The sequence below is a fragment of the Camelus bactrianus genome, chromosome 4 (genome assembly GCF_048773025.1).
Source record: "Camelus bactrianus isolate YW-2024 breed Bactrian camel chromosome 4, ASM4877302v1, whole genome shotgun sequence".
NCBI lineage: Eukaryota > Metazoa > Chordata > Mammalia > Artiodactyla > Camelidae > Camelus > Camelus bactrianus.
This window is the reverse complement of record NC_133542.1, coordinates 69,608,437-69,850,670: the sequence shown is the minus strand read 5'-3', so window position 1 is coordinate 69,850,670 and position 242,234 is coordinate 69,608,437. Positions and strand designations below refer to the sequence as shown.

Below are 242,234 nucleotides of genomic sequence, written 5' to 3'. Positions count from 1 at the left end.
AGTGTGACCTCATCTTAGCTTAACTAATTACATCTGCAAAGACCCTATTTCCAAATAAAGTCACAGGCTGAGATCACAGATGGACATGAATGGGGATGAGGGGTGGGGATACTGTTCAGCCCAGCATGACCCCTCATTCCTTGAGCTCTCCTTGTGATGAACTGAGTTAAACCTTTTCTAGATTATCTCACTGAATCCTCCTGCCACCTAAAGAGACGGCTGTTGTCTTTCTCGTTTTCTAGTCCAGGCAACTGAGGCTCAGAGAGGGAACTTCACTTGCTCCAGGATACACAGCCACTCAATGGGGGTTCCAGGCCTCAAACCCGGGTCTGCTGTAGTCCTGCTGCCACGCTGCCCAGTACAGCAGGGGGCTGAGGGCACATTCCATATGCACCCTGAATCCTCCAGCTCAGGCTTTCTTAACCATGCTCTACTGACATTAGGGACTGGTTAACTCTTCACTGTGAGGGGTTGTCCTATGCTCTGCAGGATTGAGCATCCTGGCTTCTACCCACCAGATGCCAGTGGCACCCTCACACCAGCTGTGACTACCCAAAATGCCTCCAGACATTGCCAAACATGCCCTGGGTGGTGGCTACCCTTGCCCTTGGTAGAGAACCCCTGCTCTAGATTTGCTCCCTTGGGGCAGTTGGGGTCTGTGTGAGAGGACTTGGGCTTGCCTCTTAGGTCTGACTAGGAGGATTCTGGGTCGTAGGTGGGAAGAACAATGATGAAGACAGTGCATACATATGTCATGCACTCCAGCATGTGGCATCTTACTTGCTCCTCACCTCCACCCCTTGAGGAAGCCCCTCCACCCTCTGCACCCACTGGTGAATGAGAGGCTGGTGAATGAGATTGTGCAAGTTCAGTACCTGTAGTACCTTGGCCACTTTGCGAAAGAAAGTCCATGCTGTCAGCTCAGCTCCCCCGGGCTGTTCTCTGGGGCCCAGTGATACTTCCTAATATCCCAGTTGACTTGGAAGTTCAAGGCCATCAAGGCTCCAGGGGAGGATTTTGTGTCCCCAGAATTGTTCCAAATGCTCTCTGGCTGGTGGATTTCAACACCTGCTTCTTTGCTGACCTTTATCACCTTCAAGGGCAAGGTCCTCTCTGGGTAGATCCGGAAGGTAGCATCCTGTTTTTCTGAAGAACCGCATCTTTTCTCCCCAGGATGAAGACCTATCAGCTTACTGGGTACTCTATTCTAAATACGCTGTGCGGAGTCTGGGCTTCTCAGCCTAATGTTCTCAAAGAGGAGCAGTCAGGCTTGGTCGGGGCCATTCCTTTCAGTCGAGCACCAAGTATGCACCAAGCCCAGTTTCAGGTGTTGGGGATGGAACCCCCAATGAAGCCTGCAGTCTAGTTAGGCAGAGAGGAAAACACAAGTCAAACAAACAAACATGATCATCAGAAGCATGAAAGATACTGAGATGGGGGAACTCGGAGGCTGGAGCCCAGAGAATCACTTTGGAGCAGACAGCTGGGGAGGGTCTCCGCCCTAGCCTGGGCTCCCCAAGAAGCAGGGCCCGAGACAAAGTCTTTGGTGAAAGTATTTTATGTGACCCCAGGGAGGAGTGAGGGACACAGTGAATCGGGGAGGTGGGAGAGCCAGTTTGAGGACCTGTCATCAAGCTGGCCTCTGCCATGTAGGGACAATGTCTGCTTAGTCCCACTGGACACATGGAGGTGTCATCTCAGGACGGCCCACCTGGGGCCAGATGGGGGAAGCGTTCGCTCACTGCAGCAGTCCCCCGTTGCTCAGAGTTTTACTCCATTTGCTGGTCAATGTTTCACCCCACTGAACATCATCTCCTGAATGTCTGGGTTGCAAATGTGTGGGCTCGGAGCAAGTTCCCACCTCGCAGTGTGTGGTGAGAAGCCCCAAGGCAGGAGGTGAGCCAAGCGCAGCCCAGCCGGAATGAGGCATTGTCCCACTGCCCTGGTGTGGAACTGGAATAGAGGCAGAAGAGCCCATCGGCATCTGAAAGGCTCAAGCGTGTCCAGGCAGCTTCTCTGAGGAGGTGACATTTGGGCTGGGACCTGAGATGAGAATGAACCAGCCTTGTGCCTGACCCTCTGAGTCGCCTGTGAGGAAGCCTTCCAGAAAGAACAGGTGGTTGTGGCTTTTATGGGTCATGTCTTGACCTTTGGGGAGAACTTGGGCCGAGCCTTATGAGCTGAGCTGGTTTCTTATGCCCACGTGGGACCGACTCTGGGCCCTGCAGAGCTAGAGCTCTGGGAAGCTGGAAAAGTGACATCAACCCGGAGTGTGTTCCAGGTGGAACCTTCATGATTTGATGATAATTGTGCATACTTTGTTTGCTCTGGAGTAGTGCCGTCCAATAGAAATACATAAAAATATGTGATTTAAAATTTTCTAGGAATCATATTAAAACAGAAACAGGTGAAACCAATTTTAATAAAATATATTATTTAATCCAATATATCCAAAATGTTATTATTTCAACGTGGAGTCAATATAAAAATTAGTGAGATAGTTTACATTCTTTCATTCATATATGTGTTCACAATCTGGTGTGCATTTTGCACTAGCTGCAAGTGTCAGTTGGTGCTGGCTGCATTTCAAGTGTTCAGTAGTTACACGTGACCACTGGCTACTGTTGGACAGCATAGCTCTAGAGGTTAGAAGTTTAGTTTTAGTTTATTTTGTGTATTTGAATGATGTATTTCTATTATCACAAACTGACTCTTAGTGGACAACTGGCCCACTGGCAGTCATCCACCCAGGAGTCAACAGCTGTGGTGTTGTTTTTGACGGACTTCCTATAACTTTTTTTTTTAAGTTAAACATTTTATTTTAAGATAACTGTAAATTCACATGCAGTTGTAAGAAATAACATCGGGAGATCCCTATGCTCTTTACCCAACTTCACTCCATTGGTAAATCTTGCAAAATGTGGTATCATATCATCACCAGGAAATTGACATTGACATAAACCACAGGGTTTATTCAGATTCCCCTGTTTTATTGGTACTCATTTGTGTGTGTGTTTAGTTCTGTGCAATTTTATTACCCATGTAGGCATGTGTATCTACCCCCACAGCCAAGATATAGAACAGTTCCATCATCACAGCATCCCTCCTGGGGTCCTTTTATAACCACCCACCTCCATCCTGCACTTCTCACTTCAACATCTGGCAATCTATTCTCCATTTCTAAAATGTTGTCATTTCAAAAATGTCATATAAATGAAACCATATAATACATGACCTCCTGGGATTGCCTTTTTTTCACTCAGCATACTTCCCTGGAGTTTCCTTCAAGTAATTGCGTGTACCAGTAGTTCCTTACTTTTCATTGCTGAGTAATATTCCACATCATGTGACTTTAGTTAATTAGTATCTAAATGACCGAGGGTTAAAGTTAAGGTTAGGATAAATATTAAGCAAGATACTTCATGTCAAGTGTTTATCAGAATGACTGGAGACTAATATGGACCTGATAAACATTAATTAAGATAAAATTATTTATAAAAGTGAATTTGGGTTTGCTCTAGTGTGCAGAAAGAGGAGGATTAAAACCCCCCAGTTCAATAGCACTGAGCAGAGATTCCTATCCTGGAGATGTTTCAGACTGGATTGCCTACGGTAGCCCACTGGGAAGTAGAGGAGCTGGATTCAAACTTAGGCCGGTCTGACTCCAGGTTCTGGATTTTGCTCCATTTGCTGTGACGTCAGAGGCTGCAGACAGACCATTCACGCTGGTGTGGTGGGTCCCAGGACCCTCCAAGGAGCCCTCTGAGCATAACTCCTCGGACCCTCTCCACTCTCACGCCTACCTGCTGGCTCCGCCCACCCGGCCCAGCCTCTGCTTTGCACCTCTCACTCCTGCCCCTCTGGGTGATCAGACCCAACCAACCCCTGCTGTGCCGGGAGCTGCTCCCCTTCTGCCTGTGCGCGGGGTTCCAGCTCCTCTGCTGTGACGCACTGTCCAAGCTGCCTGCATTTAGTGGCATTTCTGCAACCGCTGCACGTTGTCACCCCCTACACAGCTCCATCCTCCGCTGCACCCACCTGCTGCCTTCAATGCATGAATTTAAAGGTCAAAATGGAATCCCCACCCCACCCCCACCCCACCCAGCCTGGTCCTTCCACAGCCTTCTCAATTTTGACACAGGGAATTGCTTCCTGCCTCTTGCTCCAGCCAGAAACCTAGACTCTTCTGTCTCTCATCCCCCCAGTCCACTCCATCAGGAAATCTCACTCTCCCTTCCAAAAACCTCCTGGCTCTGACCACATCTACACCCTGACCACACCACTTGTATCTGGTCCAAAGCACCATTACCTTTTGCCCAAATGACAGCAACGGCCTCCTAACTGGCCTCTTGATTGGCCTCCCTGCTTCTGCCCACCTCCCTACCTGCTCCTCACCACACATTTGCCAGCACATTCCCCGAAATTTCAAGGCAAACTCACGTCCTGCCTCTGTTCCCAGCATCTCCCAGCCAACTCTGGACAAAAGCCACAGCCCTTATGATGACCTGCCAAGCCTCACGCCACCTGACTCCCGCAGTCCGTTCCTTTGCTCTGCTCCAGCCCCTCCCTCCTCCTTCCCTCCTCAGGGCCTTTGCACCTGCTGTGCCCTCTGCCTGGAACTCTCTTCCCCCAATGTCCACATGGCCCCCTCCTCACCTCCCTCAGGCATTTGCTCGAACATCACCTCCGCAGCACTTCCTCTTGGCTGCCCTGTTGGTACCCTCTCTGTAATGCCCCCCAGCACCCCCAGCCCTCCTTCCTTGTGCATTTGTCTCTGGAACACGCAGCACCATCTAACCCATTGTATCCTTTGCTTATTAATTTCGTTTAGTGCCCCTCCTTCCCCTTTCTAGAACACGACTGCCATGAGGACAGGGATGTGGGTCTATGTTGCTCACCGCTGTCGCCCCAGAACGGTGCCCTCTGCACAGTGAGGCCTTCACTCACTGAAGGCCTATGTCCAGCGACACGCACGGCGAGGACACAAGCTGTGCTCACCACACAAATGAGCTCATGACCCACCCCTGGATTCCCTGGGGCCACGATTTCCATCCTCAGCTTCTTCAGGGACTGGGCTCACTTCTTGCATCATCATTGTGGTTACCAAAAGTCCAGAGCGGCCCTGGATGTGGGTCTCTCTTCAGCTGGTGCCCATTCGCCCAAGGACTCAGCACCCATCGGCTACAAATTGGCATCTGTGCACAGCGGAGGCAGAGCTATATTTGGACTCTTGTCCTTCAATCCAGGCCATACGCCAGAGACCATGCTGGGTTCCGACACTGCCTCTTGCCCCTTGGTGGCAGGAGCTCCTAGGTCTGACCTTCTAGTTGGGTCCTTCATAGTCCACCATGTCCAGGGAAGCCATGGAGACGGCAGGGGATCATATGCCAAGCCAATGAGGCCATCCTGTGTGCCATGCCGTCACTGGCTCCTAACATCAGCCATGGGATGCAGGTCCCACCATCGACCTATCCACCTGGGCCCCTGAGAGCTGAACAACTTGCCAAGGGCCCCCAGCAAGTGCAAGGTGGAGCTGGGCATCAACCTGGCTGCCTGGTGCCAACATCTGTGGTGCAGAGTGGTATAGGGGGGTGCTTTGGGCTGATGTCTGCAGGTTAGGGGCTATTGCAGGATCTGCATGCCTGTGTGTCCCCAGAGCCACCTGCAGACCACCTAGGATGAGTTGTGAACAGGAGGCTGGCTGGGGATAGAGGTACGTTCAGCTGGTCCAGGCCCTTCCAGATACTCCCAGGGACTCAGCTTTGCACGGGTTTCTCCAGTGCCCTTCCAGCTCCTCCCTTCAGGTTCCAACTGCTTCTGAAATGGGGGGTCACAGGGGCCAGGGTGTGTTTGGGGCCTGGACTTCCCCTCCCACCACATCGGGACACTGACCCCTCAGAGCATGAGTGCTCTCCCAGGGGAAGGGCAGAGCCGGGTTGTGCTGTAAAGGGCATGGCCCAAGCTGCAGAAACACAGAGATGGACAGGTAGGGATCACACAGTGGCTGAGGGTGCAGGGGACAGTACTAGTCTCACTCCTGAGCTGTGGGCATGAGTCTCACCTAGACAGAGTCAGGGACACAGGGGACTGTGGTTGGGGACAGCAAGGCAGGACGGGAGATGCAGTGGGTCAGTCCTCGGAGACACAGCGGTGTGGGCTCTGGGGAGCCGGGCCCAGAGCTGTCCCTGGTCCTCCCATCCCTCCCCTCCTCAGGTCCCTCAGCCCCACCTCCCTGCCCTGCCCCACCTCCCCCGGTCCGGGCCGCCGCTCCTCATATTCCGCCGCTGCCACTGTCTGAAGCGCCTTTGAAATCTTATCTCTCATCTTGTTCTCCGTTTCCTCCCTGTCCAGGCCTCATCTGTCTCCTGCCTCCCACCCACCCCCCACCTGGTTCCCATCTGTGGCCTCACCCCCCACCCCCTGCCTGCAGGCCTCAGCCTCTGTCCTGTCCCATCCCGTCAACCCCACGCCCCTCCAGCCTGTCCCTACCCATCCAGGGGGAGATTTCAGAGCTGTGGGTTAGGACCCTGCCCCCTGCCTCCTGCATGCCCTGAGCTCCAGACCCCAAGCCCATTCGTTGGTCCTCCTTCCTTCCACTGGAGATGCAGGCTACAGCCCCTAGGCTGGAAGTGATCCAGCCCTGGGCCCTGTGGTCTCTTGGGTCAACCTCTCCAGCTCCCCGAGGGCTGGCTCCCGGGGCTCCTCGCTCCTCTGAGCTTGGCCAGCCCAGTCTTTTCCTGGATCCCATGGGTCAGAGCTGCCTGGGGTTCTGCTTCACTCAGTCTGTGACCTCCTCAAGGACAGGGGCAGCTGCACTCTTTAAAGATGGGGAAACTGAGGCTTGGTGACCAGGGGCACTGTCTGCAGTTCTTCACAAGTCTAGCTCCATTCCATCCTTCAGAACTCAGGACCAGGGTCATCTCTTCAGTGAGGTTGCCCTCTACCACTGGATCTAACATGGCTCCCTCCCCACCCAACCCACCCCTCCTCCATCCCTGCACCCTGATTTCATTTCCTTTGGGTCCTCACCTTCTACTTTATGCTGGAAATGGGTGGGAACCGAGCTCACCCACCGGTGGGCTAGTCTTGTACCTACAGTGCCCCAGGGGCCCCGGCAGAGCCCTCCAGCCTCCTGCTCCCAACCAAAGCCAGCATCCCTGGCTCCGTCCCTGTCCCAGGGGTCCCAGCTACCTCCTGGAGCCTCCGTCCTGTGGAATCAAACTCAGAGTGCAGACCCAGCCTGCCTGGATTCAAGCCGCAGCCTCACCACTTAGTAGCTGACTCATCACAGGAAGTACCTTCTCTCTGGTCTCTGTCTCTGCATCTGTAAGTTGTCATGGAGGATGGAGAGGTGCCCATCTCAGGATTGTTGTACATAAAGATCAGCCCCCCTTGCAGGTGTTGTGGGCACAGTGGCAGCAAGAATACAGGAGTAAATCGTGTCCTTGGACACGAAGAGCCCCTTCACTGGAGATCAGTGATAATCATGATTATCAGTCACATTCAATTGCTACAATCCCAGTCCTCCCCAAGTGCTCTACAAACCAAAGCTCTTTGAGTCCTCTCATCACACCTGGAGGTGTGGACTCTGACTTCCATCTTCCAGAGGAGCCAATCAGGACGCAGAGGATGGAGACCCCCAGGTCACACCTGAGTATGCAGGAGGTGGGACTTGCAGGCCAGCGGTGGGGCTTAGGAGCTGTGGGATTCGGGGTCTGGTCTGGCTCAGGCACTTCCCACTGGGTGGCCTGGGGCAAGTCATGTTTCTCTCAGCCTCTGTTTGTCCATCTGTAAAATGGGGATAAAAGCAGACCTTCCCTCATAGCCACAGCAAGAATTCAGTGACTTCCATGGGCTTACTCAGTGATCACTCAGTGCACAGTGCCTGACAATAGAACTCAGAGCTGGGGTTTGCCCCAGACCTGTGGACCCTAAGCCTGAGTCTTCCTACTCCAAGTTCTGGCCTTCCAGGAATGCATGCGGCCCCTTCCTGCTCTGCCAGGGACCCTCAGGCATCTGAAACCACGTGTGCATGACCATGGGTTCTGGGAGGTGAGTCGACAGTCCCATTTGGAAGCAATTGGGGCCTGAGTCCCTTGGGCCTGTAGTCCATGTTGAATTTATTTGAGGCATTTGTGTCTTCAAAGTCAAAACCTAAACATGCAAAAGCAGGTCTTAGGGTATTTTGCTGTTCATTCAGATCATCTGAAGTGTATTGCTGGCTGACATCTCAATGGCTGCATGGCACAGGCTTGTCCGGGTGGGCCGTGAGCTCCTGAGCATGAGCCTACCACTGCCCTGAACCTTCCATGGCTCCCACCATCCACTGGAACCAGCCAAGTGTCTCAGCTGGAGAGCATCTCTGGAGCGCACAGAGCCAGGCCCCTTCCTGGCTGTGGGACCCAGAGCTACAGCGTAGCTGCTCTGAGCCTCAGTTTCCTCACCTGGAAAATGGAGAAAATGTTTACCTTACAGGTTTGCCCAGAATGGAGTGACTTCAGGATGCGGGACTTTCAGTGATCAAGATGGAAAGTTCCAGGCAACCAGGATGAGTTGGTCACTTACAGGGTTTTTCTGAGGATGAAAGAGAAAGTGCATGAGAAGTGCTAAGCATGGTGCTCGGTGAAAAGCAGTGATGGCCGGGGCCCGGTGTGCACTGAACTTCACAATTTACATAGCCCTTTCACTCTGGTATTTCACGAGCCTCCCAGTGATCCTGCTTATTCTCCCTATTTCAAAGATGAGAAAACTGAGGCCAGAGAGAACAGGCAGCATCTCGGGGGTCAGATGTGGGTGGAGACAGAACCCACTTAGTGTGAACGACTAAGTTCCACAGGTAGAGGAACGCCCCCTATATCTGGAGGGCTGCATGGCTGCGGAGAGTCATGCTCAACAGATAATGTTTTCCTGGGCAGAGGGGATGGAAGCCTAGGGTATGATGGTCATGGCCACGAGGGAAGCCCTTCGCTCTACTCTCGCTCTCTCCTCCGGGTGGTGAGGACTGGACTGACAGATAGAGGTGGCTTGGAGTGGGAGGGTGCTGTGATTCCGGAAAAGGCGAGACGCTCAGCTCTCCTGCTGACAGGCGCTGGTCCCCAAACTCTCCCTCATCCAAGCCCCTCTGCTGCCACTGTACTGTGTGTCTTTGGGCAAGCCTTTTATCTCCTGGTCCTCGATGTCCTTGTCTCTAAATGAGAAGTAATCACAGTAACAACTCCACAGGTTTTTCTAAGGAGTCAATGAGGTGATTTACAAAAGGGCTTTGGAAAGTGCCTAGCAAACATTAGCTAACAATAAGATTGTAAAGAATTAAAATAATACAATTCACAAAATGTTTTCCCCTCCAGGATTCCACTGAACCCTCACTACGGCACTATTTTGAGGAGTGGCTGTGATTCTCCCCATTTTCCAGGTGGGGAAACTGAGTCCTGGGTCAGGGGAGGAAGTTGCCCAAGCGACGCAGGAAGTGGTGGGGAGCCAGAGCTGGGAAGCTGGGCTGATGGGACCAGACCGGCAGCAGAGCCCACCCTGTCCCCATGCCTGACACAGCCTGTTAGCCTGTGGCCCTCCTGATCCTTCCTCCAAACAGACTTTGTTCTGCTGGCTCCATGAGAGCCTGCCAGCTCCACTCCCCACCCTCTGCATTGTTTTTTGGTTTTTGTTTTCCCTCTTTGCTGTGCTTCTCACTAGTAGAAATCAAATCATTGTTTTTCTTGTTTATTATCCATTTCTCCCACAAGCATGTCAGTTCCAAGAGGGCAAAGTCTTTGCCTTCTATGTTCACTGCAAAATTCCCAGTGCCTGGCACAAAGTAGGCCTTCAGTAAACAACTGTCGGATGATTTTATCATCTTCTAATTATCAGAAAAACAAACGAAACCTGGAGTCCAGCAGCACCAGCGGTGATGCAGTGCCCCATTCAAGCCAGCAGATGGCAGCAGAGAACAAGGTACCTGATGGGTGGAGCCCAGGTGGACAGCACAGGTTTGAACTTAAAGGGGAGACTCTGGCTGTGTGTGTGTGTGTGTGTGTGTGTGTGTGTGTGTGTGTGTGTGTGTGTGTGTGTGTGTGTGTGTGTGTGTGTGTGTCTGTGTGTCTGTGTGTGTCTGTGTGTGTGTGTGTATGTCTGTGTGTGTGTGTCTGTGTGTGTGTGTATGTGTGTGTGTGTGTCTGTGTCTGTGTCTGTGTCTGTGTGTGTGTGTGTCTGTGTGTCTGTGTGTCTGTGTGTTGTATGTGCCTTCTTCTACTTCCTCCCCCTAACTACTGTTCAGGCCTGAAGATCCCAACCAGACAGCAGGAAGCCTTTTCCGGTAACACATGTTAACAGCTATCACTGATTAACTACAAGAGCAGTACCAGGGGCCACTTATGCAAGATCTTGTTGAATTCTCACTATAGCTCTATTATTAACCTCATTGTCAGACTAAGAAACATTTCCCCAGGTCACAGCCACGAGGGAGCCAGGACCAGGAGGCCAGGATCCTCTCTTCAACTACCATGATATAAGACCTCTGAGCTTCAGCTGCCTCTCAGTGGACAGTGGGCAACCCCAGGAGGAGGTGGGCTCCCTCTCACTAGAGGTGTGCAAGCTGTGTCCGATAAGCACCCGCCAGAGAAGGTGTGGGCCAACAGATGCTCAAAGCCCGTCCTGGCCAGGCAGGACCAGCTACGTAATCTTCAGGGTCTGGCAAAGTTTCAAGATAGTGACAGCAGAGCATTAAGCCAAGTGCAGGGCCCTTCTAAGTGCAAGGCTGTGTCACTGCACAGGGTGCAAGCCCAGGAAGCCAGATACCCTGGGCTGGGGGAAGGCATGTGAGGGACAGGTCTCAGGAGCCCCTGGGGTGTCACCAGCCCAGCTCTGCAGAAGTCCAGGGGAAAGCCCCCATCAGCTTGTTTCTTCTCATAAGACGGGACACTGCATCCCTGTACCTTTTATCTTCCTTCCCTGGCTGTGATTTATCTCCATGTGAAGGGCTGGGGCTGCCTTGGAGGCACAAGTCCCGTTTGATGGTACATGAATCTTTCCTGTGTGGATCCTCTGGCCACTCTCCGTGTGGCTGGGCGGACCCACCACTTCCTTTCTACCAAGTACGGATTAGGAAGCCATAAAACAAGGGAACCCAAACCCCTGGCCGGGAGAGCACACACATGGATCTCAGATGCGCCAGCCGGCTGACAGGAGATGGATGGGGGCTGCAGGAACTTGAGCCCCAAAGGAGGACCCCTTGTCTTGGAGGCCATCATTTCCAGTCCCCTGCCCCATGGAGAGGGGACTTCCTGGCCAAGCCTGGGACCAGAGCTGGTCAGGGCCACTCCCAGGGGAAGAGAGGATCCTGGCTGAAGCCATAGTTAGAGGTGGTCCCAGTGGGCGAGGAGTAAGGGAGCCCAGGCTGAGCTGAGTGTGAGAGCCCTGGCTGGGCTAGGGAAGAGCTGAGCACCCACTATGCGCGGGGTGTTCTCTTGTCTCGTGAGGTTGCTCCCGCTCAAATAGTGTGGTTGAGGAAGCTGGGGTTCCAAGAGGTGGGGTCGCTTGCTAAGGTCACACAGCCAGGAAGTGATGGGGTTAGGATTTGAACCCAGGTAAATAGATAACCAAGCTCTATCCCAAAGGAATGTTAAAACTGCAACCTTTGAAAAGCATGTGATTTATTTCTTGAATGTTATCTGTTTTTTTTAAATTAATTTATTGATAAAAGACACTATTCTTTTATTCTGGAACAAAATTCCAAAGTTGCATAGAATAACTTTGAAATTATGCCTTCATCTCCCCTCCCCGTTGTCCACAGCACCCCTGCCTTCCAGTCTTCTGAGCGTATACCCAGAAGTGGAATTGCTAGATCCCACTTTAATTCTATTTTTAATTTTTTTTGAGGAACCGTCGTACTATTTTCCACAGCAGCTGCACCATTTTACATTCCCACCAGCAGTGCACAAAGGTCCCAATTTCTCCACTTCCTCACTAACACTTGTTATTTATTTTCATAATAGCCATCTTAACTATGAGAAGTGGTATGTCATTGTAGTTTTGATTTGCATTTCCCTAATGACCATGTGCTGAATGTGCTAATATCTGTGTAAGTCTTTTGCCCATTTTTGAATTGGGTTCCTTGTTTTTTGTTGTTATTTGTTGTTTTGTGGTTATTTGTTTTTTGTTTTGGGGTTTTAGGTGTTCTCTCTATATATTTCTCAATATTAATCCTTTATGAGATACTTGATTTGCAAATATTTCCTCTCATTCTGTGGGTTGCCTTTTTACTGTCTTGATGGTGTCTTTTGATGCACAAAAAAATCTTAATTTTGATCAAGTCCAATTTGTCTATTTTTTTCTTTTGTTGCCTTTGCCTTTGGTGTCATATCCAAGAAATCTACCAAATCCAATGTTGGGAAGCTATGTTTTCTTCTAAGAGTTTTATAGTTTTAGTCTCTACATTTAGGTCATGGGTCTATTCTGAGTTAATTTTTATATGTGGTGTAAGATAAGGGTCCAACTTCATTCTTTTGCATGTGGATATCCACTTTTTCCAGAACCATTTGTTGAAAAGACTGTCTTTTCTCCATTGACTAGTCTTGACATTCTCATCAAAAATCATTTGACCATACATGTGAGTATTTATTTCTGGACTCTTTATTTTATTGCACTTGTCTGTTTGTCTGTGTTTTTAGCAGTACCACACTGTTTTTAATTCATGGAACTTTATAGTAAGTTTTGAAATCAGGAAGTGTGAATCAAACTCTGTTCTTTGTCAGGATTATTTCAGCTATTTGGAGTCCCTTGTGGTTCCATATGAATTTTAGGATGAGTTTTTTTTTCACTTTTGCAAAAAAATCATTGAGATTTTGGTAGAGATTGCACTAAGTACATAGATTGTCTTGTGTAGTATTGATATCTCAGAAATATTAATTCTTCCAATCCATGAACATGGGATATCTTTCCCATTTATTTGTCTTCTTTCATTTCTTTTCAGAAATGTTTTGTAGTTTATATTGTACATGTCCTTTACCTCCTTGGTTAAGTTAATTCCTAAGTATTTTATTCTTTTTGATGCTGTTGTACATAGAATTGTTTTAATTTTCTTTTCAGATTGTTTACTCTTAGTGTACAAAAATGCAACTGATTTTTGTGTGTTAATTTTATATCCTGCTACTTTGCTGCATTTATTAGTTCTATCCATGATTTTTTTGTGGAATTTTAGGGTTTGCTACATGTAAGATTATATTATCTATGAGCAGATACTTCATTTCCAGTTGAATGCCTTCTATATCTTCTTTGCTGATTGCACTGGCTAGGACTTCAGTGCTATGTTGAACAAAAGTGGCAAAAGCAAGCTTTCTTGCCTTGTTCTTGGTCTTAAAGGAAAAGCTTTCAATCTTTCATCATTGAGTATGATGTTTGCTGTGGGTTTTTCATATATGGCTTTTATTATGTTGAGGTGGTTACCTTCTATTCCTAGCTTGTTGAGTATTTTTTTTTAACTCATGAAAGGGTATTGAATCTTGTCAAATGCTTTATCTGCGTCAATTGAGATGATCATTTTTTTATTATGTGGATTTTTTTCATTCTGTTAATATGGTATATTACACTGATCAATTGCATTGATGAATTACATTGATTACATGGTCAATTTTCATATTTTGAACTATCCTGGCATTCCAGGAATAAATCTCACTTGGTCATGGAGTGTAACTCTTCAAACATGTGGTGGAGCACATTTTGCACTCAAGGTTCAATATCGTAGATGTGCTTGCCTGTTTAATATCAATCTCCTGCTATTATGTTGAGCTCACTGAAGGCATGGACCAGGTTGGCCTTGTTCACCTGTTTCCCCAACACCCTGCACAAGGTTGGCACAGAGTAGGAGCTCACTAAATACTTACTCAGTGAGTGAACAAAGAGGAAAATGACAGAAAGAAATTAACCCAAATAGATAACAGTATTGGATTACGGGTGGTTTTAATTTTCTTTTTATATTCTTACACATGTTTATCCTGATTTTATTTTATAATGAAGTAAAAATCAAATATATATTATTTTAATGACAGAATGAGAGACTGCTTTGGGTACAAAGAGGAGGCAGAATTGAAAGTCGTGAGATCTGGGCAGGAAACCTGATAAGGAGGCTGCTGGGATGTCCGAGGCTGCTGGGATGGGAGAGCGGATACACAATGGATGATGGGGGCCAAAGCCTCAGTTTCCTCATCTGAAAAATTGAGCTAATAGCCACTGCTGTACTTCAATACAAAGTTCACATAAAAACAGCCACCATTTACTGAGACCCATTCCTTGCCCTTTACTGTCCTATCTAAAGCCCTCATTCCCAGTTGAGGATCATTTTCTTCACTTCCCAGGTGGGGAAACTGAGGCAGTGGCCCATTCAAATCCTAGCTCAGCCATAAAACAAGCTGTGTGGCCCCCAGTAAGTGGTTTCTGAGCCTCAGTTTCTCTCTCTCTCTAAGGGGGATAACAAAAGCTCCTACCTGTTGGGGTGCGGTGTGAGGTCCATAGGATTGTGCACTTAAAGCTCGTAGTTTACCCACCAGGATGGGCCAGCGTATGTGAGCTTCCTGGCCACCACCATTGCCAAAGAAGTGGCGTTGCTGTCCTAGGGTCACACAGCAAAGCAGGGGCTCAGCCAGAATTCAGCCCAGATTTCTCTGACCCCAGAGCCCAGCTCCTTCCAGTTTCTGGTGTGAGGGGTTCCCGTGCTCAGCTAGAGCTCTGGGTGGCAGGTGCCTGTCACAGTGTAATAGGGCTGAGTGTGAGGGGCTCCGTCCAGAACTTCTCCCTGGGGGCACAGAGTGGACTGGGGAGGGGGGTCAGGGAATTCGGCCTCACCCGGGAATTCTCCCCGCCATATGTCCAGTGCAGCAAAGGTTTCCCAGCAGCCGATGCGCCACTAATGGGCCTCCTTTCATAACAATACGCTGTGATAACAGACAGATTTAATTAAAAAGAACACACATCCTCCTCTGCAAGGCGGCTGCAGCCAGGGTGTGGGGCCTGCAATTAAAACTTAGCTCTATAAAGTCAGCACACAGGCGTGGGTGCCTGGAGCTGCTGGCTTTTCTAAAAAGAACACCCCCGCCCCCGCGTGCCCATGTTATTTATCGAGTTAATTTTGTCCTCTGGCCACAGTGTGAACCAATTCAGAGCCCCAGAGCCCTGACCCGGACTTGCCTCCAGCCCCCAGGCTGTGCCAGGCCCACGCTTGCCTCCTTCGGGGAGGAGCGAGGCCAAGAACGCCAACTTTAAATGAGGAAGGCCGGGCAGGGTTCTCTCTGGTTTTGTGACTCGGGCAAGTGGCTCACTCCTCCCAGATCTTCTGTCTCTGCATCAAGAAGTGAGACAGAACTGACCTGCCTGCTGAGGCTGGGCGAGGCCTGATGGAGACAATGAGGAAGGGCGCTGGGCACACGGCGCTCGCTCAGAAAATGCTAGCTCAATGTCATCAGTGTGTGACCGCTCGTGTGGGAGCTTCTGCACGGAGCCCAGGAGGCCTTGGCGAGAGGGAGGCTGGGATGGCTGGGGAGGCCCAGGGGGGCACTCAAAGCCGTAGATGCAGCAGTTAAGAGTGGAGACTTTGGAGTCAGAAGGATCCAGGTTCAAATCCTGGTTCTGCCACTTCCTAGCTGTGTGGACCTGGGTGAGTGACGTCCTCCTCTGGGGCTCTGTTTTCTCGTCTGTCAAATGGGAATGATAACAGAACCTTCCTTTTAGGGCAGCAGGTGGGGGAATCCACAAGCTAGATACAACATCTGGCACAGAGTGAAACCCCAAAAGGTGTGGGCTTGGGTGCTACAGCCCACGAGGATGGCTTGTAAAGCGGAGCTGAGGGCTGCCCATGCCTGGGTTACTGGCCTGGCTCAGGGCCGTTTCCTCAGAGGCCCTCAGGCCAGCACCCAGCAGGTTTACGCCCCAGGTGCCTGCAGCTGTCAGGCTGGGGACAGGGACACCAGCCTTGTGACCAGATAGGTAGCCTGATAGCAGAGCCTGCGAGACAAAGCTATCAGAGCCGCCGACAGGATACTGAATGGGCTTCTCCGAGCGGGCGGGCACAGAATTGCATTCGGCTCAGATTTAATTAAAAAGACTCCAATCTTTCTGATAATCCTCCCAGCAACAGCTTGAGCAGGGCCTGAAGCAGGCTCCCTGGCAACGGCGCATCCTGGCGATAAGGAACTTTGTGGGGAGGACGCAGTGCGCCCCCACGGCCGGCCCAACACTGCTGATATCAGCCCTGACCATCACCCAGCCAGAGAGGGACAGGAGGCCAGGGAGGCAGCTGCCGCCACCCTCCAACCACCCCCCGCGTCGGCTCCCCAGAGGATCAGCCCTCCCTGCTCTGTGGCCCCCGCTCCTGCAGGGCACGCTGGCGAGCTGCTGTGTTCCTGAGTCTGAGCCCTCTGCCTGGCTTCACAGCCTCTTCTCCAGGCCAGCCGCCCCGCTCCCGCCTTTCTCCTGCTGCCCGTCTAGAGCACCGACGTGGAGGCCGGGGCGCCCGAACGTTAGTGCTCATGGCACGGGCAGTTCTCTGGTTCTGCTCCGAGGCTGAATCCGGATAGGGACGGAGAAGGGCACTTTGCTGGGTGGGCACCGTCGCCACTGGCGCACCCCCTCCCACCGCCCAGCCTTTGCTTTTGCTGGTCCCTCTGCCCAGCCTCTTATTCATGGATTCCAACTTGTCCTTCAAGTCCCAGCCCGAGGTCCCTCCCTGGCCTCCTCTGGTTGCATCTGAGTCCCCAGCACCCAGTTCAGAGCCTGACAGCAAGGACTCAGGGAATATCTGACGAACAAGCGAATGAATGGATGAATGAATGAATGAATGAGGTAGCATAGCAACCTTGAGCTTGGAACAGGGGCTCCTATACCAATTTTACTTCATACCAGGCTAGGAACCTGACAGGCAAACAACTCACCTTCTCTGTGCCTCAGTTTCCCCACCTGCACCTCAGGGGCACCCATCAGGAAGGCAGTCCACTCTGCCTGGGGAAGGGGTGTGACCCCTGCCACCCCCCAGTAGGGCCCAAGGGCGCTCCACGGTGCATCCGGCCCCGGCTTGGGCTCCTCCAGGCCAGGTGCAGGGCTGAGCTGAGTCTTCTCCTCAGACCCTGCCTCACCCTGGAGCCCATTACAAAATATTTTAAATGTAATTATGTAATATACCTAACAGTTCACATGGTTCGATGTTATTTGTAGACAGAACAGTGAGGTCCCATTCCCTCCCTCCACCCCACTGGGAGCCACTGCTGCCCGCTTCTTGGGCATTCTCTGAGTTTCCTTATGCACGTGTTTGTCTAAATAGGATTATCAGGTGCAGACAAAACAACCCAAACATGCACCATGACCGCTACCTTGCTCTTTTCACTTACTGTGTCCTGGAGAGCCCCCCAGGTTGCTGTGGAAGGGTCCTTATTTTGGCTGCTTGGTATTCCACTGTGCGGCTGCCTGGATTTCTTTAACCAGCCCCCTGTGATGGACATTTTGACTGTGGCCTGTCTTTTACTATTATTAACAAAGCTGCATGGAAGAACCTTGTACTCACGTCATTGAGCTGTTTGTAGAACAATTCCCGGAACAGGACTTGTTGGGTTGGTTGAAGGGTGGAACCCATCTTAACACAGCGACCTCATTCATTCATTCATTCATCCATCCATCTATCAGTGTTTGCCTACTAGTCAACATCATGATTTCCCTACTGTGTGCCAGGCGCTAAGCGGGGCACAGAGGGCCAAGTGGTGAATGAGTGGCACCTGATCCTTGTCCCCTTAGAGTGTAAACTGCTCCATGAACATGGTGCCTTCCACTCAGCCTGCCCACTGCTGCTGGAGGGCTTCTCTCACTCAAGAACGTGCTCTGGCTCCCTGTGGCCCCTACTCACATTCCAGCTCCCAGCCTGAATGTGAGGTTCCCTGTCCTTTCTTATCTATCCTGATGTGTCCTTACTTTCCAGCCCAAAGCCTTCACCATCATGGGCTTCCTTACTGAGCCTTGGGGACTCCATCTCTGGGCAGCCCTGGAGGGTAAGCCCCGTGCTGGGTGGGCATCCTGGCCACTGGAGCACCTGCGATGTGCTTGGCTGCTGTGCTGTGCCTGGAGCACTGGCTCTGGGGCCCGACTGCTTGGGTTCAAATCCATCCCCATCGCCCTTGAGCCCTGTGCCCTGGGCAAATCACCTAACCTCTCTGGCCTTGGCTTCCTTATCTGAAAAGTGGGGACAATAGTCTGACCTGCTTCCAGGCTTGTGCTGAGGAGATAAGCCCAAGCCCCTACAGCCAGCACAGGGCAGAAGCTGGCTGGCATCAAATGCTGGCTTAATCTCCACAATTACCTTCCTGGGGGTTATTGGCCCCAATTTACGGATGAGAAAGCAGAGGCCTGGGAGGCAGAGTCAGGGTTAGAATCTAGTGCTGTTTGGCGCCACGGTCCTTACCCTCAATCACCAACCTCTCTGGCCTCTGGCCTGCCGACTGTGGTTGGCACAGTGACGACCACTCTGTTGGCCTGGCGACCTTTCCTTCTGGACCCTCTCAGCCCCCTTCCCCTTCCCCTGAGCTCTGGCTTCTCTCTGCTCATTCACTCACTCATTCAGCGCTGCCAGGAACCATTTTAGGTGCCTAGGACTCAGCAAGGAGCAAATGTATGTTCCCTGTGAAGATCAGGGAGTTGGCGGGGAGCAGGGGGGTTGGGAAGCAGAGTGCATAGGGAGAGGGACTCCAAGAGAAGGGAGAGTCTCAGAGGAAGGCTGGATGGAGAAGCTGAGATGGGGTGGAGATGCACCTGGAATCAGGGGGCCGGGAGGCCTGGCTTTGGTGGCAGAGGGGAGAGGGGCAGAGGCTAAAGAGGGTGGGAGCTTGCCTGAAGCCACACAGCTAAGGAGCCAGTGATAGGGGTGGGATTTGATGTCCAGAGGCCAGGCCTTGGACGGGACCCACTTGAACCAGGACAGAATCCATTGTGTCCCCCACCTGTAAAACCCCAGACCCTCTGCACCAATGCATTCACTTGCCCTCCACTGAATCTTTCATTCTCTCATAGCCCGTGTTCAGTAGGGATGGGCGTGGATCTCAGAGGGAATCAGGTGTCAGACCCACCCCAGGTGCCCATGTGCCCCCTGCCTGCCCTCTGGCTCTGCCCCTTGCTGAGATCCGGCCCCTCTCATAATGGGTGCTCCAGGACACCCTCCCACCTCTCACCAGGTGGCCAGGCCCGGGGCCACCAGATTTGCTGAGATTCAACCAGAGGGACAGGCGGACAGTAAGAGGAGCTGGAGTCCTTGAGTGCCAGGGACTGGACCTGCATCTACGTCCCCCCATCCTGCCGTGTTGTAAGTGGGGGGGTTTGGTAAAGGTGGGGAGCAGGGGCCAGATAGTGACGCTGTGCTCCAGGGCGCTGTGGGAAATGGGACATGCACAGAGGTGAGCCCCGGATGAGCCCAGGCCGACCTCAGAGATGTCAGCCTCCCCTCCCCAACCAATGTCACCTTGTCCTCCGGCCCCTTTCCCCAGGTCATCCAGGGCTCGGCCCTCACCTGCTGGGAGTGAGGTGCAGTGAAGAGGACGCTGGGAGGACGCAGGGGACCGAGGGAGGTTAGGAGACCCTGTATTTGGGGGTGTCAGGTGCCGAGCCCAGCTAAAGAAGCTTGGGGTAGGGGTCAGGCCAGGTGGGTGGCAAGGGACGAGGGCCAGAGCCCCCATGGGCCAGGACCGAGCCAGGACCCCATCTCCATTCCAAGATGAGGTTCCTGAGCCTTTGATTTCTGTGCGGATCAGGAAGCACCCCACAGCCCCATATGCTTGCTGGAAGAAGACTGGCATTTTTCTAAGGGGATGCTTGATGCTTGCTTGTTAATGTGTAAGAGTCCTTTGTGAGCCAGCAGGTGTGGGCGGGGAAGTGGGGGCTGGAGGAGAGAGTGGTCAGGATAGCACCAGCCTCCCTGGGTGTCAGTAACCGTCTCTGTAAGAGGGGGTGGTTCTAGAACCTCCCTCTTGAGCATCCTGCCTCCAGGCAGCAGCCACTTCAGGGCTACAGGCGACTGCCCCTAATTGGGTTGGGAGGGTGTTGGAGTCCAGGGCAGTGAGGAGTTGTTCCAGAGCCCCCAGGACTCCAGGTGCAGGGCTGCTGCAGGCTATTTCTGGACCCCAGTTGATCACGAGGGGTGTCTCTGAATGTGCACCCAAGATTGGCTTCCATGGGTAGAACTGTGCCAGGGGACAAAGTGGGGGCATCCCGGATCGGGGAGCTGTACGTGCAAAGGTGCGAAGGGGCCAAGCCTGGTCCAGGGAAAGTGAGAGCTTTAGTTGAGGGTGGGGAGGAGTGCAGTTCAAGGGAGACAAGGTGTGCTATGATTGGAGCAGTAAACCGAGGTCAGATCACAAGAGGCTTGGACAGAGGGGTGCCAGTAGGGCAGCGCTGTCCAGCCCTGAACTGTAGGCTGGCTGCCCTGTGCCGACTGGGCTCTGGAGGCTCCAGACCAGTGTGCTCTCGGCCACCTCCAGTGAGCAGGCTGAGATGGACTGGGACTGAGCCATGACTGTTTTTAATAAGCTTCCAGGTGAGTCTGACACTTATTTGGGATGGAGATCAGGATGGTGGGGAAGGGATGCTGGGGAGGGGTCTTCAGTAGGTGTGCGCCCCGGGCAGACTGCTGGCACGTCTGGCCCCTCTGGTCCGTCCACCACAAGGTCACCATACCTCAACACCTTGGCCTGTTGACCAGCTGTCAGTTGTCCATTTTGTAGAGAAATGATTGGATTTTATTTTTTTTTAATCAAAAAGTTAATGAAAGGTATACATAAAAGTATATTACTTACACAATATCTATTTATTAAAGAAACTTTAAGGGAAAATGACAAATAGAAGAAAATGAAAATCATTCATAATCCTATCACCTGGGGACTGGCACCATTTAAGATATTAACATATATCTTCCAGGAACGCGCATTTTATCCAACAAATGTTTATTAAGCTGCAATTTTGTGCCCAGCAGTGAGATGAAGCAATGAATAAGCCAGACACAGACAACACACACACACACACACATGCACACACAGGTGTATTTCTTTTTAAAAAATATGGCATCATATTATTTGTGCTACTTAGTAACCTGCTAATTTTTGACGGCCCTCTTGTGAAAATACACACACACATATTTAGCATAACTTTCTTATTTTTTTTTAATAAAAAATCACAAGATAAAAAATTTAAGAATACAAATAGCTTTATCTGCTTTACCATCCACTGTTAGTTTTGGGGGACATCTTGTCAGAATTTTTATGAATATAAATATATATATTTTCCCATAACTCTAAACATGCTATAAATACTGCTTGGCATTTGCTTGCTTACCTATTTAACCAGAGTTTTGGAGATGGTTCCACATTCGCACACAAAGATCTCCCTCATTCTTTTTAATGCTGCTTAGGAGGGATGTGCAACAACTTATCCATCTCCTAGACTTTTAGCTCTATCTAGTTTTTCACATACTTACAAATGGTGCCTCTTTGAATACTCCTGTGTGTGGAACTTGTCTGACTATCTTCATGATAAAGTCATAGAAGCAGAAATACTGGGTAAGAGTTTATGTAATAAAGGCCATCAGTGTATGCTGCCTCTTCAGGAGGCTGACCAAGTGGCTCTCCTACCAGCAGTGCATGAGAGTGCCTCTTTCCCTGCAGCCTCACCAGCACTGGGTATTATCATTTTTTTGAATCTTCATCAATCTGATAATCCAAACCTGCTCTCTTGGTGTTGTATCAGTTTGCTACCCTCCTCCTTTTTTTTTTTTTTTTTTTTTAGTATTGGTGAGGTTTTTCTTACACATATGGACCACTTCCATTTCTTCTTTTGTGAATTATCTCTAGCATATTTTCAGATTTGTGAGATACTTTTATGTATATGTACTTTATATGTAAATATTTTCACTTCTTTCTGTCATGTATCTAGCAAATATCCCTCCTCCCTCCAATTTACAGTGCACAAATATAAAAGACACAGTGTACATTTTTATATTTTGCTCATTTGGAATACTTTGATATACTAAATATTTTAAAATTTTATGTAGTTAAATATAGCAATTAATTTTTTGTCTTTGGAGCCAAATTGGAAAGATCTTCCCCACACTCAAGATTATAGAAATCCAATATTTTCTTCTGATAATTAAAAAAAATTCCCTTCTAAAAATTTAAATAATTAATCTATCTGGAATTTGTTTCCACAAAAGGTATGAATCTAACTATTTTTTCCCCCATGGTTCCTAGAATATCTCCAGATCATATATTAAAAATCCAATTTTTCCTTATTGATTTGAATTCTCTTTTGCTGTAAAGCCACCTGATAGTCTACACACACATACACATAGTGCTTATATGTATGTATGTATCATAATACCTGATATGATATATACCTATGATTTTTAACTTTTTTTTGGCCTGTTAGGATGGGAGTTTCAGGAGAACAGGGACTTTATCTTGTTCCCCCTTGTAGCCCCAGTGCTCAGAACACCATCTAGGAGAATGTGCTCAGTAAATACAAGCAGTTTGGCATTGCTGGGAGCAGAGCGCACCTGAGCGGGAGGTGGGAGATGAGGCTGGGAAGCAGTGGATTGCAGCGGCAGGAGGAGGGAGGTGGGGGCAGCCTCGGATGATGGCAAGGAGCTTGGACCTTCTAGGGGCAATCAGCAGCCAGGCAAGTGTAATGGGTGGTCAGATTTATGCTTGGGGATGGTGACGCTGCCCACTGGGAGGGGCATGGGCTGGAAGGAGTGAGATCGGCATCCAGTAAGGACGAGTAACCCCACTGCAGGTAAGAGATTGTAGTGAAGGGGTGGTTGTGGGGGAAGGAGGCAGGGAGGAGGCAAGACTGATGGCCAGGTTGCTGGCCTGACCACTGTTGGGGGTGAAGATGCCACTCACTGAGCTGGGGAGCCGTGAGGGATGGGAGGTTCCATTCTAGGGGTGTGAAGTCTGAGGGGCTCTTGGCATCCTAGTGAGTCTGGGAAGCTGGGGCCAAGTGGGTCTAGAGTACAGGAGAGAGGTCTGAACTGAAGAGAGGTTTTGGGGTTGGAGCACAGGGAGCAGGGCATCATTGTTGTCACTGTCACCACTCCTGATCTTCAGCTGAGCGAACTTCAGCTGAGCAGTTGCTATGTACCAGGCACTGTGCTCAGAGCTCTATGCAGATTTCTTTATTGACTCTTCTCCCTTCTCTATAATCCAGTGGTGTGCTGGTGGTCAGGAAGAACATACATACAAACTCTGATTTATAGTTTGCCAATTTCCACGGTGTAAATATTCCAACCATGGTTGCTTCCAAGCTACCAACAAGATGTCATGGGAGGGGGAGATGAAAAAGATGGGCAATAGCCCAGCACCGGGTGGGATTTCCACCACAGATCTAATAGACTTGGACAACCTCAAGGGCATCAATGACAGAAAAATGGAGTAATTTTACAGGAAATTGGTGAATTTGGGGTATTTACTACCTTTAATTTTAATATCACTCATTTAATTGTAAGTTTATCCAATTTAATTTTTAACAATGGCTATTTTTAATGGCCAGCTCACAAAATTAATACCTGAAAATTAACAAGCAGCTCTTGCTAGCCGATCTGAACCTGTTTCAGCACACGGCTGCTACAATCCTGTGACACAGCTGCTGACGTTGGGGAGGTGAAGTGGGGCCGCCCAGCTGGTGAATGGGAGAGCTGGGTATTCTTGAGCAAGTAACTTCCTGGCCTCGAGCCTCAGTTTCCTCATCTGTAAAATGGGGATGATAAAACATATCTCCCGGTGTGCTGTGGAGATTTGAGTTAATGCTTATAAAGCATCTGGCATACAAGAAATGCTTGATAAATGGGAACCACTAGTGTGTTAGTTATTTTAATTGTAACAGTAAATGTGGCTCCTCTACTCAAGGTCTAGTTGGGGGAGAGGGTCAATTACAAGACATATACACATTCATAGGATTCTGATCCAGGCAAAGAAGGAAGGCTTCCTGGAGGAGGCTGCATTTGAACTGCATCTGGCAAGTTTGGGAGAAGCAGGGGTCCATGAGGGCTAGGGGAAGGCATTCCTGGTTGTTGGTCCACACAAGCAGAGGAGGGACCCAGGAAGCATAAAGATGAGTGTGAGAGATAAGGCTGAAGGCAGCAAGAAGAATATGGCATCTCATCTCTCCTCCGAGGGCAGTGGGGAACCACAGCAGACTGTTCAGCAGGGCCTGATAGCATCAGGTTGGCCTCTTGGAACATCGGTGCAGCTGCAACCGGGAGGAGGGCCAGGAGGGGGCAGGAGTGGAGGCGGCAGTGGCCGTGATGGGGAGACGTGGGAATGGAAGCCCACTGATCTGAGCTCCTTTACTGTGCCTGGGCAGGGCAGGGGGCGTCTCCAGAATCACAGGCTCCCTTGTCTCCTCCCCTGCAGCTACGGTGAGGGGGTGTGGTAGGGGAGAAGCAGGGCCCCCTTCCCCAACTGCTATCATCCCCAGCCCTGCTCAGGCCCAGGTCCAGCTCTAGCCCCAGCAGCTAATCCTGGTGACACTGGGTCCCGAGGCTGGGGCGGGGCAGCTGGGCAGCTGGCCTCAATTAGCTGGGGGAGCTGGGTCTGGACAGTGTCATTAGGAGAAAACCAGAGCCCGGCCATAAACTCTAATGAATGCATTAATGGAAGGCTTGTGCGCCTCAAAGGGAAAAAAAAAAGCGGGTCTAAATAAAGTTATTAACACAGCCCACCTGTGTTCGGCTCTTGGCCTATATTGTTCAAATAGCCCATTAACTCCTGAAGCATCCAGTCTTGAAAGTGAGCCCTGCCTCTCTGAAGCAGACGTTTAACTGCGTTCATATAATTCAATTAGATTCCGCAATCGTGGTCCAAAGGCATTCTCTGGGCTTTCATCTCGGTAATGGCCTGCAGGCCGGAGTGGGGAACAGGGGGTTAAAAAGAGGGGCTTGGAACCTGCTTTTTGGCCTGAATCACCCCATCACCTGGAGGGGCCTCCAAATGAGTTTCCTTGGGCAGAAAGCATGCCCCATGGGCCTGGGCTCTCCGACAGCCTTTGGTGCCTGGAATACCAGCCCACATCCCTCTTGTGCGTCCCCTGTCCAGCATCCAGCCCCGCGGCCCCCATTCGGCCCCACCCCCCTTGTCCAGCGGTCCAGCAGTCCAAGGACCCTGACTCAACTCAGCCGACCCTATTAATAAAGAGTTAAGAAAATTCATTAGGAAGTGGGTCTTTTATAGATTCCGTTAAAACCTTCTTCCTACTTCTGTCACTGAAAAAGGATAAAAATCCTTTTATCACTCTACAACTTGTTAATGTTCCACCCCGGGAGCACTTCATCTGTAATAAACATCTTCACAAAATATGCATCCCCAGGGAGGAGCCGTTAATTTCCTCAAGGCCTCACACATGTGAGGGATTTTATTGCCTGCAGGTGCTTCATGAGATTGCGTGGGCTTCTAATAAACGTCCACTAAACCACAGGTAGCCTGGGAGAGAGATGGGCCGGTGCACCTGTCCACAGAGGGCCTCCACACGGCGGCACCTCGACCTTCCCCGGCCTGGCCCTGGCACCGTCAGCTCCAGAGACCAACCAGCCCCTTGGACGCCCGCAGGTAAGTTCTCACAGCTCTAAACTCCATCCGACCCTCTCACAGAGCCTGGGGAGGGGCACGGGGGAGGCCCAGGGACTGGCTGCCACTTGATACCAGGAGAATTCCGCCCTGGAACCCACACACCTTGGCAGGCAGGGCAAAGGCACAAAGATATTGACGGCGTGTTCTCTGGTTGATTTCTTGGTTTCCTTTCCTTCTTCGCCTTGGGGGAGACCCCCGTGTTGGGATCCGCTGCAGAAATGTGATTATCAATAAATTTGACTTTCCATTTTCTTACTAACTGAGATGGAGAGGAAAGAGAGCTTGCCTCTCTTAAGTGCAATTCATAGGAAATGGGTTTTGCATATCTTCAGGGCAATTTTCGGGATGTTAAAAATAATTGCTAGAAAGATACGTGGTAGCTCAGTCACCAGGAAGAAAAGATTACTTAAGGAGTAGTTTTCATCAGCATTCCACCAAGTAATTAGAAGTTTGCACTTAATAAATATCTCTCTAATATCCAGGGTTCTTTCCAAGTCATGATCACCAAATAAATCGCAGGGTTTGTGCTGGGTTATATGCAGATACATGACCTGTGGCAGAGGGAGCTGGGGATGCCACCAGAGGCTTTTCTAACCTTGACATGAGCAACAGTCAGTCCTCGGCTCCCGGGGGCTCACAGAGGCCCAGGGGAGGGAGATGGGGACCTGACATGGCTGTGCAGCCCCTTCAAGGACGAGGAGCCTCTGAGAACTGGAGGTCAGGACGCTGTGCTCGTCTCTAAATCAAAGAGCACATGTTGCTTCTGGACAGTTAACAAGTGGCACTTCTGGGACACATTCACAGTGGTGGGTCCCTGAGGGACATGACCCGAGGTCTGTCTCTTGGGGGCTGGAAACAACAGTGAGCTTGCTTTTTGTTCAGATCTGTAAATGCCGAGCAGTGGAGTTCAGAGGCACTGGCCTTGCCTGCTCAGTGCCCAGGCCGGCTGGGGGCACGCATGCCCTGCCGCAGGGAAGCTGCCCACGCTAGGGAGAGGGACTGCTGGATTCAGCCTTCCTGTGACCCCATGGCCTGCAGAGACACCACACTGGGGCCACAGAGGCTTCTGGAAAGAGGAGATGCCCCACATCTTTCTGGAAGCCCTGAGGAGGAATAGCTAACTCAGCTGTGTTCGCAGGCCCCTCCTTCCCAGCCGGGGGGCTGCAGGAGAATCCCGCAGTCCCAAGACCAGGGCTGTCGGGGAGGTCGGGCAGGGCCTAGACAGCAGAGCCTTGGGGTGTGCAGGCTCCTGGTCTGGGATGATAAATAGTAACAAAACCATCACTGCGCCCAGCACCCGTGCTGAGCTCTCGCTGTGGGTCAGCGCCAAGCACGTGCGGGGCTTTTCTCTGGAATCTTAACTACCCCTTTCTGTGTGAGGAAGCTCAGACTTAAGAAGTGAGGTTACTGACCCAAAGTCACCTGATGGAGGAAGGGAATTTGGGAACAGAAGCAGAGGGCACTACCCACATCACCTCCAGGCATCCTCGCACCAGACCTTCAAGGGAGGGCACAGGCTCCCCAGTTTCCACACGACAAGGTGAGGGTGCCCTGGCACGGCCCCGACCTCTGCCTCCTGCCCCTAGACACTGCACCCCCCCCCCACTTCTCTGTGCTGGGAGGAGAAAGGGGTCATTCACCCCCTGCCCGACCCCTGCTGGTCCGCCTGGCCCAGCCCAGCAGAAGCCATAGGAGGGCCAGGGAGCCTGGAGTGGCTTCAGAGGCCTCAGTGGACATGATGAAAGGCCCGGAGCACAGGACCCAGCCGAAAGGTTAGAGGAAGAGGGATTATTTCGCCCGGGGAGCGGAAGGCCCAGGGGGCAGGGGCCCTGGCTAATGGAGAGCACCAGATGCTGACCAGCTGTTCTCTGTCTCCCTGGAGGCCCCGCAGAACCAGAAAGGCTTCTGCAGCAGCAGAGAATTAAGGGGGATAGGAGAAGGAACTGGCTGAGGGGAGTGGCTGGGCCCTGAGGAGCTGTAAGAAACAAGACAGCAGCTCCTAACTGGGGCCCAGGGGCCTGGAGCTGGAGAGAGAACTTGGAAAGTTAACCTTGAGGAACTATCCCCTCCTCCTCTATGGACATTATTTGAATCAATTCTTCACCCTTGCCCACATAGCCCTGCCTGGTGGACCAGAAGCCCCACCACTCCAGCAGGGCCTGCTGTGGTCTGAGGCCACTTCCCCAAGCTTGCTGAACACTCAGGGTTCTAGGCAGCCCCATGTCTCAGAAGCCTGGACTCACGCAAGCTGGAGACAGGCAGTCCCAAAAGGCAAGGCCATTAGCGGCCAAAGCCCCCAAGACATCATGCTGCCCCAACCCCAGCTCATCATAATAAACTGTAAAGTACTAAACTGTAAAGTGTTAGGCAGGCCTGCAAGTCCCAGTTCTCCCTATAATGAATACCTCGGTGCTTTAAAACAATCCAGCTGAAATCTCCAGGTGTCTGTGTTCAGCTGGTGCCCGCTCACTGGGTGACCCAGCCTGGCGTCTGATGACTTCCTGCCTCAGACTAGGGACAGGGCCATTGACCTGGGGGGCTTGGGGAGGGAGCGGGTGGGACCCTAGAAAGCCATTCTCAGTGCTGGAGCAGAGCTGGTCAGCTTCCTTCCTTCCTGCAGACCCCAGTCCTCACCCCAGCCCTCAACTCGGGAAAACTGTGCAGAGAGAGGATGGGACAGGACCGTGGGGTCACTGCAAGACGATGGTGGCCAAGTGCTGCTCCAGCCCCACCCGAAGCACTCGTTTCCTGATGGATTTGATTCTGCTTCTGGACAGAAAACGAGGGTGTCCCTGCTCAGCTTCCTCTACCCCTTTTGGAACCCAGGGCCCGGGCTGTCGGATCAAATATAGGGTGTCCCATTCAACTGGGATTTCAGATAACAGGGAAGAATTCTTTAGTATAAGTATGTCCAATGCAATATTTGGGACATACTTATACCAGAAAGAAATTATTCCTTATTTATCTGAAATTCCAATTGAATAGTGCACCCTGTATTTTTATTTGCTATATCTGGCAACTCTGCCCAGGGCCCCTTCCCCAGATGGGGCTGTCTGTTCCCTCCTGGGGAGAACCTTCCAGGCCCTTCTCTGGCAGCAGGAACCCGGGTCGGAGGCACTGCAGAGGCTATAATTGCTCCTTTACTGTTGCAAAGAGTAGAAAATGTATTTCTCTGCGATATTTTTCTTTCGATAAATATTTTTGGAGGGGGCTTGGAGGGCTCCCTCACCATGGGAATTGTTTACCAGGGAGAGGAGACTGTTCTGAGTTTGTTGTTTGTGGAGGATGTGGCAGTGGGCAGTGCCAGGAGCTGCTTCGGTGATCTTTGGTTTCTCTGAAGAATATGGAAAACAGCCGAGGGTGTAAGGGAAACTTGCATATGAAGAGACTTCGGAAAGTCTGTCTTTTTCGATTTCTTTCTCTCGTTCCCTCTCTTTCTTAAGGTAGCACAAAGACAGTAAAGACATTATCTGAACTAAGCAATCAGGAAAAAATACTTGCGGAGTCGAGAAAGATCAACAGAACACGAAAAAAGGAAACAGATAAAAAGTAAAACGCACGCTAGCAAAAGTCTTCAGATTTTCATTAAAATTTTTTGACATTTGACTTTATACCTTGGTGTGCTTTCCTAATCACACTGAGTTTCAAAATGCCATAACGAAAACGTCAAATCTTGCTGGCTTCTTCTCATTTTTTCCAAATACTTGATGGATTTTTTTTTTTTCAAACATCTTCCCGGACCAGGAGAAATATTCCAAGTGGGCAAATAATGTACCCAGTGTATTTCCTTTCTAGAACGGTATTCAACGGCAGTCAGGCTTTGCTCTTAAGATGCCCAAATTCTGCAAAGACAAAGTCCTAGTCCCAATTCACACCAGCACGAGAGCAGAGGGGTTTACCAATGCCCCACCAAGTCTGAAAGGGGGAGAGAGTCCTGCTTCACCGAGCACAGAGCCTGGCTGAAACCTAAGGGACCCAAACCTCAGCCAGTACCCCCTTTCCAGTTCCCATCCATCCTCTTCCTCTGGGATCCTGGACCTCAGATCGGAATCTTGGCCCCGAGCCTGGAGCCGGGAGGTGCAGCTTGATGTCAATTACGGCCCAATTCCAGAGGTGCCATCAAAGAGTTAACTAGGATGTCCCAGTGCGCAAATGTGGGATAATTGGGAAACAAATTCTACAAACATCTTGAAAGGGGCAAAAGACCTTTGATCTTTCTCTAGAAAGGCAGACATTACCCACGTTACTGCCTCTCGGGGCCTGCACACATCTCGTACCAGGTTAGAGGATGCCATCTTTCTGAGAAATCAGCCGACACCTAATTCCATCGTACCTTAATTATCCTAACTGGTTTCGTATGTCCAAAGGCATTTTCCCCAAAGATTAGAGGAGAAAGAGGGACTGACAAAATAATTAAATATGCAATTTGCCAAGCGTGGGCAATATGGCTTTGAAATCACCTTTTCAGGAAGTTTTACTGCTTGTTCATGGACATATATACTGCGGGCTTCGGACTTTTATTTAAGCTCTTTTGATTGCCTTAATGGGTTAATACCTGAGTGCGATCAGCGAGAGCCTGAGACCCAAGGCTGTTTCTAATTTCACAAATATTGTGCCTGCTTCCTCTGGTGTTATGACAAAAACAAGTATCTAGAATTTGCCTTCTCACTCAAAGCAACACGCTGATCCCCTCGAATAATTGCCTGATGTCCGAATCTGCGTCTCACAAGTGACGTTGTTGGTTACAGGAAATTTCCATGGTGCCAGGGGCCCGGGCCGTGGGCGGCGGCCTTGGCGGGACTGGGCAGGCCCGCATGGCAGTCAGGGCCTGGATCCGTTTTGGGTGGCATTCCCAAACCGAGTCCTCGTCTCTCGACATCAAGATGCCTCTCAGACTAAGGCCCGGGCAGCGTCCCGGGTGCGGAGGAATGTGTTACTTATTGTCCCTGCTTATGACTCCTGCCGTGGGTAAGGAACATTCCATGGGAGGGGGCGGGGGAGCTGCTGGTCGGGATTTGGAGAAGAATCTCCGCTCAGGCTCAGACTGCTGCTGCGTGGAGGAGGGAGGCGTCCGGAAACTGGAGCCAGGAGTTTGCTTTGGGGGAATAGTTTGCATTCTGCACCCGTGATGGGAGAGCTGGAGTTCAGGGGGAGGAATCGGCGGAAGTGATCGCACTGTCCCCATCTTTTGGCTGAGCTGGGTGTCTGGGGGGCAGCGTCTCAGGGTCAGTTCCAAGGATGCGAAAGTGGGGGGTCTCTGGGGGAAGTTCTTTTCTGGTCTGGAACATCTGTGGGTACCCAGTGGGCAGAAGATAGATCACTGATGACATTCAGAGTTTCTTGGTGCTGGAAGAGGATACAGGATAGGTGGAAAGGAGCGAGAGAACAGAAAAACAGAATCAAAAAGACAGAGCAAGAAGGGATTCACATAGTCTTTCTTATGCGTACACACACACACACACACACACACACACAGAGTGAGACTGCCTTTGAAGGCAGGGGGACAAGGCCTAATTGTCCCAGGGATGTGCACTGTGGCCGGGCTTTTTCATCGTTCCCAGAGCTCCCTAATGAGGCTGTGGCCTCTCCTGGTGGGAACGCTGCTCCCTGGACTCAGCTTTGATAAAGCGGATGGACCGTCTGGGTCGAGTTACCAGGTTTTCCTCTTTTCCTTTTGAACCCTGCGGTGGTTTTGCTCTTTCATGACAGAGGGGGCCAAAGTCTCTGGCCTCTGTCCTCGGGGGGGACATAGGCCATCCCACCTCCGGGGATGGGGGTGGGGAGGTAGCAGGCCTCAGAGTGGAGATGCTGGCCCCGGCCACGGGTGATGGACGAGATGGGGCTTTGCTGGGCTCAGTATTCAAGCCGGGGTGGCTGGCCCCCAGCACAAGAGTCAACTAAAATGCATCTCAGCAAATCACAGTGGCCACGGGGTGCGGGCATTGCGAGCAGACACAGGGCAATAACAGCAGGGGCAGCAAAGACAGGAACACCGGCTATTTACTGAGTGCCGGCTCTGCCAGCCCCGAGCCACGCGTTAGACTAGGATGAAGCCGCACCCCTTTTACAGGAGAGCAAGAGGAGCCTCAGAGTTAGGTGGCCTGCCGGTCCGAGGCCGGATGGGACTGGATCCGTCATGCCATGGCCCAGCTCTTGACCACTGGCCTTCCCAAAGGGGCAGGAACCTCAGCTGGCCCTCGAGCCCCCTGGACACAGTGTTTTGGCTGCACAGCCCCTCCCTCGTCTCTTCTTACCTGTGACTGGCCTTTTGGTAAGACCACAGCTCTGAGGACCTGCCTCCCCCAGGTGTCCAGAGGTCTCCCTGAGCCCTGACTGCCCTGGGCAGCGGCCCTGGAAGGGATGGGCATGGAGCCAGGCACCCTGGAGCAGGAGAGGAGAGGGCCTGGTGCCTGGTGCCTGCTGGCCACCCAGGACCCCAGGAGGACCCCCAAGCCCCGTGCAACTTGTCTTTGATCTTTGATAGTTAAAGCAAAACACCATCTCAGGTGTTCCCTCTGTCAGGGAGGGAGGCCGCCTTTCTGGCCGGCAGACCATGAGTGGCCTGAGGGAGGCTGTCCCCTCCCCGGGCCTTCCCACGAGAGAGGTCTTTCAAAGGCAGCTCCAGAGAGCCTCCCCTGGACTCTTGGCTCTGAACAGGTCAGACTTGTCCCTAGCCTGCTGGCCCGCCGCCCCACCTCACCTTCTGGCCTGGCTGCCGTCCAGCCCTGATGGACACCCTGATCCCAGCCGCCTGCCCCGGAGGCTTTCCCCTCGGGGCTCCCCAGGTCCGTTGCCTGCTGTTCTCCCACTGTCGTGGCCTGGCAGACAGGTGGCCAGTGTGCCCAGTCCCTCAGTCACTGCCAGCTGTTCACCCCTGACCTAGGTGTTCAGCTGGGCTGTGAGGAAGGGCTTGAACTTTAGTCTAACTTGTGAAAAGAGAACCAAGGTTGTAAGCTTTAATTCATTCCGCCAAGCGCCCACTTTGTGCCAGGCCCTGGGCAGGCACAGGGGGCACCAAAACCCCAGGCAAAAGATGTGGTTCCTGCACTCACAGGGGGTTTTCTGATTCTGATTAGCAACGGTTTCTGGGCCACACGCCCCACAGCTGACTGAGAGCACCTAAGAGCAAGCTGGGGACAGGTCCTCACACTTGGCACCTGGTGACAGCCCTCCCATGGTCCCTGTGGGTCTCCAGGGATGGAGTCCGGCACTACTACTGCCCTGCGCTCCCACCTGAACCAGCTGTCTTGGCAGCTTGTGGGCAGAGCCACGTGACACCTCCGTTAGGAGACGGAGAGTCAAGGATTCCTGCTCGGGCCCCGGCAGAACATTCTTTCCACGTCCCATCATTGACATGACCCCTCGGACCTCTGGGTCCCACTCGTGGTAAGAGGGTGCAAAGGGGATAAAGGGAGGGGCACGACGGGAGCAAAGGGTCCCCCCCCCAACTTTTTATTATGAGTATGTTCAAAGATGTAGAGAAGTCGAGAGAACAGTCCAACGGAGCCCCCACACCCACCTCCTAGACGCCACACGTGCGGACACCTCACTGCACCCGCTCTGTGTACGCGCACATACGTCTATGCATGTTTGAGTTTGAAAGTAAATTCCGTCTGTCACCCCTCAGTACTTCAGTGTGCGTTTTCTAAGAATCAGGACATTCTCTTCCGTAACCTTACCGCCACCACCACGTGCGGAACGTTAACAGTGATCTGAGTGGGAGGGATTTTGATAATTAGACAAGATATCAGGGCTGGTACCTCAGAAAAACAAAAGGCCCGGCAAGGTGTTACTGTTTAACAAGAGCACTTTGGTTTCGATCTCCACACGGGGCAGCGGAAGAGGGAGGGGTGGTGCCCCGGGAGGAAGCCCGCGGTTCCGTGAAAGCTTCGGGGGTTGTTTGCTGACTGAATGCATCCCAGGCTGGGGCCCATTGCTGAGTCCTCTCTCGTGCTCCTGAGGACCCCGGGGGCCTGGCCTTCCAGCTCTGCCTTTGCTCAGAGGAGAGGGGGGACTTGCCTGGCAGACAGACCAGTGCTGCTTGAATCACTGTGAGACCTGGGCATACCAGGATGTCCCCAGCTCTCCAGTTGCCTCGGGGCTGTCAAAACTGGGCTGGGAGGAGGGTGCGATGTGGTGCCTCCCCCAGCACTATGAGGCCCCTGCCGTTACCCTGGCTGAGGAGAGCATCTTGTACCCGTGTGTGTGACCACATATCTGGGTGATGCTGGCAGTAGAGTTTTGGCACAAGGGAATAATATTCAGTCTTAAAAAGGAAGGAAACCCTGACACAGGCTACAACATGGAGGAACCAGAGGGCATTAGCTAAGGGCAATAACCCAGTCACAAAGGGACAATAACTACGAGGTCACTTGTGTGCGGTACTTAGAGCCGTGGAAAACCTAGAGACAAAAAGAATGGTGGTTGCCAGGGGCTAGTGGGAGGGGGAAACAAGGAGTGTCGTTTGATGGGGACAGAGTTTCAGTTTTGCAAGATGGCAAGAGTTCTGGGGTTGGACGGAGGTGGCGGCTGTACAACCATGTGAGTGCACTTAATGCGACCAAGCTGCACACTTAAAAATGGTTATGATGCTAAATTTTACGTTATGTGTTTTGCCACAATAAAAAAGGTGAGGTTTCGGTGCTATGACAGGCTCTATTGTAAGGTTCTGCTTCTGAACACTGAGCCTCCTGCCCCCTCCCTGGTGCTTGCTAGGAAAGCCAGCATGTTGTCAACCAGACAGTCCCAGAAAGCCAGAGATATCAGACCCAAGACCGATTCTGGAAATGCTGCTGCGTTTGAAGTGAGTCTGGCCAGGAAAGAAATGGAGGCATTTTGTCAAAGGAGAGAACTTGATGAAAAATTGTTTTATGAAACTCGAATTTTGGCATGTTTTCACATTTTAGTTTGTCAGAAGGCAGAGCAATAAATGTTAAGCATGTTGTTTATTAGCATGCACGGTTGACTTCTTTATGATGACAATTTTATTTTCAAGTTTGTCACAGAGTCCCTGTCGGACGGGGTGGGGATTCCAGAAGAGAAGGTCGGGGAGGCAGTTTCCAGCTTAGCCCAGCAAGACTACTGGGAGCAGTTTTATTAAAACAACAGAAAAGGAGGAGGCAGCCCAGGCCCAAAGCCCCCTCCCGAGGGCAGGTCCGGGGGCCAGCGTGGCCGGCGGATGCCTGTCCTGGACCCGGCATTTACCTCCTGATGTCTGGATGCCATGGGAGTGGCTCGCTGCCTGGGCCCCGGCTTGCTGGCCTCTCAGCTGGACCTCGCCTGCAGGCTTTGTTCCCCAGGCCGGCGCAGGGTGGCTGGTTTGTGGTTGTAGTTGGAAGGACCAGGGACAAGAGCCCATGCGGGGTGCGGACAGCCCCTGGCAAATCCGCCCCAAAAGCTTTCTGCAGCAGAGAGGGACCGAGTGCGTGTTTCCTTTTCTCTCACTTCCTTTCCCTCAGTAATGGATGGAGAAGGGGTCGGGATTCCAGCCCCCAGTGAGCCCAGGGCAGTGGGACCCAGGGGAAGAGACCGGGAACTGTCACACAGTTGGCCCTGCCTGGCTGGGCCAGGGGTCTTCCCTCCAAAAGCCTCCGTTTCCTCAGCTGTGAAATGTGGTCTCCATGCTCATCCTGGGGGTCCCATTTCCCGGGTGCTCACCCTGGGCTGGGTGCTTTGGAGATCATATTCCAAACAACCTAGGGAGACCCTGCATCCAGTCTCATCCTCACTTTCAGATGAGGAACCTGGGATCAGGGGGGAGCCCCATTCCCCAAGTTGCCCAGCAGTGGAAGTGGGGCTGAGCTAGGGTCCCGAGGCTATCTGCCTAGAATTCATGCAGGAAATAGGGGGCTGCCCTGACCCTCTGGCTCAGGGCAGGCACCAGTACCCACCAGATGACCCAGCAGCTGGCCTCGGGCTTCCAAGGACTTAGGGAGCCCGGTCGGAGCAGAGCCTAAGGGTCTTGGCCAAACATGGCAACTTTCAGCCCCTGGAGTTAGGGGCCTGGGGCACCCTGGGCCTTCACTCCTGGCCTAAGTCTGGTCAGCTGGTGAAGGGGCTCCCAGGACCCACTGGGGACGTACCAAGTGATGAATTCCCACTTCTGCCCAGGCAGTGGGGTCCTCTTTGCAGGGTTCTGGGCTGAGAACCAAAATGGGGGCAGCAGGTTCAGGGAGCCTTCCTGGGGCCTGCCGGCGTCCAGAGGGGTTTCCACACAGGTCCTTAGAGGAAGGTACAGAGAGGCTGTAGCCCTGTCTGGTGTCACACAGCATGCTGGCAGGGGGCCTCCTGCTAACCTCTTCCTGAGGCCACTGGTGGGGGTACTGAGGCTGGGACCTCGGATGGGTGGGACTGGGGGAAGGGTCTCCCAACCCAGTGACCACTCCCACCTTGGGCTGCTGCCTCCTCTGCTTCCTTTAGCATGTGCGCTGGGGACCTGGACAGAGGAAATCTACTCCGCTGCCCCGGCACCTCTTGTTTGTCACATTCTCTTTAGCCCCAGGTCTGGGCCACTGGGTTTGAACACAGGTATTGGTCAAGACAAGCTGAGGGGGGGCTTGTTTGGGATTCTTTCCCTAGATTTGGCCCAGAAACACATCCAAGCCAACCATCCGGGGCCCTAGGTCCCCCCCTCCGCTGTAGGAAATGTTTTTAAGAAAGTCGAGGTGGGGGATCACTGATCGGAGAGCACTGGACGGGGGCGGAGTGCCCGGGCCGCCGCCGGCTGTAGGCAGCTCCTGCCCCACCTGACCTGAAGTGTCTCCGTAAAGGGATAAGGATCACATTGTTCACATTTTAAGCCGCACAAAAGCTGTATGCATAATTAATGTGCAATAAACGTGAGCAGCTGGAAATTAACTAAATGAAAAAAAAAAGGAATATACTTAATTGTAAAAATTTAATTTTCCTTTTATTCTTTTTCTTTCTCTCTTCCTATTCTCTCACCCTTTTACAACTTACTATATTCTCGGCGCCCTTCAGATCTCGCCGGAGATCATATTCTGAAAGACTCGCCTCCTGACCTCTTGCCAGGGAGCCGCGGACAAGATTAGTTTTAAGCCGCAGCCCAGTCAGTTACTTTGAGCAGACGGTCCGAGCGTGCCCACGAGCAGGGTGTTATTGTGTCACACAAAGGAATGTTGTAATCATCCCCCAAGACCTTCCTTGGGGGACCTCTGTGCCTGGTGTTAAGGGCTTTGGTAGATGCCGCTTTGAGAGTCGCCTTTTCAAACTCAGAGAGCCCATCACGGTATTTAAAATTCCTAAATGGGAATTCAGTGGTTAAGAAGCCAAAGGACTAAATACATTTACATAAATTCAAACAAAGTATTTGAAGCAATACCATCTAAGGCTCCCTTCTTCTTTGCCTTCTAATTTTTAAAAAAAAAAGACAAGACCTTTTCTAGATGATAAAATCAGGCAGCAAAATTTCCCAGTGGAAAAATTTATTGACACATTCTTACTTATTGTCATATCTCTTAATAAACCCTGAGGATTCAGCTTCAAGAAACAACCCACTTGAAAGGAAAAAAAGAGGATGATTACTCTTTAAGAATAAAACACTCTATTAACAGATACTTTAAAACATAATTTATTGCACACACATAATAACAACAATAACTTAAAATATCAAATCCTTGGAATAAATCACTGCCAATCCCATCTCCCTTAAATGCCAGCTGTTTTCCTGTCTCTGCCATCTTTCTCAGCCCTGGTCTGTATCAGCAGATAATTTTAAAAGTGGCAGAAGAATGAAGAGACGGAACTCTCAGGCATCAAGGCTATTTGGCAAGAATCGTGTTTTTAGAACATTCTAGTCTGTCCTGAACAGTTTGTAGCTGGCCCTTTTCAGGTCTTTTCAAATAGTAACCAACTCAGGGTGTCTCTTTTGAGTCGCTCTGTTTCCAGATGAATTTATAACAAGGAAAGAGGCTGTTAATATAGTCTCTCATTCTCGCTGCCACCTCTGCCCAGGTACCTGGTCTTGTTTAAGCAAACTGCCGTCATCCTAGAGATACCCGGGTGTCGGGGACCACAGGCGAGCTGTAAATAACCGGGTCCGTGGCTGTAAGATCACCTCTGGCTGGCCAGCCACGCCGACTCCACCGCAGGCAGCCCAGCTGGCAAATGCAGCCGCCTTTGTGAACAGGTGGCCCGCAGGGGCTGAGGCCAGGCAGTGGGCCGGGCGGCGGCTGGTTTCTGCAGCAGCCCTGAAGAACCAGCCCGGTTCCAGCCCGAGGCACCCACCCAGCACTCGGCCAGGCTCCCGCCGCAGACCTTCGCGTTAAACAGGTTCTGACACAAAAAAATCAAGGTCTGTCGGCTGTTGTCATAGGAATGCAATATCCTCTGGAGGTCTCCCTTATTAAAAAAACCACATCTTTCTGCTGCCCGGGCTAGATTTCTATTCCATTTGTATTGATCACGGGGAAATGTCTCATTCCCTGGCTGACAAATACAGCCAGCAGGGAGGGAGTTTGTGTTTGGTGGAAAACATTTGTTTCCACAGTGATCTGGGGGGACCCTGAGCTGGAGCTGTGGATGTGTTCACGAGGTGGTGGTGGATAATCTCTAGTTAGGATACGGAATTATAAACGTGGGGATGACCGGGGGTTTGGAAATTCTCCAGGGTTGCCACTGCATTTCAAAGACTTCGGGCCAAGGGCAGAGACTTGACTTACCACTCCCAGGAAGTGGCACTTCAGGGGGTCTGCCCTACAGACGGTATCTGCAGGGTGTGAAAGGATGTGCAGCACAGGGATGTCTGTGGATGCAAAAGCGGGGGAACTAGCTAGACACCCACGACAGGGGACCGCGTAAAAAAATATTGTGGTACTAGGCAGAACCACATTAAGTTGCCGTTTTTTTGCTGCTCAAAAATGGTTGAATATTGACAGTCTCATATGGTTCAATCTACCATCTCTACTGAGTAGAATGGCTTGCAATCTTAAAAGGGATGAGATGGAGAACTCTCCAAGATGTATTGGGAAACAAAAAAGCAAACTGCAGAACAGCGTACCTGCTCTGTTCCATATGTAGTTTGTTTGTTTTTTTTTAAGGAAATAAACACGTATTTGTTGGAATCAGCCTTACTCTAGAAGGAGACACTGTCCAAAGGGAAACGGGGGACAGAGGAAGGGTGAGAGTGAGGCTGACGTTCCCCTTTACAGTCTCTCTACCTTCTGACTTTGATATGTTGTGTGTGTAGGGCAGATATAAAATAATTAAAATTTAAAACAAAGATCAACATGTCAGGGAAGGCCTCGTTACATTAAGGGGTTAAGAACTCAGACTCTGTGGTCTGAGAATTCTGGGCGGCAAGCCATTTCATCTCACAGAGTCTCGGTTTTCTCATCTGTCAAGTGGGGGTTGATAACAGTGTTTGCCTCACAGCGGGGAAGTGAAGATTTCCTTGAGACGTGAATGGAAAAGGCTCGGACCAGCGGCACAGAGAATTCAGTAAACGCTACATGTTATTCTAAACAACAGATAAATCACACACACACACACACACACACACACACACACACACACACACACACACACACACACACAAATCCTTACAGTGACTTGCCTGGCATTTTCTTTTTCTTAAAAGAGGATTTAAAACTAGCTGCGTGTGTTTGGAGCCAGGATCCGAGGCTCCTGAGTGTCCGTGCAACTCTGTTTAGGGGACCGTTTCGCTGACGCTGTGACGGCCCACGCTGAATTTACAGGGTGGGTCGGATGGTTTTTCTTTCTGAACTCGTAAATGGTCTTCCGCATCTCTGTGTACACAGGCAGGTGAACTAATAGAATTAAGCTTATTGGTTTAATTCCTCTGGGCCCCCTTGGCAAGGGGAGAGCAGCTGGATGAATATTTTAATTAAGCTCTGACACCCAGAAGTCAAAGTCCCCGAGTAGTCCCGATGGGCAGGGTCTTGCAGTTTGGGGTTTAATCAAGTTCGGTTTCAGAGTTCAGATTTCTTCCTGGACAGAAATGTGTCATTAGGCGGCCAAGATTTCCACTGGAAAAAAACAATACAACTTGACTGTATTTTCTCTAGAGAATGACACTGTGATTCGATTAGCTCCTTTTCCCTGACACTTTGCCCACTTTATTAACTTCTGCTTTGCTTTTAAGCAGGCAACTACTGTTTTACTTCCCTGAAGAAGCTCATAATATTATAATTCAAGTGTCAGGACAGATTAGGTTAAACGAACTGTGTAATTCCCGAAGGAAAACAAACTTCAAAACGGACGTGGTCCGCCTTGTAACATGTCATGGATTGCATTAAGCGTCGAACGGGCGATTCTCTCACCTAATGTGCTAAAGTTGGCTCAAATGTTCCCCACTCTGCAAGGTGAGAAATTACTTAGCTAACAAAACATTTCGTTTTCCTCTCTTTGCATTCTTTCTTTATGAGATCCTGAATGTGACATTTTCACCAAAAAATCTGTGCTTATTTGTGAAAAATGTATATTAAAACCAAAACCCATCAAATGGAAAGAAATCACAGATGGTTTTATTCACAAGCAGTAGAATTAATGGCCTCTCTTCTCTTTATAAATATTAGAAGCAGATGAGTTCATTACGATTTCACCCTAATAAAGAAAACCTGCTTGATTTTGACAAGACATTGACTTATCTAAAACATCTCCTAAATAACAAAGCTACTTCCCGCCCGTAAAACACCAGTTCGCAAACACCAGCTTTACCTGGACTGCTTCTAAATTAATGAAAAACACTCGAATCCAAAGAGAGCAAAAAAGGGGGGTGGGGGGGAGATGGAATTCAAGGGATTTTTGAAAATGTGACTGATTTTGAAAAGAGCGAATTTTGAAATGTTTACTCTGTGGTGGTTTGAAATTTTTACATCTTTCAACAAAGCGCGCGGAGAAGTGAAACCATCTGAAAGGGCTTTTGAAAAGAGCGACTCAGCACAAGTTGGCTGAGGCTGTTTCCTTTATCTGGGATGATCTGTACCCATCCTGCCAGAGGGAGGCCCGGTCCGTTCCCCCCTCCGCGCCTCCTGAGCTCCCAGCTCCGCGGCGGCCTCGGCCGGGCTTCAAAGCGCTGCTGGCGGAGCGTCCTGGGAGGGAACCGGAATCGGACACCTCGCTCCAGGGACGCCGGGCCGGCGCGGTCCTCTCCCCCAGCACGGCTGCCTGATGTGGTCATCGTGTTAGTCATGGCAAGCCCGGGGTCTCTCTGTTTGTGACGCTTTCAGCACTTATTAAGTGAGAAGTGGGAGGCTTTACACGAAGCTGCAAAAGATGTTTTTTTCTCCCCCCGGGCCACGGCTGATCCATCATTGCAAAGATCTCTCCAAGACATGGAACGAGTCAGCGCTGCCCAGAGGGGGAGAAAAATGAGCGGCACATGGGGCCCTCGGTCCCAGGACCTTCTTGGCTCGGCTCCCAAGGAAGGGTGTGGGCTCCTGCGCCTGGAATCCGCCGAGGCAAGGCCTTTGGGGAGGCAAGGCACTTGGCTTCAGAAAAAAGACACATTTCGGTAGCTTTGGTGTCTAGTTCTACAGTTTGGGACTCTCCATTCAGATTCCCCAACGTTCCCCAGTCCCGAGACCATCAGGCGGCTTCCACCGCAGGGATCCAGACACCTGCAAGACAGTGTCTGTGCCGGGGGAGGGGGTGGCCGTGAAGGTGGAAATACTATTTCTAAGCAGCTCCTGGAAAGTGAACAAATGCCGGTACCTCCGTGTGGTTTCAGGAACCTGCATCTTTCTGGCTGCTTGCTCCCTTCTTCCAACTGAGGGGCTGTGAACACTCCGACAGGCCCAGGTGGAATTCTGAGTTCTGAGATCATCAGTCCCGCCTTTGAGCCTCAGTTCCACGAGTATCAAACTTCTGGGGGGATTTTGGGGGAGGCAACAAGTTTGAGCCAAGAAGCCATGATTGAAATTCTCCACCAATAAATCCCTCCCGGCTGAGCCCAAAGGGTCTATAGTTGGTTCAGCACGCAGGGGCGGCAGGAAGGGGGTGGGGGTTTGCAAACATCAAACGACCTGGGCGGGGGTGGGGGGAGAGTGTGCTGAGGCAGAAGGGCCACCGACAGAGGGCCCAGAGTTAATTAAAGAGACTGCGTTGTGGCCCCTATAAACTCAACCCTCTCTATATTAAAGCTCCAGCCGCTCAAGTTCTGTGCAGAGATGCCCCCCTCACCGAGCGGTGAGCCTAGAAGGGGAAAAGACTCACTTAGGACGAACATGTGCAGCCCCCTGGAAGGCCCCAGCTGGGGCTGCTTTTCCCTCCCAACAAAAGCCTCACTGAACATCGAGGGTCTACTGTCTGCTGGGCACTGGCTGAGCATGTCACCTGGGAGATGGGGTCATCACCTCTCCCATTTTACAGATGAAGGAAGTCAGGCTCAGAGAGGCAAAGGCTAGGGGCTCACCCACCAGTTCAAGGGTATTATGCTGGTGTGTGGGAGAGGGAGGGGTGGAGCCAGGATCCTCAGGCTTACACCACTGGCTGGGGCCGGGGACCAGGCAGAGACCAGCAAAGGACAGGTTATCTCTGCTTACATCCCGCCCTCACCTCAGCCCTGCCCCCTAGCACTGTCCTTGACATTCAATCAGGTGCCAGTGATGTCTGGCCCAGCAGTTGGGGCTGGGCCTCCCCAGCTTCCCCACGACAAATGGTTCTCATTTGAAGGGGAGGTTATAAAAACACATGCCCAGAGACACTGTCAGGGAACTGAGGATTAATCTCATTTCAGTCAAAGACCATTCCAAATATTTGGGGGCTGGGGAATGGGGGTGGGCAGCAGCCCTTGACTGGGAAGGAAGTCAGTGTTTGAGGGTGCCCCTCGGGTTGGGGCCAGTTTGGAGGCTTGTTGTGATGTGTGTGAGGTCAGGGGTCACTGCATACCTGGCGAGGCCAAGTCTGACTGGAGGCATTGCTTTGCTTCACAAAGTCCCTGAGGCCGGCTTTCCGGGAGGCCAAGACTCCACCGTGGACACTCACATTGTGTTTGATATCTTGGTTATGTTTCAGGGCGGTTTTAGTTGCCAAAAGGAAGGGAAGGATTAGACGCCCAGGACGTTTTCATTTTCTGGATGGTGTCAAAGCTGCATGTTTTTGCCTGGTGACTCAACCAGAGAGGGCCCTGAAGACCAGCCAGGAGGAGGGGGGCACTGCACAGCGAGCCCCCTGTCTGAGTCAGGGAAGCCAGGGAGCACCAGCTGTGCTCGACGCCAGCTGCTCCCAAGCTGGGTGGCTTGGTCTTTAAAAGAACCTGTGGGGTTTGGGGCACAGGAGTGGGGCTGTGGACTCCGGGTCTCTGCTGAGCTTTCCAAACAACCCCAATAGCTCCATTTACTGAGAGCTGGGGGAAGGGGTCGGGTTGGGGTGGGGTGCGGGGACAGGCAGCTGCCGCAATCTTATCTGTACAATGACCCTAGGAGGTAAAAAACTTTCATTATCCCCATTTTGCGGCTGGGGAAACTGAGGCTCAGAAAGGTGCAGGTGTCCTGTCTAAGACCTGGAAGCTGGACAACAATGATACGTCTCCTTTAACTTTCTCAGCAACTTTTCAAAGTAGGAACTGTTGACTTCCTCAATTTATGGATGTGGAATCTGAGACTTGGAGTTGAGGCTCCCGTGATGTGGCTTTTCTAAGCCCACCAGGGAGGGAGGTTGGAGGTGGGGGCTTTGGGTCCCTCTAGCTGATCCGGATCGGCGAGGGTGGCCGGGCCCGGCGCGTCCTCCCTGCGGGCGGTCCAGAGCCCACGCGGGCCGCTCCCCACAAGCCGGCGGGCGCAGCAGGGGTGGGACCTCCGAGGGGCGCGGAGGGGGCTTGCGCTGTGGCCTGGCCTCCATCCAAACAATCGTCCCCAGCGCGGAGCCGATGGATTTATTTCCCGACTGTCGGAGGGGCTCGCGGAGCTCCGCTTTCTTTTCCGAAGGGTGGGAGAGCGGCCAGCACGCGCTGGGAGTCCCCGCAGAGCCCAGTGAGGGCCGGCGCCAGGCCGGGCGCAGCCGAGCGCCCCCGTGTGGCCGGACTCGGGCGTGCCAGCCGGCGGCCCGGGCTGCGCAGTTGAGGGGCCTCCCTTAACCTCCACCCAGCAACCTTGAAAAGGAACTGCTGGGACGGCCCCCACTTCACAGAGGGGAAAACAGGCAGGAGAAAAGTGCAAGAGACCTTCCGGGTTCCCCTAGCTGGGAAGTGGGACCCAACGTGGGAGGCTGCCTCCCTGCAAAGTGCCTTCTCCCTGAGAGCAGCAAGAGGTCCCCCCGTAGGGACCTGCCCTAGGGAGCCCCTCCAGTCGGTAGGGTGCTGGGGGCCCATAGCCCACTACCCCAGCAGGAAGCACTGATGGGTGCAGGAGTGCTGGTGCTTAGCCTGGAAGCAAAGTCCAGACACAGAGCACTTGGATTTTCTGGCAAAATCCAGCCAGGGAACACTGGTGCACTAGGCCAGGGGCTCCCACCCTGGGTAGACAGGTCTGTGGTGGGCCAGGGTCTCCTTGGGCCCTCTGTCCCCCTTCCTGCCCACACCGAAGCAGCTTCCTGGGGCCTCTCTATGGCCGAATGACCTCTGTGGGGTGCTCTCCAGCACCATGCCATCCCCTGCACCAGGCAGGCTGTAGGCTTCGCCTCTGGAAAGTCCTGGGGGCTGCTTGCTGTGAACCCAGAGCCCCAGGGGTGCATTCAGGGCAGGTGGCAGAGCTGGGCCTGTGGGACCTCATGAGTCATCCCCCACACGGAACAGGACCTCTCTTCTGTGGTCGACGTAATCCCGGCACAGCCCACGGCTGGGCATACTCGGATTGGAAGCCCTTTATGTCTATTAATATTTGCTTTATACATGTAAGTGCTCCTATATTGGGTGCCTGTATGTTAATGAGTGTACTAGCCTCTTCTTGTATTGATCCCTTTATCATTATATAATGCCCTTCTTTGTTTTTTGTTGTAGACTTTGTTTTAAAGTCTATTTTTTCTGACATGACTATTGGTTCCCTGGCTTTGTGGTTGTTTCCGTTTGCCTGAAATATCTTTTTCCATCCCCTCACTTTGTCTCTGTGCTTTAGTTCTAAAGAGTCTCTTGTAAGCAGCATGTAGATGGCTCTTGGTTTTTTGTTTTTTTTTTTAATCCAGTCAGCTACCATATCAGTCACCCTTTTGATTGGAGCATTTAGTCCATTGTCATTTACAGTAATTATTTTTAGGTATGTACTTCTTGATATTTTATTACCAGTTTTCTAGTTGTTTTTGTAGGTCTTCCTGTTCTTCTTTTAGTTTCTTTTCTGTAGTTTGATAGTTTCCATTAGCGGTATGCTTGTGGTCCTTGCTCTCTTGCTTTTGCATATCTATTGCAAGTTTTTGATTTGTGGTTACCATGGGGTTCGTGTATGTTGACCTATAACTGTATCTATTTGTTTTAAACGGGTAGTCCTTTAAGTACAAACATATTCTAAAAGATCTACCTTTTTTGCTCCCTTCCCCCACGCTTTATGTTTTTGACGTCATATTTTACATCTTCATATTTATCCCTCTACTGATTATTTTAATTATGGTGGATTTTACAATTCTTTTCTCTTTTAATCTTCATACTAGCTCATTTAAGTGGTTGATCCTCAGCTTTTACTATATATTTGCCTGTATTAGTAGGATTTTTCCTTTTCTATAGATATTTACTTCTTCTTATAGCCTTTTCTCTTCCACTTAGAGAAAATCTTTTAGCATTTCTTTTAGGGTCAGTTTAATATTGATGCACTCTTTTAATTTTTGCTTATCTGAGAAGTTCTTTATCTCTCCTTCAATCCTAAAGAAGAATCTTTCTGAGCAGAGTATCCTAGGTTGCAGGTTTTCCCCTGTCAGCACCTTGAATCTGTCAGGCCACTCCCTTCTGGCCCGCAAACTTTCTGCAGAGAAATCCGCTGATAGCTTTATGAGGGCTCCCTTGTTAACTGACTCCGTCTCTTGCTGCTTTAGAATCCTCTTTATCTTTAACTTTTGCCATTTTAATTATGTCTTGGTGGTCTGTTTGGGTTCATCTTGTTTGGGACCCTCTGTGATTCTTGAACCTAGTTATCTGTTTCTTTCTTCAGGCTTGGGAAGGTTTTAGCCATAATTTCATTAAATACACTTTGACCCCCTTTTTGTCTCTTCTCCTTCTGGGACCCCTATAATGTGAATATTGGTGTGCTCAATCTTATCCCAAAGATCCCTTAAATTGTTTTCATTTTTAAAAATTTGTTTTTCTTTTTGCTGTTCTCATTGGGGGATATCCATTATTCTACCCTCCAGATCACTTATGCGTCTTCTGTGTCACCTGGTCTGCTCTTCGTTCCTTCTAGTGTGTTTTTCATCTCAGCTATTGTGTTTTAAATTTTCTAGTTCCTTGTTAAAATTTTCACTGTGTTCCTCCAACCGGCCGAGGGGGCTCATCTTTTCCTTAATTCAGTCGGCAGTCTTAGTAATAATGCTTTGAATCTTTAGTCTAGTAAGTTGCTTATTTCTGTTTCATTGGCTGTTTGGTGGGGTTTTCTCTTGCTCTTTCAATTGAGACAAGTCGCTCTGGTTTTATTTTTTTATTCTGCTTATCTTTCTCTGTCTCTGTGAAATTAAATGAAACCATGGTGGTCTTGAAGGGGTGTCCTTTTGTGGGAGTGTCCCTTACAGTCTGTGTGTGCCCAGTGGCTTTGGCGGGAGAGCTGGATTTGACATGAACGCAAGTCACATCTTTCTCAGGGTGTGCTGGCAGCTATCACCTTGGTAGGAGGTGGGGCTGAAGAAGGAGGGTCTAGGGACGGGGCCAGGTGTTAGGCGGAGCTTCCCCTCTGCCTCAGGGGATGTCATGGCTCTACTGGGGGTGGCATCAGGTCCCAAGATGCTGGAGCAGAAGGGTTGGAGCTGGCTGAAGCTGGCTCAGTTCTCTTTAAGTGGAGTTCTCTACCCCCGACCCAAGCCCCAACACCCTCAGCCCCAGAGGGGAGTCCTGTTGGAGCAAGAGGGGCCATGTGGGTATTTGTCAAGGGTCAGGGCAAGGGGTGTGGTGGTCTGGCTGCTGTGAGAAATCTGGATTGCCGCCTGTGCAGTCACCGGTACTGGCTGCCCCGTTCCTGCTTAGTCGCCATGCAGGGTTTGAGCTGTCTCACAACTGCCCATGCTTCAGTATGAAGCTGTGACACAAGGCAAATGGCGCTGGAGTGTTTGCTTGGCTCACGCTGGGGTGTGCACTGGGGCAGTAGCAGGGAAACCATTCAGTCAGCCGGGCAATTTCCATTTGCCCTCTCTGCCCTGCTGTGGGAGCAAGCAAGCTTTCATGCACGCTTCACGAGCAGAGTCCAGGCTTCCCACTGTCCTCCTGTTAGTCCCACTGGCCCTCCACCCAGCCAAGGGGGGCTCATCGTCCCTTTGTCGGACCCCAGGGCCCCCCAGTGCCCACTATGTGGCTCACTCCCCGCCCTGTAATCTCCCTTTTCCACTGAATCCCCTCCCAGGGGGCCCAGGTCCCGACCTGATTGCATCTCTTCCCCTCCTACCTGATTCCATGTATATCTTTCCTATAGCCTTGTTTGCACAGCAGTCTTTCTGCCAGTCTCTAGTTAGTTTTCAGTGAGAATTGTTCCACACGTAGGCGTATTTTTGATGTGTACGTGGGGGCGGTGATTTCTGTGTCTTCCTACACCACCGTCTTGATTCAAGGCCTGGTGGTTGTGTTTTAGATTCCACATATAAGTGAGAGCATGCAATATTCATCTTTGTCTGACTTATTTCATTTAGCCCAATGGACCTCAGGGTCCATCCATGTTGCTACGAATAGCAAGATTCCATTCTTTTTTATGGTAAATAGTAATCCATTGTATATGTCCACCACGTTTTCTTTATCCATTCATCCACCAGTAAACACTTAGGTTGTTTCCATATCTTGGCTGTTGTAAAGAATGCTCCAGTGAACATGGGGGTGCACAGATCTTTTTGAACTAACGTCTTCATTTTCTTCAGGTAACTACCCAGAAGTGGGGTTTCTGGGCCATATAGCAGTTCTATTTTTAATTTTGTGAGGAACCTCCATATTGTTGTCCACAGTAGCTTCACCAAGTGACATTCCTACCAATGGACACAGGGCTTTCTTCTCTCCACATCCTTGCCGACACTTGCTTGTTATTTCTTGTCTTTTTGATGACAGCCACCCTGACAGGTGTGAGGTGACATCTCATTGTGGCTTTGATTTGCATTTCCCTGATGATTAGTGATGCTGAGTACTTCTCCATGCACCTGTTGGTCATCGGTATACTTTCTTTGGAAAAGTATCTATTCAGATCTTCTGCTTATTTTTTAATCAGACAGTTTTTGTTTTTGTTTTGCTATTGAGTTGAATGGGCTCTTTATATATTTAGGATATGAATCCCTTGTCAGATACATGATTTGTAAATATTTTCTCCAATTTAGCAGGTTGCCTTTCATTTTGTTGGTTTCCTTTGCCATGCAGCATTTTTGCTTGATGTAGTCTTGTTTATTTTTGCTTTTGTTGCCTTTGCTTTTGGTGTTGAATCCAAAAAATCATTACCAAGTCCTATGTCCGTAAGCTTATTCCTGCACGTTTTCTTCTAGGAGTCTTATGGTCTTTAATGTGTTTTGAGTTAATTTTTATGCATCATTGTAAGATAGTGGTCTAGTTTCATTCTTTTGCTAGTGGCTGTCCAGTTTTCCCAGCACCATTTATTGAAGAGACTGTGCTTTACTCATTGTATATCCTTGGCTCCTTTGTTGTAAATTAATTGACCACCTATGTGTTGGTTTGTTTATGGGCTCTCCATTCTGTTTCATTGATCTGTGTCTGTTTTTATGCCAGTACCATTCTGTTTTGGTTACTAGAGCTTTGCTATATAGTTTGACATCACGGAGGATGATGCCTCCAGTTTTGTTCTTTTTCCTCAAGCTGCTTTGGCTATTTGGTGTCTTTTGTGGTTCGATACAAGTATTAGGATTGTTTGTTCTCTTTCTGTGAAAATGCCCTTAGAACTGTGATAGGGATTGCATTGAATCTGTAGATTGTTTTGGGTAGTATGGACATTTTAACAATATTCTTCTAATCCATGATCATGGGATATCTTTTCATTTATTTGTGTCTTCTTTGATTTTGTTCATCAATGTCGCATAGTTTTCAATATACAGGTCTGTCACCTCCTTGGTTAAAATTTATTCCTAGGTATTTTATTCTCTTTGATGCAATTGTAAACTTGATTGTTTTTTCTTAATTTCTCTTTCTGATAGTTCATTATTAGTGTATTGAAATGCAACTCATTTTTGTATATTGATTTTTGTATCCTGCAACTTTAATGAATTTATTAGTTCTAACAATTTTTGGTGGCGTCTTTAGGGTTTTCTATATATAATAACATGTTATCTGAAAATAGTGACATTTACCTTCTTCCTTTCCAATATTGGATGCCTTTTCTTTTTCTTGCATTTGCTGATGCCTGCTATTTTTCTAGACTTGTACTGAGCGCTCAGTTTGCGTATGTGTGGCTGGGGAGGGGGGCGCAATAAATGAGACATACGCTCCTTCCTCCAGGAGCAGATAGTCGAACAAGAGGATCAAGCAGCTCCAGCGCACCAGTGGCTTTAATATGCGAGGCGTGCAGTGGCTTGAAGGGGCGGATCATGATCTTTGCCTCCAAGGGGTCAAGAAGGACATCAGGCAGGTGATGTATGAGCAGAGTCTTGGAGGATGAGCAGGAGGCTAGCAGGCAGAAAAATGAGGGAAAAGCATCCTAGGCAGAGGGAGTAACATATGCAAAGGGAAGGAAGCAGAGCTTAGGGTTTGAGGAACCACAAACAATTCAGAAGGGAGATTAGTGAGCGGTGAGGCTGGGATGGGAGTTGGGGGTCAGACCTAGAACAGGGGTGAATGGAATCCCGAGGGATTCAGATTTCATTCTTAGGGTGACGGGTGAGGAACTGTAAGTGGAGGAGTCCTCCTGGATCTTGGCCATGAGGAAGATGGATGAGAGGGGAAGACATGGGAGGCAGGGGAAAGGGGAAAGGGCTGATGCTGTAATCCTGACAAAAAGCGTCAAGGGCCAGAACTAAAAAAGGAGCAGCAAGAAAAAATCACGGCTGAGTCCGAAAACAAATTTAGGTGAGAGAGCTGTCCAGCTGGAACAGGGTGATCACAGACGGCTCCAGGTGGCGGCATAGGCGGCTCCGGTGAGGGGTGCTGGAGCTGTGCCGGAGATGGGGAAGTTAGGAGAAGGGGAGCAATTGGGGGGCTGGGGGAACACGGCAGATTCAGCTCGGGATGTGCCGAGCTCAAGGTGAAACATCCAAGCGGAGGCCTCCGGTGGCTGCTGGAACTCTGTGGCTGGTGCTCAAGGAGACTGGCCAGCGACCGAGCTAAGCACGTCCAAGACAGACTGCTCCCAGCTGCCGGGAGGATGCAGAAGACGGAGAGAAAGGCAAGGGCGGGGTTCAGAGCGTCCAGAGTTTTAGGGATGAGTCAGTTAGGTCAGGAAATAACAGGCAGAAGCAGGGGGGAGTAGGAGAGACATGGCTGGGGTGTGGGTGAGGGGCGGATGGGACGGGCTAGACCATCAGCTCCACGCAGACAGGGCTGTCGGTGCTGTCTGTCACTGCTGAGTCCCCAGTGCCCGGCTGTGGGCCTGCGTGTGCAAGGCGCTCCTACAACCTGGCTTGGACAGTTGAGCAGAGGTGTAGATGAATGATGCCACACTCACCTCACTGTGCCCTCCCCTATCACAGAGCTGTAGTGGGGGCTCCCCCATTGCCCTGGGGTGGTGTCCTGCCCCGCTGCCTACAGTCTCGCCCTTCTCTGTAGCAGGTGCCTCCCGAGGGTCTAAACCTACACCTGCTCCAGACGCTTTGTGATCGCACCCCCCTCCTCCCACCAGGGGCAGAAAGGGTCGCCTGACCCAGGCCGGCCAACCTGGGTCTGTCCTGGGACTTTTGCCTCTGGATCTTCTGAACTGAGAATTCCTGAACTTACAAGCATGGGCAGGGTGTGCTGTGCACCGGGCACATGAGAGGGAGGGCCAGAGTGTGAGAGGGCGGGGAGCAAGCAGACGGCCCGGCAGAGGCGGACGAGCGGTGTGGCAGGGCAGGAGAAGCGGGTGCCTCCTGACCTGGCCCCTCCGAGGCCCGGCTGCGTCCTGCTCTGGGCTCCGAGTGTCCTCTGGGTCTGGCCGCTAACCCGGCCTGGGCTGCCATGTGCGGGTGTTATTTCTCGCTGCCCAAAGGCCCACGTGTGAGGTGCTCCCCCTGGGCGCCCCTGAGCAGTGAGGCCCCCCGCTAACGGATTCTGTGCCCTGGGTTAGAGGCCGAAGCGCGAACTTCCTTGGTGACCCAGCACTAGGAGGGCTCAGGCAGTGGCAGAGCCAGAATGTGAATCCAGCTCTTCAAACTCCGTGCTGAGTGTCCTCTGTGGGATTCTCATGGAATTCTCTCCTCCTGTGGGAAAGAGACCTGAGAGATGCCAAAGGTGGGGGCCTGGGCTGGGGCCCCAACACCCTTTTGGGGACCCTCGTGGTCCTAATGAGATGAGAGCTAAGGGTCGCCTGGTTCTCACCTGAGTCTGGCGTGAAAAGGGCTGGAGGCAGTGATGGCTCAGACCGGCGTGTCCAGCCCAAAAATGCAGTCACTTATAAAGGAGGCAAAAGGCTCTGACAGTGAAACCTGTCCTGTCCTGTCCGCACAAGGCGCCCAGGTGCATCTGGGCCTAGCAGCCCCTCCCTGGCTTTCGAGGTGTGTCTTGCCAGCAGGTGAGCAGTTGGGATAGGATGAAACCACCGGCGCTGAAGCCGTGTGGCTGCGTGTTCCCTGCCCGGACAGCCAGACAGCCTGCCCCCGCGCAGACGAGGCCGGGCTGTGCTGCAGAAGAAAGCCCCCTGCGGTCCCCGCTGGCGACCCCCTGAAACGGACGCAGCTCACGTGCTTTATACGGGAAACTGGGGTTTCCTCCTCCCAGGAGCATTCCTGAGGCTGCTGCCAGAGGACGGCAGAGCTTTCTTCGCCCCTCCTGGATTCTCCTGGCTTGTCACCAGGTCATCTAAACTAAATAGGGGCAGAGAAACCCACCAGCTCTTTCTAGAAGGCGGGGAGGCCAGGGCAGTGGCCCGACCGGCCAGCATCTGGGATGAGCTGGAGAGAAAGCTGGAGCCCAGAGCATCCCTGGAGGGACGCTGATCTCGGTGCTTGGGAGACAGCAGCAAGCCAGGGAAAGGTTAAAACAAACATTTATTTAACAAATTATATTAAGAAGACAATCACACAGTGAAACTTCCCTTTGCCAAGTACTAGCATCGGCTCAAATAAATACACGCAGTAGGATGTCGTTCCTACGCCAGCACCCAGAGGCCCGGCCGAAGCCCCGGCTCCTGGTGGTGACAGGTGCCGACAGCACGGTTGGCGCCCCGAGGCGCGGGCAGCCCCGCCCCTCTAGGCCCAGGGGAAGGTGAGCTCCTGCTGGGCAAGCGGCTGCTGTCAAGGCCTCTCGGCCCTCACCCTTGGGCTCCACCGCTCTCCAGGGAGCTGCGGACTGGGTCCTGCTTGGGGCCAGACGAGGCGCGGGTCCGGATCCTGCCTCTGCCACTTACCAGCTCTGTGCCTGGGGACGTGTCTCACCATCTTCGTCTGGAACCAGGAACAAATAACATCCACTTCTGGGTGTTTGTGTTTTTTGAGGGGGGCAGGAGGGAGGGGAGTGACAAGAGAAAATGTGCTTCAAGTGCCGGCCTTGTGCCTGGCAAGGAGTGGGTGCTTCGTATGTGAGTCCTCCCGGTTCCCTGCCGCCGTTCCTAACAACCGGGCGCCGGTGGAAAAGACACTGGTGGCTTTTCCCAGTAGGGCGGCCTCCGGGGAGCGAGGGCAGGGGCCTGACCTACTGTTTCTCCTCGCCCCCGGGGAGCTCCTCCCTCTGAGTGGAGGCTGCGGCTAGCATCAGTTCCTGGACTCGAGGTGGGAAAAAGCCTTGTTATAAATTTGCAAGTGAACCTGGAGCAAACTGCTTACTCCTCATCACTGCTGTGCCATTTCCAAGGCCTTTGGAGAGACTCTGAATTTTCAAAGAGGAAAGAGAAGGCCACGTGGGCCCCTGTGCTCCGGTTAGTCCTTCCAACAAGGACTTTGTGTTTCCAAGAGAGCCCCTGCCTTCCCTGCCCACATGGCCAGAGGGCTCGTGAAGAAAAGCACCGTCCTAGAAAGAATCAGGGCACTCGATTCCTGGGGGTGAGCGGGGCCCCACCTGCACGCACCGTCCCCTGTCTCAGAAGGAGAGAAACAGAGGGTTTGGAGCAGCCTGAAGTCTACCACGGACACTAGCTTCTCTGTAACACTGTCTTAGTTATCTCAAGCTGCTGTTGTAGTGATGGTCACAGTCACTGTGAAGCCTAGACTAAGTCTGTGACACCGCGCAGGCCTCCCCAGCTTGCCCGCGTCCACACAGCCTCGCTCTGTCCATCCGGGAACTGCAGGATGGCCCGGGGTTGGGGGCTGGCGGAGGGCCCCCCCCTTTCCCCACAACCACCCTCACTGCCCACTTGCTCGCTGACGGGAATCCCACGTCACTGTCTTTGGACCTCCTAGGGCCCATCAGAGGTGCCGAAACACTTGGTTCTCAGTCAAGGGAGAAAGGCTGCCGGGCGTTACCTGTTGAAGATGATCCCACAGCTGGGGTGGGACCAGAGAGGAAGGTCTAAGCGCGCAAACCAATGCAACTGGCAGAAGGGGGCAGAGATATCACCCCTCTCACTGGTTCTGGACCAGCCCCTCCCATCCAAACAGCAGTAGCAGACACAGGTTCTCTGGGCCTCACAGGGCTCCCCCAAGTCCCTGGAAACAACCAGCTTATTTTAGTGGGTACATGTGAGAGCAGTTCATCAGCGCTGTCCTGGATAAGCACCAATCCCACGGGGTCCTCACCGGACTTTCCATCCTGCGGCCTCCCCGGCCCTGGTGGGATCCACCAACTAACTGCCTGTTCCTGCCACCGTGCCGCGGGGGGAGGCACGGGAAAGCCAGCCCCACGGGGATGTCCTCAGGGCTCGGGGGTGGTAGGGAGAGGTGAGCACTTCCCCGACGCACAGAGATCAGGAGGTATTGAAATGAAGACCCAAGGGCAACTGTGGGGAGCAATGGAGGCCTGGAGGTGGCTGGGCTGATGCAAGTATGTGAGGTATGTTTTGCCCCCGCCCCACTTCTCAGTTGGAGGCTGCCCCTCCTAACTGCTGGCCAGTTCCTGCCGCCCCCAGCCGCCCACGTGCCATCCTAGGAAGTGCAGGGAGGAAGGGGCTGTCCCGGCTGGGCAGCAGCTCTCCTGGGCTGCCACCCACACGCCAGCCTCCAGACACATCAAACCTCACGTCCAAAGCTCCAACCATCTGGTGACCTCTGAGATGTGAGATACCAAATTCTGGGAGTTCCAATTCCAACAGCATGACAAAGCAGCCACCAGGATGAGGACCGAGCCTCCAGGCTGGTGGCAGACCCGCTCTCCTGGCACACGTGCATGGAGCTGGACAGGGCAGCTGGCACCGTGGGGAACGCCAGTGCGTTCGCTGGCCACTCATGGCGGAAATGTCAGTTCTCGCCCATCTGGGAACCTGGGTCAGATGGGCTTTTGGAAACAACTCTTCCTGTTAGCAGAGGCTGCGAGATACGGCCTGGCTGGGAGAAGCCCAGCGATGTGTGTCCACGTCCCTGGGCACAGGCTCACGGAGCCCCTTCACCCACAGCCCTGGCCACCAGGTCAGGGCACCGGCCGGGCAGTGGGAGCTGTTGTTGGCACCGCGCTGCAGAGACGAGCCCTTTGTAGGGTGAGGGGAGGAGGTGGGTGAGCACTGCGTCCCGGCAGCGGAACTCACGTCCTGGCAAGCGCCTGGCCACCTGGCTTTCCCGCCCAGAAGGCAAGTCCTCTCTGGGCTGGTGGCCAGGGTGCTGCCCCCGACCTCAGGGTGTCCAGTGTGTGAACTGAGTGGCGAGTCTAATGTCCACAGCGGGGAGGGAGCCAGGCCTGGGTCCACCTGGGGACCACCAGCATCTCCCTCCCGCGTTTCCTTAGGGTCTCTGTGAAGTTGTTGGGCAGGTGATGCCGTTGGTGAGGGACTCATTCCACGCAGCCCCGGGAGTCTTCCGGGAGGAAAGCAATGGCTTAGTGGTGGTGACAGTCAGGAGTGAAGGGAGCCAGCGGCGTCACTGGGCAGCCAGAAGAACTGTCCAGGGCCCTCGGGGGTGACTCCCGCGGTGGGTAGGGTTGTTCACAGGACAACAGGGCAGCAGCCGCTGGTCACTACACACACAGGTTAGTCGAGGTTATGGACAGCATCCTCAGGGAGGCGGGGCGCCATGTCAGACAAGCCGATGACCGAGGAGGCAACAGCTCAGCCGCCCAGAGTCTCCCAGAAGCGCCGGGCAGGGCGGTGCGGAAGGGTGGCGGGGGTCCGGGCGAGGGAGGGGCGCTCAGTAGTCTGGGCGGAGGCGTCTCTGCCCCACAGGGGCCCTCAGGACTGAGGGATCTGCTGACACCGCGTGGGGCTGGGCGGGAGCCTGGCAGCGGCGCTCTGCTCCGTGCGGAAGCTGTACTCGTACTGCAGTGGGGGTGCAGGGGGGACAGAGAAGCACAGTCAGGGCATGAGATGAGGCCACCAGAGAAAACCGCTCCACGGCCTCAGACAAGCCGGGCAGAGGCCCTGAGGTCCCCCTGCTGAGCATCCAGACGTGGGAAGGGATGCGCTCTGGGGCGCACCTGTACTGCAGTGTGAGCTGTGCCTCTGGGGCTGCAGGTGGCTGGCTAGTTGGTGACACTGGTACCTATCACTGTTCCGGTCCCTCAGCACGAGCAGCACCCAAGCTGCCCGCATGCCCTCCCGCCTCCCAGCACACAGTCTCTGTGCTCCTGCTGTGGGAGGAGTCACACGGACGGGAAGGGGCAGACCTGGGGCTCCGTCCCAGACCTGAGCTGAGGCCGGCCGCAGCCAGTGGGCCCGGGGGACCCCTGGACTTACCACTGTGCTCAGTGCTTCCTGAGCACAGTTAAAGACAAAAACCGGGTGATGGGGACACAGGGAAGGGGGGCCACCCCACACCCTGCATGTGGTCTCCTCACTGATTTCCCAGGACCACTTCCCCATAAGTGATGAGGACCCAGGGGCCTCACATGGCCACCTGGGCACCTGGTGGAGCCCACCTGGGCCCAGCCCAGCCCTGCTGCCACCCAAACCGGAGCACAGCCCTCATGCCTGAGACCCGAGCCTGCCTGCCTGACCCCAGGTAACAGAAATGCAGAGAAGGGGGACACCTGTGGTTCACCTTGAAGGCTAGGGGGGATTTCAGCATCCAAATGTGGGGCAGGGAGTGCCAGGCAGGAGTGGCTGCCCCGCTGGGCAGGCCTGAGGCTGCAGGGAGCGGGCCGTGGGAACGGCCTGGATGCTACACCACAGTGGCCATGTGGGCCTGTGGGTCCAAGGAACGAGTTGCTTAGATGAGGTCAGTGGCCATTAAACATTTGAAATAATATTGTAAAACTCTGTAGCAGTAGAACTGCCATAAAAAAGGGCTTCCCTACATAAAGCAGAGTCGAGTGGCCCTGGTTGAACTTGGCCATCACCTGAAGCCATCTCCTTGGGGACAGTGGTGGAGGAGGCTGTGAGGAAGACGATGTGGAACTGTCCCAGCAGGAGGTGACCACTGGGTGCCCCCCCAGTAGGGTGCAGAGCCCAGCCGCGGGTTCCAAATGCCCTCTCGGCCCCCAAGGTGAGCTGCCTGCAGCAAGGAGGCACTTCCGCGGGCCGCCCAGAGCTGGAGCACAGCTAAGGGCAGACGGGCTGCAGGGATCTTTCAAGGCTGAGGGGCAGCAGGAGAGCTCTGAGGGGAAATGGCAGGGAGGCTGAGGCAGCCAGCAGCCCACCACTGCTCAGCACCGCGTCCCCAGCCACCCTGCTGATGGTCCCCCGGGCCGACCCAGGACAGATCGACAGACACAGATCTGGGCTGGCCCGCCCCGGCCCTGCGTGAGCAGCAGAGGTGAGCAGCCTCAAGCAGCCCCTGGGCTTGTGGCTGAAAGGACTCGGTGACACTGCTGAGATGACTGTGGTCCCCACAAATGGAAGAGGTGGGGAAGGAAGGACTTGACATTGCAGGGTGACCTCAGGCAGGTCTTTTCTCCTCTGAACCTCAGTGACCTCACCTCTAAAGGGGGGTCACATCAAGAAATAACACGCTGGTGAGGACGTGGAGCAAAGGCAGCCCTTGTGCACGGCTGATGCAGCCACTGTGGAACAGTGTGGAGGGTCCTCAAAAAATTAAAAATAGAACCACTATATGAGCCACTCCTGGAAATTTACCTCAAGAAAGGGAGAACACGCTAAGAACTTTAAAACATTGACAAAGGAAATTGAAAATGATTTAAAGAAATGAAAAGATATCCGATGCTCTTAGGATTGCAAGAATTGATATTGTTAAATGGCCATGCTACCCAAAGCAATCTATAGATTTAATGCAATCCCTATCTAATTGCCCAGGGTAATTACCCAGGGTAATTATCAAATTACCATTTTTCACAGAACTAGAATAACCCTATAATTTATATGGAATCACAAAAGATCTAGAGTTGCCAAAGCAATACTGAGGAAAAAGAATGAAGCTGGAGGAATATCCCTCCCAGACTTCTGACAACACTACAGAGCCACAGGGATCAAAACAGCACGGCCTTGGCACAAAAACAGACATATGGGTCAATGGAACACAACAGAAAGCCCAGAAGTAAACCCACACACCTATGGTCAAATAATCTTTGACAAAGGAGGCAAGAATATACAGTGGAGAGAGCAGTCCTTGGCAAGTTGTGTTGGAAAAGCTGGACAGATGCATGTAAATCAGTGAAGTTAGAACACTCCCTCACACCATACACAAAAATAAACTCAAAATGGCTTAAAGACTTAAACATAAGACAGGACACCATAAGTCTCCTAGAAGAGAACACAGGCAAAACATTCTCTGACATAAATTGTAGTAATGGTCTCCTAGGTCAGCCTCCCAAGGCAATAGAAACGAGAGCAAAAATAAACAAATGGGACCTAAGCAAACTTATAAGCTTTTGCACAGCACAGGAAACTATAAACAAAACAAAAGACAACCTACGGACTGGGAGAAAATAAACGATGAGACTGACCAGGGCTTAATTTCCAGAATATACAAACTGTCATACAACTCAACAAAAACACAAAACCCAATCAAAAAATGGGCAGAAGGCCTAAATAGGTGTTTCTCCAAAAAAGACATGCAGACGGCCAGTAGGTGCATGAAAAGATGCTCAACATTGCTAGTTATCAGAGAACTGCAAATCAAAACTACAATGAGGTACCACCACTCATGAGTCAGAATGGCCATCATTAAAAAGTCCACAAACAACAAATGCTTGGGAGGGTGTGGAGAAAATGGAACCCTCCTACACTGTTGGTGGGAATGTAATTTGGTGCAGTCACTATGAAAAACACTATGGAGATTCCTTAAAAGACTAAAAATAGAGTGGCCATATGATCCAGCAATTCCACTCCTGGGCAATTATATGGAGAAAACTCTAATTCAAAAAGATACATGCCACCTCAATGTTCATAGTGGCACTATTTACAGTAGCCAAGACATGGAAACAACCTAAATGTCCACCAACAGATGACTGGATAAAGATGTGCTATATATACACAATGGAATACTACTCAGCCATAAAAAAGAATGAAATTATGCCATTTGCAGCAATATAGATGGCCCTAGAGATTGCCATTTAAGTGAAGTAAGCAAGACAAAGACAAATACCATATGAAAGTACTTACATGTGGAATCTAAAAAAAAAAATGATACAAACGAACTTACAAAACATAAAAAGACTCACAGACATAGACATATGGTTGCCAGAATGGGAAGAGGGTGACGGATGGACAGGGAGTTTAGGACTGGCAGATATAAGCTACTATATACAGGATAGCTGGGTGGTGGGGGCCTGCTGTGTAGCACAGGGAACTGTGTTCGGTGTCTTGTCATGACCTATAATGAGAAGTATGAAGAGGAATATATAAACACACATGCTCACACACATATATAGCTGAGTCACTGTGTTGTGCACTGGGAACTAGCAAAAAAGAAAAAGAGGGAAACACTAACTCAGGAAGCTCTGTGCACCCCTATGTTCACTGCAGCATCATTTACAACAGCCAAGATGTGGAAACAAGCTGTGTCCGCTGACGGACGAGTGAATAAAGAAAATGTGGCATACAAACAGTAGACTATTCTTCAGCCGTCAAAAACGAATGAAATCCTGCCATTTGTGACAACACGGACGGACCTTGAGGGCGTCATGCTAAACGAAACAAGTCAGACGAATGCTGTGCGATCTCACTTACATGTGGAATATGAAACACGACAACGACACAACCAAGCTCCTTGTACAGAGAACAGGTTTGTGTTTCCAGAGGTGTGTGTGGGGGGGGTGGGGGTGGGGTGAAATGGGTGAAGTGAATCAAAAGGCACAAACTTCCAGTTGTAAAATAATTCAGTCTGGAGGATGGGATGTACGGCAGGGTGACTGCAGTTAATAACGCTGTATTGCCTATTTGATGGTTGCTAAGAAAGTAAATCTTAAAAGCTCCCGCCACAGGAACATCTGTAACCACGTACGATGAGAGATGTTAACTACGCTTACGGTGACTGGTTTGCAATATACACAAATATCGAAACATGCTGTACGCCTGAAACCAACCTAATGTTCTGCCAGCTGCACCTCCATAAAAAAGGTGGAGTGACGCTCTCTACCCCAGGACCTATTGTGAGGATGGGATGAGGCAGATTAAGGGCCCGCCCCAGCACCAGGCAAGCACCCGCTGCACAACTGTTGGCTACGTGGGAGAGTCCACCAAAGCAGACCCACTTTCCTGCTAATGACCAGGACACAGGCCACGGCCTGGGGACTCCAGCTCCCAGGAGGCTGGACCGGCAATGCAGCCCCAGACCGGGAGGCCTTCAGGCAAAGTCTGGGACAATACCGCCACCTGGTGGCTGCTCAGGGGTGCACGGCAGGAAACAGTCCCTCACTGCACCACATCCCTCCTGTCCTGGGCACTGGGGCAAGGAGAGCGCCCTACAACAGTGGCAGGGGAGGGATATGGGCACGCTGGGGCCTTTAACCAGAATGGGCAACACAGACGAAGAGCAGCTTAGGGGAGAGAGCACTTCTGCTGATGGCCGAGGGCGGTCGCTGAGGAGCACCCAGGGGGTGCTGCTTGGCAGACATGGAATCAGGATTGAAGGGATGGGAACTGGAAGCACCTGGTGGGGACACAGTAGTTGGAGTTACAGGTGTGGAGATGTTTCAAGAGCTCCCAGGCTCAGAAGACAAGAGGATGGGCCTGGCACTTGGGGTGGAGGACCGGAAGGCACAGGCCACGAAGGGAGGCAGAAACCAGCCCTGGTAGACCCAGGGGCCAGGAAGGCGGTCGGGAGCAGGGGGAGCAGTGCCTGAGCTGCACGGCCTGGGGGTGCAGCCGTTAAAAGCACATTGTGACCTCAGCAGGAGCAGTTCTGTGTGGGTGAAGGTTCAAGAGAGTGGTGCTGATGCGGACAGGGGAGTGTGGGCCCTCCTGGGGGTGGCGGGGAGTGGGTGGCACCCAGGGCAAGAGATGCAGGCTCTAAAGAAGCTGTTAACAGCAGGCTGATCAGCCTTTAATGCACACAGATCCTGACTCAGGACGGGGAGGGCCTGAGATTCTGCATTTTCAACCAACTCCCAGGTGACCAGATGCTGCCGGTCCGGGGACCAGTTGAAACAGTTCTGTGGCCCAATCAGTGGGACGTGGGAGTGGATCTCAATGGGAGGGAACAGAGAGGAAGGGCAAGACACGTTAGGGGTGAGGGGTACTGAGCAGGGGCTGGGGAAGAGGGTGGGGAGCAGGCTGGGGGCGGGGGCTTCACCCTGGCTGCTCTGAGGCCATGTCTGGGAGAGGCTACCAGTGGCCACAGCAGAGGGGAGGCCTTCTTAAGTGAGGGAGTGAGCCTGGGGCCAGGCCCCCTGCAGGGGTGCCGTCAAATGCTGGGGAGACAGCTGTGGGCTGAGTCACTTCCACTCTTGGGGTGTTTCTGCTGTGCCCACCTGAGTGGGGCTCCGTGCCAGGCGCCCAGTGGTGGCGGGAGCACCCAGGGCAGTGAGGCCTCCTCGATTCATTGGGGGCTGCGGGCCACAGAGAGCATATGCAGGGAGACAGAGGCAGTGGCTCCCAGATGTCCGCAGCCTGAGGGCCCGGGTCCAAGTCCTCCGACCCGGACGCTGCCAGGGGTGGGCCCAGAAAAGGGCACCTTCTGGTGGCAGGGTGGGCGGGGGATGAGTGGACACAGGACATTTCCAAGCCCAGGCAAGCAAGTGGTGGACCAGGGTGGAAGACCCTGGTGGGAGTTGTGAGGCCAGGGGCAGGGACAGGGTCACTGGGAAGCCGGGGGGTGTAGGAAGGCCTTCAAGGATAAACTACTAAATCCCTGTTCCTCTCACTCTGGGGCCGGGGGGAGGCGGGGAGCAGTCTGGAATACACATGCTGCCTTTTCCTGACTCACAGCCCGAGTACACCGCCCCCGGAGAGGGCCAGGGACCCCGGGGCACAGACTGCTGTCCCCCCACCCCTGCCTTTGAGATTTTTCCCTTTTTAGGTTATCTCAGCTGGAGAAAAGCACTGCTCCCCCACCTCTTGTTTTCTCTACCTCCCCAAGTGAAATTTCAACATATGTCCCCCGACATAATCCCCCTTAGGCTGTGGATAACCCTTCCCACAGACGCTGTCCTCTGCCTGGGATTGCTGGCCCCAAAGTGTTTGCCCAAGAGACTAGGGCCGCTTCTGGAAGCCCTTTCACTCCCTTGGGCAAACAGCGAGTACCTTTGAAGGTGGATTTGGGCCCGGATCTGTTTACTCAAGACATTAGTCTCCTGCATAAGGAAAACCTGCACTGGCGTACAAACAGCAAATCCTTTTTGAATTAAAAAAATTTTCAATTAAAAAGCACTTGGGTTCGCAGGGCTGAGCCCAGCTAAGCGGCGCCAAGCCGCAGCGCCCTCTGGTGGGCACAGGCCGTCATCACAGCAGCACAGAAGATGGGCAGCCTCTCCAGGAAAGAGATGTCACTGTCAGGGGCTCTGCCCGGCCTTCCCTGGGCCCGGGATGGTGCGCCCCTGGCAGGAGACCCTGACCCATCAGACCTCTCAAGCCACAGCACACGATTCCTGGATGCTAAGAGCCTCCTGTCATGGTGAGGCCAGCGTCTCGGCAGTGGGAGATGCCAACCTTGGCTTCTAGCTGCAGCAGGGAGGCAAAGTCACTCCAGCCCCAGCCTCATGACAGAAAGTGGGGGACAAGCTCCCTATCCACTCACAAAGGGGTTGTGAGAATCACCCAAGACAATTCGCGAGAAAGCACCTCAAGGGGGACAAACCTGTCCTCCGAGTGCATCAGAATCAAGGGTTTTAACAAAAGCCAGTGCTGCCTGGGCCCTGCCTGGGGTGGGGCGGGGCAGGGGTGGGGTGCAGCTGGTTCTGGGTTAACTGGCAGGGTGGGGCAGGCATCAGGGATTTCTTAAAGTACCCAGGTGATTTTAATGGTTAGGCAGGTAGAGCCCCACTCCCTGAAAAAACACTAAATAGAAGGGAAAGGAAAAAAGGCAGGCATATACCCTTCCCTCCCTGGGTCTCATAATGACCCATCAACCAGAGGGCTCGGGAGCAGAAAGGGCGGTAAGGATTGTTTTTAGAACCCGGACTCCAAGCCTGCCCTGCAACCTGCTTCCTCCCCTCACGTGAGGGCTCCATGTTCTTCCATCTGTCTGTGGAAGTCTGGCTGCTGGACTCAACCTTCCGGGGAGGGAAGGGGCAGGCATCACTGCGAGGAGGGGGCACGGAGGGGCCCCACGTCCCCCGGGTGCAGGCTCTGTGTACTGAGGACCAGGGGAAGGGACGGGCCTGAGGCACGTGACACTCTGTGGTCTGAGTCTCCTCATTTTGTCAAGGAGGGCTCATTTTGTACTTGAATTATGGTTCCACAGAGACATGCAAAAAGCTGGGTGAAAGGGGAGCCCCGGGGTCCACAAGGCAGAACAGTGGCTCTCCATGGAGGAGGCCCTGGAACACTCCAGAGCTGGGGAGAGGCCGTGTTCACCTTCTCACTTGCTGAGAACCCATGAGCCCCGTGATCACTAATAAGATGACAGGAGGGGCAGGGCTGCCAGTCCCAAGTCAGGGTGGGGACAGAATCCTCACACCCTAGGAGGCTGGTACTGCTGCCCTTCCCACGACAGGTGAGCAGACTGACAAAGGCCACCAGGGGTCGGGACACAGGCGGGTCCCACAACAAGCCCACGGTGGGGTCGGCACACCTCCTGCAACCCTTTAGAGAAGCCTCTTTTGCGTTTCTGCTCTGGCTCTCCCTTTGGGTTCATTAGCTCTAACAGCAGCAACCCCAGAGTCTGGAGCCCCGAGCCCCACCCAGTTCCACTGCTCGGCCTCACCCTAAATGAGGGGCTGAATGAGGGCCCTTCTGTGGCCCACCTGCCCCCAGGGCAGGAACCTGGTCTGTCCGGGCACAGCACCCCGCAGGGCTGCTGAACAGTGCAGGACCACGTGCCGATCCAGCCCCTGCGCCTTTGACTCGGGGCACCCGGGTCACGTTCATCCACCCTTGTCAGCACCCCCTCCTCCCTTTCCCTGCTCTAAGCCTGCCACTCCTTGGAGGGGGGCGACAGCCGCTTGCATCCTACATGGCCCGCCTCCCTGGGCTTAGTGCCAGGAGATCCCCCCACTCGCAGGGCACCCTCGGCTCAGGAGCACCTCCACCTAGGAGCCGACAGAACATCAGGGAGCAGGGAAATGACTCCCACGTCCCCACCTGGGCAGAGCCCCAGCCCCTCCTCCAGGCAGAGGTCTGCGAGGTTTCAGCACAGATCCCACCCCACGCTTGGCTTCTCAGATCTCCCCTCCCTCTTCCTGCCAAGCACCATGTCCTAAATGAGCCGGGGGTCGGTGGTAGGGGGGGGAGTGGCACACACAGTCACACCTTCGTGCCCTTCTGAATGCTATTCCCTTTGGGACATTCTTCCTCCCCCAGGGAGGCTTAATCACTAACCTCCGGGGCCCCCACACCACTTTCCATTTCCTCCTTCAGTGCAGGGGTGGGATGGGATCTCGGCCATTTCTGCAGCTTCAGAGCCTGGTAGAGGCTGTGGCCCAAAATAGAGGAATGAATGAATGAGTGAGTGAGTGATGGATGGGTGGGTGGGGGGTGGTGGTGAAGGGATGGGTGGATAGATGGACAGGTGGCTGGACAGGTGAGTGAAGAGACAGATCAGGCTGCGGGCATAGCTCAAGCAAAGGAGAGAGGACAGCTAGCTTAGGGACACTTCTCTGGCAGGTGGGAAGTCCTGGTTTCCATCTTCTGTGGAGGCAGCAGTGGTCCCACAGCCCTCTGAACGTGATGGTGTGATCTCCCCAGCCCACGGTATTTAACTCATGGAAGCAAAGTGCTGATCCTAGGGCTTGTCCGCATTCACCCCATGAATGGTCAAATTATGAGTCTGGCTGTGATCTGTGTTTGGAACTCCAGGCACAGACATGTGCCAGCTGGAGGTTCACACATTGGTGGCCTGTGTGGTGTTCAAAATTAGTTACAAACACTGAAAGTTGAGGGACTTGGCATACATTTCCCAGATTCTATTAAAAAAAATTAGGGGCCTATGGCAGTTCGAAACCTTCATTCTTGCATGGCAACCGTGAGCCTCACGGGTGAATGGAGGCGGCTTCCTTTAGAGAGACAACGGCTTTCCAGTTTGCCACAGTGCCCCCCAGCCCCCATAACCTACCCAGGCAGGCAGAGCGTCAACTGCCATTTTAGAGAGAGAGAGAGAGAGAGAGAGAGAGAGAGAGAGAGAGAGAGAGAGAGAGAGAGAGAGTGTGAGTGTGAGTGTGAGTGTGTGTCTGTGTCTGTGTGTCTGTGTGTGTGTGTGTGTGTGTGTGTAGAGATGAGGAAAATGGGGGGAAGTGGAACTGAAAACCGCTGCCTGATTAACACAAACACAAAACGAGTTTTGCTTTTCCTGGGCCCTCCCTAGGTGCGGGGCTGGCGGGCCCCGTGGGCACCTGTGTGTCCAGCCCGTGTCCCGAGCAGGGGCTCCGGGTGGCTGGGCGCCACCTCTGCTGCTGACTTAAGCGCCATTTCTGTGCCCCGGGACTTGCCCTTCAGGGAGCCAGCGTTTCAGAACCCGCCTGAATACCACCTAAAACATGATACTTGTATCTTCCCTCCCCAGGTCATTTGTGGAAAATATTTAAAAGAACGCCGCTTTCTGCATTGACTTCTGAGTGGAAGAGGATAAGCTGCGGGGCTGCTCTGGGAAGGTGCCCCCCATTCTTTATCTCATCTTTATGCTCGCGTTTTAAATACACGCCAGGCAACCTTCTGAGTTCAATTTGGGAGGGGGTTATTACTTTAAAACTTGGCGGGGGTGAGAGGTCCCAAAACCATAAGAAAAGGACAGAAAACTCCTTTCATGATGGACTTTGCAGAAGACTGAATATTCCTCTTGATCGCAGTTTTACAGGAGCCAGGGACCCAAGCAACAACAGAACCCGGGCAGGTGATTCTGTCTGCAAACGCCGTCTGTGCTTGGTCTCCACGGCCAGTCGGCGCGCTCACTGACCCACTGAGAGACGACCGCCCGGGGCCACTGCGAGAGCAACCTGTGACGTCGCTGACATCCCTGCCGCAGACAGAACCACAACAGGGGCGGGGCAGGAGAAGGGGACTCTGAGGCGTGCAGAATTAGGGACACTATTAACAGAATCTACCACGTTAACATGCCCGTGGAGAAAAAAAAATCTCAATGGATGATTAAAAGGCTTTTATCAAAAGCCACTATCCAATCCTGAAAAAAACTTAGGAAAATAGAAATAGATGGCTAATTCTTAAACAGGATTGGAAAAAAAAAGATCTGTCTATACATAGCAAGCCCAGATGCAGCATTACAGGTTAGTACTGCAATCAGAAACTTCCATGCAGACAGGGGTCCAGGGACCCAAACGTGCCGGCCGAGGTGCCAGGCGGAGGCACCGGAAGAGGAGCAGGAGGCGGCCGCGCCGGGGTTTGCAGGCGACATACACAGCAACTAAGAAACCGTCAGAATGAGCAAAGGAGTCCCTAGGAGAGTCAGCTTCAGAAATAAAATGCAAAAGCCAAGGCTCCTGATACATAAGTGACAGAAAATATAATGGGAGAAGGGTCCTGTTCACAGCAGCCACAGAAGCCTCAAACACCTGGGAATAAGCTGAAGAGCAGTGTGCAGGGCTCCAGAGAGACCCCCCCCCCCGGCTCTGCGGGGTCCCCACCCTGCAGAGCGACTGCACAAAGCCTGGGTGGAGACCTGTCACCCAAAATGCTAACTGTTCCTGTATCAATCAACAGGCTCAACGCAGTCACCAAAAACATCCGGAAGCCCCTTCCTCTCGAAAAGATTCTAAAGTTCAACTGGAAGAATAATCATGTGAACACAATTGGGAACATTTGGGGGGAGTTTAGGGGAGAACTAACCTTACCATATATTAAAGCTTATTGTAAAGCTGTCAGATTCAAAACAGTGTGGCAATCATATAAAAAGGACAGAGATGAATGGAGTCAAGAAAAACATCCACTGACCCACTTACAGATGGAACTATGTGATGAAGGTAGCATGTAAAACTCATTGAAGAAAGTAAACAATGTTAAGAAAACTGGCAAACACTTTAGGATAAAATAAAGCTGGTTCTAGATCTCACCCTCCAATAAATTTCAGATGGATTAAGTAGTTGAAATGTTTATATTTTCATATATTAAGATACAAAAGGGTATGAAAAAATAAGGATAAATATTTCTACAATCTTGTAAGTATGACATGAAGCCATATTAAAGCAAAGATGAAAGTGCCCATGAAAAATTTAAAATAATCGTATAGCAGAACACGTCATTAACAAGAGGAGAAGCCTGAAGTGTGTGTGTGTGTGCGCGCTCTTGAATATATGACAGAGAGAAGGTTTTTATAAAGAACATAAAGTAATCAGAAATGAATGAAAAAAGCTAAATAAGTCAATAGAAAAAACTGGGCAAAGGGCATAAACAGAAGAGATTCACAAAAGAAATACAAATGGCCAATAAACATTTGAGAAGATGTTCACCTTTAAATACCAGTGACGCTTAGCTATAGTGGGGATGTGGGAAACAGGTTATCGCTCATACACCATAGGGTGGGGAGGCGGGGAGGTTTAGACGGGCAGGCTCTTTTTGGAAGGCAAAGTGGTAATACCATGCATTCGTCTAAAGAAAAGGCCCAGGAGAGCAAAGACACATGTACAAGGAAATATATTGCAGCAGTATAATAGTGAATAATTGGAAACAACTCAAAAGTCAATCAATAGTGGATTGCTTAAATAAATTATGACATAATCATAACAGGGAACCACATGTAGTCATTAAAACGAATGAGGTAGATCTGTGCAAAATGACATGGAAGGCTGGGCAAGATATACTGGTCCGTGCGACAGCAGGATACGGAATATTATGTCCAGTGCTGAACCCTTGTGATGTTTGAACATGTGGGTGCATCTCCCACAAGTGGACCATGGGGGACTCTCACCTCTTACATGTTTCTGTAATGTCTGCTTTTTAATAAACATGTACAGCCTTTGAACTCAGAAGGAAAACACTAAATATTAAAAAAATTGATTCTGATCAGCAGGGTAGCTGCTTCAGATGATAAACGGCCCACGATGTCTGCCACAATTTATGGGGAGAGAACTCATCTCGCCTGTGGTATCAGTGGCTCCCGAGCTGGGGTCAGACTCCGGAAGGGTCCGTGAAGTGGAGGTCCCCGAGCTAGTTCCCACATTTCAAAAGAAGCCTAACACTTCTTTTATGCCTCTGGAACGGCTGTCTAATAGGCTAACTCATTAGATTTCTTTGTTTTGGGCTGGAATTAACTCAGTGTGATAGCTCTGTAAGAATTTGGTGGCAGCTCTGTGTCTTTGGACAATATAAAAAAGGGGCAGAACAGGTTAACTTCTATTTACTTAACTAAATTTTATTTAATAAACGAAGTAGGCGAATTTCTTTCCCAAAACGTATCAGCTTCCTGACGGGAAAAGAAAGTAAAAAAGATGCTGGGTCATGAAAATGTTAACTCTCACAGGTAGAGACAAGACGCCTTATTTCCTGCTGCAGTTTACTATCTGACCACTAGATGGTGCAAAGGGACCACAGATTTGGCAATATCTCCCTCTACAAAATTCTTTACTGTTAATAAGCACAATGAAAGCTTCCCAAAAGTAGAAAGAATGAACAATTGTGCTGGGATATGAACGTTTTGCTTTGATAAAATTGGGACTCTGCCATTTCATTACTGATACAAAAATCTTCCGCCTCACTTTCTTCCCACGTGTGCAGGTCCCAAGTTCACTCTAATCTCAAATATTGGAAGGGCCTGCAGAAGCCCATGCGAAGTGGATGTCCACAGGCTGGATTCAAAAATTCTTTTTACCTTGAGATGCCAAATGTGCTTCCATTAATTTTACCTCAGTGTCGTGACGTAAATGCTAGTGGAATCGGCCCCAAGCTAAATAAGCAATAAGCCCCATTTTTCAGCACACAAACACATAAAGATGTCAGCTCAAACTGTTTACTAATTAACACTTAAAAAGACACAAATTAGATATGCGTGGCTAAGAGCAATTATAATCAAGACGAATTTCTCTAGTCATTTGGGAACTGAAAAAAATGCCTAATTGCTGGAACCAATGTTTTAAAAACTGAAATCACGCCAGTTAGCAAATATGTTCATTTAAAGAACATTCCACGTGACTGCACTCTTGAGGATTGACTACAAACATGAGAACAAGGAAAATATTTAGGTATAAAATTAAAATTTTAAGCTCCTTTAGATTTATAACTTCTTCATTAAATACATCTGCAAACGGCAGCCCATAAAAACCTGTAGCAATTAAGTGGTTAAACAGACTGCCTCCCTTGTCAATTTTAAGGGAGTGATTAATATTAGATCGTCCCTTTACTAATTAGACTCTCCCTTGTCTTTCAGCCTTAAAATGGAGTGAAAATGGAGTCTGTTTGCTCCCACAGGACGAGTGGTGGGTTAATGACGCTTCCCTTGCCACGTTTTTGAGTGTGGTACCCACTGAAGGGAAGGGTGGGCCCTGTGGTTTTCTGTGGGTCGGCTGCAGGTGGGGAACGGCTTTGTGTGCTGGGCTGGAAGGCACTCTGGATGCTGCTTCAATCACAGGAATTGTTGCCTCCTATTTCCTAAAGGCTTGCAGTGCTAGGCATGCAGCATGAAACCCACGGTCGAGGCCACCGTCTCCCGGCCGCCATTCGTGAGACAGGGGACAGCAGCGCAGTCTGTGAGGGAGGTGAGGCCGGGGATGGACGGGTCACAGGGGAGGGTGGAGCAGTGGGCAGGGAGTGAGGATAAACAGGCTCCAGGAAAAGTAACCACGACTCGGGAGTTATTTTAGAAGCTGCTGCCTGAACTGAGGAGCCAGGGAGCTCCCACTCTGGCTGTGGTGGGGCATCCATCAGATGGAGAAACGGGGCGACTGCTTACAAGGGAAATAAAGAGCGGCAGAGACAGAGAATATTTATATGCCCATCTTCTCACGCCGAGAGAAGATGCTTCATCATGGGGCCGGCTGCGAAATTACACTCTTCCTGACTCTCAAATGGAGAGAACCTTTTGTCTGGGCAACGGGGAGGACAATAAGGCTTCGCTGGGACGCAGCCCTCCGGGGTCACTGCCACCCTCCCGCAGAGCCAAAGGGGTGCCGCCTGGGGCAAGGGGGCCGGTTAGGGCCAGAAGGCCCCCGCTTTGCTGCGACAGCTGCCACTGGCTGCTTGCTGGTCACCTCCCAGGACTGAGGGGAGATGAGCAAAAACACACTCTCCAGCCTCAGGGTAGTCTACAAGGCAAAGCCCCTGCTCTGAGCTGCGGAGGGAAGTGGATGGCAGGGGGACGTGGCTGCTGGAGGATGGGGCTGGAAGGAAAGAGGCTGCTAAGATCATCGGAGCCAGGAGAGTGACAGCCTTCAAAGTGGGAGTTTGTTTATTAACCAGCCCGCACCACCAGAGGGCACCTGAAGAATTTTCCCCCCGAAATCTGCTGGATGGCATAGGCTTTGATTTTAATCACGACCGGGGGCCTGTCATGAAACTTAACCCGGTGCTGCACACACAACTGCTGGGTCTCTCCATGAATACGCCAGCAGCAGACGCTGGACCAGTGCCCTGACCAAGGTGGCAGCCGTGGGCCTGCACCCCAACCTGAGGCTGGGGGCCTTGCCCCAGGGCCCAGCCTAGGTCGCAGATTTGGCATGCTACCACAGGGGGTGGGACTCAAAAGCTGTGTCCCCTCCACTATACCACGTTGCCTCCACTGTCCACACAGACACCTGGAATCTACGCACCCACATGGCAGGCGGCTCTTGTCCACACTGCCGGCAAGCCTTGTCCCACCTTCCTGCTGGCGGGGCCGAGCGTCACACTGCACCTGGAGCCCATCAGAGTCCGGGGAGGCTGGAGGTGCACTGCCACCCACCTGGGGTGATACCTCCTTTCTCTGCAACTGTTACTCAGTGCCAGGCAACTCTTGGGCAGGCTGGGGTCCGTGGCGGGTCCTGCTGTGGTGGGGGGCAGCCGGGGTTGGTGATCCTGGGTTGGCTGCTGGCGTTCGCTCTGGTCCCTAGTCACCAAGCTCAAGGCTGACTGGGGGAGGGGCTCGTTCATGGAGTAACCTGTCCCTGAGGCCAAATGGTGACGGGGCGCAGACTTATTTCAGACGCATCCCCCAGGCAGAGCAGGGTGGGTGAAGTTAAAGCTGGCAGGAGAGAAACCCATGCCAGGGCTGGATGGGCGGGCAGTGTGCCGTCTCCAGGGACCACCTGAGCCCAGGTTTCTGCTGTAAACTTCTGTGACACCACCTCCCCCGTGGGGTGCAGAGGGGTCACAGAGGGGAGCACCGCCCCACACAAAGCAGCCCCCACAGATGCTGGTCGGAAATCCCAGGTGACATTCGGGGACGGTGCAGGTCATGGTCTCCCTGAACCCAAAGGCAGTCAGTCTCCTGCCTTCTCGGGGGAGGGTGCTTGGCTGATAGTGTGAACATGAGTACAGTGACCCCCCCCCCCCCCGTGGAGCTCCCCTGCCCCCAGGCCCCTCCTCAAGCACGCGCCCCCGGCCCCATCCCCGAGGGCAGCCAGCCAGACTGGTTGACAATGGAAAAGAGCAAAGTCATCCTGATCAAGGAGACCCCCAGGGGCTCAGGGCCAACCCACAGAACCCAACGCGGAGCCCAGGGCCTGGGCACAGCTTCTCCTCGGTCTCCAACTTCAGGAGCAACGCTGAGTTCAGCAGCGAAAAGGAGCAAGTTCCGGTTTATTTACGAGAAAATTCCCTGACCTTGTTGAAGAGCCTGTTCACCAAAGTGTGTGGATGCCAACATTCTAGTCGCCATCAAATGCACACAGGTGGCTGGTGTGACAACTTTTAAATCCTCAGATTAAGTGGAAAAGTCCGTGGCATCACTGACGGCAGTGACACCTGTAACGGCTTCACGCCCTGTTCAGCATTTCTAACCTCTCCCCGTTTCCCTACGTTTTCTTTAACTCCACTTTAGTTTCCTTCAACAGAGAACACAGATGTGGGTTTTAACCCATCACTGGAAACAAAGAAGCAAGCTAGGCTTGGCTCACTGAGCTGCCGTCACTCTGCCACCAGCAAGGGGGCGGCGAGCCAGGCTGAACTGGGACGGATTTACACCAACTTCCTCGCTTCCTGTGGACCAGGGGATGGTGGCAACAACGACCATGACCATGACAGCAGCCGCTGATCACTACCCGCGCAGTAGCCCTGGCAGGTGCTGTTAAGCCATTTCCATGACTGTCTCAGTCAAACTCATAAATGCTACGGTGCGTTTTTACCACTGTCTTGATTTTACAGAAGAGGACGCCGAGGCTCAGAGAGGTTAAGTGGATGAGCTGAAGATTCTGCCCCCGGCAGGCGGGCTCGGCTCCAGGTGCCAGACATCAAGACAACGCAGTCTAACCACGCACATTTTTGGCCCTTTAATGGGGACGAGAATTGAGACTTTATGGTGGTTTCACCACATGCACTGGCTCCACACCGGGGCTCGCTCCTATTCCACCCCATCCTGGTAACTTGCAGGCCAGGCCGGGGTCAGAACACAGGTTGAGGGGCCTCCCAGGTCCCACTGTCCCCACCAGCCCCTTGGAGGGACAGGGATTCACAGGCTGTGTGTCATAAAGGAGAGATTTGGGGAATGACACGCTAGGTCTCAATGTGGGGCAAATGATTTCACCTCTCAGAGTCTCAACTTCTGCCCCATGAAGTGGGGAGGAATGATGCCACCTGGTCAGCCTGGGGTGAGTATCGGTGATGGTGGAGGTAAAGCCCAGCCCAAGAGCTAAGCACCAAGCAGGTGCTTAAATAAATGAGCTCCTGTCACAGCCTGGAGGACGGGAGGGGAGAGAAGGGGCGACGTCCCCTCATGGCTGCCCCGTCTCCACCACCAGCCTGCAGTGACGGGCATCTGCTGTCTGCGCGCTTTCTGTATCTGTCCATTTAGTATTCACGCGACAGGTTTGACTGTCATCCTGGCTTTAGGCAGAGAGGGGGTGTGACCCCAACCCCGACCCTGTCAGGCGTGTGTGACCTTGTCCGTCCTGCAGAGTCACAGGCCATGCCCCTACTCCACAGCCTGCAGGGAGAGCAGCCCCCGCAAAGGCCTTCCGCACACACTCGCCAGAGCCACCCTGTGCAGGACCCCAAGCAGCCGGGAGCCACCCCTGGCCACGCGGCTTCTGGGCAGAGCAGACACGGAACCTCTCGGACGGGTGTTTTCTGACGGGGTGGTGGCCTGCCTTTCTTCTTCCTAAGTCTACCCTCAAAATCTGCAGATGACAATCAGGTTGGTTTTTGTGATTTACCAAAACTCAAAGACAAAGGGGGACTTTCTTGTCTTGTTTTTGGTGTGACAGGTTTAGAAATTCGTTGTATTACATTGATTCAATTTTCCTTGATTTCAGCCATCTTTCAATAATGCAACCTGCTTCTGCTAGCTGGGTATACAAGAGAAAACCCAGAGGAACTGAGAATATTGAAATGGTTCTACCATTTCCATCTTGGAGACAAATGTTCCTCTCAGAGGAGAGCTGGCTGCAAGCATGTGACTGCTTAACAACCGTCTATACATAAGAGACGACACACACTCTCGCGCTGTCTTATGAAAGCGGGGAGAACACCGGCGGAGCTGACCTCCAGTTTGATTCCATTATCTCAGCTCTCTGTCTTCAGAGTTGTCACATGGACTCCGGTCCTGGATTTCCTTCTTTTTTATTAGGAAAACATCCAGACTCTTTCAAACCAGGCTGCCAAGTGGGGTTTGGCTTACCAAGCACAATGGAATGTATTGCGATCCTTCCTCTAAATCACAAAGAGGCTTGGACATTTCCCCAAACCCTTACTGGTGGCAAATCATAAAACAGAAAGGGGGACAGCCAACCCCACACCCAGCCCCCAACCTCCACCTTCTTTAAGCCGAGATATTTAAAAAAAAAATGAAGCAAAATTGATTGTTCTGTCCATCACGTAAAACCTTCTGACTTATTACTTGAAGTAATAAGCACATTAAAAGTGAGTTTTTGTTTCTAAGAAATACACTTGAGAGCAATGAAAGTGTCTTTCTCCAAGGGTCACCCTGTTCCCGGGACAGACCCCTAACAGTGAGCGCGGGCCCAGGCCCCACCTGTCCCCGTCTGGGCAGCTTGCTTACCTCTTTTTCAATTTCTGCCAGAGATTTGATGGTGATTCCCAAGAGATCAAAGGGCTGCATCTGAAAATACAGATAGAGTCATCCTTTTAAATGGCTGGAAAACGCTGCTTCACATCTGCTTTTATTCATAACAGTTGTGACACTTCAAACCCACCATGTGTTCGAGCGCTTTCCCCACCCCCTTTCCACGGAAACCATCGGGGTGACTTCGCAGTGATTAGCGAGGGCAGTAATAGGAGCAGACCGAGAAACCTGGCCGTCACCAGGGCCCCTTCTGCTGGGGACCCTGCTTAGTCATGTGTCTACCGGACCCAGGAGGGTCACAGTGACTGTCACCAATAACTCCTGCCTCTCTTCTCTCCCCGCCCATGTAAAAAGCCGGGTTGCTCTTTCTGCAGCAGTGGGAATGGAGGTGCCCGAGGCCTCACCACCCCGCCCTGCCTGCCACGTCTCTGTGGTGGACGGGGTCTAAGGAACCCCAGGGGGGTGGCAGCTGATCTCTCGGGGGTCTGGGATTCCTTGGCATCCAGGGAAGGAACTGGAGGGAACTCCAGGTCTTTGAAAATACAGGTGAATGAAGTAACTGTCCATCAGTTATGTTGGAGAAATCAATGGGTAGAAAACGATAACACCGCGTGTTAATGGGTGTTTCTATAACTTCATAGACATGGGGCCCTTTTTTTTGGAAAATGCTGGCTTTTCAACAGACAGCACTAAAAATCAAAGACACATGGCAACAAGAGTCAGCTGGAGGCCCAGAGATGCCTGGGCTGAAACGCACGCAGAGCGGCAGAGGGAGCCCTGTCTGCGAGGCCCCTGGTCCATCCCCCCTCTGGGACATCGAAGGTCTGTGCTTCCACAGGGCAGCGGCCCCGCCTCCTGCAGCCCAGGCCAGTAGCTGGCAGCAGCTGGTGGACAGGTGAAACCTGAGAGTCTCCAACAAAACCCTGGGGCCTTCAGGGTTCTGAACCACAGCCCAGAGGCAGGGGCCGAGCTGGAGCCTGAGCCGGGCTGGGTGGGGGTTTCCTGCGAGGAAGGGTGGACAAGGTCGGCTCCGAGACCAAGGACCCGGATTCGAACCCGACTCAGCGCCTCCCAGTGATGCAGTGGCAGGTTAATCACTTCATCATTTCCTCTCTGGTTACAAAGCAGCACGGGCGGGCAGGCCCTCCTGGCCGGGCTGCTGGGAGATTAAACAAGAGAAGCGCTTGGCACTGGGCTTGGCCCGGGTCCGCCCGCCTGAGCACTTGCTGTGTTGGAGAGCCCGGCAGCAGAACGTTTGCGAGGGCGATCTTGGGACAGGGCCACCAAATCAGGCACTCAGCTCCTGGGGCTGCTCTGCCGGTAGCCACAAAACAGTTTGGCGTTCTCCCGCCGCCAGCCCGAGTGGCGCGAGCCCGGGGCCGCCTGCCCGCGCTGCCCGGGATCCAGCAGAGGTCCAGCTGTTGTATCATTAGGCTCTAACTGCCCCACTAAACTTTCCCGATTGGAGCTGGTGTGCAGGACAGAACGGCCCTTCCAAGGGAGCGGGCGGGAGAGGCGCCAGCGTCTCCATGACAACGCGGCCAAGTGGAGTCGGCTGAAGTTACTCACGCTCTGCATGTCACGTCACGAGCGTTTTTCAAGATTAAGCTGCCTACCAGAAGGGTTCAGAGGAGGCCTATTATATTTCATGAAAATGGAAACTCCAGTGCAGGTCAAATCGCAAGCTGGGTGGTTTTAAGCTGGATCCAAGAAAAACACTGAAGGCTTCTCTAGCTGGTGCCCAAACCAGGCCTTCATATTTATTAGCTACTCAAAGCAAACTTCTGCAGAAAGGATTTTTAAAAACCCAGAAACAAGTCTACTGAGCCGACACGAACCAGGCCTGCAGAGTGGAGGGAAGGCCACTGCCATCCAGGGGGGCAGGCACCACCTGAGAGAGGGCACAGGAGTGCCTGGCTGGGCCCGCAAAGCTGTGCGGTGGGTGCCTCTCACGATTTGGGTTCTGGCCTTCAGGCCCCGCTAGCTCACTCTGTCCCTGTCACTAAAGATGGCTCAGGGACCCAGTGTGGCCTCGGTTCACTCATGTGTACCAGAGGTCTGCGCTGGCCTGCAGGGGCCGGAGACCCACGGCTGCTGGCCCTGCCATTCGGATGCCTGCAGAGAATGTGGTCACTGTGGGATGCAGTGACGACAAGGGAAAGTGAGGCAGCTTTCTTTCTGCTGGACTTCATCATCGTTAAATAAATAAGAACAAAAATTAATAAGCTGAACTTGGAAACCAAGAACATTTACAGCCAGTGAAGTTTAGTGTCATTTACCATCACATCTGAAATGAATAGGCTTGGCTGTGGCTGTGTGTGTCTTCCCTTCTTTTCTTTTACTTCTCAAGCACCAACTATGTGCAGCATTAGCTGAAGGGGCCCAGGGAGGAGCACAGCCCACTTCTAGCTCTCAGGCAGCCCTGTTGTTGGCTGCAGGCCTGAGCTTCCTCCAAAGGGAGAACGTGAGGGCAGCAATGATTCCAACAGGGGCGGGGGCAGGGGAAGGGGTGTAGGGGCTGCCGAGACACCCCATGTGTGGAGCAGAGAGCTCAGGCTGGAGGCAGCAGAAGAGGGGGTGAGCATGCATAAAACTTACACTTTCTGGAACACAGGAAAACTTCTCTGAAATCATAAAAGGCACACCATCCATTGCTGCAAAAGAAGAAAAAAAGAGGAAATGGCATTGCAGACACCACTGATGTTCAGTAACTTGAGATACTGACACAGATACTGGTCTTGACACAAGCCAGTCGGGGGCTGCAGCTGGCCGACGAGTGCACAGGTGAGTGGCGCCCAGGGCCACGTGTGCACAGGTGCCATTTCTGCTCCCAGGACACACACCTGCTGAGGGAGGCAGACACCCCACAGCAGGGCAAACAAGAGCTGTGAGGGCAGGACTGGTCCAGAGCCCACCCAGGGTCTGATGGGTAAGTGTGGGAGCCACTGAGGGGACGCGGTGAGGAGGTGGGTGGTGAGCATGTTTGTGAGATACTCTCTCAGCGGAGACTGGAATCACAGCCCAGGCTGTCAGGCTCAGGGGAAAGGTCTAGGTTGGAGGAAAGAGTGGTTCTGGAGTCAGACAGACCGGGTTTGAACCCTGGCCTTGGCTCTGGGTGCACTACTTAAGTTATATTTAAAAGGAGGGCAGTGCGGCCTGCGTAACGCAGCACGGGGTGCTCAGCAGGGGGCCTCTGGATCTCTTAGCCCCGGTCTCACGGGCTGAGCTGAGGCTCACCGCTCTGCTAGGTTTTAACAGGACACAGAAGTGGCGGGAATGGGTCTCCAACAAAGGAAACCACAGAAGTGAGGGGGTCAGTGGTTCGGTTCCTTTTTCACAGCCCCGCACAGGCCAGGTCATCGCCTTCAGATCACAAGCTGGAGCTGCCTCCTCAAGGGCACCCTCCCCTGGGATGAGGGCACTTTACAGCATGGAAACCCTGGGACGTGGAGGAACGGGACACGTGGACAGGGCGCGCTGCGGGCATGTGCAGCGTGAAGGCTGGGCAGCAGAGCCGGCTGTGGGGACGGGCGAGGCTTCTCCTGGGGCCCGGCCTCTCCAGTCCCTGTCACTCGTGTGGTGTGGGGGCCTCATGCTGAGGGGGATGGTTTTCTGGGTGAGGGGTTCCCCGGGCAATGACCTCTGCTCCACGACACCTAATGGGGGGACTTCTCTGCTACACAAGGGGTGGGCAATTTTTTTCAGTCCTAAGGCATAAGAGTCGCAGAAGCAGAAAGAAGAAAAGGAAATAAAAGAAAGAAAAGGAATCTGGGACAAATCCTCTCTGATCAGCAAGATGAGCCAAATGTGTCATTTTAAGCTATGTTCCTAATTTCTGGGAAGAAAAAAATGAAATCTTCTCTGGTAGGTTTGAAGAAAAAGAAACTGCACTGGAAACCTCCTCCTTTCTTGGGGAGGCTGCTGTCTAAGGAGGGGCCCCTGGGCTTGGATGGAAGCGTCTGTGGTCACAGACCTTCCCAAACAGGAGCCTCTGCCACCTGCCCTCACTGCCCGGAAGAGGACTGGCTAAGCACTGGGGACAGTGTGACACCTCCCCAGAAAGTGGGAGGAGCCACAGTCACTGTACACAGTACATCACACATGCACGTGCACAAATGAAATCTGAGCACCTACACGCGCCTGGCGCGCATCTACACCTGGGAAAACCCACCCGTCCATGCCTGGGCCTGGAAAGGCCACGAGGCCTTTTAGAGAGGGCAGGGCCAGGCTTCCCAGGACCCACGAAGAGGCCAACCTGCCCCCGTCCACCCAACGTGGCTGGGAGTCAAGGCTCACCCCACGTGGCACCCTGACCTCTGACCCCGCATCCACAGAGGCAGGCGTGCACACAGCACTCACACAGCTCCAGCCATTCACAGGTCGGGGTCAGAGGTTGGGGGGAGAGGCTGGCACGGCTGAGGTCACACAGCTGGCAGGCCGTGCAGTCTCTGGCCCTTCCGTGAGGTGTAAATGCAATTTCCAAGAACGAACCCGCTTCCTCCAAAGCAGGGTCTTTCCTGGTTTTGACCGCCCTCCCCAAGTGTCCAGGTGGCCCTTCTACAAGCTCCATCTGGTCAGACCTACAAGCCGGGACGTGGGTGCATGTGTGAACAGCCCCACACGAGTCAGACCCCCGTCTTCTCAAATCTGCTCTTTCCCTGGGCTTCCACTCACCGCTAAGGTGCCGCCCACTCTGGGCCACCCCAAGTCAGGAGCTGGAAGCCACGGCCTCCTCCACCTCCCCCTTCAAATCCGCAGAGTGCCCTGTCGTCACCTGCCATGGCCATGCCTCCCTCTGCTCTGCACACACACATCTCCCTCCCGCCTTCTCTGCCCAGGAGACAGACGGCGGGGTCCGGGACAGAGCTCCCCACCTGCACTTGGGAAGCAGGAAGCGGGCCGACCACACGCCCGGGGAGCCATCTTCAGCAAACACATCTACAGCCCACATCACTGAGCTGTGAACTCTAATCGCCCACCCACCAGGCTTTCTGCCTTTGGTGTTTAAAGAACTTCTCGTGTTCGAGGGTTTCTAGTAAGATATGATGAAGGTCTCTCTTCTCACTGGTGACAGTTGTTTCCATCTAAATGTCAACGTGTGTTCAGGGAACATGTGTTCTGAAAAGGTGGTGATGTGACTTGCAGAGGCCTGATTATCCCGGGAAGCACTGGGTGGAAGCGAGGGAGGGAGGCGACTCCTGCCCAGTGTGAGGCTGGTAGTCATGCTTGCACCCCAAAGGGAAGAGATGGGGTCCTCTCTGACCCTCTGCACACGATTCCCCTCCCCTTCACTCTATGTCTATACCCGGCCACCTCTCTGGGGTCTGCTCAGAGTGCCCCCATGCAGGAAGCTTTTCCCGAGGTCCTGCCCGCCTCCCTGGGCACCTGGCCAGGGCCATGCTTCTTCCCCGGGCCGTGGGCCTCTGGCCATCCATGTGTGAGTCACCTCTGTGTTCCTGTCCCAGCACAGCAGTGCCTGGGGTGGGGGTCAGCATCCCCTGTGATGAGGTCTGGCCTGGGAGACATCTGGAGAGAAGAAAGGGAAGATGCATTCCCAAGACTTTCTGAGAAGCAAGAGGCAACAGTGAGGGTGGCCTTCAGGATGGTGGGGCTGATGCCCACTGACAGGGTTCAGTGGCAGAGACGGTGTGCAGAACTCTTGGACCTTATCTGACCTCTAGGGGAAGCTGCCTGGTTGAAGGCAGAGAGATGGGAGCTGAGGATAAATCACTTTATCTTAGAGTTCATGATAGAAAGATGGGCACAGCCAGATGCTTCTTGTATTCTTCTAGAAAACAGGTTTTAACAATCTTGGGGGAAAAGAAAGTGAGGCCACAGGTCCTGTAGGCTGCAGCTCCCACATGGGAACTGGCTCAAGAGGAACAGCTCGCTCTCACCCTCCCTGGAGTCCCTGAAAAGGGTCCCTAGGAGACAGTGACAGTTTGCTAAATAGATGATCTGCCAACCAAATTTCATTTATTTAAAAAATCTAGTATAGCCAAGATTACAGTAGGCTGAAAGAATGTGGATTTTAGCAGAGCACTTAACATTTTCTCATGTTACCCATGTGGACAAGACGGGCAAATGGGTCTGGTCAATGCCAAGGGGAGGAGAGGCTGTAACTGGTGGGACTAGACGTTCAAGAAGCTGATTTAACAGACTGACACTGACCTCCAGCGACCCCTCTGGAGGGTGCCCAGGGCATTATCAACTACTTCAACGAAGACACGCAGAGTAGGCTTATCCAGTCTGTGGCTGATGAGAACAGTCTATAAACTGGATAACAGAGAGAAACCCAATAAAGATCTCAAAAAGTAAGGATCATGGGCTAAATTTAACAGATGGGATTTACTAAAAGGTCATTGTTAAGTCCTGTACTTTAGGTCCAAAACATCAACTGTATTAGATGGGATGAAAGAGATGGTCATGCTGGAACAACAGCAGAAGCGACTAGTCTGTTGTTGAATAAATCAACAGCGTGATCCGACTGTTTAGAAGGGGGGGGGGGCGCCACGGGTGCGGGGGAGGGGCAGCGCCTTGGTCTGCTCCGGGCTCCAGTGTGGAGTTCAGAGGGTGGCCCTGCGCAGCCCACCAGGTGGTGAGGGACTGGGAGCTGGCCCCCAGGAGGAAAGAGAGGAAGCCGCCAGCCTGCTGCTCCAGGAAGGCCTGATTCCTATACTTTGTTCGTCGTCCCCTCACCTGCATCTGAGCCCAGCACCCAGGAAACGGGGTGAGATGGGGCTCCGGTCTTGAAGGTGAACATAACCAAATATCTGCACGTGTTCTCAGAGCTTTCTCGGGAAGAGGGGCTAGAGAGACGGGGCACGGTGCAGAGAGTGGCCTGCCCTCCTCTGGGGAAGACGCAAGGGAGGACGAGTGGAGCTGGCTGACTGAGGTCCAGGTGGACGGCTGCTGGCCAAGGACTTGGGGAGGGATTTGGTGCTCTGGGTAGGAGGCTGATCTGTGGGACCGCTAAACTCCCTTCTAATTCCATCACATCCATTTCTGTTCTCCTTATCTGGGCGGCCTTTCCATATTTTAAGATATCTAGAGGTTTGCCAAACATATTTCTTAAAATCAACAGCACACATTTTTCACATGTTCCCAAAGATGTTCGTAAATCATCTCCATCCGGGCTTCTCGTGGGGGAACTCAGTTTCCTTCTTTCCTTTTCCCCAGCTGAGGCCAGTGTTTTGTCCTTACTACTCTTCCCAGCGCTGAGAGCCAGTGATCCTCGTTTGAGCATTCAGCCTAGTGCCGAGTCCTACTCAGAGTGACACACGGTGGAGGAGCTGGAGGCAGAGCCATGAGCGACAGGTCCCAGCTCTCGCAGACCCACTGTTTGGGGGGGTACATGTTCATCCCCCATCCTGCCCTCCCAGTCAGCCTGGGGTTTGTACGGGGTCCTCGCACTGACACGGCCTGACCAATCCATGGCCACAACCCTGAAGAAGCAGGACACACCTGTCCTTTCCTCACTGGTGCCAAAGGCGGCATTCCTGGGGCCCAGAGCAGTCCCTTCTCCAGGCCCCTCGGCTCCTCTAAACCTGGGGTCACAGAACTTCTCCCCTAGCCCAGCCCCAGGCTAGAAAGAGAGAAAAGGAAAGGAGATCACATTTACCACACACTAGATAGTGAACACGTGTCAAATAACCCTCAAAATGACGACTAGCAAGTTACAGGTAAGGAAACCCAGGCTGGGAGGAGTTAGGTGGCTGGATGGGACCAAGATTCGAGCCCAGAGCCCAGCTGGCGGTGGCGCTGCAGCGGGCGTGGTGGGTCCCCTGGATGGGCAGCTGGGGGGTGGCCGAGCGCCCGGCTCACCTCTGAGCCTTGGTGGCCCTGCCTGGAAAGCGGGGATGACACGGCAGCTCCGGCACAAAGCCACGTGCCAGGCAGGCCTCCTTTCAGGACCAGGACAGTGCTTTCTTCTTCTTCCTTTTTTTTTTTTTTTTTCCAATTTTATCTTTGGTGGCAGTTTTAACAAAACGCTGATCCTCGGCACCTAGCGGCACCAGGCAGATGAAAGCGAGGAGGTGCCGCGGGCTCCGTAGCGCAATTAGCATTCTCCTAAACAAACGAGCTTCAACAGAGCTGTAATTAAGCAGGCCTGTAATTAAGTATATGCCCTTTATCATAACGATCATGCTTAAAAATGGCATGATGCATGGAACTCTGTTATTAATGCTGTAATCCCACACTGAAGTGAGAGTACATAGAAATCAGGGTGTCAGGCCTGTCACCAGCGTGTTTGTAAAATACATTAAAGGAAGAAACCAGGAAACAATGAGCTCATTCAACTGTTCTTTTTACAATCAGGCACTGTGAGTCAAGGGGACTGTGAATGCTTACAGAATCTGCAAGGTTTAAACAAATAAAGCTCTAATCTGCTGCTGTATTAATACCACCCCCTATTCTAAAGAAGGAGAGGGGAGTGGTTCTTCTCCATCTAACTGACCGGAATACCTGCCTTTGCTTTCCTTGGGGAAGAAGTCCAATTTGCATGCCAAATTTGTTTGGACATAAAATTGGACTCCTGTTTGCACAGACAGCTCTGCATGAACCTGCAGGAACTTCGTCTTGCTACGGGATAGGGTCCTGGCTGCGGCATTTTCCCTTCAAATGGGAACCATAATTTTTCTTGTCAAGGCAATCCCTCAGAGCCTTTCTCTGTTTCCCTCCTCCAAATGCACACCCTCGGACTTCTGCAGACTGAACACCAACCCCTCACTGACCCGTTCCCAAGAGCTCCCAGCCCAGGACCACCCTGTCGCCTAGGAATCCCATATTTGCTCAGGGCTGCCCACCCCTCCCCTCACTGACATTGCAACAAGGAAATACTCCAATCAACACTCCTGAGAAAGAGAGTCATAAAGTCATGTGGCAAAAAACGTAAAATTAAAAAAAAAAAAAAGACTCCATTACCAGCATCTCAATTGTTTTCTGCTTACAGTTGCCAAGCGGTGTTAAGTGAACTCGGTCACAGTTCCTCAGAGTCCTTGCAGAGATGAGGGTGCACCACGTGGCTTACTGGCAGGTAGTCATTTTCAGAATCAAATTAAATGCAGTTGGAATGGTGGGAGGCCTTTAATTCCGTGTACCTGCTTGGGGCTCCCAGCTGTAAATAATCAGCGACCGGCCCTTTCTTCTCCCCTTTCCTGCGGCGTTTCAAAAGTCCTTTGCAATTTGTGATGGGAAAAATGCCAACAACCCAAGATCTCAAGGCCATTTCTCAAAACTCATTTGCAAACCAAAACACCAAGCCCGTTCTGCCTTCTTGGTGACTTCACTTTGGGGATGTTCCTTGGAAGATATTTGTAGATGCCCCCAGAGCTGTCTGCTAGGTGACATTCCAACTGAGTTTACACAGGGCCAAAAACTTCCTTCTAGATCCCCAAAGTAATTTGTTTTGCCACGTCATTCATAAGCCAAAAGGAGGGATGGATCAGCCTCGGCAGAGCCTCTGAGTCCCACGCACAAGGGGCCGCTCCCTGGGAGGAGGGGGGACGCGGAGTCTGACGTGCGTGGGCACCGTGGGGCGGGGGCAAGTCACCACCTAGCCGCCGAGTCACACTGTCCCCTGTCCAGGAGGACAACCACGCCCGCTGGGCAGCACTGCCCAGGGAAGAAACGGCTCCGAGAAGGGGCCGAGCCCAGCTGCCTGCGGCAGGCACTCGGCACACGGTGGCCACGGCTGTGATTTACTCACCAAGCAGCCCATGCTTCTTCAGATAGTGGATTCAGGTGCTCAGCCCACCTCTGACTTAGGACAAGTGTTTAACCTCTCTGTGCCTCTCTTTCCTCAACTGTAGAAGGAAGGAAATAATACCTGGGTTGTTGTGAAATTTAGAAGAGCTAAAAGCATAAAGCCCCAGGTACAAATTAACTGCTCGGTTATGGTCATCATCACCATCACCACTGTACCAGAGGAAAAGCCCTTCCACACAGACCTTCTTTTTATCTGCTTTTTCATGAAATTGTAAGCGCATCCACATTAAATGATGTAACTCGAGGCTGTGGTTCCCGATTTGAAGGCTTCTGGCACCGTGTAAGCCAGGCCTGCCCGGGAGGGCCTCCCTGGGTGCCCCGACCACGGCCCTCCTGGCTTCTGCATCCCCGCTGTCCCAGCTCAAGCTCAGCTGCCAGTCCAAGGCCCCAGCGGGGTCCAGGTGCTGAATGCCCCCTGAGAAAGAGACCCCAAAGCAAAGTGAAGAATACTGCCCTGGGTGCCAGGAGGCTAACTCACCACGTTAGTCAGAAATGCCACTCTTCTGATAAAGGCGCCTTCACACCACAAATGAATATTCTCTGAGGTTCTGTTTCACGTGGATATTTCGGAAGCCACCCCTACTTCTCATTTCTCTGCCTGCCCTCCCTTCCCCCAAACAGAATACCTGACAGTAACTGTCACTTCCGTCCTGCGGCCCCCTTCACCCCTCCACGTCCCCGCATCCTGGGAGGAACCTGAGGGCCCTCCAGCCCTCCAACCCCCCCCCCCCATTCGGGAGCAGCCCCCTCGGGGGGCCCTGCGTGGCTCTCTGAGAGCTGGTGGGGTGGGGCCCACAGAGGCTGGACCAGGTGGGGCTGCCCCACGCTCCACGCCCACGAGACTCCAAAAACACGAAGCAGAACCTTCTCCCTCTGCTACAGAAAGGCTTTAAAAAACTTTCTAAGAACTTACTGGCCTGGAGCAGAGACCAGCTGCATTTTGTTCAACATAAGGATAAGATCCAGTCAGGTGACACCTTCTGGTTGCTGAAGGGCGAGGCCCCACCACCACATGTTCACGCCTGCTATCCACAGTGGATGCACAGACACTCCTTCGTGAGCACGAAACCAACCAGAGGGGCTTTGCAGGCGCAGAATGAAAAGCAGAACTGCGGGCCCAAGGCAGGGGTACTGCAACTAAGAACGGCCCCACAGCTCCGGGAGGCGGGCATGGTCTCAACTGAGCACTTGGATCCACAGCCCCTGTCCTGTTCCTGAGGCAAAGCCTTGCCACAGATGAGATACGTGTCAGGGGCAGTGGCCACTGGCAGGGCTTGGGCCCCAGGCAGGAAGATTTAAGTTTTCTTTTTTTTATTTTAACCCTTCAGAAAACAAATACATTTTCTAAAGAAACAATTCCAACTGTCCAGCTACGTTAAGGTGCCCCTGAATCCAGAGCCCTCCTCTGCGACAGCCTGGCAGTGCTCTGCACAGTCCTTGGGGTCCCCCCAGCCTGCTTCCTATGGGATTATGTATGTGTTTGCTGGTATAGGAAAAAATACAGAACTTGTTCTGGTACGTGTTTGTGTTTTTAATAAAAATAGCATCAACAGCCTAACTAACTCTTCCACAATTTACTTTTTTCATCTGTCAGAGCACTTCGTGTCAGGGCAGCTGGAGATCCAGCTCAGTCTTTCTAACAGTTGCACAGAAGTCAGGGGGAGAGACAACCAAGGGCCCACTCATAAGGAGCCTTGACTGCCATTTAAAGTGGCCCGAATATCACTGTGAGGTCCCTGAGGAGCCACTGAAGCGTTTTTGAGCTGGAGAGAGACAGAACATATATATGTTTTAGGAACGTCTCCCAGACTGGAGAAGAGCAGATTAGAGGGGTGAGGCTGGAGACAAGGTCACCGGGAGGAGGTTCTGGCAGTAAATCAAGGGCTGCTGGTGGCCCAGACTAGGACTGTGACAGTACGAATGGAGGAGAGGAGACAGATGGAGGGATATTTAGACGGCAGAGTCAGGCGACCTGGCAACGGGCAAGGGAGGAGGAGGAGGGCTCAAGGGTGAGTCTGAGGTTCTGGCTTAAACAGCTGGGAGAATGGGATGCCAGGTACTGACACGGGGGTCGGGGGGCAGGTGGAAAGCCCAGGGGTAAGCCGGTGGGTTCCACTCTGGATGCGCTGGGTTGGAGGGTCTCATGAGACATCCAAGGGAAGAGACTGGTCAACTCTGGTGGGAATTACGGCCAAGGATGCAGGCTTGACTGGTGAGGACCGCCGGGTGGACGTACAGAAGTGAGGCCGGAGGAAGTGTTTGGGAGTCACCAGCATGGTGATAACAGAGGACACGAGAAAAGGTAAGATATTCTGGGAAGACACCGCGGTGAGGAGAGAGGCCCAGGATTCACCCTGAGGAATGCTGACAGTTAACGCTCAGGTCCAGGAAGAGAAGTCGGCAAAACAATGAACAGGAAGAGGACAGAAATGTACTCTGTGACGTCGGATCAAAAACTGGAGGTGTCAGTATAAATGTGGTTTTAATAAACAGATAGAGACATGTAACTCCTGTAGAAGCATGTGTACACACACGCACATCTACACGTATGTAATGTGCTCCAACGTGCACACACATGCGCATATTTCTATCTGCGGGGGCCCAGAAGCAGGGGCACCTCAAGAGTGATGAGCACACTGAGGGCTAGACTTCGGTTCATGGATTCTCCTCTAAAGGGAGCGGGGCTCTTGGAGAAACAGCTGACTCGGGGCTGGACAGGAAAGGAATACGCCTGGGACATCATGTTGCACCAGAAAGTAAAGACATTCTCAAAGAACCATGGAAATGCAGCACAAGGACATAGGAGCCAGCTTCTCCCACTGGCTAAACATGGAAACAATTGGAGCATCTAAATAAATAAAGATAATGATGAATTAGAATCCACCAGTCCACCCCAAAACCTAACTGGGAACAAGGGGAAGCTCTTCCTTATGATAAAATGCCATCTAGGAAATACTGAAGGAAGGACAGAGTTATAAAGTCAAGCCAGCAGGTGAAAATCTGACAAGGAAGGAACTATTTACATGTATGTGTACTTCTCATAAATTACATATCAATTATGAAAGGAAAGATAGAAACTTTATAGCAAAGAAACCTGGCGAACAGGACTTCAACCAGGTGATCCCAGATAACTTCACCAACACTGGTTTGTGCCAACATCATGGACCTCTGGATACGATGCACTGAGAATAAATACCTGTCGAATAAACAGCAGTGAAGAGGGACTGGCCTCGGAGTCAGGAGGCCCACGTGCGGGTCAGCCAGGTCTCAGCGTCCCCATCTGTGAGTGGACGCGGGGCTGGGTCAGCCACTCAGCTGGTGCTCATCTGGCAACCTGAGAAAATTACTGCTGCTGCCCGCTGTCCCCCCGCCTTGCCCCGGAGGGTCTGATTTGCTTGGTCTGAGGGGTGGGGCTGGGGGGTCAGTCGTTTTTCAAAGCTCTCAGGTGTTTCTAATGTGCAACTAGGTTTGCACAGCCCTGGGCTATCAGGTGACGTTAAAAATCCCTCCCAGCTCTGACAGCCTTCAGTCTCACAAATGATAAGAATCACTGTAAGTATTAAATATGTTTTGGTGATTTGAGACTTGGATTTAAACCTCAGAAGATACAATTTTCAAAATCCACTGAGGCTGGCTCATTGTGGACAACAGCTGATTTCTTAAGCTCTCAACTAGATTCTATGCAAAAACCTCTCAAAAGCAACACTCACAGAGGTCTGCTATAGGTTCTGGGCCAGATGCTACCCCCGGAACCAAAGGGCAAAGACAGGTATCCCAGGTCGTCCGGTGTCTGCAACCAATACTCACCCATACTCTGGAGAGCACTGTGTCAGGGACGGTGTCTGGGCACTCACACACGCACCCACTTAAACTTCCTAGGGGCCCTGAGAGCTGTCACCATCCCCACTCTGCCAAAGGGACCTGAAGCTCAGGAGGGAAGAGACTGGTCAGGGCCACAAAGCCGGTGCAGAAAGGCAGACCTTCCTACTGCCTTCCTGCTACACAAGGATGAGGTGGGAACACCTTCCTATGTGGCCTGAAGAAGTCATCCAAGGACTGAAGCAGAAAGGTAAAATCAAGAAGGTGAGCACCTGACTGGAAGGTGTGCAGAGCTGGAAGACATTAAGAAGCCATCATGTGGGTGTCTCACCCACTCGTGGCTGAGACAGACATCCCCACCCCAGAAATCTCTGGAGTTAGCTTTCAATGCTGTGCTATTCCTTTGCTTAAAATCTTCAATTGTTTCCTAAAGTTTAAAGGGTGATGTCCAAATGCTTCAGTCCAGGCCCTCGTGGGCTGACCCCAGCCTAACTGTGTGGTCTGGCTGCCTGCCAGCCCAGCTCCCTGCACCTGGGATCCAGCTACCCCAACCTACCCACTGTTTCTTCATCAAGTCGTGTATCCTGTATGTGATATGCCCTTCTCCTTGCTGCGGTCTCGGCCTGGAGAGCCTACGCCTGCCTGGGAACCCCCCAAACCAGCTGAAAGTTTCCCCTTCGGGGCACCTCTCGAGCTCTGGCTCCTCGGAGTCAGGGGCTGTGCTCCCCCTGCTCCTGTGCTCTAATCTCCTGTTCCCACGTCTTTCCCCGGATTATGAGCTCCATGCTCGCCCAGGGCCTGCAAGGATGCGGTGATGGACACAAGGCCACTGTCCAGAAGAAAGCTGTGTTTTGAGATGGGGATTCTTTAGGACTCTGTGAAAAAGGATATTCTAACGCCTTTTCTTCTGACTCCAAGATCAAAGCATATGCTTCTAATTCCTTGTTTGTTTGTCCAAGTACTTTAATGACAGAATAGGAGGCCTGAACATCACACAAACTGGAAAGGCATAATCTTGTAATAATTTTAGGGTTTGAAGAGATGGCCCACAGGTTAAAGAAAACTGGCACAAGATGTGTGTTTGTACCACAGCACGGAGACCTTCCAGCCTTGGCTAGTGGGGCCGCATGCCCTGGGCGCCTCCGAGTGAGCCTAGGACGAGCACCCTGGAGCCAAGGCCCGAGCCCCGGGGTGGGGGTGGGCCCTGGAGGGACAGCCGCTGCCTGAGCCGGCCCCGGGCTTCGTCCTCCCCAAGCTGCCCGTGATTCCTAAAGCGCAGCCACAGGGAAAAACAGACACGGACCCAACGAAGAGGGACCTGCCACAGAAAGTCTCACAGCCATTGGACTCCCAACTCTGCTGGTGCAGGACTGCACTGCTCATTCCTGCCAGGCCATAACTTTATAATAAAACTTAATTTGAAGAGGAAAAACAATTTCTACGTCTTGTGTTTTTCTTACTTTACAGAGAGCTCAGACACAACCTCCCAGCTCAAAACCATGGGCCTGGCCTTCCTCCCCTCTCATGCAGCTAGACTCGCAGCATCTGGTTGAGGTAGGCAGGCGCTGCTGGTCCCCACAGAGGGTGTGGAGTGACAGCCGTAGTTGGGACGGGGCACAGGACACACACTGACCCACCCAGAGGTACCTTTCCCATCAGCAGAGCGTTCGAGGAACTTTTCTCTGGGCAATGGCTTCTCCTGAAAGCAGTACATCACGTTCCTAAAACTCAGCTCCAGTGGACGAGCCCCCTGGCCCGTGGCGATGGGAGGGAGAGGGAGCATCCTGGTCCAGAACTGACACCGGGGCTGACACCCGCTTTGATCTGGAATACAGGGAGGGGGTCTCCCTTCTACCCAGCGGCCGTGTCTCTGAAGCACGATGCCACGAATCACCCAGATTTCAGACTTAATATTAACCTTTAAAGGGCATGTCACAGAAATGCATTCCCTAAATATTGGCTGTTAGCTCATGCTGCAAGTCTAGCACGGAGAGTAGGTGTGAGGCTGCCACCTGTCTCCAACTCCACCTGTCACGGGCATCTCCCGCCACCTGACAGTAATTCCAACTGAACTCAGCGGTCCCACCAACGAACAATTCAGCCTTCCACGCTAACCACAGTCTGAGCTCTACCTTGAGATTTAATAATAGAGCCTGTGAATAACATTGCTCTAATTTCTGGAGCTGATGAACTTTCAGAGCAACACAAGTTGGAATAATGAGCACGGAGATGACAAAGAATTTGAATCCGAGGTTCTTTGAACTATCCAGCATAATAAGCACTTGTTCCTTTCCACAATGGGCATATGAAAGAGAAATCCAAATAATAATTGCTGCAATTATCTTGAAAAATATGCAGAGATTAATGGTGATGATGAAGATCTGTGTAATTGTTCTCTGGAATCATCACTGATGAAGTGGGATCCTGAAATGGCCACAGCCAGAGAACTTTTAACACCGAACCCCATGTGGGCATGGAAACGTGACACTTTGGCTCTCTCCCTGTAAAATATTACCCTGTGTTTACGAAATTGTTTTCCATCATTTCCAGTACCCTGGCCTGCCTTTTAACCCTTCATACCAGTGCCCTGAAAAGGTGCCAAGACGCCCTTAATGGGATGCGTGTGTCATTGTGGTTCAAAGCCCCAAGTTCAACTTGTTATTTATTCAAATAATTAATTACTCTTGTATCCATCCAGCAGTTTGTCATGACACATTAATGACTTGATAGACTTCTATGAACTGGTGAACACAGAACAGCAGAGCATTTTTATCGTCATTTAATTTTAAAACGATCCTGTGTGAAATTATCTAGTCGTGAGTGATGGGAGCATAAGAACAGACTCAGCAAAGCCCCTTTTGGATCATTGCTTTATTAATGGTAACGTCAGGGAAATGAAAAATGCTAACATTGTCATATTCTGCTGCTGAGGGGGAGACGGATGGCTGGGGGAGTGGGCGAGGGCGCCGAGCGCTCACTGCCGAGCGCAGGAGCCCCTCCCAGCGCACCCACATCCACAGGCTCCATGGAGCCACCTCCACACCCAGCTCCCTTCTGAGTTTATGGCTCTCAGCATCTATTACTTTGTGTGTGTGGTCTTTTTTTTTTTTTTTTAACTTGAATTTTCTGCTAGTGACATAAAGCACCCTCACGAAAACATTTCGCTTTATTGCTCTGAACATTAAACGTTATTAATCCAATAGAAAAACGTTAAAGATATTGCTGTCACCTTTAAATGTGAAATGATATTAGGAGCTAAAAACCGCTGGGTTAGGAGGAAAGATGTTCCCTTAGTTTCTTTCGAGCCCTGAGATAACCGTGCTGGGTTGATGAAAAAATAATATTTCTACAGAACTCAGAGCGCAACATCTGCTTAAAAGAGATTTCCTGTTCAGCTCTTCTTCTTTTTTTTAATATAGTGAAAATTGTTTCTCAATTGTTTTAATTACAAACTTGGGAATCTACGTAAACCACTCCCCAGCAGTGTGATTCAGAGACAACAGACAGCAATCCCCAACAGCCACAACACAGCCCGCGGGCGGGAATCTCCGGGCGCTCTGCCTGCACGTGGCCAAGCCCGCGAGGGGACAAGGCATTGTTCCTCCCTCCTTGGGAAAAGAAGAAAGTGAGGGTGGATCTCTCTTCCCCGACAAGCTTCCTGTTTCTGTTTCCCCAATCCCAGGGAACAGCTCTGCCACCCACGTGGATGTCTGGTCCAGGAGCCTGGAGCAACAGGGACTTGTCCCCGCCTCTCACACCTGTCATCAGTCCTCTACATCCCATAGAGGGCGGTGGCGGCAGCTCACACGTAACTGAAGTCCTGCTCTGTGCCAGGCCCTGGTGTAGGTGCTTTCTGTGTACTGACTGATTTCTCATGACAATTGCCCGAGGTTTATGTATTATTATTATTTAAATCATCATCATCCCAAGGTTACAATGAACACTCAGGCGAGGAGCAGTTAAGCAACCTGCCCAGGAGCACAAGGCCAGCAGGACAAGGAGGAGGAATAAACCCAGAAGCCTGGCGCTTCCAGTGACACCACAGTGCCTCTGAATTCTACCCAGAGATCTCTCCGGAACCTGGCCCCCTGCCCACCTCCACAGCCCTGGACGAGGATGCCCACCCTTCTGGCCCTGACATCAGCTGCCTGGCTGCGCCTGGCTCCCTCTAATCTCCTCTCCTACAAAACGGGATGTGGAAAGAAACAGAGTCCAAGCAGCTGCTTCCACAGAAGATGGAAGTGCAGGGAAAGCAGGGCATGTGGGGGGCACAGCGCAGGACTGAAAGCACACCTGTCGGGAGTTCAAACAGGGGAGGCAAGAGTTCCGAGGAGAAACAAATCAAAGGACACGGGAAGGTCCAAGTCAGAGGTCTGGTCGCCTGTTTTGTGGAATGCCCTTTTTCAGGTGGGGATACTCGGGCCAGTCTCATGACTTTCACACAGACCTTTCCAGCAAGGTGGCCGCAAAGTCGGAGGCAAGCCCAGGTTTTCTAAGACCCCAGGCTGCCTCCGCCCAGGACCTGCCTTGTTATGCAGTGACTGCCAGCCCCACAGGGCGAGCAGAGCCTCCTCCTGCCCCACCAGGGAGGTGTGAGCAGAGCCGTGGTGAGCGACCGTGGCTGGGAGGAATTTGGCCAGGTTTAGAGGCTGTGAGATGTGTCACAGGGTCATCTGGGAGAGTGCAGGCACGCATCCTTCAGAGCGTCCGAGACTGAGCTACAGGAGACCGCAGATGCCACAGGCAGGGGAAAAACAGTGGTTCCAGTAGGAGCCCCAGATGGAAAGTGCCCGAGAGCACTTCACTGAGGGCCTTGTGGCCCAAACGACCGCAAGGGTCTCAGGGACACCGCTCCGTGAAGCTTTTCTGCATGAGCAGGACTCCCCGCTACCTGGAAGGAACGACACGGCGGGGCAGGGAGCACTGTGGCACTGGTCACAGCTGTCACCTGGTGAGAGCCCTGGACTCAGTGCCAGGCACTGTGCCCAGACCCTCCCCTGCCACAACCCTGTGTACCCTGTCCTATGTCTGCGAGAGGCCAGGGAGCCGTGCCCCGAGCCCGCGCTGGTAACCCCGTCCATCTAGATCAGAAGGCCAGGCTCCTGACACTCCTACAAAATTTGGTGCCAAGAAACACCGCCAAAGTACGACCAGGGACTCTACCCACTAATGGATTATTCATTACGATGTAACCCAAGCTCGGGTTTCTCTGTGGTCCAGATGGCGGTGGACTGAGCCTCTAAGACTCTCAAGGTGAAAGGTCCTTGGTTTGTGTCTCCATCCAAAGTGAGTCTTCTGAGTACTCAGGATTTCTATGGCTTTTATCTTCAGTAGTAGGAAAAAAAGATTCACAAAGCTTGTGACTGTCTTTTCTGGAATCCAGACAGAAGGCTTTCTTCTCTCTCTTTAACTCAGTGTGAGCTCTTCACATCTTGAAGCTAAGGAACATATTTCTCACTTGTACTCGACTCTTGAGTTTCCTTCTTAAGCCTTTCTGTGCTTCCTGGAGTAATGACTTCCAGCCACTTGAAAATCTGCCTTGAATTTTGTAAAGGGAACCTTTGGTCAGAACAAACTGTGAAAGGACACATTTCAATGGAAACTAACAGCTTAAAAAGACACATGTAAGTGGTTTCTCCACCAGCAGGCTTTTAGGGCTGCTGCTGCGACTGGGGAGGAGAAACTGCAGGCAAGGAGCAGGGGGGTCGGCGAGAAACACAAGGCCGTTGGGAAACCAGGGGCCTGTTTCTTTAAAGTCCTGGGGAGGGGGAATATTACATAAAAAAAATAAAAGGGCCGGACACCTCAGGGTTAACAGAAATCCTGCAGGTGGGCAAAGCTCTAGACCAGAGGGCGTAACCGGGGCAGGGAGAAGGCAGACACTGGAGTCCTGGGAAGCACAGTGTGAACACCTGCGGGGCCTCGCAACTCTCCCCCAGTCGCACACCACGATTTCCTGTAGCCTGGTTTCTACCCTGTGCCTGTGAGGCTGACCCTGTCCCAGTCTCACCATGACGACACCGGCATCAGAGAGGTTTACTGGCTTGCTCAATGCGACCCAGCGGGCCAGTAACAAAAGCGGGTGTTGAATATGAGTCTCCCGACTGCTATGTAATCATTTATTGGGTCAGTGGAAAAACCATTTGAGCAGAGGCCTGGAACGGACCCCAGAACTCAAAGTCAAAGGCTACCTCAAAGAAAGAAAGTTCAAGGCTGCTGGTCTGGGGGCCCTGGGGGATCCGAGTTCACGGGTCATTAACAATCTGCTCAGTCCTTATTGTGAAAGGGTTTCCAAATCATCTTCTGACAGACACACTTTGAAAGCGCACCTTTTCTTGCTTATTTTTATTGTTCAGTTTTTGGCCGAGAGCAAACCCGCGTGCTGACTGGGGCTCTCAGCCTGACGCCGCCCGGGCTGTTGGACGGGCACCAAACTGTGATTTCATTTTCACCCAGGGTTGTGAAAACACCAGGTGGCTTTAAATGCTCTGCCTGTGAAGTCCGCAGTGGCCAGGAGCGAGGGGTGCCACTCCAGCACCTCTTCTCTCCCCTCTAGAATGAGATGCGACCCTTCTGCGTTTCCGAGGCCGTCCGAGGTGTGGTCAGAAGCAGAGAGCGCAGAAGAGGGAGCAGTCCTTGCCCTGAAACAGCCTCCCCTCAGGTACTCGAGACTGATGCTCGTGGTGTCTGCTACTGGCAGAACCCCTAAACGCCGTGGCATGGAGTCATCTATCATTTTGCTCAAGCACAAACTGTAATTTCATGATTGGGGCGTTTGGCTAGCAAGTCAGTGTCAGACTCAGGACCTGAGTCTCAGCCCAACTGGGATCCTCCCCACTTCTCTCCTGCAAAAGTAGTAACTTCCTCATGTATTTTAAAAAATTGACCCCAGCAAAGAGCCGACTGCTGGTGCTGCGGCTGGAAGGGAAGAGAGAGTCAACGAGGTCTGAGGAAGTGAAGGGGCATCACCGGGCGAGGAGAGGGGTCTGGCATCAGCCACAGAGCGGGATGTGGACAAGGACACAGCTGGACTCGGCTCGGCGGGGACGAGTGAGAGAGGGGCTGGGACCACGGGAGGCTGCTCACCGCGGAGAGAGTGAAGAGCTGGTGGACTTGTGGTGCGAGGAGATTCACAGAAAGTATAACCCAAGGTGGGTCAGGAGGGTCAAGAGGAAGCAGGGACCCTGGAACATGCCCCAGACTAAATTTAAAGGTGGCTTGAGAATTGCAAGAGGCCCTTTTGTCTCTTTTGTATTTTACGAAGGGAAGTTGGAGGAGCGTTGTCAGCGGATGCCGCCACTGGTGAGGCCATCACTACCATGTTGAGGGCGGAGGAGGAGCAGTGGCCGATGCAGACGCGACTGGCCTCTGTCATAAGAAAATATCGCCTCAAGGCTGATACCCAAGCTCAGGGTGACCTAGGAACAAGGGGCTCTTTGCTCTGCAGCCGCCTTCAGACTCACGCCCACGGTTCAAGCCCGAGTTGGGGAGCGGGAAGGGGCCGCCTGGCAGCCTCGGCCGAAAGTACCGACAGCCCGATCAGGAAAACCCTGGGTCTTGGCCCAGTTCTCTGTTACAGCAACAAAACCCATGGTTAAGATCGTTATTAACTGTGATGTAATATGTGGAGGAATTTATTTAAATGACAAAACTTATTTTAAAAACTTTATAAATGATGTCAGTTTTTAGTTATAGAATCATTAGCTCTAGAGGTTCACCAGCACGTTTCACTTTTACATTTTTACTAGATTTTTGTGGGGGAAATTATGTGCAGAAGAGCTGTTTTTAAATTTGGGCATTTGGGACCATCTTGGGGAAATCATCCTACAAAAACACTTACAGTCTAATTACTGTATTGGGAAGAGATGTTCCAGATGACCCATCAGAGTTTACCGTCCCAAAATCACCCATGACAGCAAAACCACAAGAGCATTAGTGGCTCAAAAATCTACCCTCACCCCACTTACTTAGTTGGGTCTTTGTGAGTCTAAAGACATGCAGGGGTTAAAACCAACCATGCCCCACCCCCAGCCCCTGCACACTCATCTTTGCTCTGAGATAGGAAATCCCTTTGGCTGTGACCAGCGCCCATCCCACCTGCCTGGCACCAGACACCACGGCTATCAGCTACACAGACTGAGGTTCGTGGAGGGGCTGTGAGCAGTGCCCAAACACGGAGTATTTCTTCCAGTAATAAAGAAAAATCAATTTTGCCCCACCAGGCGCTAGCCGAACAGAAATCAGCCTGGGGGGACGCCGGGAAGAGTGGTGAAGTAGCTGGTATAATATTTAAGGGACAAAGTGGGGTGGTCTCAGAACCTTTGTAGTTAAAGGGACCGAGGGGCAGAGCAAACACGTTTTAACAGCCAAACTCCTCCTTTCACACATGTGTAAAACCTTTGGAATTTCACTGCAAAAACGATTTCAAAAGTAATCTTTGAAGTTTGAAAATAAAAGCAGGAAGGTGGTGTCTCAGTATAGAAAGATGGTTTCAAACCGCTGAAAGGACCCAGGGAAGGCGCCAAAGGGTGGTGAGCCGCACCAGGTGGAGGTCTGCGCTCTGCACGCCGGTCTCCAGGGCCTCCCTCGGTGTTCCTGCATCTCCTCCTCGCTTAGGTTTTCCCTGATGGCACCAAAGACGTTTGTCTTCCCTCTCACGGCCTGGAGAACTCTCACCCCAGGCCCGATGGAGACCGGGTTCGTGATACTGATGACCCGGAGAGAGGAGGGGCAGGGTGTGTGTGTGCGCATGTGCACACATGCACATGCGTGAGAAGACAGAAACCACTCGAGCATCGTAGGTGAGCAGAGGCCAAGCCTGTGTGACCTCTTCCACCAAGAGCACAAAGGACCAGTGCTGCTGGGCACACGGTTCCTTCAGCGTCCGCAGGGCAGAGAGGAAACAGTCACTGAAATCCCCGACACCAGAGCTGACAGTAAAACTCCAAACTTGAGAACGTGACAGGGCAAGTGGTGACAGCAAGCAGGGCCTCTCGGTTGCCCTGGCCAGGCCCTCTCCCCTCCCCTGCTCGCTCACCAGGAAACTCACACCCCGGGGAAAGGGGCACCGAGGACCAGCGGATGCAGGAGGGCTCTCGGGAGGTGGCGCCATCATGAGGTTTTGTCCATGACACCAGCACAGACACCGGCAAAAATAGATGCTCAATGAAATCCTACTGCATTGAAGAAACTGGGGTCCCGTCCTCCTCACATATCCCACAGCTGACAAGGCACTTCAGTGTCTCTTCCTCTTGGTCTGCCCCACAGTCCCCACCTGACAGAGATGAGCTGGGGCTCCAAAGTTGAGTGGCTTGTCCGAGGAGCAGAGCTGTGACTGTGTCCAGGGCTTTTAAGGCGAAGCCACACTGCCCTGTAGCCTCCCTCCCTGCCCCGGACCAGCAGGTCACTTGTCCCAGAGGAAGAGGAGGACCACAGCTTGCAGACCCCGCTGGAGAGAGACCCGCGTGGTGCTAAGTGCTTCATGGCTCTTTCATTCTGGCCTCGGTCAGCAGCTACCCTTGAACTCCTCTTCCTTCCTCCCTATTTCAATTACTATTTCAATTATTTTTCCGAGTACTTTAGCCAAAAAGCTCACCCAAACCCAAATCACCACACCCCCAAACACACAGGTCGGAGAGAGCCCAGGCCTTGGGGAAATGGGCTCCGATGACTCTGTCCTCCACAGGCTGAAACACTTTCCATCCATTCACCCAGCACAGAGAGGCTGACAGCTGCCTTGCTATTTCCAGCAATATTCGGAAGAGAACCACTTTCCAGGACTTGGGGGCCCTGTGGAATGTGTTACTGCAGCTGTCCCCAAATCACCAAACAGACAGTGCTTCAACAGGGACACCCCATGCAGGGGGACAACCCCCACCCAACCCCACCAGCTCCAGGCCTGCACACACCTGAGCTGTGCTGACCCCAGTGGTCTCACGGAGGGAGAGTCCCCAGGGCCAGGGGCAGGGCCATCTCCTCCGCCTTTTACGGCCCAGAATCAAGCAGAATGACAAGTGGCGAGAAGGCCTTCGGAGTTTAATAAACGACTGCCTGGAAGGCGCACCCCCCAACACCAGGAACCATGCTGCACCCATCTGCACAATGCAAATTCCACTTGAGGGCCCTGGTTGTGTGTAGGGTGCACCTGCCTGTGTGCGTACGGCCACACGAACATGCAGGTGTCTGTGCACACGAAGGCCCTCCATGGCAGCTTCTCTCCTTTCTACCAGAGAAAAAGGAGGCACCTCAGTTTGAACGTCTGAACAAGGCTTTGACCAGCTGCCCCCCGACCTCCCCCTTGCACAGGGGGCTGCCGGGAACGCGGTTTTCGCACAACTTTCACATAAGCAGGAAGAGGGGCCGAGGAGTGGATCAGTGTGACTCTCAGAACCGCCAAGCCCATGACATCCCAGGTGTCCCCAACAGCCAACCGACACGGAATTTACACAGGGACTCAGCAAACAGCTCGGAGCAATCCCGCGGCCACCTAATCTGCTCCTTCTATTCCACCTGGCTTTTCACTGCTTACCTGTGACCAGAGGCTGTGAGTTCTGGGGCATCTTTAGAGCTAAATCAGAAAGACAAACAAATCCTTCCACAGGACACACATCCTGGGCACCCAGCCCAGGCCCGGAGTGTTCTCTCTCCCCAGCTCGGGAAGCAGGAGACGAGAGCAGTCCCCACCTCACTCCTTTTCCTGGCTTCCACGACCCCTCGCCCCCCAGGATGTTTGAACTCTTGCTGCTTATGGGGGTGGGGATGCACTTAATTGAACCTACTTCTCTTAGAGACTTGCCGCGCAGCCTGGTGCCCGGGGCGCCTCCTCGGACACGGAAGGCCTACGGGTGCTGCCAGCTCTGAGGACACCCCCCCCCCGCCCCCAACAAGGTCCACCGCATGTCCCCGCTGGTCCCTCCCCTGGGAATTGTACCGAGGGGCCCTGGAAACCAGTCTTCTCCTCTCTGACCCCCCACCCCCAGCCCACTCTCTGCTCCTGCCATGGGCCAGGCCATCTTGCAAGGCCATTTATCTCATTAAATTTTCACTGTATTTTCTGAGGAGGCTTTTCCTGCTTCCATTTCTGTTTCTACGACTGAGGAAACTGAGGTCCAGGTGGTGAGGGGCCTGCCTCCTGATCACGGTTTAGGGTGATTCAGCCTCCCAGGCCCCTCACTCCTCCTCTGACCCCTGCCCTTCAAGTGATGCCAAGATGTCACCAGTGAGGAGCCAGGCCACAACCTAGGGTGGAGCATGGAGATTTCTGCCCAGCCCTGCCACAGCCTGTCCCCAGGGGCCTTGCCACTGGTGGGAGAAAGGCCACACAGTCCAGAGGCCCCTGCCTTAGCACCTCCCATTTCAGGTTGAGGGGAGCAGCTGGTCTGCACCCACAGGCATACAGGAAGTCCCTGGGAGTCCCCAGCTGCCCTAGGGGCCTCAGTCCCAGGTGCCAGTCCTGAGCAAGGGGCAAGTGCCCTTTCAGCCTCCACCGCACACTGGACCCTAGAGTGTGGAGGTGAGGAGTCGATGTTGGACCAGCCTGACTGAGCTGTGAACGTGGGTAAGTTAACCAAGCTCTCTGTGCTTTCATTTCTGTATCTGTAAACTGGGACTAGTGATACCTACACCCATTAGGGCTGTTTCAAGTAGAAACGGTTCGGGTCAAGCACTCAGAACAAGGGCTGAAACTCTACAAATGCCGGGTAAGCATTTGTTTTGTTATTATTATTATTCACTTTCCCAAACATGAAAGAAAAGGACCAACGTCTGTTCTGGAAATGCTCCGTCTGTGCCGTCCCCCCAACCCTATAAAAACCAGTTTCCTGTAAATAATCCTCACACAGGGAGGAAGCAGGACAGGGAAGGAGGGTGTCCCCCATCCACGAGGCTGCTGTGACATGACAAATAAGCTGCAGGCTGACAATGTCTCCAAGACATATTGGAGTTTACTTTGTCGTTTGGGCTTGCCATCTGTGCCACCCCGACGGGGGCTGGCTTCCCAGGCTGCTCGGGGAGCACGCGGGAGAGTCCACCAGCCCCTGGACAGATCTGCAAGCTCAGCAGGCCATCAGTTAGGCTGCCTAATGAGGGGAAATGGAATTTTCCCACAACCTCCCTGGGGGCCAGGCCTTCCTTCCAAGGAAGGGCCTGGGGTCTCTGCTCTACACCAGGCAGGTGACCAGCAGGGCCCGTCACCTAGTGAGCTTTCCTGCCCATGCCTCTCTGCTGCCACGGTGCTGTGGCACAGGCTGTCGGTCAGAGGGGAGACCAAGCAACGATATGACCTTGACCGCAGAGCCCTCACAGTCAACTCGGACGCTTACACATCAGGAGGTGGGGGTACAAAGACTGATGAGGACAAGCACTTCCCTCATGGGGTGTCCAGTCTGGGAAACTTACAACTAAGAGAAGACTGTGAAAGGCTAGGACAGAATTCTGCACACTGGACGCACTGTCCTGATTTGCTGTGTGACCTTGGGAAACCCACTAACCTCTCTGAACTTCTGGTCCTCATTTATAAAATAGGAATAACAGTTAAATAAGATCCTGTATGAGAGCATTTCGCTCGATGAATGTTGACTATTATTCCTGAAACCATACAGACACACGTGTCACTTGCTCCTCTGTGGCAAGGCTGCTCGATCCTTGCCATCGTCCTCCTCAGTGTGCTTAATGGGCACAGGTGCCCGCAGAACTCAGGGCTTACTGGGTCCGGCCGGCCCTTCTGGGTTGGTTCAGAAATATTACAGTGTCTCTGGGTAGGAAAGCTAGGAAGTGGCTAAATTTGCCCAAATTACAGGCTGTCCTTACTTTTACCCATGAAGGATGAGCCTCTGCCTTCCTCTGGAAATGAGCCTTAGCAACGAGGGGCTCCGGCATATTCACTCTCATCCGAGACCACGCTAATGACAGGAAACCAGGGAAGCCGGGCCTGTCTGTCAGACAGACAGCCTAAGAGAGAGAGGGCCTGTGGCTCTCCGGGGCTGCCTCCCGCCCTCCACTCCAGCCAGGATGGCTCTGTGGACGTCTGTGCTGTGAGCCCGTGGCCATCGAGCTTCCTCCAGTGACTCATCTCTAAGAACCGAAGAACAAATCTGATTTCCACAGTCTGATGTGAAGGTTTACGGTGGTGGTCACGGCAACGCGATGGTGGGGGCACACTGAGCACCTAGCCATTGTCCCCAGGCTCTGCCAGGTACCGTGCATGTCATCAGCCAAACCTGGCCCCAGGCTGGGCACACAGGATTTTCTCAGTAGCTGTTTGCTGAATGAGCGGGTGGCCTAGAGATTCTCATGGCCCGTGTGTGCCAGGAGCACGGGGGGCCCTGCCCAAACAGGAGGCCAGTGAGCCTGAACGAGAGCTCCTGCAAGTTACTGGATGGCGCCTTGCCTGGATGGCGGGTTCTCCAAAGCCCCCACTCTCTCCACTACGCCCTGCTGCCTGGTGTTCTTGTGTGTGTCCCTGGAGTGCTGCCGGGGAATTTGGCAAGGCTTAAATAGCACTCCTGGAGATCAAAGTTTCAGAGTCAGAGTCTTGAAGTAATTTTTAAAAAGTGAAATAGTTGGTGTTTGATGATGATCTCCAAGGAGAGAAGAGTGCAGCAGCAGCAGTCAGCCCCTTCAATAACCAGGCAACCACGGGGCACAGAAAGACTGAGCAGGGCTGGACCTGGCACCGTGGGCTCGAGTTGGGAGGCTCTGAAAGCAGAGCTCCTGTCCACAAGGAGTGGACAAAGCCGATGCAGGGCAGCTGACGCGCCTGTGAAGGAGCTCGAGAGACTGTGCTCACGCTTGTGGACAAAGGTGGGCTGGATGCACCTGTACCAGGAACCAGAGGAGAATGGGAGTCACCGGGGTTGGATGGCTTCTGGGAGGCGCTGGGGCCAGAGTGCAGGGAGGAGGCTCCTGGTGAGGATGTGGAGGTGGACAGGAGGGCTCTCTGGGGAGGGAGGAAGCCCAAAGCGAGGCCCATGTGGGCAGCACCCTGGGGAGCCTTACCCGGCCAGAGAAGAGGGAGGAGTGGCTGAGCTCACAGCCACAGGGCTTGCAAAGCGCTCAAGAGCTAACGTGGGACAAGAACATTATAGAACTTATGGCCCAAAACTCAAAATGGAACAAAAGGGGGAATCTTATTTTGATGAAAGTTAAAATACATAATCATAAACCCTTATGGACTGAATAACACTACGTTGAAACAAACAAAACCAATGATCAAAATGATAATGATATAAGAAGAAATTTACAAACAATAAGTGCGATCATTCTTTGGCCAAGTACAATGGATGGATGGATGTCTGTATATGGATATGGACCCCAGTCATCCTACCTGATCAAAGAATAGTAGTGTGTGTGTCAAACACTGTTCCTGACAGAAAAAAGACATGTTTTCAAGTGTTAATGGGACATTTACAAAAATGATCATATATTAGATGACAAAGAAAGACTCAATAAATGTGAAAAAATAAAAAATTACAGAGGTCACATTCTCTGACTACCATGCAATAAAATTAGAAATTAAGAAAAGGTTAAACAAAATCCCACTCAGAAAAAAAAGCTTTCTAGCACTTGAGTCAAAGAGGGAATCAAAAGTAAAATTATTATATACTTATAAATGTGAACACTACATACCAGACTATCATCAAAGCAACATATAAGTTTATATAGCTTTAAACACTTTTATTAAAAATCAAAAAGAACCCAAATGAGGTGACCATTCAACTCAAGAAGCTATAAAAAAACCAAAATAAGCCAAAAGAAACTAAAAAAAAAAAAAAAAAGGAACTAATAAAGATAAAATTAAGAATTGAAATGTAAAGCAAAAGCCAAATGTCTTTATAAATATATCAAAAGCTGGTTACTTGAAAAGATAAACAAACCCTTAGTAAGGATACTGAGAAAAAGGGAGGGAAAAAGCCCATTAATGACATATGTGGCCACAGGTATATTAATTTTAAAATCAAAATGAACTCTTAGGTGCAATTTTGTACCACTAAATTTTAAAATTTAGGTGAAAGTGCTGATTTTTCTTTCAAAGAAAATGTAAATGACAAAACTGACGCATGAAAAAGCAGAAAGCCTAAAAAAAGAATCAATCATTGTGAAAGAAACTGAAATTGTTGTCCTTCCTCCCAAAGCACTCCTGTTTCCCCCAAGTGCTTCCAGGCCCATTTAGCTTTCATAGGGAATTTTTTTTCATTTTCTCTTCCCCTCTTTAGAACAGAAATTACCTTATTTTAAAAATGTTCTGATATTTGAAAGAAAAAACTGATTCTTTGATCACTCAAAAATAGTATCTTACTATAAGCATTAAGCCCAATCTCACATATAAAATACCAAAATCCTAATATAAGTAACAGCAGCTCAAATCTAGTAGTATAATAAGTAATGTACCATAGTAAAGATTTATTTCAGAAATACAGCAATAATTTTCTAAATGCTAAATCATCAAAATAAAATAATTCATATGAGAATGAATATAATAATGTATTAAAAAATTCTGAATTTATTTTTATATAAAATTGAAATTAGTGTCTGAATTAAAAAAAAAAAACACTCCCAGGAAAATAGAAATGGAAGAATCATTCCTTTAGCACGATCAGACTCTCTCTCCTAAATTACTAGCCAACCTCCTATTTGACTGCGGACACTAGAAACATCCTTGTTGATGAGGTCAAGAACCAGATAAGAATGCAAGCTATTGCAATGTCACCTGCTGCTTTGGATGTTATGGCCAATAATACAAAGCAAGAAAAAGAAATGAGGTATAAATGTTACCAAAGAGACAAAATTGTATTTGCAGATGACACTGTTGTCTATCAAGAAAACCCAAGTAAATCAGCTGAAAGCTATTGCAAGTAACAAGCAAACAGAGAGGTGGCCAGTTACAAAATGAATGTTCAAAAACCAACAGTAGTTTTTAAAATATGTATAAGGCAATCCCCAGTTAAAACATAATGGGCAAAGCAATAACAAATTTAAAACCTAGGAATTAGATAATCAGAAAGAAAACGCTAATACTTTACTGCATGATATAAAGGAGCATTTGAATGAATGGAGAGTCCTGTTTCTAGAAGGAAAGACCAAGCATTTTAAAGATGATCCTTCTCCCCAAATTGATTATAACTTCAATATTTCCTCAATCAAAATCTTGAAAGTATTTTCCTTGGAACTTAAAGTGCTTTCAAATTTCAACTGGGTAAAAAAAAAAATTGGGCTAGAATTACAAGGAACATATTCTACAAAGAGTAATAAGATATCAAAACACACACATGTATAATACTTAAAGGTGTGATCCTCCCATTAGAACATGCATTCAAGCCAATGGAACAGGATGTGAGTCACAAAATATATTATAGTAGACAACAGGAGGTTAATATAAGACTTTCAAACAAGTTGGTAAAAAAAAGATTATTTAATAAGTAGTGCTGGGACAATGATAAATAATGTGGGAAAACATAGTTAGAGCCTTATCTTATGTCATACGTCAAAATAAGTCATAGAAGAAATTTAGATTTAAAAGTTAAAAAAAAAGAGGAAGGTACAGAATATACTATGAGATAGAGAAGGCCTTTCTAAAATGCTATGGCAAAGGCACAAAACATACAGGAAAAGCAAAATTAAAAGTTGAACCACAAACTGGAAAAAGGCAGTAGTAACATGAGAGCCAAAAAAAAAAAAGACCTTTTTCCTTAAGAACCTGCTGGAACTCCACAGGCATGAGCAGGACTAAACAGAAAAGACGGAGGGCAGGAACAGGAAAGGGCTGGAGGGACAGGATGGCCAGTCCCTATGGGGAGCCTCACCCCCCACTATCTCATCTGTCAAATCGATAAGGAGTTTGGAAAACAACAGCCAGGTAGTATGGTTTCAAGGAAAGAAAGCTTCTTCTGCTTGTGTGGAAGTGTAAACCAATTCAGCTGTTTTGGTGGGCAATCTGTCAACACATCAAAATGCTTAAAAATGCATACTTACCCTAAGGAACAAAGATTTATCTATAGGAATGCTCCCCAAAGTTTTACTTTTACACATGAAGACATCAGAAGTATCCAGTCCTAGAGGACTGGTTAGATAAGGTGCATTGGATCCATGAGGAAGCCTGTGCAACCATTCAGTTCTCATGGAGGAAGATTCTGGAATGATGGAATGACATTCCATAGAAAGGAGTACGCAGGGCCTGCAAACGGAGTGGACATTCTCAGGAATAAAAAGAAGCAAGTTACTGATGGATTCAACAAGGACGAACCTCTAAAACATTACCCCGAGTGACATACAAAACCACACATTGTATGATTCCTTTACAGTACACGAAAGACGTTGAGTAATTGCCAGGGATGGAGCTGGGGGACGGTGGTGGGCAGAGATGACTGGAAATGGGAACAAGAGAAATTTTGGGGGTTAATGGAGAAATTCCACATTTTAATTCTGGTGGTAGTTACATGACATTTATCACATGATTTGACATTTGTCAAAATTCATTAACTGTACACAGTACAGTTTTAATAAATACATACATCCATAATAAAATTCAGGGTGAATTTTACTGTATGTAAACTATACCTCAAAAAATCTAACAAAAACCCCATTATGGATGGTTAGGTAGAAATACAGTTTTATACATAAATATGTATGGCATATACCATTATAAAATAATAATTTCTCTGGATAATGTGATGATGAGTGATATTTATTTCCTTTCCTATGCTTTTATGTATTTCCCAATTTTTCTACTTTTAAAAATCTGAAAAGTTTGTGTCTATTTTTGATTAAAAAAATGAATGAACTCATCTATCTAACAACAAACTTTTCAGGGCTGAGTCCCACCAGCCCTGAGGCAGAACCTGCCGGAGCACTTCTGTTCCAGCCCCTGCAAGGGGCCTGGCTCTCATAGGTGCTCTGAACGGGTGGTGAGAGGCCTGAGTAGCAAGAAGGACCAACTAGCCCAAGAGTTTTTCAGCTGGGAAAACTGAATCCCAGGCAAAGGAAGCGACTTTGTCAAGTTTGGAAGTGGTCAAAATGAGCCTTAAATCCCAGAGGGCAGTGTTATTTCCAACACGCTGGAACACCTGTGAAAACCCCGAGCTAATCGCTAACCACCCCAGGAGAACTCAAGCTCCTCATGCGCTGAAGATCAGTGACACACGCTCCAGGCCAACAACTCCCACACTGAAGGGAACAGAAGCTCATGTCCAGCTTCACTCATTTTTTTCCAGTATAATCATTGACTTTATATTTTTCTTTACATCTGAAAACACACTTAAATTTTTTAGTTTAAAAATGTTCTTTTGTTTTTATTTTTTATTGAAGTATTGTTTTTATTATTGTTCATTTAATTTTTCTGAACTCACTTTTTAAAACTCTAAATTACCATTCTGAGTACGTGCTCCCACTCCCACCACTGCCGTGGGAGGTCAGGGCCTCCTGGACGCACCCCAGACAGAGGCGCAGCAGGGCTGGATGCCTTGACACGTCTGACCAGAGGCTTTAAGAGCCATCACTGCTTCTTCCAGTCTCTTGCTCCTCCCCTCTACTCTGAGAACAGCATGTTGCAGAGAGGAGCTGCTCCTTCAGCCTGGGTCCCAGAAAGAGATGACACATGGAGCAGGACACTGCCAATGTGCAGTCACCAACTTGGAACTTGAGTGACGTACAATATGGGGGTATTGTAAGCCACTGAGATTTGGGGGATGGTTTAACTGCAGCATTACCCAGCAGAGAGTGATTAATACACCTACTTTAATCTTATTCTCAACAATACTATCTGCTGATATGCTACTATGGTCGAAATTAAAAAATTAAGAGGCCATTTGCATCTCACACTGCCTCATGAGCACACACACCCCATCTTTTGGGAAACACCACTACAGCCAGGAGGGAGTAGACGGGTACCAGAGGAGATGCAGTTAAAGAAGCAGCTCCAAAGGGAGGAGACTCTAGGACCACACAGATAAAATTCAGAAAGCTCTGAATTTTCCCCTAAAAACTATAAGCTGCACCATCAATTTCATCTTTGGCTGTACTCAACGTGTACGTATAACTGCTCTAAAAGTATACACCAATCGTAAGACACATTCAATATTCAGAAATGTTAAAACATGTAGGGAAAGAACATCTAAGATACAAGGGATGTTGGGAAGCACGGGCAAGTCACAGTCAAGGAGACGACCATGTGGCCAACTATCTCCCTAAGCAGTGAAGCTTCATGGGTTAACCTTCCAGCTACTAATTCTTCTTAAAACAGGAACCACTCTGACCACCTAAATAGAAAAGGTCCTTATCTACTCTATGACTTAATTATTTAGATACGCTGCATGATGGATACCATTCAGCTATCTAGAACTTTCACTCAGCTCTATCGCACTCTAATCACTAATGGCCCACTTGTTTGGCTCAGGTAAATTACATTTGCATATGCAAATGATGTCTACTACACACTCTGTACTATTAATGTTATCGCTAATTACATAATAATAGTTACCAGTTTCCACGCGGATCAAACTTACAGTTTTGTAGCTATTAGGGAAATTGTGCTTTGTAATTAAGATAATCCTCATTTCCAGATGCTAATTAACTATATAATAATTAGTCTCATTCACTAATGCAAATTAAGGATTTTCATCTTTATTGATAAAGGAGTTGCTTCTTATCGGTTAAGGAAAGATAGCCCTAGAAATCTTGCAGAGAAATACTTTCCCCCTTCTAAAGGTTAAAAGGTAAATCCATTTTTATCAGTCTCATTTGAGAATGCAAATTAGGTCTGATTAATCAAGTCAAAGATAAATGTGCTAGACTTGTTTCAGGACAGAATGTATAGCTTAACGAGTTCATTTCTTTTCCCTTTATAAATACCCAGATAAACAGAGTCACAAGCAAAAGTCCACCTCCAGGAGTCGTTCATCCACGGTCAGGGGAGAGCTCGGGGATGCATGTCTCTCTACGACTACTTTTTGTTTCCCCTTCAAGGGTCATGGAAGCACCTTGAAGTAGCTGTGTCTTCATGGTTCAGCCGCAATGGGAACGAGCGAGAAAAGGTTTTTGTGAGTAAATACAGAGGAAAAAGGGAGAGCCACATTTGCTAGGATTATTAAGTTTTCTGTGCTCCAAACAGAATACAAACTGGCACCTCCCATCGTGACTAATGAGGGCTGCCTCGGCGAGAACAGAAGGGCTGACAGCCAGCGAGGCCTAGTTGGCAGGCCCCAGCCCAGGCCTCGCCGCATTCATCATTCGCTAAACCAATCCACCAATTCCGCACCACCATTTGTCATTAATTATGCTAATCAGCACACCATTACTCTCCGATGACATCGTAGCTGTTATTAGCTAGTTATGGCTTTTCAAAAGCACAACTTATTGTGCATGCATGGGCTGTGCATGCATTAGCCTACAGGGAAGAAATGTCCAATTATGAAAAGAAGAAATTCGCTATTATCTTTTTATAACAAACCAATTTAGTAATTAGAAAAGTCTCTGAACTCATAGGTTCCTTTTTTTGCCTTCCCTTACAATAACTGAAACCAAAAAAAAAAAAAAAAAGGTGGTTTTCAATATTTCTCTGAAAGGAAAGGAAGTACCAACACAGAGACTTTTCGGCGACGAGTTTGAAAGAGGGGCCTGGGGAGCAACTGTGCACAAGCCCCTGGTGGGCTGGCCTTTTCTCTCCAATTTGAGTTAGCAGGACCACTTTATTATGTATACTTCAGCCGCTACGAATGCCGGGGAGAGGAAAGCACACCCACGTGACCTTTCACAGTTCACTCATGGCAGAGCGAAGCCGTTCGCGTAACGCCACCGGACAGCGCACACCGTACCTGGCAGACGCTTACTCCAGAAGCACGGCAACAGCCCCCCAACCTCCCTGCGCCCCGTGACACGCCAGGAGCGGCTACACCACTCAGGTGACCTTGGAGACGGATGATTTGGCCATATTAGCACCTGTCCTGTGCACGGTTTAGGAGAGAAAAAGGACTGCACTCAGGGCTGGCGGAAGCAGGGAGCCGTCTGGGTCAGGAGCCAGACCATCAGGGGAGACCCTTTCCCCAACTCACAGCCCCCCAGAGGGGCTTGCTCTGACCCTGGCGTGTCAGCAGGGCTAACCTGCAAGCTCTCTGCAAACCAGGCTCTAATCCTAAGTTGTTGTGTTCAGGCTGGAGTCTTTACCACTAGTTTTAGAAGCTTAGTCTGTATTAAGAGCTCATTAATATCATCAGAGTAAATGGGCCTATTAAAACATCTTTAAGCAATATCTGAACATAAATCTCCCTAAACTATATTTAATGACTGTACTTAAGATACATTATATGGAAGTCTTAATGAGACATTAGATAGCATTTTGAAGATTAAAATTAGAGAATCCATATAAAGTCTGTCCACTTAATGTAGCCTTAAGCTATACTGATGAAAGCATTACTACCAAATTATTACTGCATTAGAACAAATATTTTTAATCATGTCTGATTTACACATTCTCTTTTTTATATAATTTTCATCTTCACAAAAATACATTTTGAGTTTATGAAAGAGTGCATGCCAAAGGTTCCAAGGTTTTGAAGTACTCTAGAGGTAAAGCGAACACAGAATTTAGTTAGTACTGCTTACTGAAAGCTCTGGGCTCCGAGTCACATTTCTTTATGTTTGGTTTAATTAGTTATTTCAGTACTACAGGTAGCCAAATACATTTACCTTATGACTTCACTTCCTTCAAGAGCAGACTACAAAGAAAACAGAACTGAACCGAAAACACTGTGAAGCCCAGAATACAGGATAGTGTACACAGTACAATCTACACAGCGCTGGCTGTGGTAACATCTGGGCGTCTAACTGAATCCTTTTCTGGGCCCCGTGGAGAGCCCACACTCCCAGGGAGCACCCCGCCCTGCACTTCGTGCCCCCGCCCTCAGCAGACACAGCTGGACAGACATCCTCTGACCTCTGAGGCCTGTGACCTTTTGTCTGTTTCCCTCAAGCCAGCCGCGGAGGCAGGAGTGAAGTCCTGCTTCTGTTCCAGGGCCCCCTCTGTGAAGAGCAATCAGTGTTGCTGGTAGAAGTTTTTTTTCTTTTTTTAAAGTTTGACTCCCCCAGGGCTAGGGGAATTGAACCTTTTAAACAGATCCAAATCCGCCTCAAGTCTGTTCAAACAATGAAGCGTTCTCAGGGCCCACGGGAAGAGGGATATGGGTGGGAGGAGCTGATGCACAGAACTGAACCACTTGGGGCAAGTGGTCGGTTGGGCCACAGAAAGACCTGCGTGAGTCTCTCTGCATGAGGGAGTCTACTCCATCTAAAATAGAAGCGTGTATCTCGAGTCCATACAAATCTTGATAAGGCTTAATACACAGTGGTCTCTTGAAAACAAGTCGAACTTCAGATTATATATACATAGAAATATTTTTCTTCTTACTTATGTACTGTTTTAAAATACCACACACCCAAACAGGATTCTTCATAAACAGAAAAATCTCTCCCCTTCCCTCTGTTCCTGGAAGGAGTTCTCCCGAAGGAAAGAAACATCATCCACCCCTGCCTGAGGATAACAGCCCCACAATCCCAACGAGGGGTGAGCCTGCCGAGTCCGTCCCATCCCCCCCGCCAGCTGAACTGTGGAGAGAATGTCATCTGAGAACCTGGACAAGGATAAACCAGGATTTGCACAACCTGGACTCGGATCTGACACCAGCACGAGATGCTTCGCAAAAATTGACGCTTTGGAAGCCGTTAGAGATGAATTATCATTGAAGCTTTTTAGACTTTTTTGGTGATACTTTATACCAAAGTATAACTACCTTTTATAAATGCTATTCAATTATGAAAGACTTCCGGGATTATGTAAATCAAGACAAGTCAACCGGTGACACCTTTCTTAATAGAATGAGATTCTCTAGCTTTTTATTTTTTTCCCCTTCACGGGAGAAGAAAGTGGCACAATTTAAATGCTCTGGTCATTAAAAGAAGACCCCTCCTCTCGCATGTAAAAATCTGTAGCAACAAGCCTATTTCCATTCACTTCTCCCAGATATTTTCTCCCCAAAAGGAACTTCTTCATAGTATAATTCTGCATTTTTCACTGTGTGAATTAGGCATTCTTCATAAATAACAGCTATGTTCTATACACAGGAGCTCTTTTTTATTAGGGACACAGTAATGAACAATGAGCAATGTGTTCTATTATTCTTTGTCAAATCACAAAATGCTACATTAGAATAACTGTGCTGGTCAATGTAATATAGTAGATTAAATTCAACTTCTGTGGAAAAACCACTGTAAAACAGCATGATAAGAAGGCTATAAAAAATTTAATTTTACTCCAAACTCCATCACAAAAAAAATGGTGTGAAAAGTAATTTTGCATAATCAGTACACGCCATCTGGAACAATTAACCGATTTCTATAGAACTATGAGGATCAGTCATATCTGCTTATTAAAGATCAGAAATTATACAAGTAATAAATCCTTGAAAAAACTAAGCGTACTCCCGCCTGTCAACGCTATTTTAACTTCAAATACTGAAGAACGCCTGATAAGGCTGAAAAGAAGAGATTAATATATGCAAATTACATCCAGCATTTAAAATCCCCACAACTGTCTCCGGTTTTCTGTCCCTTATTGCTGCCTTTATGTTTTATTCATACACCAACTCACCTGTCACTTCATAAGCTATAATATTATGGGGGTATTATTAAACAGCATAAAGCCGTGCTTTAATTGGAAAGCTTCATTGCATTTTCCAATTATTTGGAGTAAATTAAAAGCAGATGCACATAGTTTAATAAGGAGTCTAATATCAGTTCCGGGAAATCAAAATTCATTGTCATTACTAGGCTGTGATAGTTTTGCAAACTGTACTCAATTTCAGAGGTTTTCAAAAGAAAATCTGTCTATGCAATCTGTTAATTGTCATTCGGTTAATAACTGTTTAAATATCCAAACTACACAGCAGCTTCCTATTAAAAAAAATTAAACTAGGGGGTTTGTGTAAGCCAAAGAACTCCGGGGCTGGGCTGGACTTTGCCGACTTGCCCGTACACCGTGAAACAATGGAGCTGGGAGAAGCCCACCCCGGCGACAGCTTCGCCCGAGGGGAGGACAAAGAACAGTGGTTCTGTACTTGGGCGAGCACCAGGGTTTGCAGCGCTACCAGCCAGCTCTCGGTGGAAAAGGGCAGAAGCCATGTTATAAATTGCGTTTCCAGAGGTCTGCGCTGCTCAGCAAAAAATTAGCTTCCAAAGTTTTAATTGGTCTACCTAAAATAAATCCTTTTTATGAGTGGGTTAACTGATTCAGGATGCAAACATGGAAAAATCAAAGAAAGCAAACGTTGTGACCAATTTGTTTTTTAAAAATGTACCCCCGAAAGGCCATCCCTACTGGTTCACAACCTGGGAGTAGAGTGTCCCCAAGGCCCTGCCCTGCAGGGGCTGCCACGGTGCCTGCAAGTGGACTGACCGCCAGACAAAGGACAGTACTCTAAGCCACTATGGGTTTAAAGAATGAAATCTTAAAGGTTACTCTCCACGAGCGCTCTTGCTCACAGATGTACTGACGTTATAGCTTTGCAGCTACAAGTTGCATACATACAAATACGTGCAGCGAAAGCATTTACAGATGGAAAAGCACAGGGATACTCAAACTAGTACACGTAACCTTTTCATTTTTATACCAAGTGACAGACCTGTTCAAGTCCTAGGTGTGTAAATTATAATAGGACAAGCAGTAATTGACTTTTAAACTCCACCCACTGTGAGGGCTACAATTAATCTGTTTTTAGCATAAGAACTGCCGCTCTGCAAAGTTCATAACTTGTAGGCTCTTCTCCCCAATCCAATTAAAGCCTAAGAGTCTTTCTAAAAGGTAACAGCACAGAATTTATTCTTCATCTTCCGGTTCAAAGGGCAAAGCCGCTAACACCCCAATCATGCAAGGGCAAGCGCCCCCAGACCAGAGAGGACACCAAATGCTTGAACACGAGAGAGCCTTCTGGCAAAACAACCAGAAACTATGCTCAAAGATGAAGATAAAAGCAATTCTTGTGCAGTGATCCAAAAAATAGCATCCCTCTCTCTTTTTTTTTTTTCAAAATTACCTGTTTTAATAAAGTAGACACACTGTGCCAACTGAACCATTTAATTATCTGCAAAAATGATGAATCAAAACAATAGTTTGCAAAAATAAATGACTAACCTCTGATTAAAATGTCTGTCCTCATTAAATCCAAATAAAAGGTACAGTATCTTTTTAAAAAAGTGTAGTCTGAAGAAAGGAGCAATTCCTCAGCATTGAGAGAGAGCCTGGCGTCCTCCCAGGAGACAGGGACATCTAAGAAAGCTGTTTAAACTACTCTCTCAAACTCTGAGAAAGATGGCCTTCGGTGCGCGGCGTGTCCTGTGGCCGCAGAGCTGGCCCTCAGCACAGGCCCCAGCACCTGGGCCCCCGTCGGGCAGCAGCTCTGGAGTGGGAGACTTCAGGATGTGCTCGGTGGGTGGTGTGACTCTCACAGTCCCTTAAACCAAGTCCCCAGCGCACAGCTATGTAAGGATTCTGGGGCAAGGAAAGGGGCTCCCCTCAACCCCGCCTTGCAAAAAGGTCCTGAGATGGGAAGGGCAGGAAAGAAAGAACCACAAACCAAAAGGCAAAGAAGAAAGAAGTCAAACTATTTAGAGGGCTGAGCACAGATACGCTCCGTTCTCAGTCAGAGCTGATTTGATGAGAAGGGAAGGGGAAAATCAGAGGCTTTAAAAATGTTTTACCCGGTAACAGACTAACAGCTCAGGCAATAACTGATTTCTGAACTAGGGTGGAGGACTGGCCTTATGTTACACCAAGAAGTCCCCTGAACTGTGCAGGGTCCCTCCAGGAGTGAGCTCCCCTCTGGCTCTGCCTTGGTGGACCAGCTGCCCCCTCCTGACTGCATTTTAGGTGGGGTTGCAGGGGAGAGGGGCTCCTACTGCTGGCGAATAAGACCTGCACTGCCCAGGATGACAGTGTCTATGACAGTCATCCCAGCTACCACTTCCGGGGGCCCACTGAGCACAAGGCACTTCACATACACCATCCGCAGTCCACAAGATTCAGACTAGGAAACGACTGAAACGTTCCGTAAACTGTCCAAAGTCACGCAGCTGGGAAGGGCGGATACAAAGGGTGGATCTCAAGAATCAATCTAACGACAGACATCACAGAGCGCCTCCCATGGACTAGGCGTCAGACACACACCAGTGAATGAGGCTCGTGTCCTAACCTCCTGAGATGGACCCTGGACTCCAGGAGAGAACTGAGTACTGAACAGGACATTATAACCAAAGACAGATCGCCCTTTTCAGAACCGAGAAACCAACCAGAGGGCTGAAGTTCACAAAGAAGCATGAATAGCCAAGAGGCCTTTGGCCAAAGAAGCTGCCCATGTTGGACTTTTATAAAAGGCCCAACCACCTTTGGCAGAAGAAGAGTGAGCGAGGACTGTGTAATTCACGAGCCGAAGGACCCGCTGACAGGAGTGACACTGGCATTTTGTTAGCGCAGGGCATGTTTAAGGTAAACACAGGAAGCAATGGAACAGAAAGATGGGTGCGTTTACTGCCTCCAGGTAGCAAGCGATTAAGTACTTCTAAGTGTGTCACCAGGAGCGATGCTTAGGGCCAACGAGGCAAGCTTTACTCTCTCATTCAAAATTATGGATGTTGCCTCGCCAGTGGATCATGAGATTGTTCACGCTATAAAACAAGCCAGGCGTGAGAAACCGCTCTCGAACAAAGGATCTCAACCTTGGATGAGAGGTGCGCATCACTCACTGTCTGAGAGACAATCGAAAGACAAATCCGAGGAATAAGGAGCCTCGTTCTCTGGGATGTGTGATAAATACATCCCACGCAGACTCTAGGCCGGAGCACTGAAGATTGTTTTTTAAACATAAATAGGCTAAGACCATCACTGGCCATTAATAAAAGGAGTGGGGGAAATCATTCGGGGTTTAGGACACAGACACCAAGTGCACGACAGCGGGTGGGTTCAAGTGTTCTGCCCACAGGAAAGGTGGCTTCGCTGTTACAAAGCAGGTCAGAATTTCCTTTGTCCTAATGTTAGCAGTTAAATGCACTCGTTCTGATATAAAAGGGAGGATGTTCATATCGTGCGACAAAGGATAACTTTTGATCTCATCACCGAATCCAGTGCAGCCATCCAATTTCTCCCCACGCCCACATCTTTGATCACTGAGTCATCAGGAGTTTAAAGATGCGCACCTGGAATCTGATCCTTGCGACTACTGTCGGTCAGCAAGGCTAGGGTGGGGAACTCAGGGAGCTGGAACCAGAAGGAGGGAGGCTGGGGCTAGGAGCTGACGGGGACCCACAGGGTCTGGAATGGCTCAGTGACCTTGGCAGAGGCTGGCAACACAGGAGGCCCAATCGAGAGAATGAAGCTTCAGAGCAGGTGGTACTGAGGTGACTGTCAGCTCGAATAAGAGCCCTGTGGCAGGCAGGGTGCAGAGAGCTGGGACAGTGGGGGCAGAAGGCCTACAGTTCAGTCCCACGAGTGTAATGGTGTTTGTGGGCCACCCGCTGTCACCATAGGGCTATGGGGAGACCACAACAAGGGGACATCCAGGTGCCTGGCGCTCCCCCAGACAAAAGTCTCCAACAGCAGGAGCAGCGGTAGCCCTGCCTACTGATGGGGAGGGGGTTCCTTGAGGCACGTGGAGTATATCCCCTTTCCTGCTGGGGAAAGGATCCGAGAAGGGGCGGCTGGGAGGGGCTCTGGAATGATCACAGTCACTGCAGCGCACCTGCAGCACCTTCCACATACCAGGCTCGGTTCTACTCCTCACCACCAGCCACAGTCATCCCTGTTTAATAAGGAAAGTAAGGCCCAGAAAGCTTAAGCTGGCGTCACTCACATTTAAGTGAGGGGCTGTGTGCTTACCCATCCACTGTCCTGTCCAGCAACAGCCAATGGGAGCCCCACCCCATGGACCGGGGAGCCATCATCAGTCAAGCATCAATGGCCTCCCTCTGAAGAGGTCCCAGACGTGGTGGTCCAGGGAGTCCTCTGAGGCTGAAACGACGCTGAGACCTCTTACACAGGCGAGTCCTTGCACACTCCACTCTAGGTGTGTGTCCCCCCAGCTCCATTTGACCAAGGGAGGGAAGTGGTCATGCAGCCTGAAGGGGTGTCCTCCGCACAGTGGCTGGGAGCTCTGGGCCTGGCGGGGCCTGAATCTCAGCCCTCCCACTGACTAGTGGTACAACTGGGGACAAATCACACGCTCTCAAACCTTAGTTTTTCCACCTGTACGATAAAGACACTTATAAAGCTTGAAACAAGGCTCGAGCATGGGAGCGCAGCAACACTGGCAGCTGTGCTGTGTCTGTAACACAGAGATAATAGGAGTACTAGGACAAATCCTAAAGGGTTTTTGTCAGGTTTTCTTGGTGAGGATTTGTTGGGATTAAATGACAAAATGCATGGAAAGGGCTTACTACAGAGTCTTGTACGTGGTAAGTGCTCGGGGAAGGTTAGGTATTATTAAAATAAATTAATATAATCCATTTTAATAAAAGCAAAACACAACTTCAGTTCCCTAAACGTGTTTAAAGAGGTGACCTTAATTACATCATTTTCCCTTCTCAGCTGATAAGTCTGTTATTGCCAGATAGAAAAAGAAACAAAAGGCTAGTTTGATAGGAGCTGCCCCCAGGCAGGAGTGTTTGGTAAACCAGACTACTCATTCTCCCCAGAGAGAACCTCTGGAGAAGTGCGAAGAGCAGAAGAAGAGCTGGGATTAAGCGCCTTCCCTTTGTCCTCAGCGTTTCTCTGCCTAGGCCTTTAGAAAGGAACACAGTCACGCTACCTACCAGGAAGGGAATCATGATGGGGAAATGGAGGCATCTTTCTGCTTAAAAACTAGACAAAGAAGATAAACAAGCAAGGAGAAAGGTGTCAGAAAGTTGGTTTTCCTATCACTGTTTCTGTCTGGGAACTTCACAGTCAAGGCAGCATTTGGATGGAATTTCTCTGAAGTCCGGGGGCAATCAGTGCACGTTTGCTGGTAACACCTCAGGTATCCCAGCCCGCAAGCCCCCCAGGCTCCTTCCTGCACATCCCCAACCCGGGGAGGTGGGGACTGCCACTGCTACCTTAGATACCAGACAATGCCTGACACAGACGAAGCTGCCAAAAATATTAGCTGAACGACTGTTATGTTTGCATTATCGATGCTGTACTGGACTCACTGATGTTGAGAGATGAGGGAATTTAGATCCAGAAAGTCTTGGTGCGGTGCCTGACATCACGGGGCCGGCCAGCGGGAGAACCAGGGCCCGCGCCGGCTCTTCGGCTCCTGCCCGGCTTCTCTCCACCACCTCACCTGAGGATTTAAGAGGTGATGGATGTGGCCCATTAAACTAGGGCCGCCTCAACTCCGTCATGCTTAAAACCCAAGAGAGGGCGAGAGCACAGCGGGGGTGGCCACCTCTGAAGAACACTGAAGTATCTGTCACCTAATAATACTTTTATTTTTCACGATGACGAAACTGGAAAAAGTCTTAACTTTCTCCTGCTGGTGGAGCACAGGAAAAGCAGAAATGAAAGCCTGCAGCGGAAAGCGGGCCTCCAGCACCTTCCCACCCCCAAACCAAAGGCACACTGGAAGATTTTATGGAAGTCGCCGGCTCACTCTGCCAAGGGCGTCTTTCCTTCCTGCCCCCGAGTCATCACTCCGTCACCTTCCCAAGAAAGGGCTCATGGGCTGCTTGCCACGGAAAACAGCCCACGTCTAAGTGACGATGCAGGACACAAAGTCTCGGTTTCAGGGGTCACCGAAGTAAGCCAGTGTCTCTGAACTGACCGAGGAAGACATCTTCTCTGAGCACTGTGACTGCTGAGATGTAATCTTATATATAAAATTAAATGAGGCAGCACAGGGCTAAGAAGATGAGCCAGTGTGTTCTGAGTGCTAATTCTCAACAAACCTCTGTGCTACTGCTGTGATCACAGCCCTGGAGGGGAGGTGAATTTGGAGAGAAGTGACACGCTGCATTGCTTCCAGATTTATAAAACATTCTTATATACCCTGGATCCTCACAACAATCTTGGGACGGTAGGGGGTGGTTTCTGAATTACTTTACAGGGATGAATAACTTAACAATAACATCGAGTAACTTGCCTGGGTAACACAATGCAGGGCCCTTGCATAGCTCTAGTGGGGAGCCATTCACGTGTTGTGCAGTGCACAACCTGTGCAGCCATTCATGGTGGCTCCATGTGATGGTCACACACACTTCTGACCCCAGATGTCCCGTCAGTCGCATGCTGAACCTCCTTCCACAGGCTTCCCATGCCCTCAAAGAGGGAACATGGCACACGGCAGCTCTATCTGCTGAATAAATAGAGAAATAATCTTTCTCTTCTCTTTGCCTTTAATTATATCCTCATTGATTCAAAAAGGATTGAAGACAGCCTCTATCCTTCTTTTAAACATAGTCTCTGACGTCTCCAAGTGCTCACAGGTGAAAGCCCTCCAACACGACGTAGTGTGGGAGTAAAACAGGATGGGAGCATCCCCAGCTGGACGGGAATCAGAAAAGCTTCACAAAGGAGGGAGTGCGGGAACAGGCCCTCAAGGATGGGTCAGCAGAGAAGGTGGGGGAATCTAGGCCATGGGATTGGCAGGGGCAAATGCACAGAAAGACACAAAGGTGAGGACACAGGGAATGACCCAGGCTGGTGGGCACAGGCGAAGAGAAACAGGGAGAAGACACCAGACAGGTGGAGACTGGCCACTGCCCGCCGCAACGCTGGGCAGGTGAGGGATGAATGAATGCAGTCAGCAGAGGGCTGGGGCTGGTGTGAAGGTCTGATCTGAGGAGTGGAAGATGAGTCTGCCATCTGGGCAACTGGACTGAGGACTAACAAGGTGGGTCAAGGAAGATGGCCAAGCAAGAGCGAGGCACTGACGCCTGGAACAAGTCAGCCCCGTAAGTGGGGATGCAGGAGAACAAAGAGGACCACACTCGAAGCTCAGGTCTGGAAGATGCGCCGGGGGAACTGGACATAGCTATGGACTTCATCCATCACAGAAGGATGAACCGGAGCCCAGCTGAGGAGTTTTGGGGTCTCTCTCTGCAAAATCCTAGCAGAGGGACTAACAGAGCAGAGGACCTCCAGGAGGCAAGTGTTCCCCAAGCGCCCTGTGCGTCTGCCCGCACACGCTGTTCATTAACTCCGGTGACACAGAGACCGCGGCGGGTGTGTGAGAGCACGTCCAATTAGCCAGGCCTACATGAATATTTGCACTCTTAAATCTTTTGCATTTCGAAAGGGTTAAAGCTTATTATTAGCATATAATTTACAGTCCTTTCTCCCAGGAAAGGAATAATGCACAGTAAATGCCACATTCATTTTAATAATACATGTTACAGTCTGTGCCCAACATCTGCACAAAGGTAAAGGAGACAGATTTTTTTGACGTGTCCCACTCTGCCATCTAAACACAGGCTTTTTGTTTCTTAAGTGACGGAAGGTTTAATCAAGAAAGCAGGCAATTCATCAATCGAAACAAGGCAGCGTGTGAGCGCCTGACAGCACACACATGGTTGTGTACAGAGCAAACCTGGCCACCTGTCACCCGCACCTTTACATCAGGATGTACAGATACACTGCGCCATCAAGTCCCCACCCGCTCCCATTCATTTCTGCTTTTTCTTAATTCTGTTTTTCCTTGTGCTCGATTTTGTTGTCAGGGCAAGAGTAGATGGATAGACAAGGGACATGGTGGCTGTTAGAGGGGATGACAAAATTTATGTGCCTTTAAAACGACTTATTTCCTCCTTGATTTGAGCACCATCATTATAAATATTTTTTCACTTCATTGAGGAATTTCCCCATATGCTACTATCTGGGGCTGCGTCAAACTGATGTCCCTCCCTCGCATCCCTGCCACCCTCCCACACACTTGCCCCCCACCTCTCCGACCAGTCCTAGGTGAGCCTGAAAATCCTCAGCAGAGGATAAAGGAAAGCGGGGGTCTGAAGTTCAAGGCCACATAAGCTGCGTGAACATGTCCATGAATGACAGAGGCCACAGGGGTACCTGCGAACACAGAGAGGGCCTAACGTCACTCCAGGGCTGCCCTGCCTTTGTGGCTATCAACCCACTCGCAGGCTGACACTCACTTCAATACACGGGAAAAGGAGAGCCACACACACACAATACACACGCACACTCTGCAGGTTAATACCATAAATGTTACACGCGGAGCAGCTGTTGGTTAGAACACCTTACGCAGAAAAGAACAGCATATCTCACGCACCCTATTGTTTTAGTCTTTTGTTTTTCGTTTTCTAAGCTGGCGGTGCCTTATGATCATTAAAGTAATAAGTTTATTTTCAATTTTTCAGGTGAAATTTTTTTTTCCCTAATTAAAAGACAGAAATAATGTAATCACTAGAAATGAAAGGAAAATGTTTATAATTGTTTAGTATGCTGCAGATGAGTTTTTAAATGATCACACTGTAAAATATACAGATTCTTTTTCATAGTAAGATGAAGAGCTGGTAGCAGAAATTCTATCCAATTGGATGAAATATATAAATCATGAATTTCATAATACTGATAATTAAATGTCCATCTTCCAATTTAAATGAGGACTAGATTAAAACTGCATGGAGAAGGCTGATATTCAGAAATCATTAATTATTTTTAATTGCTTTGCGCTTTCCTGGTCTGATTTCAGAGTTACACGGCTCGTACAGGGTTCTCTATTTCAGATAAAATCCTTCTCTCTGCACAAGTGTTGTGGCTAAACTGACTGGCCGATGGGCTCAGACTTGTCCATGCTCACACACTTCCTGGTGTCAAACATTTTGAAAAAGGGGGTTGTTTTTTAAGAGGGAACAGCTGTGGAGGGCAATAAGCTGGTTTTTCTAGCAATCAAAAAGAAAAAAAAAAAACCTGAAAAAATCAAAGAAGCTAAAGGCAGTGTGACCACCCCCCCAGCCCTGCCCCCAATCTACCCTGTCCTGCCAGGTCAGTTTCAGGTTCCGGCTTTGTCCTGGTGCAACCGTGTACTCCATCACTCAGAAGAGATGCTGTGGGTGATAAACTATATGGTCAGCCTGGTGCTGATGGACAAACGAAGGTGTTTGTGTTGAAAGGAAAGGAGGCCCCCAGGCTCCTACCCAGCAAGTGCATTTTTGCACGTGGCTTGTCCGGAATCTGGGGGTGGTTGGAGTTTGAGATTTCAGGTTATCACATGCTGGTTTTAATATGCATCTGCTTAAGTTCACTATTTTCTATGACTATGTCAATTCTTTCAAAAGGGAAAAAAACATGTTCTTTGGTAAAAATTCTTCACGTGGAGCTACAGATCAGTTGATAACCACCACAAAAACAAAAGACTAGCACAGCATGATGTCCTGTATCTCAAGTCACCTATTCATCAAGGGAAACCCACCATGAGACTGACAGGACATTCCTAGGCGGGAAAAAGCAATCCTGGGTGCCTCTGGGCTGAGCCGCTTGGCACAGGGGTGTCCTGGGGGCTGGACTCGAGGCCAGGGAACTTCTCCCTCCTGACGTCCCCCCAGTCTCCAGCCCTCGGGCACCTGCCGCCAGGCTCAAGAACATTTCTTAGGAAGCATCTCACTCAACTTACAAACATTTTAGGAGTTCAAATGTGAACAGATCGCCCTCACACCGGCACAGGCTGTCCTTATTAAATAAATTCACTGAAAAGTGAACTTTCTGTTGTTCACGGCATCTTACAGGCCCCTCTCCACGCAGAATTCACAAAAGGAATAGTTTTTCCCAAATAATGAGCTGTAAGATGGTTGATCAGTGGACACAAGGTTCCAGGGGACTGGACAACAAAACAGAATCATTTGCTCAAAAAGGAACAATGAGGAAATGATTGATCTGTGGCCCAGAAGTGACTTCCAGTAGAACTCGACAGCATATTATTAGTCAGAAGGCTCATGAGCACTCAGAAAAGATGGCCATCCCTGGGACCGGCAAGGATTCCCAAGAACCTGCCAAATTAACACCAGGCCTGAATCTTTTCTTATTATGAGTACAACATGTGCTCTCACAGAGAAATAAGACACCGCAAAGAAACAAAAAGAAGAGCAGGGCAGTCCAGGGAAAACCACGGTAAACACCTTGGCACGTACCTTTCCAGATCTTCGGACGTGTTTTTTTAAATGAGGTCACATTGCAGGTTCTGGCTATTGCTTCACTCTTCGTGCACATCTTTTTATCTAAATCATCCTTTTTTTTTTTTTTTTCAAACTTGAAAAGTTAGGGCCACTGTAAGGATGTTCTACAATGTAACCGCTTGCCTTTGTTTCAGACGTTTACGGTATCCACCTCCCCCCTTTTAAGTATTGTATTTAAAAAGCAGCGGGGCTTGCCCTTGTGGAGGAATCTTTTTCGCACATCTGTAAGTATTTTCCAGAGGAAATTTCTGAGAGAGGAAGTGTGGGGATCAAAGGGGCGCTTCATGGCCACTGTGATGAGGGTACAAGGTGGCAGAGAAGGGACACAAGTGCCTCGGGACTGCAGCACAGAGTCCACAGAAGCCCCTCAGCCCACTTCTGTGGGCAGGAGAGAACTGCCTACGGGCAGGATGTGCAGCAGAGTCGGCGCGTGTTGGCTGACGGAATGCACAGCACCCCGAATGGCTGGATGGATATGAACGTACAGCTGAACACGGGAGGACCTCGCAGAGGTGGGCTGGCTGCTCGGAGGTGGTGGCTCCAGATGCTGGAGGCGTTCAAGGAGAATCAGGACAACTGCCGGCCCCAGAGATCACAGGGGGTCTTCCCAGGCAAAGCAGACACTGGGCTGAATGCGTTTCTTCCTCCCATAACCATTTGGGAGCACCTCTGTGTGCTGGAGAAACCAGTAGGGACGGTCTGAGCAGTGTCTCTCCCTTTGCAGGCACAACAGAGACGGACTGTCTCAGTGAAAGGTACAGAAGGGGTATATTACCAGGTCTGCCCTTGGGAGAACATTTAAGAGTAAATATTAGTTTAATAGCCATACATATAAATTAAATATGGGCTGCTTTTCAAACTTCTAATTACATTGTTTAGAAATCTACTTATCTTAGGAAGGGCCTGCAAACGAACGGTGCAGTGATCAAATGTTTTCAGGAATGGACCTGAGCAGACCGGCAGTTCGCACCGAAGGCTCAGTGCCTGAAGTGTGCGGCGAGCGTGCGCCAGAGCCGGTGCGGAAGCAGGGCAGTTTGACGATTCATTTCACTACCAGCAGAGCGCCAGCCGTCACGGCTCCCGGCACCAGGCAAGGGCGACGGCCTGCAGCATACGTTCCCTGGACTGTGTTTGGAAATCTTAACTTCGCAATACCAAACTGAGACACGTCACTCAGTGCCAAATACGGGTGGAATGGGGGTGATGCTGGGTGGGGGGCCTCTGCTCCCTTCTAGCCAGACGGCTCGCAGGCGGGCTGCCAGTGGGCGGCGGGCAGGCTTCCCGGCTGCACCATGGTTGCCCAGTGCTGAGCTTGCAGGCCTTCTGGAGCCAGCCGGTCCTGCGGGGTACTTTTGGCAGCATCACAACGAAGCCGTCCTGGACCCTGGTGGAGTAATTTGGTGCCTGCAGCCGCCGAGGAGGCCTGAGCTGCCTGCTGCCGTGGGCTGCAGCCTCAACTACCCCCGTTTGGGAGATAAAACCCAATTGACTGCCACTTACATAAATGTAACAGGAAGTTTCTGAATGGCTTCCCCTGTGTCTTGAGGCTGTTACCTCGGTATTGCTAAACTAACAGCTGAAATGAACCCAGACAACACCTCATCAAAGCCGCGGGGTGAGGAAGCAGCGGTCCAGAGGCAGACAGGAAAATTCCTGCCAAACCAGAGGAGATTTTGTTCTGTGGGCCCTTCTCTGCAGAAACGTCAACAGCTGGGAAAGCCATCAGAGGACCCAGGTAAGGTGGGGGTAACCAAACACCGCGGCTGGAAAAAGATTTGCAAGCTGGAGGGGAAAAAAGTCATCTGCTTTGATGGAGCTTTCCTTTTGTGCGTTCGGAACGGGGCCGCCCTGCTGGGTTCCACATACCTATTTTGCACCACTCTACTACTAAGCATCTGGGGAAATATTCAGCTTTTCTACAAAATAGGTCATCTTTCCACACTTGTTATGCTCCTTGTCGATTCTGCTGAAATAGCCACAGCACAAGAGAAATTCTCCCTGGAGTCGCTTCTCTGAGACAGCACGCTCCTTCTCCCTTTGGGGAGCTCGGCTGCCGGAGCGGGGCTGGGGCTGGGGCCGAGGGCTGAGAGCACCCCTGTCCCGCCCTTTCCCCAGCAGGAGTGCCTCCCAGAAATGGGACAACCGGCCTTTCTTAGGCTTCCAAACCTATTAGGGAATGATCATAAGAAGAAAAACTAATACTGACACGAATTAGACCATTGTTCTATTCCATCTATTTAGTAACCTGAAGTTGCAATTTTTAGAAAAAAGATTACCTTTCAAATAACCGATTCATTATGGTACATGAATGACTGCCATGTTCCCGTGTTCAACATGTCACTCACCATTAAGGGTGTGTGCTGGTAAGCGGCACCAATTTGCCACTTCCCCCTGGTACACCAACGCCCCCGACTGGAGGCCCCCTATAATCAGAGTCAAGGTTGTGGGCTCCCTCAGCTCTTAGCAAGTCACCTGCACTGCCAGGCACCTAATGAATCTCAATTCTGTAGTAAGTCTTGTAAGTTTTTCCCCCTCTGGGTGAAGGTGAAAAAGAAAACTAGGACTGATGCAGTTCCTGCCAAGGAAACACTATCCATTTCAAGGCCAAGTTCAGAAATCAGACTCATACAATTGTGGGGGGGTGGGGAGGCTGCCAGTGAAGGCTCTGGCCACAAACCTGGCTTTGAGAAATGAGAGGTGAGGACAGACATGGACACGGAGGGCAGGGGACCAGGCCTCCGCTCTGCGCGGCTCCCCAGTCCCCGTGGGGAAGCTGCCCTGGACCTGGCAGGTGAACAATGTGCTGACTATTCTCTAGAAACCTCCCTTCAGGCTTGTGAAATCCACACACTGTTTTTCATCATTAGTTTCAAAACATGCTGAGTATCTGGCCCTGCTCTAAGTGCTGCGGTGACACAGAGAAAGGGGGAGGCCAGGTCCCTAAAGGGCATCTTGCAGGGGAAAAAAGAGGTAAGACACACAGATGCCGTTGCAAGCCAGGAAACAGGGAGTGGGAGGTGGCCCCAGGACGCAGACGCGGCAGCAGCGGCCCACGTACCTGAGATGGCATACAGATTGGAGTGCTGGTACTCGTAGTCCGCCCGCGTGCTGTTCCTGCCTCGGAAGGTGGCAGGGAGCGTTAGAGAGATGTGCCTGAGAAAGACAGGAGAAAGAGGAGATTACAGGGTGCGTGGCTCATTCCCCAAGGCTCAGAAAGCCCACAGAGCATGGGACAGGGGCGGCACCCCTGGGGAGCTTCCGGCTTCTCAAGCAGGACGTCCCCACCAGCTCAGGTCCCCCAAGGAATTCAGAAGCTTCCAGACATCAGTGGCCACCTTTTTCCATACTGGGAAGGACATCCAAGAGAAAGCAAAGGTTTCCCAAGCCTTAAGTGATGTCCCACGTGCCTCAGGAGGTGGGTGTTTAATCCAGATCTCTGCCCACTGGGCAAAGTGCACCAATGGGACCAGAACACTCAGCTCTGCACGCGAGCCTTGGTTTGTTCTGTCGTCTTAGTTCCATTCTCCACCCAGTGGCTTCCACACCTGCCTGTGGGCCTGCTGAGGATAACAGGAAGCACCGTGTGAACGACGGTGCTGGGAGTTACTATCACCACCTGAGTCCAGGAAAGGACGGCCCACTGAGGATGAGGACGACACACTTCTCTCAAGTGCCATGTCTGCGTGTGCCCCTCGTGTGGGAGCACCCAGTAGGTGCTCAGACAGCACCTTCAATGACCCAGCACGTCTTTTATGGTGCAGGTGCCAGCCATTAAAGCTCACAGCACACACAGCACAAGCGGGTACTCGATCAAAGCACATAATCCATTTGGTGTGGTCATCAGCTGCCTTTAGTAAATGCCAAGAATAAAGATTACAATAATAGGAAAGACATTTAAAACCCAACTGGTCTGGGGGAAAAAAAGCAACAAAATTACCTCCTTTTGGTATGACTGGGGTCGGTCTGAAATCGCTCAGCAGCCTGAGCTGTGGTCACACATAGTCATTTCCAAAATGGAAAAGACCGAGGGACAAATGACCACGTAAAGAAAGCTTTCCACATGTTGCCTTTTTCACACAGTAAGTGTGTGCCCCCCTAGAACGACTCTTGTACGTACAGACTCCTGGGAGGAAGGTTCTCTAGGCGGGGCCAGGAGTGAGCAGGAGCCTCCCAGGGACGAAATGAGCACCGAGGACGGTAAAGGCGCTTGGTCTGCCGGGCTGTGGAGTGAGCAGCGATGTGCTCACTGTGCCACTGGCTGGCCCAGCTGTACAAGGCAGCAAGGCCTTACTGAGCGCTCAGGGTCGTGGGGGAACCAGCAGACACGTCCCTCGAGGTGTGTGTCCTCAGGGCACTTGGATGTACACGTAGTGAACTTCACTGATGAACTAAGGATGCCGAGGTAAGCTCCCCACCCCCACAAGGAGCTCTCAGGCTACAGGGGACAAAGGTGTAGGAACAAACTACTGTGCAACAGGACACGCTTCCGGAGACTAAAACCACACGCCGAGTGTGCACGAAAGGAACAACGCGTTCTGGTAACAGGGACAGGGCTTCTGGTGATGCCTTCTCAGAGGAGGCTGCGGGTGTTCCAGGACGAAAAGGACTGACGGGGCAGCCAGAGAGAGCCAGCTGTGGTGCAGGTGGAGGGTGCCCATAGGAAACACAGCCGGGGCCAGACTGCAAAGGACGCCAAATGCCACATCAAGGGGTTTGGGCTCTATCCGCTCGGACAGAGGTTCCCAAACTCTGTTCTGCCTGTCCCAGCACAGATTCAGTCACTGGAGTCACGTGGGAACTTGCTAACAATCCAGATTCACAGCCCCGACCCCAGGGAGTCTGGTTCAGTGGGCCTGGGGTGCAGCCCAGAAATCTTTTTAACAAGCTCCAGCCGTGACTCTGAAGACTGGCCAGGTTTGGGAACCCTGAGAGGGCGAGGAGCAGCTGCAGAAGGGTTTGAAGCAGTTGATCAATGCCTGTGACCACAGCACTTAGTCAATGAAGCTGAGCAGACAGAAGGATGAATTATTGACTGTGGTTGTGGTTGAGCAGAGCTAAAATGATGACAGGCGACCCTGTGGAGGGGGCTCACCCTGAGCTGGGCCTGGGGCCTGCAGATCCCACAGCTCCCTTACGGCTCCGCACGTGGCCCCTGCGGGGCAGGTACAGGGCCCAGTGCAAAGTCAGAACAGGGGACCTGGGTCAAATATTAAGAATTTCAAGATGGTGACAGCAGAGCTTTAAACCAAGCGTGAAGCCCTTCTGAGCACGGGGCCCTGTGGGATGCTCTGGCTGCACGCCCACCAAGCTGGCCGGGGGCAGGCACTGTGACAGTGAGGGCATTTCCAGGAGCCGGGGAAGGACCCAGCTTCAGGGCTGCCACACCTGGAGAATGCTAGTCCTGAAAGCCCTAAGAAAGCACATCCAACTAACTAAAGACATGAAATGTCTGCTCTGTGCAGCAGCCGCTCCAGGAGGCCCTTAGAGGAGGTGGGGGTGTTGGCAGAACCACAGATGACAGGCAGACCTGGATGACAGCCCAGAGGTCCTCCTCCCTGGATGAGAAGACACGGCCAGCCCAGCCACTCGGCCATCCGAGATGGCTGAGTGAGCCCTGGCCCACATCAACTCCAATCTGGGGGGGACTCGGGGTGGCATGACCCTGCTTTCGCAAAGCTCACTCTGCAGCAGGGGATGTGAACATGTCCACGAAGTCACAGGAGCTCTGGCAGAGGCAAGCAGGAGGACCCCCCGAGGTCACTGGGGAGGTGCTGTTTCATGGGGACTGGGGCTGGCAGGGCCGGGGTGGGCAGGGAGGAGCTCTGGGGTGTCTCCTAAGCAGCAGGAGGTCCTGCTGAGGGAAGACCGGCCCGTGGCCAGAGCCTGAGGGCCAGGGAGAGGTGCCGACCAGGCTGAGGAGAGCCATGGGGCCACAGCACGCAGGGCCCTGCATACGTCCTGCAGGATTTTTAATCAGAGAAGTGACAAGATCTAATTTACAATTTTAGAAGATTACCTGCCTGTGGGAAGGTAAGGGCAAGAACTGAGGTGCTACGGTAGATGGGAACGGAGCAGCAAATCATGACGAAGATGATCATGGAACTGCAAACAATCATGCAGCACCGACTGTGTGCAGACCTCAAACCACCTGCTACAACCCTCGAAATGAACAGTTTTGGGGTAATTCTGTGGCCCACGGAGCTAAAGAAGGAAGTGTGTACCGGAGAATCAAGGAGCCTGGCTCCTGAGCTGCCCCGTCCACGCGGACCTCCTGCTCCGAGCGTGCTTGCCTCCCGGTGCACCAGCCTGTGCCTGGCCAACCACACCCTGACCCTCTCCCTCCTTGGCCTGGGTCTCTTCCCCCTCACAGATGGCACCTCCTGGCTCCTCCTCCAGTCTTGTAAGGGTTGCTGTTTGCTAGGGTTCTGGTTTAGCTCTCTCCTCACTCCACACACTTTCCCTGGGCAGTCTGATTTGTATCCACATGCTGGGTTTGGCCGGCCTCACACACCAGCTCCCCTGTCCAGACTCTGTCTCCTGTCACTGCTTACTTCTGCCTCCACCAGGGAGAGTGACAGTCTCATGAATCTCTGATTATGCCACGTTTTTTCCTGCCTCAGCCTGATTCTTCATCCACCCTGCTCCCTCCTCCTAGAATTTCCCTTTCTTCCTTACCTCCTCTCCAAACTCCTGTTGGTCCTTCAAGACTCCACGTAAAACTCCTCTTCCTGGGCTTGTCCCAGGCGGAACCAGGTGTCTGCACATCCTCTCTCACTCCAGTTATCACAAGACACTTCCTCAAGGGCAGGGCCAGATCTCATCAACGTGGTAGCACATTTTCTAGGACAATTTCTTCCCCAGAGCAGACAATCACTGAACAAGTGATTGTGGACCAAATCAGGTGTTGAATTTACTCCATTAAAACCCCAAGTGTTTCCGGGTGTGAACTGCTGCTGTCCCTATTACTGCATTTCCTCCTTGTGCGTTTGCTCAGTTAGACTCGGGGGTCTCTGGGAGACCACAAGATGCTCCGCATCCTACTCCTCTCTGCTACAGAGGAGGACAGTTATGATGTAAGAAGTCAGTGGCAGCAACCAAGAATTTACCAGGGAGAAAAAAGAAAGTTTCTGATCACATACCATAGACAAAGGGGGGCTGACGAGTAAAGGGGAAATTAAAAGAGAATTCAAGTCGTAGGCCTGACTGTATCTTTTACAGACTTAACTGCTCAGTAGGAATCTGTGGAAAGCAACTTGAGCCCTAGCGGCCGATGAGAGGGGGCACGGGGCACGGGGCAGCACTCAGAGCGGAAAGAGGGACGAGCCCCGCCCAGAGCGAGCCGCAGGGAGAGGAGCCCCTGCACCGCCAACAGCCGCCTCTGCATCTTCGTTTCTGTTGCTCCGGGACACAGGGAGGACGGGACGTGGGAACAGGAGGACGAAAAGGCACATCAAGGCCACTCAATGAAAGTGAAGAGTCTGGGCCGAGGGGACAGGTCCTGTGGCTGAGACGAATGAAGAGGTCACCCGCTGAAGGAGAAGTGGCCCAGGGCACCAGCGTGAGATCAGCCTGAAAGTGAGGACAGAAGGGAATGGCTCTGCCGTCGGCGGAGCCTCAGAGCCAAGTGAGATCCGAGCTCCTCGGCGTCTGGCGGGGACCCACCTGCCAGGTGCTGGGCTGGGTTCCTTTGCGTGCGCCACCTTGCCTAATCCTCTCAGTAACCTTTTCATTGGGAACATTTTCACTTAACAGAAGAGGCGCAGTGAGCGCTAGAACTCGCGTAAAGGTTAGTCCACATGTCCCCCAGAGTTGTCCTCGTCATCTTAAAGTTGCTCTGAGGTGTCATCCGCACCATCAGGTACACAGAGCGAGGTTATTCAAACAGGAATGCGGGGTCCACCCTGAAGACCCTGTGAAACTGACGATGCCAGGGACTCAAACTCTGTCACTTACTACCTCAGTGACCCTGACAGGTCGCAGTCTCTCTAAGGCGGTAGAAAGGGAAAAGCCACATACGGATCTGGACAATGAACGGCCTGACCACAATCCGGGGAGGCAGAACAGCTGTAATGGTTAGGAGCGACGACACCGAAGTCCGCCCAACACAGGTTCAGATCCCAGCATCACCAGCAGGAGCTGGGTGCTCTGAATTTAGCAAGGGCGTGTGCCTCCCCGTACACATCTTCTTGCGATGCAGGCAGAACACGTGGCCCAGGACCAGGATGTGGTGAGCACGTGCAAGTATAATTCCTATTCTGATTTTCCCCATTCCTTGCCATCCCTGGCACTATTTAAGTCCTGCTTCTGAGGGCCTCAGGACAGGACCCTCACAAAATGCACTGTGCCTTCCCTCTGCAGGCACATGAATGAAATCCAAGCGGCTCCGAGGTCTTGAGGTCCTGCCAGTTCTGACCTACCCCTCCTCTCTGACCTGGTCTTGTTCGTGGCCCTGCACCTACACCCTCCAACCTCACCAGCTGCTTCTGGTCCCCCACCCCCTTACTCTCATTCCCACCTTGGGGCCTTGGCCCTTGCTGTTTCCTGTGCCCGAAACACTCTTTCCTGGGTCTCTGGAGGTTGACTCTTTCTCCTCCATCAGGCCTCCAGTGGTGCTCTCTCTCAACACCTCACTTTCTGGCTCTATAAGATAGTCGATTTGTTTACATGTCATCAGAACACAGCTTCCGTTACACCTTCTCTTTCCACCATATCCTCGGTGCCCAGAACAGTGCCCTGCACACAGTGGGTAATTTAAAAATATTAGGGAAAACCCTGTAAGATTATGTAATGCTGCTGAAGGAACGAATGACCCTGATTATGACTTGCAATTAGAGATAATCTGGAGAAACTTACAGGAAGGCTTTCCACTCGTCCCCTTTTCATCCTTGGGACTGGGTTGGTTAACAGTTTGGAAAATGCAACTATTTCTGATTCGTGGATATTTTTATATAAACAGAACTGCATTTGTCACGGCATTGCTTATAAAGCCAAAAAATGGAATCAAATTAAATATTATATAACAAGAGACTGCTTAAAAATTACGGTACAGCTATCTGATAAAATATTTTACAGTCGCTTAAAATATTTTAGAAGACTACTTCATGGCCTGAGCCCACACCCTAACCACAGCATCTACTGAGAAAAAATATAAAATCCTCATTTTTACTTGGAATTGTAATCAGTTAACCCAACACTCTTTGGCTTATTTCCCATAACCTGACTGCTTAATGAGATTAAAGGAATGCCCTACTTACGAGATTAGGTGTTACTGGAGGAAGAAAAAAAGAGCCAGCACTTCGGGAGACCATGGGCACCGAACGCTCGTTTTTTCTGAAGCACCTAAGCAGGGAGCTACAAGAACGGATAGGTCCTCAACGGAATCAACAAAACTGAGAAGTCCGTGAACGTGATGCCTGCTGGTGCCCCCACGGACAGCCATTTCAGTGGAGTCATTTCAACGGTCCCCAAAGTTGTTGCTCACTCTGTGATCACTCTAGATCGCTCCGTTGATCTAGAACGGTGTGTTTCAAGAGAGTTTATAAGGATCACCGGTAGACCAAGGAGAAGTAAACCCCAAAACTCAAGAAACTGGTTCTACCAAGGATGGCGCCTAGAGATGAAGACCTTCTGGTACCACCCCCAGTAGATCGTGGGCCACTGCAACAAGGGACTGACCATTTGAGGTCAACAATTTCTGCCACTTGACTCAAGAGATGGATCATTATTCCAAAGTCTGTTTGGTAACCAGAGAATTCCAACTAGAACAATGTAGGGGAGCTTTACCAAGCCTTCCTCCTCGTCCCCTGCCCCAGGAACTGCCCAGAGGAGATGGGGCACACCCTGCCAAGCCCTCACTCTCTCAACAAACAGGTCAGCATCCTACGTGCTGCCGACAACAGCTCCAGCTAAATAGATGCCGAGGGAAATTTCATTTTCTTCCCCCCAAGTCAGTCTTCGACACATTATTCAATTAACATGGCCACTAAGCCGCAGACAGCTCCATATAAAAGCCCTTCAGTTATAGAATACATTTTATTATGTGACAATAGTTGCCAGCACGATTTATTTCCTTTGATGGGATTCTGCTTTTTCCTTGTTAATTTAAATCTGTATTTTCTAGTGCTGATTCCAGGTCTGTGTGAATTTTTAAAATGTTACCATTAATCTTCTGAACCCAGTGGCCATATATAATGAAGACGGCTCTGCCCAGGCAGCTGCGATGCCCGCTATCCCCTCCGACTGTCGGGGGCAGTGCTGAGGGACCGGCGGCTGGGAAGGCAGGGGCTGATTCACGGTTAGAGACAGATGTCACTTCTCTCTCTCTCTCTCTCTCTCTCTCTCTCTCTCTCTCTCTCACACACACACACCCACACACACACACCCACACACACGTAACCAAAAGGCTTCACGGTGTTAAGTCACTCCCATTCTTCTTCTGGCTGTATTCAAACCGCCTCCTGGGACAACAATTTTCCATGTGTGCCCCAGGGACCTCTGGGGGGTCCTCAGACTCTTTCGGGGAGCCCACAAGTCACCACCACTTTCATAATAACATTAAGACATCACTTGCCTTTTCTCCCCTCATCCTTTCACAAGCAGACAGAAAACTTTCCTAGAAGCTACATGACTTATATGTCATCACACTGATGTCTGCTTAGGTAGTCTTGTGTTTTACATTTATCTTAGTTTTAATTTTTAAATGTAGATGAACATAACCCACCTAAACAAAAGCTCTTTTGAATCTTCATTTTTTTTTTTCCCCCAGCAGGATGGAATCCTCAATTTTTAAGACTATGAAATCCTAAACCAAAAAGTTTGAGAACCACTGTTCTACTGCAGCTCTGTGAAAGACTGGACACCTAGCCAGCGAAGCGGAGTCAGGAGTCTGGGTGCAGTAACCCTGGGTCAGGATGTGCCTCGGACACGAGCCACCTCTGAGTCAGAGTGACAGACTACTCAGATATTTAAATGGTGTCCCCAAAACAATGAGAAATAATATTTGTTTATAGACTTTCACGTGCAAAGAACCCATGGTTGAAAATATTTAAAAGATTGAAAAAATTCAAATTAGGAGGATGAAATGATACATATCCTAAACAGATTTGAAGGGCCAGCCTCCAATCTCCAAGGTTCTACAACAGCTAAGGAGAACAGGGAAAAGTAATGAAGATTCAGAAGATTATCTACGAAACAGTGAGCACCCAAGTGAGGTGAGGGGAGGGAGGGAGCAACACACATCCTGCATCCTCATGAGGGCCTATAAAAAAGTCCTACAACAAGATAAAAAGAACATTACCTTTGGGAAAAATTTTACTGTAGGGGTTAGGAAAAGTTATCTGCATTAGAAATAATGCAGAAATAAAATTCAAAAAAACTGATTAAGTAGTATCATGGATAAGCTCCCTCTGCCCTGAGATTTTCCAGAATGCAGAGAAAGAAAGAACACAGAGATGACAATGATGAGGAAAAATAGCAAAAATATGGGGAACTAGGACCAACCTAAATATTCTAGGTGTTAGAAAGAAATCAGGACAATTAAAGGAGATGTAACTTCAAAAAACAGATGAAAGCTTGCCTGATTAAAACAATGTCCAGACAAACAAGCCCAACAGGGCTCCCAACATTCCAAGCAAAATCAATTAAGGAGACTCACAGCTAAATAAATTCTAATTTCAAGACTAATTTCAAGACTTAGTGTAAAGCTATAGTGATCAAGAGAGTGTGGTACTGACAAAAACACAGACATACAGATCAACAGAACAGATGAAGAGTCCGGAAACAGACCCTCATATGTATGATCAATTGATTTTCAACATATATGCCAAGACAGTTTGATGGGGAAAGAGTGATCTTTTCAACAAATGGTGCTGAAGCAACTGGAGAGCCAAATATGAAAAAAAACAAAACTCGACGCTTACCACGTACATGTACAAAATGACCCGAGAGAGTCACAGAACTATTCTAGAAAAGAGGAAAGGGAAGCAGTAGATTATTAAGTTCAGAAGGCCTGGGGTTTGATACTTTTTATTTAAATGCATCTTGACTGAACAGGCATAGCATGGCCTCTTTTAGAAGAAAACACAGGAGAAAATCTTTGTGACCTTAGGTTTGGCAAAGATTTCTCAAACAGGACACAAAAAAAGCATAAACTGTACCAGAAAAAAAAATGATAAACTGGATTTCACCGACATTTAAAACTCTTGTTATTCAAAAGATGCTGTTACAAAAGTGGAAAGGCAAGCCACGGACCTGAAGGAAAAATTGGCAAACATATATCCAACTTACAACAAGGATATAAGCACAACTCTTACAACCTAATAGGAGACTCATGATCCAATTTAAAGCAGACCACACGGTCTGAATGGACACTTCAGTAAAGAAATAAACAAATGGCAAATCAGCACATGAAAAAATGTCCGAAATCAGTCATTAGGGAAATGCCCATTAAAGCCACCATGAGATATTACTACACATCTGCTGGAACGACAGAAATTAAACAGACCAACAGCATCAATTGTGGGCAAGGATGAGAAGCAACTGGAACCCTCTGCATTGCTGATAGGGATGTAAGATGGTACAACCACTTCGGAAAACAGTCTGCAGTTTCTGAAAAAGTTAAACATATCCTATGGTACCAGCCAGCCATCACAACTATACAAACCATTACATATATAGAACCCAAGAGAAATGAAAGTAGATGTCTTTACAAAGACTTGCACACATGTGTACTGAGCAGCCTTATTTGTAAAAGTTAAAAACTAAAAGCAAGCCAAATAGCCAACAACAAGTGACTGGATACACACAGTGGTGGAGCCGCACAATGGATGCTGCTCGGCCATCAAAGAGGAACGAGTGATACATGCAAGATGGATACATCTCAAGATAATGATGCTAAGTAAAATAAGATGATAAAGAGTCTATTTGTACATGTACTCTTTTTCCATTTGCATAAAAAGTATAGAAAATGAAACTAAATTCCTTTCCCGGGACACTAAATGCTAAAGGCTAGGGAGACACAGTTATGAAGGGAAAGAAGGCTGAATGAGTAGAAATATTCTGAATCACAAGTTTTCTTTTATATGTGAAGCTGACAATAAAAAAGACCATTCTTGTCCCTTTCGCTGAAAGAAATACATTAAGAACATGCTCCAGGTGATTCAAAATTAAGACCTAAGAATGGGGACGTAATGGGACAAAAGGACCAGCATTTACTCTTTCTCTCTGGAAATCTAGCCTGAGGAAATAATCTGAAACATAAGAAACGACTTATCTGAGATAAAAAAACAATAACATAATGTTTGCTGACATTTTCGCAGGGCTTGCCCTTCACGTGCATCATGTAATCCCCCCCGGATCCCACAGCTGGGCGCCGAGATCATCTCTATTTGACAGAAGGTCTCAGAAAGGTTCAGGAACCTGCCTGAGGGGGCACAGCTTGGATATGAACCCTGATGGGACAAATTACAAAATGCAGCTCCGAATCACGATGCACTATGCAAAAACTGGGAAGAACATTATGCCTGATTCAGAATATTTTACAGATATAAAACAATGTTTGCAGGTTTTCTGGGTGGGACTGGGAGAGGGTGCTTATGACAGGACACGAGTGAGGAACTCGGGCACAGACTGTGGGGAGAGTGATCTCAGCCACAGGAAGAGGCAGAAACCCAATCCTTATGGCCTATTCCTTTGTAAGAGCAAGGAGTTGGGAAAATGTTCACATGCTAGTGGGGCAGACCAAGGAGAAGGAATGAGCCAGACATTCTTGCATCAACATAGCCAGATGTCAAAGACAAGGCTGTTAGGTCACAACAAAAGGGAACAAAACAGAAACCAAGTTGCAGAATGATGCACGTGTAAACCGCAACACCAACAACCTACTTCTATGGGTACACACAGATACACGTGCCCCAGTACAAATTGGGCCTGAAGGATAAGTCAGCTGACAGATGTGATGGCCCTGTGCTAGTGGCAGGACGGGGAGGCAGGGCGATGCCTGTGGTGTAGACAACAGAAGTCTCTGAGGTCCGAGTGTGGATTTCTTCCCCCTGCTTTCTATATGTTTTTATATGTTAATTTTTCTACTGAGAAATTATTTTTCTTTTTATCAGGAAAAAAAAAGATGACAAACACTAAGAGGAGAATTCTAGGAGGGTGAGGGTATATGAAAGCACTCTGCACAGCACTCAGCACTCAAGGAGCACCTAGTTTTCCAGATAACGTGGCTGCTGACGGACAGAGACCAGAGGTAAAGGGCACAAGAAAAGTAACGGGATGGGGGAGGGATGGAGGAGGAATATGCAAAAGCCGCAATGATTGAGTTAGGGTGGTGGGAGAGGGGGAGGAAGAACACAGCAAACAGTGAAATGAAATTCCACTTTATTCCTGCAAAACACCATTGGGAAGAAGTCATCTGTGACACACAGCTTCTGTGCCAGGTGTAAGGACGTGCTTAATGAATGCCATTTAATGAAGAAAAAGGCTCTTATAAAACACCTGGCACAAGCAGGGTGAGGGAGTCACGGGAAAGGGGACCTTCGCCGCACCTGCTGGCATTTTAATAAGCACCTTCTAGAGCGTCCGCTCTCCAAGGCTGGTCAACGGTGTCAGAATGAGGTCCCTGACCATTGCCCACATTCACTGACAGTCTGGGGAGGCTTATTTCTTAAGGACCATATGCTCAGGTATTGGATCGCCCTGGAAGGTAATTAAAATGAATCATCTTCAGCTGGAAGGGCCTGACCAGCACTAGCCTCCTCCTCAAAGACTTCACAGCCAGGATTCCAGCTCCAGGTCCCCTGTGCTTCCAACCTGAGGCTCTGAGTTACCATTCAGATCTGTGAAGACCCAAAGAGGTGAGAAAATACCACAATTTTTTCTTGTAACTTGGTTCTACTAAAAAAGAAAGTCAGTCATTTTAATGACTCTAGGTCTTACAATATTTTTAGGGGTGGCAATTTTTTTTCTCACTGGTTTTGGAGCCAACCTCAGAAAGAAATTACGACGTGGAATGTTTACCACACTTTCTCATGATCTGATGAGACATTTTGCTTTGTTTTGTAACTGACATCAACAAAGAGGTTTTACAAAACCTAAAATGAACCCATTTCTTCTGCAATAATAATTCACCACCTCAAACTTTCTATGCCCAGACCTGAAACTTAATTCCAAATATATCTACTAACTTGATGCCAGCCAAGGGGAGACGAACCATGGTTGTCAACAGGCATATAAGGCTGCTACTATAATCAATATATTGTGACCAACTCAGTCTGCTAGTTTCTAGCTAAGCTCCTACTATATGCCAAGCACTACATTTGGTCCTGAGATAGTTTTTTTTTTTAAATGATAACTGTATATTACTAAATGAAAGAAGCCAATTTGAAAAGACTACATACTGAATGATTCCAACTCTGTGCCATTCTGGAAAAGGTAAAACTATGGAGACAGTAAACAGATCAGTAGTTGCCAGAGGGGCCGGGGGAGAGAGGAACAGGCACAGCACAGAGGATTTTTAGGGCAGTGAAATGACTGTTTGTGATATTATAATGATGGACATGTGTCATCATACATTTGTCCAAACTCACAGAATGTACAACACCAAGAGTGAATCCTAACGTAAACTACAGACTCTGGGCGATTATAATGTGTCAATGTAGGTTCATCTTTGGTTAAAAAAAAAAAAAAGAAAAAGCCATTCTGGTGAGTGAGTGATGCTGGTCACGGAGAAAGTTATGCATGCGCGAGGTCAGGGGTATATATACTAAATCTCTGTACCTTTCTATTTTGTCGCAAACCTAAAACTTCTTTAAAAATAAAGTCTTTTAAAAGTGATTTAAAAAAACCAAAACCCAAATAAGACTCAAATCTTTCCCCTTTAATCCATAAGTAAAATGAAACACACATAGAAATCCTCTTTCTCATAAAGTAAAAGGCTCTAAATATCATAAGATATACAAACAGAAGGCTGTAACGTTATATGCTTTGATTTTTAAAGCCACGGCACAAAACAAAACAAAACAAACATTGGCTGAGTGCCTACCATGCACCAGGGACTCCACTAGGCCCTGTCAAGAATCCAGGGACATGGGAGTCCTGGTCCCAGCTGCCAAGAGGGAAGAATGTGGTCAGGGAGAAAGGGCCGAAGCAATGAAACAGCAATTCAAGAGTCAAGACAATGACCTAAGACATGTCACAAAGCAGGAGGGGGGCAACAGACGCTTCTGGAGTCAGAGAAGTGGGAGATAATATCTGATTCATGATTGGGAGTGGCTCTCTGGAGGCAGGGACACGGAATACTTTGTTCCTGGAATCATCTGTGACTTGGACAGTTACCACTTACTGAGCACTTGCACTACTCTTTATGCTTCTCTCTCATCTCTAATCTTCACAACCCAGCGGGGTTCTATGGGTCAGGGGAAAGAGGGTTCAGAGAGGTTAAGGAACTTGTCCAAGGTCACACAGCTAAAGGAATTGTCTGAGCTAGGATTTGAGTTTATGCTTTTCCCACTATGCCATGTTGCTTTACCAAGACAACACAAGCACAAAAGTATAAATGCAGAATGTTCATTTTCCATTGAGGCAACCCATTTGCAGTGATCAATATAATTTCAACCTACCAACTTGACTATATAATGAGTTTTCCTCATGGGCAACACAGACAAACACACAGACACACACACACACTCCAACCAAATCACTCCACATTGGACAAGGGGGAAAAAAGCTGCCACTGAAAGACTAAGGAAATCACAATTCCAAACTCCCCAAGTTCCTAAACGCATAACTTTAAAGTATGTGCAGCTCGACAGCATATGGCAAATCAATTACTAGTTTAAATCTTAAAACAAAAACATGGCAAGTGAGGTGCAGAAATAATCAAGAACAACAGTTCAGTTTAGATTACAGTGGGCCGCTAGAGTTTTGAATACAATTAATCATCATTCCAGGCAATGGGAAGCCATATTGACACTTACTCCTAATTTGAATATTTAATTAGGGTGAAGTTCTTCATCAAATTATCGCAGAACTGGGAGAAAGCCTGGAAGATTTGCACAATTACTATCTTAACCCCTTCCCAGCTGCTCACCTGTGAGTGCAGCTCTGTGCGGGAGAAGGCCTGCGCCCAGTCTGACGCCGTGGGAACTTGGTGGGGGTGCCAGTGACTCAGGCTGCAAGGGGCCAAATGGCGGCAACAGAAGGGTCTGAGGGAACGAACTGCCTGTGCTCAGAGTAAACTCTGAAAGGAATCCTGGATAAAAACACAAAGTCCCATGCCTGCATGCCCACCACGTGCCTGGTGTGGCACTTCCATATGTTCCCCCATTTGGTTCTCACAACAGTCCTGCATAGAGGTATTCTTATGCCCGTTTTATAGACAAGGAAACCGAGGCTCAGAGGAGTGTTGTAACTTACTCAAGGTAACATTGCTTGTGAGTGGTATAAAGAAGGCCAAGTTGCTCATCACACACACACACACACCCCTACCTGCCTTGTACTTACCAAAAGTGAAAAGAGAACAGTTAACAGTCAACAAAAATGTATTTAAAGCTGTATTGTGGATATTTTGCATTGTGCAAATAAATCGGAGGAGGAGGGCAACCAAAACCCAGGCCTCCTCAAGCAGCATTCTAAAATTCATCTCTTGGATTCAGAATGCACCACTGAGCTCCCCAAGTTGGGATGTCACGATGATGCTGCAGCCAGCGGCTCAGGAGATGGGTGAGGCGAGGGGCAGCCAAGCGTGAAGAAACGGCCTTGGACACAAAGCTGAGACATGTTGTTGCCACCCAGACCCTGCACCAGGGAGCCTGGAAGATGTGGTCATGGCAGAACACCACTGGTGTCCAAGGGGAGGGGAAGGTCAGTGGCAAGACAAGAAAATGTGATTTTTCTTTCTTTCAAAAATCACAGTGGCTCCACAACAGCATTTATAGCTACTTATCAGTTTGGATGGAAGATTACATTTCCTTCAGGTCCTCTTTCTCACCTATGAAAAGACTTTTATTGACATTTCACAGATGCCATGTGATTCTGTGTGACCGAAAGTAACCCATTTTCCCATGCAGCGTCCCCCGGAGACCCCCAGACGGGACCAAAGGCTGAGTTTGCACATCACACAGGGCCACAGTAGGTCTAGAGGTCCTTCTGCTTCCAGACCTCACCAAGCTACTTAGAATGAGTGATGTCCTCGTAGTTTCTGATTAGCCATCTTCTTTTAGAAGCTTGCAATGGGTTCGATTACCCTCTTGAGGATGTCGCCAGAGCTCCACTGGCCACGGCCACTTCATAGCAGGTGGCGGATGGCGGGACAGAAGGGAAGAGCTGGGCTGGCAGCAGGAGACCCAAGATCCGTCAGCCCTGCTCCCAGCCTGCTCGTTGCGGCAGCAAGAGGCATCGGGAACTTTGAAACTTTCCTTTGTATATTACATTAATCCATATAAGAAAATCTTTTTTAATGAGGAGTGATGTAGTTACAAACTCTCCAGAGCCATAATTAGAGCAAACTAATTGAAGTTGTGTTTTGACACACTTTCCAAATTCACGGGTGCCGGATGACATATTCACAACACGGCTGCGGCACAACCATGGCGACAGCAAAATCATTAGGCTAATAACACGTATTTGCATTCTTATCATGCCGGCAGCTCTCCCTTAAATACTGTTTCTACTACTGCTCCTTTACTGTAAGTTTCCACAGAAAGATATTAACAGTAATTATTAGTACTTTAGTGGAATTTTAATGTTAAAGAATAACAACCTGCATTAACATACACTGGATGCCGAGTCCTCTCCTTAACCACCACTGGAAGGTCTGGGGGTTCCTCCTCTTCCCCCCACCCCACAACCTGATGGTGACGAGACCATTCCAGCTTCACTGAGGACAACCACTCTGAGCCCACCCCCAGGGGGACCTGAAGTCCAGGTTTCTGAACTGTTGTTTGATGAGACAAATTTTTTTTTAAAGGACATTAAAATGAAATAGTTAAGAAATCTTTTCCAAGCAGCTCAAAAAAAAAAAAAATCAACAATTTACAGCACAGTCTTTGGTAATAATACTAATGAATTCCAGGAGGACATGCTTTAACCACTCTGCCACCACCCTTTCAGTGATTAAAGACAGACCTGAAATAACGGGGATGTGAGAAGGACCAGCGGGGGTGGGGGCGGGCCTGATCTGTCAATGGGGAGGCCCTGTGTGCCACCAACAAGGCCAATTTTTTGGATGCTTAACTCACTCACACACAGAGAGGAAGACTCGACAGTTCTAAATAATGGTTATTAATGGCTCCCTCCTCCAAAGTGACAAATTACTTCTGGAATTTGGACTCGAGGAGGTATGAAGGGTGAAGGCAACGTGACAGGAAATGCCAGCACCCGGGGTTCCTGCTCACTCTGCGGTGGAGCAGGGCCTGGCCCTGGAAACAGTGGTGGTCAAGGACCCTCCTCTCTGGGCTTTCGGCGGTGCTACAAGGGCCGTGACCACAGCCACCCCTACCAGGCGTCTGAGAGCATCTCATATCCATGACCAGGGCAATGAAAGGCTTCTCATCCCACCTCCCGGTGGGGAATGTGGAATGCCAGGCACATCGTAACGGGGAGGTGAGACCTGGTCTCAGCCCCACTCTCCCCACGGGCACAGCACCCAGTCACCTCCGCCAGCCCCGTTGGAACCTTAGGGTTAGACTAGACAGTCACTAGAACTGGGGCTTCTATAAATAACTTGGGATCAAGAAAAACAACCATCACATCATTTATCTTTCAAAATCCAAGAGACAGTGAGGGCTCAGGACGGCACTGCCTTAACTAAAAATGAACACTTGTGTAGAATTTCAAACTATTTAAATATATATTTCAGGATAGATGTCTAATCTCGACTGGGGAAGATTTAACTGAGTGAAGAAAATGCTTTCTTAGAAAAATGTCAGAGACCATACTCCTTTAAAGCTTCAGAGTTTTCAGTTTCTTAAGCTACCATCCTTGGACCAATCTATTATTTTTCAAGTCACTGATTACTCAAGAAACAAAAAAGAAAAAAAAAAGGGAAACTAACTTTCATAGCTGCAGCAGCACTCCAAATCACAGTATTTATTCACTACATTTTAGTTTTATTACACTTGAACCCTACAGTGCCAAAATACCTACCTCTATTATGAAAGAGATGAAGAAAAAAGCCAAGCCTGGGACGGAGGGCAGCACACTTCCATTCCAGATGATCTAGTCTCATCTTATGAACTGAAATATTTAAAGAGTCTCTAAACCTCACTGACCCGGCTTTTAAAAACAAGGAACACATGGGCACGCTAGCTTTTCATCTTCTTCCAGCCTACTAAAATATCCGCTTCTCCAAAATTCAAGAGTAATGAGGCTGCCAAAGCCAGATTCATGAAAGGCCCTGTGCGTGAGAGCGCAGGCCAGGCGGTGAGCAGTTTGAACGAAAACAAACCCTATCAAAGAACCAAAGGCACGTTCTTCCCCTTCTTGCCCAATCAATCTTGAAAGCTGTGCAAAACAATTTGCTTAGCAAAATGAAGCAATGACTAATTAGGAGGTGGAATGTGGGCTCTGGGCTGGAAGAGTTTACGCCTGTGTTTGGTCCTGGGAGAGCCCATGTCACTGGCTGCAGGAGACACTGAGGTGCAGGGAAGCCCCGAGGCTCCTGGAAGGCAGAGAGGACAGGAGGGTGGGACCTGGGCTCCAATCCTGGCTCCTCTGAGTCCTAACGCTCTGCCCTTGGCTAAGTCACCATCTCTCCAAGCTTTGGTTTTCTTGTTTCTTGAAAAATGAGGACACGATTATTCACCTCACTGCATGGTTGTGAAGATTAAAACAATATATATGGAGTGTTTACACAATGCCTGGCACAAGATGCTCAAAAAATTGTAGCTGAAATAATAACGATGATGGTGATAATCATATTTATTCTGATAATTATTAATATTATTATTCAACTGGAAACAAAACATCTGCTGCTCAAGAAGGGAGTTCAGGCTGGATGCTACCCTACCCACAGGCAAAAGCCCCACCCAAACAAGTCCAAAAGGCCTTCGAAAAGTTACTGCAAGCAAAGGATTTTATTAAATATCCAAATTGATAATTGAAACCCGGCCTTGAAATAGAATAGCATGGGGGTGGGGAGGGCAGGGGCAGTAAAATACCAGGAAATTTCGCTTAACACTCATTTTTGCTTTGGCGGCTAGATTTACACTGAGAGGCCCAGGTGAAATATTCCATGGAGCTCCCTGCAAATAGACTGTCAGCTTCCACTCTGATAAAAGGTAAAATATCCTCCTCTAAGTGGTCTGGTTCACAAAACCGACCCTAAAGTGAACTGATAAATCTGTTCTGACACACGGAACACTATTTTCATAATCCTGAAAAAGGCCTTTCTCCAGACCCTGGAGCTTAAACCAGCTGTGCCAAGAGCCCTCGCACACTTGAGAAGCAGGCATGGGAATCATTTCACATTATAACCCCGCTTTCCGGAACAAGCAGCAGCAGCACGCATAACCGTTGCGCCCACCAAGAAAAGCAAGACTCCCACAAAGTCACAAAAATCACAACGATAACACATTTACAAGCCGCAAAGACCTTGTCAAAGAGCGGATGTGTGAGTGAAGGCGGGGGAGGCCAGCTCAGAGGGGGACGTCTATTGACTAATAGTCGATTCTTCATTAAATAGAAGCTCTGACTTCCCAAGAAGCCGTATTAAAAATTAATATCAAAAAAGTGTATTGCTCAGCCTGAAACTCATCATTCATATCTAACAATGCCAAACTGCATTCTAATGAAATTTCGCCTTCGAAATCACTCTGACACCAAAACTAAGTCTGATACCGTTACAAACGCAGTTGCAGCTCTGTGACACAAGCGTTTCAAAGATATTCAAATAACCTTAGTCTGTAGGTCTCCTTCACTCCACCCTCATGATCACCAGAATAAATCAAACTGCCTGTTGCCCTGCTTCGTCGCGGGCTCTGGAGCCCTTCACAGGGACCCTCTCGTGTATGGCCCCCACATGCTCTCCTCAGGCATCCATCACAGCTCACATGGACTGGCCCCTGGCCAGTGTCCACACATTTCCCTCAAAGAGTGAATGCCGTGAGCGCCCCGGCCACACGTGCAGGCTCCAGGCGGTCCTCACCTCCCAGCTGCGGGCAGGTCAGGAGCCTGGAGAGGCTGCAGGTGAAGACAGCCGCGACACCTGGGGCTGCACCCCAACCGCCAGCCCCTTGAGGCACACGCTCCACTCAGCTGTGAACAGGGGACCATGAGCCTCAGGGCACGGGGACGGCCTGCCAGCCAAGGGTAGCTCACCTGCTGGGGTTCAAACCCCAGCTCTGACACTTAGCTGTGTGACCTTGGGAAAGGAATTTAACCTCTTTGATCTCAAGTTTCCTCATCTTAAAAAGGAGGGGAAAACAGGACGCAACTCACAGCTGTTTTAGGATTAAGTGAGTTTTTATTTGTTAAGCACTTGAACAGGGCCTGACACCCAGTAAATGTAATATAAGTCTCTGTTGGTTGGATGGATGGACAGAGGGAAGGAGAGATGTATAAATATACGATATCTGGTCCCATGTATCTAAACCAGCTCACTTCACACATTCAGTAAGTATTTTCTGAGTGCCACCATATGCCAGGCTCCTGGACTTCAAAGGCCCTACCATTTGGGGGCCACACATTTTTCACTGAATACTTACTGTATCACATGAGGTGATGCAGTTGAAAGTACTTGCTAAATTTTGATACACAGTGATGCAATATTATCATCATTATTTCTGTGACTAACCTTTTCTGAGTCTTTAAAGAAGAAAAAGGAAACGGGAGAATCCCTGTCATCAATAAGTCAGCAAATCTAGTCATAAGACCAAAGATAAATATGACAATGACAGGGAAACATGAAATGCCAAACTGTACGATGCAGGCGACTGGAGGAGAGGAAGACAGAAAATGACACGACTGGGTTTTCCAGAAGAGGCGAGGGTGCGGCTACGTCTGGAGGGTGGACAGCAACAAGCTTCAGCATTCTGGAGTCCAGTCTGCCCCTTTCGGGGCGGGGGGAGGTTGGCACAGGGGCTGGGAGAGCAGAGGTGAATCTGGAATGAGGACAACGTGACCAGAAACCAGGAGACCAGCCGAACGCGAGATGACTGGGAGGCACGTCAGTTAACAGGAAGCCAGTGAAGGCTCCAAACAGAACAAAGAACGTGTGCATGTTTGAAAATCCCAACAGGATGGCAGGCAACCTGGGACTTTAAAGTTCCAGGCAAAGAATGTAAGCGTGGACTGTTTACCTGAAATAATACTGAGCCCCAGAAGCGAACCTCTAATCTAACTGATTCCGTGTTCTGATCCCACCCCTCCAGAGGGTTCCTCTTGGTGATATCCCTGTGGTTGATGCTTTCAGTTGGAGTGGGTGGAGGTACCACAAGCAGAGTGAGGACACTTGCACTGTGCGGTGCCCACACTCACGCCCCCTGTGCTGGAGCGACAAAGCCGGGTTACCGCCTCCGTCTTCAGAGGAAGGTGGCTTCAAGGAAGGATACAAACACGTTGAGTCCCCTATCTTCACAAATGTGTGTGGTTTTTGTGTAAATGAAAAGGACGGCTAATTCTTCCAAGTAAAGCCCAACCCACAGTTACGCCCGGACATGCCTTGCAGAGGGACGAGGTCCTGTAGGCCTCACTGGGACAGTAAGGCCCATGCCCCTGCCAGGGGGACCAGGGCAGAGTGCTGCCCGGGCCCATGTACCTCAGACCGTCTCTACTGTGGAAGTGAAGCTCAAAGTCCACGTCATAAGTTGTTCACTATTAGAGGAAAAAAGAACCACTGGACTCAGCACTTGGCCTTGCCTTCTCATCTTACCTGATGCAGGACACACACAGCCCTTCTCATAAATGAGGAACTTTTATTAAACAATGGCTTTCAACTCCAAGATGAATTCCTCCCAATCCTCTGGGCCAAGCCTTCTCCTATTAAACCTATAAAGGAGGAGAAACTGCCAGGCCTCCACATAGGCAAATACCCTCAGGCCAGTTCTGGCCACCAGGTGGGGTGGGATGGGGGCGGGCAGACACCTCGGCAGGAAAAGGAAAACAGCCCCCCTGATCTGTGCAATCCTGGGACCCCCGTTCAAGTCCTGCAACAACACAGCAGGTGACATCATCTCCTGCGGTATGAAGACCATCTTATAATCAGACACTTACAGGAGGCAGCCAAGGGTTTTAGGCTGTCAGCTCAGACAATGGGACTGTGGCCGGTGAGCTAAGGCTTTGGCCCTGCAGCAGGCTCACTCGGTGGGTGGATCCAGTGGTACACTGATCCCGTGTCGGCAGGACGGTGCGGTCAGGGGGCCAGGACGGAGCCCAGCAGCTCACGGGCTTCTGACAGCGGGTGTGATGTGGACGAGCCCGGGCACACATGGCCTGAATGCTAGATCACTGCGCACGGCTTTCTCTCTCCTTTAGGAAGAGCCATTAACCTTTTAGATGACAGCCCTGGGGTCGGAGTGACGGAACAGTTTTTGAGGTCAGCAAGGAGCTATGTTCTCAAAACCTGACATCGACATGCAAAAGTTGTGACTGAATCCTGGTGTCCCTGAGAGGAAGACTAAATGCATGTGACAGATCTTCTGCAATCAAAATGCCCCATTTCCCAGAGTATCTGTCACAGATTGATAACATCCATGCAAAAAGTTAAGTACAATTATGTCTGTCACTAAGAAACATACTTCGGAACGTGTGACTGACAACTTGCTGGAAGCTGACAAATCACCGGAAGATTCCCGGGACAACGCAGAGCAGCGCCTTGCACCTTATAAGGGAAGCTGGGCCCCAACCTACACCGACACCGGGGAGACGCTCCCGGGAGGCCGCAGGGCAGGATTCCAGGGCCGGGGAAGGAGCGGCCGCTGTGGCTCAGGGAGGGAAGATGACACTTTCTCCCAGGGGTGGTGTCAGTGGAGGATCACAGGATGAGCCTATGGCCTGAGGTCTGGGGAGCAGATTGAACTCTGGAACCACAAGGCCACCCCAGCCCACATCCACCCAGACGGGAAAGCCCTGGAAACACCACACTCTGGAGGCCAGGTGATTTATTTCAGCTGGACTCTGAAAGGGACAAAAATACCTGCAGTGCAGCTCCCACACGCCAACACTGGGATGGAGACACGGGGCGGCCCGATGAGGGCCCTCAGTGCCTCCACCCGGGGAGGGCGCCACAACAGCCACTCCACAGGCCTCCACACTTGGTCCCCGACCCCAGCTCCGGCTCCTCCAAGTCACCGGTGGCAAGGCGACTGCGGGCGGCCCTAACGTGCAGGCTTGCTGTCTGGACTTTAGCTAGGGTCAGGGAATCCGATACATTTCTTAAAAAGGCTTAAGAAGAACCACTGAAGGTCAGACAAATCCAAATGCTGTCTGAATACTGCCAGCCGCTGGGTGCAAATGACCTCTTTAGTTGTTTTATTCAATGCCATGAGGTTTTTTACCTTTGGGGAGTTCTCCATATTAATTTTTTTAATGTTAAGCCCAAACCTACCACCCTGTAACTTTAGTTCACTTGATCGAATTTTGCCTTCAGGGGCTCCCAACGCCGCATCCCCACCTGGAAACACTTCTCCTTTCCCTTCTACACGTTGACCATTTAGATACCTGAAGCCAGAGGCTGCATCTCTACTCAGATCAAAACTCGGTGATTCCTCACACTCAAGTTCAAATCTCGATCCAGGTTAACTTTTACAGGGTGGTGGATGGCAGTGGGCGTGCCCCTCCTGACGGACCTGACCGGCGCGGGACACCGCGTCACAGAACGTGCCTCACCATGCACACCGGGCTGTACTGCAGCCACTCAAGCTCGTGCCCAGCCCCATCATTTCCCACAGACCGCCACTAAGCCCGGTCTCCTCAATTTTGTTCCCGTGCAATTGATTTTTTGAACCTCAGGGGCTCTGTCCGTTCTCACCCATCACCTTTCATCTCCCGGTTGCAGCAGGGTGTTCTGGCTGCAGAGAAGATGCAGAGTATTGATTCTGTCATTCAGCACATCAGCTCTCCCTAATGATTCTGTGTCATCTGCAAATTTGATAAGCATGCCTCTGATGTCTTTATCAAGCCACTGGTTCTACTGTTCAGCAAGCCGGGGGGCAGCAGTCTACCAGGGCCCCTCCTGGGAGGGCACAAAACTGTGCATTCATCCACATTCTGGAGCTACTGGTGCTCCATCAATTGCAAATCCACCTGCCTCCCTGAGCCTTTCCAAACCTTGGTACCAGCCTCAGTAGAACCTTCTCTTTCCAGTAGAATCACATGTGAGAGAGAAGTGGGGGCTCTGGCTGAAGTGAGAAGGTGCTTCCTCTAACTGCACCTGCCTGAAGGCAACAGTGCAGAAGAGAATCAGAAAAGCCCAGATTCAGGGACCCTAACATTTGCTGTTCCACCCCAGGCTGACTCGCAAAGCTGAGGCCAGCCTGGGAGAGAAGTGGGGACGTGGGAGCGTGCCTGAGGCCAAGGCCAGGCCCATCCTGCTGACCAGTGTGTGTGAGGTGGATGGGCAGAGGATGGAGCAGTACTGCTGCCCAGAGAGGAAACAGAGGCTCCACTTCACCAGATGAAGTGGCATGCCCTTCCTCACTTGGAAACTGTCAAGAAATGAGGGTAGAGATGCATGTGTGGGAGATAAAGGTTTGCTGGATGAGGAAGAGGAGCTCTGCAAACACCTCTTATCCTGCCTTTTGCCACGAACTTCAAACACTGTGTCCAATTCACTGGATACAGCCAAGGGGCGTCCATCTCTTCGGGGGGCTGCCCATCCTGAAAGGACAACTCCTATCATCTGAGACCAGCACTCTGCAACAACAGGGAGGAAACAGGCAGGAAGTGCTCGTTCCAAGGAAGGCCGATCTGCTAGGACTATAAGGCCCTCAGGTGATGACCCAGTGTCTCTGAAAACCCCAAATGGCCCCCTTTGTCTGAAATAAACTGGGGATGAAAGCTCGCCAAAAAACAGCAGGAAATTCTTTGAAATATGAGTGACAGCAGAAAAAAAGGAGGCGGAGCACACGTTTTTAGCTTTTGAGACACAAGCTCCGGCTTAAGAAGGCAACAAGGTCTGCTACTGGCCCTCCCTGGCTCCCTTCACTCCCCACAGGGATTTGCAGGGGCAGTGTCGGGGAAAAGGGCCTGTCCCGCTGCCCCTGGCTCAGGAACCTGCCCGCCGGTCCCCCAGCCTCCTCCAACTTTGGTCAGTAGAGGGCGCTGCATCACCACGCTCTCACTCCAGCCTTGGTTTTGCAACTTGATCCCTGGGTCCACACAAAGACCACAGTTGAATATTACGATTCTGGTTCAACATTACAAGAGAAAGAAGCAGCGAAACACAAACTTGCTATTTTATGATGATATCATCTATGTAAGAAGTACACAGAAAAATGACTTGAAGGAAATACAGCCAAAGGTTATGAGCCTTTGCTCACTGGAGATGGAATTTGTTTTTTCATTATTTTCTAAACTCTCAGTTTTCTATAAGCTACAATTCCTCTCATAATCCGAAAAATCTGAGGCGTACTTAGGGACTTGGGAGTCGTCTAGGGGTGGGGAGGCTGCAGCATAGGGTCCTAGGCCACTGGAGAAGCATTTATTGCAAAACTGAATACATGCCTGTACCTGGGCTGAGCTCTGGGAGATAACAGGCCCTGGACAAAATCCCTGCCTTCAAGGAGTTTACAACATGATCACAAAGTGAAGGCATAATGGCTGAGAAGCGTTCTGAGGGAAGAGCCTGGCATAGGCACAAGGCATTCAGGGAAGGCTTCCTGGGAGAGGTGGCATTTGAGTTGACATCTAAGGTCGAGGATGCGAGACATACCCGATGCACAGGTGTCCACATGAGCAAAGGCACAGAAGCACAAAACAGGAAGGGAAGAAGAGGCTACAGGTTCAAAGTTTGAGGCTTGGGGACGGAAAATACTGCAAGCCCTGGGAGCCAGACGTGGAGACCTCCACCCTACAGGCCCACTGCAGACCCCCACAGTGGGAACACAAGCAGCACCCACAGCTCCACCAGAGAGCAAGGTGTCAGGCTCCTCTGGTGACAGATTCCAGAGATCTGAAGCCTCATGGAATAAAGTAACATACTCATCATTTCATAAATCTTCAATGGAAAATTTGAATAATCAGCATTTCATTTTTTTAAATGAAGACACTGGATAGGAAAACAATACAAAAATTGAAGAACACGCACAAAAAAATCCCTGATGAACCAGGAGGCTCACAGAGGTGTGTATGCCACCTGTAAATTACCACACAGTGAGAGAGGAGAGCTTGGGAGAGACAAGTGGTTTTTACTGGGAAGCCTTAATGTAACATTCCATTATCCCACTGCATACTGGCTTAACTCAGTCAAATCAGAATACATTTTATATTGACTATTTTGACATTTGTTTTATATGGCAAGTAAAACAAAACTGATCCAATTTCCTTGCAGCCATTGTAAACCATAAACGATACAACAAGAGGTTATAAAACACACAAGCCTTAGAAGCCTTGTTCTGAGGCACTGCCTCCAGCTCCTGTGTTCTCGGGTCCCCTGGCTTCTGCTGCTGGTGACTGTGTTCTCAAGCTGATCAACAAGCTTCTGGGGAGATCACTCTTCCTGCTTTAACCAGGAGAATCTGTGCTCATGGAAAGTTAAAACCTGCTCTGAGGAGGCGCCTATTTCTAGGCCCTTCCAGACCATGTGACATCAACAGGGAGCAGCTGTAGCCTCTCCAGGGCCCCGAGCACAGGTGAAGGTAATCGCAGCGAGGACTCTGGGCATCTAGGCAAGAATTTGCAACTGCTGAACTAAGCTGCGGGAGCCTCGTGTTCCTAAACCAAAGACGCTCCCCTGCTCAACCCACAGCTCTGGGAAGCCCGCTAGCTAGTCACAGCTCTGCACACCAAAGTGAAACTGAAAACCACTACTCAAGCTTAAGGCGATGCCAGAGGTAATTAAGTTTCAGTACTTGGTTTGTGAAACTGCACGAGAAAGACTAGACTGTCTTTGCGGAGGGTGTCCCGAAGGACAGTCCCCTGAGCTGCCTGTGACAACGGCGTTCTTTTGAGGGAGGGAAGCTCCGTGGGGGGACCAGGGCCAGAGGGCCGGGCTACACACCCACTTCTCTGCACTCCCGGGGGGCAGCGTGTGACTGTGGGGCCTGCGGAGGATCCCCCTTCCCCCCTAACAGTTTTGTCCTGTTCCTGACAGGTTTTGTTCATCTCTCTTCGCCCACGTGGAAGCTTTGCGATCCAGTCTCACTGACATTACGTCCATCTCCGTCTCGCCAATTCTTACCTGTTTTATTTACTTTCGTAATTCCTTTCTCAAACTTAATCTATCGTTGCTGTTTGCTCCTTGTCCTCTAATAACTTAGCCGCTAATGACGCAGAGGATTTTGGTCTGCCAGGGTTCTCTGTGCCATCTGCTTTTGCAGACGGGCTTGAGACCACTACGACCTCTGCTGCGGCTAAAATCAGGTAAAATCAGGTGCAGAGACCAGGTTGGTCACCCAAGTTTCTTTGTGGAAACAACTATTAAAACCAACAACCCCCTCACCACAGAAAAACTTCTCACTATACTCTCATACCCTAATGACCCATTTCTTAGTTTTCTGCTCACTGGGAAAAGAAACAATATGAAAACAAAAAAAAATTACGTACCAACCCTCCTGGGGTTAAACAAGTTGCTAGCCAAGGCAGAGAAGGAACCCCACCTTTTACGGCCAGCGTTCCCAGCCGCATGGCTACAAATCAGGGGTCTGTGTGCAGCTATGAGCTCTTTAGAAGAGCAAACCAATTCTAAATTGCATATTCTATTGTTTTAGAAGCCTGCAGAATATGTACAATAGAATACAGAATGGCCTTCACATTTGTGTAACGTGAAGATTTCTAATTGGTTTTGCAAAATCTCCTCTAAAGGTATATTGCTTCTGTAATGTCTCAGCAGATACTAAGTGCAGGCGTCCTAAAATGTTACGCACCGGGACCCAAGAGCACATGACTATCACATGCATGACAGCACGAGATGCCGCTGACAGGGCCTCACCTGGGAAGGTTGGGGGCCGGGGTGGAAGCAGCTGATGACTGGGAAGGCGTAGTGGGTTGAGATGAGTCATGATTTCTTGGTACTCTGCCCATTCGATACCAGATTCCCATGCTGTTCAGTTCCCTTTGGGAGAAAAGAGAAATCTTCATGGCACCTTCAGCACAAAATTACCTGAGCAACAAAGCAAACCAACTCACTGAGGAGAATCATAGCCTCAAATACCAGGGAATCGATTCTCGCCCATGAAGGTGGTTACATCACCTCCGTTTGTGCTCTGAGTGTCGCGGTTTAGCACCTCACGTGAGGGCAACGTCCCAGCTCGGCAGGCCATCTTCCTCACCGACCCCGATGGCTTTCCTACTACGTGCTATCAACAATTTCCTTGGTTCTCAGTCTGCAAAATTCTTATCTTGCCGTTTCATTGTGGATGTTTCTGTGACAATCCACTTTGTAGGGTCAGGGTGAGACAGGTGAGCAATGGCTGACCCGTATTCCCGGTTTCTAACTACGAGGAGAACGAGCCCCGCCCCGCTCCACGCCAGGCTCCAGGCCCAGGAGAAAGCGCCCTACTGCCCGGGCGTCACCTACAGTTGGCCGGGTTCTCAGGGTTAGTCTGGGAGACATCTTCACACCATAAAGCCCGAGGCACGTGCCCCATGAGCCACCACGACTCAGGGTGGTGACGAAAGAGCCTGGCAGACACCACGTCAGGGTTCCTGCTCCTTGACCTGCATGCCCACCACAGCCCGACCCCACGCCACTCAGTCACGGGCATTTATGAGACAGGTGTGCCCTTAGGAATGGCAATGGGATTATTTTAGCCACAACCAACTTCTAACTACTCAGCTGGACCACAGAACTGCATGCTGGGGTGTAAAGGGAGAGCATTTCTCCAAAAACTGAGAACAGATTTATCCAGGGGATACTTCTAGGAGCTTCTGAGCACCCCACAGGAACTATCCTAAACCACAGTCAATTCTTATTAGGCGGCTGCCTCCAATCAGCTGCACTGATTTCTCCACCTCTTGGTCACGGCCACGGTCAGGCCTCAGAGGAACCACTCCCAGTCTGAGGTTTCCGTCTCCCCAGACAACAAACCTCTAACTTTTGCAAAGAAACGTATTGAATTGTGCCCATTTTGGGAAAAAGTGACGAAGTTCTGAACACTGAATTCTCTTTCCTTAAAGATAACACTGGAATTGCCTTCTTCTAGAAAATAATTTTTGTCCCAAGATGAAACAAAAATACATTTTATTTAGCAATCTTTTCAAAATGATATAAAAAAGAGTCTAGTTTTGATTATCAAGACATATATGGTAAGAATCTATTCTTTAGAATTGTTTAAATTGGTTAAAATTGAATCTTCTAAAGTAGTATAGTTTGTAATTTACAAAAGCTGAATACACACAGTAACTGAATACACATAATATACGCAGTAACTGAAATTAGACCTTAAAAGTTCATTACTAAATTGTTGGTTTCTACTATTTGTATGTAAGTGGCTGTTTCTAAGGTACCTGAAGTATGGTTATTTTCTTAACTATTTCCTACTCCTGTTATCCTGTTTATTTAATGAATTTAAACCGTGTTGTAAAACGGGATTTTTCAGTGTATAGAAAGGGGGTGATCACAGAGTCCTCCTTAAGGACCACAAAATCTCAAGACAGAGCATTCAGACTCCACAGCTGAAAAGTCCAAACAAGCCACTGTGCCAAGATGAAGATGTCTATTCCTGTGATGCCCGCTCCCCACGTGCTTCACACAAACCCCGCAGATCCCTCTATGCCCAGCCCACATGCAGCCTCTGAGAAAAGGCCGTGGCTTTTAAAGTAAAGGGGACTGTCTGGGTTCAAATGTGCAAGAGGCAAAACAGAGCCCAGCCCAGCCCAGATCCAAGAGGCCAACCTCAAAAGTCAAGAAGGAGAACGCATCTGTGGGTACCTGCAGGGACAAGCGAGATGCTTCTTACAAAGCTGGCCAGGGAGACAGCACATGGCCGGGGGGCTGGAAACTACCACACTATTAACTTGAGAGACCCGAATTTTAGTTGACTGAGTATAATGAATGAACATCTATTATCTTTTGAACATCCAGCATCCATTCACCCCCTATTCTGACTCTATCCGCCCCTTCTGTATTTAGAGGGGCAGCCACCCCTCCTCATTCCTGGTCCCTGAGTTTCAGTGGAGCTGACTGCACTTTTAGCTCAGGCCTGGTCAATCAGAGAAGGACATTTTCCAGGTGTAGTGATGGGCTCAGGGTGCACATGACCCTGGTGAGATCAACCAAGACCAATAAGAACGACTCCTACTGTGGAGAACACAGGTTTGATCTTTGCCTCGGGACTTGAACCTGGAGGAGAAGTAGGTAAAGCTCGCGTACCACAACTCCTGAACTAGGGAGGAACACGTCTTGGAATGGTGTCTCCCCCACCCACCGAGGAATCAGAGTAAGGAGGAGAGGGGAAACCAGATCCTAGCGACACCCTCTGAGCAGCCACTTCCAGCCACCCCTGATGCCATCCTGCCCCACAAACTCTACTGTTATGTCAGTCAACAAATTCTTTCTTCTGTTTAATCCAGCCTGGCTTAGGTTTCCTGTCACTTACAATCAAGAGTCCAAATGAAATCCCGAGGTTCCTTGTACTCAGTATTCATGAATACTAGGCCCGTGCCCGGTGCTGAGGCTACCAGGTCAAGGGCACAGTGGGCCAAGCCCTCCAGCAGTTCCCTGCTTATCAGGGAAGAGGAACATCGGACCAAAACACTGCACACGGAAATACCCTGTGATCATGTAATATTCACCTTTCTTCTCCACTGAGAACCCTCCAATGGTTTTCCGGCACGATTGGACTAAGATCCAAACCTCCACCATGTTTCACGAGGTCCCACTGAGCACTGCCCCACCTCCTACTCCTTCTGGCTCACCACCTCAGCCACACCTGGCTGCTCTCTGCCCCAGACCCATCTCGCCATCCCCACTGGGAGGCTGGCCCTTCCCCTCTGCCTCCAGATCCCTGAGGGCTGGTTTCTTCCCTACACTTAGGACTGTGCTCACATGTCACCCTCCCGACCCCAGGCTGAAGAGCCCCCATTCCTTTCTGCCTCACTTTCTTCACTAACTGAAATGGTCTCGCTCAGTGTTTCTGGTTTGATGCTGGTCTCTCGCTTTCCGAACACCAACTCCACGGGAGGCGAGCTCTCGGCCTCACTCACCACTGCTTCCAGGGGCCTGGACCCCAGGGTAGGAAACGGGCATCCAGAAAATGCAATGGGGCGAGTAAAGAGGGGGAGCGCGGAGGCCCTGTGGTCCGAGGGAGAGAGCACCTTGGCTTCAGGCATCTGGAAAAGCCCAGAGAGCCTGAAGGAGGAACACGCAGGAGGGGGAAGGAAGGGCCTTTCGATGGAGCACAAGAGGTCAGGGGGGTGCTCTGTGAGGCTGCCCCACCAGCAGGAGGGCAGTGAGGAGAGCCATGGCCGGAGCCTAGGGGTCACACAGACAGCCGGTCTCAGGACTGGGTCCCCGGGAGCCACTGGAGCACTCTCGGCAGACAGAAGATAGAGACTGGTGTCACTAAGACTTACCCAATGAACGTGTACTGGGGAGGGGCCTGCTTGGTCCGGCCCATGATCCGAATGTCACAGATGGCGGCTTCGGTTGAATCCCGTGGGATAAATTTAATGCACAGCCTCTTCTTTCTAAAAGCCACTTCCTCTGAAGGAAAGGACGACAAGAAAAGGTATGAGTCTTCCAGAGAGGCCAACCACTCTGTTCTGAGCACCACGTCTTCTGTCATGTCCCCTTCCCAGCAGTGCAAGTGACCTGCCATCCTGGTCGCCCAACAGAAGGGCCAGGCTCCACCCTCCAGACACCCCACGGTGGGCCTGTCACCCTGCCCTGCCTTCAGGGCCTGACCCCCATGTCCCCTGCTGAGAAGGGGCCCGCGGGGCACACCCATCTCTTCAAGGAGCGGCCGCCTGCAAGAAACCCAGGGCCCGGCCTCTGAAAGCCACCCCTCAGTCTGCTCACAGCTCCAGCCATCAGATACAGACCCACGGACACCCCGAGAGTTAAAATATTTTACTACGTGAACTTTTTACTTTTTTACTTTTTCTTACAGCAATTTTCAAACATTCCCAAAAGTAGAGAGAACGGTTAGATGAATTCACGTGTTCCCATCATCCGGTTTCAGTGCTGTCAACTGCTCTCACCTTCTCCCCACCCCTTGGCTTTGCTGGAGACGCGCAGGGAGCATCCGCGGCAGACTATTTTTCCTAACGTTACCACCACGCCACTCTCATTCCTAACAAAATGAGCAACGGCTCCTTAATTTCATCCAACAGTCTACATTCAGGTTTTCTCCATTACCTCAGCAATGTCATTTAACTGTTGGTTTGTCTGGACGTCTGCACACAGAATTTGGTTGTTAGGTCTCTTGTTCTGTAACAACCTCTCTGCCTTCCCGTTACCTTCAGGGCACTGATAGGCTGGAGAACCGGGGCAGTCCCCTGTACTTCCTGTAACCTGGCAGAGTGAAAGGCTCCATGAGACGCAGGTTACACTGCTTGGAAAGGAACACTTCACAGGTGGTGTGTGTTCATCATGTGGCGTCACATCACGAGGCCTGGAGGCCAGCTGTGCTGCCCTCGGTGGGTTCTGCTGCTGTCAGGCTGGTACTTTGGTTATAATGTCCCCAACAACCATGCTCTGAGTGGTTTTCTCATCCCCTGACGACTGTTCCCTAGATCCAAAATTTCATTAAAGGTGTCAAAACAGCGATTTTCTAATTCCATCAATCCTTCTGCGTTTATTAGCTGGAATTTTTCTATGTAAAAAAATAACTGATTCTTGAAAGACTTGGTCTCATTGAAACATGCACTGCTACAGGGAAGGAGAGATGCAATTCTTCTATTTATCAAGTCAGAGTAATGAGTTGGAGCCCTAGCAACCACCAATGGTGACCAACCATGTGTTTTTTGTTTGTTCATTTGTGGTTTTTAAACACGAGTTTCAATCAACTGCAGCCACCCAATACCTGAGTCAGATCTGGGTTGAAATTTCAGCTCCACCATTTTCTGGCACCATAACTGTAGGCAACTGACTTAATTTCTCCGAGCCCTGGATTCAGTATCTGTAAAAGGGAGTTAATGAAACCCTACCCCATAGGAACACTGAGGAAGCTGACATGTGATAACACACATGCTTCACTTAGCCCAGCACCAGGCACATAGTAGGTGCTCAGTAAAGAACAGCTGTGGATGTTCCTATCATCATTATAAGCACAAAATCTCTGTCAGTGTTTGGCATTGATTTTCAAGACCTTCCAGTTCTGTGGCAGAAATAAGCACATTTAAATCAGGGAGAAGTGAGTCCTGCTGCTGGACTTGCCTTTAACCAAGGGGAGATCAGAGTCAGGTGCTGATATTTTGCAGGGAGGGCTTGCTTTTTTAAAGACCCCGGTGGAAATTTAGAACCTTTGTGGGTTCTTTACCTAGGCGAGGAAACCGGGCTAGATCAGATCTACCAGCTGTGAGTAACCACACTGATCCAAACAGTGTGTCCATCAAGGCAGGGTGGTACCCTGGGGAAACCATCCACAGCAACCCTCCAGCTTCAAAAACTATTAGCTGAGAAGATCAGGCTTTTGACAGTGTGAAGTAGGTGAGCTCTCTCCTCAGAGTAAACAAAAATGCAGGTACGTTATGTACTTGCTTTGCCAGCTGCTCTTTGCTCCATTCCTCCATCTACAGCAAACGCGGGGTAAGAGATGGAGCCTCTAATTAAACACGCTTAAACAGGCCTAGTTTTAAGTAAACATACTATACAGAGTCAATAGAAATGTGCTCAGTCATGCTTATGAACACAGAGAAAGGACACAGCACTTTACTAAAACAAACAGTCTTCCAGTGTTTAAGTGCTATATGGATTGCAACAAACCATATTTTAAATTAATTACAAGCCTCTCATCTTTCTGGCTGGTTTTATAAAACCAGGGCTGTAAATGCTCTTAAACGTCACAGAGCTGACCATAGGTTCATCTGGCCAGCCTGGGTAAAGACTCCAGGAATGACCGTATGACCCTACATGAATGGGCAACCCCAAACCCACCCTCCTTGTGTGATAAGACACCTGTTGGAGATGCCAGAACCCGACCTCAGAATGTCCATGGGGCTGCAACCGACAACCTCCCAGTCACGGGGGAGAGGCCTCCCATCCAGGATCACTGGGGCCCCCCGGCAGCTGGATCACAGGACCCAGAAAGGACTCAGCCCTAGGCCTCCTTGCTTAACAGATTTAACAAATTGAGCGGAAGCCGAATGAGAAATCCCTTGTGGCTCTATACTACATGGTATGAAGACATTTTAAGCCAGTTAGTTGTCAAAAAAGAACACCAATGCACATTTCAAAACTAAGAAAAACACAGAGGAAAAGTAGGAAATTAATACAAATCTACAAGGCGATTTTAGCTCTTAAGCAGAACATTCGTGTAAGAATAAGCAAAGGTAGCAAGTAAACACTTGTGAAAATGTTCAGTCTCGCTAATAAATAATAAGTGAAAATTAAGTAAAATTAGAACAGTAAAACTAAATAAAAAATTTAAAGCCTATGCTGGCAGGCCTGTGGGAGACAGGTACAAGCCAGTATCATCAGTGGCAACATGAATTGGTATTTCTGGAAGTTAATTTGGCAACAGAGAGTAATAAAGCTTATTTTTATTGAGCCCAACCTCTGAGCAAGGCACTGTGTGTGGTGGACACCTTGGGCAATTCAAAGATGAATTAAACATGGATCTTGCCCTCAAGGAAAGAGATAAGTAGCAAAGACAAGAAGAGAACTTGTAAATGGCTATAATGCAAGCTAAAAACAACATTATGACGTGGGTAATATCCCCCCATTTTACAGATGAGGAAGCCAAAGCCCAGGAGGGTCATTTGCCCAGGGCCCCTCATTTGTAAGTGGCAGAGCTAGACTCAATAAAGAGTTTGACTCCAGAGCCTAAGTTCTTCCCACTACGCCAGGTGCAGTTTGTCCCAACAGGTAAAGACGGGAATTCAGAAGCAGAATCAACCACTTTCTTTGGCCTCCCACCACTGTCACTTGCATTTGCTTACTTTCCTGCCTCCCTTCAACAAATGAGTGCTGTACTAGGTGGCTGGAAAGCAGGAAAGACAAGGGGCCCTGACCTCCGACTGATTACATAGCCCTGTCGGAGTATACTGTAATGCAATTTCTTGTTTCCAGGTCCAGTTCACCCACTATACTAAGTTCCTTGAGGCAAGGGCCACTATCTTGTTCATCTTTATACCTCAAAGCCTGCACTGCCTACAGTAGATATGCATCCACCATAGCTGACTGTGGAGAGGAGAGAGAGCTTGCTTCCAACTGGTCTCTAGGGATCAGAGACTTTCAAGAAGTTGGAGATCTTAAACTCACCCTTGAAAGATATGAGGTGTGGCCATTCAGAGTTGAGGGAGAGGGCATTTCAGGCCCGGAAAACAACAAAGCAAATGTGTAGAGTCAGAAAAAAACGAGCACGGAGAGGGCATAGTGAGTAGCTCAGTTTGCATAGAACACAGCGTCCTTGAAGATGAGGGATATGTTTGTAAAGGAAGGTGGTGGGCAGACTGTAGAGGACCCATGACCCAGCAGCCTCAAGCACCTGGAAACTTATCACAAGGAAATCATTCAAAATCTACATGTACCCAAACTGATCTATAGATTCAACGCCATACCTATCAAAATGCTAGCTGGCTTCTTTGCAGAAGTGGACTTATCCTAGAATTCTTATGGAAATTTGAGGGACCCAGAATAGCCAAAATCATCTTAAAAAAGAACAAAGCTGGAAGACTCATCATACTTCCTGGATTCAAAACTTGCTACAAAGTTACAGTAATCAAGACTGTATGGTTTTAGCAATAAGAAAGATATATAGGTCAATGGAAGAGAAGTTGGAGTTCAGAAACAAACCTTCATATTTATGCTCAATTGATTTTCAACAAGGAAGCTGAGACAATTCGATGAGGGAAAGAATAGTCTTTTAGACAAATCGTGGTGGGACAACTGGATATTCACATGCAAAAGAATACATTTGAAGCTGTATCTCACACAAACATTAACTCAAAATGTATCAAAGACATAAATGTAAGGGCTAAAATGATAAAACTCTTAGAAGAAAACACAGGCATAAGTCTTGGTGACCTTGGATTTGGCAATGGTTTCTTAGGTATGACACCAAAAAACTAAGCAACAAAGGAAAAAAGAGATAAATCGGATTCCATCAAATCCAAAAAATTTTGTGTTTCAAAGGACAGCATCAAGAAAATGAAGTGAATGCATAACAGCTCCACCTCAATTTTAAAAAAAAGAAAAAAGGGAATTAAGTGGAAATTGACAGAATGGGAGAAAATTTTTACAAGGCATACAACTGATAAAGGACTTATAACCAGAATATACTAAAACATTCCTACAACTCAATCATAAAAAGACAACTTAATTTTAAATGGGCCAAGAATTAAAATAGCCATTTCTCCAGAGAAAGTATACAAATGACTAACAAGCATATGAAAACATGTTTAACATAATGAGCCATAAGAGAAATGCACATCAAAACCACAGAGAGAGAACACGTCATACCCACTAAGATAGTCAGAATCAAAAAGAATGACAGTAACAAGTGTTGGTGAAGATGTGGAGAAACTGGAACCCTCAAATACAGCTGGTCAGAAGGTAAAAGGGTACAGCTCCTTTGGAAAACACTTTGGCAGTTATTCAAAAAGTTAAAAAAAAAGGTTACCATATGACTCAGCAATTCTACACTGAGGTATATGCCCAAGAGCAATGAAAACATATGTCCACACAAAAACTTGTACATCAGTGTTCAGAGCAGCATTATTCATAATAGCCCTAAGTGGAACAAATATCCATCAATTGGATGGATAAGCAAAATGGTATACTCACATAATGGAATATTACTTGGCAATGAAAAGGGAATGCAGTGCTGACATGTTACCTACCTCATATGGACCTACCTTGAAAACATTATGCTAAGTGAAAGAAGCCAGACACGAAAGACTACAGATTACATTATTTCATTTATATGATTATATTGCCAGAATAGGTAAATCTATACAAAACATAGATTAGTGGTGACCTAGGGCTCGTAGGGGTTAGGGAGGTGAGGACTGGGGAGAAATGGGGTGCCTGCAGTGAGTGATTGCTAATGGATACATGGTTTCTTTTGGAGTGATAAAATGTTCTAAAATTGATTGTGGTAATGGTTGCACAGCTTTGTGAACACACTGAAAAAAAATCACTTAATTGTAACTTTAAATGGGTAAATTGTATGGTATGGTAATTATACTTCAATAAAGCTATTACCAAAAAACTCCAACACATAAACATATAAAATCTATTCTTAAAAGGTGCTTAAACATACGCTTTTGCAGAGCGGCACTGTGGTTAAAAGTGTGGGAGTTAGACTTGTGTATGGATACTCCAGTTATTCCCCCACTTCTAGATGTGTGACCTTGGACAAGCTCTTTAGTCCCTAAGTAGTTACTGTGCCTCATTTTTCTCATACGGGAAATGGGTATAAAACACCCATCTCCAAATAGGGTTCTTCTGCAGATTAAATGAGATCAGGTCTATAAAGCTTCATCACAGGGGCTAGCACACAGTAAATACATGCTAAGTATCAACTCTCACGATTCTTAGCTGATACATCTAATAACAGACAGCGAGTGTCGAAAAGTGAGGAGAGTATTAAGAGAAATATGCCACACGATGGAATCCACTTGTTTCATTAAAATAACAGTTATGTGAAGTCTGTGTAGCTATGGAAAGTCTGGTCTATAGGAAATGCTGGCAAGAAAACAGCAAAAAAAAAAAAAAAAAAAAAAAAAGGTCCAAAAATGGGGCGAACTATGGAAAAAGAAAGTATATGTGACAAAAAATGAGATGTGGACTTTCGTAAATGAATCATGTGTCATAAAGAAAGGATTCCCTGTATGTTTTTTATTTACTGCATCACTGTTGTGGATATCCTAATACTGGTAATAAGTAATTTAAAATAAAACAAGTTAAGTTATACTGCATCAGAATGAGGTGGCTCGGCGGCCCAGAGGGCTGCCAGCACTGTTTGGTAAGTGATTAAGCACCCCAGGGTCCTGAAGAACCTTCCGATGTGTCAGCCGTTCAGCTCTGCCCGGTGTTGCTCGAGGGTCAGAGCCCCCCCTCAGTTTCAAATCCTGGGTACTCTAACTTGCAGTCTTTGTGGTTCTGACTTTTCTCATGTGCTCCAAGAGCCAAAAATGGTGACATTATTGCACCTGTGTTCCCTGGGTGTCTTTTGATTTTTTTCCTTTTGCTTCTGGGTCTTGTGCCAAGCTTGCCTTCAGCAACACCAGAGGAGGCTGAGGACAAACTATGACCTGTCTGAGTGCTCCCCTCTGAGCCAGCCGACTCAGCAGGGAGCACCACTCTAAGAGGAAAGGACACTGTTCATTTACGTGCCGCTCCCCGGAAGGCTGCAAACTCCTTGGAGAACCAAGTTAGACACGTGTCAAAAGCAGCAGAGTTTATTCATGGGCATGCAGTGAGGCCTCTTAAAATGTTTCTGAAGAAAAATGCACATAGAGATACCTAAAAATATTCCTGGAGGAAGAAAACTCTCACTGTGACGAGTGGTACTAAAGGGCGACTCACGTGTGTCCACCGTCTCCTGAATGGGGATGAAGCCCACAGGCAGCGTGTCCTTGATGTCAATGAGCTTCATATCCACTAACACGTTCCCTAAATGACTCTTGGGAGGAAAGAAAAGAGATACAGACTATTAATCTGAACACGCCAGTGGTGGGTTTGCCATTCTGGCTTCAAAATGCATGTTTAACACAATGACTCATGCAGCTCTACGACGGCAGGTTAATTGGAGCAGGTGCCACTTAATGTGCCCCAGCATTTACACAGGGACTCTGGTGGCCCCCGGGAAGGAGTTTCACCTGCGAAGCCACTCACTCTGACGCGGCCTCGGTTGGCAAACGAGCAACCCAGGAGATGCTTGAGACATAACCCAGCAGAGGGCAGCTGTGCACACAGGTCCCGGGACCACACGGCCACTCAACCCCGAGCGTCTGCTCTCGGGTCAGCAGGTTTTAGAAGGAGCACGTTCCTGGGGCAGTGGTTTTACAGGGAGCTGCATATAAACCTAACAGAGAACCAGTCACTCCTACGGGATCAAGAGACAGCCTGCATATTGGCACACATCTCGGTGGCGAGATACAACCTGTAAAACCCCACGAATGCTAAGCTAATACGGAGTGAAAAGCCCTGCTGCCTCAGCACGACACGTCTTCCAAAATGACACGCACAAGGGCCTCTTAAAGCTTGCACTTAGTGGGGGTACACGGGGTCCACTGTGCGCAGTTCCTGTAACCAATGTAAAAATATCTGAGAAGCAGCATGCCGCTCTGTAACTGCGAGAGAGAATTCGCTGCAAACACACTGGCACTTGCAAGTTGGAGACGAACTCTGAAGAGATCTACCCTACAACTTAAGTATGTGGGGCCCACCTTCCAGAGGCGCTTTCTCTCCTTAAGCCCCCAGGAGCACACTCTCTGTTCACTTGTTCTGTGCTCCTGGACGAGCCCCTCACCTTGCCCCCCCACCCACCCGCGGCAACTCCTCAGGCATCCTTCCCGTCCTGCTCAGAGCAGGGCGTGCACCTCCATCTCTGTGTCCCCGATCCCGCCCTGCCCGGTGCCAACACCATTCCTGAAAGCCAATCAGGGAATTCCACCATCTAAACTCCATGCTACGTTCTCTCTTGGCACTCTCAATTTTCCTTCATATCAATTTATAATTGCATGTTTGTGAAGTTTTTATTTAATATCTGCTTCCCTGCTGGAGTTTAAAAACCAAAAGGACCAAAACTCTCTCTGCTAACACTACATATCCAAGCCTGGCATAGTTCTTGGCACACAGCGGGTGCTCAATAATTATTTGCTGAATAAATTAATGTTTTTTGGTACATTTTCAACTTTGGGTCACTCAGAGTTAGAAATCAAATTGGATCTGCTTTGGTGGCAAATCTAAACAATATCAGTAAAAATATTAAAAGTATATTTAATAAATGCACTTATAAACCAAAAGGACACAAAATTCCTGAACTTTAACCATCAAGGTCAAAGTGCCAAGTGTAAGCTATGACCAGGGTTTCCATGGCACTGTGGTCACAAAACCGTTTCTCTCCAACGACGGTATTTGCCAAGGATTTCGTATTATATTTCAGGTAGCTGGGTCTCAGGAAAACAATGCGGAGCAGTGCAGCAAGTGGAAAGTGGAACCCTCACTAACGCGGAATAAATCTCTGACCACGTGGGAAGGGTCTGAACCATTAACCCAACTCGCAAACATCAGCTGCTTTCAGAGTCGCCTGCTCTAATCTATCATAATTTTTTTTTCATGGCAGTTGCTTTTCCATGTCATCACCGCTTTCTGCATTGAGAAATTAACAACTGGGTATGTTTTCCTGCCCTGTAGATGGATGGGCATTCATCAATATCTTTCTCAAATGTCTTCTACTTGACAAGTTGGGTTTTACAGAAGTCAACAGCAAACCACTTAGCGACCTCACCCTCCACACTCTACAAATGTCCCTGATCATAAAACCAGAACATCAGTGGTGCAGCCATTTAAAAAAGGCATCAAAAAAAAAAAAAAAAAAAAGTCTCTCGTGCACACAAACTGGGAGGCCGCACTGTCAAAGCCTCCCGCAGCCCAGGCGTGGTCCCTCCGCACACGGGCTGCCACTGCACCGGGTTTATACAGTAGGTCTGCGACACCATTAATTTTGCTTGTTCCTCTCCCCTCCCCCATCCCGTGCTCTCTTTCATTTCCTCCTCATAAATATGAAGAACGAATTCCCAGTCCTTGCTGAGCAAATGATTCATGCCAAGAGCCCAACGTGCACTGACTCAGGGTATTTATGTCGTCTCTGGTAGCCGGTATTTGCTAGTATACTGTAATTATTTTTGACAACCTTGCATTTAAGGTAGCCACAGATAACCAACTTAATATTCAAATGTTCATAAATCCTTCTGTTTAATATCCTCCCTACCTAATCTATGTACATTATTATTACAGGTAATGCAGAAAGTACAGGGCATGAAAAGTGCAATTAATCTCGATCCTTCCCCAGGAAGCAATGTCACTCCAAAGCCAGGTTTCTGTATTAATAGCATTATTGGGGGAAAGGAATTTAGGTTCCAAAGGGGTCTCCCCAAACTCCTACACTGGGAGTCTCATGTCGCCTAATTAAAGAATCTGTCCAGTCTTGAGATCCCACATCCCTCCGTTCCAGTTGTGAAAAATTATGCCATGCAAAGTCTTGGCTCTGACAGCAGGGCCGGACAGACTGGCTGAAACAGATGAAAATATGCCTCTTTCCTCCTCTGCTCCTGGGCCGGCAAGTGGGCCACTGACCCCTCTCTGAATTGCGTCCCCCTGGATCTCATCATAGCACCCATTCATTCTTTTCCTGAAGATGAAGTGCACCTACTTCCGGTGCTGCCTCAAAAAAGAGGTGAGGCTTGTCTCACCCACCGCCCTTGTCCTCGTCTCACATCCCTTATCACCCCGCCCTCACGGAGTGAGACACGCCAAGCAGGCACTCAATGGACACCCCTGAATGTTCCAATGTTGACTAAATCAATGTATTTTCCGTCACCCACTTACCCATGATACCCAAAATTAACAAGCCTGGTGACGTCTCTCTGTCATTTTTAGACTTGTCACTGTCCCCAGTCACAGGGATCAGAGGCTCTTCTGGCCTAGATACCAACACAGCCTTCGGGGAAATGCCACAAAAACACAAAACAAAAACAGCTAAAGAGGCCGTGGTGGGCCTCCGAGGCCAGAGCCTCCTCTCAGCGGGAGAGGCGAGGCTGAGCGGGAGCAGGAGTGAGCACATGAAACCACTGGGCAGAGCGGGGGTGTGAATACAAGTTGCTCAATCCTTAGGAGTTCAGCCTAGCAGCCCTGAGCGGCAGTGAACATGTTGACCTCCTGCAGAAAGGGGAAGCCAGCGGGCAGAACAGAGGTGACAAAAGCTAAGAATATAGACAGTTTTCAAAAAGGGTTTAGGTGAACTCCAGGGACAAAGGGGCAGAGAGTGCACCGCGTGTGGCCCTGGGCACAAGAGGAAAGGTGGGGAGGTGGGGGCACTACCCTAATGTCAGGAGCCAGACGTCTGGAAAGGCAACCCGGCTGTCAGACCTCAGCTGCACCGTGACCTGAGGAACCTGCTCAGGCGCATTGCAGGCTTGGCTGCCAGCTCTTTGCCCTACTCAGCCAGACGCTCCGTGCTTTACTGCAAGTGTTTATTACTCTCGTTATTGGTGAAAAAATGTATATAAATAAAGCAATGACTTCTCCCCTAATCCTGAAGATGTTAAAAAACCACTTTCCTAACAAACTTACCAACAAACAACAGAATGGCTGGAGGAAGAGAGTGCAGGCCACGGAACCGTGCAACTGTCCTCAGCCAGAAAACACTGCAGGGACACATGGGGACCTGTGACAGGACCCTTGGGCTGTGGGGCTTATGATGGAGAGAAAGACTGTTACCTTTCCCCTTCGTGCTTCTGGATGGGGAAGTCTGAACTTGTTTTTTTTTTTTTCTTTATAAATCATGAACATATATTACTGTTACAATAAAATTTATAAAATAAATATTTCTCACTGAATTTTTTGTTTTTGCATTTAGGTCAAAAATAAAGTGTCACCCTTAAAAATGAAAATCTGACTGCTCCCTATTTGGGATTAGGGAAGACAGGTGAGCTGGGACAAGCCAGAAAACTTCCTGATCTCAGGAAAGGAGCTAGGACTTCAAGAGACTATCTGAGGATGGACGCGTGTATCTGCAGAGTACCTAGGACAGTCCTCACACAGAGGGGACGCTCACGAAGCCACTTCTCTTTTTTTTTTTTTTTTGCCACTTCTCTTTTTTCTAAGCCACCCATTAGAACACTTAATTGGAAAAGCCTTAGCAGAGAGCTTTAAAATTTCCTAATTAATGGGCCCAAGTATGAAAAACAGCATAGTAAAAGAAACCTGCACGTGTGGTAGATACCTACCTGCAGAAACAATGAAATGTCATGTGTTACAGAGAAACTCAGGGAGAGAGTCAACCAGGTCACGTGTGAGGGAAGGGGTGACCACGAGGCACCCTTCTAGCTATGCTCCCATCTGTTGGTCAGCTTTAAGTCCAGCTTCTCTGAAAGACACGCACATCCCTCCTACCCTGTGATTTGTTACTTGGAGGAAAGGCAGGCAGAGGAGAGCTGTGAAAGAAATATCCTGGCTTCCTTTGGAGAACACCTTTTAATGGAATTCACTGTATACTTGGGCATGTGGTTAATAATACTGTTAATAAATGAAACACAGCACAAGCTGCTGATCCGACCCCATTCACTAAAACCACAGATAAATTAACATGGTGATGAAAGTAGACCAAAACCAAACAACGAGGAGATTTCAAACATGAATGTAAATGACTTGTGCTCACTCAGCAAACGGAAAACCACTACTAGACTTACATTTTCTTTGGAAAATGATCTCGTGAAACACAGGTATCTGGTAACCTTGGATTTAAATAAGCCGTCTTTCCAGAGGTCAGCATCCACACCATCTGCTGTCTGTGCAACCTGCACCAAAGAGACGGAGAAAAGGACCGCAGGTAAGGCAGGATGCCGCTGAGGGTGTGTGAGAGCAGCTTCTTCGTACCTGTGCCAATTAACACCGGCCCGAACTCTCATGGCATCTCATTAGTCCCTTTCATGAGGCCCTGGGAAGAGATTTTCCAAGAGGGGCAAAGGGAGAGTGTGAAAAATACAACTTCTAAAAATATCGTCCCTGGGGAAGCCATTGATTAAAGACACCCTGACAAAAATAGTTCTAATGAGAAAAGAGCAACTTTTGTTGTAATGGACCAAGAAGGGATTGGATAAGTCAGCACATTAAGTTGCTCATTACCACTTATTCAGGGGACGGTACAGGGTGCAGAAAAATTTCCAGTGGGGTGTGAAATGCCACCTGACAGGGGCACCGCCTGCGGTGAGCCTGGCAGGGCCTCCTGCTCCAGGTTCCCTGGGGCCAGCCTGGGTGCTCCCATCAGCGGGACACTGCTGGGCCCTGGGGGGCGGGATGTCAGGGAAGTTCGCTCCTCACTATACCTTCCTGGTGCAAGCTCGGTGAGTGGTATTCAAGGTCAGAAACTGTCACGACAGGAAATAAAAAAGGACTCAACTCCTAGTTTATAGTCTCACTAAGAAGCCATTTTCTCATATACAGCTATAGAAATTTTCCTCTGAGAACTGTTCAAGGATGAAGCCAGCCCTGGGTACTGGCCCGTGGGGCTGGGGTATTCATGGGGGAGAGTTCACGAGGAGCCTGGAGGGGAGGAGAGGAGGGCAGGCTGGATGGGACAGTGTTTTTCCCGTTTCTCTCTGGATCGCTCAGTAACGGCCTGTCAGGCTTCCTCCCTCAGCAGCCTACCGCCACAGCATCACAGCATCACAGCAGGGTATGAGTCAACCTGCCACGCCCTGCCTGGACCCGACGGGGCCATCCTGGTAGACTGGGAGCAGCGCCCCCTTTTGGGATGAACTCTGACAGCAGGCTCTCTGATGACTCCCAGGTCAGTCGTCCTTGAGGCTGAGACTTTGGGAAGTGGTCCTTGATGGGACAAGCTCCAGGCCACTCTGATAACCTGCTGAAAGCGCCTCTGTTCTTTACACAAAACCTGCCCGATGCAGCCCCACCCCGCGTACACATAAACAGCAGGCCCACGGCCTCGGACTGTCACATGTCCAGGGCAGGGGAGCCGAGGCAGCTCCACCAGGACAGGACGTTCCAGGAGCCCCCACGGCCACAGTCCCTGAGGGGCCTCAGAAAAGCCCAAAGGCCAACTGGCAAAAGAAAAGTGCCTTTTTTCAAACCCCCGAACAATTGTTGAGTTAGCAAATGCAACAAAGGAAAAAGAACGGCCCTCATGCTAAACGTGCAAACATGTTTGACCTGAAATCTGAAGGAGGAGTGGAATGGGGATAATCTTAGGGACTGTTCGCTCCAAGTATGTCACCCCCACAGAATTAACATGATGGAACGAGATCAGGCCTCGTCAGCACTTTCCCCATAATGGACATACACAAAGTTCCTTGGAAAACGTGAGATGTAAAGCAGTGCCCCCCGCTCTCCAGCACTGAGCATCCCTTTTGCTTTGTTTTCTCCTGTGGGTTCCATGTTTTGAAAGCTTTTTGTTTCCCAAACTGTACTTTTATTATATTTCCTCAATTCTAGGATGGAGTCACTTGAGACTCACCGATGGATTTTAAGAACACCCTTTAGGAAAAAAAGAAATAGTATCACATCAAAATGTACAAATCTATTTTAAGATGCATCCCAATTTCAGGACCATTAAAATGTGAAAATAAAAGATGCTATAGGAACAAGGAAATAAGGGAACCTGTGTGGTTTCTCTACAACAAATGCATTATTTTTGATAAATTTTAAAAAATAGAGAGTCTGCAGAACAAAGGCTGTGAAACCATAGGCTGAGACTTAGAAGGAAGAGAGCTGTGTCCAACCCTCCACGGAAAAGGCAGGGGGCTCAGAAGGGCTTTCCTGGATATTGCAAATTCCACCGACGGGTGGTGTGCACCCAAAATCAAGGCTATTGTTTCCAGGGTTTGAAAATGATAATTATCTCCTCTCACCCCACTGCTAGAATTTTCCTTTTTCTGAGTGAGCCGATAAGGAGGCTGGAGCAGGAATGAAAAGGGAAGAAGCATGCCGTGGGCCCGCCCCCTCCTCAGAGGCCCCTTCTCTGTCTTGGCACTTACAGTCCGACGACCAGACCCACTTCTGAGAAGCAGTAAACTTGGATGACCGAAGACCCAGCTTTGCCCTGTGGCCACAATTCATTTGCAAGGGAGTGAAAATGTGTACTGTCCTCCAACCCCAGCCAAGGGGTGGGGGTGAAGAGGGAGGTGAGGATGAGAGAGCGAGACAGCATGTGTGTCTGTGTGTGTGCGTGTGTACATGTGTGTGTGTGGTCTGGCAGAACGCACGGGTGCCTGCAACCTGGGCCCCGCAGGCTGGGTCCACACAGGGGCCATGGCTCCACCACTAGAGCGAGGAGAGAAGGCCGGGTCCTGGCTCAGCAGGGGCACTGGGAAGGGGCTCTGGTCTAACAAGGCTGGGCCTTCACAGCCTTGCCTCCCCCAGAGCAATGAGATGTACCCGGAGGCTTCTTTCCAATCCGGGCACATAAAGGTGTTTGTTTACTAACCTAAATTCTTCCCATCCCAAGTGAGATGAGCTAAGGACCTACAGGAGGTGATGCCTGCGCTGCCTGGGCGCCCCTGCACGTCTAAACTCTGACCTTGGGAGCTCAGCCCTGAGTCCCGGGGTGGGCAAGGCCGGGGGAGGAAGGCCAGGGGTGGAGGAAGAAGCGTTCTAGGTAAAGCAGACCTGAATCCGACACCCCCAGGCTTAAGCAGGCCTCCTTCCCTGAGGGCACTGCGCTCCGCCTCAGTGCTCACCCAGGACACCCCCAAAGCCAGGGCCAAGTGTCCAAACTAAACATGAGGACATCTGGTCTGACAGCAAACCAAATATTTCAAGTGATGTCACGCTATGTCAGGATTCAAAAAGCCCTGAATTGTCACACTGGGGCTCAGCTCCAGCCTTGGGTCCTCAGGGATTCCTCCCCCACCTCTGGGACTAGAGCTGCTCTTCAAATGCAAACTGCAAACTGCATACGTGTGTCACTGACTCTGCCTGTCCCCCACTTCCTTGGTCCTGGACTACAAGCTTCACAAGGATGAGGACGGGGCACTGAGCGCCATGTCTGACACGTCTGGGCTCAACCCAGACTTGGTGAAGGAAGGAGTGAATGAAACAGCCATTCGATCTGGAGCAAAGTGTGAAAAATACCTGCTAGCTCCTGGAGGAAGCTAATAAGAATTTCAAAAAATGAAATTTCCAGGATTTAATCCCTTGAGCTGAGTGTAATCCCTTTGAAATCACCACTCTGAGGCCACATCCCCATTTCAACAATGAGGCCACTTACTCTTTCGGTTTTCTTATTTGTACCCTCCCTGCTTTGTTCCCAAAATGACTAGAGTACGTCCAATGCTGCTGCTGACTGCAGTGCCTCCAGAGAGTCTGTCACAGGACTTCACACACACACACTCAACGCATACACACACTCATACTCACCTACACTGTCCCGCACACACATACACACACACACACTCCTCCCTCTCTTTTCAGCATCTTCCCGGGTCCAGGAGCTGCCTCTGAGGAGGAGTCAGTGGGCAGTGACAGATCGGACGCATGGTTCCTCTCTCTTCTCTGCCAGTATCCTTCTAAATGACAATCAAGTGGAGAAAGTATGAAGCCCCTAAAATTCAGAGCAAGAGAGGAGCACAGCACAAGGGGGATGCCAACAATGCGTGGGCACGCGGGAAGTGGAAGAGCAGAGAGGTTGACATCCAAATGCCTGGAGCCACCAGATACCACTGAGGATGAGGGTGGAGGGCCTGGAGGTGGGTGGGTGCGAGTTTAGGGCTGACACAGGGAGGCTGTAAAGGAAGCAGTAGACTCCCAGATCTCCACCCTCATTTTTGAAGTATTTTCTGCAGAAACGGAAGCAGTAAGGCTCAGGACTCCAGACATCAGCCTGGTGGGTAAGGAGGTGAAGGAGGAAGTAAGATTCCAGAGTGAAAGCAGGGGGTTAACCACGCACACTGAACGTGACCAAATGCTGGGCCCCCTCCCCTGCCCCCTCCAGGCTCACCATCCTCCCTGCTCCTGGCACCTCGGCAGCCAGGTGCATCCCCTGAACGCTGGATATTGAAGGATTCGTCTCCGGAGGAACTAAGGTGCCAGAGAAGAGGCGGGCACACAGACTTGGGGTCTCCCGTGACACAGCCAGCTCCCTCCGCATCAGCTGCTCCGTGGCCGCCAGTCATCAGGCCCCACCCCACCACGGCTCCACACCCGGGAGCTAGTGCCTCGCTCCTAAATGCAAGCTGACAACGAAGGATCACCAGGCACTGGGAGGAAGCCTCAGACGTGAAGGACAGGGCCCAAGTTAGCAGAAAAAAGGGAACTTGAAGATCACACAGATAATATGAGGAAACAATGAGAGCTAAGGAGTGAACAACCAAACCCATAATTGATACCTGCAGAGAGACAAGCAAATACATTGCAACCACCAGACAAGAAGGGAATATTGTGAAATACGTTTGAAAGGGAAGAATTTAAGACAACATAAAGAGCTTAGAAACAAACAAAAATATTTACAGCTAAAGAAAAAAAACTTTAAAAATACATCAGAAGAGAAAATTTGCATCGATGACAGAAGTAGAGAAGGAAATAAACGAAGTTTAATGCTGAATGACTGTCTTCGTTTGTGGGACTTAGACCTAAGTTAACAGCCCTGACGGTTTTAACAGGTCCTATACATTCAGGAAAGGCCCAGTGTTCTAACTGCGTTGACTGAAGACACGGGAGTACCGGAGGTCACCTACCCCAGGGGAGGAGGGGAGGGAAAGGTACTGTGAGGAAGTAGGCACTCGGAAACCAAAAGTCCAAGTGAGCAGACCTCAGAAAGAGAAAGCAGTTTGGGTTCATTTGAGGGCTATTTGGGTTCATTGCTCGGGTCCTCGGGGGGAGGGACGCGTGGACTTTATTCGATGCTGCACCATCATCACAGACGACCCTGCTCTCCAGGCTCCTCCACTGCATCCTCTACTCCGCAAGGATCATACCACCACGTGATATTTACTGTGTGCACTCTGTGTGCCAGGACCTGCCCTAGGAATTCCGTTCTCCTTCAGTCGTTAGTGCAAGTAACTCATTTAACACAACCCTATGAGTTACTGCGCGCAATAGTCAGTTACTATCTGATTTTATAGAAGAGGAAACTGAGGAACAAGAGGATCTTGGCTGAATAAATCATGAGATGCCTATACAATGGAACACGGATTCAGTTCTTACAAAGGATGACGCATGAGTGTGTATGTGTGTGTGTGTGTGTATAAAATTAGGTGCATGATTTAGTAAGCGGGAAAACCATCTTCTTACCAAAAAGCAAATGAGAGGACCCATATGAGAGGAAACAGGCGTGCCAGCCGCTGCTGAGCGAGTAAAAAGCCTTAAACCAGATTAGCTTAGTGCAAAAGCCTCGAAGATATATATGCCCTGTGACCAAGGAATTCCACTTCTGGGCAGGGAGTCTAAGAGAATCACCAGCTTTGTGCACCAGAATGACTCATCCTGGTTCCTTCATGCTGAGCACCTGGCTGCCAGAACCTGATGAGCTGCAGAGGACAGGACCGGACACGACAGACTGGGTCCCTGAGCCCGTGGGGGTAACATTCTAGATGCGGGAAGATACACAATAAACAGGTAAACAAATAAACAAACATATGAGATAATTTTAGGGAGTAATAAGGGTCATATGTAAAATAAAAGAAAGTGGCGAGGACAGTGACTGAGGGGAGGGGCTGTTTCGGTGGGGGGGGGACCAGGGAGGCTCCCTCTGAGGTGACACCTGTGACAGGGAGAAGCCTGTCTGGAGGAAGAGCCGTGCGGGCCAGGGGGACAGCTTCTGTGCAGACGGGAGGTGGACACAAGGCTGACGGGCAGCAGGGACAGAGAGGCGGGCTCTGTGACTGGAGCCTGGTGGGGTGAGGAGGGCCTTGTGCGTGTGATGAAGGCAAAGTTGGGGGGGGGGAACACGTTTCTCATGGCTGGAGAGCGTCCTCACAACAGGAGGCCCAGCAGCCGTTTTAAACAACCGTGAGGACACTATTGACACAGGAAGCTCAAGCGAAAGAGTAAGTTACAAGACGGTTTATATGACACAAGCTCACGCTTTGCTTCTTAAAAGTTATCTATATAGAAAAGGATCTTAGACAAATATAAAGCCAAGCACTGACCACTATTTGGTCCTGCACAGTTGAGATTATGGGTGTTTTTCAACTTTTTAAATGTATTTTTTATGGAGGTATAACTGACATACATTATATTAGTTTCAGTTGTACAACATAATGATTCAATATCTATACGTTGTGAAATGATCACCACAAGTCGGGTTAACATCGACCATACATAGTTACAAATATACAATCCAGTGTTATTAACTATGGTCACCATGCTGTTCATTACATCTCATGACTTATTTATTTTATAACTGGAAGTTTGTACCTTTTTACTCTATACAGCTTTTATAATAAGAAAAACAACAGTTTAAAAGACTTCATTTGGTGGGATGAGAAACAAAGATTTGCTGGATTTAAACTTGAGAAACACTTTGTAAATCAGCTACCTAAGGAAGCCACCACGCGAAGGGGTGTGCAGTAAATCCTCCAAACTGTCAGAGGTTCTTCAGAGTCAGAATCAAAGACTCCTTCCCCAAAGAGGAGCTCTTGAAAGATGGCTACCCACCAGCTTCGTCAACCCGTTCACACGCTGGTGTTTTAAGAGCGCCCACCCACAATTCAAAGATGTGTTTGGCAGACAGAAAGCAATCAAAGGGGCCAGGAAATTCTGCAGACATTCCAAAGGAAATACCTGGCGGACACTATGAACAAGAATAACGTTCAAAGGGCTCCGGGTGTGTTAGATCATCCACTGCTGAAACACACACACTTGGCCCAGGCTAGCAGTAGCCGACCGTGCAGCCGCTTCACCCCTAAGCAGAGCAATCTGGGCACAATGTGGAGCCCAAGGCACTGTCCTCCTGGGTCCTCACAGGACGTGTGCCCCGAGTGCTCTGCAAAAACTATACAGTGCGAAGAGCCTTTTGACTTATCTGGTGACGAGCCCAGGGATTCTCGGTTTGAGGTTCTGATTTGATTTGTTATCTTTTTATTGTTTTGAATTCTGAATGGAGACTCAAGTCTGCCACAGACCTTCAGCTGGAATATCCAATGGCTTTTTTAGCAAAGAAATGAGCGTGTGTGTCTGTCTCCAAGCCGGCTGCACCTCCCTCGGTCTCCTCGGTGTCTGGACTCTTCTCTCTGCTCATGTCCTGAGCGCAGGACTAGCCCTCCCTCTTCGAGCTCATCTTCCCAAATGTGCCTCGCGACTTCCTGCCTCCCTGGCCTTGCTCCTGCAGTTCCCACTCAGTACTCAGGGCCCGGCTGATAGGACCCTATCCCCTCAGGGCCTCCGTGTCGGCCCAGCCAGAGGCACACTCTCTTCTTCCAGGATCTTCCTTTCTGATAGGTTCTTGCATCAAACCCTCTTTCATATCGAGAAATACATAAAGCAGAGGAAATAACTTGGATTTCTGGAGTCAAAAGGTGGAAACAACACAAGTGCCCATCAACAGATGAAAAGATAAACAAAATGTGATGTGTCCTGTATACAAAGGAATATTATTCAGCCACAAAAAGGGAATGAAGTACTGCACCTGCTACAACATGGATGGACCTTGACAACATCATGTTAAGCGAAAGACAGTCACAAAGGACCAGATCGTGTACATTTATGTGAAATGTCCAGAAAAGGTAAATCCATAGAAACAAAAAGTAGATTGGTGGCTGCCAAGGGCTGGAGGCGGTAGGGATGGGAAGTGACTGCTAATGGGCAGAAGGCTTCTTTTTAGGGTGATGAAAATATTCTGAAACTAGACAGTGGTGAAGATTACACAACTCTGTGAATATAGGAAAAGCCACTGAATTATACACTTTTAAAGGGTGAATTTTTTGTAGGTGAATTATATTTCAATAAAGCTGTATTTTTTAAAACTCTTAGCATAAGACCTGGCAAGTGGTAGATACTCAGAAAATGTTAGCTCTTTATTATTACCACTGTGTCTTAAAGTAAGGATCCTATTTTATTCCATGCGTATTTTTCAGGGTACCTTGCCTGAGGCCCTGTTGACAAGACAGAATCAGATGTCTGCGAGATGGCTGAACGAACAAGTAAAAAGTGTACACGGGGAACAATGCACAGAGTGAGGCTGGCACATCAGGGCTACACAGAGTGGCCTCTCCCTGTCCTGCCTCCCACGCAGCTGCCGTGGGTACCACAGGCACAGAGAGGACCGACTCCCAAGACTGCGCAGGGCATAAGGAAGCAAAGGCCTCTGGGACACCCCTGGAAGTCAGGAGCCCTGCTTCTGCATCTGCTGATGGGGAAAGGGAGACACACAGGGAAGCCAGTTCCCAGGGGCTATAAGGCCCATGAGACAGGAAATGGGGAGGAAACACGGGCAGGGCACTTGGCTGCATCTAAGGGGAATTTCCTTCCCACTCCCATGAGTCAGGAAAGAGGACCTGGGCCACAAATGTTCCTGCCTCAGCCACAGCCAGGTGGCCAGGCCAGGACACAGCCCTGGACATCCACAGACCCCATGAAGAGCAGCACCAGTGGCCTAGAGGGTCCGTCGTGGCTGGTGGGCACCCATGTGTAGAGTGGGTTCCTCTCAGCCACGGACTCTCAACCTGTATGGAGCTGCTGATGGATCAGCAGGGGCCGAGGGGAGAATAACTCAATCACCAGCACGCAGACACCTGACATCACTGAGGAACAGAAAATTAAACAAGAGCTCTACCTCACGTGAAAACAAATTCCTGGTGGATGAAAGATTAAATATGAAAAGCAAAACTTTAGAAGTTTTCAAAGAAAGAAACTTGCTTTATGATTTTAATAGAGGGAATTATTAAAGAAATAGACACGTGTGTACAAGAAAAATCTATAAAAAAGAAGATGATGAATTTTACTATCCTAAAATTAACAACGTTGATACTACAAAGGGCATTCAAAACAGTGAAAAGATAAGCCTTGGACTGTAAGCAATGCATAACTGACAATGGATTAATATCCAAACATAAATAAAGAACTCTTACAAATCAACGAGGAAAAAAAATCATCGAAAAGAAAAAGGGTATATAACACGTGGAAGTCGTATGAGAAAATGCTCAACTGCTCTGGGAAAACACAAATTAAAAATGACAATTTTATACCATTCATGGTACATCACTGATTAAACTGAAACTATCGGACTAATGTGTGTGGGGCAGAAACTGGCACAGCCACTTTGGAGAACATATTCACCATCTTCACTAAGGGGAAGACGACCCAGCAACTCCACTCCTGGATTGTTCCCTGGAGAAGGAATTCTCAGCGTAGAGATATGAGGATGCTGTTTGCAATACCATTTATAGCAGTAAATTACTGGCAATAACCCAAATCCTCATCAACAGAAGGATGTCATGTCACAGTGTAGTCATGCAACAGGACTCTATACAGCCTTGAAAACACATGCACTAGAGCTATACACATCCACAGGGGGAAATCTCAAAACAACGCCAGGCAAAACAGCGGGATGAAAATATGTACAGTGTGATACGTATTCCGTATGACGGCACCCATGTAAAGCTTGAAAGCAGAAAAGAACACCTAGGGGTGATAAACTCCGAACGTAGCGGTCACTGTGGGTGAGGACAGAGGCGTGGGCCTGGAGGGTGCACAGGTACCAATAATGTTTTGTTTCTTTTATTTTGAAAAAATTCACATAAACTTGGTGAAACATTAAGACTTGGGAAAGCTGCATGGTGGTTACGTGGATGTTTGTTAACGTTATTCTCTGTACTTCTGGAAATATGTGAAATGTTCTGTAGCACAATTTTTTAAATTTAAAAAACCAGGTAATAGAGACCTTAAAAACAGGGGCCTTCGAATACTTGCAAATGTGCACAAGGAGGTCTGTTGTCAGAGGAAACATCGGACACCCACTTACATTTGAATTTCAGGTAAACAATGAATCGGTTTTTTTTTTTTTCAAATTCAAAAACGTATTTCCAAAATTTCAGATTTAACTAGGTATCCTGTATTGTTATTTGCTAAATCTGGCAACCCAAACAAGGAGGCCTGTACTAAGACTTTGTTTAGTGGGAAAGTGGAAAGAAACTACAAGCTAAGCAGCGGGCGATGCCTGTGCAGAGCGCTCGGCCCGCATGGACACCACACACCAGGGGGCGAGGCCGCATCAGACCCACACGCGCTGAACCAGGAAGATCTAAATGGCACGTGTGTCGTTCAGTAATGATAAAGCGAGAGCTCACCGCATCACCTAATTCACACCAAGAAGACAGGTTACAAGGGTACATTTCTGAAAGCCATTTACATATGCAAATGCACAGGAAAAGGAAGAAAAAAGCAAACTGATGACAGAAATCAAGCGTTTGGTCAAAAGGTGCTTGAGCTTTGACTGTGTTGTTTGATTTTTTTTTAAATAAGAAGTTTTTGTATTCCTTATTGAATTAAAAATAAATAAATACAATTTCTTGCAAAAGGGAAAAACAAGCTTAGCAGGATGTTTCTAAACTGTTAATAATATGCATAGGATCAGAGGAAAGAAAAGGTAATAATTTTGCTCTTCCATTTATATAATTCTATATGATTTAGATTATCCAAAATGAGCTTTTATAATTTTTTAAATGTCATGAAGATATTTTTAATTAAAAAAAAGAAGGCAGGGTTCACAAATCCTCTCTCTATATAGCAGGGTCTGGAGAGTGAGAATTTCATTATGGAGGACGCGTCTGCCAAACAGAGGAGGAAGGAAAAGAGAAGAAAGGAGAGGCCGCTGCTGGAGGCTGGCTCAGCTCCTCAAGACCTCCCTCTCTGTCCCCGTTAAACATGGCACAGTGTTCCAAAGTTCCTTTCTGGCTGGCTTTGGGCTAATAAGTTAGGCCCTCAAATGGCCTAATACCTACTCTCCTGGGCCACAGAAGCAGGAGAAAACATCAACTTAAAACATGGGCTTTGGTATAGGGCAGATGTGAATTCAAATCTTGGCCTCACCCCTTAGTAGCTGTGCAACCTTGGCTGAGTTCCTCAACCTCTCTGAGCCTTAGCTTGTGCCTCTGTAAATGGAGACAACAGGTCCTATCTTGTGCAGCTGTAGTAGTAATTAAAAGAGACAAATAATGGCCAATGGTGTCCTCTGCCCAGCACCCACCACACAGAACACACGTCATCAGTGGCAAATACTGGTGTTGCTATTGTATCAGAAGCACTGCTTCCTCCAGCGCTGCCCACGGGATCCAGGCTGACCTGGCTTTAAACAGAGACTTCTACGTGTGTGCACAGTCAGCACCAGGGTGCAGTTCATCCCTTCAGGCCACAAGTCTTTACTTTTCATTCAGCAAATATTTACTAAGCACTTATGCTCTGCAAGGCATTGCACCATGCACTGCAGCACATACAAATACGAGTAAGACGTGGAACCTCCCTCGGAGGAGAGCCCGCGGATCCGCTGAATCAGCAGGAGGGTACAGCGCTTAGAGGCAGGAGACCCACGTTTGATTTCAGCTCATCCACACCTGTGGTGTGATCTTAAGAAAAGCCTTGAAGCTCTCTGAGGTTGTCTTCTTATTTGGAAAATAAAATTATAATAGTATCTTCATGGGGTCATTCTGTGAAGTGAATACCATCTATGGAAGCAACCAACACGCTCTGGGACAGAGCGGCACGATATTCGGTGTTTCTGGAAGTGGTCCCACAAGGAGCACACGCGCTGAGAGGGCAGAAGGGGAGGACAGTAGCTCAGGGAGTGGGGGGCAGGGGGCTGAGAGGAACATCAGGGGCAGCTTCAGGTGGGGGCCTCATAAAGCATCAACGGGCAGGAGTGAAGCAGAGAAAGAGGGGAAGGTGGGCCCCAGAAAAGACAGGCTCAGAAACAATAGGCAGGTGCAGGAGTTAGGGCTGGCCCCCGCGGAGGAGGGAGAGCCTCCGGAGAGGCCAGGGCAGGAGAAGGAATTCTAAGAGTGATGCCTAAAGGAGAAAAGCTGGAGCTGAGAAGGGAGGGACCGGAGTACCCCGGAAGAGACTCTCCAGGATTTGCAGATACTAACTACTATACACAACACAGAAAAACAGCAAGGTCCTACTGTACCACACAGGGAACTGAAGTCAGTATCTCGTAGTAACCTATCATAAAAAAGAATATGAAAGAGAATATATCGATGTATATGTATGACTGAAACATGATGCTGGATGCCAGAAATAGACACAACATTGTAAACTGACTGCACTTCAATAAAAAAGAATGCAGAGAGAGAGAGAGAGAGACTCTTTGGGACAAGAATGGTGAGGGCCTGACCCTGGTGGTAGAGACAGAAAAAGATGACGCCAAAGATGAAGCAGGGACAGAATCCAAGAAACTGCCAGATGGGGTGAAGGGGTGGGGGCTGGGTGGAGGAGCCTCCACTGGGTAGGAAGTTCAGAGCAGGGGCAGCTGTGAGGTGGGGGCCTGCGTGGGAGCAGTGAGGACACAGAAGACAGTTCAGTTTGGGAATATTCAGGTTGTGTCAGCCAGCCACGACACATGGGCTTGTCGGCCAGGCAGGAGGAAATATGGGCTGGGCTGAGCAGACGTGCTGCGTGCGAGTGGCCGGGTGAGGATGGGAGTGGCTGGGACCCAAGCTGGCGGAAAGCACCCAGCGAAAGAGGCTGGGTCAGAACCTGGGGTCATGCACAGAGTGGGAGAGACAACACAGGAAGGGGAAATCGGGGAAGAGCAGGGAGAGATAGGTCACATGACATTTCAGGGATAAGGGTGCTTCAAGAAAGAAGGGCTACAGAAAAATATTTGATGGCCTAAGAAAACACTGCCATGGTATAATAATACTGTACAATGCAATAATAAGCAAGTTACTAAATAGCATATGCAATAGAAACCCATTACTGCTAAAACACATCCACACGGAGGGGAAAAATGAAAGAATATACGTCAAAATGTTAACAGCATTTTTCCTCTAAGTGGTAGGATTATGAGCTACTTTTTTTCTTCCTTGTACTTTTCTATATCTTCCAAATTGTCTACAATGAGCATGTGTTGGTTCTAAACTCAGAAAACGAATACATTAAGGAAGGAAGAAATTGGTCAACAGCATCCAAAGTTGAGATGAGATCAAGAAGAGTAAGAATTAGGAAAAAAGCTGTTGAAGGAGACAGGAAGGAAGGAAGGGTGAGCGGAGCTGAGGAGGAGATGGCAGGCAGAAGCCACCAGAACTCACGAAGACAGTGGCTGGAGGGCAGGCAAACAGAGCGAAGGTGGGGTGGCCACATCCGATTTTAGGAACAGAGGGGACAGCAGCATTGTTGTGAGGCGAGGACAGGGGAGAGAATGAGAGGGATCAACACAAGGGGGGTTTACAAGCAAGGACCGAGGCAGGAAGACGTGGAAGCGAGAACTCCCCTCTCATAGGGGGGGTCAGTCTTGGGAAGGAAGAGGGGCTCCACCTCCCTGCTCATTCTATCCCTTCTGCCTGGGTCTGTGAGTTGCTGCTGGGCGGGGACTACACCTGACAGTCCCCAGGGCCTGGCGCTGGATCGCATGTGGTGGGGGATGGCGAACTCATGAGTGCGCCTGAGCGCGCCCCCTCTTCTGCTGCTCCATCTCTAATGGTTCTTGAATTCTCCTCTGCACCTAGGAGAGTGGGCTGCTACGAAGGAGCACACCAGCCGACTTCGGGAGACCATAGAAATGCTTGCTGACAAGCAACGGCACAGGTCTGAAAGGCTCTGGAGACCCCAAGACATCAACTGACTTCAAGAGAGGTCCAACCGTAAGACACAATTCCTGAATGCAATTCAGCGAGGCTATGAAAAACAAAATGGGTCTAAGATAAGGAGGCGATATTTTTGATTAAGCTATGGCTATAGCAGGACATGGCTAAGAAAAGAGCGAAAACCAGTGATCCTGGGATCAGCAGAAAATCCAGCGACCCTGCATGGCTTCCGGGGCCTCGAGGAAGGATGCAGCCTGCACCCGGGCCCAGGCTCCCCCTGCCCCACGTTGCTGGCTCCACCTGTGCCCAGGTTCTCTGCACAGACCACCCATGAGTGGGCCGCAGAGGTGCCGTGGGAGCCAAGAAGACCGCAAGGCCTGGCTGTGGGCTTCTGGCTGGTTCTAACAAAGGGGCCCTGGAAGAGACCCAGCAAGACAAGGAGGACAGGAAGAGCGAAAGTGATGCGATTTAAGAGAAGACAAGTTGACCTCGTGCTGCTCATGAGTCACGCTCAATGGCAGGAGGCAGGAAAGCAAAGGAGATGAACTGGCGCTCGTGACTAAGTCACCCATCTTATTTACTCTATTACTCAGCCCTCAAACCACACTGCCAGCTGTAATTGTATTTCAATTCATGTTTAACACAAACATAACTTAGCTGGATGTTGGCATCCAATATCCCAGACACAGAAAGGCAAAACAGAAAGGAGGCAGCTACTTGGATTCAATAAACACTCATTGCTCGCCTGGTGGAGCATGGATGCACCCAAGCACAGCACTGGAGGGAGAGCCGTAGGAAAGACCGTTCCACGGCCTCAGGGGCCTTGGCTGCAGGGAGGGATACACACTAACTGACCTCTGTAATGAGCGTGGTAAGAACTGCAGTGGAGGAAAGTAAAGGCACTATCTAAACACAGAGCTCGAACATAATTCCACAGGGAGAGCAATAGAGCACACACGCAGGGCACAGATGCAAGAATGGCACCAGCACATCTGCAGAAGCACACAGAGCTCCCACAGGCAGGATGCGGGCTAGAAAAGTTGGGAAGGGGCAACCAAAGTCTTAGATTCCAGTGAAGTCTGTCCATCTGATAAGCCAGTTGCTGAACATTCAGCAGTAAGCAAAACAACGGATTTGCCTTTGAATCAAAAAACAGACAGCTGGAGAACAGTTCTAAGAAGGTGAGTAATCTGATCTTTTAGGAATTTTCCACTGGCAAGAATGTAGGAAAGATGAGGTTAGAATGGAGTGAGGAAGAAGCACCAGGAGACCATTCAACAGGCCTTAAAAAAACAGTGGAGAACAGAGTGGTGCTTAGTCAACAGGTCAATCCCTTCTTAAACTCCTCCCCTCTCATCTGTCCCTCTCCACAATCACATAATGGAGCCTACAATCATATAATTATCTATTGCATAAAACTCATAAACTTGTCAGCCTAAAACATGCTCCAAACAGTCATGGAACAGCCAAGAAACAGGGTGGGGAATTAGAAACAATAAAAGACTATAATGAGGTTGCTGAATGTAAGATAAATATATTTTCTAAAAAACTAGTTTTCCCCTACACAAAGTGAGATGTTTCTCATCTTTTTCAAAGTTTTAAGATAGTTTACAGAATGTCAGAATTACCTGTTCTTGACAATTTTATAGAATGCTACCATAAGAAGAGTTGGGCCTAGTGGCTTTTGTTGGAAATAACTCGTCCTTTGTTATGGGCTTGTTATAAAATTTCTTCTTCTGAAATAGCAGTAGAAATGACCTACCTTATCAAGATTTTCAGTTTTAGTTCCATAGGGTTGCACATAAGAGCTAAACATTGTATTATTTTGATTTTCTATTCTCCTTATACTTTTCTCAGTCTAAAGTCTGCTTATATTTATTTTATTTCTTTTTACTATTATATTTGCCAGAAGTTTATCTATTATGCTTCTTATGAAGAATCAATTCTCAGTTAACAACTCTCCCCTCTTTTCTCTTACTTCTTATTTCTGATTGTACCTATGTTATTTTCTTCCACGTGTTCATCTAGCTACTTAAGCTGTGGGACAATGTCAAGTGGTCTAACAGACATATAATTAGAGCCCCAGAAAAGGGAGAGGTAAAGAAGAACTATTTTAATAATGACCAGAAATTCTCCAACTGCAACAACAGCAGAATATACATTCTTTTCAGGTGTACATGAAATATTTACCAAGACAGATCATAGTCTAGGCTTAGGGTCAATGAGCCTGTAGGCCAATCCAGCCTGTAGCCCGTTTGTGCACAGCCTATGAATTACAAATAGTTTTCTTTTTCAAGGCTTAAAAAAATAATCAGTAAGCAATGGAGATCACAGTGGTCCATAAAGCTTAAAATATATACTATCTGGACCTGTACAGAAAAAGTTTGCTGACTCTCATGAGAATACTAGGTCATAAAACTGAGTTTATTCTCTGATGACATGGAATTAAATGAGATGTCAATAACAGAAATATATCTGAAAAATCTCCAAATATATGGAAGCAAGACAATACACAGGTAAAAAACCCATGGGTCAAAGGGGAAATCAGACAATATTGTGAATGGAATTAAAATTAAATGCAACAAATTTAAGAGTTTGATATTGGCAAATGTCAGCCACTATATATAAATATAGATTAAAAAACAGATTTCTTCTGTATAGCACAGGGAACTATATTCAGTATCTTGTACTAACATTTAATGAAAAAGTCTATGAAAACAAATATATGTATGTATATGCATGACTGGGACACTGTACTATACACCAGAAATGGAAACCTTGTAACTGACTGTACTTTAAAAAAAAATTAAACACAGCATATTAAAATTTGAGGGATGCAGCTAATGCAAAATTTAGAGGGAAATTCATAGCATTAAAATGCTTTTTTTTTGTTATTGGAAATGAAGAAAGTTCTTATATCAATGACCCAAACCTCTATTTAAAAAAACTAAAATATTAATCCAAAGTAAGTAGAAAAAAGGAAATAATAAGAGGAAAATAATAAAATAGAGGGCAGAAAAATAATAGAGAAAATTAGTAAAACCAGAAGCTAATTCTTTGAGAAGATTAATAAAACTGATAAAACTCTGGGCAGCCTGTGGAGGAAAAAAGAGAGATGACACCAGTTATCATCATTGGGAATGAAGGAGAGGTTGTTTTACAGACCAAGAGATATTTAAAAAGATAAGGACATATTACAAAAAACTTTATGCCCAGGCATTAAAAAACTTACATGGAAAAATTCCTTGACAGACACAAGTTACCAAAGCTCATTCAAGGACAGATAACTTAAATACCATTATATCTATTTAAAAACTTGAAGATAAAAATTTTCCCATATCCAGGCCCAGATAGCTTCACTGGTACATTAAAGAAACATTTAAAGAAGAAATAATACCAATTCTACACTAAATATTCCAGAAAACAGATGAGGAAGGAACATTTCCCAACTTATGAGACCAGCATTACCCTAACCAAACAAAACCAGACAAAACCAGACAAAAACATTGTAAGAAAAGAAAACCACAGACCAATCAATATTTCTCATGAGTCTCTATATAAAATGTCTTAACAAAATTTTGGCAAATTGATTTAATGATATATTAAAAAGACAATATATTATGTTCATGTGGGGTTTATTCCAGAAATGTAAGTTTGATTTAATGCCCAGAAGTCAATCAATATATTTCACCATATTAAAAGACTTAAAAGGAAAAACCATATGATCATCTCAATAGATGCAGATAAAGCATTTGACAAAATTCAACAGCCATGTATTTGATAAAAACTCTCCAGAAGAGTATTCCCTAAGCCCATTAAACAGTATCTACAAAAAAAAAAAAAGCCCCAAACAAACAAAAAACCCCAAAAAACCTACAGCTAACACTGTATTTAATTAGTGAAACACTGAATGATTTCCCCCTGAGATCTAGAACAAAGCAAGGGAGTCTGCCTTTAGCACCTCAACTCAATATTGTACTAGATGTTCTAGTCAGTGCAGTGAGGCAAGACAAATAAATAAAAGGGCATCCAGACCAGACACGAAGAAGTAGAATTGTTTTTACTCACAGACAGCGTGTTTCTACATGTTGTGTAGAAAATTGTAAGAAATATTTAAAAAAGCACAAGAACTAATCAAGGTTGCAGAATATCAAGTCAATATATAAAAATCAATTGTTATTTCTATAAACTAGTATGAAATTAAAATGAAAATAAATACCATTTACAATAGCATCAAAAATATGAAATGCTTACAAAACATCTGCATGGCTTCTACACTGAAAACTAAAAATATTCACAAGAGAAATTAAAGAAGACTTAAATAAATGAAGAGATATACCATGTTAATGGATCTGAAGGCTCAGTGTTAAGATGTTGATTCCATGCAAATTGATCCATATATTTAATACAACCCCAATCAAGATACCGGCAAGCTTTTTCTGTAGAAATCAACATGCTGATTCTAAAATTTATATTAAAAGTCAAAGGACCTAGAATAACCAAAATAACTTTGCAAAAGAATAAAGTTAGAGGACTACATGATTTTGAAAATTGTAAAGTTACAAAAACCAAAGGGTGTGGTTTTGGCACAGATATGTACATCAATGGAATAGAGTACAGTGTTCAGAGATTTACCTACACATGTAAGATCAGTTGATTTTTGACAAAAGTGCCAAAGAAATTCAATGAAGGCTAATTTTTTTTTAATTTTTAAAAATTTTAAAGTTGAAGTACAGTCAATTACAATGTATCAATTTTTGGTGTACAGCACAATGTCCTAGTCATGTATATACATACATATATTCAGAAGAAAGGATAATCTTTAAAGGTACCAAAACAATTTGACAGCCACACATAAAAGTGACACTTGGTCCCTATATCATATCACATACAAAAACGAACTGGAAAGTCAGACAGAGAAAGACAAATATCATATGACATAACTTACCTGTGGAATCTTTAAAAAGTGATAAAAATTCTACTTACAAACCAAAAATAGACTCATAGACATAGAAAACAAACTATGGTTGCCAAAGGGGAAAGAGTGGGGAGGGATAAATTAGGGGTTGGGGATAACAGACACACATTACTGTATATAAAATGGATAAGCATCAAGGCACTACTGTATAGCACAGGCAACTATATTCAATTCCTTGTAAGAACATATAATGGAAAAGAATCTGAAAAGAAAAATATATATGTATGTATATGTATGACTGAATCACTCTGATATATACCTGAAACTAACACTGTAAATCAGCTACACTTCAATAAAAAAAATTTTTTTTAATAACTTAAAATGTTATTGACCTAAGTGTAAGTGCTAAAGCTATAAAACTTCTAGAAGAGATTATAGAGAAAAATCTTGACCTGGGTTTGGCAAAAATGTCTTAAATGTAATACAAAAAAACTAAATATAAAAGAAAAAAATTAATAAACTGAATTCATCAAATTTTTAAAATTTTGCTTTTCAAAAATATTGTTAAAAAAAAAGAAAAGGCAATCTAGAGACGGAGAGAAAAATATTTGTAAAACATACATCCAACAAAGGACTTGTACTTAAAATATAAGAGAACTCTTCAAACTTCAAACTTCAGTAGTAACACAAACAATCCAATTTAAAAATGGGCAAAAAATCTAAACTTCAGCAAGGAAGATGTACCAATGGCAAAAAAGCACAAGGTATTTCTTGTATTTCTTGCCTACATACACAATAAGGCTGGAACATAAATGTTTTGGAAAGATTTCTGATACGCTTAGAAATAAACAGATTCTCTAGTTAACCCCAAATTAACATAAAAATAAAGTGAGCCAGATCTTCCACCTCCAGTAATGTGGAGGAGGAATACTTTTCCCTATTTCTCCTAAGTACAACTGTAAACGTTGTACGTTATGTGAAGCAAACATAAGTGAACTCTGAAAGAAGGCAAGCAGCCAGGGACCTCAGGACCCAAGGAACAACATGGTGGTGAGTTCCTAGTGTTACCGAACCAAACTTGGGTTCACTTGCCTGCACACAGTAAAGTCAACCTACTGACACCAGGCTGTGGTAAAGGAAAGTGCAGTGTTTATTACAGGGCACCAAGCAAGGAGTTCAGGACAGCTCGTGCTTAAAACACCCATACTCCTTGACAGGTTTCAGGAAAGTATTTTTAAAGACAAGTGGGGGTGGTGGGGGTGGGTCCCAGGGTATGTGATCAGCTCGTGCACAGTTCTCTGACTGGCTGATGGTGAGGTAACAGGGCAGTGTCACAGGGGTTAACTTTATCATTCCTTAGCTGCCAGTAGGTCTGTGGGCTATGTGCTCATGATCATCAAATAGTTAATTTCTTCCATTTGGTGGTGGGTTTCAGTGTTTGTAAAATAACTCAGGAAATGTGCCTCAGATACTGTTACCTTGGTACTTCAGAGAAGAGCTAAAGCAGAGGATATAGGGGAGGAGTCTATCCCAGGAAGGCTCCATAGGGTCCTGCTCAGTTACACGAGGTTTCTTGTTGCCCCACATATCTCTGACTTGGAGCTAAAGAAGCCAGCAACCCAGCAACAGCAATAGACACAGACCAAAAAAAGCCCCAACAAAAGCCTGCTTTCTCTAGCCAAAGGGGCATCCTAGCAAGACAGAAACTTTTAGACAACAACAGATCTACTCCAGCCAAACACCACATAAGATACAGTGACACCAACCCTAGTCATGCCAGCAAAACCAGACGAGGAAGTCTAGGCTTCCACTCTCACTAGGCTGTAACAAGACATCCCAACACCTCAAGATGGTGTCGGGGAAGGTCTAGTAGGGAGCCAGGACCTTCATCTCCATCAGGAAGTAATGAGGCACTCCACCCCGAAATGGGGTGATGTTGAAGAGGCCCGGTGAAAAGCCTGGACTTTCACTATGATATCTACCAAGGCCATCTCCCCAACCCTGTGCTGTCAGTGGAGGCCACAAGGGGAGCTAAACTGAGACACTCCTACCAATCAATAAGTGAACCCTAGTAGGGAATTAGAACTCCCACCTCCATCCAGCAGGAACAAGGAGCCCCATCTCCTCAGGTGTCAATAGAGGCCAAGTGGGGAAACAGGACCACTACTCCTACCTGGCAGGAATCAGAGGAATATCAAAAGAAGCCAGCTAAAATGGAAAGTTTAAATACAATCCAGAGCCATGTAGCATAAAACCCTAAATTTCCAGGTTTCAATCAAAACTCACTCATCAAAAAAATCACCAAGAAACAGAAAGATCTCAAACTAAATTTTTAAAAAAATCAACAGATGCCAATGTTAGGAGGACACAAATATCAGAATTATCTTAAAGAAGCCATCATGAAAACGCTTCACTAAGCAACTATGAACATGATTGAAGCAAATGAAAAAAACAAAAAGTCTCAGCAAACAAATAGAAAGCCTCATGAATAAACAGAAAGTAAACGAAGAATCAAACTGAAATTTTACAACTGAAAAATACAGTAACTGAAATAAACTTAACGGATGGGCTCAGCAGCAGAATGGAAGACAGAGAAGAAAGAATCAGTGAACTGGGAGATAGAATAGAAATTACCCAATATGAACAACAGAGAGAAAATAGACTGAACAAAAAAATGAACAGAGCCTTGGGGGCCTGTGGGACTATAACAAAAGATTCCTATCATCATCGCTGTCACCCGAGTTCCAGGAGAGGAGAAAGAGAGTGAGGCTGAAAAAGGACTTGAAGAAATAACCACTAAAAACTTCCTAAATTTAGTAACAGACATAAATCCACAGAGTCAAGAAGGTGAGCAAACGCCAAACAGAATAAATCCAAATAAATCCACACCAAGACACATCACAGTCAAACTTCTGAAAAATGAAGACAAAGAAAAAATTTTGAAGAACTGAGAAAGAAATTACAGGGGAAGAACAATTGGAATGACTGCAGATTTCTCATTAGAAATCACAGTGGCCAGAAGGAAATGGCATCTCATTTCTCAAGTGCTAAAAGAACTGTCAACCCAGAGGCCTACATCCAGTGAAATAACCTCAGAAGTGAACAAGAAATAAAGACATTCTCAGATAAAGTAAAACTAAGAGAATTTGTCATCAGCAGACAAACTCTAAAACAATGGTTTAAAGGTTCTCTAAACAGAAAAGAAATGATAAAAGGAGGAACTCTGAAACACTGAGAAGAAAGGGAAAACATGGCAATAAAAATGTGAGTAAATAAAATAGACTTTCCTTCTCCTCTTGAATTTTCTAAATTATGTTTGATGGTAGAAGCAAAAATTATAGCACCGTCTGATATAGTTCTATGTATACCTAGAGGAAATATTTAAGACAATTATATTCATAAATGAGGGAGGGTAAAAGGATATAAAAGAGAGTAAGGGTTCTACACTTCACTTCAACTAGTAAAATGATGTTACTAGTAGATTGTAAATAAGATACACACACAGGCACACATACACACATACACATACAATGTAATACCTAGAGCAACCATTAAAAAAGCTATACAAAAAAATACACTCTAAAACACTTAGATAAGCTAAAACGGAATTCTAACAAATGTCCAAGTAACTCACATGAAGGCAGGGAAAAAACCCAGAAAAATAAAAAACAAAATGGCAGCTTTAAGCCCTACCATATCAATAATTACTTTAAATATAAATGGTCTAAATATATCAGTTAAAAGACAGAGAGTAGATTTAAAAACATGATCTAACTATGTGCCATCTACAAGACACTTATTTCAAATATAACGCTATAGGCAGGCTGAAAGTAAAAGTATGAAAAAAGATATACCATGAAAACATTAATTACAAGGAAGCAGGAGTAGCTACATTGATACCACATAAAACAGACTTCAGAGCTAAGAAAATTACCAGAAAGGGACATTATATAATGATAAAATTGTCAATACACCAAAAAGACATAATAGCAAATCTAAGTGTGTATTCATCAAACAATAGTGCTGAAAAATATGTGTGAAGCAAAAAGTGATGGAATTGTAGGGGAAAAAAGACAATTCCAAAATTATAGTTGGAGATGTGCCTCTTTCCAAAATTAATAGAATAACTGACAGAAAATCAGCCAGAATACAGAAGAACACAACACTATCAACCAAGAGGATCTAACTGATACTTTAAAAAAGTCCACTCATTAACAGCAGAATATGCAGTCTTTTTAAGTAACCATGGAATACATGCCAAATAGACCACAAAACCAACCTGAACAAATTTAAAAGAACTGAATTTATAAAGAGTGTGTCCTCCAATCACAATGGAATCAAACTAGAAATCCATAACAGAAAGATTACAGGAAAATCTCTAAACGCTTGGAAATTAAATAACACAATTTAAAATAATCCATGGATCAAAGAAGTCCAAAGATAAATTCAAAATACATTGGACAGAAATGAAAACAAAAATAAAGCATATGAAAATTTGTGGGACACAGCTAACGCAGTGCTGACAGGGATAGTTACAGCACTAAATGCACACATTAGGGAAGTGAGGAAAAGTCTCAGATCAATCATCTAAGCTCCTATCTCAAGAATCTAGAAAAAGAGCAAAATAAACACAGAGCAAAGAGAAGGAAGGAAATAATAAAGATAAAAGCAGAAATCAAGGAAGTTGAAAACAGAAAAATCAATGAAACGAGCTGGTGTTTTTTAATGTTAAGAAAACTGACAAACTTCTAGGGAGACTGACAAAGAAACAAGAGAGAAGACAAATTATCAATAACAGAAACAGAGACTAATATTATAAAGTCTGCAGGCATCAAAAGGATAATCAAGAAATGCTACAAACAATTCTACACACATAAATTTGACAAGTTAGATGAAATGGGTCAATTCCTTGAAAAACACAAACTACCACAACTTACCCAATATGAAGCAGATTATTTGATAGCCCTATAGCTAGTAAGAAAATTGAATTCATCATTCTAAAACTTCCAAAAATTAATCTCCAGGCCCAGACAATCTCACTACAGAATTCAATCTAATGTTTAAATCCTATCTAACATTTTATTTACACCAACTCTACATAATCTCTTCCAGAAAATGGAAGAGGGAACATTTCAATTCATTTTATGAGTCTAGCATTACCAAACCAGATAAAAATGTTACAAAAAAGGAAAACTACAGATCAACACCCCTAATGAAAATAGACTAAAAAATTCTTAACAAAATATCAGCAAAGAAACTCAACAATAAATAAAAATACTTGTACATCATGACCAAGTGGGATTTATTCAAGGGATGCAAGGCTGGTTCATTATTTGAATATCAATCAGTGTAATCCACTGTGTTAACAGGCTAAAGAAAAAAAATCACACAATTTATCAATCAACACAGAAAAGGCATCAGACAAAATTCAACATCCATTCCTAATAAAACTTCTTAGAAAAACAGGAACAGAAAGGAAGTTTCTCAACTTGTTAAAAGGCATACAGGTCAGAAAGGAAGAAAGGATGACATGATAATCTACACAGAAAATCCCAAGGACTATACACTAATAAGTGAGTTCAGCAAGATCTCAAAGTTCAGCAAAGATAAACATACAAATATCAATTTTATTTCTATATTATAGTAATGCACACATAGGCATCAAGATTAAAAATACAACTCCATTTAGATTGCTCAAAATAAAAAATAGAGCACCTAGGCTTAAATCTACCAAAACATGTTTACAACTTGTCTGTTGAAACCTGTCAAATGCTGGTGAAAGTAACCAAAGAAGCACTAAATAAATGGAGAGACATACTATGCTCATGAACTGGAAGACACAACATAGTAAAGATGTAAATTCTCTTCAAATTGATACACAGATTCAATGTTGTGATAATGTGATTTATAATAAGAAATATATATTTGGTCTTCTCACACAGTTTCTGGCTCACAGCTTCGAAAACCCTTGGAATTTCCTGCACATAAGAGCAATGATAGTATCTTCTGTCATAATATTTGGTCTCTTGTCCTTCATTCCTGAAATCACTGTAGGGCCATAAAAGTGAAATGGGTGTCTTGCTATCCATAACAAGCCCCTTTTCACCACAACTGGGTTTATGTTAATGAGGTGACTTTTGTAAAGCACCTAAGAATGGGGACCGGTTGCCAGGGGATCCAACCACCAATAAAGAGTTGGAACTTTTAGTTCTACCCCTTGATTTCCAGGGAGGGAAGAGGAGCTGATGGTTGAATCAATTACCAGTGGCCAATAATAAAATCAATCATACCTATGTAATGAAGCATCCATAAAACCCTAACAGGACGAGGTTCAGAGAGCTTCTGGGCTTGTGAACACATGAGATTTGGGAGAGTAGCGTGCTGGGAGAGACAGCACGGAAGCTCCTCTCCCTTTCCATATACCTTGCTCTATGAATCTCTACCATCTGGCTGTTCTTGAGTTATATCCTCTCATAATAAACCAGTGGTCTAGTAAAGAAAATGTTCTCTGAGTTCCGTAAGCCACTCTAGCAAATTAATTGAACCCGAGAAGAAGGTCAGGTCATTGGAACCTCTGACCTATAGCCAGTTGGTAAGACACACAGGTGACAACTGCTGATTGGTGTCTGAAGTTGGGAGGGGGCAGTCTTGTGGGATTGAACCCTTAACTTATGGATTCTGATGTAAGCTCCAGGTAGACAAGTGTCAGAACTGTTGAACTGTCTGAGAGTTGTTGGCTACTGGTGTGGGGAAGCAGCCCCCATGCTGGAACTGGGTTCAGAGGCCCTTTTAAACATCAATTTCCATCTGAATTCTAGTAGAATTATTCTAAAATTTATATGGAAAGACATAGGAATTTGAATAGCTAAAACAATTTTTTAAAAGAAAAATCAAGTTGAAGGGATCATTTTACCCAATTTCAAGACTTACTATAAAGCTGCAATAATCAGTACTGCGTGGAATTGGCAGAGGGCTAGATACACAGAATAAAACTGGACAGAGAGTCACACAAATATGCCCAGCTGGTTTTTCATAAAGCAATTCAGAAGCAATTCAAAAGGAAAGGTTGCTTTTTCAAAAAATGGTACTGGAGTAGTTGTTCATCCATAGGGGGAGAAAAATAACTCTAACCTAAATTCACACCTTGTATAAAAATTAAGTCAAAACGTATCACAAGGCTTAAATGTTCAATGTAAAACTATAAAACCTGTAGGAAAAAAAATAAGAGAAAATCTTCAGGATCTAGGGCTAGGCTAAGAGTTCTTAGATTTGACACCAAAAACATGATTGATAAAATAGAAAAACTGATAAATTGGACTTCATCAAAATTTAAAGCTTTTGCTCTGTAAAAGACCCTGCTGCGATAAAAAGACAAGTACAGACTAGAAGAAAATGTTTCCAAACCACACAACCAACAAGACTCTTACTTAGAATATATAAAGAACTCTCAGAACTCAACAGTAAAGACAAAACAATCCAATAGAAAACGAGTAAGACACAAAGCAACACTTCATTTAAGTTATAGAGATGGCAGATGAGCACATGAAAAGGTGTTCAACATCATTAGCCCTAGAGGGATACAAATTCAAACCAAAATACGTCCTGAGAAAACTCTAATTCAAAAAGACACGTGCAAGCCAATGTTCACAGCAGCACTATTTACAACAGCCAAGACTTGGAAACAACCTAAAGGTCCATCAACAGATGACTGGATAAAGAAGATGTGATATATATGGAATACTGCTCAGCCATAAAAAATAATGAAATAATGCCATTTACAGCAACATGGATGGACCTAGAGATTATTATATTGAGTGAAGTCAGTCAGAAAGAGAAAGACAAATATCATATGATAACACTTACATGTGGAATCCAGAAAAAAAATGATACAAATTCTATCTACAAAAGAAAAAACAGACTCACAAACATAGAAAACAAATTATGGTTACCAAAGGGAAAAGGGAAGGGAGGGATAAATCAAGGGTTGGGGATTAACAGACACATTACTATATATAAAACAGATAAACAATAAGGACCTACTGTATAGCACACGGAACTACATTCAATTTCTTATAAGAACATATGATGGAAAAGAATCTGAAAAGGAAAAAAAATATATATATATATATATATTTAACTGAATCACTTTGTTGTACACCTGAAACTAACACTGTAAATCAACTACATGTCAATAAACTTTAAAAAATAAATTAATTAATTTTAAAAAACCAAATGAGTTATCCCTGCAACCCTATCAGAATGGCTATAACAACAACAAAAAAAAATGTTGACCATAACAAATGCTGGAAAAGATGTGGAGAAACTGGATCATTCACACACTACTGATGGAAATGTAAAATGTTACCAGCCACACAGGGAAGTAGTTTGGCATTTTCTTAAAAAACTAAATACACAACTACCATATGACCGGCAAATGCACTCCCAGACATTTATCCTGGAGGAATAAAAACTTACGTTAACACAAAAACCTGTACACGAGCATATAGCAGCTTTACTCATGATAGCTCCAAACTGGAAACAACCAAGATGTCCTTCAACAGGTGAATGGTTAAACAAATTGTGGTGCAGCTGTATCATTTAATACTATTCAGCAATAATAAAGGAACAAACTATTGACACATGCAGTAGATTCTCTAGATGAAACTCCAGAGAATTACGCTGAATTTTTGAAAATGAAAAAAAGCCAATCCCAAAAGGTTACATGCTGTATGATTCCATTTATATAACATTCCTGAAAAGACAAAATTATAGAAGTGGAGAACAAATTAGTGGTTGTCAGTGGCTAAGGAAGAGGTTAGCTAATTCCTAGAGACAGAACACCACTTGCCTGTGAGCACATTTTTGATGTGCAAACCAACCAATCCTGAGAACATGCTCCCAGCCATCTGCCTCTTTCATCAGGCTCCTTCAGTCTGAAACACCATCCTCCTGCCTAAATCACCCAGGGCCAGATATCTGACAAGAGGCCACTCCTATAGCCCAGAGCAAGCCGAAATTATTTAAACTAGACAATCCTAAACCCATGTACCCTGCCTCGCCTTCTCTTTCCCACAGAAACCACAATAAAGGCTCTTGGCTATGCCTTCCCCTTGCTCCCTCTGCCTCTGCCCGACCCGGGTGCTTCCCTGCGTGGCCCTGCGTGGCGTGGCAAGGTCTCTCTTGCTGGAACACCGCAGCGTTCCCCCAGTCCTCTCCACTTTCCACATGAACCGACTATGGAATAAGTCACTAGTGAGAAGAAAGTTTTGGGTGAAAATCAAAGTCCATAGCTGGAGGGGGAGAGAAGCCAAGAGGGAGGCAATTTGAGAGCGATGTTGGCTCTGCCCACCCCTCCTAGGCAGAAGAAGCCCAGGTGCGTCCTCCGGGAAGACCCACTCCCCAGGCAGGGGCTCCGCAGGGCACGGGGGCAGAGCAGGGACGATGCCAGTTATGCAAAGCTTGCTAATCCAGGCCTCAGGAAACAAAGGCCCAAGGGCTGGCCGTAAAACCACTTTCCATGTTTTCAGTAAATCTCAGTTTCCTGTATTTTCTTACAAAACAAAAAGGGAGGAACACCTGGTGCCTTTTATCAAAACTAGCTCTGGTTCTGAAAATAAACCAGCGTGTGAGGCAGACGTGGTCTGCAGCCCTGGACAGCAAGGCCACGTGGGAAGGGAGCCGCGGGCAGCGGGAGGGGGCTGCCGGCCCTGCTTCTGCCTCTGCCTCGTGCAGCCAGAGCTTGGGAGGGGCAGCTCTCTGCCAGGAGGGACGGGGTGGTCTTCCTGCCCGCTCCGGTCTCTCTGACAACTTCAGCTTTGGGCAGATCCACGTGACAGCTGTGATCAGACTGGACATACAACTATGTCCTACAATCTCCACTTGATATCTACCATATGTCTTTAAGAAGATATCATTTATCTTTTTCACATGCTTTTCATTGATTTCTGAAAATTTCTTAGCTTGATATAAAAACACCAACTTGTCTGATTCTGCTCCAGCATTTAGTGAATAATTTTTTTCTTTCTCCACTTTGGAAGGTAGGCTTAGACTTTTAAACTCACCCTTCTCTATGCCCCTAGACACAGCCCACAGGCCCAGCGGAAAGTCGACCTCTCCTGGCACCGCCAAAGCCCCTCTCATTTTGTAGTTTAAGCATCTGAAACTAACAATTATTTAGAAAACCTAAATATATCTCAGGCATATAGGAACTATACAGTCCGAGCAGTTTTTAAGGAATGTTTTGCTGTCTAATTAGTCTCAGAAACAAACAGGGGTGTTGAGAGCAAGGAGAGGGCAGAAGAGGAAGCCGGGGAAGAAATGGGAAGTGAAGAGGGAGGGGATGGCTGGTCCACACAGGGCCCTGGGAGGCCCACGAGGTGGTCAGAGGCCGTGATCGAGGCTGGCTTCCCAGAACGCAGCAGCAGGAAGGAGTGAGAGCTTCACAAACATAAATTCCTGGGCCTTTTTCTGACCTGGTTCTGGATGCCAGGTCCTCTGGCCTCAGGGGCCGTGCGTCAGACAGCCCCTCCCTCTTCTGTATGGTCAACCCTCCTCACTCCTGGTTCGTCCCATCAGCAACTAAACGTACTCAATGCTTGCCCGCCTTTAAACAAAGAAGACAAGACTCCTGACCCCGTGTCACCCTCAGGTTGCCACTCTCCCTCTACCCTCCCTTCTTTAAAGGCCACCTGTACACTTGGCCTCTCTGGTCACCGGCACCTCAGGTGGGCCCTTCAGATCCACTCCAACCTTGCTTCTGAGCCTATCACCCAGTTCACAGCCACCTTCTTGTTACTGCACCCAGTGGAAACCTTTCGGCCTCATTTTATTTACCCTTTAGGAAACTTTGACTATTACTGGCCACCCCTTCTTCTAGAAATACTCATTTTCCTCCAGTTTCCTACAACTTTTCCATCTCCCTCTCTGGGTGCTCAGCCCCTGTCCCCTTTTGAGCCTCCTTCCCGCCCATCCCTAATCAGTGATGCTCCAGGGCCAGCCCCCAGGACCATGGTCCTGCCATGTGCTGACAACGCCCAGACCTCTCTCCAGATCTCCAGACCTAGGGCTGCCCAGCACTCCCACCCAGACGTCACACAAGCACCTCACACTCAGCGTGTCCAAAACTGAATTGATGGTCGTCCTCCTCCTCCCTCAACCCTCCTGGTTGTGTACGTTCCTATCTCAGCAGAGAGCAGCAACATCCACCCAGCTGCCCAGCAAGACACCCTCGTTGTCACTCTGGTCCTTCTCTTTCCTCACCTCTGCACCCACCTCCCAGCATTCAACCCATTCTTCTCTATGAAAGGATATGTATCCAGGTCCCCGTGTTCCCATATCCCTCCAGTCCATCCACTGTTCACAGGTTAGGCCTCCCCCTACACACACTCAGTGCCTTGCCTCGATACCTTAACCCTATTACTCCCCTTTCTGCACACACCAAGGAAACTTTAAAAAAGTACAATCTAAGAACCTTTTTCTTACAGTCCTGCAGTGACTCCTACCATTCTCAGAAAAATAGCCACCACCTTCATGTGATCACAATACTCTGCCGTGGTCCAGCCTCACCCACCCGCCCGTCCTCATCTCTCACCTTCACCTGAGGGAACCCCCCCCCAGGATCCGGGGCCTCCCAGCACCCCTGCACAATGTGGGGGGTCCATAAACATCTGTGAAGCCAAATGCCTGAGGCAATAAATGAACGAGTAATGTCGGGAAAAGCTCACCAAGGAGCTATTCAAACTGGGCTCTGAAGAATGAGTAAAATTTTACCCATAAAGGGGGGGGGGAGGACAGGAATTTTGGAAATGCGGGAAAAGTGGATTCAAGGATATTATGGTACAAAGTTCCTCCTTACTCCGAATATGAGAAAGTAAGAGGTTCAGTGAGGCTGGAGGAGAGGTGAGTAGAAGGAAGTGGGACTCGAAGATACACTGAAGTCATCGGGGACGAATTAAAGGATTTGGACGTGTGTCCTCTCTCCGGTCATCAGAGAGGAGAAGCCCCCTGCGGAGAAGACCCACCGCTCCCTCTGAAACAACACATGGCCCAGGCCCCGGATCCCAGAGGTCCCCCCGACCGTGGCGAGTGCCAGTGTGACTGGCATTTGGGTGCAAAGCCTGGAGGGAGGGGGCACTTGGCCAATTCAACCCCGCAAAAATGCACTTTACTCACACTCACTTGAGTGAGGACAGAAAATGACAAAATGTCACCACCTTTTTAGAAGGCAATTGGCAACATTTACCAAGTTTAAAACATGAATATCCTGACCCAGTAATTCCAACCTATGAAGTTGTTCCATGGCATTAGTAGGGTGACCACGCCACAAATACATACACGAGGATGCTGTTTATCATATTAGAAACAAAAATGGAAACATACTCAGCGCCCTTCAAGACAGGATTATTAGCCAAATTTTCGTACAGCCAGACAACAAAAATATATTATTAAGTGATGTGATATATCTACATAGATTAAGAGCTAGGCCCACAATATATTTTTTAAGTTATAAGAGTATAAATAGTATCATCCTATTTGTTTTTTTAAAATATGTATTTTTTAAAACCCACAAACATACACACTCATCCCCTGAGATCGTCTGAACTCTAAATCAGGAGAGGCTGAAAGACTAGAGGAAAAGCTAGCGCAGCCCTTCCTGAGATAGACTTGTGGTGCCCACAGGTACCGGCCATTTAAGAATGACTTAACTGAGCCCAGTGGTGCAGCCGCTGAACCAGCCGCATCAGCATCCCCTGGGAACTGGCTGGAATGCAAACTCTCGGGCCCCACCCAGACCTACCACAGCAGGAACCCGGGGCGTGGAGTTCCAGAGGACTGAGGCTTGAGAATCCCCCGCCTGAACGTCCGGAAACAGTCCCTGAACTAGGGGATGGTCTCTCACTTCAGGGTCACTGTGCCAGAAAGACTCCCTTGTGTCAGGTGGGGTTTCCCAGGGAGGGGATGAAGGAGGTCTTAGATTGGAGTGAAGAAAAGGGAAAAAATCTCCCAGCCTCTCTGAGACCAAGACTCAATTTGGCTGGGACCCTACATATGGCAGCTCTAAATGCCATTCTGGGGCAGGTGGACTGAAAGTAGCCAAAGGCAAGGCAGAGGCCAGGCAGGGAAGGGGTTGGACCTCAGCAGCAATATTCTCTGAGCCTCACCCTCTTGCTTCTGTCATCCTCAGAGCCCCAGAAAAGTCTCATGAAAAGTAATTCTGGACTCAGCTGTTCGGTGGGAAACCATGGCAGGTCACAGAACAAGGGAGTGAAGGAAAAGGAGTGTCCATCCCTACTCTGGCCAGGAAAGGTACAGCCTTGCCAGGTGAGCAGGGGAGGTACCCCCAGACAAGCACAACCTCGCAGATGCCACCAACAAGAACAGTGCAGTGAGGTGGCCGGGGAGGGGCCCATAGCTGAAGAACCCTGAGCACACTCCAGGTGGTGCCCCAGGAAAGGCTCAGAAAAAGCTGGAGATCAGACACTGGACAGGCCTCAGGGTATGGAAAAAGGGAGCAACTTGCAGAAATAAGTCGGAGGAGGTTCCTGCTGCCACAGTCTGGGATTGAGAAAGAGAAAGGGGTAGATCTGGAAAACCAGCTCTGAAAAATAAGCCTTTTAGGACTTCCTTCAAAGCACTTACCAAAATTTCATTTTACATTTATTTGTGCGATCATTTGTCTTTTTCCCGGTCTAGACTGCAAGCTTCATGAAGGCAGAAATGGCAGATGTTTCACACACCACTATATCCCCAGTTATTAGCTGGCACACAGTGGGCACTCAAAAAAATAGGCTGGACAAATACACTTCAAAACTAAAACACTGTGGAGTGTTTGATTATTCTTTCATTGTATTGCTGACTTTTTTGTTTTTGCCAAAAAAGTATATTATCATATGAAAGTATATGACCAAGAAGTATATTATCAAAGGAAGATATTTCCTTTTTGGAAAGAAAGAGTCATCTTCACAAATACACTGTTTAGTCCCTGAGTTGTAAACACTCACTGAGTAAGGCAAAAGAGTGCGGGTAAAAAGGGGAGAAGTATTTCACTGGAAATACACAGAAACACTCCCAACAATGGTCATCAGTGATGTCCAGCCTGATGCCCTCAGACACTGCAACATCCCCGAGTGACCTGGAAATCAATGGTTGACTCTGTGCAGAGGTGTTTTAGCATGAAGAGCTTCCGTGGCATCACGAATCGTGGAAAACTGACCATCCACATATAATAAAACGGCATGTACGACCTTCAGCAAACACCAGCGTCACCACGCCAGGGACTGCGGACACCCGAGACCCACCCGACCTCTGACGGCAGGGAACCGTCACCAGCACTCCTAGGTCTGACAGTGTGGCTGAGGAGCAGAAGGGGAGGCTGTTCCAGAGGGGACTGCAGAGACAGGGACAACAAATTGAGAAGTCGAGCAAATACTCCCCAGTCTCCTAGCCTAGGGAGCTTCCCCTGACCTGCAGAGGAGTTATAAAATGAAATTTTTATAAATAAACAGTTGACCTCTTTTTACTTCCAGCAGCAACAGGGAACCGCTCATGTAAAGTGGCTGTGCCCCCCGGGTCAGCAGCCCATCTGGCGCCTGGCTCCCGGGCCCGTGTCACGGCACTGAGCGGACTCTGTGCAGGGGGGACCAACCCCACGGCGCATGTGACAGACACAGAGGTCTGGCCGTGGTCTGCCGCAGGGCCTCCTCAACCACTGCTTCTGTCAGGCCTCTCTGTGGCCCGGCCACCGCAAAACGCCTTGTGCTTCGGCCTGGATGGTGACCTCATGTGAAACTCAGGGTAAAAGGAATGGGAAGTGCCCCTCCTCCTCCGTGTCCCCCCACCCCCAAGTCCCCTTGAACTCAGGGTCAGGCCTCTGAGGAACCAGATGCTTATCTGGGAACAGTCCAGCGGGCAGTACAAAGAGATGACTCTCGCCTCTCTCCCCGACAGAGAGGGCTCCGGGGAACCCGGACGCTCCGGCTCGGAGAGCAGAGGCTGGGTAATTGCCAAGCTGACCTGCTGGAGCCTCTTGCCCCGCTCACCTTTCACGATAATGCACGGTACAGCCTCATCATGAAATGTGCTTATTAATCTTACTCATTTGACACTGCGCTCTTGTGCCCTGAGCTAGATGTTAGGAGAAAATGATAGGGATAGATTCTGCTCCTGTCAGACTTACCGAGACTTTCAGGAAACCCAACTATCAAAGGCCATCTGCCGCCCACCAGCCAAGCATGCACGATGACCCCGAAGGTACAAGCAGAATGTTAAAGACACAGACCACCGAGCGGGAACAGCAAGAAGACCCAGGCCCCCCAGGGGAGCAAGCCCGGAGCCAGTCCTCCCAGGGACGGTGAGCACCAGCCCCTGCCCTGATTCATGACTCGCCGCTTCATCTCTAATTCATCAAAAGACACTCAGCCTTCTCAAATCAGGAACATTTTTATTAGCTTCCCCAAGAGTTTTATGGCACAAAGCCATACCTAATGATTCTATTTTATGGCAAGTTATACATTCAAACAGTACTTTGAAGTCAGGCAGCAGGTAAGACTCAAATCTTTGTCAAAAAAGATTTCCCCCATTCTTTCACTTTTTAAATGTTTATAAGCTTTCAAACAGTTGGGAAAGTGATGTGGGGCATTTTAACAGGCTTCCCCTTCCTCGCGCGGGACCCGCGTGGGCTGACCCAGTGTGCACTGCAGTGTTCTCAATGAGGGCTGATTCTGCCTGCCCACCCCCCTTGCCTGGGGACATCTGGCAATGTCTGGACACATTTTGGTTGTCACAACTCGGGGGTTGATGCCATCAGCATTTAGTAGGAAGAGGTCAAGACACTGCTAAACATCCTAGAAGCCGCAGGACAGCCCCACTCCCCACAGTTATCTGATCATCTGGCCCCAAATGTCAGTAGCGCCACAGTCGAGAAACCCTGCCTTGGGGCTTCTACTGGACTGGCCATTGCATCCCTCCCACCCCTAGTACATCGAACACGGATCTTACCATCGTGCCAGGTTTTCCGTGCTGGCTAATGAGACTCATATTCTTTTATTCTTACGTAGTCCTATGTACATTTTCAATGAGAAACAATAAGATGTCATCATAAACAAAATGAGGAAAGGGAAACTAAGACCGCCTTAGAATCTCAGAACATATAAGGCCAGTCACTGTTAACTAACCCTCCTAAGAGTTACTCTGCACTTTTTAAGCTCCCTCCAAATCGGAATTTACCTATTGAAACTACAAAATAACCAATTCCAGCCATTGGTACTACTGAACATCACCACAGGCGTCTGCTGAAAAGTGAAGCAAGTTCTCTGCTAATCTGTGGTGATGTGTCAGAGCCCTGGACGTGGGAGAGGGTCTGGTCCTGACTCACCACTCCCAAGGACTGGGCTGCGTGACTTCACTTCTCAGAGCTTCGGTTCTCCTGATCAACACAGCGGGGATAAAGCAACTTGCCCTCCCACCCTCCAGGGAACTGCGAAAGCCAAGTGAGTTCACAGGTAGGAAACTGCTTTGTAAACTGTAAGGAGCAATATAAATGCATATCAATACATTCATGACATTTATACATGTAAGACAACCTATGACAACCACCGAGGGTCTTTCAGACTCTTGGATCCTTTTCATGAAATGTCACAACTAGAAATGACTTTGGAAATCAACCCCTTAATTTCACAGAAGGTGAAAACAACCATCACGGAGGTCAAGTGACCCAGAGAAGGCCAGGAAACAGCCCAGATAGGCCCACATCTTCTGCTCCCAAACCAGGACGCTTCCCACTTGTGATGCTCTCTCTCCCTGGTTAAGTTCCTGGAGGAAAGAAGCACGTCTTACACACAACGTTCAGAGGGTCCTGAACACAGAAGATAAAAACGTGTTGCAGCAGTGAATCTTGACTTACTACATCGTAGCCTGTCGGGGCTCGGTTCCGAGAAGCCACCACCCCCACTCCTGTGATGGGGTCCATCGATGTCTCTGGCAAGGCTTCTGAAAGGTCTTTGACTTCAGGCATGGTGGATTGCTCCTGGTTCCAAAAAGGAAAAAAAGAAAGCACAAAATTCAAACTGAGTGAGCATTTAAAGTGACCAGTACAAAGTCTCAGACAGGTAGAACCAGAATCTTGAGGTAGATACCCTGAACTAAGCTCCATATACCTGGACTGGCTCAAGGAGCCCTGGCCTTGCCTGACCCTTTCCTGACATTAAGAATTCAAGTCACCTCCAGTCCCTGCTGTTCCCAAGTTAGCTTTGAACACTCTCCCATCCAGCTGCCTGACTTTTGAACAGATACCAGCAGCTTCCCTGAGGATAAATCAGACATGGCTCAATCCAACAACACCTCCCATCTTTCTTGCTCACAGTATCTCCCTGTGGAAGTGCAGCCTTCCAAACCCACAGCCTCTACACATCCAAGGGTGGACTGTTTAGAAGGCAGAGCTCTGCAAACACATAGAAGGTGCTCTGGGCACAGAGGCCCAGGCACGACACCGGAGTCCAGGCTCCATGACTTACTAGCTGATGACTGGTCAGGATAATGACAGTCACAGAGCTGCCGTGAGAACTCAGGGAGTCATGGAAATAAAGGGCCTGCAGAGGTCTCTGGCACACAGTAGGCGCTCAACAAAAAGGAGATGAGACTGGCGGGTTTGGAACACAAAGGTCCAGTGTAACAGGCCAGAAACGTGGTTGGTGCTGTTCCCAAGAGGACTGGTGGGTCTCTTTGTTGTGTTTAATCCTGCAGGTCATGTGGGCACTCACTCAAAGCTAAACACTAACAATGACCATAATTCTTGTTGGGCACTTTGGGAGAAAGGGAGGGAAGTGGAATTATTATTCTGCTGCTGACTGCCTCTTGATTTGACCAGAGGAGACAAGCAGAATATAGAGAGCACTGGGCCTGGGCAGCTCGAGTGGCAGTGCACTAGAAAGCAAATAAAAAAGGTAACACCTTATGTAAATGACTTTTAGTGCTTTTAAAAGGACAAGAGTGAAAAAGAGCAAGTTAAATTCCACCTCCTTCTGCAGCAATTAAATTCCACTGGCTGTAGGTCTGCCAGCTCTCTCAGGGCTGGTTACTGCCTCAAAAGCAAACCAAACACCCTGCCTAACTAGGCAGGCAGGCAGGAGTATTCTCAGTTCTCAGCCTAGAATCAGAAAAGGCGTGGGCTATTTAAAATGACTACAGCCTCCTAAATAGAAACAACCAGAATGCTGCATGCAAGTCACCATGTAATCAGCGTCCCTGGGAACCCACGAAAGGCTCCGGAAACAGACTTGTCAGCGCAGCGGAGCCAAGTCTCGGATCAAGGCTAGGAAGCGCCTGGCAGCAGTACACTCTCAGCTTCTGTTTATGACAAAAGCCAAACTAAGTTACCCTTTACTGAATTCTCCTGAAAATAAGCTTCTCAAAGCCCAGGGAAGGGGGACAGGGCACCACGCTGCATCATCACATCGTTCTATATTTTCAAATTTCATTTACCAGGCAGCTTTATCTGTGTAACACACAGAACTCAGTGCTTCCTGCGCACAGTAGGCGCTAAGTAAGTATTTATGGAATGAATATGCATGCATGTCCCCAATAAGGAAGGCTTAGAATTAAATATCTGCAGCAGCCCAGTCCAAATCAAACACTGACCAAAAAGTACTTCACTGGGAAAAATCCCGTATTATTGGTAACATGGAAATAAAAGCACTGCTGCAGTTTGCAAAACAGTGGTACCTGCTGTTGGTTACCAAAATGCTTCGCAATTAACAACTCATTAACAGAATGTACGAATTCTTCCAGTGCTAAAATATCATGCTGTGAATTTAATAAAGAACATGGAGAGGTAAGGTTTTTTTTTTTCATTATTAAGATAGTACTGCCTCTACTATCAGAGAGATAAGAGAGCGGAAGTGAGCATGGGAATAAATAAATATTTTATTTGCTGAGAGAGTCACGTCCTCGGGCCACAGTCTTCTCCGCGAGGCTGTGATGACAGCCGCCCTCCTCCGCGCCATCAAGTGCGGGCAGCTGAACCCGCGCTCACGGAGGGGCCGAGGCTCCCACAATGCACCGGGGGCAGCCCCGCAGCGGGGCCCAAGATGGCTGCGCGCGGCCGCCAGCCGGGCAGACAAAGGAGCCGGGGCCGGCAGCCCGGCTCCGCGTGCCCGGTCGCGGCCGGCCTGCGGGCTGCGAGGATGCGGCGGGCGAGAGGGCGGAGCATGAGCACCGAGCATCTCGGATGCGCGCCTCCTTCTTTCTCACCCCCCCACCCCCGCCGTGGCGGTACCCTGGGGATCAAGCAGCCTTTGTGAAATGCAGACAAATGACTCCTCGCTGCGCGGGGCCGCGGCGGCTCGGCGGAGGAAGCACCACCACCAGCAAAGGAAGCTTTTAATGAGAGACGCCCAAGATATCCATGGCAAAGGCAATCACTCAAAGCGGCCTGCCCTGAATTACATATTTTCTGACTGCAAATTACTTTTAACAGCGTCTCTACCGTCACTTCAATTGACCTTCCTAACAAAAGGCCGTTTATTAACTAGCACTCCACGTTTCCCGGGCGGTGTGGAGCCTCGAGCCAGAAGGGATGGCACCACTGAGTACGTGGCCGCCCAGGGTCACAGGCCAGGCCTCTGCGAGGGGGAGAAGAGGCCATTAATGCGGGTCTGCAGAGCAAACTTGCCCGGGGAGGGGAGCGGGGGAGCTGGGTGATTAAGACCAACATTAACCTATCTGGCAAGAGGCGATGCTGGGCTAAAGCAGAAAATGCTAAGGCCTACTTGGAACGACTGGTTTCATCCTTTGCAATTCCTCCCAATTCCTCGTCCGGCACCCACCTCCATCTCCAAATCCTAGATGCACACAGAACCCATTAACACCTCCCCGCATCTGAACAGTACCCTGCAATTCTCAAAAAGCTTTCTCTGGCTCCTTCTCAAGTGATGCTCACAGCAAACCTCGGAGGTGGCTGAGGTGTATTATTCCTGTTTTACAGGAGAGAAAACAGAGGCCCAGAGTTCTCAGACAAAACGAGCCAGCAGACAGCAGAGCTGATCCGCACCTCTAGCCCTCCCTCCTCAGTCTGGTCTGCTTTCCATAACACTGAACAGAGACCACCTTCCCATTCAGTATCTGATAGAGAAAGCAGTTTCAACATCAACTATATTTTAAAATGCCAAAACTCCTCTTTGTCTAGCTGTAGCCCAATAAGGGAAGCAAGGGGGAGAAAAGTACAAAAAGACAGAAGTAACATGGGATTAATTTTCCTCACACCTCAGTTTCAAGATTCAACATTTCCCTCATAAATAATTTACAACAATAAAAATGAGCTAAAGCCATGTTTGTGTAGGATGGAGGTAAATTTAGGCCTAATGAGGGAGATCCGAGTCCTGCACAGGAGGGAATAGGTTGATGTATAGCCCGGTGTGAGCACGATCAACGGTACACAGGGCTCCATTACCAACTGGAAGTCACAGAGCCAACCAGGAGTGAAGAGGGGAGGCAATTTGGGGAAACTTCTACTATCCCAGCTGTGGCTGCAAGGAGGGTCTCCACAGGAAAAGCCAAACATTGACCCAATATTTTAGATAACAAGAATGGATATTGAGTTTTCTGAAAACCATAGGATTGACCCAACCTGCCGCTAAATCAGTTCCCAGTAGATGCCAGGTAAGAAAGAAGATGGTAGCAGCACCCGGGTGTCACGTCTGCTCTGGGGCTCAGGGAGAGTGCAGTGGCAACATTGACCTTGAGCTAGTCCTCTTAATTAAATCTCATCTGGTCCCAATCCCCATCCCAGCCTGTACCCCGAGTGTGCAGCCAGTCTCCTCATTCAGATCATTTCCAAGGCTGGGGGCTACATAGCCTCGCTCTGGGCAGCTGTGCCTATGTTTGCCCCGACACAGGGCTGTGTGTGTGTGTGTGTGTGTGTGTGTGTGTGTGTGTGTGTGACATACTGGGACTAGATGGGGTCAGTTAGGATGAGGTGTGTCATGCTCAATGAGTTCTATCCAACGCTGGGTAAGAGAAAACCTTCCAGCGTGTGCCTGCAATGCTGCAAACGACGCCTGGGGGAGGCCCCAGCTTCCAGCACTGCAGCACCTCGCCAATGCTGTCATCCTAGGTTCACAGAGAAATGAACTTTAACTATAAAGCCCTTTCATACAGACAGCACACTGCTCCCTTGTAGCTGATCAAAGAATTACTACAACAGTGTGCTTAATCCCTAAAAGTCAGTGGTGCTGGGCTTAACTGATGCTGAACATTGTTTCAGAATCAAAGGCGTGCCTCCCGGCCCCAGTCTGGGAGAAAACTAAGCTACTGTATCACAGTTGAAAACTCAGGGGAACTTTGATATCATCTCTGTTTAATTTCCCCGGCCCTGTGAGCCTGGGGTTTATCTCTTTTTATCAACTCCTGTACTGAAATCAAAACCCAACTAACAGAGCTCAGACCTCTCTCCACCGAGGCCTTTCCAGCGGCAGGATGGGTGCAGGCTGAGAAGTTTAAAGTGCTTTGCGGGGGGGGACAACTGTGGGGAGGCAGGGGGAGGGGGTGCTGCCTTCAAAGGAGGCACAGCGGGGACCTGGAGTGGCCTCCCTGTGAGGAAGGCCAGCTCAGAAGTGCTGCCCACCAGGGCTGAAGGCGTGACTTGCACACAACTGGAGAGAGTAATTTCAAAGTGTTGAGGGGGCAGGTTAAATTAGGCTACTGTAAGTGGAATGACAAAACCAGTGGGTTAATTAAGTCCCTACAGAAGGATGAAGTAGTGATAGGACTGTCTGGAAATCCAAAGTCAAGGGCACAAAAGACAAACTGTCTGCCCACGTGAACCAGCTCGCAGTCTGGGGAAGAGCAGTGGGTAAGTATTTCGCTCACTGTGGGAAACAACTGGAAAGCAGGGCCTCCACTGGAAGTGTCTGGCCCCCAGCAAAGCTGCTGCTCTGGCCTCATGGGGCAGCTCTCTGCCTGTTTGCCAGGGGCAGCAAGGGATGCAGGAACCCTCGCCCTCCTCTGTTGGCCCATGATTACTGACAACATTCTGCTAACAAATCTTAAGCAGGAGAAAGAAGGACAGGGGAGGGAGCCAGTGGCCTGGCTTCAACAATGCACCCACAACACACAAACACACAGGTGCAGAGACTTACCTTCTCAGGAGACTGCAAGCAGAGGCCAGGGCCCATGCAGCACCCAGGCAAATGGCCAGTTGGCTCTTGGGGCCACCCAGAGGGGACAGTGTACACGGGCTGAGAGGTGTCCACCATGGAACCTCAGGAGAGCATCCTGGGGCCTCCAGTACTTCGGTCTAGAACACTTATCTAGTGACCAGTCAGAAACCAAATCATTCTGACAAACCCTGTTGAGTGGAATCTAGTGGCAACAGGCCAAGGCTGCTGGGACAGCTGCTAAGATATTGGGGAACTAAAGCAAATATTTTCCTAAGCTCTCCTAGATCACAAAGAATGTTCCAGCTAGGGAACTAACAATGGTGAGCACTTCCTTTTTTCCAGTGAAGGTCTATCACTTCTAATAGGAGAATCTGGTGTATAAATGCACCCACTCCATCAGACCTATGCTCAGACTGATATTAACCATTTGATTACCAAACAGATTTTCCATAAACCATGTGAGGCAGGCCTGGGGTTTGGACTGTTGTGGCCCAAACAGTGCAATGCTAGATCCCAGAATTCATTCTCCAAAAATAAATCCGGATCAAGTTTTACAGCACTGCTGTGGCCAAGGCCTGCCCCTACAGGCCCAACTCTGCAAAACCAGGGAACTTGGTGCTGGGGAGGAGGGGCTTTTCTCCAGTACACTGTGAGTCCTACCCCACCTTGCTCACAATTACTACAAAGGAAGGTTGTCTCCACCCACTCCCTTCAGATCTTAGTGCCATATTGTCCCCTGGAGAGAAGGAAGAAAGGGGACCCAAACAGAACGCAGATGCCCTACAAATGAAACCGTCGCAGGAGGCCCCAAGAGCAATGTTCTCTTGATGTTCAGTGACATAAAATGAGTCACAATCTTGGCCTGATAGCCAGTGTCTGAAGAGTGAAAGTGCTAACAGGTCACCTCAACGCTGGGCAAATGGGCTCCCAGGCCAGAATCATCGGAGCACTTGCTTCATGTTAGCAGACACGCCCCATCACCGCCTGCCCCCCTGACTTTCACATGGGTCTCGAGAGTTTCTTTTCATATGTTTGGTCATATAGTCATTCTACCTGTTTGCTTATGACTTCCAGTGTCCCTCCATGGCCTGGACTTTTCTCCTGAGACACGTGTGTATCTAGTGCCCTGCTGGCTAATGTCACCCACATGTCCTGTTAATACCTCAAACCTGGCTGACACTGCCATCCTCCCCCTGAGGCATCTCTCACATTCCAGTACCTAACAGGACCGGTACATAACAGTCAGCCCACAGATGGTTACGGAGAGACCTGTGCTGAGCATGGAGCAATGATGGAGGGGGAAACCCCAACATTCTGGAGGAGGCGTTCTTGAACTCTAGCATGCATGAGTCACCTGGAGAATTTGTTAAAACAGAGATTCTTAAACCCACTCCCAGAGATACTGCTTCAGTAGGTCGAGGGTGGGGCCTGAAAACCTGCATTTCTAACAAGATCCAGGTGATGCTGAAACAGCTGGTCCACAGTCCAAACTCTGAGTACAAGGTAGTAGGAACTCATTAGATGTTTGATGAGTGAAGAGAAGGAACCTGAAGCTCATCATCCATAGAGAACAGCCTCAGAATAAGTCCTCCCATCTTTCCCTCCCCAGCACAGGTTTTCCAAGAGCACCCAGTTCCTCCTCTATGGTACCCACCCTACCCTTCAAAACCTGGGTCACATCTCCCATTCACCCCAAACCTTCCCCACTGCCCAGCCAGACAGGTGCTGTCACTAAGAATCCTGATGTGTTCAAGGACCTGGCCTCAGCACACACATGTGCACACACACACACACACACGTGCACACACACACCTACACAAACACAGTCTTGCCTCTCAGAAGGTTAGCACACTTTCCCAAGCAGAACATAAGTTGGTCCAAGGTGTTATGTCCACCACAGTGCCTAGCCCACAGTGAGTACTCAACAGATAGATTACAGAGAGATGGATGGGTGGAAGGAAGGATGGCTGAATGAAGTCCTGTCCTCCTCTCACAATCAGTCATGTTTCATTGCGTTAAGGAGGGCACGTAAAGCAGCAGGGGCAATGCTGAGAGCAGACCTGTCGGGCCCCTTCCAGTGAGAGTGCCATGCTGGGATCACTGATGCCCCACAATTCCAGGGATGGGCCACCTGCCGAGGAAGGGAGGTGGGACCGCAGCACTCCACGCATCTCCAGAAGTGGGTGTGACTCAGCTCAAGCAGACTGGATAGGGGCCCGGCAGGAACCAGTGGGTCTCCAGGCTGGCTGCAAAGAAGACTCCTCTGTGGCGTTTGGGAAAATTACAGCTGCCCATCCCAACCCCAGGTTCTGATCTAACTGCTCTGGGCTGGGGCGGAGACTAGATGATGCACAGCCCAGGCGCGGTGCCCTGTGCTGGGTGACACAGCGACGAACAGGACATGGCCACCCGCTGTGGGGCTCACAGGCTGGAGGAAATGTCCTGAAAGGAAGGGAGTCAGGGAGACATGAGAGAAGGGCTGCCATAGAGCTGGTCCCCCTGAAAGATGAGGCGTGCGGACTACTGAAAGTACTGCAGGCAGAAGACACGCCACCAACGGTAGCGTGAACAAGCCTGGACTGTCTGGGAACTGTGAGCAGCACATGGGCTCTGAAACAAGCTTATGAAATGCTTAATCAGACAAACAGATAAAACCGTTAAAAACCTGTCTGCACTTCTCTGCTGCTTCCAAAGTCTAAGTAATGATGTGGATCTACAGGAAGGAGCAACCCAGTGGTTGGAAGGAAGCGATTTCCAAATCTTTGGTCTATATTTCCTCTTCTATAACTGAATGCTTCTCAAACCAATGCCACTTCCTGCAGACCCCACGGGGCCTCTTCATGTTACTAGCTCAGAGGGAAAATGGGAGATAAGGCAGAGGAATGGCAAGGGTGCAGGCTTTGGACTTGAGTTGCAGCTCTGATGCAGGTGTGTGACCCCAGGCAAGTCAACTGAAATGGGCCTGAGTTACCACTCCTATAAAGTTGGAATAATGGATAATAATATTTTCTTTACAGAGCTTTAATGTATATATAAAGAACTTGTAGAACTTGCATCAAAAGATACTATCAACAGAGTGAAAAAGATAACTAAAAGATGGGAGAAAATATTTGCAAATCATGTATCTGATAAGGGGGTTAAAATCCAAATCTGTAAAGAACTCCTACAACTCAGCAACAACAAACAGCAAATAACTGAATGAAAAAAAAAAACCCAAAAATGGGGAAAAGACTTGAAAAGACATTTCTCCAAAAGTGACATACAAATGGCCAACAAGCATACGAAAAGATGCTCAACGTCATTACTCATTAGGGGAATGTAAACCAAAACCACAATAATCATCTCATACACATTAGGATGGCCACTACCAACCTAAAAACCAGAAACTAAGTGTTGGCGAAGATGTAGAAAAATTGGAAACCTGGTGCACTGTTGGTAGAAATGGAAATGTAACCACTATGGAAAACAGTATGGTGATTCCTCAAAAAATTAAAAATAGAATTACTATATGACCTGGCAATTCCATTTCTGGATATATACCCAAAAGAACTGAGAACAGGGTCTGGAAGAGATATTTGTACATACATGTTCACAGCAGCATTATTCATGACAGCCAGAAGGTGGAAGCAACCCAGGTGTCCACAGACAAATGACTGGGTAAGCAGAGTGTGGTATATCCATACAATGGAGTATTATACAGCCTTAAAAAGGAAGGAAATTCCGACACATGCTACTTTGCGGATGACCCTAGAGGACATTATGCTAAGTGAAATAAGGCAGTCATAAAAAGCCAAATACTATATGATTCCATTTATATGAGGTACTTAGAGTACTCAAATTCATAGAAAGTAGAATGGTAGTTGCTAGAGCCTGGGGGAGGGGGGAATGGGAGTTGTTTAATGAGTACAGTTGACCCTTGAACAACACGGGAATTAGGAGTGCCAACCCTCCGAGCAGTCGAAAATCTCAGTATACCTTATAGGTGGCCCTCCAAATACAAGGTTCCTCTGCATCTGTGGCTCCACATCTGGGGATTCAACCAACCATGATGGTGTAGTACTGGAGTACGATTATTATTGAAAACAATCCACGTATAAGTGGACCTGCACAGTTCATACCCATGTAGTTCAAAGGTCAACTGTACAGTTTCAGTTTTGCACAATGAAAAAGTTCCAGAAATTAGCCACACAATAACGTGAATGTACTTAATGCTACTGACACTTAAAAATGATTAAGGTGGTAAATTTTACATTATGTGTATTTTACAATTTTTTAAAAAAGCATATACAATTGTGGTTCTTAAATTTCAGTACACATAAGTACAACCCAAGATTCTTGTTAAACATGCAGATTCTGGGGTCCCTTCCCCAGATATTCTGATTTAAGGTCTGGGTAGGAGGCCCTGGGTTCTGCATTTTAATAAACATCCTAGGGATATTTAGCTCATAAAGAATTCATTTATTTCTCTCTCCTAAAGGATCAAATGATAGTCTTCTGAACATTTTGCTGTGCTGATCAGTATCTAAAAAAAAAAAAAAAAAGTGTGTGTAGAACGATCCTGTGTTGATTTTAGCCACAGGCCCAGCAAGGTGGCCCTCCGGTCTTCAGGGGAGTGTGAGCTACGAAGCTCAACTATGTGACCCCATGGCCTCTCACATTTCAGCCTGGACAAGCTCTGCAACTCGCCAGAAGTGTGTCAAGTAAACCCACACATGCTCACAGGATGTCCCCAACAAGGAGGTAATGTCAAGCACACCCTGCGGTGGCTCTGCCTCCCAAGCAGCTGGGGAGAAGGGATCTGATGCCGGCAAGCCCCATGCAAACAGTACAGACAAGGCGGGGAAACCACAACTCCCAAGGGCGGCCCAGCGAGCAGGAGGCCAAGGAGAGCCAGTGGGGCCAGGGAAACGCGGGCCAGGGAGGGCTGCAGACAGAAAGAGCAGCCTGGGGAGAGGCAGCTCATTCAAGGAACCCAGGCCTCTGCCCCCACAACCCAACCAGCAAACGAGACTGCTCACTCAACCGCAGCCAACTAAACGCAGTGTTCTCGGCCCACCACATCCAGCCACGTAGTCATTTGTTATCTTCATCATCATAATAGCACCTTTGACATTTCCCATGCTTGACTCCAACACCATCATTACTTTCCAGTGTGGAAAGGATGCTGCTCTTTGAGCATGAAGCATGGAGCACTTCCAACCTGCTAAGGCAGAGGGACACTAGGATTTTGAAGCGCCAGAAGCAAATCTGCCATGAAATGTCTAGAGATTAACCTTCCAAGGCCCTGAGAGGGGATCCAGCAATGTGTTCACATGGTTGTATGGTTTTGTCACATGTACAAAAGCAAGGTATTCATATGCTGTTTTTCTTATAGCCCCTCCCCTACAAGAAATTGTTAAAATAGCAGACCCACAAGACTGGAGTCTGCCACTAGATTCCCACTTAAATTTAGTGAGGACCGCCCATGCCCTCCATAGCGTCACACACATTCACACAGATTAGCTCATTCAGCCTTAGGGGTGGGTTTTATCCTTAGGCCACTTTTACAAATAAGGAAATGGGGGTTCAGAAAGGATCTGTGAGATTCCATGACTTGTTAGGGTCACCTGGGTTCCAGGAGGTTAAACTGAGCTTTCAAATTCCAAGCCTAGTGTGCTTTCTACTCTACCATTCCTTCCTGGTGGCCCTAAGAGGAACTTAATAACCACAAACAGAAAGACACTCTAAAAAAAAAAAAAAGAGAGAAGCTACTTTTCCAATTAATCAGCTAAGAAGCCCTTAATAATAACCACTAATTTTTATTGACCACTTGCCCTGTGGCCAGCATGGAGCTGAGTAATATTTCATTTATTTCTCACCATAATCCTATGAGATAGATTATTAACATTAGCATCACTCTACAGATGAGGAAACTGAGGTTCAGAAAAGTTCATTAATTTGCCCAAGAACACACAGTAGGAAAGCCGAAGGTGAAGCAGAAGTCTAATTCTAAAGCCCTTGCATTTAATCATGGTGCACTGTTCCAGCTAGAAGTGGGGAAAGCCCAGCAGCAGGAGGGAGGCAGGGCAGGAAAAATGCCTTCAGCGCCAATCAGGAGTGTGGCCTAAAAGCCAGAAGGAAGGAATGAAAAATGTGGATTAGAGATGATTCTGGGCTCAAATGAACCAGTAATTGCTATGTCAACTACTTCACATGGGTCTTGGTGCCCAGGTCCCAGAAAAGGCCTCATCTCTCGGAGGCCCCATTTAAATATTCTATGCATGGCACAGTATCTTGAAATACCCGGCTCAATTTCCCATGAGCAAGAAAGCTGTCACCTGTCTCCTGTAACTAACCTTCTGAGCACACTGAGTGAGTTAGTCTAGGGTTCCACAGAGCTTATCTCCTAACTTTTCTAGGGCTTTCCTGGTGCAGCTGATAAGATTTTCTTGCCCTGTTAAAACCAGATGAGATCCAGCCAGCTGTCGAGAAATGTACAATGAGATTATACTGAGAAGGAACCACCAGAGACAAAGGCCCCTAAAGAGACTGTGGCCTGTTGTCTTTGTGGCAGAAATCTGAGTGGGGGCTGGCTCGTGGGTGGGGGCAGGGAGCAGATAAGGGGCAATGGCCCTTTGCCTTTTGCCCTCCGGTGCCCTTCCTCTGTGCTTTGCTGAAGAGGCTGCTGAGGGACAGGGAACAGAAGAGTCATATTTTTAATGATCAAAAAGGCTGAGGATTTAGAAAGAGTTGTGTGTTGGTAACAAAGAGGACAAAGATGCTCATGGGTCTGCTTCTTCAAGGCGACCCTGCCCCTCAGCCTCACTGGCGCCGAGGTCCCCGTGGGGTGCTCACTGACATGCTCACCACCGTTTGAGGATGGGTACTCAGGGTCTTGGGTGCCCAGGCCGGGCACCTCAACTTACAGCCAGGTGCCTTGGAGTTTGGGTATCCTCTCTGCTACGCCCAGGTCACAGATGAGGCGGCACCCCAGATCAGGCCTGAGGCTCAGGTGCAATCTGGCCGGCACCCACGTGACCTCAGGGAGCTGGACCCCTAGGGTCGGGCCAGTGGAACGACTGCCCCAGTCTGTGCAGGTGGCCGCCGCGCCTCCGCACAGGTGGGGCGCCTCACCTCTCACGGGCCCTCACCTGCCCCAGCCCGGGGGCCAATGCTTCCACGCGGTCCCCGAGCTCCCTCCCGCCTGCAGCCGCAAAGCCAAGCCAGGGACGCGAAGCCGCGGCGCGCGCAGGGCCGGGCGGAGGCCGCCGGGCCTGTCCCTGCGGCAGGCCGGGCACGGAGCCCGCAGGCCTCGGCGCGGCCCGGCGCGGCCCGGCTCCGCCCGCCCTCCCGCCCCTCGGCCCGGGGCCCGCGCCCGCCCGCCCGCCCGCCGGGGCAGCAGGGCCGGCTCGGCCGAGCCTCCGCGGCGCCCGGCCCGCCCGGCCTCACTTAACTGTTCCCCGCTGGGGCGGCGGCGGCGGCGGCGGCTGCGGCGGCGGCGGATCCCGGCTCCGTCTCACGCAGAAGCAGCTTCTCATCGCCCGGGCGGCGCGGAAGGGGCCGGGCCCGGGGCCCAGGCGGCGGGGCCGGCGCCGCAGCTCGAGCGCGAGCCTCACCGGGGAGCGGCGGCGGCGGCGGCGGCAGGGGCGGGGCGCGGCCTGGCGGCGGCGGCGACAACGGCAGCAGCCGCTCCCTCCGCGGGCCGCGGCGGCGGGCCGGGCTCCCGGCCTCCCGGCTCTGGCGCTGGCTCCGGGGGAGGCGCCGGGCGCCCGAGGCAGGCTCGGGCGGGAGGAGGGAGCGGGATCCCTCGTGTCCGGAGCCCGCGCCGCCGCCCCGGCCAGCACCCCGCCTTCCCCCGGCCTCCCCCACAGCCCGGCCCGTTAGTGCTGGGCAGAGCGCCGACCCGGCCTCACTGAGCCCGCAGGCGGCCCCCAGCCCAGCCCAGACGCCCGGGAGCCCCAGGCCTCTTGGAGCCTGGGCCCCAATTACCCCCTCCCCCAAGTTGGTCTCTTCCAGGGACCCGCAGCCCCCTCAGCTCTCCTAGGCCTCACTGTATCCTAAACCAGTCCTTCTGCACAGCCTTAGATCCCTGGAAGCCCCCGGCCTCTTAGAGCCTGGGATAACCATTACACACGCATACACACGGCCTCCAGCAGGGACACCCAGCTCTACCCCTAGGCCAATCCTCTGGCTCAGCTCATTCCATTCAGGAGACCTTACTGCCCCAGCTGACCCAACACAAGCTTAGCCAGGCCCAGGTCCCCACGGCTAATACCAGGCCTCTCAAACTGACCCCAATCTCCTAGCAGTTCTCTGCCTCCCCATTATGCTGGCCAAATGATCCACCCACAGACGCCTAGAGCCAAGACTACGGGGCTGGCCTCGGGGAGGTGCAACTACAAGGAGCGGCTGAAGCAGAAGTGCTGCCCGACAGTACTTGGTTTTCGAAAAGGTACAAGCCAGAGGATAAATGGCGCTGGATTAACAAAGGGGTCCAGAGCTTGACCCTCAGCTACAGTGGCTAGTGTGAAAAGTGGAAGCCGACTCTGCCTTAACCAAAAATGCCTACATAGCCCCAGCAAGGCACCCCCAGGCAGAGGACAGCATGCTCTTTCAAAGAACTCTCCTCAGGAGTCTGGAGCGTTTAGAGCTGAGGACCGTGCAGAAGTGATCAGCATCAACTGTAATTTTCACACCTTCCCGCTTTTCTAAAATAGCTGTCTGACCCTAAAGAAAAGGACACCAGGAGGAACGGGCTGTTGGGGAAAATGTCCTATTGGGAAACCTTGCCAGTGTGTGCATTCCAAGCATCCGCATCACTGAGAAATGCCACTGGTTCAGATGGTTTTACAGGCAAGTTCTATCAAACTATTAAGGCATAGATAATCCCTATGTTATTTAAACTGTTATACAGCGGGGGTAAACGTTTTCCATTTCACTTCCCAAGTTTAGCATAACTCTGATACCAAAATCTGACAGAGATAACACCAAAAAGGAGAATTACAGATCAGTTACAGAATACTAGTCCCCAGAGAATTTAATAATGTGTTTTTAAAAAGGAGGTTCTGCAGTCAAATAACTTGAGAAAGTGCTGCATGTCATTTAGAGTCTACATTTTGGAGACTCACAGTATTAGTATATTAAGGTCTCTGTGAAGTCCAAGAGTAAAGAAACCTGATTAATCTGTCATTTCCCAAACTCATCTGAGCCAGGATCACCTTTTCAAAGGTCACCAATTAATCTCTAATATGTCAATCACTGCTCTTATAGACCAATCCACTTAAGTATATAGTAGTTGCAAAACTACTAAATAAAATTTTAGCAATTCAAATCTAACTTGCTGTAGAACAAGTCAAAATTCACCATGATCAAGCATGATTTATTCCAAAAGTGCAAGGATGATTCAACATTAAGGAGTCTAAATTCACTGCATTCTTAAAGAAAAATAAATCACAGGATATTATCAACAAGAAAGACACTTTAAAAATATTTGATAAACTCAACACCAGTTACTTGTAATTTTCTAAAGCACTCTTAAACTAGGAAGAAAATTTAAACTTTTTAACATGACCAAGTTTATTTATCAGACGCCATGAGCGAATATATTTAATGGTGAAATACTAAAGTTATTCTCATTTAAGTCAGAAACAAAACAAAAATTTGCCTGCTATAATTGCTACAAACTAAAGCCAATGCAATAAGATAAGAAAAATAAATAAGAAATACAAATAATGGAAAGGAAGAGCCAAAATTGTCATTATTTGTTCATGATGTAAATGCATACCTAAAAATAAAAATTGAAGGGAATCAACTAAAAATCTTAGAGAGCAAAGTAGCTAGTTATAAGATAAAAACCAAAACCAATGGCTTTCCTAAATGTTAAGGGAGAAGGCTTCTATTAGAAAAAGACCTGTGGCAGGGGTGGGCATAGCTCAGTGGTAGGGCACATGCTTAGCATGCACAAGGTCCTGGGTTCAATCCCCAGTACCTCTACTAAAAAGAAAAAAAGGGGATGATTTGAACTATTCTTAAAAAAAAAAAATGGAGAAAAAAAGAAAAAGACTTGTGGCGTCTCTACACACCAGGGGATAATGAATGACTTTTCTGATTAGTGAGTTTGGGAGAAAGAATTGAACATGAATAGATGCTTCTGAGTTCTCTTTTGGGCTTTGGCTGACTGTAGATAGCAAATATTTTCACGTGCTCTCCACTATGTGGTAAGCGGACCTGTTTCTGGGGCAGAGAGATACTACTGTCCAGCACTGCCTGCTTCTAGACAGGTAAATCTATCCAATTCAGGGAGAAATACAGCAAATCCATTTGGCTAGAGATCAAAAGCTACATTTTCCAGTCAACTTTATCTGTAATGAAGGTAGCATTTTAATCTCCTATGTCTCTTTTCTGTACCTATGCCTCAGTTTCCTCCAAATTCAGAAAAGGAAGAGAGGTACTACTTATAGGATCCCCTAAATACAACATTAAATACCTGTGATTTCCATTTAGAAAGTATAACCTTTTTTAAAAGATTATATTCCATTAGCAGTGAATACTATAAAACACCCAGGCATAAGCTTGACAAGAAATGGCAAGGCCCTTAGAATAAAACTATAAAACCTTCCTGAAGGACATAAAAAATAAGTCCTTGGTTAAAGGAAAAACATAACAAATCCCTGGGCAGGAAATCTCATTATTGCAAAGATGTCATATCTCCCCAACTCAATTTCTATATTTAGTGGAATCCAAATCAAAGAACCAATATGATTTGGGGCTGGTGTGCAATGGAACATGACAAAATTATTTTAAAACTTATACAGGAAATAAATAAAGAAATAAGGGGAAATATCCAGGAAATTTTTTAAACTGAATAATATTATATTAAATTATTATTACAAGAACATTCTTAGTAATAATGAATATATAAAATGTAAAGTTTTATATTATATTATGATATCTGTTAGAGCAGTAATAATATTGCTCTAACATATTAATATATAATGTAAAACTTCAGTAAATAATTGCAGGCCACTAATATAAGCTTCTGTTTATAAATGCTTTGTTTCTATCCACTGATCTATTTGTATCTACCAATATCCTACTCCAAATCATATGGTCTTGCCTAGACCACTACAGTAACTTCCTTACTGATCTCCTGGCTTGGCCTCCATCCAAACAATGGAAAAGAGCATCTAGAGTGATCACTAAGTAATAATAATGATAAAATGCAGCAAGTCATTCCCTTGCTTAAAGCTCTCCAATGACTCTCCATAAAATAAAATAAAATTCAAATGCTCCAGCATGACTCAGAAGATCTCGTGTTGTCTAGACCTTGCCTGCACCTCCATCCTCTTCTCGGTTGTTCCAGCCACACTTGTCTTCTTTTAGATTCTTAATCAAAGCCCTTTCTTCCCTGAGGGATTTCATCTAAAGCACACCTCTCCATCTTTACAGGGCCTGGGCCTTTCTCATCCTTAACTCTGTGCTTAAATGTCACCTCCTTGGAGGCCTTCACTGATCTATTTAAGCAGATGCTCAGAGTTTTCATCCAGTATCAGTTCACTTCCTGCTTATCACTCATCACAATTTGTAACGATTTACTATTTGTTTACTTATTCAACTGTCAGTCTCCTCACCAGACTAAAAGCTCCACCAAGGTGTCTGTTCATCAAGTATATATGTGCCACACATACTAGCCCCTCAATAAACATTTGCTTAATAGATGGATGTGGCAACATTTAATACGTGCATACGCTTTGTCCATGTCTGATAATTATCCAGAGTAAACAATCAGGCAAGTGCACACAGATGTATGTTCAAGGATAATTATTTCGGCATTGCTTATAATGAAACAATACTGGATACATCCTAAATGTCTAACAATAGAAGATTAAGTCGTTAAAAAAAAAGCTGTACAACATAGAAATATACCATGGTAATTTATTAAGTAAAAAAAGCAGGTTATAGAAAAGAATGCATTTATTCTATGGGACCATTAATTTTATATATATTTGTGATTATTTATATGTATTAATATATGCATACAAAAATGTATACCAAAATTAACAGTTTATCAGTGGCTATATCTGGGGAGAGGCTTGCATCTTCAATTTTAGCATATCTACAGATCTTTCTCAGCTTATAATGCGGTTATATACCAATAAATCCATCATAAATTGAAAATATCATAAGTTGAAAATACATTTAATATATCACTGAACATCATAGCTTAGCCCAGCCTACCTTAAAGTGCCCAGAACACTTATGTTAGCCTACAATTGGGCAAAATCATCCATCACAAAGCCCATTTTTAATAAAATGCTGAATAACTCATGTAATTTATTGAATACTATACTGAAAGTGAAAAACACGATAGTTGTCTGGGTACAGAATGGTTGTAAGTGCATTGGTGGTTCACCCTCATGATCACGTGGTTGACTGGAGCCGTGGCTCACTGCCTCTGCCCAGCACCACCAGAGAGTATCCTACCATCACTGATCCAGGAAAGAGAAAAATTCAAAATTCGAAGTATGGTTTCTACTGAATGCACATCATTCTTGCACCATTGTGAAGTCGAAAAATTGTAAGTTGAATCATCGTAAGTTAGAGATCGTCTGTATGTCTATATTTTGTCTTTTATTACGTCCTTCCATCCTTTGCTGAGGTCCTCGGATGGTTTTCTTTTACACTCGTGTTTGTTGCCTCACGGGCACAGCTTCAGATGTCATGGCCTCGTCTTTCGTGGCAGAGGAGCCGGGAGGGGGAGGGAGCAAAATCTTTCCCAGAAACTCCCAAGCAGACCTGCTATAATCCCAAGGGCCAGAAACGGGTCACTTGGCCACTCCTACTGTAAGGAAGGCTAAGAAATTGGCTTTGTCAGTCATGGCCCGAGGTTGCCCATGCTGCCAGGCCAATAAAAATCACTGTTTCCTCGGAAAACAGTACAGAGGTTCCAAAGAAAATTAAAAATAGAACAAGCAATCCTACTTCTGGATATATATCCAAAAGAAATGAAAACAGGGTCTCACAATTATTCACAATAGCCAGGACATGGAAAAAACCTAAGTGCCTGGGATGGAAAAATGGATAAAGTGTGAGATAGATATAGATATAGATCTTTAAAATGGAGTATTGTTCTGCTATAAAAAAGAAGGAAATCCTACCATTTGTGACAGCACGGATGAACTTTGAGGATAACATGATCCGTAAAGTAAATCAGACAGAGAAAGGCAAATACGGTGTGAGCTCACCTATAGGTGGAACCTAAAAACAGTAAACTCATAGAAACAGAGAGTGGACTAGTGGTTGCCAGGGGCAGGGTGGGAGGATGGGTGAAGGTGGTCCAAGGGTTCAGACTTCAAGTTATAAGATAAGTAAGCTCTAGGGATCTAATGTACAGCATGGTGACTATAGTGAACCATCTGTACTGTACACCAGAAAGCTGCTAAGAGAGTAGATGTTACAAGTTCTCACCACACACACACAAATGGTAACTACATGAGGTGGGAGATGTGCTCTCACGGTAATTGTGGGATCACTGCACAATATATACGTCTGTCAAATCATCGTGTTGTACACCTTAAACTTACACAGTGCTATGTGTCAATTATACTTCAGTAAAGCTGGGGAAAAAATAAAATAAAAAATAATCTCTGTTTTGGCCAATAGGCACATGAAAAAATGCTCAGTGTTGCTAATTATCAGAAAAATGCAATCAAAACTACAATGAGGTTATCACCTCACACCAGTCAGAATGGCCATCATTAAAAAATCCACAAACAAGAAATGCTGGAGAGGGTGTGGAGAAAAGGGAACTCTTCTACACCTTTGGTGGGAGTGTAGTTTGGTACAGCCATTATGGACAATAGTATGGAGAGTCCTCAAAAGACTAAAAATAGATTACTACTATGATCCAGCAATCTCACTCCTGGGCATATATCCAGCAGGAACCTTATTTCAAAAAGATACATGCACCCCAATGTTCATAGCAGCACTATTTACAATAGCCAAGACATGGAAACAACCTAAATGCCCATCAATAGATGACTGGATAAAGAAGCTATGGTATATTTATACAATGGAATACTACTCAGCCATAAAAAATAATAAAATAATGCCCCTGGCAGCAACATGGATGGACCTAGAGATCGTCATTCTAAGTGAAATAAGCTAGAAAGAGAAAGAAAAATACCATATGATATCACTTATATGTGGAATCTAAAAAAAGACAAATGAACTTATTTACAAAACAGAAACAGCTTTGCAGACATAGAAAACAAACTTATGGTTACCAGAGAGGGAAAGGGGTGGGAAGGGATAGATTGGGAGTTTGAGATTTGCAGATACTAATTCTGTATAAAATAGATAAACAGCAAGTTCATACTGTATAGTGTAGGGAACTATATTTAATATCTTGTACTAACTTATGGTGAAAAAGAACATGAAAATGAAATGTTCATGGATGACTGAAGCATTGTGCTGTACACCAGAAATTGACACAACATTGTAAACTGACTATATATATGTGTACATACATACACACACACACACACACACACACACACACACACACACACAAAATAATCACTGTTCCCTTATCAGAGAGGAAGGCAATTAAGATTTTTTTTTAATTTTAATAATGAATATACATAACCTTTATATTCAGGGGGAAAAAGTCAGTATATTTCGGACGTGATGAGATCCCGAAGGGTGGTCAACACCACAAACAGCACTTGTTCTGGGAGAAATGGGCAGAGAATGGGAAACAGCTCGGAGCTCTCTGCTCAACAGGCCAAGCCTATGCAGGTAAGGGACCAAGTCCAGCAGCATCCTGACCCTGAGATCGCCACCACACCCCTTTGTCCTTTCTGGTCCTCCTTAAGGGGTCTCTCAATTAATAAACACATCATTGCTCCTAAGGCTGTTCTCTGGTATTGATCTGTAGAAACTAGAACGGATTGATTCTGCTTTGAGAGAGGGAAGGTAAACTCCCATCAGTTACCAGCCTTGCTGGCTTAACAGAACTTTCCTCTGATCTGCACAGTTTTTGATCTGATCTGTGCTCTCAGACTGAACCCAGATGCTTGTCGGAGCAGAAGGCGGGCAGGTGGGATGAACACGTTTGTGGGACAGGTGTATAAATGTGGCTGGCTCTCGTTCACAAGAGTTTGACTGGAAGGAGGTGGAAAATAAACCTAGCATAACCACAAATGGTGCTGTTGAAACAAAGAAACCATAAGCAGGTGCAGAACTGTTTTTATTACTCGGAGGCACATAATGACAGAGCCAAAGTGTGATTCTTTCAATACCCTCCCTAATCAAGAGGGTCTCTCTTTCCACCATTCCAGGGCACAGTAGGTACCCAAGAAATATTTTTTGAATGAATAATGTCAATTCTCAATAGCAGTTAGAAATCATGCTAATTTCCATTCACCGGGCATTTCCTCTGTGCCAGGCACTGGGCTAGATCCTTCTGCATAAATCATTTCACTCAATACCAACATCGACCCTGTAAAGCAGGCACTGTGACCCCCATATTACAACTATGGAAACTGAGGCTTCCTAAATCACATTGTGGTAAGTGGGGGTCAGACGCGTCAAACTCCAAATGAAATGCTTGTAACTTCACTATACAAAACTCCCAAATAGGATTCCCAGAGTTCCGCAGAACATTCTGATGGACAGAGCCCTGCTATTCTATGGGTAACGGCTGTTCCTTCAATCCCTCACTGGGAGTTCTGGCCAGTCTCCTGGATTTAGTGAGCTGAACAGAGTCAGTTCTTCCCTGAAGATGCTCACAGCCTGGAGGGGATGCAGACACTGGTGGTCAACAATCATTTGGTTTGTCAGTAACAGAAATGCACTCAAAACTAGCTTGGGCAAAAGAGGGAATTCATAGAACAAATGGGGATTCTCATGGGAGCAGTCACAAGGCAGGAGAATTCCCAGGGTTTTTCCAGGGTCACATGTCCTCCTGTTACTCCTTCTCCCTATGTCTGCCTAGATCCTTCGTCCTTTCTAACAGAACCTCCCTGTTCACAATCTAATGGGGCTGCCGTGATGGTATCCTTAGCCCGCCTTTATCCCATCAGTTCCAATGACCTGCGGACACAAACAAGTATCCCTAAGCCCCAATTCCAGACTCAGGAGGAGAGAATCCGAAAGACTCAGTAACAGTCAGGTCTACCCTAGTCCCAATTACCTGGGACACAGGGTCACATCTATTTACACACTCCCATGGGCCAGGCACTGTCGCTTGCAAATATTTTCTCCCAACGTATGGCTTGTCCTCTTGGTCCCTTGATGCCATGGATTTTTAATAGTGAAATTTGAAAACTTAAAGCCAAGAAGTTAACCCTTTGTTTTTGCTGTTTGTTTGGTTTTTACTTTTGCTTTGTATTATTTCTTCCCTGAGGTACTAAGCTTCAGAGATGAGGCTTTAAAGAGGGAACTGCCAAGCAGAAAACGCATTGGATAATATTTCAAAATATTTATCAGTGACACAGGTATTATAATCTAGTGTGAAATAATTTGCCCCAGGATTTCAATACACATAGTCGAAGTGCTATTGTAATAGTGAGAATAGTAATAGTTGTTCTTCACAGAGAGTAAGGATGCATACGCTGGTCCACGAAGGATAAGGAGCAGTCAACGGCAGGCGAAGGTGGAAAGCTGTGGAAATACGCAGAGTGAGGAGGAAGGGGGAGAGGTCTGCTGGAGCTGTTAGGACGGGTACACAGCTGGAGGGGAGGGAGTGAGGTTAAGTGGTGGTCAAGGCCAGATGGCAGGATCTGATGTCCCAGGCTGAAGGCCTTTGAGAGTCAAATACCACATGATCTCATCCAAAAAGTGATCTTAAATACCAGCCTTATGCTGATGGCTCTGAAATTTATTTCTCTAGCTCAGTCCTCTTCCCTGAACTCCAAACATGTATATCTGACAGCCTACCCGACATGCTCCTTTGAATGTCTAGTGGGCATCTCAAATGTAACACACCTAGAGCTCAGTTCCTGATGGTCCCTTCCAAACCTGCCCCCACCCAGTCATCCCATTTTATCTGCTAGAAACTCCATATTCCCAGCTGCTCAACCAGAAACTCTGCAGCCATCTTTGCCCCCTCCTTCTCTCTCTACCTCACATCCATTCTGCGAGCTTCAGGGCTCAGGGCTGTAAAGAAGGTGCCTCTACTGAGTGCCAAGTTTATGTTCACCTGTGTGAAAGAAGACAGCACACGTTCCATTTGAAGGATGCACACAAGGGGGCCAGGCAGAAAATGGTGGGGCTGGGGCTCAGGATGGAGGGGCTCCAGGCAGAGTGGACCTGTGCAGAAGGCACAGGAAGAGGAGAAGGAGGTCCTCTGTGCAGGTGACCGGGAGGCCAGTCTGCCTGGAGGCAGCCAGCTGAGGAAAGACTGGGGAAGCATGGGGAGTTCCACCAGCTCCTGCAGGGCCTGTTGAGGGTTCTCTAGGTCCCCCATCCCCCTTTGTGGGCCCCCTGTGGCCCATCCCCAATCACCCAGGTGTGTGCCTGCTCCTGTATTCACCCAGACCCCAGCCCTTTGCCTATGTGGCCGCCCCTCGCTCTCAGCATCCTCGTTCTAAACTTCTGTTTTTGGCTCTGGACTTTGGCTACTGTTGTTCACCCAGCCCTGCAGCCTCCAAATATCAGTTTATGGGCCAGTGCTTGTCAAAGAGACAGGAAATGCAAATAGGGAACTGAGAAAAGTAAGGACAATGTAGCATTACATAAGCAGAATTGCATTTCCGCCCGTTTGTTACCATATCACAGGAAAACGGCTGGGCACAATCAATGTAAGGGCAATGTCTGGAACGCTCTGGCTGAAAATTTCAGCTATGCAGCGAGCACAAAATTCACATAGGGAGCCCTAAGGAGAACGATGCCTCAAACAGGTAAACAGTTATTACAGTAAGAGGCCTGTCAAGTGACCCATCAAGAGACCCATGACGTGAGGATGAAGGTATCACCGGGAAAGAAAACCAACGGCGATTTCAGTTGTGACTCCCAAATAGAAAGTTTTGAGGGCGATTCTTTGAATGCAAAGTGGTAATCTGCCTCAAGCAGCTTCTCACACAGTCAACTCTGAATAGCTCGCTTATTTAATGATGATAAAAGATTCCAAGGGCAATTTAGGAAGCATCCCAATGCACAGTGTCTGTGCATATTTGTCTAGTGTGTCCATGCGTGTGTGTGGAGCATACGCACAGATGATCTGGGTAAAGTGGTCAGCTGTCTTCTCTATGAAAGGAATGCTCTATATTGTGCTATTATTTCCTTCTAACCTATAAATTATTAAGATGCCCTTTATTCTATGAAATGAAGGTGATAGTATGTATTAATGAGACAAAATAACTCTCTGTTGGTTTCCAAATTAGTTTTGGAATTTACCAATCCAGGGTCCCAAAGTCTGGGAATCAGGGCCTACCTGATTAAACATTTTTTAACATTTTTTTAAACTGAAATATAGTTGACTTATGTGTTAGTTTTAGGTATACAGCAAAGTGATTCAGATATATATATATATATATATATATATATGTAATCTTTCAGATTCTTTTCCATTATAATTTATTACAAGATATTGAATATAGTTCCCTGTGCTATACAGTAGGAAATTGTTGTTTATCTATTTTATATATAGTAGTATGTATCAGTTAATCCCAAACTCCTAATTAATCCCTTCCCCCTTTCCCCCTCTGGTAATCATAAATTTGTTCTCTGTCTGTGAATCTGTTTCTGTTTTGTAAATAAATTCATTTGTATCATTTTTTTACATTCCACCTATAAATGATATCATATGATATTTGTCTTTGTCTGACTTACTTCATCTAGTATGATAATCTCCAGGTCCTTCCATGTTGCTGCAAATGGCATTACTTCATTCTTTTTTATGGCTGAGTAATATTCCATTGTGTATATATGCCACATCATCTTTATCCAAGTGTCGATGGACATTTAGGTTATTTCCATGCCTTGGCTACTGTAAATAGTGTTGCTGTGAACACTGGGGTACATGTATCTTTTCAAATTAGAGTTTTCATCTTTTCTGGATATATGCCCAGGAATGAGATTGCTGGATCATATGGTAACTCTATTTTCAGTTTTTTAAAGAACCTCCATACTGTTCTCCATGGTGGCTGCACCAATTTACATTCCCACCAACAGTGTACAAGGGTTCCCTTTTCTCCACAGCCTCTCCAGCATTTATTATTTACAGACTTTCTGATGATGGCCATTCTGACTGGTGTGAGGTAAACATTTTAGTTTTGAACTCTTGACTCCATCTTTGACCTAAGCATCCCTTCAGGAGACAACTTTCAGTGTATTCTGTTCCAGGAGGTAAAAATTTGTCCAGCATTTAAGGCCACAAGTGACAGATCCAAAGGGTATTCTGTTCCAGGAGGTAAAAATCTGTCCAGCATTTAAGGTCACAAGTGACAGATCCAAAGGGAAAGGCTGCAATTGCAGAACCTAACCATAGCTGGGCCTCCCACTACTCATGATTCACATTTTTTTCATGGTAACCAGAGTGCTGATTTGCAATATAAATCAGATTCTATTACTGTCTGTGGTAGAGATGGCAGGGGTAGGAGGGGGCTCTCAGATATACCTGTGGGCTCTTTCACATTTGCCAGCCTCCCTTGTAGTTAGTTTGGCCACGTGACTAGTTCTAGCCAATGAGATGTGAGCAGAGTGATCCGTATTACTCCCAGGTTAAGGAGATAAGTATCTGGTGAGCCTTCCCCACCCTCTCTCCTTCTACCTGTCCCTAGGTAGATGACATCACAGTGACCTCAAAGCTACAAGGTGATGGAGCCACGAGAGGGAGGCAGCCTGAGCTCCTGAGTTGCCATTTAGAGGAAATCCTGCAGACACACCATAGACTGTGATGTAAGAGGAAAAGAAACTTCTATTGTGGGAAGCCACTGAGATTTTCGGGGTTTTTTGTTACTGCAGCATAGCTTTTCCTATTCTTACTGATACACCACCTTGTTAAAATACCTACCAGTGCCTTCCTGTTGCAGCCAAAAAAAATCCAAAATCTTTCCCTTGGCCTAAAAAGCCCTACACGTTGTACCCTGCACACCTCTTGGCATTCCATTCCTGTCCCTCACCCATGTTCACTGTGCTCTAGCCACATCAGCCTTTAAGGATGCCCAAACACACCAAGCTCATTCCCACCACAGGACATTTGCACAGGCAGTTCTTTCTCCTGCCAGCTCTTACTCTCTCCTGACATCCATCTCCCCTGCAATGTCTCCGAGAAAATTTCCCTGATCACCTAAGTTGAAAAGACTCCATTTGTACCTCTCTCTCTCCATGCTTCATTTTCATGCTGGCATTTATCACTACCTGGTATTTTCTTTTTTATTTAATTGCTTGTTTGTTTCCTATCTTGCCTGTCTTGTTCACCACTAGAGTCCTCAGTGCCTAGCAAAGAGCCCGGGGCACAGCTGGGGCTCCACATGTTTGCTGAGTCAATGGACAAATGAACCAAGGATGCAGTGCTGTTTCCTCAAGTCTGCCCGAGGACTTAACTGCACCTAGGAAGCAACAGGACAGTACTCTTGCCATTGACAGCTGTGTGACAACCCTCCCCCAAACAGTAGCTTACAGTAACAGCCATTGTTCACTTTGCTCATGCATCTCGGGGCTGACTGTGCTCTGCCAGGCAGTTCTCACCTGGGGTCCCTCGTGAGGGTATGGTGAGATGGTGACTAGGGCCCCGGTCATTCTAAAGACCTCTTCACTTACATGCCTGGCTCCTGGGCTGACAAGACTCAAACATCTGGGGTTTATTCCACTAACCAGCCGTGTGACTTTAGGCAAGTTACTTAAACTCTTTGAGCCTGACATCTTTATACATAACATAGGAGCAGAAATGATAATAATACCGTCCATTTGTCAGACATCTACCACGTTCCAGGCTCCACATATGCTAAACTCTTTGCATGCCTATCTCCAAAGTTCTTAAAACAATCTATTTTGAGATATTCCTATTATAGGACCTACTTATTTTCTAGATGAAGAAACTGAGGCTCAGAGAAGTTAAGTGTCTTACTCAAAAGTATATAGCTAATCATACTAGAAACACCTGGTGAATGGGGTACATTGGGTCAGCGTGGGAATGCCCCTCTCCTACTCTACATACATTAAAATGCTTGATAAAATATAACCTCCAAAATGTGAATGCAAGCTGAGTTCAAAGCCAAGAAAGAGGAAGGTCCCAGGAATTAGGGGGAGTTTGGAGTCGAGACAATGAATGAGCAGGATCTGAAGCTGAGGGGCTCCCTGGTGGCGGGGAGCCTTGGACCCTGTGAACACAATGGGCAGGAACTGAGCTACATGCATAAAGCCAGGAGCTGCAGGGAAGTATCTGCTAAGAGAAAGAAACATTGGGACAACTCTGCCCAGGGCTCTCTGCCACCGTCCGTGTTCCTGAGGAGCAGCCAGAGGCCCCGAGACCTTTTGCAGAGCTGGATCATCCGAGTGACATGAGTAAGTCAGGCCTGGAGCAGAGTTAGACCTGGCCACCGGGTTCCCCTCCTGTGTGCTGACCATCAGGCACTGTCAATTTATTTAAACATTTCACTTAAACAAACCATCTCTAGACACCTCTCTAGTTGTCCTTTCTAGTTAGCATTCACTCTGGTAGAACTGGCAAAAGATAAAGAAGGAAAAAAGAAACCTTGGGAAGTAAACAAAGCCCTTGCAAATCCAGGAAAGATCAAAGAGGAAACTGTAATGGCCATTAGAGGGCTTAAGTTGGAGGACACTCCTTATCAAAACGCATAGACTGGAGCCAAAGCCAAGGTGAGACGGGAACATCTACCCTCAAAGAAATCTGTGGTGGAAGAAACAGGTCACAAATAAAGCTACACAGCACTACTAGGTAAGACGGCAGACAGGACAAACGTGGGGACTGGTAAGGAAAAAGGAGCTAGTCACAAAGACATTTCCAGATTATGATGGGTGCAAGATGTCATCAGAGAAATTAGAAAGTGTCATATTTACAAATAAACAAGGATGAGGAACTCTACCTATCAAAACTTCTAGGGAAAAATTTCAGTCCAGTGGACAGTGAAAGAAACCAAAAGGCTTACCATTCACCTGTGCCAGGACTGGGAAAGGAAGTGGGGGTCTAGAGATACCACACGTTCCCGTACAAAGCCTGGAGCGGTGGAGACTTCTCCTGGAAAATTACTAAGCAGCGTCATCTGGCGCCAGAGACCTTGGGATCTCCAGTGGAGGCAAGCTTCAAGCAGCTCTATAAACACAACCCAGGGCGCACGGGACCCCAGGGAAAACGAGCCCTGCTTAGTGTGAGTTTATAAACAACAATTACAAAGCACACAAGGAAACAAGCCACCAAGAGAAACAGCCAGTGCGTACATCCAAGGGGGGCATTTGTACCTCAAGATCTGAAGATGCGAAAGCAAATGTGCAAGGCCTGTTCAGCGAAATAAAGGGAGGAAGGAAAGCATAGGCAAGAAAGGGAGAGTAAGAAAAATGAACAAGCTAGCGTATGGTAGAGCGGATATCCAAACCCAGGTCCACAGCTGAGCCGAACCGAGGCTGGCACTCAGTGTCTCTGTGTTGGGGGAAGGGTGGGGAACAAAAGGATCTCTGTCCTGACCATTTCCTCCCTGCTTGTTGCCCAAGAAAATGTCTGCTTCTTGATTGAGAAGACACCAGTGTCCACAGTCTCTCAACTGCTACTGATTTTTCAAAAAGAATAGATCAAAGTGTTCAACCCCATTTATTACAGGACCCATGCGTGTGGTGGAGCAAACAAGCCTACTGCCCCTCTGGGTGTTAACTGCTGCCTGGACATGGAGTCTGCCTCAAAGCACAGGGACTATTCTAGCATTTCGTCCCTACCTCGCCCCCTTTATTTCTTCCTTTCTCTCTCATTCATTCATTCATTCATTCATTCACTGTTTCTTAACCAAACACCATGTAGGAATCCAACAGACCTCAGTTCAAATCCTGGCTGCAAATCAAAGCTCTGTGTCTCTCTGGGTCTCAGTTTCCTCAACTCTTAGATGGAGATTGTAACTACCCTCTTGCAGGCCTCAGGGAGGGGCCGAAAACACTGAGCACAGCCTGAATGGGGGCTCTGTATATGAGGGTCCCGCCAGCCCTGCTGCTCCAGGGCTCGGGGTGCAGATCTGCTCCAGCTGGGAAGCAGTGGGTGGAGAGCGAGAAAGAGGCCCCCATGGGGTGGCCCCTTGAGTGCCGGCCATTCTGAGACAGAGCAGCCTTCACATGACTCCACCCAGACAGTGCAGCTTCCTCCTCTCCCTGCCTCCACCAAGGGATCCGCTTAGTCCCATTGTTTTGCTTCTGTATCTGGATTTGTGACAGTTTTAAAGACAGCAACATGCCACAGAATTCACTCTGGAGCCAGCCCGGCCTCAGCTGCCTTCCTCTCACCGTCACCGCCAACATATGTTTAACCCACTGTTCTGCTGCTTTTGTAAACACACTGTCTTCTCTCAGATCTCAAATTAATATGATCCCTCCCTTCTCCTTTCAAATCCTGCCTGCCAGCCACATGCCCGGTCAGATTTCAGATTCACAGACACACACTTGATAGGACTCACATGCACAGAGACCCAGAAGTGAGCAGATCCCATTCCTGAAGCCCCCAGTCTCCCAGACCCAGGACATCCTGGACTGCAGACAGACTCATGGACACACAACACAGTCAGGTTGACGCAGAATGCTGTCGAAGCCTATGAACACAGGCATACAGAGACCCGGGGGCCCCAGCCTCATAGACTCCCAAGGACAGTCTCTGAAGGTTAGACACTCAGACAGACACACACAGAGAAACAAAGGTGTACAATCATGCGATCAGAGGGACCCACAGAAGAGCTATGCATTCACAGACATTATGGGCCAAAATGCACCCCCAAAATTCATACACTGAAGCTCTGACCCCCAGTACCTCAGAATGTATTTGGAGATAGAGCTTTAAAGGCATAATTAAGGTCAAGTGAGGTTGCTGGGTGAGCCCTAAACCAATATGACTGGTGTCCTTCTAAGAAGAGAGGATCTGAACACAGCCGCATACAGAGGGAAGACCAGGCAAGGATACGGGGAGGAGACAGCCATCTACAAGCCAAGGAGAGAGGCCCCAGAAGACACCAACCCTGCTAAGACCCTGACGACACCTTGATCTCAGATATTTAGCCTCCAAACTATGAGAAAATAAATTCTGTTGTTTAAGCTACCCAATCTGTGGTATTTCATTATGGCAGACCTAGAAACAGACATGGAGACCAAGAGATCTCCAGCATCCCCCCAAACACACCCAGGCCCACTGCTGCCTTCACAGCCTCGCACAGAGCCCCCTCAGTCAAATCATCCTGCATGCACAGATCCGAAGCCCACGGCCTGCTGGTCAGCTCCCTTCCCCACAGCCCCTTCCTCGGCGCAGGGGCTGAGTTTGGTCCATTTTTCAGCATCACCAAGATGCAAGAGGAGAGGGCACCCAGGGACTTCCTCCACTGGACAGTGAAACTGTAGAAAATGCTACAATGATAACAGCTCACACATATGGAGTCCCAGTTCTAGGTTCCAAGGGCCGTTCCAAACACTTCGCAGGTATTAATGGCGTCACCTAACCTTCTCAACAATTCTTTGAAGTAAGTACTATTACCAAAATCTCCATTCAAAAGATGGCAAAACTAGGGTACAGAGACATCAAGTAACTTGCCTGAGCTCACACAGCCAGCAAAAGCAGCAGAGCTGGGGCTTGAATCAGGGCAGTCTGGCTCAAGCCTAGCTCTGAACCATGGGGCAATCTGCCACCCTAACCAGAGATGGCCAAATTACAGAAGAGCTGGAACACCTGGTCAAGAAGCAAGGAAACCAAAATGCTTTCCCTGGAGCACAGAATTTCCTTGAGTCTTGAGGCCCTAAGCAAAACCCTGCACTCAGGGCTGGCAACATAATTTGCAGGGCCCAGTGCAAAATGAAAACATGGGCCCCTTGTTCAAAAAGCAGGGGGAAAGTGAAATTAAAAAAATATTAAAACACAAGCTTTTTCCTTTCTTTGGTGACATGTCTCTTGACTCACCATATTTTCATTTGCTATTTAATGCCACTGTCAGTAAATAAATAATACAACTGAAAATTATTAGAGTGAATTTTACCTTATATTTTGTCATGCCACTTTTAAATGCAAATATAAGAGCATTTAACTCATATGCAGAATCACTAAAATTACGTACATATTTTGTAGCTCACATGGATATATTTCCCTCTTACCAGAATACTAGGAACACTGCACCAAAGAGACTCAACTTTTTAAAATCTCTTAATGTTATTTACTTTTTAAATTCCACTCCAGTTATTTTTTCATTTCTTATTTATTTTATTTACTTTTAAAAAATTTCTTACTTATATTGACTTTTTGATACAGCCCGTTCTCCTAGCCCTGTCAACATTTAGCTCACTGAGGAGTAGGGAAGTACTGAAAAGAAAAGGAACTAAGGTTGCTCTGTCTTTTCCTTTTTTCGTGTCGCTGTTTACACCTTGAGTGGTTGGCTAACAGGAAAGGAGCGTGAATGTGAAAGGATGCTTGCTTGGTTGTTTCTTAAATTTTGTAAAAAAGCCTTCTTTCTACATTGCAAGTAAATTCTTACTTGAAGGGGAAGTGTGATCACTTGGGGCTACGGGCGCCTTCTAATTGCCTGAAGCATCACCGGGCTGTCAACATCGGGGCCCGCTGGAATTCTGTGCTCTGGGGCAGCGCAAACACTATATGCCAACAGGGAGGTAAGAACAGTGGATGCAAATACTGCGTGTGTCTCCTCCACTCACGTGTGCGCTCCTGCATTCCTTTCACACCTTCATTGGACTAAAACGGTGGGCATCTGGACAGGGTGGGTGGGGAGAGATTTCCTCTGCTTTCCAGGGCCAAGACACTGAGGTGAGGGCAGAGGGTACATCTACGCTCAGAGGATGATCAAAGTTGGAAACTCCTCCTAAGCTGACAGCGTGAGGTGCAGGCAGGTGGGCCAAGGTATGTCCCCAGAAATCTATGCAAACAGGAGCTGGTGTGAAGCAGAGATGGCTCTGTGATCGCCAAGCCAGCTTCTCTTCCCAAGCCCACAGCTGGACTATGTTCCCAGCCTCCCTAGCAGTTTGGTGGGGCCCTGTGACTAAGTTCGGGCCAACAGAATGTGATGTATGGTCACTTCCAGGCCTGGCCCCTATGCTAAAAGGCTCCTGAGCAATCCTCCACACCATCTCTGGTGTCTCCCTCACCAGCCAATTCCAGAGGAAGACAAGGCACCGCAAGATGACACAACCACAACACGAAACAGGCCTGGGCCCCTGCGTGACTGTGTGGAGCCGAGCTTCCACCATGCACACTGAATTGTGACCTGAATGAGAAACTACCTTTTGCTGTGTTAAGGCGCTGAGATGTTGGTGGTGTTAGTTACAGCAGTTACCCCAGCCCGACGACGGAGCCACAGTCTCTGCCCTGCCCCCGCCCCTCAGACCTGCAGAATGATCGCCCATCAGCGGGGGCGATGTGTGTGCCCCTGGCTCTCCTCTGTTGTTCTGCCAGTGGGGATGCCCATGCAGAGGGGGTTCACAAACCAGACAGCCTGTTACTCTCTTTCTAAATAATTCATTTTTAATCACACCAGCAGTCCATAAATACCATCTCCTTTTTCCCTTCTGTAAAAAATACAGAAATGTTAACTATAAAGTTCAAGTGTCCTTTGACTCTTTCTCGTGACTCCTACTTATCTACCATCTTCCCACCACCACCAGCACCCAAGGGCTTTTCCCACAGTTTCGAAGGTTGCTACTCTTATTCCCCTTTGAATCGCCCTTGCAGATATTTTTATACATTTATATCTATTAAAAATTGTGTATGTTTGTTTTTCTCTGTCTCTACTTTAAAAAGCATCCTGCTTTATGTATTTTTGCCACTTGTTTTAGCCACTCAACAATACCTCTTCATATTACATCATAGATTTACCTTATCTTTTCAACAGATGCATAGTACTTCATTGTATGGTCAAGCTATGGTTTATTTAGCTAATCCCCTATTGATGGACATTTAGGTTGGCTCCAGTTTTTTCCTCTTCCAAACAATACTGCAGTGAACATCCTTACACTGGCCTCCTTGTGCTCATGTGCAAACATTTTCTCTACAGGAGACACTACCAAGTCAACTTGTCTTTCAAAGTCGTGGTGCCAATCTGCATTGCCACCAGCAGGATTCAAGAGTCCCTATTTCCACACACCCTCAATATCAAACTTCAATTTTTCTTGGCCAATCTGATGAGTGAAATATAGTTCATGGTAGTTTAATGCTTTATTTCCTTGATTACTAGTGAAACTGAACATTCTTCAAGTTTATTGGCCATTTGAATTTCCTTTTCCATAAATTGACTTTTTTTTTTATCATTTGCGGAGTGCTCTATTGGGCCATTTATCTTTTTCTTATTGATTGGTTAGAATTCTTTATATATTCTGGATGCTAATCCCTTATCTGTTATATAAATTGCAAATATTTTTCTCCCAGGCTACGGCTTGTTTCTCGCTTGTTTATGGTGCCTGTTGTCATTGAGAAGGTTTACATTTCAGTACAGTGAGCTCTATCAATTGTTTCTTTCATGCTGCTTGCTTGGGGCCAGTGTGTTCGCAGCAGTGACAACGGTGAGGCAAGGAAACACAGGTCCTCCCTCTGGTGGACAGATTAGCTTTTCTGATCCTCTTTGTGAGACAACAGGAACTTCAATGGATGCTTGCTGAGGATCTCAGACTCAACCTGGGGCGAGCGGGGAGACTTAGGGGCAGGTGCTGTCAGGAGAGAAGAGAGATACTCTTTCTGCTTCCAGGAGACAGGGTCTGAGAGTCACTGGAATGTTAAAGGGGGACTTCATGTTGTACCCTCCATGCTGCTTAAGCCAGACATACGGCTTCTTACTCCAGGAGCTCCGACCTGGCCCCTCTTTTTCACTTTCACTCCTCTTCTTGTAGCCTTCACTTCAGTTACATCGAATTCTCTACCAAACCAAAATCATGCTTTCCACATTCAGGCCTTTTAGTATGACTCTTTGGCTTTCAAGAGATAGGAGAAAAATAATGATGGCACTTACTCTGAGCCAGGCTCTATGCTAATTTTTTGCATCCCATCTTATCAGTCAGGATAAGCCAGCTCTGTTGCAGTGACAAACAATTCCAAAATTCCAGGGTCTCACAACAACCAAAGTCTGGTTCTCACTCATGCTGCCTGTCTGAAGTATGCTGGCTGTGAGGCAATGTAGTTTCTTTCTTCCAGGACCCCGGCTTCTGGAGCATCTTCTGTCTGGAACACTACTGGCTGTGGTTGTCACTTCAGCAGGAAAGAGTGCGGCAAAGCACAAACCAGCTCTTAGAGTTCCTGCCTGGAGTGACACATCACTTCCACTCACATTTCATTGGCCAAAGTAAGTTGTGTGGCCAAGACTGACTTCAAGGGGCTGGAGCATTAGGGACCAAGAAAATAATCTACCCTGGTGTGCCTTCTGTTTGCCACATACTCATTTCCTAATCGCCTCCCCGCCCCGGACTCCTACTTGCCTCTAGGCAAGCAATCCAGAGTCCCATCCAGACACTGGTTCAAACTCCAAGTCCCAGATCCCTGTGTGATGCCTGTAATGCTCCTCATGAGACAGAACAGAGACCTGGCTTGTTTTTGTTCAGAGATCTATGAACAGGCCAGCTACCTGCAATCCACAGGCCCAACAAACTGAAATGGGCCAGGGTAGTCACAGAGAAATACTTCCATTCTGAAGGGACAAGAACAGGAGACACATGGCAGTCACAGCTCTGCAGATTCTCAAATCATTCTCGGCACACATTTCGAGGGGTCAGTTCCCTGGGCATGAGGAATGTTCCTTGATGAGCCCCCAAGTCCATCTCCTGCAAGGAATGCCCCAGTCCTGTATCCCCTGCGATGCTTGGCTTTTGGGGAATCCTTCCTTTCCCAAGATTGAACCATAAGGAAATCCACTTTTATGGACCAAAATGTCCATAAAACTTTGAACTGAATACTGGCAATTTCATAGGGTTCAACCTATCCTCTTCCACATATGAGGAGAACATTGGAGAATATGCCCAGTTTGGGGGTTGAGAACACTTCTCAGGCTTTTGTCTTTCCACAAAAGATTGGAGTCCAAAAGGTGGGGCTAATTGGTCACAATCACTTTTACACCAGGTTGGTTGTTCTTAATGAAGAGGGTATCAGGGAACAGTAATACAATCTACTACATTATCTCATTGAATCCATACAACAACTTTCTAGATAAATGCTTTTATGATCTCTATTTTACAAACAAGGAAAATGAAGCTCAGAGAGGTTAAGTACTCTGTCCAGGGTCACACAGCTAATACATCTTTCAGTGAGAAGTCAATTTTAATTGTACCGCTACACTGCCTCCTCAAAAAGAAAAAAAAAAAAAACAAACCCTTCTATCATATGGTTACAGATGGGCTGTGAGTTGAGGCACCCATGGCATCTTTCTGATTCCTGTGCTTAGTTATAATTTCCACTTTGTTGTGCGATGATATTTTCAGCATGGAACTTTCAGCTCTGGCTCTCTGCCAATTCTTCCTATGTCTCTCCAAACACCCAGGAGAGGAAATCTGGCCCAATCATAGGTCATAGGTCACTGACCTACCTATGATTGGCTCTTATTGGGTCAGACATTCTCCCCTGGTTAAGTAGCTCAGCTAACGTCATGAGATACAAAACACGGCTTCTGAGGCACAGGGCCTCAGAAAATGGAATGATTTTTATCCTTCATAAACACCTTCACACATGCTTCTCCCTTTGCCTGGAATTAGCAAGTTCTGGCTATATCCAGTGGCAATGTAGCTTAAGGAACTCTTATGAACTGTGCTAAACACATTTAACCTCACGACAAACCCATGTGCAGACGCTATCATTAGCCCCATTTTAAAGACAGGGAAGCTGAGGTTCAATGAGACTAAGAAACTAGCCCTCTTACTCTCATCTTAAGCTTCACAGCTGAGACTTTACTATACACCAGGAGGTCCCATGGCACCTCTTCCTGGAAGCCTTTCCTGATTTCCCCTTGTGGAAGTGGCTTCTCTTTACTGAACCTCCATAAACCTTTTGCCTGCTCCTAGGAGCTGACCACATGTTGCCTTGTGCTATGTCTGAGGGTTGTGTGTGATTCATCTCTGCCTCTTCATTTGTTCATTCATTCATTCATTCTTTACTGACTGCCAGGCCCTGTGCGAGGCACTAGGGATCCATTCAAGTAGAGTCCCCGCTCTCTCAGAGTTTATTGTCCAGTGGGGAAGATAGACATTAAACAGATAATGACACCAATAATTAGTTAATTACAATTGTTATAAGTGTTGTGAAGAAGTCCGGGGGGATGTGAGCATTTATAACAGGGGACCTGATTCTAGAAGGTAGGGCCGATGCCTATGAGAAGGTAGTATTTCAGCTGAATTCTGGAAGGGTAGGTAGGAGCTGACGGGGGTGGAGGTGGGGACAGGACGGAGCTTTCAAGGCAGACAAAACAGCTGGGGCCAGGCCCCGGGGCTAAAAGAACTTAATGCGCTGAGCCTGGGCACGGCGTGTCAGTAGGGCAGGGCAGAAGGAGGCCGCACCCGCCCGGCCTGCTGTTTGGCTGAGTCTCCCTGCGTCCACGTGGCCAGCCCAGCCAGAGGCTCCTTGGCCTGGGTGGCTGTGGCTGGAGCCAGAGGTTGCAGGCATTTCATCTCTGGCGAGCCAGCAACTGGGAGCGACTGCTGTTCTCTGGCCATACCCTGCACGCCTGGGTCAGGAGGAGGAGGGTAGCAGAGGACGTGCACAGCACACTTTTTATATATGTGGGGCCATAATATTTAAGTGTCTTGGCTGTAAGCCTGCGACTAGGTCCCCCGACAGCCAAGCCTTGCTCCGTGCGCTCTAACAGCTGTCTGTAAAACCCGTTTATGGAGCTTCCATAAATTTCCCAGCTGCTGCAAACACAGGGCTGGGACAAAGAGTCGGTGGGAGGGAGGCGTGGGAGAGCCGGGCTTCAGTGTCTCTGCCGGCTCGTCCTCTGGGCCCCCGGCTTGCCCCCTGCCCACCGGGGGCTGCCTTACCCTAAATTCTTTCATTGAAGCTGATCTTAACGTCGACCCCGTGGGGCCTGGCTGGGCAATCCAGCTCGGCCCAGACGCCGGCACTTTCAAGATTGCAGCAAAAGGTACAGTAAATCAGAATTAAGTGTCATGATAGTGATTTGAACTGACACTGTTTTCACCTTGTCCATTTACTGGGAAATATATAACAGGAATAGATTGAGCCTGTCATATTGTACCTGAAAAATACAGCTGTTAGGCTAGGAAAGGCAGCTGGCACTGAGGCAGGGTCCCAGTGGACAGGGGGCGCCTGGTGGGGGGGCGGCTTGTTGTCAGCATCCTGGTGGGGTGAAAGCTTGTCCCGGGGACACTAAGAGCCTGACTGCGCTTTTCCAAGGGCCCATTTAAGGTAGACGCAGCCTGATCAGCCTGCTAGGTGGTCACATCCCAACTGCTACAGGGACCCTGTGGTCAGCTCCATTGCCCTGAGGGCCTGAGATGCCCAGACTACAGTGCATTAAAAAAAAAAAAATTCTGTTGAAGTATAACACAGAACAGAAAAGTGCACAAATCATATTGCTTGATTTATCTTCACTAGCTGAATACACCTGTGTACCCAGCGCCCAGATCATGAAACAGAACAGAATCCCCCAGATGGCCCTCTCTGCCCTCTCTCTACTCTCTGCCCTCCCTCCTCCCACAAAGAGGACCACTACTCTGATGTCTCAACTTGTGGACTGATTTTGTACATGGCATTTTAATGAGGTAATTTTGAAATTCCCACCTATTTTTTTGTCCCCTCCCCCAAGGAAAACAGGAATCTCTCAGCTTTAAAATAATTTATAAGGAATATGAGCAACAGATACCCCATCTCTTCTTCTGGACTCTTATGTGTGGTCTTGACCTCATTCCAGAGCAGCTGTGGGTGGGAAAGATGGGAGAGGATCCTGGATGGATGTGAAGTGGCAGGGGTGGAGCAGGAGTCAGAGATGAGGGAACCGAATGGGGGGAGGGGGAGGCTGCAGACTGGGGTGGGATGAGGAGGGAGTGGATAGCCAGGGACAGCGTAAGGGTCAAAGATGAAGTAACGGTCAGGCTCAGGGTAGATTCAGAAACAGGGTGGAGCCATGAGCAGGAGGGGCTCAGAGAAGGGGTAAGAGGGTTTGAGGGGCCCAAACTTTGCTATGTAAGAAGCTGAACCTAACGTCCTGGGGCTGAACCACCAACAAAATGCGGTGGGGCCGGGGAGGAACAGGATCTTTGCTGCAGGACTGAGGCTGACACCCTCCCCATCCTCCCAGCCCCTGGCAGCCCAGGGGTGGTTTGGTCTCTGTCTTTCTCAGGTGGACAGATCTCCACCCTTCCCCATTCAGACTGGCAGAAAGCAGGTAGGCTGCCACAGTGCCACCAGCAGGTGGCCTCAGGTATCCTACCGCCCTGAACTCTGGCTTGACTCAGCTCTGGCTTCTACTCTCAGCCTCCTCTTTCCAGCCTGGAACTCCACCCTGAACCCACCCTCGTTGGCTGGGGCTTGAACCCCCTGCAAACCCATGCCAGCTCCCATCCCCCAGAGTCACAACTGCTCCCTAGCTTCTGGCCACTGGCTGGGGACCTCCTATGAACTGATCACCTTGGTGTTGCTGTGTATCATACTCTAAGTATCTCCTGCTGTTGAAGACACCCTTAAGAGGAGATACCCTTCTCCGGTGTGAAGAACTGTCCTTCTCGACCTCCACCTCTAAGTCAGCCCAGACCCCCACCCAGCCAGGGCCACACCACGTAAGTCACGATGGCCAACACCTTCACACAGGGGACCCGGGCTTCCTTCTGGTCACGTCCATTCCACCCCCATCCACATCCTGACCCTGCTTTCTGCCATCAGTCCATCAGCGCCTGCTACACAGGAGAGCCACTCTCTTCCCTGGCTTTGCCTTCAATGCTCTGACCTCCAGTCCTGGATTCTTTCCACCTTTGTCACCTCCAGGAGGACTTGTCCTCAGGACCCACACTCAGGAGGTGGACTGGTTTCTCCCGGAGAAAGGGTGAGACAAGACATTCCCCTCCTGTTAGTAAGCCCTTCCAGAGAACCCTTTCCTCATCCACATTCTCACCAGAGCACCACAGTCACCTTGTCTGATACTGGTTCTCACGGGACGGCATCTCCTTGAGGGCAGGAATGGGGCCTGGCTCATGTATTCCGAGCACCTCCTCAACGCCTGGCACAAAGGCACCATTTTACAAATATCAGTTGAACAGCTGGATGACAAATGGCTAACAGCACAAATTTCAAGGTAGGGAAATCTAGGGTTTAATCCTGACACCTCTACTTAGAGTATCATTCAACTGCCTTAGGCCTCACTTTTCTCATCTGTAAAATGGGATAATACCACTTTACTCCACGGCACTCTCTGAGGACCGAATGCAACAACGCATGTCAATGTGCGGCACCAGCTCTGGAGCACAGTCAGCACTCAAACGGTACTGGTTATCATTTCTCTTTTCTCTTATTACAGCTCCTTTGAGGTCCTAGGTTACCTTAAGCACACATTTGCTCATGACCTTGGGCTACCTGCTTGCATCCTCCATTGGGCTCACTGGAGAGTCAAAGTCAAGACAAAATGTAGGCAGACCCTGCCCCTTCTCTTTGATCCCCAAGGTCCCTGACTTCTGTGCAGCCTTGGAGAAGGCCTGTCCCTCTGTTCACAGGGTCCTCCATGGCCATCTGCTGGGCACTGGCCTTGCCTCCCCAGCTCTCATGGGCAGTCCAGGGCTAGCCCCTGGGAGCAGCACGGTGAGGGGAAGCAGGGCCCGCTGGCCAGCCGGAGAGGCCACCACTCTGCTGATGAAGGGCCTTTATCAACCTCCCTCTGCAGCCACCAGCCGCATCACTCACAGGCCCCCAGACGGGAGCCCATTCTTCTGGGGCCCGGAATGCAAGGGGGCTGGGATTTCTCATTCTAGGGCGACACGAAGTTCACATCAGGAAATATTAGTCTGATGAGTTCCCTGCGAGTGGCGGGACTGTCAGGCATTAATCACGGGCTGAGGGGGAGGCAGCGCTGGGCCCTTGGTCCGATCCCC

General features: G+C 48.6%; 1 protein-coding gene across 9 annotated transcripts; it reads right to left on the bottom strand.

The window, feature by feature from the left end:
• Positions 1–51,812: 51,812 nt before the first annotated feature.
• On the bottom strand, positions 51,813–216,354 carry MVB12B (multivesicular body subunit 12B). Of its 9 annotated transcripts, XR_006725314.2 has the most exons (11): positions 208,023–214,901; positions 202,793–202,915; positions 166,971–167,078; positions 162,082–162,178; positions 154,962–155,091; positions 151,378–151,500; positions 124,351–124,445; positions 121,248–121,968; positions 116,313–119,169; positions 76,107–76,162; positions 73,485–73,544 (listed from the first exon to the last, which is right to left on the bottom strand). XR_006725314.2 is itself a non-coding variant. In XM_074362235.1 (10 exons), exons 1-10 carry the CDS (start codon positions 215,558–215,560, stop codon positions 55,091–55,093), a joined length of 963 nt encoding a protein of 320 aa, XP_074218336.1. In that variant the 5' UTR covers positions 215,561–216,354; the 3' UTR covers positions 51,813–55,090. The 9 variants fall into 9 exon arrangements, 6 of the variants coding, with proteins under 6 accessions (XP_074218336.1, XP_045373482.1, XP_045373478.1 ...); XM_074362235.1 differs by lacking the exons at positions 116,313–119,169; positions 121,248–121,968; positions 208,023–214,901 and adding exons at positions 51,813–55,177; positions 215,477–216,354; XM_045517526.2 differs by lacking the exons at positions 116,313–119,169; positions 121,248–121,968; positions 208,023–214,901 and adding exons at positions 51,813–55,177; positions 214,949–215,224.
• Between the last annotated feature and the right edge of the window lie 25,880 nt (positions 216,355–242,234).

Excerpts from the sequence above, each read along its gene's own strand:
- MVB12B (XM_045517522.2), bottom strand. The coding sequence starts at position 208,139 with ATGGTGGACACCTCTCAGCCCGTGTACACTGTCCCCTCTGGGTGGCCC. Across the intron at positions 162,179-166,970 it reads GATCATTTTCCAAAGAAAAT|AGTCATTTAGGGAACGTGTT; the intron begins GTAAGTCTAGTA and ends TTTCCTCCCAAG. Across the intron at positions 55,178-73,484 it reads TGGCAGAAATTGAAAAAGAG|TACGAGTACAGCTTCCGCAC; the intron begins GTAAGCAAGCTG and ends CCCCCACTGCAG.